The sequence below is a fragment of the Ctenopharyngodon idella genome, chromosome 8, assembly GCF_019924925.1.
Source record: "Ctenopharyngodon idella isolate HZGC_01 chromosome 8, HZGC01, whole genome shotgun sequence".
Classification (NCBI taxonomy): Eukaryota; Metazoa; Chordata; class Actinopteri; order Cypriniformes; family Xenocyprididae; genus Ctenopharyngodon; species Ctenopharyngodon idella.
The window spans coordinates 29,297,089-29,540,881 of record NC_067227.1 but is presented as its reverse complement, the minus strand read 5'-3'; the positions used below and the strand labels follow the sequence as shown (position 1 = coordinate 29,540,881).

Sequence of the window (243,793 nt, the reverse complement as noted above, 5' to 3'; positions counted from 1 at the left end):
ATACCAGAATCAAGAATCGTAGTTTGTCTAATTAGTCTAATTAATGAGATTTTTTAAAATGTTTTTCTATAATATAGTATAAAGTATGGTATGCTACTATACTGCTGTTTATTTAATACCACATAAACCAGGTTGAGGAGGTATGAGATATAAGATATGAGAAAATAAAGCTATAAATTCATAAACACTTTTGCAGTAAAATGATAGACAGTGTGAAACATGATTTGGGTTACTATAACCATTTTACTGTTTACATGACTATCATGTGTCAAATCATATTTTTTAAAGATATAGATATGTTTGAAGACAAAGGGTATTTGGCACTTTATGCTTGTTTGGCTCTCCAAGAGTCCACATACAATGATCTGAATTCCACTGTCACCAGTTTATTTAGATTTAAAAAGTTCATAAACATTCATAATAAATATATTATAGTCCAGAGGTGGTCCTTAAAGTGCTGACCAGCAAACAAAATACATGAATGTATGGATGAATGAACAATTCAACTGACAGCTTCCGAAGCAGAGCACAGGAGAGGCGGAAATGACGTGATGGTGTCGTCAGCTGTATGTTGATGTTGTGTGGCAACAGTAGGACAGAGGGACGGAAGACGGTTTGTTTTTGTTCTGTTATCCGCTGTTTTTACCCTCAAAACCACCTCTTGTTGAATTAAATTCGCTCCGGGGTGAAAGGAGCAAACATTACGACCCAAAAGACACTCAAGTTTAAATGTTAAAACGCGTTTGGAGTCGTTAAAACGGACACCCTCCCTGAACGGTCATGACGATCCTGCCGAAGAAGAAGCCGAACTCGTCGGTCGGTGTGTCTGATCATCCCGACGACCCCGACCGCCGGACCGGCTCCGACCCGCATCAGCACCAGCACCAGCACTCCCACGGGGTCCGTGCGGGTGCGAGGCCCCGCGCTTCCCCGCCACCTTGGTCGTATCAAGCCGCTCCGCCGGCGTCCAGAGAGGACAGGCGAACTGAATCCAGCTCCCGGCCGCAGCAGGCCTCTCCTCCGCCGGTGGGCGCCGGGTCTCCGGTTGGCCCGGGGGATGCGGCAGGGATGGCGTGTGTGTCCGGGGGTCGGGCTGAGCTGTCAGGTGGGGTGGGCTGTGGAGGTGGGATGGGAGGGTGCTGTTCAGGGCCTGGGCTCAGTAAGAGGAGGAGACAGGCTACCTGCTCCGGTGGGGTGGCCGGCGGAGGGACCGGACCAGGGGCGACAGGGGGAGGAGGCGGTGGTGGTGGAGGAGGAGGGGGTCCCAGTCCCGATCAGGAAGAAGGAGCCGGGTATAACAGTGAGGATGAGTATGAGAATGCTTCCAGACTACAGTCAGAGGATCCAGCGACTGTTGAACAGGTATGTGGATGGATGATGTCACCTAATGCTGGGAACCATTGCCATGCTGCATTTTTTTTTTAAATGTGTGACACGTGGTCTGACACTGTTTAGACAGTGGTATATAGACAGTAGTTATAGATAGATAGATAGATAAAATGATGGATAGATAGACAAATAATCAGATAGGCAGACAAATCAATATAAAGATAGGCAGACAGACAAATTGATACAGATATTGATTGTGTAAGTCAAGATACATAAATATTCTATTGCCAGTTTTATAAGCATTATTGTCTTGTCTCAGTTAAAAGACATTCTACATGTTTTCCATTAGACTGCACTCAATATGCATGGTATTAGAGATGCAGTGGTTTGACTTGGCAGGAAACAAGTGTTTTTAAAATGATAAAATTTGCCAGAGTAAATAAAGGTCCAGGCTGAGGCACAGCTGTGCTGAGCTCCCTCTCATCTGCTCTTTAGAAGAGTGAGTCCATTTTTAAAGTCAACATGAAATTACAATTGAGCCTATTTCATTCGTCTTATTTTTACTCATTAATGCATGATATTGTAAAGTAAAATTGATCCCAGTGGATAAAATCAACACCTGTCCTACATTTTATTGTTCGAATCCTGTTTTATTCAGAAATATGTGTTCATTACGAAAGTAAATTGGGTTGCAAATGTTGACTTGAAATATAATGGGTTAAACTAGGGCTGCACGATTATGACAAAAAATCATAATTGTCGATTATTCCCTTAAAATTGTAATTGCGATTATTAATTACGATTATCACAATTTACATTGAATGATGTTTTGAATAGTTTTATACCTTTGTTTGAAGAAACTGCATGCCATATTTTGAATGCAATAACCAAGCTGAAAACTATATAGCATTAAGCTTCAAATGTCAACTATACATTGGTTTGGTTTCTGCAAAACAAAAAGCAGCATGGTATTTTAATGTTATACTTAAAAAAAAAAAAAATGTTTTAGTGTAATTGTGTCTTTGAACGATTACATAATTGTGGCACCCGTAATTGTAATCCTGATTATAAATTCGATTAATTGTGCAGCCCTAGGTTAAACCTTAGGATGAATATCTTCATAAACACTTTTGCTGTAAAATGATATACAGTGCGAAACATGATTTGGTTTTTCTACATATTTGTTTCCAAGACTATCACATGCCATTCTTGCAATTTCAACAAACTTTTATGTTAGATTTAAAATATTTAGATATTTATAATGGTTGTTTTTAATTTATGAGCAGACCTCAAATGCTTTTGAAAACAGTTGTTTTAATATTTTTGTGGAAACCGTGATGCATTTATTTCAGTATTCTTTGATGAATCGAAATTTCAAAAGAACTGCATTTATTTGAAATAGAAATCTTTTGTAACATTATAAATGTCTTAACTGTCTCTTTTTAATTAATTTAATGCATCCTTGCTGAAAAAAGTTAATTTCTTTAAAAAGAAATGTAGTTTTGTTATACAATATGAATTATAAACTGTGACAGTCATACCTCAAATGATGATTTAGAAGCTGTTGTGTGTTTTAAATTTTAAGCCACTAAAAAGTTGTTAACCACAGACCTTATTTTATTCATAAATCTAAAACCGCTGTTCCAAAAACCCATTAGAAAATCTAGAGCGAACCGAAGGTTCAAATGCTAATTCTCTTCTGGATTTCAGGACTACAGTCTAAGCTGGGCTGCATTTTCCTAAAGCATCATAAGCCAAAGTACATCGTAGAGACCATTGATGTGATCATTTTTGCGATCTACTATGATTATTATGATTTTGAGAAACGCAGCCCAGATCTGTTGTTTAGCCCTGCTTTACCTGTGACTCATATCTGAACCACACTTTACCCAGAAATAAGGCTCACTAATATTAAACATTATACCTAAATTGATTGCTTATAGTGTTTAATGATTATTGCAATCATCATTTAGTCTAATTCATAATCAATTGTGCCAACAAGTTTAATAACCTCATTAAATATGAACATATTTGTCTAAGACTGAGAAGCATATTTATTGAAAATTGTAATAGGATAAAAATGTGATTTTCTTGGGACTTCTTTTGACAGTCTGAGAATGCATAAAATAAATGGCTCTAACAATAACTTTAGCATCAGAAGTCTGTGTGTTTATCGAGCACATAATAATGAACCCTCACTGTGTCTGTCCTGAAGTTTTGCCTCTGTTACAGCAGGAACACTGGTTTGAAAAAGCACTCCGGGAAAAGAAAGGATTTGTCATCAAAAAAATGAAGGAAGATGGTGCCTGCCTCTTCAGAGCTGTTGGTGGGTACATTATTAACCACTTGATGTTCACTTGAAGCCAAAAGATTTTGTAGATGTTATGTAGTTCATCTATTGGCAATAATATTGAACCTGGGTGATTGTCCTTGTTAGTTTGACAGAATGCTATCTTAGATTTTTATTTGTTGTATGGTAGGATTTGTAAGACAAAGACTATGTCCACACACCACTCTTAGTATTTCTGCAATATTTATACTATACACAGTATGTAGATTTTCTATATGTACAGAATACCCTGATGACCTGCTACTTTTGGTTAAATGTGCAAATAACTATACCTCACAATGCAATGTGCTTAACTTAACCTTCCATTTTCATTGTGACAAATTAAACAGAAATAATATCATCTAATTTTTTAATACACTAGCGTTTAAAAAGTTTGGTAAGATTTTGTTTTTACACAAAATTGAATTAAACATTTAAAATAGCAGTTTTTATTCCCGAAACACTACCTGGATGCCACTTGCTGGAGAAAATGAGTGATACGGGGACAACAACGTAGCAAACTGCTGCTTGAAATTGTTGTTATTGCATAATGTGTTATTAACAAATAGTGGTAACACTTTATTTTAGTGTTCAATTCTCACTTTTAACTAGTTGCTTATTAGCTTGCATATTACTAGTATATTGGTTGTTTATTAGTACTTATAAAGCACATATTAATGTCTTATTCTTAATCCTACATCCCTTAATCCTACCCAATACCTAAATTTAAACACTACAAAAACTACCTTTCTAACTATTCATAAGCAGTAAATTAGGAGTTAATTAAGGCAAAAGTTGTAGTTAATAGTGTATACGTGTTCTCTATACTGAAGTGTTACCCAAATAGTAATAGTTTAGTTGACATGATACATTAAGCTCAAAATGAAATTAAAATAGACTATTTTCTATCTTAATACATGTTTATGATCTTATTTTGCTTAATTCCCACTGTAAATGTGCATTCAATTTTGAATGAAAGTCCTACCCTATGTTTTTATTTTCCCTTGATGAGTATTCTGGAAAACATTTTAGAAAATGACAGTTGGGTGAAAATTTCTTTTTATGTTGACTTCAAGCATAAAATTCATCAGAATATATTCCTGGTTTATTATTAAAACAGCAACGCTAATAGGAAACCTTAGGCCTATCTACATAACAGTACTGCACATGAGTTTGTGAGCAGCTACCAGAACCTCCCTCTGGATGGCGCTACTCATCTACTTAAGTGAAGTCTGCAGTCAAGCACTTGTGTCAAAACATCACCTGCTATCTGAAGTTTCACATACTGTGAAAGTAGTGTTGTATTACATTTCAGTTTCAGCTTGTAAATGTGCTGTTTATTTTGTTTTCTTGACACCAAATTCTGACTTTTGTTTTTGTTTCTTGCATTTCTTGCATCTTGATTACAAATGTACCCTCTGAAGTGGTGTCCACTACAGTGCACAGGTCTTTAAAAGCCATTTTAATCATTCAGGGTGTGATGTTACGCCCAAGCAACTGTGAGGGTTCACCTTTGACCCATTCCCATAATTCTATATAACTATCCTCTTTATATGTCTAAGTGGTTTTTATTTATGACACCATAAATGCAAGTGGTGCAACACCAAGTATCTTTTTTAGCATTTTTTTTTTTAGTCCAGATCTTTTCAGTAGCATACAATAAAACTTTTATTCAGGTATTATTAATGTATTTTTTTGTAATTTCTGTAACTGATAAAGCATTTGTTTAATCTAGTGGACACCATACATAAAATGATATATTTGTTTACTGGGATTTTTTCCTCAGCGTTCACCAACTCTCTCTGCAACCACCATTGAGTGGCATCTTACCCAGTTTCCTCTTTCATTCTCTCTTTCATGTCTCTGTTTCCTTCTCTTGCTCTCTCTCTTTCATGCACACATTTATTTCATGAATCTTTCCCCTTTTCTTGTTAATTTACCTCTGTCCTTGTGAGAGTTTTATGCAGGATTTGAAAGACAGGCATGTGATGTGCTGACCTACATTGAAGCATTCCCATCAGGGACACTGTGCCACAGTTCTTGCACCGCAGGTGTGAAACTATCCATCTCCAAACAATCACTCGAGTCAAACAATCCATGTTATATAACTAGCCCGATGGTAATAAGGCTCTCACAGCCAGTGGGATCATGATAACCCAGGATAGGATAGTTTCTTACAGGACGCTGTTGGTGTAAAGTAATAGATATGGATGTGTATTAGATTATAATTATTGTGGTGTACTAAAATGACCCTGGTTCGACTTTTCCAGTTATGACGTTAGTCAGACATTTCTTGCTTCCGAAATGTAGCTTTAAATGACCATTAAATGCACCTTCTTTTTTATTTTTGGGTGAACTATTACTTTTAGACTGCGCTAATGTTGCATTTCATTTATGGATAACCAAAGCAGCATCAGTTCTTGTTATAATAGGGGCTTAGGTGAGACTTGATATATTTTAGTTCTGCTTTTTGCAGAGTTATGTTTATTGCACAGAATTAGGGGTTGGCTCTCCTGTGTGACTTTTATTTAAAAAAAAAAAAAAATCCTATCTTCCTATTTTCCATGATTTGTATACTTATAATTACTTACTTTACTTTAATACTGTATTCTGATGTGTTGTTTACAAATTTAAGATTGTTCTCATCACCTAATAATTAGTCCTGTCAACATCAACAAAGCAGCAGCAAACCAGATCTCTGCTATCAGATTTTGCCCTTATTTTCCTGGTCACCCTCATTGTTTTGTTTGTGTTTTGGTTCTCACATTATTAAAAGGTAGGTTAGGAGAACAGTGTTTAATTCCCATGATTATCTCTATTATAATCCTGTATGTCTAAACAGCTTTACATTACCGTTCAACAGTTTGAAGTCTGTAAAATGTTTTTTTTTTTTAAAGAAGTCTCACAAAGGCTGCATTTATTTGATCAAAAATTCAGTAAAAACAGTAATATTGTGAAACATTATTACAATTTGAAATAAATGTTTTCTATTTGAATAGATTTTAATTTGTAATTTATTTCCGTGATCAAAGCTGAATTTTCAGCATCATTACTCCAGTCTTCAGTGTCACATGATCCTTCAGAAATCATTCTGATATGATGATTTGATGCTCAAGAAACATTTCTTATTATCATCAATGTTGAAAACCGCTGCTTAATATTTTTGTGGAAACTGAGATACTTTTTCTTCAGGATTCTTTGATGAGTAGAAAGTTGAAAACAGCATTTATTTGAAATAGAAATATTTTGTAAGATTTTAAATGTCTTTACTGTCACTTTTGGTCAATTTATTGCATCCTTGCTGAGTAAATATATTCATTTCTTTAAAAAAAAAAAAATCTTACTGACTTGGTCGAAACTTTTTTTTGAGACTCGCAATTTAATAGTAAATCGTTCGGTGTAGAAAGCTTCACTAATGAAAAAAGGCGACTTTTGAAGAATTACATGACTTCGACATGTCACCTTCACCTTGAATGACTCTGAATTTTGTAATAATTCAGTTTCCCATGTTTAGCACAACCACACCTGACATTCATAGTTCATACTCTCCAATGAGGACGCTCATGGCGCTAGCGTGCAAATGCTTATGCAATGTTTGCAAATTGGTTTGCAAATGATTTTCCAAGGTATTTTATCTCGCGGAGGTTAATATCCTAAGAGGTCTATTCATTGGTAATTTGTGGTAATGTTGTAGACCATCAGTTGAACATTTAAACACACCTTCTTATATTTTATGCTCTGGACATTCTTTTAAAAACCTTCATGAGCTGGAAACAGTATTGAATTGCTTTTTTCACTATCCAGCCAAAAGATGTTTTTACATTTATGGTTTTCCATATACATTTAACAGACGCTTTTAACCAAAGCGACTTTCAGTAGAGGAACAAAAGGAAAAGAAATGCACACGTGCCTACAATTGATTTTTGTCTGGAAAAAATGAGTGTCCGCTGGAGTTTCTGATCAGACCCGTCACATTTCACAGCATCATGGGGGAGTACATTTCACTTTTACAGAAAATGTGCGCTAATACGGACGCATGGTCGCGCAAACACCTGTCTTCTGTTTGATAGTGAGAATTCTGCCATTGTGGTTTCAGTTTTGGTATTACAAAGAAAAACTTTCAGAAGGTTTTGTGGTTTCACATATTTGCCATTTGATTGGTTGAAATGAGATGATGAGTCCACCAATCTACAACGTTCTGCAACTGTTGTAATACGCAGCTTTAGTGTGGTTTTTTTAGGGCCAAGTCTTAATTATGAAAACAGTTTTGTTATGAATAAGTCTGAATCACCACATCCTGATGAAAACATTGCAAGTATTCTGTGCTGTAGTAATTGTTGTGCAGGGTTTTGTGTTGGGAATGTGCCTCTCCTTTATGATGCATGGGAAACGGTGTCATGTGTTAGATCCCTGCCCTAGCTCCCAGCGTTCACTCTCATTTCCAGTGCTGCTCTGCTGGTTTTCCAGAGCACCACCCCTTTTTCCAGAGCCCGACCTGGTGAACGGGGAAGCAGTTGACACCATTACCAGCACACACACTGGCTGTTTACACTTAGGAGTGGGGTGACCTGACCCAGCCAGCTAAACAAACACTAATTAGGCTCTTCAAAACAATTTAACCAATGTATTTTTCAAACTTTGGCCGTAAATAGCTCAACCATCTGATGTGAATGCTGGTCCACAGGTCAGCAGGTTAAAAGGTGCAGATTCTTGTACTGTAATGGGAGCCCATTTAAATGCTTTATTTTTTCCAGTCTCCATTGAAGATTAAGGTTACATGGTGGATCGTAATCCTACACTGGAGGAAGTTGAATGTTTGTTCGAGTAACAGTGCACTTGTTTGCTTTTGGCTTGGATTTGCACATTTCTTCTGAAATGCGACAGTGCCAGCTGTGCATTTTATCAAAGACTCCCTCTTTCCGGGCAAATCTCGATACTGTGAGATAAAAGCGCCCAACTTAGTGACCAAGTATGTGGGCTGATCTCTCCACCTGGTGTATAACAGTCTGGCTGTGACATTAAGTTTGCTAGAGGTTTTGTATTTGAATAAATATTCAAAAAGCATTGCGTTTCAGCTCTAAAATCTGATTGGATGATCCACGTTCAAAGGAATTGTAAAATGGCTGATATGTGCGCACCTGTAGCCTCAGATCATTTGAATTTTGTACTAATATGTTGAGTCTACTTATCTAGTTATACTAATCAACTCTTTTACTTCACAGAATAATTGTTTATACTGGAGAAAATCATGTTTCAATGCTCTGTGGTTGCTAAGCAGCGTTGTTGTTGTTAACTAAAACTATTCATAATAGATTTTGGTAATTGAAATAAAGTTGAAATGAAATAAAAAATATAAATATTAGATGAAAAACTTCATTTAAAAAATGTAAACTAATATTAGAAATGTTGCCTTGGCAACTAACTGAAATAAGTTGAAATACTATCATGACTAAAACTAAAACTGAAATCAAAACAATTTTTTTTTTTTTTGTAAAAAATAATAACTAATAAAAATGACAAAAGCACATAACTAAATCTTACTAAGACTTAAACTTGCCTTTGCAAACACCACTAATAAATGTAATTGTTTCTTGAACATCTGTGTAATTTATTATATTGTGAAGCTTTATAAAAGTTTAACCAAAGTAAAGTCACTGTAATGCAAAGCCTACGCTTTTTTTTTTTTAACACTTTCCAAGAACTATTGAAGAGGATATTGCATCAAAACCCTTTGATATTTGTCATCTAGGCTTCTTTTGTTCTCTCCATTTCCTCAGAATTTAGTTTAAATATATGTACTTCCTTTTGTCAAATCAGTTGTTGTTTTCACTTTTCCCTTACGCAAGCTGCTATTTCAGTAACGGGCGTTATTGTCTCTGATCAATCTGAGGAGGCGCCAGTGTAGACGGAGGGCTAAGAATGGCCTCACCTGGGGCAAGACTAACCTTAACCTCACATGGATGAAGCTTTATATGAAAATTGCCGGCCTATGCAAAATGCATTCCAATGTAAGCCCTGTTTATTTTCCCCCGCACGCACTGCGGGATCACTTCCAGATACCTGCTTCGGTAGTAAACAAAGCAGCCTGTGCCCTGCCGTGAACCCCTGACAGACAGCTCGGCTGCATTCCTCTCATTTTGCTGTTCGTCATCTTGTTGTGATTGTAGAGCAGATGCCGTAAATTCCATAACACGATTTGACAGAGTGGGAAATGCCGGGCCCTCTCTCGAAGCGAAGGTGGGGCCGAAATTCCTCTCCTCCAGATTCATCGGTGCCGTCTCCCCACCTTGCCCTTGGGTACTTAAAAGAATAGTTCACCCCAAAATAAAAATTCTGTTATTATTTACTCATCTTCATGTCATTCTAAACCTGTATGACTTTCTTTTTTGTGTAGACAAAGAAAAAACAATGACATTGGACCCTAATGACTTTCATTGTATGGATAAGAAACACTTAAGTTGTGTCCAAATTGACATACTATACACTATGCACTATACACTATGAATTATATAAGGTTATTGTCACGGGTTGTGTGATAATAACAAATGCATGACAAATAAGATGAAGAATAACAGTTTTTAATAATCCACGAGGTAAATTCCAACAGAGGTAGCAGTCCAACACAACGCACACACTGACGAGACCCGACAATGGCTACGTTTACATGCAACCAAATAATCCATTAGTAATCGGATTGATGGCTCATTCGGACTGAAAAGCCTTCATGTAAACACCTTAATCAATCAGATTGAGCTCTATCCGAATTCAGTTTTGATTGTATTGGAAGAGGTGGTTTATTCCTTTTCTAATCCGATTGAGAGGGCATGTAAATACTTGACTGAATTGAAAATTTACTTTGAAACTGGAAAGCATTGCGCATGTGCAATGAAGTAGAAATGATGTAATGATGTATGACATGTGGAACAAGCTGTTCTTCCTTTTGAATAAAGTGTCATAAATGAGTCTCCTGTCATTCTAAAATTCCCTTTTCACTCATCGTCTGTGAAGTGGAGCAGGACAGCGTCGCACCAGTTCTTGTTTCATATCCACAGACGAGTGGTTTTGGCTGCGGGGAGGGGCATTTTTACTACGTGATAAGCAGCACGGCACATCGGTTCATACTCGTTGTCTCCAAATTATAACCAGAAATGGCTAAATATTAAGTCTGCTGTTTAAAACAAATAAAGAACTAATGTAGGAGAATGTTTATTATGCGCAAACAGCTGGAAAGTCTGTATATTATTGCAGTGTGTGCAAGTCAAAAAAAGAACCTTGTGACATATAAACGCGCACATCAACCCGATCACTTTATTTAGCATTCATGTAAACACTAGGGGTTGGCGAAACAGGCAGTGGGTACAGGAGGAGGCTTTGGAGGTGGACAGCTGACTGGGAGGAGGCAGAACAGAAAAGTCCAGGGTGGTGCTGAAGGTGGTGTGAGCCAGGGAGGAGCCTTGAGCAGAGGGGTAATGGTGGAAACCCAGGCCACACCCAGAACTGCGCTCTATGGTGTTGTCACCAGAAGGAGGAGCCATGGTGGTACGAGTCCTGACACCACCATGGGGACGGTTGGAGGCGATGACGATGTAGTTAGAGCCCACCGCGTAGCCTCAGAGATGACCTCCCAAGATGAGTGTGGGTCCGGAGGATGAGGAGATGGTGAAGGGGCTGGCGAAGGGTTGGCAAAACAGGCAGGGGATAGAGGAGGAAGCTCTGGGGGTAGACAGCTGACTTGGAGGAGGCGAAACAGAAAAGTCCAGGGTGGTGCTGAAGGTGGTGAGAGCCAGGGAGAAGCCTTGAGCAGAGGCGTGATGGTGGAAACCCAGGCCACAGGCAGAACTGCTCTCTATCGTGGCGTCGCAGGTGGGAGGAGTCATGGTACGAGTCCTGACGCCACCATGGGGATGGCCGGAGGCGATGATGATGGAGTTGAAGCCCACCATGTAACCGAAGGGCAGAGGCAATGGAGCGACGTCGATGATCCAGGCGGCCGAAACGGAGCCACAGAGACTACCTTCCGAGATGAGAGTGTGGGTTCGGAGGCCAGAGGGCGAGCTGGAGCAAATGAGGGCGGAGGCGGAGCCTGAAGGCAGACTGAGTGGGCCATAGTCGAAGTGGTGGAGGGCAGAAGAGTATCGGAGGGCCTGCAAGTCCACAGCAAAGGCATGGCAAGGACTAACCCAGGCAGAGCCAACTGACTGAGGGAGCCTGGCAAGGTCGAAGGGCGGGAGGAGTGTAGGCACAGGAGCCAGGGTGACGGGTCGAGGAGGAGCGAAGTCCACTGAGGCTGTAGGCGGAGTCGTGGACTCCTCTTGCCCAGGCGAAGACAGTTCCCAGCAGGCCCGAGGTGGAGCCATGCCACTGAGAGGAGGAGAGAACACAGAGGGATTGGTGGGAGACAGTGACGAGTGGGGGGCAGGAGTGGCTGAGGGCTGAGGACGAATCTGGAGAATAATAAATAGTCCAATGAGACAAGGAGTAATTCTGAGTTATTTTCTCCTAACTTACAGTCCAAACTTTGTGCTGCCACAGTCTTACTATAAGTGGTGGGAGGGTGGGCTGGGCTCTCATCCTGCCCTCAGATTCCACTATCACTCCATTATTCCGGTATTTAAAATGCACTTTTTCTTTTTGGACTTTTTAGTGTGAACACACTACTCACACTATTAATACTACAAAATGGCATAGAATAGTGTATAAGTACATGAATTGGGATGCACCTATAGTCATACACGACATGAAACGACATGACATTGAGTAGATTATGACAGAATTTTCCATTGAACTCTACCACTATCCCTTTGATCTCCACTATTGAAGGGCATTTTATTATAAAGAGTGATGTACGCAGTTCAGCACACTGGATTATTGCGGATGTGAAATGTAAAAAGCATAGGTTAGCTTTCAACTATCTTTTTTTAAAATTTTTTTTTATTATTGGTCCAGCAAAGTATTTCACTCCTGGACGTCATGTACTGTAGCTTTGTGGCAAACATGGAGCAAAGTTTGAAGCCATGTTGGAATCAAGGGTTACTAGTAGTTTCCTTGTCATTACATTGATCGACTCCTTCTAGAACAGGAAAGTACAGGTTTCAACACAAGTACCGCTCACGTAACATCTTTTAATAGTGCTCGGTTTCTATGAGACGGGAAATGGTGAAGAACTTGAGGATGTTGACTAGTTTGATCCAGTGTAAACCAGTGAGTTTGAGATATTTTGAATGATTGCAATGAGCTTTAGAGAAGATGTCAAGGAGCATTATTCAATATCAAATGCTGTTTATAAAGTCTGTTTAACTGAAAAACATTTTGTAACTCAATTGTAAAATGGTTTCGATCACTTGACTCTCAGACGTTGATTGTGATAAGACCGTCTGGGCCCTTTAACTTAGTTTTCTCGGTCATAGCTGCCTCATGAACTTTTGCACATCTGGAGGGCAGATGCTTAGCAAATCTATCCAACTTTCACCTAGACAGCAACAAGACTGTAAGAGTTGCATCTTCTCTTGCCAGAATATAGAAAACATTCTCATCACCGACACTTGGCATTGTCTCTTACAAAACCAAGCTGTTGATGAAATCGTTTTGACACATAATTCAAGTCTGGAGTTTACGCTAGAGTGTCAGTGTTCCTCTGTGACCTGCATGCGATATGCCAGTAGACAGCATGCCTGGTTGCAATACAGTCTCGTGAGCGTGAATGAGTGTATTTGACCGTCGGTGTGTTTCTGGGGCAATAGTAAGCTCTGTGTTACTCAACACTCTCATGATCAACGGCTGATTTTTCTGACACTAACGAAAGGCAGTTCAGTCCGTACATAAGCCATTCTTCGATATCTAACTGTACTTCCTCAGCACAGGGTGTACTTTGAAAAGACGTTTGTGATCTGATCCCCCCCAATGTGCTTGAGAATCAATATGTATTGATCTATACGATCATAACCTCAAATTCATAGTCTATTGAGGCGCTGCAGATAAGTGAACTGAACACACAGTAGTCAATAACGGCATTGAGTGGAGTTACCTTTGGGCCTGCTGTAACTGGTGCCTGTTTTTAGGCTACCGCATTGATTCATTTGTTTGAAGAACGTGTTTACTGATCAGCCGTCGAGGTGGACGTGGCCTGTTAGATGTTCTTGTGACCGTAGGAGACAAGGAGCACATGAGAGTGCAGGTCACAGAGCGGTGACCTCAGCTCTTTCTGGATGGACTATGCAACTCATGTTCCACACGGTCATATTTGGACACAGGGCATCAAGGTTTAATGAAGTAATTATAGTAAAAATACCTATTATGTCAGATCTGTTTGCGTCATTAAGCAATTGTAAAATACCCTGTAGATACAGATATAGTTCACCCTAAAATGACTATTCTGTCATTATTTACATGCCTTCATGTTGTTAAATCAGCATGTTTTTTTTCTTGTAAAACATAAAAGGTGAATTTTTGATGAACATTCTAGCCACGCTTTTTTTTTTTTAATAATTACTAGGGCATTAAAATGGCAAAAAACATACCATAAAAAATCATAAAAGTTCTTTGTTTGACATGTGCACTATATTCCAGTTCTTCTAAAGTCCTATGTTAGCTTTGTGTGAGGAACAGGCTTAAATTTGGATCAACTCAACTCAAAAGAATGATTCATTCATGAATCAGACATCACACAGAAGCAGATTTTCAATTAATGTTTCTCACACAATGCTATCATATGACTTCAGTACTTGCAATGTAGCACATATGAATTATTTTTTAATTAATTACACATTTTTAATTTTATATATATATATATATATATATATATATATACAGTATCTTACAGAAGTACACCTCTCACATTTTTGTAAATATTATATCTTTTCATGTGACAACACTGAAGAAATTACACTTTGCTACAGTGTAAAGTAGTGAGTGTACAGCTTGCATAACAGTGCACATTTGCTGTCCCCTCAAAATAACTAAACACACAGCCATTAATGTCTAAACCGCTGGCCACAAAAGTGAGTAAACCCCTAAGTAAAAATGTCCAAATTGGGCCCAATTAGCCATTTTCTCTCCCCGGTGTCATGTGACTCGTTAGTGTTACAAGATCTCAGGTGTGAATGGGGAGCAGGTGTGTTAAATTTGGTGTTATCGCTCTCACTCTCTCATACTGATCACTGGAAGTTCAACATGACACCTCATGGCAAAGAACTCTCTGAGGACCTGAAAAAAAGAATTGTTGCTCTACATAAAGATGGTGTAGGCTATAAGAAGATTGCCAAGACCCTGAAACTGAGCTGTAGCATGGTGGCCAAGACCATACAGCGGTTTAACAGGACAGGTTCCACTCAGAACAGGCTTCACCATGGTCGACCAAAGAAGTTGAGTGAACGTGCTCAGCGTCATATCCAGAGGTTGTGTTTGGGAAATAGACGTATGAGTGCTACCAGCATTGCTGCAGAGGTTGAAGGGGTGGGGGGTCAGCCTGTCAGTGCTCAGACCATTCGCCGCACACTGTCGTCCCAGAAGGAAGCCTCTTCTACAGATGATGCACAAGAAAGCCCGCAAACAGTTTGCTGAAGACAAGCAGACTAAGGACATGGATTACTGAAACCATGTCCTGTGGTCTGATTTGACCAAGATAAACTTATTTGGATTAGATGGTGTCAAGCGTGTGTGGCGGCAACCAGGTGAGGAGTACAAAGACAAGTGTGTCTTGCCTACAGTCAAGCATGGTGGTGGGAGTGTCATGGTCTGGGGCTGCATGAGTGCTGCCGGCACTGGGGAGCTACAGTTCATTGAGGGAACCATGAATGCCAACATGTACTGTGACATACTGAAGCAGAGCATGATCCCCTCCCTTCGGAGACTGAGCCGCAGGGCAGTATTCCAACATGATAACGACCCCAAACACACCTCCAAGACGACCACTGCCTTGCTAAAGAAGCTGAGGGTACCTAAACCCTATTGAGCATCTGTGGGGCATCCTCAAACGGAAGGTGGAGGAGCGCAAGGTCTCTAACATCCACCAGCTCCGTGATGGAGGAGTGGAAGAGGACTCCAGTGGCAACCTGTGAAGCTCTGGTGAACTCCATGCCCAAGAGGGTTAAGGCGGTGCTGGAATATAATGGTGCCCACACAAAATATTGACACTTTGGGCCCAATTTGGACATTTTCACTTAGGGGTGTACTCACTTTTGTGGCCAGCGGTTTAGACATTAATGGTTGTGTGTTGAGTTATTCTGAGGGGACAGCAAATTTACACTATTATACAAGCTGTACACTCACTACTTTACATTGTAGAATGTAATTTCTTCAGTGTTGTCACATGAAAAGATATAATAAAATATTTACAAAAATGTGAGGGGTGTACTCACTTCTGTGAGATACTGTGTGTATATATATATATATATATATATATATATATATATATAATATTAGTGGCTTGCAAAAGTATTCAAACACCTTACTTTTTCAAATTAATCTAAGCAAAAAACATACTACCACATGTGTAGTCACGTGACTCCGCTACGTCCAGTCAGCGGCATGGAAGCAATACGGAGGTGAACTCAAACGCCGAGTCAACACACACAGACAGCGCGTGAATCCCGAAGTGAGATCACTTTCGCTTGCGTCCTTACGAAAGTTTGTCAATTGTATGTGTTTGAAGGCTTGCCAGTTTGAACATTCAAGTGATTTTACACAATTCAAGAACAACAATATGGAAAATACCTCACTTCAGTGCTCGCAAGCTGTTTTCTGTGACATAGAGAGCTGAGCTGCGTTGTGTCTCTGACAATGGGCGAGCACTGAAGCCAGATCACTTTTACTTGTGTCTTCACTAAACTTTGTCAATTGTGTGTGTTTTAAGGCATGCCAGTTTGGACATTCAAGCGATTTTAGAACATTGGATGCGTATCATTATATTGAGCTACTCATGCTGAAGCAATGTGTCACACAAACACTCAACAGACAGTAGCTCGTACATCACCTGAAGATCGTGTGCACAGAGAGGAGCGCAGAAACTCATTGTCAACGCTGTCCTGTGATTTTTCACTAAAGTAGCTTAGAAACTCAAAAGTTAGAGCATATATTTTTCTACTTTTGAAGTATTTACTTACAACCCACAGCTTCACAATTAATAGAGAGACGGTATGACTAATTCACACACGCAATCGCTCTCTCATTAATGCATTCAAAAAAGTTTGGTAACACTTTATTTTAGGGTCTTTTAACTAGTTGCTTATTAGCATGCATATTACTAGAATATTGGCTATTTATTAGTACTTATTAAGCACATATTAATGCCTTATTCTGCATGACCTTATTCTACATTCTTAATCCTACCCAATACCTAAACTTAACAGCTTCCTTACTAACTATTAATAAGCAGTAAATTAGGAGTTTATTGAGGGAAAAGTCATACTTAGTAGTTTATATGTGTTCCCTATACTAAAGTATTACCAAAAGTTTACTGGTACTGTGCTAATTTATCTCTATCTGATTTGCAACGAGCAGAAATCTGTAAGAAGTGTTAGGAACCATAGATAAAATAACTGCTGAAAGTGAGCTGTTATGTCGGAGCACAATTTCATTAGGAAAAAATATCCCACCTTTAATAGTACAGCATATTTACAGTACAAACATTGTCAGTGAACTATGAGGGTGGAAAAACAAAACAAAAACAAAATAATCGTTAATTAATCGTAATCGAGGTAAAATGTTCAATTAATCAAGATTTTGATTTTATGTCATATCGTCCAGCCCTACTCCTGAGCTAAATTTCAAGTGTACCCAGAAAAGGGTATGAATACTTATGGAATGTAATTATTTCAGTTTTTTTATTTGTCACAAATCAGTTGTTTTGCCTTGTCATTATGGTGTATGGAGTTTAGATTAATGTGAAAAAAGAGTAATTTAAAGTAGTTTAACATAAGACAGCAACATAATAAAATGTGAAAAAAATGAAGGGGTTTGAATACTTTCGCAAGCCACTGTATATAAACGTTTTTTTTAGGTGCCTTTTTTGTTATTTTGGAGCTTGACAGCCTCAGTTGGAATTCAATTTCATGAATAGCGTGGCCATGAAAGAAAGAATTTCATACCAGTTTAGAATGACATGAGAGTAACTTAATAAAGACAGAATGTTCATTTTGCTGTGTTTTGTCCCTATTCATGCCTTTTTGTTGCCTTTTATGAAAGCTTTTCTCTGTGTACCCATCAACACCCCTTAACTATGGTAAAATTACTGCATTGCACACAGTCTTTCATAGTTTATTGCTTCAGTAACATACATTTGCACAATATACAATGGGTTTCAAAATTTGTGAAAGCCTTTATATATAATGCATTATTAAGGTATTCATAATGTACATTATAATGCATTATATCTTTTCATAAATAATTGCAACCAAAGTTAAAACGCATTATAATATTTCAGATTCCTTGTTACATCTGAAATTGGTTGTTTGTCGTGTGTTTAAATGCATTATACTTTCAAAAGGTGCAACGATGAATAGATAAGTATTATAATGTATTATAACTGTGGTGACAATTATTCATGATATCATACATTGCATTATAAGGTGCATTACAAGGCATAATTAATGGATTAAAAATAAGTTTATAATGCATTGCATATAAAGGCTTTAAGTAAAGTGTTACCATTTTTTTTATTTACATTTTTTGAATTAAAATTTATTTCAAATTATATTTTAAGAACAATTTGATTGAGAATTTAAATAAAAAATGAACATTTTGCTTTAGAATTTACGTTAATGACAGAAGCATGAACAAAACCTGAAGATCACGTTCTCCAACATGATTTGAGATGCTCCAAAGAGCATCTGGAGCTTCAGTGGAAGACAATCTGAACTGTCACATGATCAGTTACGTATTTGCTTGCGTTTAGACCTAGAAATAATGCAGGATCTTGAGTATTTCTTCATCATGATTTTTGACCACATTCAAAATCATTTTAAATGTGGTCTCATACTTTGAACCCCTCTGTATATGCATCAGGTTTGGTATAGGTTGTTGTTGTTTATACCGAGCACTCTTTTCATTTTGTTATTTGCTTTTCTCTTCGTAGCGTCCATGTTGTTTACGTATGACACATTTCCTGGTGCTGAAATACGTGAATGAAGCTCCTAAACTAATGTAGGGTGTGTAAGGTTTCTGGGAATCTTTGACAAATTCAGCTCATTGTGATGTCACGGTGGCCCTGCTTTCCCAGGATAAACCTTATCGATGACCGACAGACCTCAAGGGCAGGTCTGAGCTCTCTCTTCTCTTCTCTGAGTCTAAACTTGGCCTGCCCCTTTCTTAGAATCGAGACGCTATCTGCAGCCTACATTAGTGGAAGTGAGTTTGTGGTTTTGCTTTTGGTTGGTGGACCTCTGCTCTTCTCTTTTCTTGTGAACTCTATCAGAGGCATCGGTCTTTTCGTGGTAGACCTACCCAGTGAATTTCTCTATTCCGTTTTTTTTATTCACTGTCAACCTCTTCTCATCAATGTGTCCACTGGCGGCTGAGAGGTCAACCGCCAGCTTTTAGTGTTGGGAAATGTCCTATTGCAGGGTCGTTGCGGTGGGCTAGTCGTGTTTTCGCTGCAGTTGAGACACAGTTATGTGAATGTAAACAGTAATGTCTGCCTGTGTGCTATGTTTGTTTGTGTGATCAGAATAACGAAACCGTATCAGTATATCACGAACTTCTTATTCTGTACTGCATTTGCTCTTTTTTGGTCTATTAGATAGACTATCAACTTAGAAAAAAAATATTTTCAGCCTACATTTCGATAAATCGTGCACATGGTAAATTATTAGTGGTGCAGCTTGCATAAAATGGGTGGAAAATATTCAGTAGACTTAGCCATGTATCTTGGGGTCAGAATATCATAGAGGCCTGTGTGGGGTCAGTAAGATTTTAGTTTTTTTGAAAGAAATTATACTTTTAGTCAGCAAAGATGCATTGCATTGATTGAAAGTGACAGTAAATACATTTATAATGTTTCATAATGCTGTTCTTTTGAACTTTCTATTCATCAAAGAGTCCTAAAAAAGTATCACAAAAGTAGAGCTGCAACTAATTATTATTTTGATAATCGATTAGTTGGCTGATTATTTCTTCAATTAATCAGATTAAAAAAAAAAAAAAAAGACCAGTTTTCTTTTTTCTTTTATTTTATTGACAAAACACACTATTCCACATATTGCCAAGTGCTGTCCTTCAAACAAACGTGACAACTAAATGCTATGTAACCATATATAGTGAATATATCTATATCTATGCTATATGCAAAAGAGCTATAAAGCAAAAAGACAGTTTAAATCCCTACATTAAAAAAAAAAGAAGATAATAATAAAGATAATAAAGAAAAACAAAACACAAACTCAGTGTTAACAGATAAGAGGAATGTTCTGCAGGAACACACACGTTCACTCTGAACACATTTACCTGTTACTGTCATTTCTTTGTCCTGTAAATGTAAGAAATAAAGCTTTGCGCTGAGGAAACATCACGCATTAAACAGCACACGCGTCTGCCAAAGCGCCTGACAGGGCAAGCCATGTTAAACATTATGCTAATGCATTAGCTTGAAGCTTACAATTAGGAATTCTCATGTTTTGGCCAGCTTGGATCACATACCTTTCCAGCAGCATCTCACTCTGTTTCCTTCACTATTTTTAGATGCATTTTGTCCATAGAAATGCGTTATTCAGTGCTGTAATTTGACACGACTGGTCGGAAGTTTTCCGTGCAAGGTGGGCAGACGAGACTACTCGATTCATTATCGATTATTAACATTTTATCATTTTTATCAATTAGTTGTTGCCGGTCTACACAAAAGTATTAAATATCAAGCAGCACAACTGTTTTCAACATTGATAATAATAAGAAATGTTTCTTGAGCAGCAAATCAACATATTAGAATGATTTAAAGTATCATGTGACACTGAAGACTGGAGTAATGATGCTGAAAATTAATCATTTACTGTCATCGTGTCGCTCCCAACCTGTAGAAGATATTTTGAGAAGTGTCTCAGTGTTTTTGTCCACAAAATAAAGGTCAGTGTGGTCCAGTGTTGTTTGAACACAGACATTCTTCAAAATTTCATCCACAGATAAAAGGTCATAAAGGTTTGGAACGACATGAGGGTGAGTAAATGATGAAAGAATTTTCATTTTTGGGTAAACTAACCCTTTAAAGTTGGGAGTTTTGAACAATCATTAACCGTAAGTATAAATGTTGAAAATGCAAGTTAGCTTAACACACTTTAAGGAACTATTTTTCTTTAGTACTGCTCACTGTTTGTACATGCAAAAGTTCCAGGCCCCACGTGGCTGCACCACTATAGTAAAGCTGTTTGTTATTCAAATTTGGGGTGAAATCAGGAAAAAAGCGAAGGCAGGTGTTTATCATCACACATGAGTCAGAATAATGCAAAGGAGTGAAGGGGAATCCCTGATTCTCCCCCGCAGTACCCACTGACGAAGGGTCTGGTTATCCACTGCGCTGTGCTGCAATGAATGGAAAGGGTAAGATATATGGAAATACCAACACCAGGCCAAGTGGGGAACCAAAAGCAGACCGAATCTCCAGCTGCTGTTCTTCTGTGTGTGAGCTGAGATCTTCCTATAGACAGCTTCAAATGTCAAGGTCCTGGTTTTAACAAATGAACCTGTGTCTTAAAGGTTAAATGCACCTACTTAGAAAAGTAAAAGCATTCATTGTTCTATAAATGCAGATTTTTACTTGACAAAAGGTGGCTTTAGAACTAAATTGTAGTGTTGCACCACCAGCATTCACCTTCAAATGAACACATGTCCAGCTGTGAGCATTCATTAATTTCCCAAACAAACCTAGGGAGGGACATCTATAAGCAAGCTCATAAAAGCATCATGGACCTGCCAGAAAATGCAACTATTGTTCGTGTCGGGAACAGAACGACAAGTTCTTTCAGATCAAATTAATATCCTAACTATGAAGCACAGTGCATTCACTCATTGCTGGATGTGCCAATTGCAGTAATGAACTGGTCTTTTCAGTCAAACTTTATGAGCGCTTTTGCTGTGAGGTATTTGTTTCTGCACCAAAGACATTCTCTTCCTTAAACAACCTATGCTATTTTATCAGATAATGTACATGGTTTATGGGGCCTCTTCTAGGAACTAAAAAAGTGCAAGGGTCTTAAAATAAAGCACCTGTATTGGTATATTTGTCTGAACTTTCATTTAAAGCTTGTTTTTTTAGCGAAGCGAGTGCAACTTCCTTAGTCTGTTCAGAAGTGTCACAACAGAAGTAGGCCGATACTGCGAAAGAGGAAATTGACTAAGAGATTCTCAGAATCTTTGTGGCTAGTGGTCATGTGACTAGCCGGAATGCGCTTTGAGGCTGGGGCTCATTTGCATATTGGCGCTTTTGGAAGGAAAAGGTGTCGGCCTCTGAGCGGAGCTCGTACGCCCGTTTGTTTACATCTGCACCTTATTTGGGCCCCTGTTCTTGTTTTGAGTCACTCACTAGCACATAAATGAGTATGATAAAGCCCGCCAAAAGAAGAGTTTGCAGAACGAACCATGCAGCTTTTGCATGCATGCGTGCATTACAGAATTTGCCTGCAATCAAACCGCTCAAGTAGTTACTTGCTCCCTAATTTTGTAAGGTGTTAAAAGAAAAATAATTTCCAAATTTCAAACTATAATAACTATGAACAGTATTTTGTTTTGCAGTTCACTCACTCTGTCCTCCTGTCTTGTTTTTGTTGTGTAATTGTTGTTTTTATGATCTAAAATTAAAAATGCAACAGAAATAAATGAAATGCATTGGAAATGTGTGCTAAAATGTGTGTATTGCTACATAACATAATTCAGCTATAACTTTTTATTTTGCAGAGACACTACAATAAATGTAAGAAAATGCAATAAAATATGAAATGCTATTAACTGCTGTAAAATTTGTGCATGCACAGATCATATTGTTAATTTGCACATAACCCTGGTATCATCATTTTTATACAGCTGATCAGGTTTACGGAGACCAGGATATGCACGAAGTCGTCCGCAAACATTGCATGGATTACTTGGTATGTGATGTTCTTTCTTTGGGATCATCAGAGTGTACAAAACCTAATCATGTTATAATTAAATTCATGCTTTCTGTATGATTTTACTTGCAGATGAAAAATGCAGATTACTTCTCAAACTATGTGACAGAGGACTTCACTACATACATCAACAGAAAGAGGAAGAACAACTGTCACGGGAACCATATTGAGATGCAGGCTATGGCGGAGATGTACAATCGGCCAGTGGAAGTTTATCAGTACGGCACAGGTCAGCAAAGGGCCTAATTTGCATTACAGTGTCCATAAAATTGAATTATGCACATTTAACTACAGTATATTCCACCATGCAAGTACCCTAGTGAATAGCGATGATGAATGTGAAAATTGTTTTGTGGATTTATTGATATTATGGAATTATATTTACAATAAGTTTAACAGACACTTTAGTGATGCAGTTGACCTGTATATCTTATACTCTGTTTCTAAATGTTATTTTGATGGCCTCTTTTAGAACCAATCAACACGTTCCATGGCATCCATCAAAATAATGACGAGCCAATCAGAGTTAGTTACCATCGGAACATTCACTACAACTCAGTCGTGAATCCCAACAAAGCCACGATTGGAGTTGGGCTCGGACTTCCTGCCTTCAAACCAGGGGTGGGTACCTGCAGCTGCCACTAAAGTCAACATGAAATGCCATTCGCAACCTATTTACTTCCATAATCTGATATGTTTGAGTGAAGCAGGATATTCAGTGGGAAATAATGTTGAGTGGGACTTTTATCCATTAGGAATTGACTGGATGGGGAAAAGGGGCCGTTACCTAACAGAATGAATCCAGGAGGTTCATGTTAACTTTAAAGTATCAAGACATAAAAATATGAAATAATAAGAAGCATATACAGTTGCAAGAAAAAGTATGTGAACCACTTGCAGAATCTGTGAAAATGTGCAAAATTTTAACAAAATAAGAGAGATCATACAAAATGCATGTTATTTTTTATTTAGTACTGTCCTGAGTAAGATATTTTACATAAAAGATGTTTACATATAATCCACAAGACAAAAAATTTATATTATTGTATTTATTAAAATGACCCAGTTCAAAAGTTTGTGAACCATTGATTCTTAATACTGTGTGTGGTTACCTGGATGATCTACGACTGTTTTTTTATTGTGTGATGGTTGTTCATGAGTCTCTTGTTTGTTCTGAGCAGTTAAACTGAGCTCTGTTCTTCAGAAAAATTCTCCAGGTCCCAAAAATTCTTCAGTTTTCCACCATCTTTTGCATATTTGAACCCTTTCCAGCAGTGACTGAATGATTTTGAGATCCGTCTTTTAACACTGAGGACAACTGAGGGACTCAAACACAACTATTAAAAAAGGTTCAAACATTCACTGATGCTCCAGAAGGAAACATGATGCATCAAGAGCCATCACTGAATGATTGAACCTTTTTTAATAGTTGTGTTTGAGTCCCTCAGTTGTCCTCAGTGTTAAAAGACGGATCTCAAAATCATTCAGTCACTGCTGGAAAGGGTTCAAATATGCAAAAAATGCTGGAAAACTGAAGAATCTGCAGGACCTGGAGATTTTTTCTGAAGAACAGAGCTCAGTTTAACTGCTCAGGACAAACAAGAGACTCATGAACAACCATCACAAAACATAAAAACAGTCGTAGATCATCCAGGTAACCACACACAGTATTAAGAATCAATGGTTCACATACTTATGAATGGGGTTATTTTAATAAATTCAACTATTTTTTTTGTCTTGTGGATTATATTTAAACATCTTTTAAGTAAAATATCTTACTCAGGACAGTACTAAATAAAAAATAACATGCATTTTGTATTATCTCCCTTATTTTGTTAAAATTATTAACATTTTCACAGATTCTGCAAGTGGTTCACATACTTTTTCTTGCAACTGTATATATATAGTTATTTTATTAGGACCATTTAAAATGTCCAACTCAATTAGACTATACAGTGCATGCATAATTATTATGCAAGTTGATTTTCTGATCATATTTTTTTTCCCAGGCTCATTTCACCAATTTCAAACCACATCAATCTTAATAACTACTATTAATTTTTGTATTTAATCATTTATAAGTGATATATAATTGTTCATGAAGGCTGGAAATGAAAAACGCCTTATATTCAGGTGTGCATAATTATTAGCCAGGTTTTCTTTTACAGGCAAAATGAGCCAAAAAAGATTTAACTCAAACTGAAAAGTCAAAAATTATTAAATGCTCATGAGAAGGATGCAATACTAATGCAATACTAGAAATTGCAAAGTTAAAGCGTGACAATTGGACAGTGAAATGCAAGAAAAGACACATGTTAACTGCAAAAGAATTAAGAAATAAGGTGAAGAATTAAGTGTGAAACCATCACCTTTCGTCTCCAGCGCCATCATTTTCCAGAACTGCAACCTACCTGGAGTCTTCAGAAGTGCAAGGTGTCAGGATCTCAGAGACTTGTGTTAGGTAAAGAATCATCCTCTTGTACAACTTTTTGAAGAATTTATCTTCCAGAATCTGGCAGTAACTTTTGGAAGATAATTTTATCTATTTAAGTTTTGCAGAGATGGACTAAAAATGATCTTCCAAAAGTTACTGCCAGGTTCTGGAAGATAAATTCTTCAAACAGTGGTAGAAGAGGATGTGGTGCTGGTCCTTCAAGAGTCACTCTGTTCTGGAAAATGGTGGCGCTGGAGACTAAAGTGTTCCTGATGGTTTCACACTTAATTCTTCACCTTAATTCTTCTTTTGCAGTTAACATGTGTCTTTTCTTCTCCACCTGTTTTTGTCTGACCCTGCTGACCACTGAGCGTTTTGCTGTCCATTGGTCATGCCTTTACTTTGCAGTTTCTAGTATTGCATTAGTATTGCAGCCTTCTCATGGGTATTTAATAATTTTTGACTTTTCAGTCTGAGTTAAATCTCTTTTTGCCTGTAAAAGAAAACCTGCCTAATAATTATGCACACCTGAATATAAGGCGTTTTTCATTTCCAGCCTTCATGAACAATTATATATTACTTATAAATGATTAAATACAAAAATTAATAGTAGTTATTAAGATTGATGTTGTTTGGAATTGGTAAAATGTGCCTGGAAAAAAAAATATGATAAGAAAATCAACTTGCATAATAATTATGCATGCACTATATCACATAACAGATTCACAATACTTTTTGTAAGATAAAGTAATCCATTAATGAGGACGACTTTAAGTGTCATTTAAGTGAGAAGAGCTGGTGATTGTTTGCAACTGTGCTGCATTTTCAGTGTGAAATATATGCTAACTGCTCTGGTTGACCCCTCTGAGTTTCACACCTTGGTGTTGCTATTGTCTATGTGTATTCCATCACGTATACTTCCATCTGCCTGTGCAAGAACAGCCACTTTTATCATAATTATAATTAATTTCACGTAATAATATATATCTTAATTCAACTGCCTGCAGCAAGTATTTTGCTACTGAGGAATGTGTAACAAAGTCTTTGTGGGTTTGTGAATTGGGAAGTCCATTGAAAGTATTGTCTCGTCAGAGTGTTCCTCCTATTCACTTAGGCAGTTCCGTCAGCTGATCCACAGTCTGAATTTGGAGACAGTCGTCATCAAAGCCAAAAAAGAGACAACAAAGTGTGACCTGCATTGTCCCATTTCCCTGACTGCTTTGGGTGGAGGGGGTGGAAACATTCCACACGTCGGTGGTTTTCGGGGGAGCCCCATTAACAGCACACTGTTTTGTTTATGTGCCACATGCCTTGTGATAGTTTAAGCCGAGCAGATCAAAGACAGATCATGCCTTCCTATCAAAAATAGAGCTGCAGTGCTGTGGCTCTCAGACTAATTTGTGGCTCAGAAGGAACACTGATGTGATTCCATTATCACACTTCGTAACAACATTTTCCATAATGGAGTAATACCTTACTGCCTGAAAAAGAAAAAGAAAAGAAAAAAGAAAAGAAATAAGTGGCTTCAACAAAAGAATTTCTATATATGGGAAAACATAGAGGCAACATTGACCATAAAGGCTATATAAAGTTTGCTTGAGAAAATACATCATAGAGTTAAAAAACGGTTGTTTTTTTTTTTTTTTTGGTACAGTGAAGACCAAAACAATACATGATAAAACCATTGAGCTGGTTTGTATCTCGGCCTCTTGATGTGCATCAAGATCTTATCGTCCTAGAGCTCCCCCATATTACGGTCAGTTAGTTTAGCATAACAGTCTGAACAGACGGGGAATGAGCCAGTACACTGTCTGGACACGAGCGCACTGTTCCAGAGCAGAGGACATGTAGTCTAGCTCTGTGTTTCTTACACACAAACAAAAAAAGAGAGACATCTTGATGTCAGGGAACAGACATACATAGCCCTGTTTATGTTACATTGTTACCAGTCCAGGAGCTAGATTCATGAAAATCAATCTATCTACTATTAACTAGTTGTTTATTAGCATCTATATTACTAGGATATTGGCTGTTTATTAGTACTTATAAAGCACATATTAATGCCTTATTGTGCATGACCATATTCTACATCCCTTAATCCTACCTAAACTTAAAATCTATCTTACTAACTATTAATAAGCAGTAATTGGGAGTTTGAGGCAAAAGTCATATTTAATAGTTAGTTAATAGTGATAATTGGACCTTAAACTAAAGTGCGCCTAAATTTGGGTGGTTTACGGTTGTCATCAAATGCAACTCAACTAATCAGAATGCAGTCAAAACCATCTGTTTTATGAGATGCGTTCTGTATTTCTGAGATGAGATGAGTGTCTGTTATCCACACTTAGAAAGTGCCTCTTAAAAAAGACTTATTGCTCAATTTGCATTTAGCTCAACAATGTTTTTCCTCTTCCCACAAATCAGCTCCTCTTAAGGGTGTTTGAGCAGAAACATTCTCAGCTGTCACCTGAGGGGCAACACTGTGGCCTTTAACCCCTCTTCTTTCTGTGTCTTATGAAGAAAATGACAGGCTGATCGTAATAATTGTAGTAAGCTTGCACAACATTTTTGTTGCAACTGGCTTGACAGAAGTTCAGCACTCGCCACTGGGTTTTTAATATTGAAATAGTTCTTTTTAAAGAGTCTGTTTCAAGACAGATCTATCTATCTATCTGTCTGTCCGTCCGTCCATTCCCTTTAAAAGCCAGTTGCGCTTGCACCATGGCAGATTGCTATTTACATGGTGGAATATAGACACCCTCAACCTGACGAGTCAGTTTAAATACATGTGTGTATTGCCACGACTGGTCAAATAATTAGCCAATTTTATTTGTCATTACTGCAACTTGGTCATTCTGATAAATGCAGTGACTATCCATTATAATATGGAGGCATTTTTATCTTTATGTACATGTAGCATATCTTTATGTGGCATGTTTGTGTGCTGCAGCGCGTCCCTGTGTGTGTAACAAGCAGAGTGTACGCGCGTTGTGCACCTGCCTATTGGCGCATATTACTAACGCACCCTTTAAATAACCAAAAAAAAATAACCGCGACTTTGACTTTAGATCAGGTTTTTGTTGCTCAATGGCGCAGTCGTTTTCACTTGCCTCAAAATAGCAACACGCCAACAATGCACCTGAACACTCCTCGTTTTCAGACCAGCACGCCCATGGGCGAACAGATAGCTGTGAGTGCAATTGCTATTTAAACAATGTGGGCGCTGGATGTGAAAATGATAACTGCGTCGGGCTGAAACTAGCAAAAACACTTGCATCATGCCTGGCTTCGCGTTGCGCCAGGTGTATGATAGGGCCCAGACTGTGACTGACCAATCAGAATCAAGAATTTTGTAAAGGTAGGCTGTTTGCAGTTGCTGTCAAACGCAGCTAATCCAATCAGAAACCCTTTTTATGAGATGAGTACCTGTCATCCACTCTTAGAAAGTGTCTCTTAAAAAAGACCTATTGCTTAATTTGCATTTAGCTTGATCATGTTTTTCCTCTTCCCACAAATCAGCTCCTCTTCTGGAGACATTCTCACCTGTCACCTGAGGGGTAACGCTGTGGCCTTTAACCCCTCCTCTGTGTCTCTATCTGTCTCTATGCAGTTTGCAGACCAGTCACTCATGAAGAATGCAATTAAAACATCAGAGGAATCCTGGATTGAGCAACAGATGCTGGAGGACAAGAAGAGGGCCACAGATTGGGAAGCCACCAATGAAGCCATAGAAGAGCAAGTGGCCAGAGAATCGTACTTACAGTGGCTTCGAGACCAAGAGAAACAGGCACGTCAGGTGTGGGACCTGCCTGTTTTAATGCTAATCCTGCTAACTACCTAACATCATGTCTCATTAAGTCAGAATCTTTAGTTACATTCCTAACAGAATGACTGTCGGTAAGAATCAGGTGTTTGACGTGTTATAATTACGAAAATCCTTTGACATCATAAACGAATCGCTGTTTTAATGCTGACTGCACTGGAAATATTTCCAGAGTCACACTTAAGCGGTAATGACTGCTTCACCGGTGAAGATACACATATGCTATCAGGTATGCCAAAATGTGCACACTATGTGGTTTGCGTTTTGACACTTAAACCATCTGTGAACAAGACCCTACTTCACAGAAACAATAGCCTTTCTTATAAATCAGTATTTGAACTGACTTACATCAGCCTATCAGAGAGAACTTGTTGAATATTTTCACATCATCTAAAAGATTTTACACAAACCTTACATAAACCTACTTTTTGTAAATGTCCTTATGTAAGAATGTTTACTGTTTTGAGTGACAAACTCTGAAGTCTTCACATACAAATTGCCCATTCACTTATCATTTGTGAATAAATGTGTTTACTTTTGTCACTCCCTTAGCCTCGTAAGGCCAGCGCTACGTGCAGCTCCGCCACGGCTGCGGCCTCCAGTGGTTTGGAAGAATGGAATGCCCGATCTCCACGGCAACGCAGCTCCGCCCCCTCTCCGGAGATTCCTGATCCTTCGCATTCGGACACACCCGCTAAGCCCCCCTCCCCGGCCGGAGCGGCCCTCACACTCTCCAAACCCCCGTCACCCTGTGCACCAGGTCTGTTATCAGTGTTTTGCAATATGGACGGTGTCATTAAAACTAACAGTTTAACTGTGTGATGCATTTCCTTCAGCAAGCCAATTTATGGGGTAAATGGCACATGATTTTCATGGATTATTACACTAATTTTAAAGGCGAATCTCTGGAAAGCTGTCAAGAACATGCCTGGGTCGTGTTTCACCCCAAAATCTAAAGAAAATCATTCAAATGTTTGGGATCGATAATATATTTTTAATGTTTTTGAAAGAAGTCTCTTCTGCTCACTCATCATTTATTTGATCAAAAATGCAGTAATAAATATTATTACAATTTAAAATAACTGTTTTGAAATATTTTAAAATTTAATTTATTCCTGTGATCAAAGCTGAATTTTCAGCATCATCACTCCAGTCTTCAGTGTCACATGATCCTTCAGAAATCATTCTAATAAGCTGATTTGCTGCTCAAGAAACATTGATGAATAGAAAGTTGAAAAGAACAGCATTTATTTGAAATAGAAATCTTTCGTAAGATTATAAATGTCTTTTGGTTTTTTTGATCGGTTTAATGCATTCTTGCTTAATAAAAGTATTAATTTATTTAAAAAAATATATATATATATTACTGACCCCAAATTTTTGAATGGTAGTGTATATAAACTAGTGCTATCAAACGATTAATCACGATTAATCACATCCAAAAATAAAAGTCTGTTTACATAATGTGTTTACTGTGTATATTTATTTAAGAAATATTTACATGTATACATGTATATTTATATATTTATATTATATATAATTTATATTATATATAAATATAAATATTTCATATATAAATATATTTTTGCTAAATATATACATGCATGTGTGTGTGTATTTATATATACATAATAAATATACACAGTACACACACATATTATGTGAACACAAACTTTTATTTTGGATGCGATTAATCGTTTGACAGCAATAATTATGGATATATACACAGACAAACACGAATAATTGCGATTAATCGATTTGACAGAACTAATATAAACAAAATATATTAAATAATAATGTTAAAAACAACATTACAGCAATTATTGTGGTACTGTATAACAATAATGCAAATATAATAATAATTATCATTAAGAATAATGCTAACTAAAGCATCCAGATGCATTGTGGTAATAAAAATTTGCAGGTAAATGTGCTTAATTTTAATGAAAATAAGTTCACAATGCAAAAAAAAACAAAAAAATCTTAGTCTTAAAAAATACACTACATTTTCTTTATGCAAAATATTTGTTTTTGTAAGAAAAAATGTGACGTCTTTTTGTGAAATTCACTCAAAACCACTTTGCAGGAGAAGCCACATAGATAGAAACTAAATCTCTATACTTTAGTCTTTCAAATTAAAGAGTTCCTGCGTTCCGTCTCGTCGTTCAGGTCCCAGTAACCAGGCTTGCGTCGGACCAGACAGACCCACCTCGTCTTCTCTGGTGTCTCTGTATCCAGCACTGGGCTATCGGGCCATTATGCAAGAGATGTCTCCTACTGCTTTTGGTGAGGAAGTAGAATCATGCTTGCCAGTTCGTCTAGCTGTCCTGCCTGATTCAGTATGAGAGAATCTAGGGCTCAGGAATGCCATGTTAATCACGGCGCTCGCTCGCCTTCCTCATGCATCTCACACATCTTGAATCTGTGATGTGATCCATGTGATTCAGCTGTGAAATGCACCATGCAGAAAGCAGCGTGTACAGCCGTTAAATACACCTGTTTGTAGCGGAGTATCGGCACACCCCAGCTACTGTTGACAGCGGCATTGTTTCGGCTAAGAACTTAAGAAGGTGCAAATAGGGAGTGAATGTTTTTCACAAATTGAGCTCTTGTAATGGATCAGTCTGAAAAGCCTGGCCACACCTACTCATCCTTTATTATTGTTGTTTTGCACATTTGAGAATAATAGTAAAAAGTATTAAAACGTCAACTTTTATGAAGTTCCAATGTATGTTGGAGACTTGTTTCCTGCTTTTCTTCCACTATACAGTCAAATTTAAAAATGTAATAACTGTATATTTGTAAAGAAATGCATATGTAGACACAATATGTGTTTATGTATATATATAAAGCATTGGCTTTAGATTGGAAATTCAGTCATGTGTGGTGTATATAATATGTTGTTATATAACCATGGTTTGTTTTGCTCTTGTTTTGCAATAGGCCTAACAGACTGGGAAGACGATGAGATATTGGCGTCCGTCTTGGCCGTGTCACAACAGGAATACCTCGATAGCATGAAGAAAAACGCCATGCATAGAGAACCTTCTCCAGATAGCAGTTGATAAAGGAGGGTTGAGGCACAATCTGCAGTCGAAGCAGGAGGCAGATACATGGGGATCAAACCAATCACATTCTCTCCATCATCATGCAGTTCATACTGTCCTTCCTTTCCTTCACCTATCCATCCATCAGTTCATCACTGGCCTCAGCCATCCAGCAGTAATGGCCCATTGTTGTGATACTCACCTAAACACTCCTTTTCTTTCTTACGCCATTCACACCATCATCATCATCATCATTGGACTTCTTTAAGTGCATGTGAAAATAAACATGACTGATATCATTATAGAATACATGGGGGAAATAAAAAGTTATTGAAAAAAAAAGTCATACTTTATCCTCTTAATAATTGATTAATATAATCTTGTTTTATTTTCTTGTTTGGGATGAAAATGCTCTTTTTTTCTTGGAATAAAAAAAGAACTTTCTGAAGAAATGTACTTCTTTGTTGGTGTCCTTTTTGTGGCATGCATATCAATAACAATATTTGATCATTTTTGGACATGCTTGACTGAATTTATTTTTCTCATGAACTTATGTAATATGCATTATTACTTGAAGCACCTTGCAAAACTAATTTAAACATTTAAGAATGATTTTTTTTTTTTTTTTTTGAGTTGGAGCAAATGGTAGCCAACAAGTATCCATCATACATGTAAATTATTTCAATACTGTTTAAAACATCCTAGGATGCACATTATGATGTTGGTTGAGAGAATGACAGAGCACAAAATATACAATTTATAACATTCATGTTTTGATAAAATCTAAAAAAGACATTGAACAAGATAAAATGTAACAGTTTTGATTTCTTTAATGTGTTAGTCGCTATGTTTTGTCTGAGATTCATGTGTATTTATCATTTTAGATGACTACTATTATTCTCAAATGTGGAAAATAGTTTTATTAAAGAATGAGGTGTGTGTCTGAATATTTGACTGGTAGTGAATGTGGAAGGGTCTTTGATGCATGCAACTTTAATGAAATGCTGAAATCTATTGATCGCAAGGACATTAAAGTCTGGTAAGTCAGGTCTTGATATCTGCATAAAGTATTGCCAAACACTATCATTTATCTATTAAAAGTTCTGTGTTTTATGTCATCATGGAGATGAAACCACATTAGATCTTGTAAATAGGTGCTGTGGGACTGCCCCACATGCACAGAGCATGCTGGAGCATGAGTCATAGCCTTCAAACTGGTCTAAGATCATCCCTATTTATATGTGTGAAATGTTTTTGCTAAAAGACTTTCATTTTAACTACACTATATAGTACTTTTTCTTTATTACTAGTAAGTAATTCAATAGTGACTAGTATGTTTTTCACTTCCACTAGCTATTAATTACAAGTGCTTATTACCTTGATACTAGCTACTGTCCAAATGGTGATTCAGTTCTAATGTTGCTGTTAAAGAAACGCATAGAGCTCTATGGGGATCTGGTGTTCAGATCTATTCACTTCCCAAATGAATGCATTCCAATTGTATCTGGTACGTTCCAGTTTTTCTTGTAACTATTCGTTTAGTACTAGTAGCATTTATTATTTACTAGTATCTATTACACATTTTATGACGCACTAGTCTCTGTCCCAATTTGTCTCTCAAGTGGCATTTATCTCTACTAACTGCTTTTATATTACCTTTTTTTTAAAATCTATATCTGTATGTCTACTCGAAATTGTCGTTATGGTTATTTTATGGCTTTCATTTAAAAAAAAAAAATGCTACTAGAAACAGTTGGTATGCCTCGCATTAGTGCATGGGTGAATTCAAAATTTACGTGTTAAAAAAGAAAACTCAAAAGTATTCCTGGTTCGCGCGCGCGCGCGCTTTTTCTCCGCCAGGACGTTGGTGGAGATTCTTAGAATTTTGTCCACCGCTCATTAATATTCGTAGATTTAAAAGTTTCAGCCCTGTGATTGGCTGTCAGTTCAAAACACTCAAGCGTGTTGGCCTCGATTAGGCGGGTTCGCCAGAGTGGGCGTGTTTACACATGTAAACTTAAAACATCAACAAACGGAGATTATTCAGAGTCTGTGCGAGTGCTTGAAGGAGAGGTCACGCAGTCGCTCACTGAAATCGGCGGAATTTGAATTGAATTGAAAACAGGCAGTGACGAATCTCAACAGACTAACATGGATACGCACTGCTGAGGCGGCTTACGGTGATAGCTGAAGATATCATTTGGTTGTTTTATATTATTTTTATTCTTATAAAAACTGAAAATGCTGGATAAACGTATTGTTGACCTGCGTTTGGATCAGCTGGAAGAAGTGAAAGCGAAAAATGGTAAGTTCATTAAGTTCATACCGAACAACAACAAAGCTATATTATAAAGATTTTCTTGTATGGCAGTGTCTAAATTTGTTTTAAAACTGTTTTAAACTTATTCACCAATTAAATAAAGATATCGCTTGTTCAGTTTCAATGTTACATTAATCCAGATGCATAATTTAAATAACAGCCATTCATTCCTGGTTATGTTGTTTCTTGAATATTATTGTGTTTATTTTCAGTTAAGGAGCACTTTGAGAAGCAGTATAAGATGGGAACCCTTTTGGGAAGCGGCGGATTCGGCTCTGTTTTCTCCGGACACCGCATTTCAGACGGACAACAGGTAAAAATGTTATAAAATAATAATAAAAAAAAATATAAATATTTTTTCCCTTTCAAATGTAGTCCTCTAAATTACTTTTTTATTATCATTTTAGGTCGCTATTAAACAAATATCCCGTGACAGAATTCAACAGTGGGCAAAACTGGTGAGTAATCTTTCATATAAATGCATGTTTTTTTTTTTTCCCTCCCTAATTATTTGTCTTCCAAGTAATTTATTTTCAGTTTGTCAGCACCTTGAATACGCACCAAAAACGAATTAAAAGAAATATGATAAATAGCGCCCTCTTCTGAATGTTTTTTTTGGTTGTGTTTTTTTTTTTTTTACCGGAACAGCGTCGTCTTAATACAGAAAGTGACATAGGCGTGACGTTTCGGATTTTTCAAAGCACCCTTAAAAGGGAAACTAAGTGGACTTTCCCTACTGTGTCAGAACTAGTTTCATGATAATATACCTGACTAACCAGATATTTTTAGTTTCAAAACAAGTACATTTATAGGTCCACAAATATGTAGTTCCCCTTTTTAAATAACATTTATAAACCAGGGAGTTTACACCTGCAGTAGGGAATTTTCTAACTTAACTCTAATCTTAATAATGATCTCTTTAACTCTTACAGCCTGGTGGAGCAAATGCAGTCCCCATGGAGATCGCTCTCCTCCTGTGTCTGGGTGGAGGGTCGGGGTCGTTACCCGGTCACCGCGGCATCATCCGGATGCTCGACTGGTTCGAGATGCCGGGTCAGGGATATCTCATCGTGTTTGAAAAACCCCAACACTGCCAGGACCTGTTTGACTTCATCACTGAACGTGGGGCCCTGGAGGAGCCCATTGCACAGAGGTGCGAAAAAGGAGACAGTCTTTTTTGACATTGAGTTCTAACAGTAAACTACAGTAGTACTGATGAGAACTGTATTTTTCAGGTTCCTCAAACAGGTCATTGAAGCCCTACAGTTCTGCCACTCCAAGGGAATTGTACATCGGGACATCAAAGATGAGAACATCCTTGTTGACGTCCGCACCGGTGACATCAAAATCATCGACTTCGGATCCGGTGCTCTACTTAAGGACTCCATTTACACTGACTTTGAAGGTAAGGCAGCTTTAGGGTGGTTAATGCATATATTCATGAATATAGCATGAATGTGGATCTGACCCCTCTGTCTGTTTTTAGGTACCAGAGTCTACAGCCCTCCAGAGTGGATCCTCCACCAGCGTTACAGCGCTCGTCCGCTCACTGTGTGGTCACTGGGCGTACTTCTGTTTGACATGGTGTGTGGAGACATTCCCTTTGAGCGGGACGGCGATATTGTACAAGCCACTCCGAGTTTCACTAAACGCATCTCCAAAGGTGAGCCCTCAAACAGAATGAAATGGAAATCAACATTCTTAAAGGGACAGTCCACCCAAAAAATTTAAATTCTATCCTTATCTATTCAGCCTCATGTTATACACATGCTATACACAAAGGAAGATATTTGGAAGAATGTTTGTAACTAAGCAGATCTCTCCCCCCCATTGATTACCATAGTAGGAAAAAAAATACTATGATAGTCAGTGGGAGGCGAAATCTGCTTGGTTGCAAACGTTCTTCCAAATATCTTCCTTTGTGTACAGCAGAACAAAGAAATTTATACATGTTTGGGACAACTTGAGGGTGAGTAAATGATGACTGAATTTTCATTTTTGGGTGAACTGTCTCTTTAAGAGGGACATTTTTGGTTCCCACTGACCTCCATTGTATTTTTGTCAATGGGAAACTGTGCAAATAAACTATGTCTGAGTAAATAATGCCAGATTTAATCAACGTTTATTCTGTTTCATTTCAGAATGCCAGTCTCTGATTCGCTGGTGCCTTTCATACAGGCCAGAGGATCGTCCGAGTTTGGAGCAGATTTTGCAGCACCCTTGGATGACGGAGACTTCTGAGGATATCGGAGATTTGCATGCGGAAAGCAATATTAAGCCAAGCCTTTAAATCCTGAAGGACTTTGGACTCGATTTAGAAATTTCCCACACACTGTTTCGTTTTACACTGGACTTACTGAACTCTAGTTGCTGGCTTCTGGATTCTTCCTTATTTATTTTTGTTTTTTGTTTACGTTTGTTTTGTTTTATTTGGACTTGGGAATCTGTGCCTGAAAATAACCCTGGATTGATGCCGTTTTACTTTATGAGTGAAAATTTCCCACGACTACAGCTCAGCGCAACAGCGGGAAATGTTACTTTTCTTATTTATTGCTGATTATTTATTTTTTTTCAGCCACGTACTAATTTATTTCTGCACTCTATGGTTCATGAAGTTTCGGAAGCAGCAAACTGTGTTCGTTTTGTTTGTCTGTTTGTGTTGTTTCAAGTTCGAACGGACTTAAATGACAGTGGGTGGACTTGCAGTTACTGATCGGACTGCGATGATACCTGGTTTTACAGGTTTTTTGCTGTACAGTGATATTCTCTCCCTGTTCTAAGGGGTTTCAAAAAGACCGGATCTGCTTTCCAGTCTTTTGATGGGAGGCCTGGTGTAACAATAATTCAGGCTCACGTGGATCTCTTCCCATTTATCAACACACACTCTCAAAGAAGGTGCGACAGAAGAGAAGAGGAACATTCCTGTGGATCCTGTTTACTCTAAATGAACCAATTCACTAGATGGATTCCTCAGAGCCATTAGCTAGCCGGCTTTTGGTTTCTGTCGGTATTGTTTGTGAAATACCTGCGCTGTAACTTAAAGAATGTTGTCAGGACGCTTTGTGCTGAAAATGCCCAGATATGTGTCATTTTGTTGGAAGTTCTCAAAGGTCAAAGTGTTGACTAATGTTGTGAGGGCTTCAACCACTAACCCACTATTGATGTTTACTAAAAAGGGCCAAGTGAGCTTTTCCTAATTGATTGATTACATTATAACACACCAAAGAGATCAGCCTTACTGCTTTATGTGAGGTAAACATGCATAATGCAAAATACTTTTGATTTTGATTTGAAATGCAGACCAAAGTTTGGGTTAAATAAAAAATCTTTTGATTTGAGACATTGAAATTGAATGCATGTGAATTGGACCTCTCCTAACATAATGTGTAATGCATTTGTGTAAACACTGGGGTATTTTTCTTTCATTATTATGAAAAACAAAATCCTTGCCATTTTTGCTTGGGTTGGCACAAAAAAATTGCTGTAAATACTTGTGTATTGAACAATGTTCTGTGGCTGTTGTCACATGATGTTTAATTTATGAGATTCTATAAATAAAAATATAGATGTGAAGTATCTATATTTAACGAAACATCTGTCTTGTCTTTTATATTGCTCAAGCAAATAAGAAATTAAAAGGGGAAGTGCTGCCACTTTAGTGGTTAGATCTAAATAGTGATCATAGTTTTCTGTTCATACTTCAAGCTGATGAGATTTTTTTAACAGGCTTCTCCAGTCAAACCATTCAGGTAAGTTATTCCCGACAAATGAAGAAGGAATGTTTTTAACGTGTTCACGTGCCGAACTCTGCCCCTGCTTTACTGTAATGACTGAACCAACCTTTCCACATCATTTGTTCACCTGAAACTGAGACATGACTGGATTTACCAGTAGACACCTGTTGGTGTTCAAGCATCTTTTTAAATGGAACTTATTACATTTAATGAGTGAAACATATCCTTTAAATCTCATTGGATCTTTATTTAGGAAAATGTATATTTAGATTATCTGTAGGAAAAATTAAATTTAACTGTGAAGTCTTCCAAACTCGGTCCTGGAGGGTCACTGTCCTGCAGAGTTTAGCTCCAACTTGCCTCAACACACCTGCCTGGAAGTTTCTCGTATGCCTAATAGACCTTGATTAGCTGGTTCAGGTGTGTTTAATTGGGGTTGGAGCTAAACTCTGCAGGACAGTGGCCCTTCAGGAGCAGGATTGGACACCACTGTCTTAGAGAATGATGAGACTATGTGAAATCTATTAGGTGCTGCTGCCCCCTAATGGTCATTGTGGTGCAATACAAATCTGGCTTCTTTACTGCACCCACCCAGGATGTGTTTGCCTGTGGTGCATCTCTTTTTTCCTCCAGTTTAACATGCAGTAATGTATTAGTAGGAGAGTTCAGATAAATAGATATGAAGCCAGGGTGGATAACTATGAATGTATATCAGTTTGAGATAAACGAAAAGGGAAAATAAATGTCAAAGGAAAAAGAAGAAGAAGAAGAAGAAGAAAATTCCCACGGACAATTAGGGGAAGTGATTTTGTGGGACGTCAATTATTCCGACCTCATTTGGGAGCTGTTTCACCAAAGTCCCTTTTAAGGCTAAAGTCGGTGGGGAAATTATCATTAAAGGGATAGTTCACCCAAAATTTAAAATTCTGTCATCATTTACTCAACCTCAGGTTGTTCCAAACCTGTATAAATGTCTTTGTTCTGTTGAACACAAATGAAGATATTTTGAAGAATGTGGGAAACTAAACAGTTCTGGGGCACCATTGACTTCCATAGTATTTTTATAGTATCTCTAATATCTTCCTTTGTGTTCAACAGAACAAAGAAATTTATACAGGTTTGGAGGGTTGAGGGTGAGTAAATGATGACAGAATTTTAATTTTTGGGTGAACTATCCCTTTAAGCTCTGTAATCATTACAGATCGATGGGATCGCGCGAGTTTGTGGGCAGAATTAGGTTCATTTTTGAAGATGATGATGGCAGAAGTAGGCAGTGAGAGTCCAAACAGAAGCACTGAAGATAAAACACAGACAGAATGAAGGTAAAAAACAAACATATTTTCATTTTCAGTATCTCTGGATGTTATGTGCTTTTTTTTTTTTGTAAGTGTAGTTTTTACATAGTACTAAAATAGTTTCAAGAATACCATGGTTCTTTTTGCATTCGCCCAATAAAAGTACTAAAAAGTACCATGGGAAGGAATATTATCGACATGAAAAACGAAAGTTGCGAGTGCGACCGTTTCCCCCCCCCCTTTTGTGACGAATATACGAGTGAAAGAAACTGCTTTTCGAATGAGAAAATAAAATGTAGGGCGGGACTTGATTTTGTCCATCGGGAATTGATTGGATCGTTGGCTCGTTGTAGTTTGCTATTGGTCGATCGCATGTGAGTGACAGGTTGTCCCGCCCTCGCGCTGAAAAACATATCACCAGAGAAGAGAAGAGGGAGGGGAAGTTGTTTTGATTAAAGTTTACGAGGGCAAACGAATTAAAAAAATAATAATGTGCACGGATAAATCATGTATAATAAATAATGTAATATTCTATTTAAAAAATAACAATTCGAGTTTGATTTCATGGTTACTATATTACCATATTAGGCCAATTACCTTCTGATATGTACAAGATGGAGTCTTAATGTGTGGGACTGCTATCAGTTTACAGGAGAACAGATTAAAAAGAATAGCTAAACAGATAAACCAGATTACCATTTTTTTCTTCATGTCTAATCATATTTTTGAGAAGATTTCTCAGGAAAGTGTTCGCCTTTCTCACATTTTAGTATTATTTCTTAGTGAATGGCATTGATAAATGAACTTGTTTGCCAGGAAATTGTTTCTACATGCAGCAGTGTGAATTAATCGTCTGCAAGCAGAGTGCGATTGCGCAAACATTCATCCGTTTAGGTGTGTCTTTAACTGATGATAATGACTAGTTACATTCAGAAAAGTTAGTGACATCCATGTATGCTGGTGTTTGTCAGTGTTCAGATCCCCACAGTACATTATTTCCAGGCTTTACAGATGCATTTGTGCCTATAGAAACAGGTATATGATAACTAAATATCCCTGACTTTTGTCTCATGCAGTTAAGATAATGAAGTTCATCAGTCTGGTGATTCTGGTGATCCAGAATGCATTGCTCGTCTTCAGCATCCTGTGTACTTGGACAATGTAATGTGACTGTTGTCATATAATGTTTTTATCGCTGAAATTTAGATTTGAAATATCTGTATTGAAAGAAACATCTGTCCTCTTGACCATTATATATATTTTCTCAAGATAAAAAGAGAGACTAAATAATGGTAGAAGTCAAAAATATAAAAATGCATGTACTGGCTTTTTGTAAAAGAAGATATGCAAATAAGAACTATGCAATTATGATAAAATTTGTCTTTGCCTTTATTTTTAATGTATTAAGTCACTTTAACAAATAGTACAATCATAATAAGCTGTTAATAAATCCGATCAATGTCAAATTTTATTACTTATGAGGAGAAATGTGTATTTAATAATAAATGTTGTTATATTTGTACAGCCTCAAATTGTCAGTTAAAACTTAAGTTCAAAAATTATCTAACCTATGTATATTTCTTCACTATAAACCATATGTATGACTTTTCAATAAGCTTTATTAACATTAACTAACATTATTACATTTTAAAATGCTTAACTTTAGACTCAATTGTGATGTCTTTCTTGTGATCATAAGACTATGCAGAAATTATTGTATGCTTCTGCCATCTAGAGGTCCCTGTGTAGAGCAACACGTCATACTTCTGAGAGACAGTTTCAATGGATTTTTTGTCATATTTAAAGGCACAATATGTAAGATTTTTGGAATAAAATAACCAAAAATCACTAGAACAATGTTATATATTTTGTTGACTTGTGTACTTACATTATCCCAAATGTTTCCAAGAATGTTTAAATCTAGAGAAATAAGCAATTTTAACCAGGGCTTGGACCATGCAGTTTAATTTTGTAGAACTCATGGAAACACCAAAGACGCTTAAATATATTATGTGTTTTATTAGACAGGTGAGCAACTGTTTGGATACATTCATCGACAGAAAACTAATCATGTTATATAGCTCAACACAGTAAGTCTTATTGTTTAAATCCCATTTTCTTGATTTACCGCGAGTACCATGTTTTACCATGACTAATATCGATCTAGCTTACTGCAGTGTGCAACAAGTGTGTCATAGTAGCCGCCGAGTGAACACAGCATTATAACAACTTTCAACACACAAATGTATTTAATATAATAAACAGCACTGCTTTACCCCACAGACGCTTGAAAAGTGGAAGTGGCGACTGCGGCGTAATAAAAGCTCCACTGTATTCGAGCTGTGTGTCGTGCTTGTCTCTCATTAGCAATCGCTCCAGTGGCCTTGTTCTGCTCGCACAGCACTCGGCCCTGCTCTGCTTCATACTATAGTAATATTAACAATCTCATCCATGAATATGATTTCTGCTCGACTCCCGTTGGATTCTTTTCCACCGGCTGTAGACGTGAAGACGACACCTCCCATGATTCCGCGAAATCAAAGCGTCATTAAGCTATGCCTTTGTTTTGAATAACCGACCTCTAGCGGCGAAAATTTACATATTGTGCCTTTAATTATTGTTGAGCTGGTTACTTTTAGTTACCTTTGTACTTATCTTTTTATTATTATTATTATTATTTTTATTCAGACACAAGCAAGCATAGAGGGATATGATTTAAAAAATAGCACATAAGAATGCAGCAATTAAGTTGTCAATTAAACGTAAGAATGTGGTATGCAGCAATTAAGTTGTCAATTAAATGTCATAGATAGCACATTTCTATAATTTCTGTAGCCACTCCACAGTCCAAAGTCTTGCTTTTTGACTACAGGTAAATCTCCAGTTGTCACTGATGATTGTCACTTGGACCTTTCTGGATTATAATCCGCCATCAAAATGATAAGTTTAATTATTTCAACTGCCGTGAGAACAGGCTATAAATGATCTACTACAAGCAGCATCCTCACATGATAAAGCCGACTAGCCTGGACTCCTTCCTTTCTGTTTACAGACGTGACGTAAAGACGCAAAGATGAACTGCTGCATGCTCGAATTTCCCGCGGAAATCCACCAGATCCACCATTTTTATAAAACATTACGCTCTTATTATAAAACATTATTACAAGCTTACTGTTGTGAATCGAGCTAAGATAAGGAGATAGTTTTGAAACACTGGCTGGATTTGCTTGTACTTGCTCAAAAATTGATTTTAGATCATTTTTAACCAAAAAAAGTTATGGACTGCAGCTTTAATTAAAAATTAAAACTAAATGTAATAACCTATACAGTATTTTAAAGCTGCAGTCTGTAACTTTTGGCGCTCTAGCGTCAATAAACAACAGAACTGCGTGCTTGCGGAAAAACATTGTAGCCGGAGCTACTTCTCTCTGTTTATGTCTATGAGGAGTCACGCAGGTACGACCAGAACCAGTCTAAAATAGTCAGAATATAAACACTTATTATGGGTGTACCGTAGTGATTCAGGATAAGACAAAACCCTTGGAAAATGGATTCATGATGTACTCGCTAATTATATAATTTTTGTACATTTTGAACACACACACAAAAAAAGCTACAGACAGCAGCTTTAAATAATATATATTTTTTAATATACATTTCTTTTTACAAACAGCACAGTAATAGTATATTATTATAAAAATATTATTTGTTTTCCAAAACAAAGCAGAAAAAAAAGCATCCTTAATTCCATTACCATCTGATATATCTCATGGTAGTACCATGTTTTTTTATTTATTTTTTTATTTAAGTACCACGGTATATCCTTTCAAAAATACTGCAGAGGAACCATATAATACCAAGCCCCTTTGTTACTCCAAAGTTCATATTCAAAATGCAATGCTTTTACCATAGTAATTTTGTGGTACATTTGTTTGATTCGAGCCTGCACGCGGCGCTAATACGTTTCCGTAGTTCAGAACGCGATGAAGCGAAGAAGACCGCGAGCGCGTGTGATTGGTCGATCCTCTCGCGGACGGCAACAGGAAGTGATTGTGTGTTTGGGGACGTCAACACTTTTCCTCGAGCACCTCTGCTCTGATCATTCCGACCTCGTTCGCCGCATCTGCGAGCTGTTTAATGGAGCAGCGGTGGGGAAATTATCATTAAGCTCTGTACAGATCGAGAGGATCGTGTGAGTTTGTGGACAGAATTAGGTTCATGTTTGAAGATGATAATGGCAGCAGTTGGCAATGAAAGTCCAAACAGAAGCACTGAAGATAAAACATCAGCCCGCAGACAGAATGAAGGTAAAAAACATAATCTAATCTTCAGGATCTCTCTGATTCAAACACCTGTCTGTTTAAGGACTCTATGCTTTGACTGTCAGATCAAATGCAGTGAAGTATGAAAATATAACATGGTGACCATAGCTACCACCCAAATTCCATATCTGGCTACTACCAATAAAAGATTAACAGTTACTATAATATTACCATGTTTTTTTTTGGACTTACGCCATTGTAGTGTTTGAAGTACAATGTATATAAGATGCTATTATTATATTGCCGTTTGATACCATCACTTACAAAAAAGTGCCACTATATCACTGTGTAACATGTATTTGTTTTGTAAAGGTTAGCACTGATATAGAAAATAAAATTAAAATGCAAAGATTGTCATGTAAAGTTGATCTCATATTAATTTACTATGATTGTACAGTAGCAGCAATAATATCTGTAATAATTCTGGATTTTGTTGGAAACTAAAAATGTCATTGCACTATTATGTTTTTGCTTGTGTGTACAATAGTATTTTTGAAGTACTATGTATATAACATGGTATATGACTATGGCAGTCAATCAGTACCGTAGTATGTACCAAAGTACTATGCTATTACATGGTATTCTGTTGTTATTATTCTTATTCTTATTCTGTTATACACTACTTTTTTTTGAGGATATTGGTTACTATGGTACATTTTTGTTCATTTTAGAGACCAAAAAATGAAAAATCAAGAGCAAGATACAACACGTTTTGCCTTTTTTTTCACTTATCTTCTCTTTTATCCCTCTGACGTATGAATTATAAAATAACAAAGGAAAACAATATCTATTTTTTACTAAAAAAAACAAAAAATGTAATCATTCCCAATTGACTTTGAGAGTGTTGCACATTGTCCACTGCAGTAAAAAATATAGTTTCATGAACAAACATTAACAAATTAAAGCTAGTTAATGCATTTGGTATCATGAACTAACAGTGAATATTTTTACAGTATTTTTATCAGTATTTATTATATTTAAGTAGGTTAATACAGTGTTAATTTCTGCATATACGGGTTAACCAATTATTATGAGCAAATATGAATTAACAATACTATATTTTTTAAATCAACAATCTAGATGAATAAAACTGTAAAACTTGTAATTGTTAGTTCATACCTAACGCATTAACTAATGTTAACAAATTGAACCTGGTGCCTGATTTTTTTTTTTTTTTTTTTTTTGCACCAATTTCTCTGCTTTTGAATCTTCTGTGTATGTGTAAAAATGCTACAGAACATTGATGCCATTTATTAAAAGGCATAATCGCGGCAGTGGTTTGCTGTTGTAAAGCGCTTTGAATTTCCTCAGTCAGTGTATTAACTGTGCTGTGCAAAGAAACGTTTTGTCCTGTCCATCCAATGTCAACTTGCAGACACAGGACCTTTTCATATGTCCTCATGTGTCTTATGAGTTTTGACAGCGTGGCAGAAGGCGTGTGATATGTCTGTCTGGATAAATGACATTCTTTACAGAGGAAAAGACCTCAACGTGCCGAAAACTGGCGAAACAGGATCACAGTTCCTGTTCGTCATGTCTATATAGAAACCTGAGCTTTTTTGTTATACAAGCTATTCACTGTGATATCAAAGAGTTTATTTTTTGTAATTCTGGGAAGATTTTGCCTTTATTTCTGTCTTTAATCTTGTCTTCTCACATTTTAATGCCATTTTAGTTAGATAATTGTGTCATTTTGGCCATTTGGGTTTTGGTACTCAGCAATAACAGTTTTCCAGTGAACTGCATCGATATGTTTCTGCACACAGTGGTGTGAATGAATAAAGTGTCTGTAAGCAGGGTGTTGGCACCAGATTTGAGCAAACATTCACCCGGTGTCGACGTGTATAGGTGTGTCCTGCCTGAAAACATAAGCAAAACATTGACTAGCTGCATTCAGAAATGTGAAATGCTGACGTCAATGTTCAGATCCTTTAATTCAGCCTCCAGCTATTCCAGTTTCATGCTTCAAGTGAAAAACCTGCTCTATGTTGACTGAGATATTCTTGTGCTTGTGTCTCTTGCAGTAAACAAGAAGTTGAAGTATATCAGTTTGGCAATTCTGGTGATCCAGAATGCATCGCTTATCCTCAGCATCCGCTACGTGCGGACGTTGCCGGGAGAACATTTCTTCACCACATCAGCTGTGGTGATGGCAGAAGTTCTTAAAGTCTTCACCTGTCTGGTCATCATCCTGATACAGAAGAGAGGTGCGTTTGCTGGAGTCACATTGTGGCCTGTTGTGATGCAGTCTGTATAATTTTAAAGGGTTAGTTCACCCAAAACTTTTTTCTCCCAAAAATGAGAATCATCATTTACTCACCCTCATGTCGTTCCAAACCCGTAAGACTTTAATTCGTCTTTAAAACCCAAATGAAGATATTTTAATGAAATCTGAGAGGTTTCTATCCCTACATCAGTCTACGGAGCTACTACTTTGATGCTTCAAAAAGTTCATAAAGAGATCGTAAAACTAATCCATATGAATTGAGCGGTTTAGTCCAAATTTTCTGAAGAGACTCGATCACTTTATATAATGAACAGATTTAATTTAGGCTTTTATTCAAATATAAACATTCATCAATCTGATATGGTAAACAGAAGCTCAGTCATGCTTGCTTGATGTGTGAGAATGAGGTCCATTCTCGTGTGAACCTCTCAAGAACCAACGAGGTTTGTTCTTACGCATCAAGTTTGTATGCTTGAGCTTCTGTTTATGTTCGCTGATCAATGTTTGTATGTGAATAACCTAAATTCAATCTGTTCATCATATAAAGTGATCGAGTCTCTTCAGAAAATTCAAAAAACCGCTCAATTCATATGGATTAGTTTTACGATCTCTTTATGAACCTTTTGAAGCGAGAAAAGTGGTTGTTGCCTAGACTGTCAATGAAAATCAGATTTCATCAAAAAGATCTTCATTTGTGTTATAAAGATGAACGAAAGTCTTACAGGTTTGGAACAACATAAGGGTGAGTAATGACAATATTTTCATTTTGGGGTGAACTAACCTCTAGTTTTAATAAGATTTTTGTCTTATCTCACAATACATTGTGTTATTTTTGAGCAATATACAGGTGCTGGTCATATAATTAGAATATCATCAAAAAGTCGATTTATTTCACTAATTCCATTCAAAAAGTGAAACTTGTATATTATATTCATTCATTACACACAGACTGATATATTTAAAATGTTTATTTCTTTTAATTTTGATGATTATAACTGACAACTAAGGAAAATCTCAAATTCAGTATCTCAGAAAATTAGAATATTGTGAAAAGGTTCAATATTGAAGACACCTGGTGCCACACTCTAATCAGCTAATTAACTCAAAACACCTGCAAAGGCCTTTAAATGGTCTCTCAGTCTAGTTCTGTAGGCTACACAATCATGGGGAAGACTGCTGACTTGACAGTTGTCCAAAAGACGACCATTGACACCTTGCAAAGGAGGGCAAGACACAAAAGGTCATTGCAAAAGAGGCTGGCTGTTCACAGAGCTCTCTGTCCAAGCACATTAATAGAGAGGCGAAGGGAAGGAAAAGATGTGGTAGAAAAAAAAGTGTACAAGCAATAGGGATAACCGCACCCTGGAGAGGATTGTGAAACAAAACCCATTCAAAAATGTTGGGGAGATTCACAAAGAGTGGACTGCGGCTGGAGTCAGTGCTTCAAGAACCACTATGCACAGACGTATGCAAGACATGGGTTTCAGCTGTCGCATTCCTTGTGTCAAGCCACTCTTGAACAACAGACAGCATCAGAAGCGTCTCGCCTGGGCTAAAGACAAAAAGGACTGGACTGCTGCTGAGTGGTCCAAAGTTATGTTCCCTGATAAAAGTAAATTTTGCATTTCCTTTGGAAATCAGGGTCCCAGAGTCTGGAGGAAGAGAGGAGAGGCACACAATCCACGTTGCTTGAGGCCCAGTGTAAAGTTTCCACAGTCAGTGATGGTTTGGGGTGCCATGTCATCTGCTGGTGTTGGTCCACTGTGTTTTCTGAGGTCCAAGGTCAACGCAGCCGTATACCAGGAAGTTTTAGAGCACTTCATGCTTCCTGCTGCTGACCAACTTTATGGAGATGCAGATTTTATTTTCCAACAGGACTTGGCACCTGCACACAGTGCCAAAGCTACCAGTACCTGGTTTAAGGACCATGGTATCCCTGTTCTTAATTGGCCAGCAAACTCGCCTGACCTTAACCCCATAGAAAATCTATGTGGTATTGTGAAGAGGAAGATGCGATATGCCAGACCCAACAATGCAGAAGAGCTGAAGGCCACTATCAGAGCAACCTGGGCTCTTATAACACCGGAGCAGTGCCACAGACTGATCGACTCCATGCCACGCCGCATTGCTGCAGTAATTCAGGCAAAAGGAGCCCCAACTAAGTATTGAGTGCTGTACATGCTCATACTTTTCATGTTCATACTTTTCAGTTGCCCAAGATTTCTAAAAATCCCTTCTTTTGTACTGGTCTTAAGTAATATTCTAATTTTCTGAGATACTGAATTTGGGATTTTCCTTAGTTGTCAGTTATAATCATCAAAATTAAAAGAAATAAACATTTGAAATATATCAGTCTGTGTGTAATGAATGAATATAATATACAAGTTTCACTTTTTGAATGGAATTAGTGAAATAAATCAACTTATTGATGATATTCTAATTATATGACCAGCACCTGTATGTTTATTATGAATTAAAATAAATGCCACTTTGATATTTTAATATTCTCTTCTAATGCAGTTACTCATATCATACATGTTAAGTGTGGCTTAAGTGTCCAGATATTTTTCTGTATAGTTTGGGGTCAATCTGATTTTTTTTCTTTTTCCATATACTTTTATTCACCAAGGATGCATTAAATTGATCAAAAGTGTCCATAAAGACATTTATAATGTTACAAAAGACTTTGATTTCAAATACTTTTGAACTTTCTATTCATCAGAGAATCCTGAAAAATATATATATCATGGTTTCCACAAAAATATTAAGCATCACAACTGGTTTTTTTTTTTTTTTTTTCAACATTGACAATAAAAATGTTTTTTTTTTTTTTGAGCGGCATATCAGTATATTAGAATGATTTCTGAAGGATCATGTGACACTGAAGACTGGAGTAATGATGCTGAAAATTCAGCTTTATTTCAGGAATAAATTACATTTTAAAATATATTAAAATAGTAAACAGTTATTTTAAATGAAAATATCACAAAATTACTATTTTACAGCCTTGGTGAGCATAAGAGACTTTTAAAAACATTCAAAAAAAATCTTACAGACCCAAAATTTTTGAATGGTAGTGTATGTAATAACAAAACTACTAACAAAAAACCACTACTACTACTATTATTATTGTTTTCATTATTGTATTGCAGCAGTGTGTCTGATAACAATGTGTCTTTTCTAATTTTTTTTTGTAAATGCAGGTAATGTGAAGACCTTTGTATCGTTGTTGTACGACTCTATAGTCGTACAGTATTCGGATACACTGAAGTTAGCAGTTCCGTCACTCATCTACACTTTACAGAACAACCTGCAGTATGTGGCCATTTCTAATTTACCAGCAGCCACTTTCCAGGTAAGACTGCTCCACAATTTATTTATGGCCCTCCTCTCTCCTGATTTTCACTTCATATGTGCCATGTTGTAAAGTTTTATAACCTTTTAAGTTTGTTCATTATGTTAGTCAAGGATTATTACACCAGAAACTGTTGTAATTTATTACACAATCATTTTCTGTCCTCTTTCTGATCAGACAGTTGTTGTACCCAAGTGGTTTTAAAATATTTAATGTGCATTAAAATTCTTTTTAAAAAGCATGTTTTCTATGCAGTTATTTTAGTATTATTTATTATATTATTATAGTATTTAATAACATATTAGCTTTTATTTTTTGTATTTTCAGTTTGCATTTTATTTGAAGTTTTAGTAACTCTGTTTATTTATTATATATATATATATATAATTAGGGCTGTTGATTTAATGTGTCAGTTTAATTAATTAGGAAAAATAACACGTTAAAATTATTAACACATTTAACACACTCGTCCCATCCCAGACCAGGTCATCTGACATTTCATACAGTTGATTGATGATGAACATGAAGCAGGGCAACAACGGTGTGTTGGAGCCTATAGAATGCAGTTAGAATGACCCTAAAAGATAACAGCAAAAATGCACCTGTATGAGTTTTTGTGTCATATTTATATCATATGATATAGTTAAGCAATATCACATGAGTAATGAGCAGAATATCACACGAGTGCTGTTTTTGTCCTGAATAGCATAAGTGCAAATGTGATATTGATTTTATACAACAGTTCAATAAATAATAAGTTAATATTGTTATATTTTAGACACAATATTGTCTGCTTTTGTTCAATTTTGCCAATAAAAATATTACCTATAAAGCCAGAACAGAACTTTTGTGCATCTCCGAGCGACACATAGCAGTGTTTTGTTACTGAATGAACCGCATTTTGAGCATATCAATCGGGTGAACCAATGATTCAACGGTCCATTCATAAAGACAGCCATTTACTTATGAATCAGCCATTTGAACAAATCGAATGAATGAATGAATGACTCAATGAATTACTCATTTAGACGTTTACCACCACCTACTGGCAGTTTCTTTAGAGTATCATTTCATAAAAAAAAAATAAAAAAAATCCATTAAAGGTATAGTTCAACCAAAAATTAAAATTCTGTCTTCATTTACTCACCCTCATGGCTGTTGAAGCCTAAAAGTTTATTTGTAATAAATTCTATGTTGAATCAAATAAAATATTTTTTTCCTAAAGCTACTTTTTGCAATGTCTATATGATGCTTTTCTCATTTAACACAATAATGACTTTAAATGATCTTTTGGAGGTAATTTCTCAACCAAGTAAATCATATGCAACTGATGTACACAAAAGGTAAATTAAATGAACGTATTTCTCACCCAAAAACATGTTATGTTTAGTAAAAACAAGGCTTAGTAGATTTGAAACTTATAGAAGATTGCAATTATATGCAATTAATTTTTTTTTTTGTAGGTCACATATCAGCTGAAGATCTTGACCACAGCATTGTTTTCAGTGCTCATGCTACGGAAGAGTCTGTCTAAAATCCAGTGGATCTCACTAGTACTGCTGTTCGCTGGTGTGGCAATCGTCCAGGTCGAGCAGGAGAGTGGAAAACAGAAGGAGGCTTTGACCTGGCACCAACCAGAACTACGTCAAGGGCCTGGTGTCCGTTATAGTCTCTTGCTTGTCCTCCGGGTTTGCCGGCGTTTACTTTGAGAAGATCTTGAAGGGCAGCTCTGCCTCTGTGTGGATGAGAAACATCCAGCTCGGGATCTTCGGGACTCTTTTGGGTCTCCTCGGCATGTGGTGGAACGACGGCGCCGCTATTGCTGAGAAAGGCTTCCTGTTCGGATACACTCCCTTGGTGTGGGGTGTCATTTTCAACCAGGCGTTCGGCGGCCTTCTGGTAGCCGTTGTAGTAAAATACGCAGACAATATTCTCAAAGGCTTCGCCACCTCTTTTTCTATCATCGTGTCCACAATCACGTCTGTCTACCTCTTCGGCTTCCACGTGGACCTGATCTTCACGCTGGGTGCAGGATTGGTCATAGGAGCCGTCTATATGTACAGTCTCCCCAAACCAAACACCAGCACTTCCAGCACCAGCACACCTTTATCCAGCCACAGCAATGGAAGAGACTCGGAGCTGGATGCTTTCCTCCCAAAGTCAGTGTTGGTGAAATGAAACAAGCCACCTAAAGGCATCTTATCTGTGTCCCCTTCCATTAATTGCTCTTTACCTCTCTCGGTGGAAATCCTAACTCTCTCCTCTTTCTCATTTCTCTCTGCTGCTGTGGGTTTTGGTGCTTTTGTGAACACTAAACCATACGGTTCAGTCGTTCATGAACGTGGCCATTGGCCTTTATTTAATTCATTTGGAAAGCACAAACCAGAGAGACGAAGACATAGGTTTCCCTGTTTTAAGTTTTCTTTTTTTTAATACCAAAAAACAAACAGTGGCATTTTTCACCTTTGTAATCTGGGATATCTGTTGAAACTCTTTCCAACGTCTTCACCTCCCTTCCCTGTTTGCCTTAAACAGCATTTTCCTGTTAGACAGCTCTTGGGGGAAGAAGATGTGAACGTAATTGCTAGGCTACTGCTGCTGAGCAGAGGAACGTCGGGTTGGTTTGACTTGAAAACTGGGTGAATCTCACAAAACCTGTAACTTCCACTTTTAACTGAAGAGTAAAAAAATTGAAGAGCCTATTAAGTACTAATACAAATGATTGCATTATGAAATTTAAGCACATTTAGCTCAAATTTGTATTACTGCAATGCAAAAAAAAATCTCAAAATCAACATGAATTAAATGTAAATAATATCTATTTTTTTGCACTTTATGGTAATACAAATTTAGGAAAGGAATGTGCTTATTTGTTAGGAAACAAACAAGTCACAATCTTAAATGGATAGTTCACCCAAAAATGAAAATGATCCCATGATTTACTCACCCTCAAGCCATCCTAGGTGTATATGACTATCTTCTTTCAGATGAACACAATCTGAGTTATATTAAAAAATATCCTGGCTCTTCCAAGCTTTATAATGGTAGTGAATGGTGCTCACAGTTTTGAAACAATTTTGAAACCCAAAAAAGTGCATTCATCCATCATAAAAGTAATCCATGGCTCCAGGGTGTTAATAAAGGCCTTCTGAAGTGAAGCGATGGATTTTTATGGGAAAAATATCCATTATAAGCTTCCGGCAAACATCCATACACAAGTCGACTTATGGCAGACGCGCAACCTCTAAAGCTTATGGATATTTTTAAATAAATATGGATATTTTTCTTACAAAAACCCATTTCACTACCATTATAAAGCTTGGAAGAGCCAGGATATTTTTAAATATATCTCCATTTGTGTCCGTTTGTCTGAAAGAAGATGAGGGTGAGTAAATCATGGGATAATTTTCATTTTTTTGGATGAACTATCCCTTTAATGGTCCACATAATGCTAGGCTTAATTTTCTTTACACATTTTTTTTTTTTTTTTTTTTTTAAATATTAAGTTTCAAAGTTCTTTTATTGTGATTTTTGGTGTGAAATTTTACCCAGGTATCATCTTGACCGGTTTTGTGAGATTCACCCAAAGCTACTTCTACATGCTACAAGTTCTTCGCCAAAATCATTGTAAATAGAGAAAAAGAAAAATAGTGGTTGAGAAAAGCTGTGTGAATATCTGCCATGTTTAAAGCATGACAATACCTCATGGCAACTCCTATAAGGTTTGTACAGTGGCAAAGACCTTGATTCACTCGTATCTGTAGCAGTTATGTGGCACTTTGTCGCCTGCATGTTGAGTTTGAGTGTTTTGGGCTGAAACAGTAGAGGAATCAGATAAAAGGATGCTTTTAAATCAGCTTGCAGGGAATTATAATATAAGTTACATTAATCTCAAACATTTTTCTCTGCAAGTCCTCCTTACCCATAATGCAATGTGTTAAGCGATGCCACCCTTACAGGGCATGTCTGAAAATGAGCACTAATTGACATTGAGCTCCATTAATGCTATTAAAATGTGTTTTAATGTGCTTGAAATCTAAATATTTGACGGACAATCACTTAACACATTGTTTCCATGTTGATTCTTGCTTTACCACCGGCTCGTCTTTGACATTTTCAGCTCACAGCTCTTTTCTGTGCCTAACCTGGTCATTTTCTAACCAAATGGCATCTTAGTGAAGGCTGTTCTGTTTACTTTGTGTGTGCAAATGTGTGTGTCTGTGTGTGAGGGGGACTAGTTTTGCTTAACCAACAACTGGTTAATGCTGTGCCTTTCTCAATCAACTTGTGACTGAATGATAACTATATATGTTAATATAGTTCTTACACTGTACATAATATCAAAATACTATATCTTCTTTTTATGATGCAAAAAAAGTGAAGATTTGTGGATTTATCTTATGTTATGTATTGTACAAACAATTTTGTGCACATATTTGATACAGATATGCCAAAACTGTTCTCAGTAAATCCCCACACACCTCAAGAGAACGTCCTGATATAAAATGAATGTTTTATTTCCTTTTTTGCAGTAGTAAATATGCTCACCAGAGCACATATTGAAATTTGGTGACCAACAGGTGATGGATCATAGTAGGTCTATATTGTTGTGGTTTGGTAAAAAGGCTTTTGTTGGTCTTAAAGGGTTTAATATGCATGTCAGAATTCATATTAACTGGGTTAAGTGCTGTAAAGAAGATTTTAATTTTTCACTGTTTTGGATGAAGAAATGTGGCCCGTAGTGATTTGGTGGTTTATATGTCAACATGAAATCAGAATTAGCTCCATTTACTTTCTTATTACATGCTGCTGTTCTTAATGTGCAAAAATTATCTGTGCACATTATTTCGAAGAAAGAAATTTTTGTTTTATTTAAATATAAAATGTTCCCCATCCTCAAAATTACTTTTTTTGTCAGTAGTTAATGCAGAAATTTAATGGATACTTAATGTTAATGTAATAAATATTAACACTAACAGCAAATAGCAATTGACATAAAAAAAACTGCTTTCCCGATGAAACTAATATCTTTTGGGATGGTAAAAAGGGTTGCAAATAACATTTCATGTTGACTTTAATTCACAAATTGTGATGTTACTAGTTCCCTTCAGCTATAAAGTTGATAGTAGATCTTAAACCCCATCATGGGATTGTTTTTAGAGACTTTTTCAGAAACTAATGAGCCGAGAGTGGCCTCAGGCAGCTAAAGTGATTGTGTGTGTTTGTGTGGTAAAATATGTTATCTAGATATATGAGTGTGTCTGTGTGAGAGAATTTACAACAAGCCATTTTCTGACACACAACACTTGTGCGTAATGCTATCCATCATGTAAATCTTTCATATTTGTTTATGAGAGTTTATGATGGTGTTTGGCATGTCAGAACATGGCCTTGAAAAATATATATCATCATTAATATTAATTATGGTCACAAAAGATAAAAGCATTTACAGTGAATCACAAGGAACAAGTACAATGTCAACTGAAAAACTGTTTACTTTTGTATGTTTGGCTCATTGGTGAATAGATCTGATTTTAAGAACTTGAGCTGAAAGCGATCGCATGTACAGAAATATGAAACATTGCACATGTCCAGTTGAGATTTATGTTCAATTTTGTGTTCTGTGACAACTGTTAACACCTCATCATTGCAGAAAGACTGCACAGATTTCATCATCCCAGCTGATAAATCAAGGACAGCCTCGGTTAAGGCACTATGATCAATATTGTAAATAGTCTGTGAAGAGTTGAAGTACAGCCCCTGGTGGCTAATTTCTTATAGTGGCCTCTTTCTTGAGGCTGACAATAAACATCAAATAGAGAATAGAGTTTCTGTTTCTTATATGAGCCTCAATTTTTTTTTTTTTTTTTTTTTATCTTTCTTGTGTGTGCATGTGTGTAATCCCAGTGTAGACTTAAGAATTAAGTGAATACATGAAAACATGTCTAATTAATGTATATTTTACCCCAAACTTAAAGCAAAAACAAATGCTTTTTTGCAGGAAAAATATGAAGAATATTTTTTTAGGATTTTGTGTATTATTTTAATTTTTTAGTTAAAGATGCAGCAGGTGATCTGGGAAATGCTAACGTTAGCCTGCTAGCATTGAAAGCATTCGATCCCACCCTCCCTGCAAATCGCCGTTCAAAGCCACGCCTCCTCCAAAACACATGGAGCGTCCAGGCGCACGCGCACAGCTGCTCTCGGCAAAGCGTCACAAGAGACGGCGTTAAATTACCTCATGTCTCAAAGCGGCACATAACATTACAACAATAATGAACATAAACAACTTAGAGAGCTTGTACCTGACTGCTGCAGATTCATTCCGATGTTGATACTGCTGACATGGATACCCATAATTCCAAGTCTGACTGAACAGCTCCGGTTAGAACGTCACTGGTTGCCATCTCTTAATTAAAGGGTTAGTTCACCCAAAAAATGTAAATAATGTCATTTATTACTCACCCTCATGCTGTTCCACACCCGTAAGACCTTCGTTAATCTTTGGAACGCAAATTAAGATATTTTTGTTGAAATCCGATGGCTCAGTGAAGCCTGCATAGCCAGCAATGACATTTCCTCTCTCAAGATCCATTAATGTACTAAAAACATATTTAAACCAGTTCATGTGAGTACAGTGGTTCAATATTAATATTATAAAGCGACGAGAATATTTTTGGTGCACCAAAAAAAAAAAAAAATAACGACTTATATAGTGATAGCGATTTCAAAACACTGCTTCATTAAGCTTCGGAGCCTTATGAAGCAGTGTTTTGAAATCTGCATCTTTTGTGTCGAATCATGATTCGTATCGCGTGTCAAACCGCCAAACTGCTGAAATCACGTGACTTTGGCGCTCCGAACCTCTGATTCGAACCGCTGATTCATAACGCTCCGAAGCTTCAGGAAGCAGTGTTTTGAAATCGGCCATCACTATATAAGTCATTATTTTGTTTTTTTGGTGCACCAAAAATATTTTCGTCACTTTATAATATTAATATTGAACCACTGTACTCGCATGAACTGATTTAAATATGTTTTTAGTACATTAATGGATCTTGAGAGAGGAAATGTCATTGCTGGCTATGCAGGCCTCATTGAGCCATCGGATTTCAACAAAAATATCTTAATTTGCGTTCCGAAGATTAACGAAGGTCTTACGGGTGTAAAATGGCATAAGGGTGAGTAATAAATGACATTATTTTCATTTTTTTCGTATTATTTCATTCGGACCGAATATAATAATTGGATGAACATTTTATGGTCCTACATCTTCCACAGACAATACATATTTATAAAAAATACATTTACACTGTTTAATATTTAGTGATTAGGATATGAGGAGACTTTCAACTAGTATAACAAAAATGTTTCTGTAGAGAATCACCTATTGCGCCTCCTTGAGGCAATAATTTAATGACAATGTTCCCAGTGCTGTGATTAAGGTAATATATCTGGATTTTTCACTTAGGTGTTTTTAAGATTTATTTATTTTGTAATTCCCATGTGTTCTTTAGTGATTCTTGTTACTATAATTTAGTCATCTTCACGCTAAATTAATTATGTAATATATCTTTAAATCAGCATACATTAAATACAGTAAAACAAGTACTATCCTGATGCATAAATATTAATAGTTAATAAATGAGAATTAGTTGATCATAGACTTATCAATCATGATTGGAGACTGAGTGTTTCATACATCAAACTGCTGTTTCACAGGTTTTTTAGGGCACGTACTGACATCAAAAATGTAACCAGAAGTTATCAGTGGTGATTTTGCTTAATGCCTGCGTGAGCATGACTAACCACTAACTGATCTCTTACATAATAATGTTAATGCACCCCTTATATATAACTGCATGGCCAAAAGTATGAGGAAACTTGAACAAAACATCCATATGTACTTTCTGAACTTTTAATTTCATAAACATTGCAGTTGATCAGGGAGTCTAAAACCCTAAGCTTTCATCTTTATGGACTTTGCATAAGGGATGTTGTCATGCTGGAACAGAAAAGGGCACTATTATATTAAAAATGACTTATTGATTGTTTGTTCCTGTTAGTAATGGGTGTTGTCAAATATGTTCATTACAAAGGTGTGTCCATGTACTTTCAGTCAAGTAGTGTGTAATGAGAATATATATTAGATTACCTTTAAAATATGAGCACAACTCAGATATACATTTCACAAAGAAGCAATGTGAGATCATGTTTACTTCTGTATGGCTGTTCAAGAATGCATTGACTAGCATGTGTAAAAATGAGTAAACGTGTGTGTGTGTCCACATATAGTCGAGAAAAATGTAAATACCAAATTATGTATTCTTGCTCTCTGTTTCTCTTTGTTAACTGTGTCCTTTCTCTCTCTTTTCTGTTACTATTAGTCCCAAGGCCCCAGGAAAGAAGAAAGGAAATTGAAAAAAAAAAAAAACATGATAGACGAGAAGAGATGACGAGAACACTTTGTACAGGTCCTACACTCCTGCCCTATTTCCGAAGGAAAGGATGAGGGTTATATTTCAAGTGCCTTATTATGCTCACAATATTAACTCCGTTATGATTGATGGTACTTCTAAACTAAACTGTGCTGACTGACTTTATGAAATCTCATATTTATGCTGATACCTCACTAATTTTATGCATTGATTTTGTGATCGACTGAAGTTGTAATATTAATGTAAACTGGGAATTCTTTGAGTTTTGTATGCTGGAACTGGAAAGGGAATGAAAATGCACATTTTTCAGTGGCTTTATCAAACTTGGAATTCAGAAACTGCTGCCTTATTATGAAATATTTTCTGGCTTTTAGTTTTGCTTTTTTTACTAATAAGTATTTTGCCATATTGTGTGTTCATTGGTGCTTTGTGTAATACTGCCTTGTGCTTTTTGTCTTTGTGCCTTTAACATTTCAGCTGTGCTATGTGCGACAGAGTATCATATACTTTAAAAAATCAAGCAAACTTTTCTCTCTCCAAAGTGCACTTTCAGAGTTAAACTCCATTTCATGTACAAAAGCTGCATTTCTGACCTAAACATATCGTGTATGCATAGTCATTGTATTCTTGAGATACAAGTTTAGTTTTAATATATCTAGATTTTTTATTTTTATTTTTATTGGCTGAGTAGCAGTAAAAATGTGAAAATCAGTGGACATCTTTCAACCTTGTGAACATATAATTGCCTTATCATTTCACAATCCAAGTGAGGGGATCTGAAACTAAATGTTTAATCATTTCAGAAGATTAATCATTATTTTTGTTGTGTTTGGAATAAACATTGTTTTGAATGTGATTTGCCTTGTTGATATTAATACAAAATGATATTATAATATTGTTTGCTTTGAGTGGGTTTAACCCCAAAATCCCTGATCAAATTTTCCCCACATTTTTCCACATGATATGGACTTTGCATCTGGCAAGAATTCTTTAAATAAGGTGTCATTTTCACAAGAACAGTCTAAATTTTAAAGAGTGCGTTTAATTCAATTAATTAAAAAAAAAAAAAATTGATTCGTTATTTTACCTTATTTTTTGTAATATTATTTAATATTTTATTTCAATTTATTTTATTGTACAGAGACTTTTACACTAGCATTTCCCCGGCTTTGACACGGGAAGTTGTCATGCCGTAGAGTGATTTGGCACGTATACCGGAAATAGATTAGAGTGAAGTGGAATCAGGGTGCAGCAGAAGTTTTGACAGATTCCTGCAGGCCTTTCTGCGACTATTACTGCTTTTACTTCACATTCTGTAAGTTCTAATACAACTAGTTATTTAATTTGACTTCAGTCATTATCAGAGCTCTTTATAAATGCGAATAATTGTGTGTGTACCTCATAACAAAGCGAATTTTCTGATATGTTGTACTGCTCTGACTGAGACATGTTTATGTATGTATGAGTTTGTTTACGCATGTATTCCTACTAATCATACATATATTTACAGATATATATTTCTATTTTTATCTAGTAGTATAACATCTTATTTTGTTCTCATTTGCAGCCAGTTCTTGACGAAATACATTTGTAATTAATTCATTTATATAATTGATAAGATATGTCAATAAACGTTTATTTCTCCTTTGATTATAAAACAGTTAGGTGTGATATCATGATTTTCTGCCTTTAATTTCTAACCTATTATTAATTATTTGATAAATATACATGGTCTTGCTAGTTTTCTTCTCTTTAATGAGCGAACTTGCTCTTTGTGAGCAAGTGAGTTTGGATGATTTACTACAAAACCAATAAGTTTCTCCTTGTATTTGACATGCATTGGTTATTGATCATGTCTCAATCTATAAAGGCCTCAGAGATGTTCTCATCTTGTGTCTGGGGTTCTCTGTTGTAGACATAAGATGGTGCTGTTGTATCACTTTGATAATAATGAGCATCACCACATTTCTTGAGTGTCTGCATTTTTTACATGGTAATGAAAAAGGAATGCCTTTACTTTGCTTCAGGGATTTTGTTCAGACTTAGTACATATTTCCTCAAATCTTCTGCGTGTCACATGCTTTATGCTAAATTATGTTTACAGGGCCTGGTAATTAATGTGCATTTAATCAGATAGACTGATCACTGCTGATATGTCCTCACAGACTAACAAGTAGCCGTCATGAGTCTTCAATGGACGGCCGTGGCTACGTTTCTGTATGCCGAGGTATTTGCGGTACTACTACTATGTGTCCCGTTCATCTCTCCAAAACGGTAAGTTTCATGTGTTGATGAAATGCATGTTAAAGGGTTAGTTCACCCAAAAATGAAATTTCTATCATTAATTACTCACCCTCATGTCATTCTAAACCTGTAAGACCTTTGTTTATCTTCAGAACACAAATTAAGATATTTTTGATGAAATCTGAGAGGTTTCTGATCCCCTAGTGAAAGCAATGTAATTACTAAATTCAAGGTCCAGAAAGGTATTAAAGACATTTTTAAAATAGTCCATGTGACTACAGTGGTTCAACCTTAATGTTATGAAGCGACGAGAATACTTTTTGTGCGCAAAAACAGAACAAAAATAAAGATTTTATTTGACAATTTCTTCTCTTCCATGTCAGTCTCCTACGCATTTGACGTAGTGAACGCAGTGCAGAGCTTTCGTGTTGTATGTCAGAATGCCGGCTCATTATTGGCTGGCTCCTGCGTCAGTATCACACGCATCAGTGTTGACCAATGCTGAGTCGGCGTTCTGACGTAAACACGGAAGTGCTGAACTGTGTTTGCAAAGTAAGCAGTGTAGGAGACTGACACAGAAGAGAAGAAATTGTTGAATAAAGTTAAGTTTGTTTGTTTTTTGCACACAAAAAGTATTCTCGTCGCTTCATAACATTAAAGTTGAACCACTGTAGTCACGTGGACTATTTTAATGATGTCTTTACTACCTTTCTGGACCTTGAAATTTCGTTGCTGTGTATAGGGAGATCAGAAAGCTCTCTGATTTCATCAAAAATGTCCACATAGTTATTGTAGTAATTTTAATAACATCTTATAGTTGTCAGCTTCTAAACTTTCATTTAACTTCTGATCCATTTTCTTCTCTCACACCAATTTTTTTCAACACAGGCCTCTTTCCAGGAAAGATCTCAGAGTATTGCCAGTATTGAAATCTGTCCATTTGTTGCGAAATAATGTTGTTGGTTTAAAGCCCTAAAACATGAATGAGCGTTTAGTTGTTGATTTGGATGTTTTGTTTCCAACACTACCAGGATAATTAAATTCTGTGCAATGCTTTTATTCCACAAAAGGTCTTGTGAGGGAATAATTTCTTAATTTGAGAGAATTCACATGATCTTCCAAGGTTGGGACACTTGGTAAACAACATTTTCTTAGAATCTCAAAGAAACGCTTTGAGAATACTCAAAAAGACATGAAATGCTTCTCAAAGACTTTTATTTGTGCTCACTTTTAAGTATGTTTGAAAAAATGTGAACCTTATGATGTTCTTTGGACTTGTTGAGAAAGATTAGCGTTATCTTGTGTGCCTTTTTGCCCTCTGCCTATTAAGGTGTTATCTCTGTTGTTGCCTCTGTAGATGGAGCAAATTTTTCAAGTCTCGGCTGGTCACTGTCATTACAACGTATGGAAACACTGCCTTCATCGTCATCATTTGTATCCTTGTCTTTCTGCTCGTAGGTGAGCTTGAAAACACCTTACTGTATTGTTCCCATTAAGCAGTCTTGTTCAAACTTAACTGCATAAATGTACATACACCAACACACACGATGTTAAAGATGATATGTCATTAAAAATACTATTCACGTCGTCCACACAGACCGTTTGTTACAACTAAGTTGCAAAAGCGAGTCATTCAGAAATAATCGCTGTATTCATGGCATGCCATGATGCGGCAATTAGCATATGACTGTCTACATATTAATGCTTATTTAGTATTCAACAGCTTGGCAGGGTCACACATTTTGTATATAAAAAAAGTTAGTTAGTCATAACAGATGATATCATACACTCCTGTTCAAAAGTTTGGGGTCAGTCAGATTTTTTTTTTTAAAGAAATTCATATTCTTATATTAAGCAAAGATGCATTAAATTGTGACAGTACATTTATAATGTAAAGACATATATAATGACATCTACAGTAAGATTTCTATTTCAAATGTTTTTTTACTTTGTTTTAACAAAAGTATTAAGCAGTTATTAAACTGGTTTCAACATTGATAATAATAAGAAATGTCTCTTGAGCAGCAAATCATCATATTAGAATGATTTCTGAAGGATCATGTGACACTGAAGACTGGAGTAATGATGCTAAAAATTCAGCTTTGAATCACAGGAATAAATTACATTTTAAAATATATTCAAATAGAAAACAGTTATTATAAATTGTAACAATATTGTACAATATTTATATTTTTACTGTATTTTTGATCAAATAAATGCAGCCTTGGTGAACAAAACATAATAAATTTGGCAATTTATATGAATTGAGTATATGCAATAATTAAAATAAAAATGTATTTAATTGCTAATAAGTACATTTGGACAGCCATACAAACATTCAATTTCTCTCTTTGACTTTTGCATGGAATGAACTTGATTTATGAATGAAAAATAGAAACCAAAGTTTGTGTTTCTGCCTCTACAGATGCGTTTAGAGAAGTGAGAAAATACAGTGTTTCAGAGAAAGTGGATCTGAGCAACAACCCTGTGGCCATCGAGCACATCCACATGAAGCTGTTCAGAGCCCAGAGGAATGAATACATCGCTGGCTTCGCTCTGCTCCTGTGTTTGTGAGTGTTTTTTCTTCTCTCTCTTGCCATGTTTGTCTCATTTTCTGTGAAACTCGCTCCCGCAGGTCTCTCTCGCTTCTGTATTTTGCCCACCTCAACATGTCTCTCTTTGGCACTGGAGCTTTGGCACTGGTTTTCTGAACATGATCAGTTACACGGCCTGATTTTATTTTAGTTGATGGCTCCCAACAGATTTTCCGTACAAGCTTATAAACAGAACGTCACCCTGGCTTTCAGAACAGGGTCGTTGGGTTCTGCACGTTCTGTCCCAGTAGTATTCAAAGAAGATGCACAAGTTGTTTGATTTTGACCATGTTATGTTGCAGCACCAGCTGGCAAATAACTGATTTACTCACCAAAGACCTTTTTTCACTCTCATGAAGCACTTGCCGAGTGTTAATTTAAGACCCTGGGTGTGCAACTACAGGTTGTTTTCAGTAGGTTTTGTCCTCAACTTGCGTAATGTTTCTCCACTGTCAATGTAGCCAAGCCAAGCACTGCTGAGCTCATCTGTCATTTGAATGAGATCATTTGCAAACTCAAGGATATTCAAGACAGATAGAATACAAGTGATGTTCCGTTAGAATGTTAATCAGTGATGTTCAGTTCAAATATTATCAAGGTTATACTGACAGAGTGTACTGGTCATGTTTTGATCAGGATATGCTGTTAAGTGGAACTATTGCAGGTGAAATGGCTAACATATTTATTTTGTTTTTACTAAAATGAAACTGCCATATGACGATAAATAAACTAGGCTTTTCTCGTTTATCATTTAAAATATGCAAATTCGTTACATATTTGATATCAAAAGGTATATAGAATCCTCAGAAGACTTTTATTTTGAAACGTGATCCACAACTATGTGGTATGTAATGGAGTGCTACAGGAATGAGCCCTAAAACCCAGAAACTTCCGGTTCCATCAACCCAAAGTCAATAGGTTTTTGGTTAAATGTCGTAACAGTAATTCATGCTTTGTTCTGCGAAATAAAATACATCAGTAATACCCCATTCATGATTTTTTTTTTAACCTTTTACGTGTCGTGAAAAGGGCAGTTACAGATGTTGTCGAGGACATTAAACGTCATTATGCCGAACAGGAAAACTCATCTACTCATTAGTCCGCTTTCACAGTCACGTATTTATAATCATGCTCTTGCAAACTATTCAGTGAAAACAAAGAGTGAAAAAGCTTAGGGAGAATGACGTTGAAGTCATGTGACCATTGTGTAGTTTGTTCATAGCCTAACAATTACCGCTCTATTATAGCACCGGCCATCTCGAGCATCAAAATACACGAGACACATTCTGTGGAGGTGGGCGTAGATGGCCGTTTGCCGTTTACTTGCGTTTCTGAAAGAGTTAATGCCCCTTGAAATGAAGTGTTTATGACAGAGAGTGAAAATGTTCATTTTTACAAATGTTTAAGCCTTTTTATGCAGAAAACTTAGCAAGCTACAGAAAAATAATCTTAAGATCTGAAAATGCATTTTATGACCTCTTTGACCTCTTAACTTTCATGTTCCGCTAGCAGGACGCTTGGCGCTGTTTTTATTTATTGGCTTTTTTCGCATCACATATTTCAGTAATCATCATAAATTAGGTATCACTCGAAAGCTTAAAAACTCAGCATTCATTCTGTGAAAACCGTTTTAAAATTGGACATTGCGTTACCATGGAAACTGTACTTTAAATCCTTTTAGTTGGTTCCTCCCCCTAGTGGGCGTTGTCATGTATCATATTACAAAATTTATTTTAACTAGTCAAAACGTATCTAATCTTGACAAAACACATCGTCGGAAAGGTCTGAATCCCAAGCTTCCATATTTGGCATCTGTTTTGTGATAAAAGTGATATTTGGACAGAAATGTATTAATTTGTTACAAGAGAATGCATCAAAAAATTTCAAGGGAATGTGGGTGACACCCGGCGGCTTTTTTTGGTACAACGCCTAAACAAAATCTCATGGTAACTTCAATTTTTGTGATATCAACTTCAAATTTGGAACGCAGCATGGTTAGACATTTGGCTTTGATTTTATATCAATTTTAGAGTAAAAATATTTTTTCAAATATATATTTTATATAAAAATTATATTTAGTACAGTACATTTGATTTACAATAAATTTTCATTTTTTTAAAGTGCTTTTCTTCTTTAAAACAAGACCAAACTTAGGTCTATATGTCAAAGCATTCTTGAATTACAACAAATTAATTTAAACGATACCAAATGAGGAATAAGGGTCTTATCTAGCGAAATGATCGGTCATTTTCTAAAAAAAATCAAAATGTATATGCTTTATAGGCGCAAATGATCGCATCACAAGTGCTTCCACCAGAACACGATTCCATATTCTTCAAAAAGCTTACGCTGTATGTCCTACGCCTTCCCTATTCAACTTACGTAACGAACGCGGCGCCAGTTCCGTTTTTCCGTAAGTTGAATAGGGAAGGCGTAGGACATTTAGCGTAAGCTTTTTGAAGAATACGGAATCGCGTTCTGGTGGAAGCACTTGTGATGCGATCATTTGAGCCTATAAAGCATATACATTTTAATGTTTTTTAGAAAATGACCAATAGTTTCACTAGATAAGACCCTTATTCCTCGTCTGGTATCGTTTAAAGCCCTTTGAAGCTGCACTAAAACTGTAATTTTGACCTTCAAACGTTTGGAGACCATTAAAGTCCACTATAAGGAGAATAATCCTGGAATGTTTTCATTAAAAACCTTAATTTCTTTTCGACTGAAGAAAGAAGGACATGGACATCTTAGATGACATGGGGGTGAGTAAATTATCAGGAAATATTTATTTGAAAGTGAACTATTCCTTTAATGTTGGCTGCTGTCCCTTTAAGAGCTGAACGGACCCAATATAAGCCTACTGTTAGGCTGCCTTAACGAGGTCTCGGAATTATGGTAAATACGAGTTTCCTAGGTAAAAATTGCACATGAACACCCTTTCATTTCGCACCATGAATGCGATGAGCTCATAATCACGATTTCAGAAGTGGTAATTATCAAATTTCCGATAGCACGTGAAGGCAGCAATACACGCGCACTTTCTCAGTGTACACTTAAGACATAACGAGGATATTTACGAGGATACTTACCAAAACGGCATTTAGATATATTTTTGTTGACTATTTGGCTGTTTAGGCGCGTATCTGAAGCCCTTTGCTTATGCGCGTTCCGCACAGGTGGCCACCTAGGGAACAGTGTCCGTTTCGCGGCTTAATAGCACGGTTTATGTTTAATATCACATCCCGAAGTTTAGCACCAGTAGACTGCATTTTACGTCCCTCTCTTATTCGGCTGATTTGGATGTTAAGTTTGAGTTAGGGAGGAATAAAAGCGCACCATTGTGAAGGAAAGGAAGGTGCGCTGAACGGAATGCAGCAACGGTACAGTAATCGTTTTACCTCGATTATCTTGTTTTCATAATCGTTGGAAGCCAAAATCGAAACTGAAATCGAAAATACGATTAATTGCACAGCCCTATGAGAAACTGCTTTTGCTCGATACAAGATGTCAGTCACAATGTCGAGATGAGCACCAACTGGAAAACTGCCAACTGGAAAAGGTCATAAAAACTCAAATTAAAACAAATTAAATGTTGGATATTATTTTGTATGTTTTCTGAAGGTTTGCTAGTTCAAGAGTCAGTCGAACCAAAATCATTATTTTAGCGTGTAGTACCTACCCTTAACTCCTGGCCTGCTTTGTTTATATATCCACACGGAAAGTGAAAATGTCGAGGCAATAATGTTCTGTTTGCATAAAATACTTACCCGTCATTGCAGTTAACTTACTAATTTTACTAGCACAGATTTATCTTGCGTCTCCACCTTGTTGGAGACAGTGTCTTTATTTATAGTAATGAAAGGTGAATGAGTTGTGTACGTGTGGGGCAGACAGAGAGCAGAATATGTTGCTATATTACAGTAGACATGGAAAGAATCTTATGTTGAGCCAGTTAGGGGTCCCCCACACTGTTTCCATTCACAAACCTCAACCATGGGTACTTAACTTCTCGCAACCCGATTGGCCGGTTTGTTGTTGCACACTATACGCAACGTTTGAGAGTCTCCCAGCTCTGCATAGTTTTTCCTTACAGGGGTTTCACCATATTTTCTTTGAATGGCATGTTATTTATATCCTGCTGGATGACTACTACATCCATTAGGGATACTACTTCCCTTGACTGCTGGGCTTGAGTGCCGTTTTCGTAATCAAACGGACAGCTGCAGGACATGTGATCAAGCAACTGGTGACGGGTATTATATTTAGCCTATGTTCATGGCATTCTCACTGGCCGAAAGGCCATGACTCCTGTTACAAAATGGACCTCTTCCACCTTGGCAGCAAACGCGTAGATGCCACAAAGGTGATGGAAGCGGCGCATGACGGTTGGACATGTGCTTCAGGCGTGTAAGGATGCAGTAGCCGCCACACATTTCCAAAGTATAGTGTAAATCGCTGTTCTGTGATTAATGCAACACGACGGCGAACACTGCAAAAATAACAGAGAATAGATATTGAATCTAGTTTATTTGTCTTACCCCACTGGCGCCTGACAAAATTTTGCAAGATTTATAGTTAATTTAGTTAATAAAATTGCTAGTGGGGTAAGAAAAATACAACTGCATTCAAAATATATTCTCTGATGTCTTAGTTTTTATGCAGGTTTTTTTTTTTTTTTTTTACATTTTATTCACATGCATCTGATTATCCTTTTTCTTCTGTCTTTATTGAATCTGATATTATCTTTATATAACTAATCATTGTCATCCGAAAAACTCTGCACTTAAATATGATCAAGTATTCATGACACACTTTTTTATTGCACAATAATCAATTTTTTTTTTTTTAAATTTCGTTTCAAGAAGGGTCATATTTCACTCCCAAAAAACTATTAGAGGTTGCCTACAGAAAATGAACCCCTCCTTTTTTTAGGACCATTAAGTTTTATAGCATTATTTTCATGGCATTTAAGCACATTTTGCCCCAGTTCTTATTTTGCGCTCTCTCTTTCTCTATATATAATACTATACATGTATTTCTTTGTTTTATTTAAAATAATGTTGTTGTTTTTTTGTTTTTTTTTATTGTGAAGATATCTGATTTTTAATTTTGAATTATACCTGATTAGTATATGCAATATTTCTTGTACTGGTTTTAATTTAATTTAATTGCGGCGGTGATAACTGAAAGTATTCTACATATTTTTTTAAAAATTGTTTTTTATTTGAGTTAACATGTCTGTACTATATAAGCACTTGCTCAAAGGGAAAATTACTCATGTCAAATTACAAATGTCTCATATTTGCCAAATAATTCATTTAAAATTTCAGAATAGGTTAAAGTGAATGTAGGTCACCTCAGATCACCTTGTTACCTCATACAGTGCATTTGACCAAGGTGTGGGCTTCTCTTGCATTTATGCAAGTCGTGGCTGTCAATGGTTAAACCCATCTGCATTTTGGTCACAGCAGGCTTTTACAAAACCTTGACCCCTTTTACACATGTGGACACTGACATGAATGCGATGCCTGCCGCCTTTAGCCTCTGCATTCAAGCACATGGTTCAGATGTCATCAGCCTGCATCTCTCAGCTCATCTGGTTTTATGAAATTGTAATTTTAGAAGACTGTCCATGTTAGGTGAGGAGAATAGCCAAAAGGTTTACACTGGCTTCAAGTTTGCAAAACCATTTGATATTTGCCTGTGGTTGAGCGGTTGTGACTCATTTGTTTATGCTAATTTTTGTTATGCTGTCTGCTGGGGGTGATTAATGAACATTGATGTTTCCTAGAAGTGTTACGCATGCTTCAGGAGTGATGCTAAGTAACCCAATCTCTGATTTTGGACTGGACCTTTAGTCCTGAAGTGGAGAGATGTTATTCTTGCAGTCCATAGAAATGTCACACAGGCGTCTATGCTCAGCATCGACTCCTCCCTTTCAGATTTGCATGTTAAAATGAGAAATATGTTATTCAAATGAAGTTATGTGTGTGCCAAAGTACTCATACTCTGAAATTAATGTTGCATTTATTTAATATAATGAATGTATAAATATAAATACACTTAATATACAGTAGTCAACATTTGAAGTGGATCAAAACCTTTCATCAAAGTTGTCCTAAAACCTTCTTCTTAGGACAACTTTTATTAACTTTTTTGATCCACTTCAAATGTTGACTACTATATTCGCTTGTATATTTGCACCTTTCTGGCATCTATATAAAATATATACACTGCCGTTCAAAAGTTTGGGATCGGTAAGATTTTTAATGTTTTTAAAAGAAGTCTTCTGCTCACCAAGGCTGCATTTATTTGATTAAAAAAAGAAAAAAAACAATACAAAAATATTATTACAATTTAAAATAACTGTTTTCTATTTGAATGTATTTTAAAATGTAGTTTATTCCTCTGATCAAAGCTGAATTTTCAGCATCATTACTCCAGTTTTCAGTGTCACATGATCCTTCAGAAATCATTCTAATATGCTGATTTGCTGCTTAAGAAAATCTTTTAATATTACCATTTTTTGTATATATATATATATGTGTGTGTATGTATATATATATATATATATATATATAATTACATGAAAAAAAAGAAATCTGAAGTAAATTCTACATAAATGTTCTGCAGTAAATGCTTTATACAAATGAAAAAAAGTGTTATAAAGTGTTTACAGGCTCATATCTGGGATTTTTTTTTCCCCAGTTTTTTTTTTTTTTTTTTTTTTTTTTTTTGGCAGGTGAAAATTGTAACTGGACATGCCTGCTAAACAAGCCACAAATTTTAAGGAATCATTCATGTCTGAAGCACAAAAGGTGTGGGACGAGTTACGCAATGAAGTTCAATGTTTAGATTTAGGGGTTTGTTGAAATAATAGTCATAGAGTTTCTTGCCTTTCTTGCAGGCACTACTAATTATGCCAAAATCTGTGTCAGTACAATGCAGAAATGGCAGTGTAGGCTGAGCTGTAATAATCAGATACACACTAACTGTTTAGTAAATCCACTTGTGTCTGATGAGTTCATGTTGTTTTTTTCCCTCCAGGCTGTTGAGACGTCTGGCCACACTGCTGTCTCAGCAGGCTACACTGATGGCCTCTAATGAAGCCTTTAAAAAGCAGGCGGAGGGAGCAAACGATGCTGCGAAGAAGTACATGGAGGAAAATGAGAAACTGCAGGAGGTAAGAGAATTGTGTGAGGCAGTGCCAGTCCACTAGTAAAACTTTTTTATGACCCCAAAGGCTTCCAAGGAGTGGTAACCTTTACTTGGTAGCATGTTAATGACCAATGGTGTAACTATAGGAAGTTTGGGTGGGACATTTGGACAGGGAATCGTGATGAATGTGCTACATAAATGAACTGTTGGCCCAAAATAAAAATTCTGTTATTATTTACTCACCCTCATGTGGTTGTCTATGACTTAATGTCTATGACTAACACAAAAGAAGCAGTTGGTAAGCTGCTCTAGTTCCTCAAATCAAAAAAAAAAGAAATAATGAAATGTTGGAAAGACATGAGAGTGACTAAATGATGACAGAATTGTAATGATGAAATGAATTGTTCCTTTTAATGACTGCTAATCTGTTTGTGATTTAGCTAAAATTCCACATGCACTTCATTAGTATTGATCTGATGTTCTCATGAGTCATTCTGGTTTATTAGGTGTTATCCATCTCTCAGTTCTCAGAGAAACTGTCAATATCATAGTACTGCAAACTTTACATTTTACCTCTAGAGGGCAGAGTTTCACTTTGTCTAAAATTTACATACTATGTGACAGGGTCTAAAATTAACACTTGTCTAGTGTCAAATGCTAATAAAATAGTGTATTATTTACTTAAAAAGCCAGTTGCTTAGTGACCTTTTTTGTATTTTCATGGTAGTAATGAATATAAATGGCTTGAAAGCATATGGACCATATTAAGCGAAAATTAAATTATGACCATAATTTAATATAAAATTCTGTTTAATTTTTTTAGTAGATTAGGCTTTTATGTTCAAAACTTTGGTGTCTGTAAAAAAAAAAAAAAAATGCTTTGCTTATGCTCACAAAGACAGTTTATTTGTTCAAAAATACAGTAAAAACAGTAATATTGTGAAATAGTATGCCACTTTTAATATAATATAACTAATATAATATAATTAATATAAATAACAGTTTTCTGCGTTTTAATATATTTTAAAATGTAATTTTATTCCTGTGATGGCAAATCTGAAGCTGATTGTTGAATAATTGAATGCATCCGTGATGAATCCGTGAATGAGTATTAATTTCTTTAAAAAGAGAAAAAAAGAAAAAAACCTGACCCAAAACTTTTGAAAGGGAGTGTATTTACTTCTGTATGTATTTATGGTCAGAATAGATTTTATAAAAAATATTTTAAAATGTTACATTTCTAATGTTATGATAATTTTTATAAAATGGATAGGAATATATTTAGGAAATATAATAAATATAAATAGGAAAATATATTTGATATCATCTTTAAGGATAGAGTTTTCTAAAGGTTTAGTTTAGTGGTTTGTAGCTCTTTTGTAGGTTATAGGCAACGATGAGTTTTACCATTGTGCCCTTGAGGCACTTTAAACTCATTTGCGTCCGACCAACTTCCAGGGAAATTCAAGGGAGCTGCCAACCACTTTGTATAATTAACATCTATAAAATAACCAACAGTATAAACAATGTAGTGGGGAACTACAGTTCAGTTGATCACTTCCACTTTGGCAGGCCTTTTCAAGTTCAGTGACAGTGCTGAGTGTTATTCTGTGTTTATTTCTGTTTTATTTTCAGTGTGTTTTTTCATTGTAGTTTTGTCTGTAATTATTAGTTTTAGTTTCTTTGTTTGTTTTTTTTTGTTTTGTTTTTTTTAGTTTTTCTAATTTTGTTGATTTAGTTTTTATTTATTTTTTGTTTTAAAGTTTTAGGGATTCCAAAGTTAATACACTAACTAGTATCATTTAAAAAATGTTTGTTTAATGCATACAATTATTATTAGTAGTATTATTTATATACTATAATAGAACTTATTCATATTTTTAATTAGCCGTTTTTAATTTCAGTTTTTATTTCATTTTGAGTTTTAGTCATTTTGTTATTTGCTTTTGTCATTTTTATTAGTTTTTGCTTTTTAAACATCTCTATATAGCTTTTAATTATTTATAGTTTTAGTAATTTTAGTATACAACTTCAGGATTAGTTCACTTTAAAATGAAAATTACCTCAACTTTACTCACCCTCAAGCCATACTAGGTGTATATGACTTTCTTCTTTCTGATGAACACAATCGGAGATATATCAATAAATATTAATAGCCAGACCGCCTTCCGTATTCAACTTAGGAAGAAAGCATAACCGATGTCGTGTCAGTTAAGCTTTTTCGTAAGTTGAATAGGGAAGGCGTAGGACGTAGCGTAAGCGTTTTGAACTGCAAGAGTTTTACACTTTCTTAAGTTGAATACAGAAGGCGGTCTGGTGGAAGCTAGATATTTTACTTTATAACTTTTTAAATATGGATATTTTTCATACACAAACGCATCGCTTTGCTTCAGAAGGCCTTTATTAACCCGCCGGAGCCGTGTGGAGTACGTTTATAATGGATGGATGCACTTTCTTGAGCTTCATACTCAATAATCCCGCTCACTGCCATTATAAAGCTTGGATGCATCAAGATATTTATTGATATAACTCTGATTGTGTTCATCGGAAAGAAGAAGGTCATATACAGCTAGGATGGCTTGAGGGTGAGTAAAGTTGGGGTAATTTTCATTTTAAAGTGAACTAATCCTTTAAACTTCATTTCAGTTAGTTAAGGCAGCATTTCTAATTTTCATTTAATGTTTAAGTTTTTCATCTAACATTTCATCTTAATATCTGCATAATGAATTGTAATTGGTCTTCTGTCTTACATATATTGACAAACTGAATTGTCACTGATCTTGTCTTCCTTGCATATATTTAGCCACTTTTACACTTACACTATGTCCATGCATATTGATGATATTGTAGCCAAGAGAAAAAAGACGCACTGACTGTCAAGACAATGGCAAAACGGCTCAGATGTGGTATGTCATTTGAAAACACTGCTATTTCCTTGATATGCAGGTCTGGTTAGTTATTAAAGTCCTGGATACAGCAATCACATGCTGTGTTATTGTCTTTAGCACATGTAGTTTGCTAGTATTTAGATGCTTGAGCGTGGAGGATGCTGGGATAGATCAGCATCGCGTGGCTCAATTACAGTGCTGACGTGCAGTAAGTCACCGCTTTGATCTTTGCATGGTGTCACCCCATGCAGAAGCATGGCACACGTGGGTTATCACACACGCATACCACCATAATTCACATCTGTCAAATGTTGTTACACCACAGAGCGAGCCATAAACAAGAGCACAAGCCATACTGAATGACAGATGGTGGAATATTTCAATTTAGTAAATGAAGTTTGACTCTAGCAGAATGAGGTCTGTAAATCTCACTGTGTTCTCGAAGCGACTTGTGTCCTTGAACTGGGTGAGATGACCTGACAGGCCTCTGTGATTATTTTGCTGCAGATATTATTGATAGACGTGTGTAGATGCTAACGGTAAGAGGTGAGAACAGCATGTGACCCCGTAAAGGTCCTGTATTGATCTCTCATCTCTGTTCAGGGTCAGTCCATCTTCAATCACTGTCCCCAAGCAGGTGTTAAAGCACTCTCACATTTAATCAAGTGAGAATAAGATCATGAATTTTGCAAGATACTGCTTAATAAAATGTAGTTATATTGCAGCTATTAGTTATGTGAAATAGTTTGTTTAATAATTCATACTGCAATTAGCTGAGACGACTCCTTCGGTAATAAAGCACTGATAGTTTTCATGAGGGTTTTTGCGGTTGGAATGGATCATATTCCACACTTTGTGCATTTACTTTTTATCAAGTCCACTTAACCACCTTATTCCTATGCCCCATGACGCTTTGCGTGAATTATGGGTGTAACTTCTGTTGAGCTTTAAACAATCTGTGAAAGACTCGCTCTATGAACACAATAATACGTTTTTTTTTTAAACTGGGTACAATGAGATGACAATATTCTGCTCACCCTTCAACCACTGAACATTAAAAGGACATTTAAAAGTGTAAAAGCATCAACAAGGTACTTTCAACAGGCCAGGAATAACCCCAAAGCGCGGTTCTTTCCACAGCAATAACAGACGGGTTAAATATCACTGGAGTAATATAGATCTGTATTATGTAACATACGTTGCCTTAATCAAAAATGTTCATTAACTTCAGCATTGTGTGATACTATTTCAAAGTGATTTCCATCATTTTAACAGATGATAAATTGTGTTTACATGTAAAAACCAACCTGGAAAGAGACGTGAGGATTTGAAGAGAAAAACAAGAGATTCTTCCTGCATTCCAGTGAATTATTAATGGGATATATAGTAAATTAAATCGGGAGAACAGACCACAAATGTGCAGTATATGTTGTCCTTTTTCATACTACTATAGTGGAATGCAAAGGAAAATGGATAATGTTAATCAATGTTTTAACAGCTTGTAATGAAACTTCCTAGGTTGTCTATGAAACTCTGTATACTGATTGTTTTATGTGAAGGACGTTTTTGCCAGGAAAATCAAGTCACTATGGAGTGTGTGCACGAGTGCGTGCACGAGGTTGCACTTCACTTAACAGCCAACGGTGTCGCTAATTTCCTAGATTAAGGGGTCGACACAGCTTCCATCTTACACCATTCTACGGCCCGATTTAAGTGTGTAGTCTTTTCAGCTTGGTGTTTTGTACCTCAGTTGTACTTTATTTTAATATATCTGCAGGAAACATCTTCAAAAACATCTGGCCTAGATCTAGTTGTTCCCAGGGGCCAGAAAACATCTTTCTCCTGTGTGACGTGATTTAAAACACTGCCCTGGGTTTGTTCCCTTGTCCAGGTCACTTTGAAAGGGTTCATTCTAGAATGTCCATGTGCCTTGGACTGCATACTTTGAGCAGTTTAACATTAAAATATTCACTCAGTCAGGTTTTAATGGTTTGCGGAACATGTACAGGGACTCATTTCACGTATGAGAAACTTTCATGACCCTTGACAATCTTACTACAGTGCTCCTTGTGCCATTATATGTTAATTTGTAAGCAGAACAAGAGTACAGCATGTCTGTAAGCAGACTTTTGAGTAAGCTTTGACTACTACTGAAGTGTCAGACAGTGTTTGTTAATGACCTCTTGAAATCAAAATTTTAGTTTTGTGGTGTTTAGTCAAAGTACTAGATGGAGTGAAATTCTAGCAGATTTTACACTTTCTCTTCCTGGAAAAAAAGAAACATTGATGACATCTTGGTCTCAGGACTTGCTGTTTTTGTCAAAATGTGCAGTATATGACACATGTGGCTGTATCCCACAATGCAGTGCACACATTTTGACCTTTTCCATCTGATTTCCAGTGCAAACCAGATGTAATATCTGCTGTGAGTTCCTTTTTTCCTTACTTTTTGTATGAGGTGATAATAGGATACTACTCGCTAAATTAAACATGCAAAGTGACAAGGTCACGTGACACATTTGCATATCGAATACTCTTTCACTGATTAAAGGGGACAAATTATGAAAATCTGACTTTTTCCATGTTTAAGTGCTATAATCGTGTCCCCGGTGCATCTACCAACCCAGAAAATGTGAAAAAGGACAACCTAGTAACTTTGTTTTGGTAAGCCTTTCTCTGCAAGCATGTGAAAAAATGACCCACGGCTCCGCCATTTTGTTTCACAAGCGACAACAGTGTACCAGTTCTAATGCCATGGCAAAAGTTAGAGCAAAACTTGCTAATTGTTCTGTTGTTGGCTGCACAGACGAGCACAGAACACTATTTAGAGTTTCATTAGCTTGGATAGCCTGCAAGTTGACCCTGGCAAGCTTGATTGCTAAAAAAGGAGTTTTTCTGTCCAAGCGATATTTTGGAGAAAATATTAGACCATTCACAGCATTTGATAGCAATCATAAACGTTAGACTGGTGTGTATGGCTCTGTTTGGCAAACAGGTACGCTATGTATAGTGGGCGTCCATACTGGTTTTACACAAAAGATTAACATGACGGCACATGCTAGTCGATGAGTTGAATCAACTCCACAGCAACTACATAAATTTATCCACTAACCATTCAGAAACGTCCAGTTTAATTCTAAAAGTTGTAACTTCTTCCTGAATCTCTCCATCAGTGTCCGACTCCAGTTTGAACAATGTAAGGCTGAACACCATTACTGACAATCCTCATTTTGGCTGCGTGAGATTCTCCAGCTTTGTTGTTGTTGAGCAACCGAAGCGCAAGCTGTTAAAGCTCCGCCCTCTTCTGGAAAGGGGGCCGGGAGCAGCAGCTCATTTGCATTTAAAGGGGCACACACAAAAACGATGTGTGTTTGCTCACACCCAAATAGGGGCAAATTTGACAAGCTTTAATAAATGATCTGTGGGGTATTTTGAGCTGAAACTTCACAGACACATTCTGTGGACACCAGAAACTTATATTACTAATGTGAAAAGGGGCATAATTGGTCCCCTTTAAATAAAAATAGTATTTAAGTGTGCACTGCACAGTATGCGGTAAGCTGGCTGCTGTTATTAAAGTCCAAACTGAACTACTGGCTCTCTCAATAAAATAACCAATAAAACAAACAAGAAAAATCTCTAATTAAGCCATGAAGCCATGGCCAACCATTTAGCACACATGCTCTATAAAAAACTTTGTTGTGTACTATTGGAAGATAAGCAGCATAAAGTGATTTTATCAGTAGTAATTGCATTCGATTTTGCTGTTAGACGGTATTGTATTTAACTGCTTATGTTGTTTGATTTGATCAGACCATTTATTCTGTAGCTTTCTGCTGTTCGAGTCTACAGACTAAAATCTTCTTTCTCGAGAATGTTTTCTGTTTGTAGCAGGTCAGATGTGAACGGCTACAGTTGGTAACAATCGGTTACTCACTAACTGAATCTCCTAAGCTGATGACACAAATGGAGATCATTGATAAACCTAATTTTAACTTGATTGCATTCCCTGGAAAATAGAGCACTTGTTTTGTCCGTAACTTTTAACATGTTAATGAATGGCCTGTGAAACTGTTGTTTGTCCCATTAAAAAAGTTGAGCCTACAGGACAGATGGTTAGGTTTTCTGTGAAATGTTTTGCAAGTCTTGCAGCTACATCCCTGTCCTTATGTTTATCTGAAAACATAAGAAGAAAACAGTTTGCAACCCATTTTACCTGTTTTTCTGGATGAAACTGGATAATACAGGATGGAACTTGATTTTAGTATTCGAGTCAATAACAAATTGCACAATATACCTTGTATTATCAAATGAAACAGGTTTGATTATGACTCCGTGTTGACACATGAACTTCATCATTTCATCACATAATCTACACCCACTCGATATTCTCATGGAACTCAATTTAAAGGGTTAGTTCACCCAAAAATAAATATTCTGTCATCATTAAGGGGATAGTTCACCCCGTGTTCAGTTGCAACACCGGTTTCATCACTTGCCCACCGCGGCACCGAGGTTAATTTTTTTTTTTTTTCCACTTTAACGCGTTACAAATATTTGCATTTAATGCTATTAACGTAGTATCCGTTTTCTGCGTTATATGATGAAGCTCTTATTCATGCTAATGCTTTTAAACCATTCAAGCACGACAAGGCAAAAGAGAATGCGCTGTCTGTGAATGTCCTGCCTATGTGACACACACACGCACACACCGCACGCGCGCGCCAGTATCGGGTTCTCTTCTGCTCTTAACGAACCGTAACACACACAAATTATGCCAAAATGTCAGTTTTGTCAAGTGTTTTTCAGTAAGAGTAACCCACCATTCAAGCAATTGCTGTTAATTTGAAAGTAAAAGTCGGCCTTTCCGTAACAAAACATCGAAAGCTCAGCCGAACAGCTGATCATAGTTGTACAGTTTTACAGCTGTTTTATTTTTCATGTCAAAAACATTCCTCGTCGCGGAGAGTGCAGTTCATGGTTGCATAGCAATGACAGACGCCACAGGAGCGCAAGCGCTTTGGAAACAAGGAGCGTTTTTAGACGCGACATATGAACGGCCCATAAGCGGTTTAAAAAAAAAAAAAAAAAAAAAGAGGTAGAGGCCCCGCTCCCCGGTGACACCGGTATTACCGGTGTTGTCTCATGTCGATTAACCGGTGGGAAAATTTTCTCACCGCCACATCCCTACCCCCAGGGCATCCAAGATGTAGGGAACTTTGTTTCTTCAGTAGAACACAAATGATGATTTTTAACTCCAACCGTTGCAGTCTGTCAGTTGTATAATGCTTATCAATGGGAACTCAATCTATAAGAGTAAAAAAAAACATGCACAGACGAATCCAAATTAAACCCTGTGGCTCGTGACGACACATTGATGTCCTAAGACACGAAACGATCGGTTTGTGCGAGAAAACGAACAGTATTTATATCATTTTTCACCTCTAAAACACCACTATGTCCAACTGCCTTGCACATCCGGTTGGTGAGGTCTGAACGCACTCTGATGACGGAAGTGATGTCTCGCTCTTATACTTCAATGAGTGCGAGACATCACTTCCGTTGTCAGAGCGCGTTCTACTGAAGAAACAAAGTCACCTACATCTTGGATACATCTTGGAAGCAGATAAACATCAAATTTTCATTTTTTGGCTGAACTATCCCTTTAACTCACCCCCATGTCGTTCCAATACCGTAAGACTTTCGTTGATCTTCAGAACACAAATAAAGATCTTTTTGATGACATCTGAGAGCTTTCTGTCCCTCCATTGACAGCTACACAACTACCACTTTGACGCTTCAAAAAAGTTCATAAAGAGAAACTGATCCATATGAATTGAGCGGTTTAGTCTAAATTTTCTGAAGAGACACGATCGCTTTATATGATGAACAGATTGAATTTAGCCTTTTATTCGCATATAAACATCGATTAATGATATAACGATATAATTAATGACAGATTTTTTTGGGTGAACTATCCCTTTAACACTTTTTAGGAAAATAGCTGATTATCCCATGATATGACTAATAGAAAGACTGACTGTTTTTCATCAGAAACTGCGGCAAGAGGGCGTTGAAGTGCCTGAAGTGGGTGGGAAGGCCAAGGGTGGCGTGGAGGAGGATAAGAAAAATCTGACTGAAGAGGTTAGGCAACTGAAGGATGAACTTGACGCAACCAAGAAAGGTACTACATGACTCTGAATCACTCATACACTGAGCCACTCACTTAAACCCACTGCTGTTTATACATGTGAAAAAAGAATGATATATTAATGCATCAAGTCTCTTGGTGAGCATAAATGGCTTAAAGTTTGGTAAATGAACAAATTTCTTTATGAAGGTTGTTAGTATGAATGTAATTATTTATCCATAAAGATTTGTTTAGATCAGGGGTGGGGAATGTTGATCCTGGAGGGCCATTGTCCTGCAGAGTTTAGCTCCAACCCTAATTAAACACACCTGAGGCTAATCAAGGCCTTCAGGATTACTAAAGTTACAGGCAGTCGCAGGTGAGTGTTTTTTCAGGGTTGGAGCTAAACTCTGCAGGACAATGGCCCTCCAGGATCAACGTTCCCCACCTCTGGTTTAGATCATGAAAGATGGCCTGTGATATTATTGATGTAATATTTTTCCCTGCCCTTTGACTGTAAATGTCAACAGAAAAGTCATTTAAGAGGTGGCGAAAGTCACATTTTTAAGAAAAATTAACAATTTTTTTTGTTTAGAATAACCTTAATGTAATGCATTGATGAATTGGCCACACAATAAAACATTTATTGAGAATGTTCAAAAGTTTGGGTTCAGTAAGTCTCTCACCAAGGCTGCATTTATTTGATTAAAAATACAATAATGTTGTGAAATATTATTGCAATTCAAAATACCTGTTTTCTATTCATATATATTTTAAAATGTAATTTATTTCTGTGATGCAAAGCTGAATTTTTAGCATCATTACTCCAGTCTTCAGTGTCACATGATCCTTCAGAAATCATTCTAATATTCTAAGAAACATATTATGAAACTGAAAACAGTTGTGCTGCTTAATATTTTTGTGGAAACTAATGCATTTTTTTCAGGATTTTTTGATGAATAGAAAGTTCAAAGTATTTATTTAAAATAGAAATCTTTTGTAAGATTATTAATATCTTTACTGTGACTTTTGCTGAATTGAAGTATTAACTTCTTTTAAAAAAAATCTTACTGTCTTTTGAATGGTAGCGAAGTTCACTTCAGTTTTGATTTAATATTGCCTGATGTGGATTTGGAGTAAATCTAAATATTTTAGTGTTTAGAAAAATAATTTAGCCCCTCTGATGACCCTGCAGTGAGCAACACAAGATGACTGCAGCTGAACAAAACTCCTCACAGAGGAATGAGCTTAGTAAGGTTGATTCCCATGCCTCCTTTCACATGTACACTGTATTTAGACTGTGCTAAGAGGTTTATGACCCTTTGATGACCCCCCAACTGAGGTCTCCATTGGGTGATGGGGTCATCTTGTGCCAAAGCACATTTTAAGGGAAGTGCACAAAGCTGTCAGTGAGCTTGCAATGAAGTCATTCTATTATTTTAGTAATAGATTTCAGATCAACCCGCCCTTTAAATTTCATGTAAATAAATTAATAGTGTTATACACTTCTGTTCAGAGGTTTTGGGTCAGATTGTTTTAAACAGTTTAATCATTTTATTCATCAAGATGCCTTAAATTGATCAAAAGTAAAGACAGTAAAGACATTTATAATGTTACAAAAGATTTCTATTTCAAATAAATGCTGTTCTTTTGAACTCCCTATTCATCAAAGAATCCTGAAAAAAAAATCAATCATGGTTTCCATAAAAGTATTAAGCAGCACAATGGTTTTCAACATTGTTAATAATAAGAAATGTTTCTATAGCAGCAAATCAGCATATTAGAATGATTTATGAAGGATCATGTAAAAAATTATATTTTAAAATATGCTTAAATAAAAATCAGCTATTTTAAATTGTATTAATATTTCACAATATTACTGTTTTTACTGTATTTTTTGATCAAATAAATGAGTCTTGGTGAGCATAAAAGAATTGCATTTTATAAAGTCAGAATTGCGAGTTATAAAGTCAGAATTGCATTTTATAAAGTCAGAATTGCATTTTATAAAGTCAGAATTGCGAGTTATAAAGTCAGAATTGCGAGTTATAAAGTCAGAATTGCATTTTATAAAGTCAGAATTGTATTTTATAAAGTCAGAATTGCATGATATAAAGTCAGAATTGTATTTTATAAAGTCAGAATTGCATGATATAAAGTCAGAATTGTGTTATAAAGTCAGAACTGTGAGATATAAACTCACAATTCTGAGAAAAAATGTCAGTCTTTTTTTCCTCGCAATTGGACATTATAACAATTGCGAGTTTAAATCTCACAATTCTGACTTTAGAACTGGCAATTCTGACTTTAGAACTTAGAACTTACAATTCTGAGTTTATAGAATTGCTCACAATTCTGACTTAAAAAACTCGCAGTTCTGACTTTAGAACTCAGTTGACTTTAGAACTCGCAATTCTGACCTTAGAACTCGCAATTCTCACACTAGAACTTGCAATTCTCACTTTAGAACTTGCAATTCTGACCTTAAAACTCACAATTCTCACTTTAGAACTCTCAATTCTGACCTTAGAACTCGCAATTCTCACTTTAGAACTTGCAATTCTGACCTTAAAACTCACAATTCTCACTTTAGAACTCTCAATTCTGACCTTAGAACTCGCAATTCTCACTTTAGAACTCGCAATTCTCACTTTAGAATTTGCAATTCTCACTTTAGAATTTGCAATTCTCACTTTAGAACTCGAAATTCTGAGTTTATATCTCGTAATTCTGGGAAAATAAAGTCAGAATTGTGAGATAAGAAGTCGCAATCGCCTTTTTTAATTTATTTCATGGCGGAAACAAGCTTCCATAGCTCTGTGATGCTACTGTAACCTGGAGAAATTGAAGACCTGCAGAAAAGTTAATCTCATTCTGTTTTTCTGCTGAATCTTTACACTCTTTGATTGTGTGTGCAGCTCTTCAGAAGTCTGACAGTGATGTGAAGGCCATGAAGAAGCAGGCTGAGAACCTCACAACGGAGTACGACCGTCTGCTGGAGGAACACGCCAGACTGCAGGTCAGAGCTTATGCATGTGTCACACCTTTAACAACTTTCCCACCCTAGCTCTGCGGTCTACAAAGACTGCTGCCTTCTAAGGCAACATCCTAACTGAAGTGAAACCTGAAGTGACCTGAAAACAGTTTAACGATTCCAATAGCATCTCAAGTATGCAAGTTTAGGCGTATCGAGTCTCTGGTTAAACATTCATTCAGTTTCTTATTCTGAACCTTATTTGCATTTTGTTCCAGAACTGTTCTTAATTTTTTTTTTTTTTTTTATTAATTCGTATTAAATCTTAAACGCTTTTAGAATCCATTTTCATTCATTACATTAATGTTTATAAAGATGTCGCCCAGGTTGATAGCTCATTATGATTTGAAACTGAGCTACTTTTCTCAGTAGTGTCATCTTCTAAATCATCAGACCAGATTAAAGAACCTGTTCCTGTATCTCATGTAGTATTCCTGCCACTCCAAGGCAAGGTCATGAGTTCACTTCCCAGTACACGCATACTGAAAAAAATATTTGCCTTGATGCAGTTAAAGTGGATAAAACAATCTGAGAAATGAATAAATGTAAATGTATCAAACCACTTTTGAATGTTCTACGTTTCCGTTTCCAATCTGCCCTGATGCCATCAGTTCAACCTGGAGTGATGTCAATCTGCCAGCTGAAAGCAAATAATGCAGCTAGTGAACACTAAGGCTACTGTGGCAGCTGTTTTTACAGGGCTTAAAGGTATAACTGTTTAAAGAATGGCAGACAAATATCACAGACTGAATCACACTTCACATACTGTACAGTACCATCTGTCCTATATATTGTGCAAGATGATTTCAAAATCACGATATGGTGTAAATAGTGTGTCAAAAGGTTCTTGCTTTACAAGTATGCGTTCATGCATGTTTTTGAGCTCCTATAGCCAACAGCGTCTTGAGCTATACAAGAGAACTGAAATGTTCTCTGAGACTGTATCAACATACCATTTTATGTGAATTTATTATGTCCTAATACTACTGTACTGGATTACTTCAAACTTGAAAGTATTTATTTTACCATTGCCATTGTATTTTTCAGTGAAGTACAAAACCGTTCAAAAGTATATTATACACTTACTGTATATTAAAGTGTAAGATCCATAGTCTTGGTAAAAGCAAACATACCCAGCAAATTACACGCCTATAGATATTTTAGGTTTCACGTACACGCAACTGAGAGGCATTGTACATTGGCACCACTGGCACGTGTCTAGTTGGCGTCTGTTAGCATGTTGAGTGTGAATGTTACAGTGAAACTCCTTAAAAGAATCCTCAGCCTTCCTGGAGGGTCTGATATCAGTATATTAAGTAAAATTAGAAATTTCACACATGCTGTCAACAGTTACATGTTGAGAGTCAGTTTCACATATGAGCACTGTAGCACCATAGTTGCATTTTGAGACCCAAGATAGAAAGTTTCACTAAATGCACTCAAGAAAGAATTTTAATCCTTCTCATTTTTACCATTTATTATGGACCAATGGATCAATAAACTGCAGTATTTACTTGCAAATATATTTTGCTTAAAGACTATAAAGTACACAAAGTCAAATAACACGCATGGTCTCCTCTCGATCTAAAGTGTGTGTGTGGTGGGCGTTCTGCTTCACTGTGGCTGATAGAAGAGGTGGTAGAAGAGATCACTCACTCTTAGTGATCACTCACTCTTTAGTAACTCGAGTGAGAGAATCGCTACATCAATGTTTCAGTTTTTTTTTTTTTTGGTCATTTTATTTCTCTAAAGTCTGTGCACTTGACTCCTGGAAACATTAATGTTACGACCAGTGATCTTTTCAAGTGTGTATATGCGAGACAGATGTGGTGGGAGCCTGATAGACAGGCTTCTCTCGATTACATATAAATCAGCTGCTAATAAAAAACTGTGACTCATGAACACATGCTGCAGTTATTGCCGTTACATGCTCAACAAATAGCAACAAGGTGCTTACTTTCATACACAGCACAGCACTGTAACGCCCATCCTGTCATTTTTATTGCATGACATCACTGCTAGCATAACATTAACATTATGACCACCGACAGGTGAAGTGAATAACACTTATTATCTCTTCATCACAGCACCTGTTAGTGGGTGGGATATATTAGGGAGCAAGTGAACATTTTGTCCTCAAAGTTGGTGCATTAGAAGCAGGAAAAATGGGCAAGCGTAAGGATTTGAGCGAGTTTGACAAGGGCCAAATTGTGATGGTTAAACGACTGGGTCAGAGCATCTCCAAAACTGCAGCTCTTGTGGGGAGGTTCTGGTCTGCAGTGGTCAGTATCTATCAAAAGTGGTCCAAGGAAGGAACAGTGGTGAACCGGCGACAGGGTCATGGGTGGCTAAGGCTCACTGATGCACATGGGGAGCGAAGGCTGGCCCATGTGGTCCGATCCAACAGACGAGCTACTGTAGCTCAAGAAGTTAATGCTGGTTCTGATAGAAAGGTGTCAGAATACACAGTGCATCGCAGTTTGTTGCATATGGGGCTGCATAGCCGCAGACCAGTCAGGGTGCCCATGACCACTGCCGAAAGCGCCAACAGGGGACACGTGAGCATCAGAACTGGACCACGGAGCAATGGAAGAAGGTGGCCTGGTCTGATGAATCACATTTTCTTTTACGTCACGTGGATGGCCGGGTGCGTGTGCATCACTTACCTGGGGAACACATGGCACCAGGATGCACTATGGGAAGAAGGCAAGCCGGCGGAGGCAGTGTGATGTTTTGGGCAATGTTCTGCTGGGAAACCTTGGGTCCTGCCATCCATGTGGCACGTACCACCTACCTAAGCATTGTTGCAGACCATGTACTCCCTTTCATGGAAACGGTATACCCTGGTGGCTGTGGTCTCTTTCAGCAGGATAATGCGTCCTGCCACAAAGCAAAAATGGTTCAGGAATGGTTTGAGGAGCACAACAGTGAGTTTGAGGTGTTGACTTGGCCTCCAAATTCACCAGATCTCAATCCAATCGAGCATCTGTGGGATGTGCTGAACAAACAAGTCCGATCCATGGAGGCTCCACCTCGCAACTTACAGGACTTAAAGGATCTGCTGCTAACATCTTGGTACCAGATACCACAGCACACCTTCAGGGGTCTAGTGGACTCGACGGGTCAGGGCTGTTTTGGCAGCAAAAGGGGGACCAACACAATATTAGGAAGGTGGTCATAATGTTATGCCTGATCGGTGTATATTTTATATAATATTATTTAAAATTTTATTTTTCAATGCACAATTGCTCAAGTTCCACAGTACAATGTTCACAAATATCACCGCCAAAAAAATATTAAGATACAAATTAAATTTGCTAACTTTGACAGCCCTAAAAATACATTCTGTCATTTTTTTTAATTTTTTTTTTCAGTTGTCATAAAAGTTCAGGATTCAAGAAATTTAAGCCTGTTTACTTGTTTGGAAAAAATGAAATGCATATATACTGTCCTTTGCATTCTCCAGATCTTAATTATATGTAAGATACACACTTTTACAACCTGCATGTATAATGATTATACAAAATTATGAAAATGTAGTATAATATAATAAAAGTATAGTCTAAAGTAGTCCTAAAATAAAGTATAACATGACGCATTGCTGAAATTTCTTGACGTCATGTCAGCCACCCCAAATCACCAGTCAAATCTTACAGGATTGTGCAAATCTCTGTCAGTTGGAGATGTTTATCTTCTTTCTGCTCTGTCTCTGAACGCAGGCCAAATGTGACGCTCAACAGGACAAGAAATCAGACTAAATGAAGACCATCATGCGCCTGCTCTCTTTCCTGCATCCTCATTGGCTGATAGCAGCTCAGCTGGGCTGCACATCACTCCTCTGGCTGTGTAAGAACAGGGTTCCGTTCTTCATTAATGTGCTTTCCATGTGATTCATTAAAGCCTGCGCAGGGTTTTCATTCACTGTATGTTTTCTTTTTGTTTTTGCTGTGAACTTCTGGTGTTTAATTTTATTTCCAATGTTTTGGTTATAAAATGTCAGTTTAGAATTGAATATCCACTGACATGAGTATTACGTTTAATTTCTTGATGTGTCACAGGTTGAGCCTCATCCATGAAGCATAGGCAGGGTGAATGTCTGTGGTTAAATCATAGTCACAATGAATTAAATTCTACGATTTACATAAGCATGATTTTACAGTTTACACAAATGCATTCAGCTTATTATTCATAAATGAGGTCCTTTGTTTATACAGAAGGACCAAGAAAAACTTTTGTTTTCAATATGATTCAAACATTCAAACTGCATTTTAATCACTGCTTTTTTTGCCTTATTTGGGGAAACCTTCGATCTTTCCTTATGAATTTGGAGATTTGGTTGCAGAACAGATGCATGTCTTGGTTAATTTTAGATCTTTGATTTACAGGGTACAGAACACGTTACACCCAATATGCACTTAAGAAAGAAAATCCCTCCAGTTTACGATCGACGAGCCTCGTTTGTCATTTTTGACTGTTGTGCGTCATGCTATAGGAAGATATCTTTGGTTGTTTGTTTTTTTTTTTTTTTTTTTGTCCTGGGTGTGGGATAGCTCTCTTTTTTTCTGAGCTATTGTAGAGCAGAGTGAGTAAACTGCTTCTTTCCAGTCCTGTCTGGTTTGAGGCCACTGAGTTGGTATAATCTGATATGAGCCTGGCAGGGCTGTTACAGTGGGTAAGAATGCTGCTTTGGCAGGAGCTGAAAAGCATCCGCAGCTGATATTGTGTTTCAAAACACAGCGCGCTGTATCTCTGGTCTTCTAGGTATTGAAATAATATTAACGTCACATTTGATGGCCACACAGTAGTTTTGTGTTTAACATGCAGATAATGTTTGGCAACACTAAAGGTCACCGCGTTCATGTTCACTTGCTGTTGATCTGGTTGTTTTACAGTTGAATCGTCCTGGGTTTCTTCGGTTCTCGTCTGGCATGTGTAAGTAAATATCTTTGCAGTCTTAGAGCAGTGAGATCTGAAAAAGGAATCAACCGGAATGACATCATAACCGTGTTAAAATAGGGATCTGTAGGGAACAACGTTAGCACTGTTTTAGGCTCCCAGGGGGAAAGGGCATCGGGGTCACTTGCAAAGTGTCGGATAATTCATAGTCAAGACCTCCTGGACTGTTACCAATCATAAGAACGCGAGGAATGCCATCTGCTACCATGACGCTAGTTTACTATTTCATTCGCTCAACGATTGGTTAGATTTGTGAAACGTTAACCGGAGCACCAGTTCAATGAAAATGTCAGCATATACCTGAAGATGGAAATGGCACATGTGCTTTGGCTGTCATGTCATATTGTGTAGTTTTCAAAACCGTAAATAAACAAATGAACTGTTATGATACTGTTAAATGGGCTCTTTCTTTATATGCATTCCTAATTGTAGCTTCTTCTTTCTTGTATCATGTTTTTAACTTTGTGACTTGTAAAAAACATGCACTGTTATGTTGGCAATGATAGAATAAATACTTGCCGCTCATGGAACACGTGTCATTGCGTATTTGTGCGTAATGCACTGTTCTGATAGCGTAATGCTGTTATCTGCCTTGAATATCTTCAGGAAAGTTTCATCAGTAATGTCTATCTGCATCACTTCACTATGAAATTGGAGTATTTTGTTATCTGGTGATGTGCTTTAGTTGGGATGTTGATAAACCAAACCAATAAATTCTACTTCATCTTGACTTGATTGAGTCTGCAGTTTCTTTATTCTTTTTAATGTTTTTTTTTAAACTATTGTAATAAAGCCTATCAAACCTGTCATCATTTGTGAAATCGTTACTCTCGTGATCAGGTCAGTATGGAAGCTTGTTTCCGTCACTGAATAAAAAATAAAAAAAGGTAATTGCAACTTTTTCATCTCATAATTTTGACTTTTTATTCGCAATTGCAAGTTTACATCTCGTAATTTTGACTTTTTCTCAGAATTGCGAGATATAAATTCACAATTGCGAGTTATAAAGTCAGAATAGAGAGATGTGAACTCGCAATTCTGATTTGTTTTCTCGCAATTCTGACTTTTTTTTCCTCACAATTGCGAGTTTACATTTCGCAATTCAGACTTTCTTCTCAGAATTGTGAGATATAAACTCACAATTGCGAGTTAAGTCCATTTCTGAGGAAAAAAAAGACTGACTTTTTTTCTCAGAATTACAAGTTTCTATCTCACAATTCTGACTTTATAATCGCAATTATATAAAATAAAAGTGATGCTTACTATAACCCTATACTACTTTTGCAAACGGAATCAAATGATTGAGAAAATTCGACAATTCGTTTTACTCTCATGATCAGGTTTTTTCTGCTACTGAATAAAAAACAAAAAAGGTAATTGCGAATTTTACATCTCACAATTTTGACTTTTTCTCGAAATTGTGAGATATAAATTCGTAATTGCGAGATATAAACTCACAAACTCCCAATTACGACTTACTTTCTTGCAACTGTGAATTTACCTTTTGCAATTCAGACTTTTTTCTCAGAATAGAGCGATATAAATTCGCAATCAAATGATTAATTGCGAAAATTTGACGATTCGTTCGTGAAACGGAAATCGTTACTCTCATGATCAGGTTGTTTCCACCACTGAATAAAAAATAAAAAAAGGTAATTGCGAATTTTATATCTCGCAATTTTGAATTTTTCTTGGAATTGTGAGATATAAATTCGCCGTTGCGAGTTATAAAGTCAGAATTGCAAAATATAAACTCACAATTGCGAGATATAAACTCACAATTCTGACTTGTTTTTTTCTCGCAATTGCAAATTTACATTTCGCAATTCAGACTTTTTTCTCAGGATTCTGAGATATAAACTCGCAATTGCGAGTTATAAAAAAATTCTGAGGAAGAAAAGACTGACTTTTTCTCAGAATTATGAGTTTATATCTCAATTTTGACTTTATAACTCGCAATTCTGAGAAAACAATTAGAATTGCGAGTTTATATCTCACAATTCTGACTTTTTTCTCGCAATTGCAACTATCTCGCAATTCTGACTTTATAACTCACAACTGCAAATTTATATCAATCAGTTCTAAGAATTTTCTCAGAATTGCGAGGTGTAAACTCACAATTACGAGATACAAGCTCGCAATTCTGACTTGCGATTCCGACTTTTTCTCACAATTGAGCTTATATCTCAGACTTTTTTTCTCGCAATTGCGAGTTTACATTTTGCAATTCGGACTTTTTTCAGAATTGTGAGTTTATATCTCAATTCTGACTTTATAATTCGCGATTCTGAGGAAAAAGTCAGAATTGCGAGATATAAACTCGCGATTATGAGAATTTTTTTTGAATTGCGAGTTTATATCACACAATTCTGACTTTTTTCCTTAGAATTATGAGTCAATAACTCGCAATTCTGACTTTATAACTTGCAATTGCGAATTTATATCTCATAATTCTGAGGAAAAAAAGTCAGAATTGCGAGATGTAAACTCACAATTGTGAGGGGAAAAAAAGTCAGAATTGTGAGACATAAAGTCGCAATTGCCTTTGTTTTTGTTTTTCTGTGGTGGAAACAAGCTTCCATAGGTCAGGGATTATTAGTGAATTACGATTTTTTTTTTTTTTCCCCCCGTTCCGTTCTTCGCACACCTACCATATGACTTCAGAAGACTTGAAATATACATTTTTTTGTTAAGGTTTTTGTGTTAAACCTTGAAAAAAGTGACCAGTACGCTATTCAAAATGGGTTTCCTGAAAATAGATGGACTCTATGTTAAATTATGTTAATTTAAAACGAAAAGTGATTGTTTCTTTCCGTTAAGTGTTTGCTGTGGACTTTATTTCCTCGGGCAAATAGGAAGGAAGCTCTATTCTAATCTCCTCATTATTTAAGCTGGTGTCAGCTGTCTGTGCTGTGATGAGGGTTAACTCATGCTGTGGCACTAACTAACCCACAAGTTCAGATGAGTTCAAACACATGATAGCCTCTGTCCGCTAAGAGCACATGGAGGTACTGTATTCGTGAATTAGCAATACATGCATGCCAAAATCATTTGCACAGTTAACATTTATCAAGGTGAAATATTTAATTACCATGCACTTAAATTATTTATAAACCGTATTGTAGTCCTGCAGCAAGAATTTTATTAATTAGCCTTTTCACATATTCGCTGGAGTTGTTAAATCATTCACTTGGCTTTTGCTAAATGATTCACCGTGTTGAAATGAGGTCGGACTAAATTGCATGTAACAGGATTTTTCCTCACTGTCCTGCACACTTATCAGTATTCTGTGGGAAATTATTTTAGCTGTTGATATTAAACAGATGAATGCTTGGTCTTCTGTCTACATACCATGGCTAAAATCTGGGCCAAAGTCTCATCAGAGTTGTGAACTACGTGCTACAGACCCAGTGAGGAGGAACACTACTGTACTTGAGCAATAACATCCAGCTGTACGCGTGTTGTGTCGAAGGGTGACCTCTGACCCCATGTAGGACGTAAGAATATGGGTAACAAACAGTTGATGGGCCACATAATCCATCATTGTTTTTAAGTGTAAACAGTTTGTCATTTCCATCATCATGGTTTACTAGCTCATGTAAATGTGTTTAAGTGAGTGGGAGCTGATTTCAGCTTTTGTGCACCACGACTGAACGCCCAGGCTCTGGGCAGAAATAGAGCAAAGTAGCTCAGCTAAACATAGTCAACAAACTTCTGCCAGCCACAGCCCGGCTTAATATGGCAGCTGCGCTCTCCTGACAAACAGGCATTTGTCTTTAAAACCAGTCTGAACCGCATGAGAATCATGACTGGCCCTCCTGCCCGCTCCGGTGAACAGGCCTGAAACAGACAACAACTGTGCCGCCAGGAAAAATGATGTGATCCTCATGAGGACACTAAAACTGACTAAGATCTTCACTCAAATATAAAAACTGCACCAATGGTGATTATACTGTCCACCAAATACCACAGATTTAAAGCCATTGTAAATTAATCTGGATCTGTAACCCTGTAAAATGAAATAATACTCAGAAAAAATCTAATTTTATGAAAGGAAACATTTTATTGAACCTTTAGACAATATTTTTAAAAAGTTTATCTTATTTGATGTATCAGGCTTTTATGTCTCATATTGTATGATATAGTTGTAATATGGAGCTCATACTCGAGGAGGGAAAAACCTGTTTTATTCAGAGGCCCAAACTGAGCAAAAATATGCAGATGGTGCAGTTGCTGATATTTAAGATGGAGTTCTAATAGCTTGTAATGTAAATCAATGAGATCGTTATGTCAGTATAACAGATTACTTCCATAAATATATATGTGTGTGTGTGTGTGTGTGTGTGTGTGTGTGTGTGTGTATGTATATATATCCCAACAAAATTATTTTTAAATGCTTGGTTTTTATGATCAAAGCTCTGTAGTTTTTATTGTTGGGGCCAAAACATACAATGCAATGTAATGCAATGATGATTGAGAAATGACCAAAAAAACGTTCGTCAAAAGCCTGATCATATCTGATACTCACATTTTAACATGAGTTTTCTAAAAAAAAAAAAAAAAGTTATGTGATTTTAATGCTCTTTAATGTAGCATAATGGAGCATGCGCAAGAAATGGATAATCTTTTCAACTTTATTGTAATAAAGTTATAATAGTAAGTTATAGCATGAATGAACATCAGAGGGTATGTTGAAAGATACTGAAATATACCATATCATGTAATCGCCCAGTCAGTGTTTCAGTCATGGAAAGACGTTGAAAAGCTTGTGAACAATGTCACCTGACATCACCTTTACCTCAGAGAGTTGTCATGACAGATATACATATATATATATTTTTTTTTTCTGAGTGTTTGGCATGGTAAAGGATGTGACAATGTTGATGTTTTGTCTTGCCGGAAAATCTGCTGCTGTAGATGATCTATACAGGTGGAGCTGGGGAGCTGAAAGTACGCTCCACTGCTACAGCAAATGCTGACCAATAGTGGTGGGAATCTTTAGTCACCTCATGAGCCGATTCCAAAACGATTCTCGATTTACTTTTTTTTTCTTATTAATTAATTAGTTTATTTATAGAGATGCAAGTACATTAAACCAATTACACGAGGTCGCACACAGCCGCATGGGCGAGCACTCTTCACAAAGCACGTCACACGTCAGCATTTGAAATTAAAAGCTGCCTTCTGTTAGTGAGTTTCATATTTTAAATATATAAGTCCACTGCATTCCAAACAACATAAATTATGACTTCGTAGAGCATTTGTAAGGAAAATACCGGCAGGCGAGACCGCACACTACAAGTGTAACATCAAACAACGCGCGTCTCTTAACAGCGCATCCTGTGCAGTGAAGCCCTCGAATGTCCTTGTAATTCACTTCAACCTTTCCAAACTTTATGAAAGATTATTTTGCGGAAGGTTCGACTGGTGTATGTGTATGAGGAATTGGAAGCAAGCAGAATACGGGTGTTTTTTAAAACACAGCGTCATCGCGCATCTGGTTAAAAACTAAGCTCAGAATCGATTCTGAAATTCTCAGAATTGTTGGAGAGAGAATCGCGATGCATCGATTTTTTTTTTTTTTTTTTTTCTCCCACCACTACTGACCAAGTATTTAAAGGTTGAGCAGCGAGCTCATTGGCTACTAATACAGCAGGAACCAATCAGCTGTGGCCTACAGAGAATGATGTGATTGCAAGAAGGTTGAGTTAAAGGGTTAGTTCACCCAAAAATGAAAATTCAGTCATTAATTACTCACCCTCATGTCGTTCCACACCCGTAAGACCTTCGTTCATCTTCAGAACACAAATTAAGATATTTTTGATGGCTCAGTGAGGCCTCCATTGCCAGCAATAACACTCCCTTTTTCAATGCACAGAAAGCTACTTCGCCTGAACGAAGGTCTTATGGGTGTGGAACGTCATGATGGTGAGAAATTAATGACTGAATTTTCATTTTTGGGTGAACTAACCCTTTAAGGACCTATTAGCCTGTGCCATTTAGAGTTTCATGACCACCCACCCACACACACACACACACACACACACAGCAACCCACATCTGTAAATGAGACAAAAAAAGGCAATGACACAATTTTCATGGAGTTAGTTTATTGCCTTTTGTTGCTTTGATTTGGACAGGTGGATCAGCACAAGATCACAGTGTGGAGCATGAAGCCCTTACATGAGAGGGATCCTGTTAGAGAGATGGGATACTAACATACACAGTACAGTTACCTTAGCTTTACTACTGTTAAGATTTAAAAATGGACAACCATGGTTACATCACAGTGTGTTACAAAGCACAAGAATGAAAGACGTCAATGAGCTTATTATCAGATCAACTGAATTTTCAAGACAGTATCGTCGCCCAAAGCTTTGGACTCTCTCATTAGATGATTCTCTTGAGGACTGCATCATTCTGCTCTACTCAGAGACGTATTGTAACCGTCTTTGGAATCATTAAACTGAGGCTAATTGAGTTAATAAATGAGTGTTCATTCATCTGTGATTCTACTGTGCGATTCACCATTCCCTTTAATGATTTTTTTTCTCTCTATATCTCGACAAACAACATCATTCAGCAAACCTTCAGTGCAAAGATACTGTCGAGAACATTTGGCAGAGCACACAAAATGACAATATTTTTTCTTGTTTTGTTAACATGTATTTTTCTAGATAAACATTTCTACTTATAATCACTATTTAATAACTGATCTACTGACCAACCCAGGCTCTTATTTGGATGAAAAGAAATGAATTTTTCTGAAGCCAAAAATTAGTGCTTGATTTGACTTTGATTCCTTGTTTGCAGTTTGGCTCGTCTATCTCAAATTGGACTAAAGGGTTAAAGGGTAAGGCCTTTGGTAAACCAGTAGCTCCTAATTTGAACCTCCAAGGAGGTCTAACTCAGTCCTCAGATGTCTGAGGGGCACTTAGATCATTTCATTCTCACTACACACAGTCATAAAGGCATGTTCAACTCTATGGGAATCATTGGATGTGCCACCAAAATGGGCAGGGAAAATATTTCATTACCTATTTAAGAGGTAAATAAAGTGTAGGGTTGGGTATCGAAAACCGGTTCCAAATTTCCAAGAACCGGGGATTTGATAAGACAAGCATTTCGATTCTGCTTTATGAATCCTGTGTTTGCATTTTAATGTGATTTTAAACCATTTAAGTGCAAAGAAGATGTAAATGAGTACTCGCGCGCTGTTTTGTGTGTTATGGCCCCGGCCTGTGTCCGTTCTTTAACCGTTCCACGCATTTCCACTGCAGAAAATGTAGTTCCGCGCTGGAATTGACTTCTCTTTCGTGTCTCCTTGTGCTCAAACGGACCAATATACACAAAATTACGACAATATATCCTCATAAACACAGTCGGTTTTGTGAACGTAAACAGATGAGAAAGAAAACGCATGTAATTTGGAGCCGTGTTCGGTCTTAAAGTGACAGCAGCCTAATAAACGTGCTGCCTGTCATTAATGTTAATCAAAGAACAAAAGATATCATTCAAAAAGACAGAATAACTATGTTTGATATCTAAATGTTTGATTTTTATTTATTTATTTATTTTTATCTTATTGGAATCGAAATTAGGAATTGATAAGAATCAGAACCGAGTACAAAATCATTAAAATTCAAATGAAACCCAACCCTAATAAAGTGATTAATGTTTTTTATTTATTTTTTTTTTTTATTGAAATGCTCTAATTTTCCTCAAAAACATATACCGCAGGTGTTTTATGGGTATTTTAAAGTGGGATATGAAATAAGCAAAACAACAAAGTAAATGGATTTGCCGATTTAGATGGTTTGCTCAACGAAAACCAAATGGAGCTGGGTGGTCGGCAGAAAATACTGGAGTTTACACACATAATCTAAAACATTTAACAACTGCAGCACTTGATATTTCAAATAAAATCAGATTCATGTGCTATCTGTCTCATATGCCTCCCTGCAACTGCATTTCAGTAAGAATTCCCACTCCCTGTTATCATCTTTATCAAAAGTACATACGGCATCAAACGTTAAAATATAACACACAGATATCATTTATATTTATATGCATATAAGCAAAATAATAGCCTTCACAAAATAAATCTCTGATTTATTTTACAGTATGTAAATCACAAGAAAAAAAAAAAAAAAAAAAACGCTTTCTAACACGATTAAAAAGTGCTAGCAGATTATTTTACAACAATGTGCAAATGTATTCTGAAGCCTTATATTATGTAGTCTAATTTGTACATTCTGATTACATCTATAACGCCACAATGATTTAGTGTTTGAGTTGATTCTCTACAGGGCAGAATTCCCACAGGTCGGAATGAGGCCGGTTTGTCTTGGTATAATCTTGGCTATTTGTCCATGGGTTCTCAACTTAAGACAAATAAAGGCAAAGTTTGGCAACTATGTGTCTATACATTGGCAAAAAAAAAAAAAAACCTTGGTGGTTCTAGGTGGAAAACATTTGACTTTGTGATTTTCAATTCTCAGTTCTCTCTTATATTCCCACTATGACAATCTGCGTTCAAACTAGAGCTGTGCAATTAATCCAATTCGTAATAAAATCGCGTTGTGGGCATGTGCAATTTCTAAACCCGCAGAAAGCACAATTTGGATTTTTTGTTAAACACAAAAGAAGATATTTTAAAAAATTTTGGTAATCAAACAGTTGATGGGCCCCATTGACTTCAATAGTAGGAAAACAAATAATATGGAAGTCAATAGCTACCTTTAACTGTCTGGTTGCCAACATTCTTCAAAATATCTTCTTTTGTGTTGAACAGGAGAAAGAAACACATACAGGTTTGGAACAACATGAGGGTGAGTGATAACAAAATGTTCATTTTTGGGTGAACTATCCCTTTAAAGATGTCCGTCTAGCATGTGTTTACATAGAAAAACAACGGCTCATTCCAAACCAGGTGAACAAAAATCAATATACGAAAAGAGATCAAAAAAGGCATAAAGAAAGAACCGACACTGTCACATATCAGTTATGCAAAGATATGGTGCCCACAAATATCGTCAATAGAGCTGGCTTCCAAAAAATTATATGCACAAGTATGTGTTTAAGGAAATATTGTTTCAAAATCGTGATTAAAATTGATAATTTTTTTTGTCCATATTGCACAGCCCTAGTTCAAACTGTAAAATATTTAATTGTTAGTTAAAGCTACAGGAATCTTTATGATAATGTACAACTGTACAATGATTTTTTTTCCCATTAAGATTTCAAATTAACTAAAAATATTAGAGAACATATTAATACTGGCACTCAAAATGTAGAACTGAAACAAAAATCATAAACTTCTATTAAAGTCGGCATGAAACACGGTTTGCAGCCCAATTTAAATCCGTAATGTGACAAGTTATTGATTGCATTATGAAAAATGGGTGTTTCATGTTGACATCTTCAATTTATACTTTAATTTATTCAATCCTTAACAAAATGCAACGATTGGTTCACAAGCACCTTAGAAAAGTGCCACTAATTCATTTGAAAGCCTGCCTGTGCCTAATAAAAGCTCTCTAGATGTTTCCAAATATGAATTTCTTCACATCAAGCATGCAGTACATTTCAGCTGAACTAGGAAGATATTGTTTTTTTATGGCAACCAAAACCATCTCCTGACAAACATGAAGAGAGATGGAAAGTCACGCTCTGTTTGGCACGTACAGTAAACGCTGTGATATCATGCACCAGGTATTGAGGTCATCTGTCTCAGATGAAGACACATTGAGAGAAAGCTACAGAAATGATTTTGCATCGTTTGGCAACTACCAACTTATTGACATGAAATCTGCAAAGACACGTTTAGTTTGTTGGTTAGATCTGTATCTATTTTTGCTGATCCGTTAAACTCAACATCGTTCATTGAAGCACATATTATTTTAGTTTAAATCTGCATTAGATTTTTATGAATTTGAGAAAGTGAATTACTATTTATTATCCATTGTTCTGGATGTCATAATGGGCCAATTTTTCCATTTTAACCATGTGATTCTCGCTCAGATTTGATACTCGTGTGTCAATGCAAAGAGACCCTTTTCATGTTCAGGAAAGTTGCCTGTGGGAATTCTGCCACTCTGTGAAAAGATGTTATAGGCTACACTATACTGTCCCCTCCCTCCGAAGACACGCTGATTTCGTCCTGCAAGTCTTGATATCTGCACTAAACGTTGCACATCCTTTTTTATTATTGTGTATAGACTGCAGTTTTAACTGGTGGAAGAGGAAGAACGTCTGGTAATGTGCATGCTAGAGGATCTGTAGTATGAAACAAATGTAACCATCAATATCCATCAGCTGTTTTAAGACTGTAAGATGATGCAGAATTCCATAAAATGTCAAATAAATACTGATGATTTCTTCAACCAGCTTGCCTTAGGAGGGTTGTCATAGGATTTCCCTTTGATCTACATAACACTCTCAAAAATGATCACCTTGTTCTCCTCCGTTCCAGGAGACAGAGAGGCCAGGCTTTTAATGTCAGTGTCAGGGGCCATGTATTCGAGGTGATGGCCTCCCCACACTGGTTTGGTCAGACTTTCCCAACGCTGCGTGAAAAACAGAGACAATGACAAATCAGCTTAGCTGTGACAATTACAATTAATGACCATCAAACAGCTTTACGTCAACAAATCGCTTCTGACTTTTCCATGTAGAGTGTCATTAGGTGTTCCCACATTATCCTACATTATTTTCTAAGGGTGTCAAAGTGAACATGTTAACGCGTGCAAATTATGGGTAATGGATTTATAAATCAGGATCAGACAGACGTTTAGCAAAAGGTAAGTCATTTGTATTCTTTGTACGGTCGTTGTTTTTTGTATCCTTTCGTAATTGAAATGAGAATATATATATATATACAGTCAAACCAAAATTTATTCAGACACCTGGAACATTTCATTCATTAATACAGTTTATTCACTATAGTTTTAAAAAAATGGTAATAAAATATGACAAGATCTCAGAGTTAAACTGTGTCAGAAAAAAATAATCTTAATTATGTCAAATAACACTTAAGCAAAACATGGTCAGGTCAAAGTGTCTGAATAATTTTTGGTTCCAAATTTTTATCAATTTTACTGGTAGTCCACTGTATGAAGAATTTTTGGGTATAATATGTCACAGTTTACTTTATTTTGCTATCCTCACTTACATAAATGAACTATAGTGTCCGGCACCCACTAGTAAAAATATATAAAAAATATCTGAATAATTCATTTATTTCAATATTTTATCCTTTCGTAACTGGAATATTTTTTCATATTTTTACATGAAAAACTTAAATATAAAAAACTTTTTATTTTATCCTTTCAGAGTTAAATAAAGCTGAATAAATAAACTACGAAAGGATAAAATATAAATATATAAAACTGAATATATATATATTATATATATTCATTTATATATATATATATATATATATATAAATTATATACATTATATATATATATATATATATATATATATATATATATATATATATGTATATTTTAGATGAAAAACTTTTTAAAAACGTTTTATTTTTTATTATTTTTAAGGGAGTTTTTCTAAAATTACAAAAAAAAAAAATTAAATAAAAATAATGCTAAATTTAAATATTAAAAACATACCAAAATTACTAAAACTTAAAACTAAAATTAAAACAAAAAAGCTTAAAATATAAAAATAGTCAAAATAGTGCTGTCAAATCAATTAATTGCATCTAACATAAAAGTTTGTGTGTGTGTATATATATATATATATATACACACACACGCACATACATACATACATATTATATATTTACAAACTTTTAAGTTAGAAGCGATATCACACATGAGTGAAACAATTAATAGAAAATGTTCACCAATCTTACAAATATACAGTTGTTTTATTGAATTACTGCAGATTGAATTACTGCACATTGACTTCCATATTTGCATTTCCTGTGTGTTGTGATGCAGTTTGAAAAATAGTAATATGATTGTTTTTATCCCAAGTGAGACGGGTAAACAGAACTATTGCATAAATCTACCTCTGGCCAGTGTATTTATATAGATATGTTCATATTTTCCTAGTCATTCCCACAAATTGCTAAATCCAAAAATCCAAAATTCTTTAAAAAGTAACCGAATGCCTATAAAAACAAAAGATTAATCACAACCACGTGTTTAATTTGATTGACAGCCCTATTATTTTCCATTTTCTCCAGCATCCTGTGCTAGTTTTCCCACAACATACATGCCACAACCCTCAGTTGCCTTCTGTGTGTTTGGAAGCAAACACTGAGGGGTGAAGCATTGTGGTCTATCTGCAGAGGAATGACAACCATTAGCCTAGTTACTATAAATACACACATCGCTTTCTCATGAGTAATTCTGATGCTTTTCAGTGAGGTAACTGACCCATAGTCCAACTCAGTTTTTGGTCTTTGCACTAGCTGCTGTTGCTTTATGTGTTTGTGCGGTTGATAGTGTTAGTTTGAATCACTTAAGTAAACAAATCTACTCTTTCAATGCCCTCCACTACTCTTATTATATTATAGCTAGTGCATGGGAATCAGAGCAACGGTTTGACTAGTGAAATGGTTGAAATGGTGCATACCTCTCTGAATGATCCCTTGGCTCCAGCCAGCTTGTACACGAGGCTAACGGGGATACAGAGCATGGAGGAGAGAGCCAGACACCATCCGATCACCTCTCCCCACCACGGGTACACATACACATTGTTGTAGGTCAGAGGTTTGTAGTTCAGCAGGTGAAATAGGAAGATACCCTGAAGACATACAGCAACAATGGCATCCATATCAGAGTCAACAATCTGATTCATTTCCGCATGTATTTTAATGGCGCATATACTGGCGAACGCAACCTTTTTTAAAGGCATGAACAGGTGGGAGTATTTTTTTCAGCACTCACCATGCAAACACATGGAGTTATAAAGGACCAGCACCACTTCATCCACGGGAATGGCCGGTAACCGATCATACGGGCAATATCGTCCATGAACCTGTCAGCACCTGCACACAGCGGCATGAAGTCAGCACTCTTTTGGGCGTGTGTGGGATTAGAATAGTGTTATTGTCAGCACAGGGTCCTACATGCTATTTTTATCTCTTAATGCGGCAAACATTGTAGGATAAATGCCTGCGGGACTCATGATAAACTAATAAGACGTGAGAATGCAAAAACAACAGCATGAAGCGATTCTTACCATAAACCCACGCGACAACCACGCATTCCCAGAATGCTTGCCACAGTAGGGTCATTCCACTGGCTGAGTAGTAGTCAAAAAGCTGGAAGACGTACATCCCTCCCTGCAAACGTAAATATATGGAGAAATCATAAATTGACAGGAAATCAAAAATGTCTAAATAGAAACATTGATACTTTTTTTCAGGATTCTTTGATAAAACAGTTCAAAAGAACAGCATTTATTTGAAATAGAAATATTTTTTAACAATGTAAAAGTCTTTAGCTGTCACTTTTCATCAATTTAATGCATACGCAAAGTTTCTTTAAAAACGTATTTTGACCCCTATGTATGTGTATGTATATATATATATATATATATATATATGTATACATACACACATATGGGTCAATGACGTGACGGGTCATTTTCTTGTCCAAAGGCCTTAATAATAATAAAAAACAAAGATATGACATCCAAAGTATGTAAAGTAGTACAACTAGATCTCTTTATTGAATCCAAAAGGTTTAAATTATATTTTGCTACATATAAAGGTATTTTAAAGATTTTGAAGTGTCAAAAGGTCATCCGGTTTAACCGTCCAATGTAATAAATGTATATATTTTTTATTCTGGCATGATTGTATAACATCATATATCAACATAGTGAAAAATGGTATTAAAATTATGTGTAGAAGTCGTTGCTTTGTTATGAGAAAGAATGTCCGAAAAAATAAATTTCATTGATGTCATTCGGAGTAACCAATATAAAGGGACCATTTTGGATCAAGTCATGCGGTCAATATCATGTGACAGGATGTGACATCATTCAGACACCTGCAAAGGTCCACATGGTCATGAAGCAAAGTGACTAACTCTCTTTTAACTATTTGAAAAATTTCACTTGCTCATACGCATGTCCCGAAACATCAGGTCATTTGGTACAACCGCTATAAAGCATGGAAAATGTTATAATATTTTAAAAACTTGTACTAAATATAAAATGTTTGATTGTCCTTTTGCTAGGAAGCTTGCATATCAACCTGTTAGCATTGTTTGAAAATATCGTCATTCGGTATAACCAAAAGTGTCATTTGGTAAAACCAATATTTTGGTTAAACCAAATGACTTTTTTGGTGACAAATTGTGTCCATCTTGTAAAAAATGAAAAAAGCAGTGTTAATTGATTATAAAAAACACATAATCTCATTGTTAACACTTATACTTGTATTATATAACTATGATCATGGTTATATTTTCTGTAAATTATTTTCCCAAATTCAAAAAGTAATATTATAATAATAACGCATGCAAATGAATAATAACCAATAATATCACTGTTCATTTTTCACAATCCAATCAAATCTCTAGTTCCACCCTACATTATTCCCCACTGAATATTTTGTTTCACCCTGAAATGCTGCATTCACGCCATGTGTCATTCTAGGAGCTCTCAGAAAATTCCCATTTTACAAGTTGTAATTACGAGTTCTACGAGGACGTGAACGCTTTTTACAAGTTGGAATCTCGTAATCACGACATGGCGTGAACGCACCTTAAGTCACATAATGTAAGTTAAATGCATCATGAATTGTCTTTACACAACATTTTGTCAATGTCATCAGTGTTTGAAAAACACAAACGAATCAATCGCACAAATGCTACTTGTCAGGTCGTTATTTTCAGTGAGATTGTTTGAAGTAAACTTTTGATTGATTGTGAGCTTTATGAGTCACATCACTCCCACATACAGTAGCAATTTTTCATGGAAGATCAGCCTCTGAATGAGGGCATGCCCAGTGAAGGGCTTGGGATAAACCATTATATTCTTATCTGACTAATGGGGTATAACACTACTGACTGAGAGAATAAGATGCTGATATTCTCACACATGACACTAACGCTTATGAAGGGGTGTTTCATTAAAGGGAACTCACCTGTGTAACCATGGAGAGATCTATAATGAAGCATAATAAACAGCAGATCGCCACAGCGATTTCGCGCTGAAAGCGCATGTAATACTTTCCAGGGAAAAGATCAAGAATGCCAGTTACGAAACCCTCCACACCAACAAACTGTGAACAAAAAAAAAAATGAGTCAGATGTGTTATTAATGGATTTGCTTTAAGATAAGATAAAATATTTTCAGTTGTGTAATGATATACAGCATGAATCTGTATTCTATGCTAAGTGAAAAAAAAGACCTCTGCCAACTAAAAAAAAATAACTTTAATAGTTATGGCAGTTTTGTTTTTAGTATAATTTAGATACTTATATATATATATATATATATATATATATATATATATATGTTTTCATTTATTTATAGTTATTTTAGAACTTTAAGTTAAACTAAATAAAACTGAGAAATGTTCAGAAACTAGCTGAAATAAAATAATTTTTTTTAAAAAATTACATTTATTTTATTTCAAGTAACAAAAATGGTTTCATGGAAGATGAAACCATTTTTAGTAAAAAAAAAAAAAAAAAAGCAACTGCCACTAAGATTTTATTATTTTTATTATTATTTATATTTTATAATAGTATTATTTCAATAGATATTATAAATACTACTTTAAAATAAAAAAGTCAGTGGTTAAATTTTTCTTGATGGTATTAAAAATATTATTAATAATAATTATGGTAATATTATAGCTTTACTTTATAGATAAATATTTTTATAAGTATTCAAATATAGTGGTTATGTTTTACTTGATCTGATGCAAAAAAAAAAAAAATATATATATATATATATATATATATAAGCAGTAAACAAAATTCATCTCCATCAACATTCTAATAATCATGTTATTTTTTATTTTAGATTTTATTAAAGAATTTTTCAAATTTCTATGGGTGTCATGTCAAACTTTGGCTCTCTTTCAAATGTTTCATGTGAACTCACCTGACTGTCCAGTCCCAGCAGTAGCAGCATGATGAAGAACAGGGCAGCCCACACAGGAGCCACGGGCATCAGAGAAACGGCTTTAGGGTACGCTATGAACGCCAAACCGGGGCCTGCGGGGAGAAGAGAAACATGAGAGACGCGTCACCACGGGCTACAGGCCGCCCGCAACTCAGACACACATACACACGTACAGCACCAACGGAACAGAGAGAGACAGAACTGAATAAAAGAGAGAGTATGAGAGATAGAAGCACCTGGATGAGGTGAAACGAAGTGATAGCTCGTGGAAAAAAGGGGACGGGGGCATTTTATTTTTTCCTATTTTTTTTAATAGTTTTTTTTACTGCTCCTCTATATCGAAGGCAGGTTTTAATTAGCCATTTAGTTGTTATTAATGTCTAGCATTTGTTTATTTCAGTCTAATGCTTTTCACTGGAATGTAGTGTAGGCAGTGTCTCATTAGAGGCCTGTAAGTGCATGTTAATATTGAGGGCGTCTAAATCTACCAACATCATTAGTCATCTGCTATAATACTGGTAAGTATCACAGAACACAAATTTACAATACTGTTAGTTTATGGTCAGACAAATTTAAAAAGCTGGTTAAGTACAAATTTGAGTCTTGAGTTTGTCATATGAAACATTTGTAAGTTGTTGTGTGTCCTAAAATATAAAGTGACAAAAAATGAATAAATGTAAATGTAAACTAAACTGAGCTGATAATCAACTGACATGAATTTCTAAAATTAGCTGCTTATTAACTATTTTGATCAAAACAGAGGCAAAACTAAATACTTAAAGGGGTCATATCATACACTTTTATTATTTAATTAATTCCACCGATACAGTCGGTAAAGCTAAATAACCGTTGTTAAGTTCACAATCATGTTTTATGGGTTGTTTTTAGCTTTTGCTTTTAAGACTTCTATGTAAAAAGAGATGCAAAGTTTCTGCACTCACCATCCATCAAAAACAGCCTCTTTGTGAAACTTGAATTACACAGTGACAGATTTGTAAAAACATTTTTCACTGAAATGTGCTACTGTTCAGAAATGATCACTGATTGGTAATGTTGAGATTCTTCTGCTATACAAAACAAGAACAGCACATAGTTTAACATATTTCCTATATATTTTACTCTAGTTAGCTCTTCAGCTGTTTAGGAATAATAGTTTATATCATACGTTGTCATTATTACGTTATTATGACTGGATATAAGTGTCAATGATATATCAGTTGTGTTGAGTTCAGAATGAGTTCCTTTTACAGACTAGTTTTAATATGTTTTAAATGCTCTTTTTGGACTGGATTTTCAAAGTTTTCAATTAGAACTTGTCAAAAGATCATGTAAAATTAAATTTCTCATTATATGACCCCTTTAAGGAACTGCAGAGGTGGGATTTTCATACATTGCCAGTGATATATTGCCAATGTCATATATTTACATGACTTTACAACAAATAGGCCTATCACGATCATGAATTCTGTGCAGACAATTAAAGGGGCTATATGTGAAAATGTTCATATATTAATCGTTTTTTGCATTGCCAATTGCCAAAGCTTGTAATGAAACTTAAAATACGAGACCTTCCCTGACTTCCTAGGTTGTCTGTGAAAGCCTGTAGACTGATTTTTATGTAAAGGCCTTGGACGGTTTCGCAGGGAAAATCCAAAGGATGTGACGTTTACGCACTCTTCTGTTCAATGACACATGAAATGAATGCTTATACAATGTTCAGGATAATACCAAAAGAACCATTCTGTATTGTAATGTCAATGTGTCAAGCAAAGAAAAGGGATATAGCCAGAACTACAGGGCTTGACAATATAGACTGCCCGACTGCACAGGGCCAGAGGAAAGATGCTTGGGACAGTTGATGGAATTGTCACTTGCCCGATCGGGCCAGTGCTGCATTATCACAGAAGTTTATCATTTACACATGTTTTTAAGTCTGGTCAATTTAAACATTCAAATGATTTGAATGATTCAAACGCAAAAAGCCGCGAAAGAGAACTCTCGAATGCCCGAAAACAGCTCACGAGTACTGAATTGAGCTCTCTTTCGCGTCTTCTTGTGCTTGAACAAAAACATATACACAACAAAGTATGTCAAAATGCCCGTCTTGGTGAGTATTCGTTTAAACACTATCAATTATGTAAACAGATGAGAAAGAAAACGCATATGTAACAGTATATTGGATCCATGCATTCGGTCTTAAAGTGACAGCAGCCTAATATTCCTGCTGCCATCTGTGTTTTAATGTTAATCAAACAACATAAGACAAAGAGAAAGTCACTCACTGCTCTTGATTGAATAACTTTTGTAGCTTTAACAAAGATTAATCTATTCATTTATATAATTCATACTATATTTAATTATATTTTTATGTATTAATTTCAACGATATCTAAAATTTTGATGGCTTATTTATTAGAATACAATGTTACATGGGTCAAAACAACAACAACAAAACTTTTTATTTATTTAAATTTAGCAGAGCAAGTAAAAATTTTAACTACTGGCCCAACCGGCATTACGTATTCATTTAAAGGTCGCTCTCAGCAGTGTGGATGGCGTTGGGATGTTCATTAACAGTATATCGCTACAAAGGTATTTCCAACTTTTTACTTCTAAGCGAAAAACAAAAAAGGACTTTTCCGTGAGTATATCGGGGCCTTGGATCATGTTCAGTCTCTTGTGCGTTACGAGCACAAGCAATAGTTGCTGGCTGCAGTTCACTTAACGTCCACCAGTGTCGCTAATAAGAAGGGTTTCTGAATTCTACATATAGCCTCTTTAATTGTCATTCACATAATTGCGATTAGCAATTCAATTCTGTTGTGTTCATGTCACTTACAGTGTAAACCTAATATGTTATTGTTTTACTTGGAATCGTATATAATATAATAATAAAATTATAATAAAATAGGCCTATATATACTTTGATTCTGTAAAAATTAATATAATATAATATAATATAATATAATATAATATAATACCCACAAACCATCATTTAGTATGAGGGAAGACCTAACAGTGTTTTTTTTATTCATTAGCAAAATGTGATTGAAATTTAAACTGCACAATTATTGCGGTTATCTCAAATAACTGCGATTACATCGAATAATCACGATTGGATGATTAATCGATAATCGCGGCAGGACTAACAGTAAATATTACTTTTTTTATTTGATGGCTGATAAATCTAGCAAGATAGAGGGAAATTTAATGGAAATACAAGGTGAACAGCCAGAAGAAGGATGTGTCTTATATTAACATCAAGTGACTGTTCTATGAGATTCAACACTGAACTGCACTGAAGTTTTTGTGCTGACAAAAGTTTGGAGAATGTTAGTGCTAGACATTAGCATGTTTCTGTTGTGTTGGGGTTAAAACAGACTGAGTTTACAGCTTTTCCACACTTTGGCTTTGTCTCTCAAGATGGATGACCCTAAATGTGGAATGACGCTAGGCTACGCTGTGCATGTCGGGCCTGCCTGTGTCGGCAGACGCTCGTAGGTGCTGACTTTAGGGCTGGGCTGTAGTAGAGGTGTAAATGCTAACATTAGATATCAGAGGTTTACCTGCGTTGGCAGACTGCTCCAGGACCCCTCTTGAAATCGAGATGTGCACATCTCAAGAGGCAAAGTTCCTGGTTAAATAATCCTTAAATTAATACTTAAATAAAGCCAAAATATATAGAGATATAAATGAATATATATGAATCACAAGATATATATATAGAACGGGACTGAATACAATCAAGGAAAACTAGTCAAAGCATCAAATTTATGATGGGGAATCTGGTTCGCTTTCTAACTTTAACTGTCATCCGATTGTGTGCTGCAGGAAAATGAAAAATAAGAAAAAGCCACAAACAATGTGTCAATGGGTATCCTTCTCAAAGTTGTCTGGAAGTACAGCACATCACAACCCACTCGGACATCACAACACAAGCCCACTGACATAGAAAGGCTCATTTAGACCTTAGGATCGGTTTCTAAACATCATACTGACACAGACAACACACTAGAAGACAAGGACCAACACACACGCAGATGAGATTTCACACACACTCTCACTCATTCTTACACACATTCAAAACATGTCTGTGTGTGTGTGCATATGTGCGTTCTGGATGTATTCTTAAAGGGGTCATATCATTTTTTTCCCAGTTTATATTTATTTGTTTCATATTTTATTTCATCTTTTTTTATCAGTAGCCATAGTTTGGGTTTCCGATTTGAAAATCATTGAACTAAACTGAGCTGAATAATGACATTATTATCTTTTTAGAGCTGCTTTACAGCTGAAATTGTATTTGTTTCATAAATGAATACCTTTGCAACATTAATATATATATATATATATATAAAAAACATTTTATATTAATATCATTATTATTAATAGAACATTTTCTATTAATTAATATTTTCTATTTCTAGTAATATTTTCTAGTTTATTATAATAGTTATGTTTCCATCCAAAAGTGCTAATTTAACTTGTGCGCAAAATTGGAATATCACATAAAACATTTGCAAATAGAGCAGCGTTTCCATCTCATGTGTTCAAGAGAACAAAATCATCACTTCCTGAGAAACTGGAGCAAAATATTAGTAATAAAAATGGAAGTTGCTCCAATCAGGGAGGCAACTGTAGCTCTTTTGTCTTACATCATAAATGACTTGCTTCTCAGAGCGCACAGACGAAACACATGAAGCACTGTCATGTTATCTTGCGTTCGGATACTGGTGTTTGTGAACACAAAAGTGTGAGGAGGAAATTAAACCAAATCATTTTGATGACAAACTCTGATCCACTGGTTAGTCCAGTTATCTGATCACATTCTCTGTTGAGGCAAAGTCGTGACATTGAGGGATTTACTGAGTAAATGTGTTTCCATCATAGTTTATGCGCATGTCTTCTTTTCAGATGAAAAATGATCCGCCTCAATTGAGCATTTTTAGAATTTATGCGCATCTTGCCGTTTCCATCCAGCGTTTTTTATTCGACAACCCACAATTTACCCAAAAATAGGTGGATGGAAACATTGTGTAGCTGCTGCTATGCGACTTGACATGCTTAAATGTGATGTGTTTAAACCAGCCACAACTGTGACATTACCAGTACCAAGTACAAAAGTACTAAAATTAGAATGGATTACAGATTAGCAACTAATTTTGGCACCCCAGTGGCCGGATCTGTCAGATCTATTATGTTGAATTCAAAACATCAATATGAACATGAATATGAACTAGAAGCGGTGTTTACTTCATTGAGAAGAAATCGCAAGCTACATTCAATTTAATTTGCTAATATTTACATTAACATTAAACTTAACTTGCCATTATGAAAAGCCTAGTGAAAAGAGCAAGGACATGTGATCCCTTATGATTTGACCCCTTTATAACATGCAGTACACTGGTATGATATCACAGACACGTTCATGCCGCGATCCTATGAAAATTCATTAAATTCAAGGACGTGAGGGTCACTTTGTATGAAGTCAGTGGCATCTTGCCAGGTCATTTAAAAATATTATCACTTTATACAGTCTAGCTGTCTACTGAACAGTCTCTCCTTCAGGCTAAGAACATCCTGTCCTTTACTGAGGCTCAACAAACCAGTGCACTGCTTCTGTTCCACCGCAAGCTGAAACTGAATTTGATATGACAGTAATTTACCATGCAGTAGAAAGAGTAAATCAAAATGGAGCTCCAATGGAAAGCTGCACAATTTTAAACCAGGTCTATTGAGGTTTATATAGGGGGAAAAAAACTCTCGGATTTCTTTATACCCAACTCATATGCTTATGAGTTTAAACTATTTAATTTTGATTTCTGGGGCTAACTTTGGTTCACATCAATGTCATAATTTAAATTTCATGCCCAAAGATTTATTATGATATAGTTTAATCACTTTACTGATTAAAAATCCTGTTAAATGCACATGCATGCAGATGATGGGTCAATGGGTCAGTGAATCTAAAATTTCTATCAAATATTGTCTTTAGTTCTACAGAAAACACTGTTCAGAGCATGACGTGATGTTCACACATTTCTAACAGCCAGATTGTAAAATGTTGCTTATTAAAATCACTAGGTTGTGTTTTTTTTAAATCGAGAAATAATGGTATTAGCAAGCCGTTATTAAAGGAACAATATGTAATTTTTCACCACTAGAGGTCGCTTATTTAAAACAAAGGCGTAGCTTGATGATGCCTTGATTTCGCGGAATCATGGGAGGTGTTGTCCTCACGTCTACAGCCGGTGGAAAAGAATCCGACGGGAGTCGGGCAGAAATAATATTAAAGGATGAGCTAATGTATTAAAGATTTTTTAACATTACTGTATTATGAAGCAGGGTGTGGCTGAAAGCCGTTGGAGATTTTATTATGCCACAGACAAGCGCTTCCGCTTCTTCTGGTTATGCATATGTAGGGTAACGCAGTGCTGTTTTATCATATTAGATACATTTGAGTGTTGAAAGTTGTTATAGTGTTGCCCGGGTTCGCTCGGCGGCTGCTATGAGACACTTGTTGCACACTGCAGTAAGCTAGATTGATATTAGTCATGGTAAAACATGGTACTTGCGGTAAATTGAGCTATATAACATGATTAGTTTTCTGTCAATGAAGGTATTTAAACAGTTGCTCGCCAGTCTAATACAACACAAAATATATTAAAGTGTCTTTGGTGTTTCCATGGTTTCTACAAAATAAAACTGGAAATCGAGGTTAACGTGGGTATGATGTCATTGATAGGCGACGCACGGACACAGTCCGTGTCCTGGTTAAAATTGCTTATTTCTCTGGATTTAAACATTCTTGGAAACATCTTGGATAATGTACACAAAGTCAACAAAATATATAACATTCTTCTAGTGGTTTTTGGATATTTTAATCCAAAAATCTTACATATTGTGCCTTTAAGAGTCATTTTTTAATAAATCTTTAAAGAATTTAAATGTCATGAAATTAAATCTTAATTATGCTAATGTCCATGAGTCTATAGAAAAGTTATATACAGTATATACAGTTTGCTTTGAAACAATTTTCACTCAGAAACTGATTTAATTTCACATATAATTACCAAGAATCACACTGAATTAAACATGAAATTTTAAAGTAGAAAGACTGAAACAGAATTTTCTAGTAAAACATACTCCAATAACCTTTATTTTCTTTACTAAATTGTTTTTTTTACAGTGTATGAAGAAGATGGCTATAAAACATAAATGACCTTTAACTAACCGTCTAGATTCATGGTCATTATTCTTGATGAAATCAGTACAGAAACTTTGAATATTTGGTGGTTTCCCACATCTTCAAAGGGAGAAATGTTTATTGTGCGCATGTATTCTTTATGCACCAAGCTTTTATAAAGACATTTATGTATGTATTTCTTTTTTTGTAAAAAGACATGATTCTAGTGCCAATTCTGGAGGATAGTCATGTTATACTGATTATTAGTGATAACTTCACAGAAATCTAAGCGACAGAATGCCTGGTATTCACACTTTAAATGTGAAACATGTAGGCCAATGTGTTATGAGCTCCGCGTCTGCATGCGTAAGCGTCACAGAAGAGCATGCGGGGGGTTAAATTTATGCCGCATAGTATTAGTCTAGGCTGTGATGTCTGTTCATTTCTATTATGAATGATCAGTATTTCACTCTAGGTCAAATAAACATAAAATTAGACTTAAAATGGCAATAAATGTCTTTGCTTTTATGTGTGCAAATCAAGGTATTGCATTTTAGAAATCATGTAGTCCTCATAAAGTGTTTGTGTTCATGGAGGACAGCATATAGGAAGAAGACTGCACTAATTGTGATAGCAAAAGCTCACAAACATACGCACACACACACACACACACACACACACACACACACACACACACACACACACACACACACACACACACACACACACCTTCATTCAGAACAGACACATTAACATTTACTCACTCAAACACACACACACGCACTATCCCACCCAATACAAAAATAATGAGTGACATACAGCTGTGTTAATTTATGAACCATTATCTGTTATTTACCATTATAAACTTGCACACACAAAAACGTATGCATACACACACACACACACATAAAACAAACTGCTAATTGTCTGCTCCCTTTCACAGTAATATGACTAAGAGCAAATAGCATTGTATATAAATATAAACATGATCGTCATTTATATTCTGCTTTCAGTGATATTGTCAAACCAACAATAAACATTTATAGTAATACACAATACAAGCCACATATCACACTGCATTGAAATTCATTTACAATAGAATATCATCATCATCATCATATCACATATGTTCATGACTCACACAATGCATGTTTCAATCATTTTCAGCAGATCATTCTTGCATTAAATAGTATGTATCTCATAAATGATTTACAAGAACCAGCCCCAGGTCAGAAATGCATTCACTTATGTGCACTAAAAACAAGTCAAAGTGAATTATTGAACACCTGCATTAAGATGCATGTTGTTTCAGGCCTGGTACTAAGATCAGGGCTGGATGGCACACACATAAATATGCTTCAAAAATATACATTAGTTTGTCTTACTTTCCAATATAGTACATAATCTGTCACCTGTATTGAAGTAAATGACTGTAGACTCTTACCCGATTCAGCCACTTTAGAGATGTCCACACCTTGCTCAGATGCCATGAAACCCAAGATGGAGAAGACCACGAAACCAGAAAAGAAACTGGTGCCACTATTAATAAAAGCCAGAACAAAAGCGTCCCTGAGAAGAGAAGAAGAAAACATTAACTGCAGCTCAGTTGTGGCATGTGTTTTAATGCAGTCAGGTGGTTGTGTAACATATTTAGAGCATACACATGGATCATACACATGGAGACGCATTTAGCTGTATATACGTAAAAATGTTGTATCGTATTGACGTTTCGTCCAGATGAATCTGGAGTTTTGGGAGCCTGAAACCGCTATTTTTTAAAAACCGGGTCCCAGAGTGGATACATCTGAAAACGACACCCTTTCGTTTTTGTGTGTGCAGCCAATCCGTATATTTTGTGAAACGATAATGTCATCACCCCACGTCTCGACCCTAGTCAGACACCGCTACGTCACGTAACAGCAACAACAAGTCAAGTCAAGTCAAGTCACCTTTATTTATATAGCGCTTTTTACAATGTAGATTGTGTCAAAGCAGCTTTACATTGATAACTGGTACATTGTTTGGCTGCACAGCAGCTCTTAAAGAATAGTGTCAATGCAGGCAGATCAAAGCACTGTTGAATATCAAATGTCAAGTCAAGTGTCCCCAACTAAGCAAGCCAGAGGCGACAGCGGCAAGGAACCCAAACTCCATCAGGTGACATCAACAACAACAATGGCAGACTACATGCTTGTGTTCGTGCTGCAGAAGCTACTAAGCCTATTATCTTTACTAAAGTAAAGCTTTATTACTAAGCTTTACTAAAGTTTGTATACAGCGCGCAAGGTTTATGCGCATGCTCGAAGTCTTATTCTCCGTTTTTAGTGTATCTCTGTGGCAGAATTACAGCGCCACATACTGGCCTGGCATGTATACTACATTGTTTTGAGTCGGTTTCAGTGGTTTCGTGTGTACGCAGATATTTCTTGAGGAGCTCTGGCTTTGTGTGGATGTGGTCTTAATGAAGCCTATGTACTGAATACAATGTATTATAAATGTTATAATGTTTATGCATTAAAATGCATTCATAATGTATAATAATAATGCCACCTTATAGTCAATTATATCTACCTTAAGATATCTACTCAAAGTTCTACAGAGTATAATGCATTAAATAACATGATTTCATGTGGGATATCATGCACTTTATACATTAATAATATATAAAGTAATATATATAAATGAAGAAGAAGATGCTATGTTAGCCACTTGACAAAATAATGTTTTTCTCTGAGGCATAAAAACATGGTACTCGTGGAAAATCAGAATCAGTAAGACTGAACGTGTTGAGCTATAATTAGTTTTCTGTCTATAAATGTATCTAAACAGTTGTTCCCTTGTCTAATAAAACATAATATATTAAAGCATCTTTGGTGTTTCCATGGTTTCTACAAAATAATACTGGAAATTGAGGGTAACGCAGGTATGATGTCATTGATAGGCGTGTCCTGGTTATAATTTCTCTAGATTTAAACAATCTTTTAAACATCTGGGATAATGTAAGTACACAAGCCAACAAAATATATAACATTGTTCTAGTGTTTTTTGGATATTTTAATCCAACAATCGTACATATTGTACCTTTAAATAAAAAAAAAAAATCCCAGATGTTCAATGTATATATAACCAGCCTAAGTGCTTTGTACATTAAAGTCAAAGCAAAGAACTGATTCAGTGCATCTGGTTGCTCATGTATGCAGGACATTTGAGATCGATTAAAGTGAGAGGCTGTTTGCTCTTTGCTAGCCACACAGTCTAGCTTCTTATAAGACAAGGTCAGGGCTCTCTGATTGGGTGAACATACTAGACACAACGTCTTTCGAAAAGAAAACACGTTGGTTCAGAAAGATCGCAAGACGGCATAACAAAATGTGTCCTTGTCTCTTCAAGGCTGTGATGGAGGCTTACTTATAGCAGTCATTGTTGAATCGGTTATAGCTGCCGAGGGCAGTGAGGGCTCCGAGCCCGATAGCGTAGGAGAAAAAGATTTGAGTACCAGCATCGATCCAGACCTGAGAAAAACAAAAAGAGTAATGACAGTCAGACAGACAGATCCACCTCTGAAATGATTATCAAGCTCAAAGTGGCTCCAGGTGCTCTGGAGCGAGACATAAAAAGTCAAGTTTAAAACTGCTTAGAAACAGTATTAAAGTATTGTGTATAGTAGAGGGAGAAACGTAAATAAACGAAGAAAAAGGGAAGCGTATTGAATTACATTTACATTATTTTGGATAAAAGCAGATGATTTCATCCAAAGAGAGATATGAAGCTAAAGGAGAAAACTACAAGTCTCACCTGTGCCTCTCCTAGCTTAGACCAATTAGGTTTGACATAGTACATGATCCCATCATAAGCTCCGGGAAGAGTAACGCCCCTCACAAGGAGAATAATCAGGACCACATACGGGAACGTGGCAGTGAAATACACAATCTGTGAAAGACAAAAACAAGAAACACACTCAAGTTAACTGATTTCATTACATATAACTCGCTGCTTAGCTTAGGCTTTAAAGGGTTAGTTCACCCAAAAATGAAATTTCTGTCATTAATTACTCACCATCATGTCGTTCCAAACCCGCAAGACCTTCGTTCATCTTCAGAACAGAAATGAAGAAATTTTTGGTGAAATCTGAGAGCTTAACTACCACTTTGATGCTTCAAAACTTCTTAAAGAGATCGTAAAACTAATCCATATGAATTAAGCGGTTTAGTCCAAATTTTCTGAAGAGACTCGATCGCTTTATATGATGAACAGATTAACAACATGATTGAAATGAACAGATTTTATCTTCAGAAAATTTAGACTAAACCGCATATGGATTAGTTTTATGATCTCTTTATAACTTTTTTTGAAATGTCAAAGCGTCAATTGCGTAGCTGTCTACGGAGGCACAGAAAGCTCTCAGATTTCATCAAAAATATCTTCATTTGTGTTCTGAAGATAAAGGAAGGTCTTACAGGTTTGGAACAACATGAGGGTGAGTAATTAATGACAGAAATTTCATTTTAGGGTGAACTAACCCTTTAACTTATTTTCATTTGCTAAGGCTATTACTATAATATTGCTAATACTGGGGTATTTGAAGCATAAGCATTAACTTTGCCATAAAACATCATAGTAGCCTATTTGATTAGTCTAATTTTGATTATTAGATTAATGACTTAAAAATAGTGCAGAATCTGCATCAAAATGAAGTACATTTTTTGCAAAACTTTTATTTGTTATATATTTTTTCAAATCCTAAAATCTTTTATTTCCAAGTTGAAATAAAAAACATTACCTATAACTTGCTGCTTACGGTTCTAGCATAATAGTTGCATTTGCTAAGGTTATTACTATTAATACTGCTGATATTTTAGTGGGGTATTAAGCATAAGTATTAAACTCTGCCACAAACTCATCCTTGCTTCGCATTTGCAACCGATATCACAAATCGTGTTTGTTGAGCAGAGATAAGCTATTATTTCTCGAAAAGATCAGAATTACCAAAACACCCTAGCAATGACCTTGCAACATCCTGGCACCCACCCACAACATGGTGTTGCATGAGAAAGCACCGCTCATATGCAAAAAAAATTAAAAATCACATTTTTGACAATCATATGTTATTTTCAGTGATTAATAAACGTCCTTGTTTGCTGAATGATTTTGGCAGTCGTTTACGTGCATTTAAGAGCATTTGCTAGACTGATTGTAGAAAGCCACATAAAATCCAGATAACATAATCTAGTTCAAGCCAATATTATCGGTAGATTTATATCAGGGAATTTGCTGCAGTGCATCTCTAAAATACTTTTTTTATCTCTCTTGGGTCTCAGCAAAGACAGTGTTAGTCACATGCTGAGCATTCTGTCATGTGAAAAAGCTGAGAAGCATGTACCACACGTCTCACTGCCTTCTGTTATCAGATCATTGCTGATTTTCTTTAGCAAGGAGAGGTTTATTGATTCAGTGGCCGGGTCCAAACGGTGTGAACTTTGAACTCCGACGATACGAGACGGATTGTTATCAGGGAGCATTTAAATGAGACCTGCTCATTCCATGTGTTGCTGGTTTATGGACTTGGCTCACAGTATGTTCTTATGAGGCTGGCAGCCTTCTGTAATTGCTCCACATAGACACATAAAAGTAGGACAGCCATTCTAGATCAAGCCCATCACATTAAAGCACGCCGCTCAGCCCTAGCTCTTCACAGACTTCAATTGTTCTTTCAAAACTCTCTTCTGAATTCCCTCAGGAAGGCGAGCTCAACTCATAAAGTACATTGCTGCCCAGTTACAGCAAAAACACGGTCACTGTTTATGACGGGCTGTGGATAGCAAGAGCTTTTTGAATTCTCCACGTCATTCTGACATCTTTGTCTGTCCACAGTCCAGAGCACCATGTCATCTCTAGTAGTCCTGACAAGAACAATAATAAATCCTGACATATAAATGAAAAACACCCTCAAACACATTGGTCAATAATAAATGAATTGAGAAATTCACTGGCCATATAAAATACAGTAAAACAGTAGTATTGTGAATTACAATTACAATTAAAAACAACTTTTTTCTATTTTAATTTATCTTAAAATGTATATATATATATATATATATATATATATATATATATATATACAGTCAAACCAAAAATTATTCAGACATTTTTTATATTTTTTATATATATTTTTACTAGTGGGTTCAGGACACTATAGTTCATTTCTGTAAGTGAGGATACCAAAATAAAGTAAACTGTGACATATTATACCTAAAAATTCTTCATACACTGGACTACCAGTAAAATTGATAAAAATTTGAAACCAAAAATTAGTCAGATACTTTGACCTGACCATGTTTTGCTTAAGTTTTATCTGACATAATTAAGATTAATTTTTTCTGACACAGTTTGTATTAATGAATGAAATGTTCAAGGTGTCTGAATAAATTTGGTTTGACTGTGTATATGTATATGTATGTATATATATATATTTTTTCTTTTGATAAAAATAATATAATAATATTAATATATATATATATTACAAGTATATGTTTTAATACAACAAAATTAAAATATATATTGTTTATTTATCATAAAAATAAATATAATTTATTTTGGGGCCAGTAAGATTATAATGTTTTACATAAATTACTACTTTTATTTAGCAAGGATGCATTAATTTGATCAAAAGTGTTAGTAAACATATTTATATTGTTACAAAAGATTTCTATTTCAAATAAATGCTGTTCTTTTAAACTTTCTATTTATCAAAGAATCCTGAAAAAAAAATGTGTCACGGTTTCCACAAAAATATTAATACAAGAAATGGTTCTTGAGCATCAAATCAGCCTATTACAATTATTTATAAAGGATCATGTGACACTGATGTCTGGAGTAACAGTGAAAATTCAGCTTTGTCATCATAGGAAAATATATAATAAATTATTAAAGTTATTTAAATTGCAATTATTTTTCACAAAAACAGTTTTTACTGTATTTTTGATCAAACTAATGCAGTCGTGGTGCAGTCGTCCATTCAAAAGTTTAGGGTTGGTAAATACAGAACTATACTTTTCTATCTTAATAATGGACAACATAGAATTAGCTGTCTGATGCAAAAATAAACACTCCTACCATAACTCTGTTACCAGCTCTGACTTTAAGATTCAGTCCATGCTGCTTTCAAGTGTCTATAAAGATGCAGAAATAGACCTGAACTAAAAATACTGTCAGTAAACAAACTCTGTTCTAATTCCCATGAGGCCTGTGAATCTGGGGTAATCTGCCGCTTAGTATTTGTCCCCCGTAATAAATAATCAGATTCTGAAATAGCCAATTAGCTCACTGTAACACTGGCTTATTGTGTGTGTGTGTGTGTGTGTGTGTGTGTGTGTGTGTGTGTGTACGTCAGTCATCTGAATGAGCTTGACTCAACGCTTACTCACAGTGTCCTTTCCATCAATGAAATAGGAAAAACACAAGTTGGCAACTAAATATTTAACTAAATAAACAAGTTTAAATAACCTACTTTCCATTATTTACCTTCTTTAACTGTTTACTAGAAACACTAAGTCCTGCTTTGAGTACACAGGAGTAACACAGCAGACTTTAGAACAAAACAAACCATGTTTGTAATACGAGGATGACCTTCTACACAGTAATACGCAGCAGAAATAAAATGAAGTAATTATATCACTAAGGGTTCACATGATCCCGCCTCCCAGAGAGAGAATATGGCTGTTGGCCATTTGTACGAGCACCTTATCACGTCCCACTGCAGACACCCGCTCGTGACCGACCAATCTCAGAGTGCCTCCCTGACAAGGCACTTTGTAATATTTCCCGCCACACCCCCATGGCAAATAATGTTGCTATGGCTACCTTTCTGCCTCACTTCAGCACTACTATAATAGAGCAGCAGTGGGTGGAGCTATGCGAATCAAGGTTACACAAGAAAGTCACATTGCACTTGAGCTAAACAACCTGGGAAATTAAATAAGATGCATAAGATGCAGTGTTTGACATCATATTTTTATGAATTTATGTGCAGCATAAGATAAGATTACATAAGAACATATGAAATGTCCTGCAGAGTGAATTAAAGTTAATTAAAGTTTCAGATTAGATAAAAATGTTGGATTCAATGGGCTGTTTGAATTACAAAACACTGAAATTACTAGGAATATATGCTCTGTTCCAAAACATAGTGAGGTGCTTCCTGATGTGAAAACGGTTACAGAAGATCCAAAATGATTATTTGTGAAGAAGGCAATCCCATAACTGCAACAAGCACTGCAAAATGTGCAAAGACTAAGTTAAATGGCCTTTACCAAAAAAGGTAAAAACAACGATGTCGGACGATTTTGAAATTGGAGTTTTTCGCCCTGCCACGGTAGTTCTGCCTACGTCACGCGTGACCATTCCAACGTGATTACGTAATGCGTGGCGCATCGCAGAGCAGTGCAAGACGAGCATTTGTGGTTAAATTTTTTTTATTTTTTTTTAGAAAATGATTGTTTCGCTAGATTAGACCCTTATTCCTCGTCTGGGATCGTGTAGAGCCCTTTGAAGCTGCATTGAAACTGCAATTTGGACCTTCAACCCGTTGAAGTCCACTATATGGAGAAAAATCCTGGAATGTTTTCCTCAAAAAACATAATTTCTTTTCGACTGAAGAAAGAAAGACAATAAACATCCTGGATGACATGGGGGTAAGTAAATTATCAGGAAATTTTCATTCTGAAGTGAACTAATCCTTTAATGCATCCTTGCTGAATAAAAGTATGAATTTCTTTCAAAAGTAAAACATTACTGACCCCAAACTTTTGAACGGTAGTGTGTATTTAAAAATATAGTAGCTTGTAATGTATCTAGTAATTTTTCCAAAGAGTAGGTAGCTTGACTGTAGTTTAAGTGGCTAGTAGCTTCCCCAATACTAGTTAACAATGAGCTCTGACTGTTACGTAACCAAGCTTAAGATGTAGTGCAGGTATCTGATTCTCTGCTGTCCATGTGACTGCTTTTACCTCTCTTCAACCCACACAAGATTCACACATGTAATGAGAAGCACTAAAGAAAGAAAGAGTGTCCTCACCTTTCCTGTTGACTTCACCCCCTTCCACACACAGAAGTAAACCATCACCCACACGGCCAACAGACACAGCGTCAGTTCCCAGTTCATGACGCCTGGCTGGTCCAGCCCATCCGAGATGTTCAGAACCTTGTTCCTGAGATGGAGAAAGACGTTCATAAATGAAAGCACTGTATAGCGCTCACAAAGCTTTGCTTCATTGCAGTTTTTATTTTTAATTTATTTAATTCATAACTACCTAACTCACATGTAGCTTGAAAGTGATGACTTTCCAGAGTTGTATAGTCTACTGTCACTGATGACATGAAAACTAACCATGAACCGTTTTGAACGGTCAATCCATGTGCTCTGTAAACAGATGTCCTTCCAAATCTGAGATTTCACCTTGCATAGCCAATAATATGAAATTCATAAACCTCATACACAGATCCAGATTGTACAGGCAGCACCATGTGACTAAATGTAATACCACAGGTTCATTATAGGCAGAAAATGAATAACGTGTTTAACCGGCTCTGACATGTGGGATTTATTAACAGTAAAACAACCAAGTCCAAATAAGAAATGCAAGTTAAATTTTAACAACAATAACAATGCATAAATCTTGTCAAGAGTGGTTCTTACATAAAAGGCATTTTGAATATTGCAGAGAGAATGAATGAATGAATGGCTTAAAAAAACAATCACTCACTCCCAGAATTCAATAATAGGGGAACGCCCGTTAGCAAGCTCTTCGCACGTCAGGTTGCCATATGTGGAGTTGACAATGGTGCCGTTCAGGCAGTCGCCGTGGCGGAAGATCTCGATGCAGTTCTCTGTGTTCCATGGGTTGTCGCAGGTGGACCAGGGCAGCGGGGAATTGAAGGACTTTATGAAGTAATAGAAACCCCAGGCAAGTACCATAATGTAGTACGTGTTACAGAAGAACACAATCACCATGGAGGCATAGCCAAGTCCTAAAACAAACCAGTAAAACACAGTATGAAACAGCATTCAAAATGCATTTAACTTAAATCAATTAAAAATAAACCCTTCAGCTGAACAGTATCCCTTACATAACATGTACTGATGAATCATGCATTCAGGCAGTAAATAGAGTTAAATTTGATTACATGTTGTCTTTAAACTACAGAATGAGGCAAAAATATATATAAGAGCATCCATAATTGTAATAATATATTTGTACCCTTTTTGTGATAAAATATGTTTATAATTTTGAAATATATCAGAATACAAAGTCTAGATATTATGTGATATAGATATTTTGTACTGATGATATTAGGTGATATTATTATATATTATAATAATATATATAATAATATACAGTATATTATGTAATAATTATTATAGTATTATTCATATTATAATAATACTATTTTATAATACTATATTATAGATATTGTAATATTTTATACATTCATATAAAATATTGTATTATATATAACATTTATGTATAAACAATTATTTATGTATTATTAAATACAAAATATTATTATATATAAAATAGCATTTTTGTAATTTATTCTGCTTTAATATAATATAATATAATAATATTATTATAGATATTCTAATATTTTATATATAAATATAACATATTGTATTACATATAACATTTATGTATAAACAATTATTTATGTATTATTAAATACAAAATATTATATATAAAATAGCACTTTTGTAATTTATTCTACTTATATAATATAATATAATGCTATTATTATAGATAATATAATACTATTATTATAGATATTATAATATTTTATATACAAACACAAAATATTGTATTATATATAACATTTATGTATAAACTATTATTTATGTATTATTAAATACAAAATATTATTATATATAAAAGCATTTTTTTATTTATTCTACTAATAAATTAAATATAATATAATAATTTATTAGTAAATATAATATAATATAATGTAATATAATATAATATAATATAATATAATATAATATAATATAATAGGATTAAAATTATAATAAATTTTATAAAATAAAATTAAATAAAGAATGCATGTGCAATGTTTTAAGGGACAACCTAAAATAGTATCATAACTAAAAAAGTAAGGTAAAGCATAAAGATAGAGCAAACCTTTAAAAAGAGGGGCAATGTTCCACACATTGATGCTTCCAGCCTTCATAAACTGACCCAGCGCTATCTCCAGGAAGAATATCGGAATGCCTCCCAGAAATATGAACAACACATAGGGAATGAGGAACACTCCTGTGAACACACAGCAATAGAGACAGAGAGAAATGTTAAAGAAAACACGGAATGTCAGCGGTGATAGCCTAGTGGTTAGTGTGCCAACATATGGCGCAAATGCGTTCACGGCGACCCGAGTTCGATTCCCCTCTCGAGGTCCTTTGCCAATCCTGCCCCCCTCTCTCTGCTCAATGCTTTCCTGTCTGCTCTCTACTGTTCTCTCCAAATAAAGGCACAAAAAGCCCATACATATAACTTTAAAAAAAAAAGACAACATGGAATGACATTCACACCCCATGTAAATTATTGCATTTTGATGAAAGAATAGGAATAATTGTTAGATTAACATGCATTGATGAATCGTTCACAATAAGACAAGAAATGTGTAGTAAAGGCTCGATTTGAAGGTCAAACACTTTATATGAAATTCAAAGAATTGCATTTTCGATTCATTCTAGTCACAAGATGTCATAATGTACCAATAAAATAATACCTAGAAACATAAACCGAGGTCTCATGATGCATATAATGCCAATTAACCCCAAAAAACAACGCAGTATTGCATTTTACACATCTTCAAAGTATTACAACACAGGTGACCATTTTAACTGAGGGAATTATCTGCTATTTGTGCACAACACCATCACATGTTGGCACGTCAGCTAGGATTTGACTGCTGCTGGCCGCATTAGCATTCATCATGCGGTCTGTGCGGCAGCACACTGATGCGTCGGCAGCAATAAACCTTCGCTCGACTGATCTGAGATTGACAGCCACAGTAGCGGCTTAGGGAGGGGGGTTGGTCGCCGGTGTGATGCAGATTATCCACTGAAAACCGTGCTGGCATGCTCAATGAAAGTCTTGATGATGTCACCTGCCACTCATCGCCGAGGTGACTGCGGGGGAAGATGGGTGCGTGCGACAGACAGAGGGGAAAAAAAGGATGCGATGGAAAAAAAGGCAGAGTGGGACGCCGTTATACAAAACGACACGCTTACGTAATGCTAGCTCTGCAGGCTAGCGGATACACAGCCAATTTAGAACGAATACAAGCCAGATAACCTAAAACAATAAAATAACAGCAACTCCTGCAGCTAATTTAAAACACTGATATGAATGAAGTGGCTTCTTTGGGAGCACTGCCCAGTTTCCATTCAGAAAACAACAGCTTCTGTTGGACTCGTGACTCAGAAAGAAGCCTTTGATGAACTGCCTACAGAAGGAAGCACCGAACACAATGTGCTGCACAGATCTTCAGACCGCAGCCGCTATGTGAGTGTATTCCTCTGTGAAAAAAGAGGAAAATATGCATATGTGGGCTAGTGTCGGGTTCATTTGCAAACAAAAGAGAACACCATGGCAATGCCCCGTGAGCGGATGATGCATGAGAATGTGACTGCGGGTCAATGCGTGAACACGTACTCAGCTAGAGCGGAATAAAACAAGCGTGACTCACACACACACACACACACAGTCTTGCGCGTACTGCAGTAGCTGACGTTGTGCGCATAGATCACTTGACTCTGTATCAGCGTGCGCTCATTATTATGCTCTCAGAAAAGTGAGGAATCTTTTCAGCTCTTTCTCTTTTAATGCATAAGACCAGGTGTTCCATTGCTAATGATGTCTACTGATATAATTCAAGAGGAATTAGGTGGCTTATAATCATAATCCCACATTGGGATTGACATCTTCCCAAAATGTAATACTATTTGATAATCACACATTGCCATTTTGACGTATTTTGATCAGCGAACTTAAGCAGAAGCTCAATCGAAACTGCTTGACACGCGAGAATGAACCTCATTGGTTCTCGCAGAAGCTCAAACGTGCTTAGTAACACACGAGAACAAACCTCATTGCTTCTCGCACATCAAGCAAACATGATTGAGCTTCCGTTTACCATATCTGATGTGCGAGTTGATGAATGTTTATATGTAAATAAAAGCCTAAATACAATCTGTTCCCATATAAAGCGATCGAGTCTCTTCAGAAAATGTGGACTAAACCGCTCAATTCATATGGATTAGTTTTACAATCTCTTTATGAACTTTTTGAAGCGTCGAAGTGCTAGTTGCGTAGCTGTCAATGGAGGGACAGAAATCTCTCAGATTTCATTAAAAATATCTTTGTGTTCTGAACATGAATGAAAGTCTTACGGGTGTGGAACGACATGAGGGTGAGTAAAGGATAATTTTTGGGTGAACTAACACTAATAAAAAGTGGCAGCATGATTTATGATGTACTGATCATGATGCTAACATTAGCAGAGCTCTTATGAATACATCTAACATGCTGTCAAGCTAATATCTTGCTTTATATGGAATACTTGATTCTGAAACGACATTCAGCTTTCAAATATGTCTAAATAATGACCGTTGACCACAGAAATTCTGTATTAACAAAGACTTTATACTGTATATAGAAAGACGGTGCACTCGTATTATTATGAATGGGAGAAAGTGCAACGTGCAATATGGCGGAATAAGTTCCGCCCTCTAAATAAGAGCCAATCGCCAATTGGTAAAGTCAGCGCATCACTGCAGCTGCCGTTAGAAGCTCCGGTTCCTATAGAAACAGTCAGATGCGCGCTTCCTATAGAGACACGCACTTAGGACTGTGCGTGCACATTAGCTTGATCCAGCCTGAAAAATGACGTTTTTTGTCATGATTCGAGGGTTTAGAAACAAAATTTATGAGACAGTTTTTCAGATTTCATTGGTGATTTTATATATGAAATTTAATCAAAAGCATGGCGAATAGTTTTGGAGAATTTGATGTTTCCCCATTCAAAGAGATAGGAGCTGCACTTGCATGCCCAAGAGGCGTTTCAAAGATGACCGTCGAGTGAAATGACTTGTCTTAAAGGGACTTTGTTATTAAGTGGCTGCCTACTTATGTTTCATACATAGTTGTGGTGTTCTGTCTCTCTGCAGCGTCTACACATTTGCTAATAAAATATAATCAATATTTCATGTCCGTTTATTTACTTATTTGCTGAGTAGCCACATAATAATTCTGGATCATGTTCTATTAGCTGCTCGTTATCACCAAATAAACCCTGTCAGAGTATTTTGTGATAATGACTGAACACTGACTGTACATTATCCCTTACTTAACTTTCACCAGCTCAAGGCAGCCACATCAGGTGTGGTGAAAATATGTTAAGCTTTCTATTCTGGATGGGCTAAAAATGCATTGAGAGTTAGCGATCGCAGCAGTGCTGAATCCTGTTTGCCAGTTAGCCAAATTGCAGTGTGAAGCCCAGGTGAGCAGTTCGCATCATCCTGTAAATCACACCCAAGAAGTGTTTTCACTCCTTTCTAAAAAGCAGGTCTTAAAACACAGGCAGAACTGAATTGCTTCTTGGGAAATGAGGGGAAGCTATAAATATAGATTCCCACACCTCCCCCCTTACAGAACAGATGGATATGGACGCTCTATCAACACATATGGCTCAGTTCAGTCAGAAGCCAATGATATTGTTTTCATGTATTACCAGGTGAAAATGAACTTGCCTCCAGCATCAGTGTGTACTGTCAGCTAGCTAGAACCACACGCAATCAATGGAAGCAAAGCATTATTCTAGTAATGTAGTATTAGTTGCCAGTAGAATATCTATATATACAGTATCATGATTTCCTGTTGTGCGAATTAGTGTCAATTCTGTTAACGTCAAACTCTGTTACCAACGTAGAGTAACAGTGTTTACAGTCATGTATGTGTGTGTGAGACAGAGGGAGAGAGAGTGTGTTTTTCTCTGTGTATGACTGTCAATTCTGTTACACACTGTGAACACTGTTACTCCACCTTGGTAACAGAGTTTGACGGTAACAGAACTGACACTGACTAATTCAGACAACAAATGCTATAGAAGACACTTTTTTACAGAAAATATTATATTGTTATGGCCTGTAACATCTTGTGATCCATGACAATGAGTAACAAATTATTAAAATGATTAAAAATATAAGATTTGAAAAAAAAAAAAATATATATATATATATATATATATCTATTATTATCACTATCGGCAATCAGCCGATTGTTTAAAAACTGCCGATGGCCAGGGCCGATTATATCCTGTCGATCAAAAGGGTGCGGAAAGACGTGTTCAGACTGCAACTCATACATACTGTGTGTGAAGAAAATCACTTGTTGAATTTTAACGCATTAACAGTTTAAAAATAGTGACGTTAGAGCAGGCTCTTTTTGACCCTATGAATCAGTTCAAGCCAGGGTTGCCAGGTCTGCGTTTTTTTTTCCTACATCAAATATTATTTGTAGTGCCTCCCATCCAATAATCGCAAAATGATTTGTGCTTTATTACTTCTGTTAAGAATTAAAGTTTTAGTTTTCAAATTCTGTCCATTTTATCATGAAATTCAAACAATAAATGCCGTTTTGACGCTCTTAAATATGACGTGTCAGATCGCTGTAATGCCTCCGGCAGCTCGGAGCGGGAGTCTTTTCTTCCTCTTCAATACAAGTTATATCTTGAAAAACATGCATGCATATAAAAGTAATGTTGAAATATATTGTACAACTTACCAGAATGTATCATGTCTCATGACATCAAAGACATCAAAGACATCAATAGCTTGTGAACAATATGTTTCCAATGTTCAGTTCCTTAGCTATCTACATATAAAAAACACTAGAGAGGAGCTTATTTACTGTTAATTATATGTTTGTGCAAATTTGCCATGAAGACAAGTGCTTATGAAAACTACCTTATGTCATACTAAGTTTTATACATTTCAGTTTTTATTTGAGTGTAATTATTATATCTGTAAATAAACAACAGCTGAATATAATACCTCTGCTGTTAATTGTAACCTCTAATATTGTAGTGTACCAAATGAGAGGGTTCCCTGTATAGTTTGCAACATTATTTGGGAGAGATTTTATTTTTTCCTTAAGAAAAACTAAACTATCGGTATCGGTATCGGCTGATATCATTCTGAATAATCGGCTATCGGTATCGGCAGAGAAATTTAGTATCCGCGCATCTCTCATATATATATATATATATATGTCTTATTCGTTTTGTTAATAAACGTTCTATGTTTAATATAAGCGAGTTTATATTCGTTTATTTTTTTGGTTCCACAAGTGTTTGCTGATTTTCAGATTTTTATTTAAACTTTGTGTAAGTTATTTGTTGTTTTATATTAGGCCTATAGCATGGGGTACGCCGTGCTTATTCTTTTTGTTAATAAAAGTTCTACTTAATATAAGCGAGTTTGTCATTGAACAGTTCTGTTGTTGTGTTTGTGTTTTTTATTAAGAATAATAGTGAACACACCATTCAATTGCCACCCCCGAATTACTGCTAATTCGAACTCAAACCATTTTCGATGCCATCCTCATAAACGTGCGACTAGTCGACTAATGGGTTAATTGAATAACTACTAGTTGACTAGAAAAATCTTTAGCTGTGGGCAGCCCTAACATTTTTTCACAATGCATGCCAATGAATGAGGAAATTCATTCACCTTGTTGAAGATACAACAAAAACAACAGTGATTTCACAATCCCAACTGCTCATTCTTGTTCTATAAGGTGTTGAATGATAAAAACATGAAAGGTCTGGCTCATGTTAGGGAAAACAAGATGAAAATGTATATAGTTTTCCCTGTTTTGAGGTATTAATCATGTCCTTTCATACTTTATTCAATGTTTATTCAAATCCCTAACTGTTAAGTATGAGCAAGAGCCTCCTTAATAAATGCTCTAAAAACAAGAATATTGCTACTAGACTATTAAAACTGCTAAGCAACAACTACATTTTCAGCATATTGAAATAACATGAAGATGAATTTACGGAGAATATAATACACAATGTCTGAACCCTAAAGCACCCATGGTTAGGCCCCAGTCAGAAAAAGGGGATTAAAAGATTAACAGACGCTCTTCTTAATCGCCCGTCCACGTGGAGCGAGGAACTGATGTCAGTCAGGCAAGACGCCAACATGTCCTGCTGTGCTGGCATCTCTGGCCTTCTTATGCCTAACCATTGAGAAACAGACACATTGAAACAGTGCGCATTTTAAAATGTAATTTGCAATACAGGAATTTGAAACTAATCCACTTTGTAGGCTTAGTAATGTTGGAAATTAAATTTTGTCAAAGTTTGGCCAATGTTTATGTGCCTTATGAGTAGGGGTGTCGCGATTTATCGCTATTGACGATAATTGTGATATTAAAAAATTTAAATATCGTTATTGTGTTAATTAGGGGTGTGGCGATGATCATGATATTTAAAAATGAATAGTACACAAATGATTATATGACATAAATAATCCAATGTGAGAGTTTAGCGCTCCAAAACGCTCACGTGTAATTTCATTCATACTTGTAGCCAGAGGGCGCCCTTGCACACAAAGTCCACAAGTGAGACTCACAGGAGTAATAAAAATTATGACCTTCCAGAAAATCCCTTATATGGGCAATGAATAACATGACCTCATTATATATAAGAATCTATATTTTAAATAAATAAATAAATATACATATATATGAAAATATAAAACAGGAAAGGAGGTTAAAATTTAATGCAATGCATATACAAACAATACGGTGTCATGTTTCTTAAAACGTGACATTTCCTTCCTTTAATTCCATGAAGATAAAACAATCTGCTTTGTTTGTGAGCTGAAGCACAATAACAATGCCAGATTGTTATTAAAGAGTGTCACAGCACTAATACTTCAGATCAGGGAGATTTCAGCATGGCTGTGATACCGTATTGCAGACCCAGCAGCCAAGGACAGGTAGAGGGCTTTACTGCAGAGATCATAAATCTACTGACTATGTGGCCACCATTCTGTTCAGCTTGGCCTCTCTTAACTCTGATGCATTGCTACATAATGCTGCAAAACAGCCAGTAACCTGGCAACAGAAAGACTGGACGTTATTGCATCTCACAGGTAAATACTGTATACGAGTTAGCGACGCCACAGTATCAGTCTGAGCAGCTCAATGAAAGATAGCACAAGCAGAAGAGTGAGCAACTTGCTGAACTGACTGCAGAGCTGTATAAAGAAACAGATAAGGCAGCACTAATGTGACCTCTGACCTCTACCATAAAATCTTACAGTAAAGCATGTGGCTGTGTGTTATCAGGTAACATGCTCTTAAATTAATGCATGGTAACAAACTGCAAACATGCAGAAGTTTAATACTTAAGGTTAGAGATCTGGGGCGGTATTCACAAAGCATTTTAGCGCTAAAACTAGCTCCTAAATCTGTGAAACGCTAGGAGTAGTCAAGAGGACTCCTAAGTCACTAAGACAAAATCAAAAACAGTCCTAAAATGATTGTTGGTGCCAATCCGCCTTAGCAATCCACCCAAAGACACTGTACACCATTGAGGCAATAGCGATAGAGCCTTGGGTGCTGAGCCTTTTCTTCATAAATGCAATACATATTTTGATTTAGATTTGAATCTAGATAAAACGCCAAAAATAAATCTTTAATAAATAATTAAATAATAATGCCTGATTACCTGTGGCAGTTGTTTTCACTAGTTTACACTTACAAATGATCAAATAGAGTAAAAAAAAATATATAATAAGCGTATTTGGCGTGCTGTCCAAGGGGATCGAGGGCTCCGAGCTCGGAATTAGTTCTCCTCGTATCCCCAGCCAGCCGAGAGTGAGGAACGGGTTGGGATGCAGAAAACTGTCGAGGTAACTATGTGAGTCGGCTCTCGTCTGTGTAGATATACCTCCACTCAAGCTGATTGGATAGACCGTTTGAATGTGTTCCTCCCAAACTTTGTTTATAAAACATAATTTGTCACTTGAATTCTGCAATCTCTCGAGATGCAAACATGTAAGAGGTGGACAATTAGCTGAACATATACTAGTTTAATTAGTGACACTTAGCCTACATTTTAAAACCTTTAATTGAATATGGCAACATTTTTATTTTAAAATCTTTATTTGAATATGACAACATTTCTATTTTAAAACCTTTATTTGTATATGGCAACATACAACCTCATTCTACAATATTTCTATGATTAAATCGCTGACAGAGACTCCTCCCCATCAGCCAATCACTTTGGGCATAGTCCATAGCAACGAGGTCAACCCCACCCTTTCTCTTAGCTTAAGACTTCTCTCTATTCCTTAGTAAAAGTTGGTCTCAGCAGCTTTGTGAATAGGTTTTAAGAGAAAACTTTTAGCTAAGAACTTTTACTGCCATTTAGGAGAACTCTTAGTGGTAAGATATGGCCCCTGACCTACAGATTAACACAACAGGGGGTCTATTAACTTTAAGTGGTTCACATCAAGAACTTTAGACTGTTTTAATAGAATCTGAGTTCTCTACTGGGAATTAGGAAAATTAGCAAACCTTCACTACAGGTGCGGAGAAACCTCTTGTGAGGTCTATGGGAAATCAATTAGCTCACAAGTGATTTGACTAGAAACGGATTAGCAACACTGTATCAAAACTGCAAAGTCTCCTGATACAAACAGGAGTTATAGAAGGACACGGAGAAACACTGTCTTTGAGGCTTTAGCATACTGCGATATATTAGATGAAGTGTTCACTCAACAATGAATATTTACTATTTATCAATCCTCGTGTCGCTCCAAACCTGTATGACTTTGTTTCTTGCATCAGTGTTGCTATAAACTAAAATTATTAAAAATCATTTTCCTTAATAGAAATAAAATAAAATAATTTTTAAAAAAAACAAAAACGTAAACTTAAAATTTTTTAGAAATTCGAAATGTAGCCTCGGCAACTACTGAAATATAATAAGTTGAAGTACTAAAAATAAAGATAAATAAAATATTTAAAAAGTAATAATGTCAAAAGCACACAATAAAATTACTAAAACTAAAAAACACTATCTTGCATGGAGCACAAAAGAGGATGTTAAGTAGAAGGTCAAAGCTGATTTCTTCCATACAAAAAAATGAAATGAAAGTAGATCTAAATGAAAGAATAAAATGCATAAAAGCATCGTAAAAGTAGTACATAAAACTCATGCACTCTATTTCAGGTCTTCCGAAGTCATATATATATATTTTTTTGTGTGTGTGTGTGAGGAACAAACTGAAACGCAAGTCATTATTAATGAAAATATGGCCTTAAAAGTCTTGCTGTGTCGTAGTCACTATTCACTTTCATTGCACCAAAAAGCAACTTGGACATTCTGCTATTAATATCTCCTTCTAGTGATACAGGTTTTCTTAAATATATGATGGCAGGGCTCCAGACTGCCGCCTCTTTTCCTGCCGGTGCGACTACATTTTGTTAGAGGTTGCACTGGTGCCAGCACCACTGTGCCCAACTGATAAGAGCTGCCATTTCTGTTGCATACGAGAAACATTAAACGGCAAACAAAACAAAGTAGAACAAAACTGCACTACTTGTTTGAGCTCAGAACAGGGGCTGATCTCGAGCATGCGACACCGTTACACAGTGTTGGGAGATCCAGTGAGAAAGCGTTTGAATTTGCGGCAGAATTAATAACATCGCAGCAAGATCTAGTGGGAAGCATTCAAATTCAGTGCAGAATTCTCTGTTGTAAACCATAGATATCAGATCAAACAGCACTGACGTGAAAACCAGGAGAAACATAGTGCCATGAAGGAACACGTTATAGAAGGCTTTTCAGTCCACAAATCACCAACATTCACCATGGATTTAATGTAGCAAAGCTAACTGTAACCATGGTATTGTGGCAGAGACAGCTGAATGTTTTTTTACATTATTCATCTCAGGGTCGTACAACCTTTTGAGGGTGAAATTCCTGTGTTTTTGCACATTACTGTTGTTAATAAAAGTTGATTTTATCTCCCTAACATATAGAAAAAAGTTGACTGAATTATTATTATTGTGACAAATCGTGATGGAATTACACAGCATGTAAAGAGAGCTCCTTTTATAATCACTGAAGCTGTCGGTCAGTACAGTATGATACTATAGAAAAACAATGGTACATTTAATAAGAGTAGAATATTTAAATTTTCCCTATAAAAATTAGGTTTTTGCATGTTACTCTTGTTAATAAAATTTTTTTTTTCTACATCTCAATTTAAACTCAGTGCTTTACCATCAAATTTCCAAAAAACAAATGCAATATTATCAGTAACTGTACTTATCAATGCAAAACAACAGTAATTTTATTATTAAAATATAAAATCCCCCCAGCGCTACCAAATCAGGTGCTGACTCCACCATCTGTAACCATGGTATTGTGGCAGAGACAGCTGAATGTTTTTTTACATTATTCATCTCAGGGTCGTACAACCTTTTGAGGGTGAAATTCGAGCACTTTTCAAGGGCTTTCACATGCTTCACACTTTTTCCAGCACTTCAAATCTCTAAATATTATGCAATTTTAATGTTATTTTAGATGTGTTGATTTGTAAATCTAAAAGTTTAAAGATGTAGGAACTAACATCATAAACGAACACTTCGTGGCAAACACTTTTATTTAAGAAAAAAAAGACATAAAATTACCACTGTAACCAGTAGATGACGGCAGAGGAGTACTTATTAGCCATTTCCACTCCCTATCAAATTTCCGAAAAACAAGTGTAATATTATCAGTAACTGTACTTATCAATGCAAAACAACAGTAATTTTATTATTAAAATATAAAATCCCCCCAGCGTTACCAAATCAGGTGCTGACTCCACCATCTGTAGAATTTAGTGATACCTGTTCTCAAATATTATTCTGGAGCCCTGCACGAGGGTCATTAAATAATAATTTTTATTTTTGGGTGAGCTATTCCTTTTAAGAAAGAACAACACCCCTTTATACTTAAATAAATGATTCCATGGGTTTGAATTTGACCTGTGGCTAAATTTGTCTTCTGAGAGTGAGAAAAGTAAATATCACAAGTATCTCACAGCCTCAACCTGTGAACACTGAGTAAAAGTCAAGAATGTGAGACATGATCCGTATTTACTCTCCTCTTGCCAGCAAGACCTTTTTGGTCTTTTAGAGGCTCGATTTGATTTGGCAAAACAATTCAGGAGCCTGTCAAGTTTACACACAAAGACGACACATTGTGTTTGGCGACCTGTACCAGGGCACTGTAATTCTGTTACCTTAGAGCTTCTTGTTGGGGGTAAAGAAAGTATTTGAGCAAGAAGAGTCAGCCAATTCTCACGAGACACTTATGCATCTCATATTTCTCAAGCTGGCACATCTTATTTGAATCACTTATTGTTTTCGGAAGAATTGATGGTCTTTCGTGAAATGTTCCCAGCAGTCGGTTTCCATCACCTTTCCCCTCTACCACAGGTGGTTGAGATTTCAGATCCAAAACACACTGACATCTTCTCTATCTAAATAACCAGAAGATAATAAAATCAAGTTATCCGTCAAGACCGAATAGAATTGCAACCCAAGTGCTAACACAACATTGACCTAGTCTTGACATTTAGCTCACTACAGGGATTCAGGGCAGTGCCAAAGATCACTCTTACAGTTCACATATTCAGAGTAACGTTATACATCTTGACGAGATGTTTTAAGTGAATAATTCCATTATTGGAATTTTCCCAAGGATAGTGGGAGACTTTTCAGAATAGCAGAAGATTTTCATTCTCCCAGAGAAGATTGTATGGAAGCTTGTTACCGCCACTGAATAAAAAGTAAAAAATGGAATTGCGACATTATATCTCACAATTCTGACCTTTTCTTGGAATTGAAAGATATAAATCACACATAAGTCACTCTTTTTTTTCCTCAGAATTGGACTTTATGACTCATAATTGCGAGTTTATACCCCACAATTCTGAGAAAAGAAGTCAAAACTGCGAAATATGAACTCACAATTGCAAGAAAATGTCAAAATTGTGAGAAAAAAAGTCAGAATTGCAAGATATAAACTACCAATTATCTTTAAAAAAAAATTTTTTCCATGGCAGAAATAAGCTTCCATAACATCCCCATACATCAAGACTAAAAAAGTATGGCCATTCATTCAGCAAACGCTGGACTGCATCCAAAGCGCTGGGGACACGGGGAGACAGCTTCGTCATTCAGGCAAAAACAATGGATCTCTTTCTAATAGGGTCTTGAAGTGTTACGCAGACTTGGACTTCACATTCTATAGCCATCAGAAGATGACTCATAGAGCAAAAAAGAGAGAATCAATGGCGAAACAGTGACGATGAAGAGGCGCACCATGACTACTAATGCTACTCGAATCCGTCATTAAACAACGGCTGTGTCCCAAAGCCTAATGAGCTGACTACATAGAGAGCATTTTGGGCATCATAGTCAGCTTTGTTAGTAAAGACATGTTGTTAGCCAAATTAAAATAATTGCACTAAAGCCAAATGAAATTATTTATACACGCTTAAAAACACCCAAAAATATATTTTTTTTCAATTATATATATTTAAATTTTTAAGACACAGTCGAGATTTATCAGATAAAACCTTGAATTTGATCTTGAGCTATTTTTGTCAAAGCATGCGTGACCTCTAATGGTTGCATAGAAATGTGTGACCTCTACTTGTGATTTCATGCATTGCATTCAGTGTCATATATTCTATATAGAGCATTTTCACCTTGAATATCCATTTATAGCTGCATTTGACGCTCTGAAATACAACAGGAGTGTGCACGGGGTGTGTGCTCAGTGTGCAGCAATAAATGAGAGCTGATTTAAGACACTAGTCAAAAGGGGGAAAAAAAGCCAAAGAACTGGATCATCTTACAAACATGTGATCCAGCACGTACAATGCGCACTCCTAATGTCTATAGCAAAGTCATGGGAGTCATGGTGTACTGACACGTTTGACAAATACACCAGCTTTATAATTATATGAACAAACTTATACAGTGTTTAACAGGTCATTAAAGCAAACTCAAATAGTTAGAAATGTAATTAAACTTTAATTCATACTGTACAGCCACACAGTGGCCTGCCAAGTAGTACTTTGAATCGTACATCAAAATGAATACATTTTAACAGTATATCTATTGCTTTATCATTAAAACCCAACTAATTCACTTTAAACTTTGTTGGAAAAGTGTGTTTGTGCTACATTTTCTTTTAAATAAATGCCATTTTATTTGATATTTTATTTTATCTAATACATTGACATTCAGATACCAATATTCATGTCTTCACTTAATCGCTTATTGATTCTTTTATATCATGACTACTAAATAATGGCAACATTGATGGCACCAAAATAGCACTCAAAATTACATGAACTGGACAAGCAGGAAACAACAGTGTGCTCAGGTGATAACCTACCATTTTAAGGTATTGTTTGCATATGCAATTTGAAAATGAAACTACAATTTTAAAAAATACTGTTGTAGTGTAATGAATAAGTTATTGTGTATTAATATTTCATGCATTTATGATCTGCATCCATAATCCGCATCCATACAACATATAAAGCAATATATCATTTTATATCTTTGAATGCCTCTTAAGCGTTCAAATGCATTTTTGAGGCTCTGTGTGTGTGTGTGTGTGTGTATATATATATATATATACACACACACACACACACACACACACTATTACAGCATTATTAATGATTTAAAAAGTAATTTCACACGTAAATAAGAGGATATGCTTGGTAAATGGCAATGAATGAATGAATGAATGAGTCAGGTCAGACACAGGAGGTGTCTTCCATCGTGCAAGTGACGTCACAGGTGGGGGTGGGGGGTGGGCTGTCATCTAAAGGGATCTGAATGTGCTGCAGAGAATGTCTTACCTCCACCATTTTTGTAGCACAGGTACGGGAAGCGCCAGACGTTCCCCAGACCCACGGCGAACCCCACGCAGGACATGATGAAGTCCATCTGTCTGGTCCACGTCTCTCGCTCGGGGTAGCCCTGCCTCTTCTCCACCGCAGATATGGCTCCAGTGGCCGTTGATATGGGTCCCCCGTTAAGGGTCCCATTGACGCCTTGATGCGCGTTTCCATTGGGAATGAGATGGCCCTTCTTCTCCTCCACCAGGACCATGTTCAGGGCGCAGCAGTCTGCGTCTAGAGATGATTTCTCCATCTCTCGTGTAAACAAAGCAAATCAACCTCCTCACAAGACTCGAGAAGGGCTTAAATCAGCAGTCAAAAATAAATATTTGATCTCTTATTGTTTTTGGACAGTTTCAATTTTCTTTTCACAGCAAGATGTCCCTTTTGTTCCTCTTCAGGTGCACAGGATCTGGTCCTTTATCCTTTTATTTAATAAAATCAGCAGTGTTATTCTTAACGAATGTATTTTTCCGTTGGCAGTTTGATTTTCTCGGCGAAATTGGCAACGGTTTTGTTGGTTTGTTTTATCAAAAAGCGCGTTTGTAAAATAAATAATAGACCTTAAAAGAAAAAAGACACCGATTTGAAACAGCACCTTCAAAAACAATCCACGAAACACTTAAAGGTGAGTCTGAAGAATCGCATGGGCACGTGAATCTCTCAGAGAGAAGACGACTGAGGAGACGGTAAAACCAAAGCGGCCCTTTACGCGCGCTGATCAGATGAATGTAATGGAATTACATTCACAAATTGATCGCCTAAATCTTTTCAGACCATCGTTCTCATCGGTATTAAAACACCCAGAATGTATAAATGAGACGCGATTCGGTGTCTACAGGAGGTGCGGCTGCTGCTGTCCCTCTGTGCGTGCGTGTGGACGGACTGTCTGATGTGTCCGCGCGAAGCCGCTCGGTGTTTTAACGGGCTCGGTAACGTCATTTGAAGCTCAACCCTCCCCCTCTGCCCCGCTTATGGAAAACAGGGAATGGAAAGCTCACGTACGCCGCACACTACATACTGTATACTGCATACTACGCAGCAAGTGCGATTCTAGCTCACTGGTGCGCTGCGCGAGGTCAGATATGAAAGATTTTCATTGCAGTTTGATCGACTTATAAAAGCACGATGCATTTTTAAAAAATTGTAAGCAGCATAAATTAAGGGCAGTGAATTTGTGATGTATAAATACTTTTATTTATAACAAAATGTACTTCTTAAATGTGTGTGTGTGTGTGTGTGTGTATATATATATATATATATATATATATATATATATATATTCTTTCTTTTGATTTTGAAGTAAAAATAAAAAATTTAAAAGAGAACCACAAAAAAATAAACAAATAAAAAGTGAATTATCAAATGAATTAGATAACAGAAAATAATTAATAAAAAAAAATAATTAATTAAATAAGTGTAAAGATTTTGGGGGCGCAAAAGACCATGACCCACAGTCATCAAAAATCTGTAAAAATGAATTATAAATTAACTACTTTTCACACAAACTATGCTTATCCATCAACATTAAATAAAAATAAATGGTAATATGAATAATATAAATATAATTTTAATTGTAAAATACATATGTATATATTTAAAATTTAATCTAATTTTTTGATTGTCATTTGAGACTAGAAAGACAGCTACCAGCAGAAGTGGGAAGAGACTTTTAGCACATGCGGGCAGGATGTCAGCAGATGTAGTATGATATGACATTCCAAACATACCCACAGGCTACGTAGCGCCGTGAGGACTATTAGTCATTGAGTAGCCTACACCCAACACTTTTTTTGCATTTCAAAGTATATAAACCTCAGTCTGACCACAGGAGATCCTGTTGTCCTATCTGGAAAATTACAAACTTCCATGAAGCACTGCAGATTTTTTATTGATTTGAAATGCTCTGCCAAGAGGGGGAAAATAATTATATATATATATACACACACACACACATACATATAGACATCGTTTTTACCAGTTATTGTTACTGCAAGAAAACTATGGTAACTTGGTATTCACAATTAGTAATTAGAAGTTTCTTACACTGTTTGAATGCGATCCATGTTATTTTATAATGGATTAAAGGTAGGGTAGGCAATTTCGGAGAGGCTAGCAATAGCAAGATAGCTTTGAAAACATCCCACCCTGCCTCCAGAGCGCTCTCCAAAGCCACGCCTCCTCCAAAACACATGCACAGCACACAGCTAGTGCAGAGTCTGCAAAGCGCCACAAGATACGGCGTTAAATTACCTCATGCCTCAAAGAAAGCACATAACATTACAATAATAATGAACGTAAACAACTTACAGAGCTCTTACTTGTACCACCTGACTCCTGCAGATTAATTTCGGCATTGATAGTGTTGACAAAGAAACGCATAAATCTGAGTCTAAAGGACACGAACAGCTCCGAGTAGAACATAATTACAGTTACGACATGGCCTAAATGCAGCATAAGCTCGTAGTTTTGGTTCAGGTGGAACTATAAAAGGTGACTGCTGTTTGTTTGTGGCACTCGGAGACTGTCTGTCTACAATTCTGCATAGCCTTATGGAACGCGCTGAAGACACGTGATGTCTGGGTGCACGGAGGTATAAAAATACATATGATGACAGGCAGGTAGGACATTGTATCCGAATGCAATGATTGGACGAACATTTTTTCGCTCCTGAGAGACTTCCACAGAAGATATATGTACATGATTTAATATCTAGACTGCTTCTATTATTGATTGCTATCAGGATGTGAAAAGAGTTTCAACCAGAAAAGGTGTTTATTTAAAAAATTGCTTACCCTACCTTTAACATTAGTAACAATAACTATAATGAATTAATATTGTATTTTGGTGGGAACTGGAAACCATGGTAATTTTTGTAAAGGCTATTTCTACTAAAGTCAGTAGCAGGTATTGAGTGCAGTAGTGCAGTATGTCTGTGTTGTTTTTCCTGAGGCTGTTAAAGGTGGGAACAGTTTGTCCTTGTGGTACTATAAAATTAAACTGAGGTCAGATTTGTCTAATGACAACCCTAAAATGTTCAAAACACTTTTTTTGGGGCAGATTATAAGATTCTTGAAACCCAAATTCTAAGAAAACCACACATGTATATACGAAAAATACTTACAGTTTGAGTGAGTCATACTGTAAACATCTCTGGATCATATTCACCCTAAAACTGTTGCAAATTACAGAGGTGTATTCTGCGAAATGTGTGTGGTTGTTCCCCTGTGATGGTTCAAAGAAAACTCCACATCTTATCTCTACGATGAGTGAATTGCGGCCATTGGGGATCACAATTCAGTTCCCCGTTTTTCTTCCTCATAAATGAGCCAACATTGTTGCACAGTCCTATATTGGCTCCAGGGCTTATGGGTGATAGGGAAATATTTTTCATGCATATAGTATGTTTATGTTGCAGACTTAACTGTGCATAAATCAACTTGACACATATTATTGAACTGCATTAATGACATCCCAAGGCTAATAACTCAACTCATACAATTCCAGAAAATTATTATGCAACCCATAATGTATAGATTTATATTAGTGTTGCCTTGAAGTTACACAATATAACAGCATTGCAGCTGGAAAATGGAAAGCAAACAGAATCAAAGCAGCTATGTTCCTTCCGCCTTGCGACATGTCACCATTGTGGTAAGCAGCAAAAAATGCTCGCTTTTCACAGCTCTGAACAAACCCAATATTGTAACTGTGAGTCTGAGATTTAAAGAAATGGAGAAGTAAAATAAAGAAGCCCTGGCCATAAGTAGGCTATAATTTACAGTTTTCATGTTGACTCACACGTCAGGTGAAACACAAGCCCCACATACGTTAAAATTAGACAGCTTTGCTCTCTGTAAACTTTAAAATAGCTTCTTCCTGCCCTCTTTCTTCTTCCTTACCTAGGCTGTTCATTATTTGTCCATAATATTTGGCTATAGGCTGTTCATTTATTTGGCCATAATATTTAGAGGCAGAAGTAGGCTATTTTCTGTGAATGTGCAAGACTTCTGATTCATTAGGTGCTATATTGTAGGTAAATAACCAAAAGAATAACAAGTTGTATTGTCAGTCACCAGGTATGGTGAAATGAAGCCTCATAACGTACTGAGGCTTTCCCCTGACTGTTTCAGGAAAAGATTCAAAGCTTCGAGAGTGTCAAAAACAGCGCCCTCTGGTGGTTAGTAAAAATAAAGCAGCCAAAAGCCTGTAGAAGAAGCTCCGCCGGATGAAGCAGCCACCACACACTCCATAGTTTCAATGTTATGTGGACAAATAAAAGTCTAACACGTGTGTGTGTGTTGAATTTCTCGCTCGGATAAATTCATTTACCCAGTAAAGTGTGGCAATAAATGCCAGTATGAATATCAATATGATGTAATAGTATTTTATTTTCCTGAAATAATTTGTAATCTTCATATTACTTGTATGACTGGGTATTTTAAAATGTAAGTGAATAGGTTTTATTCGTAAAATAAGATCTGAGGTTCGAACATTCCGACACGCGACGCGAATAGGATTGGATAGAAAGTGAGGCTTCGTTTGTCCATGTTCACGTGACTCTGTGAAACGAATACACGCCCAGATACGGGTCTTCACTGGAGATTTTGCTGCGTGCTCGTTACGTGCTTCGAAGCTTCAGTATGTAGAATCACTATCAGTCAAATCAAAGCATGTAGGCTTATGTATTATGTAATCCTTCGAAGTGAGTTGGCAGCAGAAGTTAAAGAACAGAACGAAACATTAAAATTTTTCTTATTAAGTAAATGGGTAGCCTAAACTGCGTTTAATAAGTGCTGTAGAAAACATTATGCCATTGATATAACATACGTTTAAGTTTTAGATGCTGTCAATACGTCAATATTGTATGTTTAGAAGCTGTCAAAACGTTAATATTGTATGTCGTTTGGGGTACACGTGGGGTAAGATGCCCCCGGGTTCGGATGGTCCAGATTTATATATTCTGTAAAAGTTTATTCAGGGGGAGGGGCTTCTTACCCCAGGTAGGGGGCCAACTTACACCAGTAGGGGCCATCTTACCCCTCTTTTAATATTTTTCATATTGTGCTATAACAGCTAACCTTGTTGAAAAAACCAGCATATGCTGGTTAGGTATGTTTTGAAGCATGGAAGTTGGTTTGAGCTGGTTTATGCTGGTCCTTAGCTAGTTTAAGCTGGTCAAGTGCTGGTCCTAAGCTGGAGCTAGTTACTTAGGAGCAGCTTAAACCAGCTAAAGACCAGCATAAACCAGCTCAAACCAGCTAAGGACCATCATAAACCAGCTCAAACCAGCTTCCATGCTTCAAAACATACCTAACCAGCATATGCTGGTTTTTTCAACAGGGAAATTAGCAAATGTTTCTGTTTATTTCCTATAATAACACATTGGCTGATGCATCATTATCCTGCACATGCTAGACTTATATGTAAATATGTTACAGTTTAAATGTAAATCCACATTGTTCTTAAGGGGGGCATCTTCCCCCCATGTGACCCTACGTGTAGTAGAATCACACTTTACGTAAAAATACGTAGAAATACTCTACTCATAAGACCACATTGCATCAAAAGTTGTTCACTTCCACAATTTAGGAAAGATTGCATTTATACCAACTGCAAATAAATAAACTGTTCAACACACCGCCTTTTCAAGCAGACTCGACTATGGTGCAATATAAATCAGACAGAACTAGGCTTAACATTTATGCAGATGCACTGGGTTCTATATCAGAAAATTTCCTGCATGGAAAAACATATGGCCTGCACATTGGAGCCCTCTTCATGCGTGCAGAAGTCTTTGTTAAAGCCGAATGGAGTAAGCTAACCTGGTTCAGGGCCTCCAGGCACGGGCGAGCACTACTACGATTGCACTTTCACGTTTCTATCTCTCTAAGTTTAGTTTAGAATAGACCCCGTGACTTCAGGAGCAGCTGCATTGCAAAGGTTATGGCTCTTTTTTATAGCGCCTTAGAAATAGCAGCTGCGTGGAGTCATAACCCAAGCATAACCAGCACCCCCACAGCCTTACCAGCTCAGAGTTTGACATACACGCTGATTAAACAGTGCAGAGTATGTTGATACTGCTGGAATAATCATCCAACATTTCAGCCATGACAAATGTTTAATCCCATACACAGCCATTCAAAAGTTTAGGGTCAATAATATATCTCTTTCTTTTTTTCTTGAAAGAAATTAATACATCTGTTCAGCAAGGATATATTCAACAGTGACAGTAAAGACATTTATAAGGTTACAAAAGATTTCTATTTCAAATAAATGTTGTTCTTTTAAACTTTCTATTTATCAAAGACTACTGAAAAAATGTCATGATTTCCACAAAAATATTAAAGGGATAGTTCACCTAAAAATGATAATTCTGTCATCATTTACTCACCCTCAAGTTGTTCCAAACCTGTATGAATTTCTTTCTTCTGCTGAAGACATAAGAAGATATTGAAGAATATGGGTAACCAAACAGTTGATGGGCCCAACTGACTTCCATAGTATGGAAAAAAATACTATGGAAGTCAATGAAGCCCAGTTTTTTTTTTTTTTTTTACCAACATTCTTTAAAATATCTTCTTTTATTTTCAGCAGAAGAAAGAAATTCATACAGGTTTGGAACAACTTGAGTGTGAGTAAATGACAGAATTTTCATTTTTGGGTGAACTATCCCTTTAAGCAGCACATTTTTTTTTTTTTTAACATTGATAATTATAAGAAATACGCAGCAATCAGCATATTAGAATGATTTCTAAAGGCTCATGTGACACTGAAGACTGGAGTAATGATGCTGAAAATTTCACAATATTACTGTTTTTACCTTTCAAAAACATAAAAATCTAACTGACCCAAAACTTTTGAATTGTAGTGCATATGGATGATCTTGGAGGATTTCTCCGTATGACTAATTCTCACGACACGTCTGGGAAATCACATGTCACAACATGTCAGACCTGCCGGACAAACAAAAATAGTGCCAGTGTAGAAAGCTGACCACTCACATATTCACGTAGGCATTGAGACAATGCGGGTTAAAGTTAGTTAATGAGGATATCAAAACACACATATCACATCAGACATATTTACAACTAGTCAAGACTCATTTGCATAAAAGGGTCAAATCATTTTGCAATTGCAGTGCAGTGCCCACTTTATTAGCTGTAGTTCAATGTGTTACTTTATAAAAGTAAACAGTACTTAGGTCCTATTTAGGTCACAAGTTTAGTATACCACAGATAAGGACTGGCACAAAACTCAATACGACCATTCACAGCCATACCGTCATGCCCTGAAAAGCATAGAGGGTCATTTATTCTACAGCGCAAGATTGTTTACTAGCAAACTTTCACAGGAACAACTTTTCACTTCTCTTATAAGTTTCAATCTGATCTTTCCAGACATTTCTATAATTACATTTCCTGTAAACAGCATCTCCTGCCTTGAAATGGACTCAAAATATTGGTTTCAGTTTTGGCAGTGAATATTTTCTGTATCAATGATCAAGTGACAAACATCAGCACTACTAACTGGATTCACTAAAAATTTCAAAAAAAGTCACAAAAAGTATCAAAGGAGGGATCAGTCATTTCTGGAGACCAATAGAAACACGTTTGAACTTTCTGTTCATCAAAGACTCCTGAAAAAAAGGTTACCACAAGAATATTAAGCAGCACAACTGTTTTCAACATTGATGATACTATAATCAATAATAATACTAACCATGGTTGACATCACCCTCACAAAAGTGGAGAAGATGGAGAGAATGATAAGCTCTTATGTGAGGAAATGGTTAGGTGTTCCACTATGCTTGAGTAGCATTATTTTGTATGGACACAGAATTCTCAAGTTGCCCATCTCAAGTCTGGTAGAGGAGTTCAAACGCACTAAAGTAAGGCTAGAAGAGTCCTGAGATAGATCAATACAGACTGCAGGACCACATCTAACATCAGGATGGAAATGGACTCAGAATGAAGCTGTACAACAGGCAAAATCAGCACTCCAGCATGCCGACATTGTGGGACATGTACGACAGGGAAGCGGAGGTTTGGGTCTGTGTCAGGGCAGACCCCAGTGGAAAAAGGCTACACCTTCAGAGCGGCGAAAACTGGTAATCCTGGACGTCCGGCATCAGGAGGAGGCAGCAAGGCATGCTAAAGCAGTCACTTAAGCTCAGCAGGGACAGTGGACAAACTTGAAGAGAACAGAGAAGAGGAATTAGCTGGAGGGAATTGTGGGAGATGGAGGCAAATAGAATCAGCTTCATGCTCAGGGCAACCTACTGTTTTGGAAATTGATATTGATATTGCTATTTACCTGTTTCAATATTGTTATTAGCTTGCTTTTAAGTTAAGGCCATATATGCTTGAATGCTTGAATGATTATGAAATGAAGTAACTACAGTACTTCCTTTGTTTGTTATAAGATAAGATGACAAAGCAACAGTTGTGAAAGTTAGGTTTCTGAATTTGGTGTTTGTAACTAACCACAAAGGTTAGCAATAAGGGTGAAGAGAGGAGGTGAGCCAGACGAAGGCTTCAGTGAAGAAGAGGAAGAGTGCTAGAAGAAGACAAGAAGAGGAAGAGGAAGGACATCCGGCTTAGTAAGCAAGAGATACAGAGACTGATATGCCTACAACAGGACGATCGGATCATACAAGGCAAAAAGTAGTATAAAACTCTGAGGAGTAAAAGGCCTCCTCAGATGCTGCCTGCATTAAGCGTAGAAGGATACCTGATACCCTAACGAGGGGCGCTTAACAGCATCTCCAATATTGCTGGATAAAGCTAGGTTATAGAGCTTTTTAGCTTAAGCTGATTTAAGTTTGATTTTGCATTAACTGCTTTGTATTGTAACCAATAAAAGAGATATTTTATTGTTACGATTTCCTTCCGTGAGACTTTACTTATAACTACAAACTGAGCCTCGATAAAGAACAACCACAAGGTAGTCTTCTTCGTCATTCCTGAAGGACTTCAACCTGCGGGCGGGTGAGTATCTTATGGTTTAGACTAGATTTGACTGTCCTTACCCTACCTGAATAATCCTAGGGTTAAAAGGTGTACTGTAAATGGTCACACCGACTAACACTACGATGTCCTGCTTTTACCCAATAACCTCCAGCAGTGGTTGGAGGAAGATCCATCATGTCCTTTATGTTCATCTCCTGCTTCTCTCAGACACATCCTTACCGGTTGCAAGGTAAGCCTGTCTCAGGAGAGGTACACATGAAGACAAAACTATGTGTTAAAATGCTTGGCCACAGCGATTGAGACCAAAAAAATAGCCACCAATGCCCTGCCCTTCAGAACAGCAAGCACAACTCTGGCAGTGCCATTCATTCGGGAAGGGCAGAAGGTACAGGGAAGGCTTCCTTTATCGACCAGGGCTGTACATCTCAAAGGAGCCCAATACTGGAAAATATTGGCTGATATGGGCAAATATCTCATAGTCCTGCCCGAAATTGTCAGTACAAACCAAAGGCCAGACCTGGTTAAAAACTAAGCTCAGAATCGTGATACATAGGAAAATACCAGAATCGCTCCAGATACTTTGTATTGCGAATCGAGAATGTATTGTCACAGCCCTAGTTTCCATCATGCGAGACAACTGATGCTGACTGACACATTCAGCTGACTGACATCTCATCCCTGTATGTTGCATTGCATTAAATGATTTTATAGACTAAATAAAATGTATACAAACCTTTATTTTACCATTGTAATGCACCAATTTGGTGGCGCTGCAATCTGCTCTCTCCTGACAAGGATGCAAAAAGCCCACGTTCTGTGTAACCCATTAGCTGGGTTGTTGCCTCAGAGGGCAGGTGAGGAAGGGGTGCATTGTTTCAACTGTCAGTGAGATTGACCAGCATCTAGTGTAACCCAGCGGCTGGGTAATACAAAAACTACCCAACCATGGAAAAAAATAATGCAACAAAATGACCCAACAGGCTCAACCCAGCATTTGGGTAGAAAAAAAACAACCCAGCATGTTTTAGAGTGTAGGGTGGGCCTGCCTTCGCAGAGGGTGTTTTGTGTTTAAAAGAACGAAAAACCTGATGGCGCGAAGGTACACCACTGATGATGTGTCTCAGCCTACATGCACTGATGACCTCTGGCATCTAGTGGTTGCCGCATTTCAGCATTAGTGCAGTGCAAAACACCCTTAAGTCTAAGTTTAAAAGGGACAATAACCATCTTGTCCTATGTGTTCAACTAATAGTGATTATAAACACAGCAAGCCAAATAAATAATATAAATAATATAAACCAATAAAATCCAAATGAACAAAATAGTCAGTGTGAAACTGAAAAATGTTACTTAGATAAAACTGTTTCTTTTTTTGAAGCTAAATCTGAGAAAATTAAGCAGGTTCTTGAGAACATGTTTTATTACATTCATACACAGCATTATCATCACTGTCATAATATTCATAAAACATATTTGTATGGTGATCATGAACATCTTGTTTAGTACACCACACAAGATTAAAGGCATGGACTCTGGACATAATGTTCAGTTCTAAGGTTCAATAGCTTCAACACAGTGAGACTTACAAGAATTATGACACAACAAGCATCACCAACTAATGATCCAAGCATGTGTCGTATTAAGGGGGGGGGGGGGGGGGGGGGGCATAAAATGGGAAACAGGATTTTCTATCCCGCCTGGAAAACAACACTGTGTTCTACAGCGGTACACAACAGCACGCCATTCATAACAGAGATCAATTGTATGTAGAAATCTTAAAGGTACAGCACCAAAATAGCCTGTTTAATACTAATGACCAGACAGAGGGTAGAAAATGTTCTACCCAAAATAAATTATGGCTGTACTTGGCCATTATGTTAAGACAGTGTCTTAAGATCTATGACACACTAGAAGTTAGTCAAGAGGCATTCAGTCTTACTTCTCAGTACCAAATTAGGCCAATCTATGTTTTTATGTAACTGATTTTAACTGAAGTTATGAACAGTATTAAAGACATTTTTTTTGTCTAACTTGTAAGTCTAGTCTTAGCAGTTTATGCAACATTGGACTAACATTGTAAGAGGATTTCAGGCAAATTTTTTTGGTTTCTTGCACCAAATGCAGTCATAATTTTTTGCTGCATAATTGAAGCATATGAATCCTCCTCTACTATACACACACACACACACACACACACACACATATATATATATATATATATATATGAGATCTGTATTTTTTTTATGTTTTCAAATGAAGTTTCATCTGCTCACCAAGGCTGCAGCAGTTATTTAATTAAAAATACAGTAAAAACAGTAATATTGTGAAATATTATTACAATTTAAAATAACTGTTTTCTGTTTGAATATATTTTACAAAGTAATTTATTCCTGTGATCAAAGCTGAATTTTCAGCATCATTACTCCAGTCTTCAGTGTCACATGATCCTTCAGAAATCATTCTAATATGCTGATCTGCTGCTCAAGAACCATTTATTGTGTACAATTGTACAAAATATTTGTGTACAATATATTTTTTTCTGGATTCTTTGATGAATAGAAAATTCAAAAGAACAGCATTTATTTGAAATATAATCTTTTGTAATATTATAAATGTCTTTACTGTCACTTTTGATCGATTTAATGCATCCTTGCTGAATAAAAGTATTAATTTCTTTAATTTCTTTTCAAAAAAATAAAAATAAAAATTCTTACTGACCCCAAACTTTTGAACGGTAGTGTATAATGTTACAAAAGCTTTGTATTTCAGATAAATGCTGTTCTTTTGAACTTTCTGTTGATCAAGGAATCCTGAAAAAAAGTACACAACTGTTTTCAACATTTATAATAAGAAGAAATGTTTCTTGAGCAGCAAATCATCATATTAGAATGATTTCTGAAGGATCATGTGACACTGAAGACTGGAGTAATGATGCTGAAATTCAGCTTTGATCACAGGAATAAATTACTTTGTAAAATATATTCAAATAGAAAACAGTTATTTTAAATTGTAATAATATTTCACAATATTACTGTTTTTACTGTTATATATACAAATATATATATATATATTCACACTACCGTTCAAAAGTTTGGGATCGGTAAGATTTTTAATGTTTTTAAAAGAAGTCTGCTCACCAAGGCTGCATTTATTTAATTAAAAATACAGTTGTAGAGGATTCATATTGTAGAGGATGCATATGCTTCGATATGAGTCCAATCCATGCCATGTTCCTTTCCTTCATGTTCCACTCCCCACATCTTCACTCTCTTTGTTAAAATAAAATAAAATAAAATAAAAACTATATAGAGACATTTATTATTTTCTCTAGACAACTTTTATTTTCTTTAATAGTGGTATGGGCCTTTATTATGGAATTAAAGTTAATCAAGGCTTCCCTCTAGTGGTCATTCTCTATTACAACATATGTGGTAGTGGAATATAAGAAATACAATTACTTTGCTGCAATGTTAATCAACAAGAGCTGCCTATGGCAAGACTTTTACAATGGTTTGCATCTTAAAAGGAAAAATCCTACAGTTCATCACTATAATTATTCATCACATCAATTTGCTTAAGATTTTTATTAATATTGTCTAATAATGCATGCCATATTCTTTCTGAACATCATTTGTTGTTTGGTAAAGGCCTGGTATGATGTCTCAGTATGTAATGTATGACTAATGTCTAGTCACTTTTCACCTATTTATCTTTAATACCTTGTTAGAAAGCAGATATTAAGGCCACAGCACACAGCAGGTGAGAAAGTAACCGTCATTTAGTGTTTATGAGTGAGTGTGTGTACAGTGTTCACAGGACAGACGGGTGGAATGATAATACTCGAGTGGAAAATCCCTGTGCCCATACAAGGAGAGCTGCGAGTGCTCAGGATCTGTGTGAGCATTACTGAAAACAGCCTCAATAATGTAAACAGAGACAGAGGCTTCTGGCGATCTCAAGGCATTTGAAAACAAACTGTAGCGCTTTCAGTTCAGCAAAGCCTGACTGTAATGATGAAGAATGCTTATTTAATGTGCAGCTGAGCTGATGGTATCAGGTATCTCCTGGAGACAATGTTCATTTGTCCTTATTGTACATTCAAGCATTACATTTGAGGAAGTCTGAACCAGACTTAAGGGGCCTGTTGTAGTTTGACCAACCCTCTCTCTCTCTCTCTCTCTCTCTCTCTCTCCATGACTTTTTAACTTCTTCTTTCTCTTGGTCCTCTTTTACCACTTTCTCTTTTTGCTTTCTGTGCCTACTCTCCTGTTGTCCTTCATCTCTTTTCAAAATCAACTTCTCTTCTATAAAGCATGTGGGCGTTCAAGGTCATCAGTGTAAAATGAATGTGATTTTCGATTAAAGAGCAGAGAGGCTGTTGGGAATTTGGTGACGTGAACAGAAACTGTTGCCTTCCAGATTTTCACAGCAGCAATCAGCAGGTAATTGAGCTTTTGCTTGGATCTCTTTTCTTTAGGGGTATTTGGGGGAGAATATCACTGATTATTGATCTAATTTCAATGAAAAATATTCCTTTATTTGTAGATATGTCAGGAGCAACTGAACTGAATTGCACTAGTTATCTGCATGTCAAAAGTGAGGCGTTTTTAGTAGAAAATATGAAGTTAATAGCACCTTTTTATTCCAAGGAACATTAAGGAGTGCGTTCAAAACTGTTTTCCCATCAAATCTCATTGCTAGTCATTGAAATCTGCAAAAGGAATCAGAATTTGGCATTTGCATGTATTGAAAAGCATATTCTTCTGTGCTTGTTGCTGTAGAGGGCATGAAAATGTGTTGCTTCAGGCTTAAAAAATTAGCGTGCTGATGGTTTTCAGTAATAATTTGCATGCACATATTAGTGATGTGTGTGTTTGTGTATATAATATGCAGCTCACGCTTATCCTGCGTTACGATGCCTCTATTGAAAGATCTTCAGAAAAAAGATGACATCAATGCTGTTTATGAGCTGAAAGAAAAACTGGGAGAGTGAGTTTTCCTTCCTTACGGACTAATATATTCAATATTTAAGAGTATTCTGAACACGTAATGACTTCAGAATAGATATTCACATTTTGGTTTATCAAACAGATTTAAAGACTTGTCGACTAGAACCAGAAAATATTATTAAGAAGACTCAGGAGACTCCTATTTTTCACAATGTGCCCATGGCACTCAAACTCATCATTAACCATTAATTGAGAACAAAACTCATTACAGCTGAACTATAAGTGTTATAAATGTATAATGTCTCAGGGGCTCGTTTTCTGAGGTTCGAGTGGCTCAGCACAGATGCACCCAGAAGCTAGTGGCTGTCAAGTGCATCCGCAAGAGAGCGCTAAAGGGGAAAGAATCCATGCTGGAGAATGAGATTGCAGTATTACGCAGGTCAGTGATTTGACAAAATGCTCTGGATTGATTGATTATATTGCTTGTGTTTATGAAGGGTTGTTTACATTATCGTGGTTATTATTAAAACACAGCTGCATTTTACTAAAGTCTTTTCTCATTTGATAACAAAATGCATATTTCTTATATGTCCCTGTGATTTCTTTACAGAATAAACCATGAAAATATTGTGTCGTTGGAGGAAACCTTTGAGACTCCTACTAAACTGTATTTGGTAATGACACTGTGAGTGGACCAAAGTGTGAAAAATGAAAATATTGTAGTTAAAAATTAATTTATCCTAATGTTTTGTGTTTTATAAGGATTAGACAAACAGACAGAATGATAGAACGAATGAACAAACGATAGATAGCTCGATGGATATATAAAACAATAAAAAGATAGAATGAACAGAAAGAAATATTGATAGAAAGACAGACAGACAGACAGATAAAATGACCAAACGATAGACCGTACAACAGACAGACCAATAGATAGAATGATAGATAGATAGATAGATAGATAGACAGACAGACAGACAGATAGACAGACAGATAGATAGACAGACAGATAGATAGATAAATAGATAGATAGATAGATAGATAGATAGATAGATAGATATAGATAGACAGACAGATAGACAGACAGACAGACAGACAGATAGATAGACAGACAGACAGATAGATAGATAGACAGATAGGCAGACAGATAGGCAGACAGACAGAAAGACAGACAGACAGACAGATAGACAGACAGACAGACAGACAGACAGACAGACAGATAGATAGATAGATAGATAGATAGATAGATAGATAGATCGATAGACAGACAGATAGATAGATAGATAGATAGATAGATAGATAGATAGATAGATAGATAGATAGATAGACAGACAGATAGATAGACAGACAGACAGATAGATAGCTAGATAGATAGGTTGATACAACAATAGAAAGTGAACAGATAGACAGACAGACAGACAGACAGACAGATAGATAGATAGATAGATAGATAGATAGATAGATAGATAGATAGACAGACAGACAGACAGATAGATAGACAGACAGACAGATAGATAGCTAGATAGATAGGTTGATACAACAATAGAAAGTGAACAGATAGACAGACAGACAGACAGACAGATAGATAGATAGATAGATAGACAGACAGACAGACAGACAGACAGATAGATAGATAGATAGACAGACAGACAGATGTAATGAGTCAGTGCTGATGACAGTGTCTCATGCAGGTTGACAGGAGGAGAACTACTGGACAGGATTCTGGAGAGAGGCAGTTACACAGAGAAAGATGCCAGTCGGGTCATATATCAGGTGCTGCAGGCGGTGAAGTATCTACACCAGCTGGGTGTTGTTCATCGGGATCTTAAGGTACCTGAGAACAAAATCTAACACTTTAGTATCTGTTTTTAACATTTTTAGTTTCGGAGAACTCATGATGGGGGTCTTTTTAGGTGATTTTTTGAGAGCATTGGTTTGTTCAAAATAGTTTTAATTCCAGCTTTTCACTGTGGGTGCTTTGCATGCAGATAAGTGGATATTACAATCATAATAAGATCTCTCTCCATTAGCCAGAGAATTTATTGTATGAGACTCCATTAGAAGACTCCAAAATTGTCATCAGTGACTTTGGTCTGTCTAAAATGGAGGAGCAGGGGACTCTCTCCACAGCCTGTGGGACACCTGCCTATGTTGGTAAGAGAGACAGTTTATGATCATGATTATGAACTAATATAACGTGCTGTGACATACAGAATCAAGTCTGGTCTGACAGAAAATAATATGTACTAGTGCTTAAAAACCCCAAAAACCAAATACACTGATCTGAACCTAATGTGACACCAAGAACTTTCTTTAATTTCCAAAGAAACATAGCAACTGAAGAACCCTATATAGCCAAAGATGGTGTCTTTCTGAACCTAAACTGCTGAGAAAAACCACTAAAAAACATTTAGTGTAGTCTTTGCCCCTGACTGTAACGTATGAGTACTGATGTTCACAATATGTTTGTAGCTCCTGAACTTCTACAGCAGAAAACATACGGTAAAGAGGTGGATCTCTGGGCCATCGGGGTGATTACGTTCATTCTGTGAGTGATGGATTAATATTATTCACTCTACACGAATAAACTGTGTTTGATAAACAGAGCAGTACAGAACTGAGAGTCTGTATCAGCAGTTCTTTATTTTCTGGCAGACTCTGTGGCTATCCTCCATTCTACGATGACAACGACACTCAGCTCTACAAGCTGATCATAAAGGCTGAATATGAATTTGATTCACCGTACTGGGATGACATCTCTCACTCTGGTATGACCACGACAATATCTAATATCGACTATAACAGTGATGCCATAGAAGAACCATTTTTGGTTCCCTAAAGAACCTTTCAGTGAACAGTTCTTAAAAGAACCTTTTTTCCACTTTAAAGAACCTTTTGTGTAATGTAAAGATTCCATGGATGTTAAAGGTTCTTTACGGAACCATCAATGCCAATAAAGAACCTTTATGAATGTACTGTACAGTATAAATGACCAAATCACATTCATAGCCTCCTCAGTCCAAATGCCCGTATACTGGAAAAATCCATTTAATACTTTCTTGGTCTGTGCCAAAAGTATTTTTAGGTGAAATTATTTGAGTCAGAAGTATTTTTTTTTTTTATAATGCATATTTACATTTCTCATTATTTAACGCTACTTTTGTGGTAAAAACTAATGACATTTATTTTTCTTCATACAAAAATGTAGTGAAATTTTGGGCTGAGGAGAATATGTAATAAATGTACAAAATGTGCCCCGAAAAATATTTGAACACTCGCTGTAAAAAATTATTTTCATGATTTGTTCACAACAATTTTTCTTTTGTCAAATCAACTTAGATAATTAATGTGGTTAAGATAACATAATATTTTGAGTTTCTGTTGATTAAACCAATCACATTCATTGTATTAACTCAAATTTTTAATTTCAATGAACTCAAAATTTTAAGGCAACCAGGTAACTTACTTTTTTAAGTTAAACCAACAATTCTTTTTACAGTGCTTAAAAGTCAGATACAAAATACAGCAAGTGCTCAATTTACTTAATTTTCTTAGTTTTATTTATTTATTTAAATCCTAACAAACTTGTTTTTGTGAAATGATGTGCTTGAAAAGCACATTTTTATTTAAAGGAAATGCCTCTTAGATTGATTTTTTGTTACATAATGCATTTGAATTATGCATATATTATACAGTTACATAATACATATACATTTTTAAATGTCTTAAAGGAATAGTTCACCCAAAAATCAAATCTCTGTCCTCATTTACTCAACATGTCATTCCATATAAATTATAACAAATGTTTTTGCTTTCTGCAATTGCTTAGGAAATAATTTCTGAGATGAAATAGAATTGAATCATTAATGCTTTCACAAACGGTTTTGAAAACTTCTCCCATTGTATTAATGCAGAATGTTTTATAATGCAGCCCTAAACATGCCAAATGTTGGCCACATTAACTGGTATTGATCTTCTTGTGTTCTCTGCCTCTTCCTGCCCACTAATGCTTCAGCAAAAGACTTCATAGTTCACCTACTGCAGAAGGATCCAGTGAAGAGGTTCAATTGTGACCAGGCCTTGCAGCATCCTTGGTGAGTCCATAAATAGCAGAAAAGAGGCGGACGGGGAGCTGAGGGGTTGATCATCAGTGAAAAGAAAGGCTGACCTTGAAGAACAGATGAAGAGTTGGGTCACATCTGTGCAGCGGCGTGGGAGGGTGTGCGCAAACAGGAAGAGGATTATGAAATGTAGAATAAACAGATGTCTCTTCACCTGCAGATCACTCTGAGATTGTATAAGATCTTTAAGAAGTACAAAACAATTATGATTTTTATTGCGGAAATGAAATGGAACAGAGAACTCAAAGAAGGAATGCATTCAGAGAAATACGTATAATTGAGGCACTGGATTATTGTGGTACTTGATAACATACATTATAGTTTCCCAGAAGAAAATTTCAATTGCTCAGATCTTACTTACTGTAGATAAAATGAGTCCTTTGAGTTTCCAATTATGCTTTATTTTCTGACCATCATCTTTGTCTGAGATGTTTCTCCTAAAGTTCCCTAGGAGACCTAAAAAATAGACAAAAACACGACAACATTTTTGAGTTCCTATTGAGATCTCTGAGTTTATTTGCAGACTTTCGTATCTTGACAAACTGAGTAAACTCAAACTTGAGATCACTATTGAGATCTCTTCTGAGCTCTTGAGGAGACACGTGAGATTACTTAAGTTTTTTTTTTTTTTTTTTTTTTTTCCCAAAAGAAAAATCTGAGAAACTAGACTTAACAGTGCCCGTTTGCTCTGCTTTTAATTTTAATTTTGCAGTCTAGGAGAAACAATTGACCCTTCGCCAGGAGTTTGATTGACAGTCGATCTAACCAATCATAACGCCGAATCCACCATTTTGTTCGACAAAGCAGTCAGGGGAGTTAGTAGATTAACGTAGGTGGACTTGAACTTGAAAAATGGTGTGTACTGACGTCTTTCCGCGATTGAAACAATATTCCTTATGATGTTCATTCATGTTTATTTGATTCTATAAATTAACTAGTAGGAAGAGATGATCGGTTCACGAGCCGCTTGAACTGAGGGCGCTGCAGCGATCTGTCACGACACATTAAAGAGCCACAAAATGGTATTTATTGTTTAAATGTTTTTAAAAATTACAAAATTTGAGACTTTGTTTCATATCAAAAGTAACCTGCTCTGTCTTGTCTGTCGACGTGTTGTCAGTATCCTCTTTGCTCCGTGATGTATTTTCACTGCGTGAGAACATGATGTGTGGCGAGAAATCAGCATGGCTTGTCGGACATAGCAACAGTAATTAAAGGGGGCAGGTCTTTGCAAATTGAGATATAAAGAGATCTCATTTCAGATTTCTTCTCCCATGGATATTTAGAAGTGATACTTTGCATGATGTGAGTCGTATGTGTTCTAGTGAACATTACCCTTCAAACGTTTGGGGACGGTAAGATTTTTTAAAATGTTTTTAAAGCAGTCTCTTATGCGCACCAAGGCTGCATTTGTTTGATCAAAACCACAGTAACAACAGTAATATTGTGAAATATTATTACAATTTGAAATAACTGTTTTATTTTAATATATTTTAAAAAGTAATTTATTTCTGACACAAAGCTGAATTTTCAGCATCATTACTCCAGTCTTCAGTGTCACATGATCCTTCAGAAATCATTCTAATATGCTGATTTGCTGCTCAAGAAACATTTCTTCTTATTAGCAACATTGAAAACACTTGTGCTGCGTAATATTTTTGTGGAAACCATGATACTTTCTTTCAGAATTCTTGGATGAATACAAAGTTCTAAAGAACAGCATTTATTTGAAATAGCAATCTTTTGTAAATGTCTTTACTGTCCCTTTTGATCAATTTAATGCATCCATGCTGAATAAAAATATTAATTTCTTTCACAAAAAACAAACAAACAAACAAACAAAAAACAGTAGTGTACATGTTTAATTTTGAATGAATATAGTTTTGTCATGGCAGGATATCAGGGGGTGCGGCTCTGGACAAGAACATCCATGGCTCAGTGTCAGCGCAGATTCAGAAAAACTTTGCCAAGAGTCACTGGAAGGTAAGAGTGATTTAACAAACCTGAGCCAACTTTAAAGTCACCATGAAATCAAAATCAACAATTCTTGTTTCGCACAAAACATTAACATGACGGCACATGCTAGTCGATGAGTTGAATCAACTCCACAGCAACTACATAAATTTATCGACTAACCATTCAGAAATGTCCAGTTGCATTCTAAAAGTATAAAACCTTACCTGAAGTATAAAACAGCTCTATATGACTTGTGTCAGTAACCTCTGTGGCTGAAACAAAACTTTGCATTTGTAAATGTATGGCTAGAGTTACTTTAGCGGCATATGGAGGCTTTGTTATTATTTGAGGCCAGTCGTTGTTGCTCTACTTCTGATAGTCTGCCCTGCCATGCAATTACGGCTTGTACCTTTAAAATGGCAAATGCTGTAATTGCTGTAACTATCAGGCTTTTAGTTTTAGTGCAATAAATGCCTCTAAACATTCAACGGACTCTTCTGCTCTTATGTGTAGTGTAGGTTCACCGTTTGCCATTTAAAGATATTTTATACCACTGGATTCTGCAGCGTTATCACTGGTGTCTTGTGTTCCAGAGAGCCTTTAATGCCACTATCATCGTGCATCATTTAACGAAGAAAACACAGTCCGGGGAAGACGGTGAAGGGAATCACTCCACAAGTACAGGTGAGGAGACGTCACATGACTGTGATTACCTGCATATGATATTCAGGACAATAGCACCAATATGATATTGCTTTTATACAACACGTCACAAGAAAATAACAGAGTAACTAATATTTCTTACTACATTTGAATAGTTTGAATATATTTTTCCTCCACTGCTTTGGCCAAACAGATAGATGACAAGAACAAACTTGCGTTATCATTAGACCAAAACATAAGGTGAAAAATGTTTTGTATAAACAAAACATTTTAATAGCTGAAAACAGTTTATGAGTCAGTGGTTTATATTCCATTTTGATTTAAGAAATTGCTGCAATTTTATACAATGTCAAAGTCCCTTTAAGACAAGTCATTTCACTCGGTGGCCATCTTTGAAACGCCTCTCGGGCATGCAAGTGCAGCTCCTATCTCTTTGAATGGGGAAACATAAAAATCTCTAAAGCTGTTCACTAAGCTTTCGATTAAATTTCATATTTGAAATCACCAATGAAATCTGACAACAACTGTCTCATAAATTTTGTAATCGCTAAACGCTTGAATCATGACAAAAAACTGTATTTTTCAGTCTGGATCAAACTAATGCACATGCGCAGTCCTAAGCATGCATCTCTATAGGAAGCGCGCGTCTGACTGTTTCTATAGGAACCAGAGCTTATAACGGCCACTGCAGTGATGCGATGACTTTACCAATCGGTGATTGGCTCTTATTTAGAGGGCGGGACTTATTGCGCAATATTGCACATTGCACTTTCTCCCATTCAAAACAATACCAGTGATGCGTCTTGTGTTATTCTGTAGTCTTTGACAATGTTGACATGAATTTTAATGGATTGAAATGTTTAATCCATGCAGATGTCTCATAATTTCTGCTAAAATGAATTTGAATTTGATTCTAAAATATGCTTTAGTTCAATCTGATGTTCTTTCATATTTTCTTTTTCCTCAGAGTCATTGAATTATTTATTTTCACTTTTTCTGTAGGTACCATCTGACAATCCACTGGCAGTAAACCGAGGCTCTGTTAAAAGAAAAGTTCAACAATTATGAAAACTGGGTCATTCACTCTCATGTTGTTCCAAACCCCTATGACTTGATTTCATTCCTAGAACACAAAAGGAGAGGGTATGAACAATGAAAGATGTAGTGAACAGGTACTGTGAACATCCAAAAAGGAAAAAAAAACATCATAAAAGAAATTCACATGACTGCGTTTGCATATTCAAATTTAGCACGTGTTGATTGGTTATGGGACAAGTGAGAACCAATAGTGTTTAGCATCATTGACAATAAACTTGTGTCTTCATGCGCATCAGTATTGCCAAGTCTGCGGTTTTTCCGCGGAATTGGGCTACTTTTACACTGATGCCACGGGTTGTTTTTCATATTCGTGGGTTGAAGTGGCCCTAAATAGTATGATATTTAGCCCCTGGAATGCAAATTTTACCAGGGGAACCCTGCCAAAACGCAGATTTTACCACCGAAACGCGATTGGGCTAGTTTTGAGTAGCAGTTGGGTTTTGTTGTGAAAACCTGGCAACACTGATGTGCATTTTCAATTATATGCAAATGAGAATGAATGTTTGAGAGTGGGACAGATTTTTAAGGAATAACAATTTAAAGTCAGAATGACGTGGAAATACATCTATTTTGTAAGATCAGATTGTGAACAATTCATCCATGCATACGTTGCATTTTTTTTTCGCCTAATTTTATTCCCAAAATCTCTTGATCTTGTGGTGAAATGACAGACTTTCTGGTAACGTATACCAGGCTTCTCCAATCTTTTATTCTACTTTTATGTAGATTAAAATAACTCATTTTATGCTATACTTTTTTGTGAGACTGACAAAACTAAAAAAAAAAAAAAATACAAGTTACTTGAAATAAAATAAATATTAGCTAAATATATATAAAAATAATAAATAAAAATTAATAAAAACTAAGATATTTTTTTAAAACAAAACTATTAAAAATGGCAAAACCACAACAAAATTATTAAAACTGTAACTGAAAACAAAACAGAAAAATAAAATCTAATTCAAAATATTTAAAATAAAACTTATTGTATATCAATGAAATAACACTGATTGATTGACAGTCCCTATCATTGTATGCTTGTTTCATAAGTGAAAGAGCATTTTGCTAATCCTCTTCTTTTGTGAAAAAAAAATCACACAGGTTTGGAACAACATAAACATGAAATAATTTAGATTTTAAGGTCTGACCGCAGTGGTCACTGTGTTTGGCAGGACTGACTGGTGAAACACACACCTGTGCTTTAAATGCGCCGCTGTCAGTAAGCCTTCTGTCAGAGCTACTGCTGCTACACTTCAGTGGGCTGCTACTGTAAAAATACCCTCAGTGGAGAACAGCTCCTTCACAACTCATGTTTTCATAAGTGTTCTACTCCCCGTCTACTTGTATTTGACGCATAACAGCATGCTGCTATTTGACAGAACGCAACATTTAGCCATGTAGTACTGTCTGTCAGCTGTAAGTAGTCTCTTGATGTATCAGTGCGTTACAAGAACAAATATGGCATACAATATGATATTACAATGGATAAATGAAGTAAATAGTAATTGTTGTCTTGTATCTCTGCTCTCATTACACTGTGGAATAAACAACCTGATCTGCCTGTTGTGTTGTGAATCTGTCACAGGGATGATATACAGAGAAAAGGACAGAGCCAAAAGAAAAGATTTAAATTTTGAACGCTTGCCATCAATTGCCATTCCCTTTGTAAGCAATCTTACAAAAGCACACAGCCCATAAATTAAGAAGAACAACAGAGTATCTGCACCACTGACTGTAATGATAGGCTGATCAGACAGATACGCTGCCCCCTCTAATTCATGGAAAGAGTCCTACATGCACGGACCAGCCGTCAGCATAATGAAATCTGTCCCAAACTGATAATTCAATCAGTTCTGTTTAAAAAAAAAAAAAAAAAACACGATGAGGCAAGCTACATGAGCTCATGATCTGAAAGTGGGATGATTGTGATTTTGGATGAAAGAAAACAACAAATACAACTTTCTTTTGCTAAAAGGGCTAAATTTATGGAAAAAAGCAGTTTGAGCCAAGTCTCTTTGTTCCATATAGATTTCTGTAAGAAACACATCAAGTTTAAGTTATTCACTAATATCCTCTGTTCATATTTAAATATAAATTAATTTAAATTAAATTAAATTAAATTAATTATATATATATATACATAATATATACAGCCAGACACCTTCAACATTCATTAATATAGTTTATTCACTATAGTTTAAAAAAATGGTAATAAAATATGAGAAGATCTCAGAGTTAAACTGTGTCAGAAAAAAATAATCTTAATTATGTCAGATAACACTTAAACAAAACATGGTCAGGTCAAAGTGTATGAATAATTTTTGGTTCCAAATTTTTAGCAATTTTACTGGTAGTCCACTGTATGAAGAATTTTTGGGTATAATATGTCACAGTTTACTTTATTTTGCTATCCTCGCTTACATAAATGAACTATAGTGTCCTGCACCCACTAGTAAAAATATATCAAAAATATAAAAAATGTCTGAATAATTTTTGGTTTGACTGTATATTGTTACAAAAGATTTTTTATTTTAAATAAATGCTGTTCTTTTTAAATTTTTTATTCATCAAATAATCCTGAAAAAAAGTATCACAGGTTATAAAAAAAAGTAAATAAATAAAATTATTATTAATCAGCATATTTCTAAAGCATCATGTGACACTGAAGACTGGAGTAATGATGATGAAAATTCAGCTTTGCATCACAGAAATAAATTATATTTTAAAGTATTTAAAAAATAGAAAACCATAATTTTAAATTGTAATAATATTTCACAATATTACTGTTTTTTTCTGTATTTTTGATCAAATAAATGCAGCCTCGAAAACTATATCCATCTATATCTATATCCATCCATCCATCCACCCATCAATCCATCCATCCATCCATCCATTAACCCATCCACCCATCAATTCATCCATGCATCCATTAACCCATCCCTCTCTCCATCCACCCATCAATCCATCCATCCATCCATCTCTCTCTCTCTCTGTCTATCTGTTTTGTTATATTTGAACAAGCAGTTACACTTTAATCCAGTAGGGGGCACTTTAGGTCTCCTTTTAACAGTGATGTAAGACATTTCCAAACATCAGTAATTGCACCTTTTTAAATGATCATTATTTCATGTATAATCATTATTATTGTGTATTTGAATAAGTAACCTAATTATTTAAACTAGGTACTTGATTTCTTGATAAACCCTTTGTTGCCATTTTAAATAACAATGACTATTTCTTTTTCCATAAAAAATAACTTAATGTAATGTTTTGCTAAAATCTAAATTCATTTCTGCACCTTCTCAAAATTTTAAGCACAATAGAAATATGTATACAGACAGTAATGGCAGTCATTGGTCTGTGATTTTATGTAAAGATAATGCCATTTGGCAAAGAAGCTTAAGCCTGTCCTAATTATCAGATGAATGGAGAGTGATTAGTGATTAATGTTTTATTGATGTTAAATAAGATCATTCACTCAGCATGATTTACTACACAGCTCAAACAGACACCAAAACAGCCAGATCACACAGTAAGAATATAAAACGATCAACCTCGGCACTCCAAAGCAGTTTAGGGGAGGAAACAGAAGGCCATTTTCACTGAGAGTTATCCATCCTTATCCTAAACTAATGAGACAGACTCCTGAAAGCTTTTCACTGTACATAAAAACAAGAGTAAAAAATGTCCCAGTGACCCGGAGACTTTTAGCAGCTGTAGTCTGAGTCCAAGGGGAGTGCACAAATATGTTTCATCACACTTTTTTTACATAGTGCAAATGGCTTTTATGAAATGAAAGCATTTACAGCAACAACAACAACATTCTTCTGGTATCAAAAGATAGCAGCTTTAATAAAACAGCTCTTGGTAGAACATTAAATATCCTGAAGTATTGCGGTTTCGAAGGAACCATGAGAAAGCAATTTACAGCACCGCAGGCAATTACATATTAAACAATCTCAAAATGGTCTGCCAGTTAAGACGTGTTGTCAGGATGTTCCAAGGCAAAGAATGCAAGTGAGCTCTCCGATTGGTCAGCGGAAATGTTCTGCTGGCCAATTAGAGTGCAGCGCCCTCAGAAGCATGATTTGAAAGTGCATGCATACCACCAGAACAGCCACAGCTAATGCAGTGAATAAATATCTAATGGAGAGGTTTTTAATCAGATATGGAAAGGCACGCCTCAAGTAATGCACAGCGTGACCTGGATTACCACTAACAGCTCCAGACACCTGAACTGTCTAGTCCACTTAACTGCGGTTGAAAGGTCATAGCAGCATTGTCTGCTTTCCCAGCACGTGAATCACACATCTTGGGAAATTCATTCTTGGGAAAGTCTTGTCCCAGAAAATCAAAGCAAGCATTGTTCAACTCTGGACAAGGGGTTGGAAACTTTAATTTTGAATATCTATTTTATTTAGTTATTTATTTTATAAATGAAGGTCGAAGTCCTGTGCATCAGCATGTCAAACTTCCTCTTGCAGTAATCCAATCTGTTTTATTTAATTATGAGCTATATGGAAAACCAAAGCTGAAATCATCACATGACCATCTGAATACTAGTGCTAGTTTCATTTTGGTAACTATCCTGTGTTATTGGACACTTTCACTCACAGAAAAAATTAAACATGGCTGACCATGAACAGTGCATTTACAATGGCATCAGTAACTGAAAATGTTTGCTTTTATATGCTTATATGTATATTTATAAAACGGTTAGTTCCTGTCCTTGATTCTGATTGGTCAATAGCTGTGTTTTATTCACGATAAAACATGGCTATGACCGCTTCACCCAACGGTTCTGTGTATCACTACACAGCACCCACAACACAACCACTCTTAGCAACGTAAACTGTATGTTCTCAATTTATATTGTTCATTGAAGCTTATTGTATGTAGAAAAGTATTGTGAGAAAGAGATCGATTGAGCAAGTTTATTACCTGCATTCAGATTTAGCATTTTCCTTCAGGTCAGTCCTATGTTCATAATAAAAAATATGTTTAAATCTCTGGTGCAATATCTTGTCCTTTTAACAGTTAAGGGGTTTTCCCGTGACTGACAGCGCTAGTCAAAGCATTTGTCAGTTGCGTCTTGTTCCGTGTTCACAACAATTCAGTCTTTTCAATGTAAAAGTCTTCGCTACTGACTGACACACCATAAAGACAGTCTTTGCCGCCATCTAATGGCGTAATAATGTAACTTCTGTTGCTGTTCACAGTCAGGGACTATTTTTTCCGGCGAAAGGAAGGCTTTAGTGATTTTACTTCATGAAAGTTACATTGATACATATTTTTTGGCTTTAATATTTGTATTATGTGGTAACCATTTTATAAAAGCAATAAGGTACTCGAGGCTAGTGCTGTATCGTGAATAAGTCACGGCTGAAGGGGTTGCCTGCACTCCGATTCGCGTCAAAACTAACAACGCCCTTCAGCCGTGACTTATTCACGATACAGCACTAGCCTCGAGTACCTTATTAATTATATATATATATATATATATATATATATATACACACACACAGGACAAAGTTACTAGCCACTCAGCATTTTCACTGGCCACAATTTCAACATCAATTTCATGGGAAAAACTGCCATATAGATATTTTTAATATTATCTCATATATTAGGCTGCTGTCACTTTAAGACCTGATGCACAGATCCATTATACTGTTACATATGCGTTTTCTTTCTCAACTGTTTATGTTCACTTAAAACATAACTGTGTTTATGTGAATACTCTCCAAGACCGGCATTTTGACATTATTTTGTGTGTATTTGACTGTTTAAGCAGCGAAAAAGTACTCAATTTAGTACTGAGAGGCTGCTTTATGTGCGCGCACTTTGGGTGTGAGCACAAAATCTGCGGGAATGAGTAAAGTTAAAATCCCACACCAAAATTTAAGCCCTGTGAAACAATATTCATCTGGAGCAAATGAAACGAGTGATAAAAGCCGACATGTATATAATAAAAGCCTAAATTCAGTCTGTTCATCATATAAAGCGATTGAGTCTCTTCAGAAAATTTGAACTAAACCACTCGATTCATATGGATTAGTTTTATGATCTCTTTTTATGATCTTTTTGAAGCATCAAAGTGGTAGTTGCATAGCTGTCTATGGAGGGACAGAAAGTCTCGTGAAGTCTTTTTGTGTGAACTAACCCTTTAACCCAAAGCTAAGGTCTTAAAAGATGATTGTCACACTCTATTTCACGTACGAGCGCATGAGTGTATGTTAGCTGGAGAATATTCTGTCTTGTTAACAGAGCTGTGTTTACTGCCTACTTGGCTTATTTCCATACTACAATCTGCTACCCATCTGGCATAACTCATTTTAATTAAGATGGTGATTTTCCTAAAAAAAAAAAAAAAAAGAGCAAAAAGAAAAGAAAAGTTTGTGGGGGGGTCTCAGTCACATGAATTTCCAGTTTCTGGTCGTGCGATGACAATGGAAACTGCAATTATGCTGAGGTGTGTTTGAGAACACCTGCCACTGTCCATCTCCATGACTGGTTCCAGCAGGCCACAGCGCACCGCTAGTCGACTCTGACAGCCTGCCGTAGCTACTACAATGCTTCACTGCCCAGCAATAGCGCCAGATGTTTCTAACATGACAGAGCCAATGGGAAAATCCATTAATGCTCGAAAAGAAATAGAAATAGAAGAAATAGCTCTCGGTCTGTCCTCTGCTGTTGCTGAAATCACAGATCAGAGGGTCTCAAAGATGGTGCTCAGGTAATCTGTCTGGAGTGGCCACTTTTGCTCACTTTTGTTGATGACAATCCTCAATCCACTTATTCTAGAGTTAGGGAGAGTGTGAAAACACACTTTGACGTGACCGAATGCACCTGTGTCTTGCTCAAATGCAGACTCATCTGACGCAACACCAAATTGCTAAATCTTTTCTGAGATTGTTCTTAATCACTAAAGAGGATGAAAGCCTCATGAATGCCTTCACCAGGGTCTCGAATGACTCAGGAACTCTTTCGGTCTAGAATAAAACCACAGAACATTGCTAAATCTTTAGGACACTTTCGTGGGAGTCAAGAGTTACAAAACTTGTCTGCTTGAAATGGTGGTTCATGTGGACTCTAGTATGCAGTTCACAATTGGTATGAATGCAAAATGAATCCAGTCAAATTAAAACCTACACCATATATATATATATTTTTCCAGATAGTATAATGAAATCTACGGAGCCCCGGACATGACATGCAGGAAAAAAATAGTAGGCTAAATCGTGCGCACGATTTATTAATTCGTTCCTTCGATTTACTAAAACGTGCGCACGATTTATTTTTTTTTCTTGCATGTCATGTGCGGGGCTCCGTAGAAATCAGTTGTGCTGCTTTTTGTATTTGTTTTGTTTTTTTGGAAACCGTAATACATTTATTTCAGAATTCTTTCATTAATAGAAAGGTATTTAAAATGCAATCTTTTGTAACATAATAAATGTCTTTACTGTCAATTTAATGCATCCTTGCCGAAAAAACAAATTTCTTTGGAAAAAATCTTATTGACCCCAAACTTTTAAAATGAACTAATTTAATAATTGTTGATCTTTACAACAGAACTGAATTAACACTGAACAAACTTCACCTGAACAATGACACTTTGAGCTGCTTTACAACCGAAATGAACTCTCATTTTCATGTTATCACTGTAAAGCCCAAAGTATACTTCACATTTTACATGTACGTGAGGGTCAGCGTACAGTTTCGTCATCAGAAGAATAGAATTTCCTCATCAGAAGAATACACACATACTGTACGCACACCGCCAGATTTTTGTCAGTACTTTGTAAGCACAGGTCGCACATGCACATTTAATTTTTTTTCTAGTAATTAGCACAAGGTGGCAACCGTGCCCTGGGGCATCGATTCACAAGGTAGTCGAAGAAAACCTGCATAAACAGAACAGACCGGAACGCATGAAATCTACAGCGAAGATAGAGGCCTACATAAAAGAGAGATTGTGTGAAGAGGTTAGAAAGTTTCCTCATTTTGTAGCATGAAAGAATACAAAGATATTTACATGGTTGTAACTCGTGGCGAGAGATTGCTCAAAACTGCACATACATTGAACGCCTGTGTACATGTACGAGTCAAATGAAGTATACTTTGCAATATCAAAGGCCAAAAGGTTCAAAAACACGTGAATTTTAACGTCAACAACACATAAAATACGTATATTTCACACGTATTTCACAAGTGTTGAACGCTTATTTTATGCGCTGATTTTTCACTCTTAAACAACACGTATTTAACGTGTGAAATATACATTTAATACGTGTGAAATCCACGTATTTTACGTGTTATTGACGTGTTAAAATTCACATTTTTGAACCTTTTGGCCTTCCATATTCGACTGTGCACATATGCGTCGAACGCACAGCTTGTACGTGTATACAGGCACAGTTTTGAGCAATCTCTTGCCATGAGTTACAAAACGAAGTATACTTTGGGCTTTAAGCTGCTTTGAAACTATCTGTATTGTGTAAAGCTCTATATAAATAAAGGTGACTTGACTTGACTTTTGAAAGGGAGTGTACATTAATAAAACAGGTGTTGTGATGTCTCTCTGACAAAACTATGCTCTGTAAATGGCTAAAAAGTGTCAAGGAAGCAGCCCACCCATTTTTCGCCAATCAGAAAATCTAACAAATCAGAAACTTTCTCTGGAGAGAGGCATATGGCTGAAGTTTGCAAAATTACTTATAGGACCCTAGGGTTTTGGGTTTTAACCACAAAAACAAAAACATGAGTAAAACATTGAAGCTGGCAAAAGTTCGAACATCCAAATATACCCTGGTATTTATACAAATTTGGTATTGATGTCCTGGTTAAGAAAACATTCACATTTATCCAAAGTAATGTGAAAATAAATGTAAATATCAAAATGTAAAGAAACTTGTGAGGTAAGGGAAGTTTAGACCAAGCATTGTGAAAACATTTTTGCATGTAAAAAAAATAATAAGAAAAACAACATGAAGTTAAAGACTCAACAACTTTGTCAAATTCAACGAACTGAAAACATTAGTAAAAAACAATAAGAGCTCAGCATGTTAGTCTGATACTCTGACAGAGTACGTATGCAGTGCTCAAGGCGAGCAGCATGTGTTCGGTGTTTAACGCTCGAGATCTAAAGATTTAACACTAAAATAGAGAAACTACAATGTCTGACTCATTCAAAAAGCACATCTAGCCACGATGGCAGAAAACAGCCTGCTTTGATTTTCAGTCGCACCTTAACACAAACCGCATGATTTGAATTAATACAATAAAATGAAACCGTGCTGCCCCGTTCACAAAATAAATGCAGGAATGAATACTAAAATGAAGTCTGAGAAAAGAAAAACAGCCCTTCTTACAGCAGCTATAATAATAAGTGGGCTAGCACACAGCAGAGTTGAGTTTTCACCGCTTTCCACCGTCGCTGTCCTGCCAAAACCTCTTATCTGCCCAAAACAGCCCCTTCGCTCTGGCAAAGCTTTAGCAGTTCAAATCGGGGCTAATGTCTTCCTTTTTGTATGCGAGTCCGATCACATCGCACGGATGAAGTGATTATGGAAATGTCGGGGAGGTGCTGGAAACAGCTTTTGGGGGAGAAGTGAAGAGAGCTGACATTGAGTCGCCAGCGTGGAGAGAGGAGAGCAGGGCCATTGTGTCGTCGAGTTAGGATGATAAAGGGCGTTTTGTGTGTGCAGACTGTTTTCATATTGAGGGAGACATACTACTGCGATTCCCTATTGTGAGGCGAGACAGGAGAAAGGAACTGGATCTTTCTCTACCCATTTATTGATCAGGTTCATTCAAAGCCTTGTGTCCATCAAACAGTGTGCCTGTATGTTTCCTTTTTGCAATGCACAATCAATGCACTTATGTAGCCAAGCATGTGATTGACATTTGTAAATGGCAGTTTAGCGATACGAACAAATATATTGACTGCTTTAATTAACCAGCATGATTGTCTAACAATTTAATGAAAGAAATTAAAGTATCTGCCATCATTTACTCACACTTGTGCATTTACGTTAATCGATAGTTCACCCAAAAATGAAAATTCTGTCATCAAAGAAGATATTTTGGGTGAATCAACTGTTTGGTTACTCATATTCTTTAAAATATCTTATTTTGTGTTCAGCAGCAAAAATTCATACAGGTTTGGAACAACTTGAAGGTGAGTAAATGATGACAGAATTTTCATTTTTAGGTGAACTATCCCTTGAAATGAGTTTATAAACATATCGAATGGACTTTGGAATAACTAAACATGACAGGTCTTGCTAAAATCACATTTCTGTTTCTAACATATTTGACATGCTAAGACGATGCATTTCTGATTTTGACCATCAGGCTAACCATCAAAGCAGATGTGATAGATAACACTGATGAAACACACAGAGATGTAGTTTGAAATGAGCTTTTCATGAATAATCAGCATCACTATTTCACATTTCACAGTAAGACATTCAAGCTGAAAATGATGATAAATTTGCCCGATGTTATCCTAATTGCTTGCGGTTTTGGGGGAATGGCTTCAAAATGAAGGATTAGGAAAATGCAATTTCAGAAAGCTCACCAGTGTGACACATGATGTAGGAGGGCTGCGGAGATAAATGAGTCACATGGGTGACGTGGAACAACAGCACAAAGCCGCTGGTCTGGTTCTGAGTCTTGGTTTATTCATAATATGACCCATATTTAATCCTAGGGCAAAAGGTCAGTGCTGAGCATATGTTTGAAATACAACCAGAGGGTGTAATGGTTTGGGTCATACACTAATAAACGGTGAATATGCTGTTGTGCCATTACTTTTTCTTTTTTTTTTTAAGTATATTACTCATTTAAATTGCTTAAAGGGATTGGGGCCATATTTTAAATCTTCTGACGTCATATGGCAGCTTTGTGTGAGCAACAGACTGAAATTTAAGTAATTCACTGAAAATCTTCCCCTCTGCTGCAGCTTTCTTATGTTTTTTACACTACCGTTCAGAAGTTGGGCTCAGAAAGATCCTTTTATTCCGTAAGGATGCATTAAATTCATCAAAAGTGACTGTAAAGTCAGTTATAATGTTTCAAATGATTTCAAATAAATAAAAACTTTCTATTCTTCAAAGAATCCTGGAAAAAATGTAGCATGGTTTCTACAAAAGTATTAAGCAGCAAGGGATCATGTGACACTGAAGACTGGAGTAATGATGCTGAAAATTCAGCTTTGCATCACAGAAATAAATTCCATATTGAAATATATTCAAATAAAAAAAGTTATTTTACATTGTAATAATATTTCACAATATTACTGATTTTACTGCATTTTTTGATCTAATGCAGACTTGGTGAGCGTAAGAGACTTTTTTCAAATACATTAAAATCTTACCGACCCCAAACTTAACCGGTGGCATAAGCGTAATCAAATTTTTATCCATTCCCTGACAAAAAGCAGTTGTAAGTCATGTGGTCTACTCTGATGTTACATTAATGCTTCTTTTTTCCCTCTTTACAAGTTTCACTCAAAAAAATATATAATTAATTGTTAGATTTACTTTAAAAAGCAGCGTGGTTGATAACAATTTAGTTGTATTAACAAAAGAAATCTGACAAAATTTCTTTGAGAAAATACAAGCCATTTGAATTTGTCATTGTTACATAATATTTATATGTGCAGTTTACTTAATAATGTTATGTTAAATTTATAAAATTTATTACGTAAGGTGAACTTATTGGCTTAATTTACCTTAATAAATTAACTACTTGCTCTACAAAATGCACTCAAAAAATAACTCAATTTAATTGAAAGCAGGAATTCCATCCTATAAATTGTATATAAATTGTATAACAGCAAACACAGGCGCCACTCTTCTACATAATGGTAACCAAAAAAATTCAAAAACATTACAGAAACCCATCTAAATGTCCAACATAACTGAACATTAAACACTAACAAAAACTAAAAACATCTTTGCCTTTACTGAAAAACATATAAAATAACACTTTAATCCCTAAGTTTACTCTCCAAATGCAGTCCCTTGCAAAGCATGCTGGGATGTACGGATCCACTGCCCAGTTAGTTATGTCAACATTAATTAAGTTGACTGAACAAACACTTATTAAAGGGTTAGTTCACCCAAAAAAATGAAAATTCTGTCATTTATTACTCACCCTCATGTCGTTCCACACCCGTAAGACCTTCGTTCATCTTCAGAACACAAATGAAGATATTTTTGATAAAATCCGATGGCTCAGTGAGGCCTGCATTGACAGCAAGATATTTAACACTTTCAATGCCCAGAAAGCTACTAAAGACATATTTTAAACAGTTCATGTGACTGCAGTGGTTCAACCTTATGTTAAGAAGCGACGAGAATACTTTTTGTGTGCCAAAAAAACAAAATAACGGCTTTATTCAACAATATCTAGTGATGGGCGATTTCAAAACACTGCTTCACGAAGCTTCGATGCTTTACGAATCTTTTGTTTCGAATCCGTGGTTCAGAGCATGTATCAAACTGCCAAAGTCATGTGATTTCAGTAATTGAGGTTTCGTTACGTCATAAGTGTTTCGAAACGTTTCAAAATTGTAATGGTTCACGTGACTTTGGCTCACATGAGGGTGAATAATTAATGACAGAATTGTCATTTTTGGGTGAACTAACCCTTTAAGTAAAGCTGACAATACCCCTTTTTAGTAGAAACAACTCAGTTAAATTAAGTTTATGTAGTTGCTTGAGTTTTTAAGTAATGTGAACAAGGATGGTTTGAGTGAAACTAACAACAGTGAAAGTTTATTTTTTGACGTATTGACAACTTTGTTCACTTTCATTGCACAGAAAAGAGCAGCATGAACCTTCTCCTTAACATCTCCTTTAGTTTAATGTAAGAAAGAAAGTCACACAGGATTGTAACAACTGGGTGATTTTCATTTTTGGGTTAACTAACTCCTAAATAACCTATTTTGATAAGATATTGATGTTCACATTTGAAGAAAATATATCATTTTTTCTCTTTTCCCTACTGAGGACTAACAGAAAAGACCCATATCTACTAAAGATTCTTTGCATTAAAGATCTCCATAGAGCGAAAACTTGTTTGAAATTAATCCACGCCAAAGACTTCACAAATCGATGCGCTCTGGACGCATGAGCATTAGAGTTATATAATGAAAAACTGACAATGATTGACGTGTGTCGTCATAGCCCAGTATAAGCCAGCTGAGATCAAACAAGAGGATTGTGCCTGTCAAAGCACATTTCAGTCGTTAGGTTATTAATCATGCAAAATTTTCCAATCACAAAAGACGTTCAGTAGACAGTGCCGTCTTCCTCTCCCTCCGACAAATCCAGAGAGTATTAATGCTTTTAAAGGAACAAAAATGGATTGCGCTCTCAAATCAATGTTCAAGTGACAAATGAAACCCCAGAAAATATGAAAAGAGGAATGGGAAAAAAAAGTGGGGAGGGGAGCGAGTGAAAAACTGTAGCTGGGAAGAACTGTGAAACCGTGACCTATTCAAAGGGATAATTTGCAAAGATCTGTCATGTCTTGATGGAAAAGCTAAGCACATTAATTTAAGACGCCCCTATTTTTTCTTGCTGTGGTTTAAGGAGAGAGAGAGAGAGAGTCGGCGAGAGAGGGTGAGACGGAGAGACGCAGAGTAGGGGATTTGCCATAGTCAGGGATTACGTGCGAGAGCCTTTGATGGTTTCAATTATTACCCAGAGTTTGCACACTCAGAGGAGGGCGACATCAAAGGGTGTGGGCGATTAGCACGCTCCGAACTTCGAGGCGGACGGGCGCTAATCTTTAAGGTGACACCAAACATATTGTTGGAACTCCGTTCCAGATTCAAACGTAGCTACTAGGTTAATTAGACCTGTGACCTTTGGCGGCGACGACTGGCACCCTGGAGTGGTCTCGGCAGACACACCTTGATCCGGGTCCCTCACATGGCTGAGACTCTTATGTAAACATGGATGAGCTGCTGCTAGAAACCTAAGGAGATTTTGCACACATGAAGGCAGGTAGGACAAGAGAAGGTGCTGACCAATAGAAAAAGATGGAAATTAGCATGAAACAGCAGCTTGGATTTTTCTGATTCATCATGATGACGCTTGTCCTGACGTCAAATTTTTTTTAAAAGGCTACATATGAACAGAGCTGTTTAGTTATGAATACAATAAGGTATTTCTTTAATGTCTCGTTCCACAACATAAATTACAGATATTAAATGTACATATTAAATTTCAAATATTAAATGCAGATTATGAAACTTCTGTTGCGACATAATGGCTGTTTGATTCATTAAGCACACACAACACACATCCTTGTGGTAGTTGTAGTCCTTCTTTAGAAACTTGTTAGCAACTGTTTCAAAATACTTGTTTTAAATATGTGAGTGTGTGTATTATTTTGTAAGGCTAAATGGAAAAAAAAAAAAATCTCAAAACTTAAAACAGCCAATTGTTTTCTGGATTTTAGTACTATGAGTCATAGGAATAGGACATACACACACACACACACACACACACACACACATATATATATATATATATATGGAATAAATGCAATGAATAATTACAGTTTTGTCCTCAATTACTCTCCAATCTTATTATTTTCTTTCTTCAGTGAAATTTGAGATGTTAGGCAGAAGCTCCAAGATTCTGTTTTCCATATAATGAAATCGATGGTGATTCATGCTGCCAAAGTCTAGAAAGGACAAAAGACACCATCTGAAGTATTATAAATGCAGTCCATACAGGTTACAGGCGTTAGTTCAGTAGTGAGTTATAAAGATATGACTGAAATACAGTAAAAAAAAATAAAATAAAAAAATTCCAGAAGGGGATTTTCGCAGCAATGCCAATACAGAATGCCATTTTTGGGTTCCACAAAAGAACCATTTTTTTTTTCTTAGTGTGAAGAATATTTTAACAATCTAAAGAACCTTTTTCCACTATAAATAAATTTAGTTGAATGAAAGGTTCCATGGATGTTGAAGGTTCTCCATGGAACCATTAATGCAATGCCAATGAAGAACCTTCAACATCCATGGAACCTTCCATTCCACAGAATGAAAGTTCTTCATGGAACCATCAATGCCAGTGAAGAACCTTCATTTTTAAAAGTGTAGTTTACTAGTATTTAATTTAATAATGTATCTCACAATGCAATGCAGTGCAAACCAGTGTGTTTATAATTAAGAAAAAACATTAAAATAATATGGTAAGAAATACCAGTTTGCAATATCAAGCAGCATAATGAGCTGTTTTGTACAGCAAAAAATAACTGGAAGAAAATGACACCGGAAACCAGACGCATTACCGCTCTTACCTGAAAAATAAGGTGGAGACTACGAGTAGGGTGACCACCTTGCTACTGATCTGTTGCAGGACAGTAGATGTGATTTTGCAGGACAATGCGGGACACGTGAGACAGATAAATTTACAACTATTATGCTATGTAAATATTGACTTACATTTGTTGGCAAACTTGGCATATGCGCCGATTAATGTTTCTGCCGGTGGGTGCCCGCATTAAATGACTATTAACATGAGAAGAAAGTCTTGTCTGAAAGTCGCAATCAATTTTTTATTTAAAACGAATGGAGAATATCTTGTGTAGGTACTCGACAATTTCTGTAGGTGACGCTTGAGCATCCACGGGATCGGCGCATGTTCTTTGGAAATATTTAACATCAGGATGGATGATTACATGCTTTAAGTCATCAATTTGGGCAGCTTTGAGCAGCTCTTGAGGTTCTTATCCAGTATGTGAGATGAAATCCTTGCTGGTGTAGTTGTGTTTACCTACTTTGGCCCGCACTTAGCTATTCCTTTGCGCTGTCCTACTCAGTTGTCATCAGCGGGAAAACCTCTCTCTATGATTACGTTGGTTGGTTATTTTCACGACACTACTTAAGTCTTGGGGGGCGCGGGACAACGCTCCCAATTTCGGGTCTGTCCCGCAAAATGCGGGACGGCTGGTCACCCTAACTACGGGGTTGTTGAATGCTTGAATCTCATTGGTTGATGAACTATCTAAGCGAAGGAGTGCATTTATTTTCAGGGAAATGCACGGCTAAAGTAGTTCCAGGCAGGTCTTGACCACATTACATGTTCATATCACTTCGCCAAATGATTTCAGTTATTTCAAAGGTCCTACAACAGCAAAAGAACCAAAACCCACAATGACACTGACCAAGCAAATAAATATAGTAAACAACAGGATAAAAACAACAATTTCTTTCCATGTTTTTTGCCACAAAATTACGTTTTATTATGTACGAAAAACACATTCTCTCTTTCTCCCGCTCTCCCCCACTCAAACGCACACACATACAGCACACTCGCAAGAAACTTGTTGTCAGCGCTGCTCTGATGATTTTATCAGTAAAATAGTTTAGCAAACTTAAAAGCTACATGACATTTCTCACTAGCGAGGTAATAACAGCGCTGTTCTTAAAGCAGATAAACTTACAGTTTCGCTATTAGTAGAGACACTGCTGCCGAACACTGTTGAGAGAGGCACCAACTCAGGTAATTCACACATGCTTGATCTCTCTCTCTCTCTGTAATAACTGCATTAGTCTGCTATCAATGACTTAAGCTTCTGTTACTAGCTCTAAAATGACGTTTTGGAATTAGCAATGGAGACGTGGGATGAGATGTGTAAGAAATTAGTCCTACAAGAGCTTTTTTAAGAACAAAAACCTGACAAATGTCTTTAAATACATCTGAACAGTGTCTTGAGGTGTGGTAACTGTAGTATAAGAGGAATAATTGGCTCCGGTCCATTGAATTATTAGAAAACAATGCACACCTGAGGTGGTAATGCGGCCACGACATGAAGCAAATCGCCCGTCGTCAATTATTCCTTACATAATACACAGCTTTTAGGCAATATTTAGTATATACTGCACAGTAAGCAGTATGCTAGTATTCCTTTCCGAACACAGCCTTAATTAGCACTCATTAATCAGACAATTTTACACTTACAGTACATTTACTACAGGGACAACCCCCCTGGAGTAACTTGACGTTAAGTGCCTTGCACAACAGAGAAAGCTCATGGGTTTTGAAGGGTTTTAATGACTACACCTCACCAGTCCAAAATGCACCGCTATCAAAGCTTCTAATATTGCAATAACACCAATTAACCCATTTATAAAGTAGCTTAAAAATGATCAGCCAACCTAAAGCAGCCAGCAGGAAATATCACTGCATCTCCAACTCCAAACACAGTAAGTACAACACAATTCATCAAACGGGAAGACATTTGGTGGATAGGCCAATTATACCCTTACCCTCTGATAAATGGCTTTATTTTCCTGCGTCATTTAAAAACCCTGTGTGCTAATGTTTTATACCGTCCTACGGTTATATTCTGCCCTTTTCCTTATTACGCTGAAGGCCGTACGAGGGACTGGACACTTACTGGAAGGTACATTAACTAAGTGCGTAGAGATAATGATTTTTTCCTACTGCCCTACAAGAAGACATTAATTGATAAATGAGAGCTATCTCCTTAGCAATTTTATGCTTTCAGCACTGGACTTATTGGAGCACAAATATACTCCAAGATATTTATCATTTAGTATTAAAACGACAAAATAATTAATCACGGGACCTCATTACAGAAATGGGAAAAACATGAAACAGTAGGATGAAAACTTGATGACCATGTTTGCTAGGGTCGAAAATTGCGGAAAACTTCATTGTAGAAAACATAGTTTATTCAAAATATTGTTAATATGTTGTAAAACCATTCTTATGTAAATTGTTGCATTAAATTCAATGACACAGTTTACATAAGAATGGATTTATGAACAATTTACACAGAAATTCTGCTAATGTTTATGAATAACTTTCAACGTGACCCTGCAGCAAAGGACACACTAAGATAAAACAGAGCACTTTTGCCAAGGTTTTACATTGTAGTAGCCATATCCACACATTTAGACTTTAGTCAGAGCAGATGCCATATTTCATTGAACAAAAATGGAATAAAAAGGGTGCCAAGTGACAAAAGTACAGTTTGTTCAATGTTGGTTTCAATCAGTCAATCAGTAAAACTCTAAAAATACGTGACAGTTTGAAAATTTCCTGTGCAAAAACTCAATCTACCACCTAATTTTTTAGTACAACTAGTGATGCACCAAAATTTTGAAAAAAAAATATTTTTTTCCAAAATAGTTTTGGACGGCTGAAATTATTGAATCAAACAAAAGCTGCTTCTCCGATGAAAATTATGCTAGATTGGCAATGTTTAAAATTTGAAATATAAATGTATTAAAAACTGAAATATCAAGAGGCAGATCATTGCTGAAGAACTTAACTATGGCTGATTCATCAAGTTCATCGGGTTAAATTATACAAAATTCATTACTGAAAATTTTGTTTTCGACTAACTTTAATTTCAGTTTTGGTGTTTGTTTAAAGGTGTCCTTGATTATGGTTTCACTTTTTTAACTTTAGTTAGTGTTGCTGTTTGAGCATGAACAACATCTGCAAAGTTACGACGCTCAAAATTCAATGCAAAAGGAGATATTTTCTTTTACAGAAATCGCTACAACAAACAGCTGGTAGGGACTACAACGAGCTTCTTCCCGGGTTATTGACATCACAAACCCCAAAATTTACATAAACCCTGCCCCCATGGCCATGTTGGGCTGCTTTAGAGAAGAGGAAGAGTTGTTGTAATAGAGTGTTATTACCATGCACATTTTACGCTAGACTGCTGCACAAATGCTGGATTTGCACAGAAGATTAACATGACGGCACATGCTAGTCGATGAGTTGAATCAACTCCACAGCAACTACATAAATTTATCCACTAACCATTCAGAAACGTCCAGTGTCATTCTAAAAGTTGTAACTTCTTCCTGAGTCTCTCCATCAGTGTCCGACTCCGGTTTGAACAATGTAAGGCTGAACACCTTTACTGACAATCCTCATTTTGGCTGCATGAGATTCTCCAACTTTGTTGTTGTTGTTGTTCAGCTGTTAAAGCTCCACCCTCTTCTGGAAAGGGGGTCGGGAGCAGCAGCTCATTTGCATTTAAAGGGACACACAAAAACGGCGTGTTTTTGCTCACACCCAAATGGGGCAAATTTGACAAGCTATAATAAAGGATCTGTGGTGTATTTTGAGCTGAAATTTCACAGACACATTCTGGGGACAGCAGAGACTTATAATACATCCTGTGAAAAGGGGCATAACAGGTCCCCTTTAAAATTTTTATGCATCACTAACCACAACAGTACACTGTACTCACAATAATCTTACTTGCCTGAAAAACTTCAGACTCTGCAAAAGTCTGCATAAATTATCTTTAAATTCAAGCAGGGTTAGCTGGATCGTGGAGGCATTCACACTGATTTCAAGGTACAACCTTCATTTATTTTGTGGCTGTGGGCCAATGGATCTGCGGGGACGGTCAGGGTCCTTCAACAGCACCTGTAGTTGTGTTGATACTTAGCTTAAGGACCACGCGGGGGAGAGATTTGGCAATGGCTTCTTTCAGGCTACGGTTCATTGACTCCACCATGGCAGAACTTGGAGGGCGATAAGAGCGTCAGAGTCCTGCTGGACCCCAGCGTTGCTCTCTCAACTGCATCCAGTGTTTAAGAAACCCTTGCGCTCACTTACTAAAGCCAGGATTTAGAGGTCAAGTAACCATCACTGTTGTTACTGTATTTAAAGCTAAGCTCTTGTTCTTAATATCTGAAAATAATATCCATGCAAGGTCGCTTCAAGTAAATACGTGATAATCCATTTACTTTCTAAAGACGAAGCATTTGCTTGTCTGTTGCAATAATCATTGAGTCAGGGGTGTAGAGACTATTTGAAAAGTCTGAGTGCAGAGGTGTAAAAAGGATCTGAAAACCAAAGTAAAAGTAAAAGTAGAGATACATTACAGTGAAAATGACTCCATTTCAAGTCACCAATCCCAATACGGCTTGAAGTCTTAAGTACTGTTAAAATCAGATACTCTTAAGTATTTTAGTCGTGAATGTAAGCTCAAAGATGCACTAGTCCTCAACACAATACCTAAGAGATGTCCCAGTGAAAAACAAGAAAGTTTATTTTGTGTTTATTTGTTTAAAAAAAAAAAAAAACAGGACTTGGTTTGTTCTTGAGATCCTTAATTTACTGTTCACAGCTGCTCATATTGAGTTTAAGTTCCTGATCCAGTAAATTAAAAATGCTAAAAGTTACATGCTCCATGATAATGAAGGTCAGAGATCATTTGAGGTAATGATTTTATTCTAATAACACCAGCTTAAGTAGAATTGACAAAAGTGGTCACATTCACACACCATTAGAATACGGCTGTCAGTCCTGTTTTCAAAATCAAATTAAGACTTTAAAGACCTTTTTTGAGTTGCACAAATAAAACTGATAGTATGTCGACAACATACAGAACAGCCCTATACAATTTCAGAATAAAGCATGTGTCTCAGATTCTTTTACTCAAGACATGTTTTGTTTAATATATACACAAATTGGTTTGTCTCAAATATGAATTAGAAGTCGATCAATATTGCTGATATGATAATGTGTTTAAAGAAAGGCAATAAATAGATTATTGCAATGCCAGACACAGTTTTTGTGTGCAACCAAAATACCAAAAATATCCAGAAAAAAATTTATTTTGAAAATTATGTGATTAACACCTTTATACAGCACGTACCATTGTAAAGACTGTAGGATGCGCCTCACAGCCTCGTTTTCATCCATGTAATATTCAATACCGCAGCTATAACGATAACGACACAGAGGAACGATAATTTTGTAATCACTTTCACAATGTTTTTTCCCGCTGATGAGCGATAATTACTTTATAGTTATAGTTATCGTCCTTGGTGTGAACGGCCTAGCAACGCCAAGGTCATGTGTTCCTAAACAGCCTACAATAGTAGCTTAAAATCATCTGCCAAAATTCATGCACGTAAAAACACAGTGGACAAACAGAACTTAATGTTATACACAGTACATCAATGTTAAAGTCCATTTTTATGATTGCTACACCACTGCCTTAACACAGCATTTGCATATTCAGTTGCCCTTGCAACTGGAAAAGGTTCATTGACTGTACAGTTTGTGTGAGCAGCGGAACGCTTCCCTGCATGACCTGAATAGAAATATTTCACAGAGACATTCATGGCACTCACACAAAATGTCACTCTTTCATTTCCCCTTTCTGCAATTTACAATAATTGTTTGTGAAGCTCATTTTACGAATTAGGCAGGAATGTCTTTGATGCCGGGCAGAACGCGTTGCTCTTATTAAGATTGAGCGAGAATACCTGTGACAAGCGACTTTTTAAAAAGCAATTACCTAATTGGATGCAACCGTCCTACTAATTGTAATATGAGTAGGCAAATCTGTCATCAGACATGATTCGCTGGCTGGACACCATTTTGGGGCATCTGTTCTCCTGTTACTGTTCATAAACAGTGTTGGGGACGTTGCTTTAAAAACTAAAGGGTTGTTCACACTGACAGAGATTTGAAGTGACAAAGTGAACCGATATATATTTTTTTTAATTAGAGTTTTTAATGTATGAGACTCATTGATGCATCAAGGTTGAGAATTACTCAACATTATGCAAATAAGCAGAGGCACATTTAAAACTGCAAAACAACAGATTTAAATGCGATTAGTGTGAACGGGGCTTAACGTTATTTAATACTCATAATTAGTAACAAATTATTTCACATTCTTACTTTTTATGAAAAATAATGTAATGTAGAATAATGTAATACACGTATATATACAAACCCGATTCCAAAAAAGTTGGGACACTGTACAAATTGTTAATAAAAAAGGAATGCAATAATTTACAAATCTCATAAACTTATGTTTTATTCACAATAGAATATAGATAACATATCAAATGTTGAATGTGAGACATTTTGAAATGTCATGCCAAATATTGGCTCATTTTGGATTTCATGAGAGCTACACATTCCAAAAAAGTTGGGACAGGTAGCAATAAGAGGCCGGAAAAGTTAAATGTACATATAAGGAACAGCTGGAGGACCAATTTGCAACTTATTAGGTCAATTGGCAACATGACTGGGTATAAAAAGAGCCTCTCAGAGTGGCAGTGTCTCTCAGAAGTCAAGATGGGCAGAGGATCACCAATTCCCCCAATGCTGCGGCGAAAAATAGTGGAGCAATATCAGAAAGGAGTTTCTCAGAGAAAAATTGCAAAGAGATTGAAGTTATCATCATCTACAGTGCATAATATCATCCAAAGATTCAGAGAATCTGGAACAATCTCTGTGCGTAAGGGTCAAGGCCGGAAAACCATACTGGATGCCCGTGATCTTCGGGCCCTTAGACGGCACTGCATCACATACAGGAATGCTACTGTAATGGAAATCACAACATGGGCTCAGGAATACTTCCAGAAAACATTGTCGGTGAACACAATCCACCGTGCCATTCGCCATTGCCGGCTAAAACTCTATAGGTCAAAAAATAAGCCATATCTAAACATGATCCAGAAGTGCAGGCGTTTTCTCTGGGCCAAGGCTCATTTAAAATGGACTGTGGCAAAGTGGAAAACTGTTCTGTGGTCAGACGAATCAAAATTTGAAGTTCTTTTTGGAAAACTGGGACGCCATGTCATCCGGACTAAAGAGGACAAGGACAACCCAAGTTGTTATCAGCGCTCAGTTCAGAAGCCTGCATCTCTGATGGTATGGGGTTGCATGAGTGCGTGTGGCATGGGCAGCTTACACATCTGGAAAGGCACCATCAATGCTGAAAGGTATATCCAAGTTCTAGAACAACATATGCTCCCATCCAGACGTCGTCTCTTTCAGGGTAGACCTTGCATTTTCCAACATGACAATGCCAGACCACACACTGCATCAATTACAACATCATGGCTGCGTAGAAGAAGGATCCGGATACTGAAATGGCCAGCCTGCAGTCCAGATCTTTCACCCATAGAAAACATTTGGCGCATCATAAAGAAGAAGATGCGACAAAGAAGACCTAAGACAGTTGAGCAACTAGAAGCCTGTATTAGACAAGAATGGGACAACATTCCTATTCCTAAACTTGAGCAACTTGTCTCCTCAGTCCCCAGATGTTTGCAGACTGTTATAAAAAGAAGAGGGGATGCCACACAGTGGTAAACATGGCCTTGTCCCAACTTTTTTGAGATGTGTTGATGCCATGAAATTTAAAATCAACTAATTTTTCCCTTAAAATGATACATTTTCTCAGTTTAAACATTTGATATGTCATCTGTGTTGTATTCTGAATAAAATATTGAAATTTGAAACTTCCACATCATTGCATTCCTTTTTTATTCACAATTTGTACAGTGTCCCAACTTTTTTGGAATCGGGTTTGTATATGTATGCATGTATGTATGTATGTATGTGTATATATATACAGGTGCTGGTCATATAATTAGAATATCGTAAAAAAGTTCATTTTTTTATTGTAAATTATTTTAAAAAATGAAACTTTCATATATTCTAGATTCCCTACATGTAAAGTAAAACATTTCAAAAGGTTTTTTTTTTTTAATTTGTTGATTAGAGCGTACAGCTAATGAAAGTCCAAAATCCAGTATCTCAAAATATTAGAATATTTACATTTGAGTTTCATTAAATGACCATCCCTACAGTATAAATTCCGGGTATCTTTTGTTCTTTGAAACCACACTAATGGGGAAGACTGCTGACTTGGCAATGGTCCAGGAGACAATCATTGACACCCTCCACAAAGAGAGTAAGTCACAGAAGGTCATTACTGAATGGGGTGGCTGTTTACAGAGTGATGTATCAAAGCATATTAAATGCAAAGTTGACTGGAAGGAAGAAATTGGGTAGGCAAAGGTGCACAAGCAACAGGGATGACCGCAAGCTTGAGAATACTGTCAAGTAAAGCCGATTCAAACACTTGGGAGAGCTTCACAATGAGTAGAATGAAGCCGGAGTCAGCGCATCAAGAGTCACCACACTCAGACATCTTCAGGAAAAGGACTACCAAGCCACTTCTGAACCAGAGACAACGTCAGAAGCATCTTACCTGGGCTAAGGAGAAAAAGAACTGGACAGTGAACAGTGGTCGAAAGTCCTCTTTTCAGATAAAAGTAAATTTTGCATTTCATGTTGAAATCATGGTCCCAGAGTCTGAAGGAAGACTGGAGAGGCACAGAATCCAAGCTGCTTGAAGTCTAGTGTGAAGTTTCTGAAGTCAATAATGATTTGGGGGGCCGTGACGTCTGCTGGTGTTGGTCCATTGTGTTTTATCAAGTGCAAAGTCAATGCAGCCATCTTCCAGGAGATTTTGGAGCACTTTATGCTTCCATCTGCTGACAAGCTTTATGGAGATGCTGATTTCCTTTTCCAGCAGGACTTTAGCACCTGCCCACAGTGCAAAAACCACTTCCAAGTGGTTTGCTGACCATGATATTACTGTGCTTTATTGGCCAGCCAATATGCCTGACCTGAATCTATGGGATATTTTCAAGAGAAAGATGAGAAACAGTTGATCCAACAATATACAGATGATCTGAAGGCTCAATAGTGCCTCAGCAGTGCCACAGGCTGATCACTTCCATGCCACACTTCACTGATGCAGTAATTTGTGCTAGGAGCAAGTCATTTGCTGTAATATGTCCTGCCGATCAAGTATTGAGTGCACAAAAGAACATACTTTAAAGAACTTGAACTTTTCTGTTTTGCAAATCCATTTTTTGATTGATCTTAGGAAATATTCTAATATTTTGAAATACTGGATTTTGGACTTTCATGAGCTGTACACTCTAATCATCAAAATTTAAAAAAAAAACTTTTGAAATGTTTTACTTTACATGTAGGGAATCTAGAATATATGAAAGTTTCATTTTTAAAAATAATTTATAATAAAAAAATGAACTTTTTGATGATATTCTAATTATATGACCAGCACCTGTATATATATATATATATATATATATATATTTATATATTTATATATATGTGTGTGTGTGTGTGTGTGTATGTGTGTAATGGAGGCCAGCTAGTGGTCGCTGTGCGAGTAAACCTCACTCCTCTGATCTCAAGAGATGCTCTAGCAACTGACGCTAGAGGTTGCAGCCTTTAGCCTCCTTGTTAGAGCGTCCAACTCCCACGCCGGAGACCCAGGTTCGAGGAACCCGCGCAGAGCTGGGTGAGTAGGACATGAGGGGTTACATTGGTGCCGTGATCCACATTGGAGTGAGGTTTAGGGGGGTGAGTGTAACAGAGGCCAGCTAGTAGTCGCTGTGCGAGTAAACCTCACTCCTCTGATCTCAAGAGATGCTCTAGCGACTGATGCTAGAGGTTGCAGCCTTTAGCCTCCTTGTTAGAGTGTCCGACTCCCACGCCGGAGACCCAGGTTCGAGGAACCCGCGCAGAGCTGGGTGAGTATTACCTGGGTAGAGGGGTTACATATATATAGGCCTATATATGTGTGACCTGTGCTGAAAAAATGAGTCGGAATGCACACAGGTAATTTTGAGCTACAGGCAAAACAAGTGAAAAATGTCAATTTTGGTCACAAAAATGAGTTCATTAAGCCCTCGTCTAGTGATCCCAATGCTCCAAATAGCAAGTAAACATCTAAACGTACTTTATTTGTACGTTTTCTGAGGAGTACCTTTCCTTTGTCCATGAAAAATGCCCCTTTTTTCCCCAGCTTGCTTCTCGACTTCTGGCGCTTCCTCTCAGCACAAGTTTGGTATAGTTGTAAAGCCAGCATTCCAACTTTGTGAATATTCATAGCAAATTCTCGATGGCATGAATCTGAACCAATGAAATGTGATTTTCAAACTCATGCTGATGTAAACAAAATGATCTTACTCGCGCTGACTGATCCGAAGCGAGTGCACAAAGACATCTCAGACAACGTGCGATACTGATATACAGATATACACAGAATTACAGTATTTCAAAAAAATCTGTCTTGGCGAGTATTCACGCAAACATTATCTGTTATGTCTTAAGTAAAGGTTTGGTTAACTTTTGGGGAAAAACATCTGATGTAACATAGCTTACGTGTGGCTAACATAGCCTAGTAGCTAGGTCTTATATATAGGCAGTCTGTTTCATTAATGTTAATCAACCAATTGTGGAATCACGGAAAAAAAAGTTGAATATATTTTTTCCTATAGATAGGGTTTTGACTTGGTTTGTACCAAATTTGGTGGTATTACCAGGGATTTTAAGGTTTGGTTGCTAGGTGATTTTGTTTTGGAACCTTCAGAAAACTTTAAAAATTAACTTATTAATCACATTTTTTTTCTGTAATTAATCTCAATTAAACGTGATTAATTGTATAATTGTAAAACATTTGCATCTAAAATTTGTGTTACAGTATAGTGTTCAGGTAAGAAATATTACTGAAACGAAATAAAGTAGCCTAATCAAATGTAAAACAACACTGCATAAATTAAACAGATTAATCCTTATTAAAGCTAAAAAAGTTATTCAGTCAAAAGCAGGAGGTGACTTTCTCTTATTTTGTTTCAGACTGCAGCAGGAATATTAGGCTACTGTCACTTTAAGACCAAATGCACATGACATGGATCTGACACACATTCAATTTTCTCCCAGTTATTCACGTTTATTTAAGACATTTTATCTCATTTAGACTCACCAAAAATGGGCATTATTAAATTAAGCCTAAAACCCAACATAGCCTACTTGTTTTTTAACATATTGAATATTATGATGTAGCCAAAATGTAACCATTTAAATTAAAATCTGCTTAAAAACTTGTGTAACGTTGGCCCCAACAATGCTCATAAGGGTCGACCGTCATTAATCACAAAATCAATGGAGCAAGAAGAGATGGAGACAAGCAACAGAAACTCAAGCTAAATCAATGAAATGCAAAACATTTGAAATGGCTAAGAAGCAAAAGGTTGGCCAAGAGATGTTACTGGAAGAGAGACAGGCAGTTTTTAATTTTCCAAAGTGGATCCAAAGCAGTGTCTGACGCCTCCGGATTGGGATTAAATTAGACATCCGATGATGGAGGGCTATGGTGGAGAGTCCCTGACCCCTTCTATCCTGACAGGTCTGTATGGTTTGAAATCTCACTCTGAATAAATGGAGGGGACACAAAGTGCAGAGGATCCATTTGAGATGTGCCCTTGGAAAAAGAGCCACACACCCGTCCTGAATACACAGTGTGTGAAGGCAGACATTTTTATTGAGATGAACCTCTCCTGCTTTCAGGATTATAAATGGGGTCATGATTTGTCCTCTTGGTCACTTTGGCTGCTTCGATCACATCGTTGGGAGTATTTTTTGAATAATTAACCAACATCTACTTCTGTGATCCCCGATGATGTGATCTTGAACTCTTATTAGAGACAGAAGGTAGTGCAAAGAGGACTGGGCTATATAGTTTTGTCAGAATATTTTCCTGATAGAGCGCTAAACTGGATGTTTGACGACAGAGGATCAAAAACACTAACATTTAAAAGTTTGGGGTCAGTAAGAAATGAATACTGTTATTCAGCAAGGATGCATTAAATTGACCATTTAAAATGTTACAAAATATTTATTTTCAAATAAATGTCTTTTGAACAACAACAACAACAAAAAAGTATATTAGTTCTCACAAAAATATTAAGAATAAAATAAAATATTTGCTTAGTCTAATGTAACTTTATTACTTTGAGTTTGATGAACTTAAACCATTTAAGGCAATCGGTTTCCTCAAACCATTTAAGTCACCATATAGTTATTAAGACTTAGTTAGATTTGTTACCTGATTTCAAACTGAATGAGTGGAATAAACTTAAAATCTTTAAGTTGAGTTTACTCTGATTGAACCAACACTAAAATATAAGTGAATTTAACCTAACGTATATGAGTTTACAGTACTCATACTTATTGGTTTTAAAACTTAAATGGTTTAAGGCAATCAGTTTTCTCAAATGGTTTGAGTTACCATAACTTATTAGGTTTTACAGTTTGTTTTCAACACTGCTAATAATAATAAATGTTTCTTGAGCATCAAATCAGCATATTAGAATGATTTCTGAAGGATCATGTGACACTGAAGACTGGAGTAATTATGCTGAAAATTCAACTTTGGTCACAGAAATAAATTACATTTTAAATATATTCAAACAGGAAACAATAATATTTCAGAATATTACTGTTTTACTGTGTTTTTGATCAAATAAATGCAGCCTTGGTGAGCATAAGAGACTTTTTTCAAAAATATTATAAAACCTTTCTGACCCCAAACTTTTCAACATTCTCATTATTTATTATACAGGCTCATAGGAAAGAAAACTCACTTTGAAATATCTTTAATATCTCAATTTCTAGCCAAAAATGACATGTGTCTCCTGTAGTTCCTGTAGTCTGCTTAGATTTGCTAAGAATACCAAAGTGAGCAATCTAAAGTCAGAGATCTCATCATAAAATCAAACAAAACTAATGAACTTAAAGGTAGGGTAGGCAATTTTTATTTATTTATTTATTTTTTTATAAACACTTGTGTTTTTGTGTTTCACTTTTTTTCATCCTGATAGCAATCAATAATAGAAGTGGTCTACATATATCTTCTGTGGAAGTCTCAGGACCAAAAAATGTTCATCCAGTCATTAATACGATGTCCTACCTGTCTGTCAACATATGTATTTCCATACCTTCGCGCAGACATCAAGTCAACAGCGCGCTTGCATATCGTTATGCAGAGTTGTAGACAGACAGACACCAAGCACCGCAAATAAACAGCAGACTCATTTTACAGTTCCTCCTGAACCAAAACAAAGAGCTTATGCTGCGTTAATGCCATCGAAACCTTAATTACGAGATGGCAACCAGTGAAGTTCTACCTGGAGCTGTTGAAATGAATCTTCAGGAGTCAGGTGGTACAAGTCAGCGCTCTGTAAGTTGTTTACAATTAATATTGTAATGTTGTGTGCTTTGAGACATGACGTAATTTAATGCCGTTTCTTGTCTTGTGACGCTTTGCAGACTCTGCTGTGCATTTGTGTTTGAGGAGGCGCGGCTTTGCAGAGCGCTCTGAAGGGAGGGTGAGATCTCATGCTTTCAAAGCTAGCTTGCTATTGCTAGCCTCTCTGAAATTGCCTACCATACCTTTAATGAACAGCTGTAAAGTTGTTTTTAATTATATATACACACACACACAAATATATATAGACATATACATACATACACACACATATATATATATATATATATATATATAACCGATTTGTATAGGTGAGATCCTTTTTTCATTGGGTTGTTCCCAGAAAATGAGATTGTTTGGTTATCCTAATTATATCCCTAAGTTTAATATTTTTAGTTAGAGGTTTATTCAGATCCCTAACCTTGAGTATGAGCAATAATGTAGTCATGCTTACCTTGGTAAACACTACTACTACAGTAGTACAACTACTGAAATGACTCGATAATGAAGAATGTCAGTTCTTTTGTACCTTAACGTCTTAAAGACGGCCTGATTTGCATGCTGTAGGTATGTGTTTATGAAACAAAATGTGTCATGCAGCAGTTGTGTAGTCTTGCAATACAGGAACACATTTCATGTCCCCTCAGAATTGAGAGAGCTGGGTTAATGAGCCCCCCCATCAGTATGCATTATTTATTTAGACGCTCTGCACCCCAGAGGCGGCCTGCCTTTTGCCTGTGCGCTTTTTTCCTCCTCTCTCTATTTCTGTAATCCTTCCTTTTTGTTCGCGGGAGCAGCTCTTCCGTTCAGTATCCCCTTCAGATGTTGCACCTTCTCTGTGGCATAAATATTCTACTATTGCTGCTTTGTCTTTCCAAAATATCATCCGGCTAAAGAAAACAAGGAGATATGCCACTGATTTGCAAACAAATCATGGAACATGTTCACAGCAGATTGATCAGACAGATTGTCGTCTTTCACAAACAGGAGACGGCACTGGTCATCGTATTTTGTGAAATAATTGCATGTAGCTAATCCATGCTTCCAAGAACGGCATGTTCCGACTAATTCATTGGAACTGGAGTTTTACTGAAATTACTCATGAAATAACTTTACCGAGAACAGTCATTATGCCGCATAGACCGTCTTTCAGAGCACTATGGCAAAATACTGTAATTTCATGTTACTTTAAACAGTAGCAGTCTTGCGTTTTCTCTAAATGAGAGCGGTCAAAGACATCGAGAGTGCAGTTGAGTTCAACTCAGCGAGATCCATCAAAGTCAACTGATAAAAGTCTGCGCTTTATCTCTCCAGGGCTGAAGACTCTAGATGTTAGCTTGACCTGACTCACAAAAATCCCTCCTTCCTGAAAAATAAGAGCTGGCTAAGCCAATAAAATGTAAATTAGCGTATGAATATGTATAGAGTGTTACCTGTCATTTTGTAATTACCTCAAGACTGAAGTCTCTGTCTGATCTGCTTCAGATCCCGCCCGGTGGCTAAACGCCTTTGATCTAATCAGTCCTAATTAACAGAGAAGCAAACAAGACAACTTTAACACAAGTTTGTTAGCATGCATCGTGAAAGGTTACAGGCCTACAAGCCTTGTTCACCCCTGGTAAAGGTACAATGATTTGCAATGACAAAGAGACCAGAAGCCTTTCATTTTCATTGAGAGTTGGGAGATTTGAGGCGATATGACAGGAGCAGAGTTTAACGTTGTTGTGCTTGGTTTCTATCATGTGGTTCTGGGTAGCTCCACCCACAGTGAAAGCCAAAATCCTGCTTTATCTATCTGAAAATTAAATATGTGGGCAATTGACATTAAATACTTTGGTATACACTGCTGAACAAGTTGACTTGTTCAGCAGTGTGATGTGCTATATTTAGGGACCAAACACCAAAGGTGTGTAGGCACCTATTGTATCCGTTAGTTTTCTTCTTCTTCTTCTATGGGAGTCTATGACAGCCCATAGAACTGATTGCGGGAAAGTTATGAAATTTGGCACACAGATAGCAATTTCAACCATAGCAATTTTGGAGTCTCTAATTCAATCCTCCTTTCGCCACCAACTGTCCAAAGTTGCACTTACATTTACACTAATAACTTTTGAACCGCAAGACCTAAAAGCTATTTTTTTTTCTCTGATTCGCAGTCATAGATTTTAAAATAGATTTTCCACCATTTTGAATTTTCCAAAAAATCTATTTTTTTCAAACTCTCCCTAGGCCGTTGGTCTGATTTTCATGAAAGTCGAATCAGTTTATTAGTCAAACCGTTGTGAAATAACTTGCGAACAAAATCTATGAAAAACATGCCAAAATGGATGAGGTTATATCTCTGCAATGTTTTAGCATATTGAGACAAAAGTTGGTACACGTCATCACAAGATGACCTGAGAGTATGTGTGCAGTTTCATTACAGCACCACCTACTGGTCAGGAGATATGCAAAATAGATTTTTTTTTTTTGTGTGTGGATAAATTCTGAAAACTTTGTTCAAAAATCACAAGATTGGGCTCTTTAGATGCAGTGCAGCATACCGAGTTGAACAATATCGAATTTTCCCATGTCGGACATTTTGGGCATCATGCCATATTGAATTTTGTAATAAAACGCTATATTTCACAAACACATTGGCATATTATGAAACTCGGTATGTGTCTTCGGCACGATGCCTTGAAGGTACTCAAAAAGTTTCAGGACAGCGCCACCTTGTGGTCAAACTGATAGTGAAATTTAAAAAAATGCTAATATATATGATTATTTTTTCCTATTGTAATGAAACTGGTCTTGATAGAATCCTTAAGTCATACAGAGAACAATGATACCAATTATGTCGGTCGATCTTGCTGTCTGCCATTTTGAATTTCTTTGAAAACCTACCGTTTTAAACTCCTCCTAGACCTTTGGTCCAATTTTCACCAAATTCGATTCAGATCATCAGACCATGCCGACAAAAAGTTATGGATTTCGTGTTGATAGACAAAACCGTTATTATTAAATGTATCAACAAATTTGATGGCATAATGACAAACTCAATCTGAGGCTGTATCTCTGCAAGGCTTTGCTGTTTGACACCAAACTTTGTGTATGTCATTATCACAAAATATATTTTAAAATGTGCAAAGCTGATTTTTCAGCATCATTACTCCAGTCTTCAGTGTCACATGATCCTTCAGAAATCTCAAACTCAAGAAACATTTCTTATTATTATCAATGTTGAACAGCTTAATATTTTTGTGGAAACCGTGATACAATTTTTTTCCAGGAAGTAATAGAAAGTTTAAAAGAACAGCAAAATACTTTTTTTTTTTTTTTAATTACTTATCCCAAACCTTTGAATAGTAGTGTATCACGATTTCCTCAAATATACATAGGCCTACATGAATATATTTTTATGAATATCTTCTGATTGGCAGTGATTTTGCTGATTCATGCAGCAATTTTGCTTTTATTGTGGACAGAAAAATAACTTGTCACTGGAAAGTTGTCATGTTGCGTCTGATTAGGACACATCGTACTGAAATATGTTGTTTTCCATCCATATTTCTCAGTTCTGATACACGTCTGCAGGTGATCATGAAACTCTATCGGGTGCCATCTAACATAACTGCCTTTCCAATTACTTTCCAAGTGTTTCCTAAGAAAAATAAATAGGCACAAAAGAATTAGTCATATTTGTTTCAGCGTTCTTGCAGCATACACATTCAGAAAGAGTGTAAGGTTATCTGAGTTCAGGATTGATTGCATAGGTTTCACTGAGACTTGTCTTTATTTGAATGAAAACATCAAGCTCTTGAGACAAAATAGTCCTTGCAGATGATTATATATACAAAAACAATTGAAAAAAAAAAAACATTCAAGAAATATACAGCATCATCCACATATCTTTTAATTAGCAAAAAAACAAAAAACAAAAAAAAACAACAACAAAAAAACACCATGCTTGTCCTTTGAACATTAATTTAGAATCCAATCTTTCAAAAACCTCGCACAGAGTAAAAAAAAAAAAAAAAGGTGCAAATATATACAAATCACTTCATTGCAGCCAGCGTTTCAGACTCATTCTCACGACTCCCTCAAATTACTTAACGCATTAAAAACGGAATTAAAACAATAATTTAAACAAAATTAAAAAAAAAAAACAAACATTTCAGTCCAATAATTATACAAAATATATTTATATATTTATATAGAATTAAGGACTAGGCATAGCAGTTGCCCATTAACCAGTCATCCAATCAACCAGTCAGTCACAAAGCTCTCCAGACACGTTAATAAACTCCATATATTTCTGAAACTGTAAACAAGTCTGTTACAATAAAATTGATTAAAACATTTGGGATAAAGAGACAAACGGACAAATAAATTAGAGTTAATTTATCTGAGACAAAATGTTTTTTTTCTTCTTCTTCTTCTTTTATAACTAGAACATTGACTGAAATGTAGTTATGGATCTAAAACAGACATTTTCTTCTACTGTATCTACTGAAAAAACACCACAGTTATTTTTCCACTCACTCCGCTCCGTTCCTCACAAGTTACAGGTGCTTTTAAGAGTATGCCGTTTCACCACACCACAAAAAAACAAACCGCAAAGCGCCTCATTTGGCTCTGAGTTCTGCTGTACGAAACGAAACGGGCGATTTCTGATATATGGCTATCGGCCGAGGCGTCATTAGTGTTAGTTCTGTCTTCACCAGTCTACCTAAAAACACCCCGGTGGGCAGTTGCACTTAACGATAGTCAGAGTTATCTTACAGGCAGTATGTATGCGAACAAGCTAAGTCCACTTCCTCCACAGTACGTTTGGCTTTACTCACAGTATAGAAAAATCAGATGTAAACCTGACGGCATGGTTTCAACCAAGAGGTGCTAAATCAAAAAAAAAAAAAAAAAAAAAAAAAAAAAAAAATCAACCACTGATGTTTATTTTTCAGCTTTTTAACATATAGATTTATGATTGCGATTCATTTCTCAAAGTGGTTTGTCCAGACGTCGGATATTGGTTTCGCACCTGCATTGCTGACGACGCAGCTTTGGCAAACAGGCAGTATTTCCTGATGTATCGTGTTGCAAGAGGTTGAAATGCCAGATTCATGAGCTGACCCCATTCCCCCAACAGAAAAACAAACGAATGTTCAAAAAGATTCTGCTTAATTATCATCCTGCAACTTTTTCATATGTTAATGAGCCCCACATTTAGATCAAAACATCCTGCCTTCACAATTCCAACAACAAAAATTTGGCTTTTGATGATGCCACATCTAAACTAACTGAGATTCTCGTTATCCCCATCTAAATCTATGCACTCAATTTGAAGGCAGGTTTAATTACATTCAATGAAACTTTAAGTTTAAAATATCCAGATACATTTTGTTTGTTGAAATGCCCAAGTTTTAAAACCTGCAGGACGAGGTCTACAGCTACTAAACTAAAAGTAATTCTTTTGTAGCCAAATGTAGGCAATCACGACTAGCAGTTATCAGAGTAAAAAGGGCAAAATCAATCGACGTATGATGCACTTAAAGGTACGTGATCACTTTGATGGTGATTGAATATCTACATTCAAACTCAACAAACTTAACTAATAAGGCCCCAATGGATTTCCCTTCTGTTTTAATGATCATATTATGGTGGGTGTTTGTTTGCTCGAACTGACCTTGGTGAAGTAGGTTTTTTACATTTTTAAGATGATGTTGAAAGCAAATAGTTCTCCCTGTAGTCCTGGCTGTGATCGACTGAAGGTATTTTGTGTTTAAAACAGGAACATGTATAATGAGGCAAAGATTTTTGCAAGATATGCCCAGTTATTCATGCTGTACATTCTCGGTTGGTGATTTTACTCAACACAAAAACACAATCGATACGCTACTAGACAGGGCAGAACTCAGAACCACATATAGCAAGGAATAGAAAACAGCTGAGAATACTTTGAAATTCACGTACGTATCACAATTTGAGTACCTGGAATATAACGGCTTGAAGTTCACCTCCGTGGCAGCAGAGGGCGATGCCGCCGTCACGGAGGTGATGAAAATCCGATAAAGAGAAGAGGAAATGACTTAAGGCCTTGTGTTGTTTGTGTATACAGACAGAATTGACACAATCTTTATAATCGATCAAGCAGGAACCTTATCGCGGTTCATGATAAGGTTTTTACGGGGGACGACTGAAGAGCGGTGCGGACGAGATTTGTCGAGCTGCGGACTTCTGCTGTCACTCTTTGTCAAAAATTGCATTGGCCTGCTGAAACGGCGAAAAAACAATCAGAGTAAAACAGTCGTCCCTTTGTTGTGCTTGGCATTGTGAACACGTTTTGGCTGCCATTTGGACAGAACAACAAAAGGGAAATGAAAAGGAGCGATGACGACTCGCCAACTGCTAACATTGAAAATTTAGAGTCAGGACAGTGAATCTGAACACACAGGGAACTTAAACTCATGGCTTGCAGGTAAATCTGAGAGTTATTGCTCTAGATGGATCTACTACATTAAAGATGCCTGTCATCAAGGGACAAAACTCGGCCCTCGCCAACGCAGCCTTGGAGAAGAACCACAGAATCAGAGTAAACACTCCAAACCTCACAGTAACACAGTGGTGTACAAAAAAGCAAAGGGAGCGAAAATGTCTCCCGAAGGATGAACGCCCATCCCGGAGTACATTTCGGCGAGGGTTCGGGGAGTCATATCCGGACGCAACGAAAAGGCAAGCTTCAAAAGATGCTGATCCATACCTCTTGACAAGGAGAGGTCCATTTGGCCCCATAATCACAAAAAAGAACGAAAACGAGAGAAAAGGCGCTTTAATAGGTCTATGGCATTTTCGAGACGAGGAGGAGAAAGTTCCTCCCATTCTGCCCAGCCTCAACACTACCCATAATGCAGTTCTCCCCAAATATTTGGTCTCCATTCTGATATAAATATCTTCATTTCTGTTAATGGAGCTCATCACCCCTGCACATGACTGTTCTTGAGGCATCTCTCGGAGGTTGATATGAAGAATTGTTTTCTAATTACCCTACTAAAACACGTCGCTTCTTTTCTCTCCCAGAAAGTCGGATATTTTCTTCAATGGCACTATCTTCCAAGGCAACAGCACGTGCACCTTTCCTCATTGGAATGTATCTGATCCACAGTAGTCAGTGTTGAAGAGTTTGTTAGGCAGGCCGATATGAGCGGGCGTTCGGTCCGGGCATTAGGGAGTGCGGGCGTTTGGGCATACAGGTACTGGTCCAGGAAAATATTGGGCTTCGTATGCTGTGCTGTGGTTCCTTTAGAGTTGATTGTCCAGTGTTTTAGCCTCACTTTTTGCTAGCACAGGCCGTGCATGATCTAATACGGGTCGGTCTGCCGGACTCCATAAATTCAGTCTCAACCCTCCCCCAAACCCCCTGAACGTTTCCCCTCCCGTCCCGTCCGATCCGTCACCGCCCTCAGCTGCTGCCAGACATCAGGTTAATGGCTTGTTCCAGTTTGTGTCGAAGCTTGTGTTTGCGACAGTAACCGTCTCTGTCCAGCGCTGTCAAAATCTGCAAGAGAGAGAGAGGAAGAGAGAGAGAGGCCATTAACTGAAGGCCGAACCCATGTAATAATTCAATATTTGACATCGTTTTGAGCGTGAGGGTTTGTGGACGCTCACTGGAGCTCGTAATGACAATGATAAACGACCTCATCAGATACGGCACCGCACATTCATCAAGATCAAACCACTAATACAGAAACAACATTTGCATTTCAATTCAAATCTCATGCGCATCTTCAAACTACCGTTAGACCAATTTGTATGACCACTACCAGGATTTATGTTTCTTAAGATCTTACAAACTTTTTGATTTAAAGGCTTCTGCATAAATCCCTGCATATGTATATTAGAGATGTAACGGTACGCGTATTCTTACCGAACCGTTTCGGTACAGGACAAAGACAGGTGGATAAGACGAAAACAGTACACGACGAATACAGCGGTGTAGCCTAACCACCATTAACCATCAATAATCGCCATAAGGTCTGCATTTTGTTACTTTCGATAAGAAACAAAGCGCCATCTTTCAAATTCTGTCCATTTTATCATGAAATTCAAACAATAAATGCCGTTTTGACGCTCTTTAATGTGGCGTGACAGATCTCTGTATAAGCGCCTTAGTTCAAGCGGCAGCGCGGAGGGCGAGTAAACTCAATCATCTCTTCCTCTTTAATATTAGTTACAGAATAAACATGAACATCTGAAGGTATGTTAAAAGATACAGTACAACTTACTGAAATGTATCATATCTCGTGTAATCGCTCATTCAGTGTTTCAACGGTGGAAAGACATCAATAAAACAGCTTGTAAACAATTACATTACGTCATTTACCTCAGGTAAGTCATTCAGTGTCCACAGCTTGTTAGTTTGCCAGAGAAATTAACTCTTTCACTTAATATATGCACTGCATTAGCCAATATATTCATTATATTTTACTTAACCTGTTAGTGATGTCTTGATTGTTTAAATAAATCTGTCATGAAAATGACAGCCCCTGTGTATAAATGATTATATTTCAACAAGGAATTGGAGTAAAAACAATTTTATTATTAGATTTAGAAGTTAATGCAAAAACTGCCTTATGTGCAGCTTACATGTTTACATACAATTTGTTACTTGAGTGTTGATTATATCATCTAAAAATAAACAGCAATTATATTTAGGCTAATAGTATGGGCTCTGTTGTTAACCTTTAATATTATAGTAATGTTCAAGTAAGGGGCTCCCTGTATAGTTTACAGCATTAGCAGAGATTTTTATTTTATCCTTAAGAAACTTTTAGTTATAATTTAATTTATTTAAAGACAGAGACACAATTTGTTCAGCAAATCACTGTTTAATTAAAAAAAAGAAGCAATTTTATGTTTAGTTTTCTCCCCCCGTTTAGCAGAGATGACACTGAAAAACCCATATCAGCCAACTACTTTATACTTAAACCCCTCCAAACACTTGACTCTTGAATGCTAGTATGCTAGTACTCTGAGTAAATGTGTAACGCTTAGGATAGGGTGTGAAATAGAGTCCCAGGTCTCACCTCTTCCTTGTACTTGTTGATGTAGAAGTACAGTTCACTGAGCGCGCTCAGCGTGTTGAACTCGTTGCCATGGAGACGAGACTGCTCTACCAGATAGGCGTCCATGTCCTGATCGCTGATACTTGGCATCTTGCTGATGTCTCTGTAATATCTTGAAAACACACACATAAATACCCTGGTTAAAATGATTGGCTTTGAATTGTAAATGAACAGTTTGCAGTTAATCTACTGGAGAAAATGAAAATCAAACTGATTAATTTCAGTTTAGGCTGCCTAGTAAAAGATGGTACAGCAAGTGATTAATTAGTTTGGTCTACTAAGGCAAGTGCAGTATTACTGTTGCTTATAAAACAAAGTATTAAAAGTGGAGTGTCAATATCCTTGCAGGTTTTGAACAATCTTTAATTACTAAGCAACACCAATCAGATAAAGTGTGTGGTATTTTGAGGTATGTGTCCGTACCTCTCTACCCAGCTCTTGTAGTTGGGAATGTCTTTAGCGTAGAGGAGCTTGTTTGACGGAGAGTCTTTGCCCAGGCGATGCTCAGACGTCGAGCAGGAGTCCATGAATGTCTGAGCCACCACTGACAGACAGGCATCTGTAATACTGTTCTTGTGGATGTCAAAGACAAACTGAGGGTTTTTTATCACATTGACCCAGAACCGCAGAGGAAGGCTGAGACAGAAAGAAAGAGAGACAGACAGACAGAGAGAGAGATACAATAAAATCTGATTACATCCAAAAAGCTTTTTAGTGATTGTGGTCTGTCTTGAATCGCACTAAAATATATTATTTTTCAATTGCTCCAAGAGCTTACTGCATTCACGAAACAAATGGAACTGGCAACCCAAAACAATCCAAACAGATGCTGCAGAAAATGAGGTCAAAGACAGGAAGTGCTCAGGATCTCACCAGTTGCTCTTCCAGGTGTGCCGTACGTCCGGGTCGGTGATCTGTCTCTTGTCTGCCTGCTCATCCAGGAAATCAAACATGTATTTGATGGCCAGCGGGAGAGCGCTGCCGCGATGGGCCGTACTGAATACGGTCTCAAAAAGATCGTCCACAAACTTCTGCAGTGTGCCCTAAAAACATGACACACGACAGTTTACAACATGATTCAATGAAATCTCTGCTGACATATCAGGAATTTTTGAGGTTTTAATTGATATGTTTTGAAATGTCAGCGTTATGGTTGTCAAATGTTTCTTATGAAATGGATTGCTCCAACTTTTTAAAAGCATGCTTTCATTTTGTGTAAATAGTTCACTGCAAAAATGTTTAAAAATGCATTATTTACTCGCCTTCTTGTACTAAAGCTATATGCTTTTAGTTTTTCAATGCAATACAAAATTATATATTTTTGATCAATCACAATGCAGCTGATGTCATGCAACGACATGTTCATATTGACTATGACTGTGTCTTTGTGAATGAACAGATCAAATTTAGGTTAGCCTTCAACTTGTTGGTTTGGGGGCAGTAAGTTGTCTCTTTTTCTCACCAAGACAGCATTTATATGATCAAAAATACAGTAAAAACAGTGAAATATTATTTCAATTTAAAATAACTGTTTTCTATATGAATACATTTATAAATGTGATACAAAGCTGAATTTTCAGCATCATTACTCCAGTCTTCAGTGTCACATGATCCTTCAGAAATCATTCTAATATTCTGATTTGCTGCTCAAGAAACTATTATCAAATGACAAAAACACTGTAACATACAACCTTGAGCGGTTTATTGCTTTGATAAATACCTCAGTTTCATGTATATACAGAATGGTGTTCATGTACCTTGGTAGCCAGTAAGCGTGTGAGGTAAATCTCAGACACCATCTTGCTCCCGCGGTCTCCCTCCCGCTGGTCTGCGTGCTCGTGGTTCTTCACCAGGTGCCAGAGTTTGGTGCCCGTCTCCTGGTCAGGGGTGATCATGGGAGCCCTGGACCGCAGGCTGTCTGGACTGCTAGACGTCCTCAGGAGGCTCTCTACACCAGAACGCCATTCAATCCAAATTAGCAAATGTACTTCTTAATGCATTGATTGTACATATCTTAGCCTGTACATCTAAACTGTTTATTTCTGAATCATAATATTCATCTTTTTAATGGCTGTCTCAAAACCTAGTGAGCCGAATCAAAGTTTACTGTCTACATAAACAACATTATTACTGAAATGGATCCTCCTACAGTATGTGACTGATTTCAGACAGCCTCCACATTGAAATGTCTATGTCTGTCTGCTGTTTAGCTAGGCAACTCACTAGGTTTTGAGACACAGCCTATGTGTTATTTCACAGAAGAGCTCAAACTAACTGACTTCAGCCAAGAATGGTTGGAGAAAAGATCTTAATTTCCTATTTGAGTCAAACATGCTGCATGTGGCACTACACAAAATGCTGAAAGAATCCGTGATATATTAAACAAACATGGCTAAAGCCGAGGATCGTGTGGCGTAAAGCGATCCGAGAGACTGTGGCTTACCGTATCGACTGAGAGAGCGAGTGAAAGTGAAGGAGTTGGCGATGTTGTAAGCGGATACTTGCTTCTGAACCAACGCCACCAAAGACCCATCTGTCACCTAAGATGGAAAAGGAGAACTATAAAAAAAAAAGCATCTCCATTTTTGTACAGCACGCGACAAGCATTTGTAAATTTGCATAACATAACGGAGCAGCTGCCAGGAAACGTTGTTCAACCTGGTAGTGCGCCAGCGTATTCAGTCTCTTCCAGTCGCTCTCGATCTTTGTGGTGACGTCTTCATCCTGGAGGATGATTCTGGTCAGTCGACCCTGCCGCCATTCTGTAAAAGGACAATGAATGCAATAGTCTGGGATGATGACGTTTCTGAAGTGTCAAAGGTAAAACTTTTGCTATGTTTTCCATACTTTCCCTCTAATAGTCAATATACGATGGATAGATAGATAGATAGATCATCTATCATCATCTATCATATCATTACATCATTTCTATTAACATAATAATAATCAGTTATTTACCCAGGTCCATGTCATCGGCCTGCGGGCGCTGTGAGTATGGGATGCCCTTGTACACGGCATCTAGCAGCTTGTCCTTCACCTGAGTGATCGTGTCACAGTTTAGCACCTTAACAGGGATTTCTGTTCCGGCCTCTCCCTCCGGAGGAATACACATGAGCGTCTGAGAGAGCAACAGACAGATACGGTATAATATTTAGCAACACAGGAAAACATGACAATATTGATTGACAAGATGACCAGCAAAAACACAAAAACATCTCTCCATTAAAATCTAATATGCAGACCGCACACTCTAACATACACATGAGGGTGCGTAAAGGTCAAGGCACATTTTATTATACACAGTGGGAGACTGGAGCCCTATTCGGCCCAGCTCTGCCAGCGTATCAAAGATTGATCGGGATCCTGTTTCCATGCTTCGGCCTGATTTATCATAATAGCCATCTCAACTTTAACTGTTATGTCAATGGTGAAATATTTATCCGCCTGCAAAGCGGTATTCAGAATATGTGAAACGCGCGGGTTTTGATAAAACGGTCACAGATCGATAAAAACAAACGGCAAGAAGTGATTGATCCGGCCACAAACACAGATTCATATGGCACGTTTGAAGGTAAAAGATACTTCCAAGCCGAAGTGTGTAATCTTTCTGATGCTAAAATATTTTCTCTTATCCTAGTTTAATATGCATGCAGAGACAACTTTATTGGTTGATTTCCCTGAAAAGTGTAAACACTGTCTCTGTCCAGCAAACAAAATTGATTATGTCCTTGATTATGATTTAACTTTTTTAACTTTAGTTAGTGTGTAATGTTGATGTTTGAGCATAAACAACATCTGCAAAGTTACGATTCTCAAAGTTCAATGCAAAGGGAGATATTTTCTTTTACAGGAAAACGCTTTTTAAAGACTACAACAAACGGCTAGTAGGGACTACAAGAAGCTTCTTCATGGGTTGGTGACATCACAAACCCCAAAATTTACATAAACCCTGCCCCCAAGAACACGCAACAAAGGGGGTGAGGCCATGTTGGGCTGCTTTAGAGAAGAGGAAGAGTTGTTGTAGTAGAGTGTTGTTGCCACGTCGTCATTTTACGCCGGACAGCTTCACAAACGAGGGTCAATTCAACGTTGGATTTGCACAAAAGATTGAATCAACTCCACAGCAACTACATAAATTTATCCACTAACCATTCAGAAACGTCCAGATTAATTCTAAAAGTTGTAACTTCTTCCTGAGTCTCTCCATCAGTGTCCGACTCCGGTTTGAACAATATAAGGCTGAACACCGTTACTGACAATCCTCATTTTGGCTGCGTGAGATTCTCCAGTTTTGTTGTTGTTGAGCAACCAAAGCATGAGCTGTTAAAGCTCCGCCCTCTTCTGGAAAGGGGGCCGGAAGCAGCAGCTCATTTGCATTTAAAGGGACACACACAAAAACGGCGTGTTTTTGCTCACACCCAAATAGGGGCAAATTTGACAAGCTATAATAAATGATCTGTGGGGTATTTTGAGCTGAAACTTCACAGACACATTCTGGGGACACCAGAGACTTATATTACATCTTGTGAAAAAGGGCATTATAGGTCCCCTTTAAGCAACCTGACCAAAACAGCAATATTTACTCACTATGTAAATAAATAAATGAATGAACAAATAAGTTAAAATGTACAGAATTTGACATTATTACTGTTGTTTCTAGCTTTTTCTAAACGCTCAGAAATCATGAAATGAATCATAAAAAAAGCAAACCATGGAATTACCATGGTACAATGTCCCAATAAAGCATGGAAACACCATGGAACTTTGAATTGAATCTCTTAGTGTATGAGTGTACATCATTTTTGTACCATAGTTACTATAGTAAAAAATAAAGCTATAAAACTTTCATGCAGCTATATAGCATTGGTAAAAAAGAAAAAGAAAAAAAAGACAAGCTGTAGAATGTGCATCAGCTCCATTATGCAGCCTGTAGCATAAGCGAAACGAGATTCATAAAAAAAAAAAAAAAAAAAAAAAAAAACAGCCCTCAGCACTTACCAAGTGAGTAACACATTCAAATAACAGCTTTATAAACAGGAAGGCGAGTTACATTAAAGAGTCGAGCGTTTATTATGGAGCCAATGCTTTGATTTATCTCTATTCACACCGTGACAACAGTCCATATAAATTAATGAGAGGACCTTTTGTGCGCATGGGCCGCGTTAATCGTGTGATTAAAACAATGCAGCTGGCACTGGTGCGCAACTGTGCATCCGTAATCGCGGCTACTCGCTGATCATTAGCTCACGGCAATTCCTCCCCTCCAGCCGCGGCTCACACGCGAGGAGTTTATGATTAAAACCCAATTACACAGTAAATTACGGAATTCTCCCAGAGACGGAGCTGAGCTATATTTAGGACATCCGACGCTGGTTTAGGAACCGGATTGGGTTGAAACTCGGGAGCTTGGAGAAAATGAGGGTTTTACGAAAGCTTAACATGAAGATTTTCAACTCTGGCTGTGTGTAAGAAGATGAGTGTGTGTAAAGGTGACTTTAGTGTCCTTTAGCACGTGTTCACACATCCACAGGCACATTTCATCACCCATCTGAGTTGTTTAATTGTCCCAAAACACAATGTTTTACCAGATTTATCCAGCTAGAAATTATATCTATTAATAATACTAATACTAAACTTACTATTGCTAATACTTAGTCTTTGCACACCAAGTCAACATTTTTGGCACAAAGAACAAACAAAATTTTAAAATGAATCAATCTGAATGAAATATCATATTGCAAAGTGCTGTCAAATCGATTAATTGCTATTACTCACATCTAATATAAAAGATTTTAAATATATAATGTGTGTGTGTGTGTGTAAACTTTTGTCAGATGTGATTAATCGTGATAAATCGATTTGACAGCATAAATATATATAAATTGATGATGATAATAATTGCTATATATGCTTTAGTCTAAAAATAAAATATAAACAATAGAAAATGTATAGAATTAAATAAAATAACTAACAAATAAAGTAGTTTTAAATGCTACAAGTGAATTTAACCATCACAAATGTGTGCTAGAGACAGATGATGGCAAAGATAATCTAAATGTGAGAATGAGGTGGAAGTGAGCATGCATAATTAAACAGCCAATATGTAAAGCTGACCAATCAGCATTCAGAACTGGAACAATCTGATTTATAATTCAAGATGCGTCACATTATTTAGCAAAGGGTCGAAACAAGAGCAAATATTTGCACTCCTAATGAACATATGAACATACACGCTGTGTCACAGGTGAGTTTGACCTTTTCTGACGGTCCCTTGGGGCCTCTCTTTAGGGTTGACAGCTAAGACAGCTGAATAACTGTGCCACATATCGATTCCCTTCAGCTGATCTATCCTGAATACTGTGGAATTGATGAGCTGTCCTATAGCTTTAACTACCACTGAGGAGCCATAGATTAAAGCTCATTCATTGGTCGGCTCGTATTGTTCCATTTAAAATCAATGCACAGAACTCTGTCGGCACAGACAGAGAGTAAATATGCTCTTTTTGTGTGGTCATGTTTGTGTATGTGAGATAGAGAGTTTAAATCAGGCACTGTATTGCCTGGCTTTCCGTTGAGATAAATGAAGAGCTTTGGGTTTGTTTTATGAGTGCCATGATAAATTCTCAGATTTGTTTCAGTCATTACAGGCTCTGATCAGGTCAGATGAAGACGACACTCATATCAGTGCATTCTTTGTTTTTTCTCAATCTCTGTCCCTGTTATTGCACCTCTGACAAACCCTGCTCTCAAAGTAATTTTATAACTCACCCTGTCTGGATTGATATCATCTATCTGATTGGCATTTGAGCTTTTAAGTTGGTTTTATCTCAGAGGGGACTACAGGCCGAAGGGACACTGATGAACACTGAGATTCGGAACTGAGAACCGGATCTTAACTTTTTCCCTGCCATTGACAAGATTTTCCATCATTTATGTTGTAACCGCAATCCATGTTTTCACTGTTATATGGTAGGGGGCACTGTTGTGGATCTTCTAAAAGAGTACAGCATCTCCGGATGTTATACAGTGCACTCATTCAATCCCATAATGCACCGCAATAACAATGACTGATGTTCACACAACGACTAGAGAATACCCATAATGCACTGTGAGAGTCGTGCCAAATGAATTCCCGCGTCTTGCCAGAAGATGGCGCCCGCAGTGGAATCATCTATCCATCCATTTTCCAAACCGCTAGTCCAATGTGGGTACAGCGTAATATCATAAAGGCATAAATTCATTTTTAATGGATTATTAAATTGTTTAATTAAGGTTTATACATGCTAGTTTCCATGACAGGAGTTCAAGATAAATATTTTCATTACTACTGGAGCTGCTAGTTTTTGCTAAGTTGCAAATTGCTAACATTGCTAAGTTGTAAATGATTATTAAACAGCAAGCACAAACTATGTAAAAACAGTCAGTGTCCGAATTCGCTTACTATATTATATTAGGACTATATTAGTGGACTAATGTAGGTGTAACGTAGGCCAGTAAGAGCAATGTGTGTAAACCTCACTCCCTTGGCCTCAAGAGGTGCACTAATGACTGACGCTAGAGGCTGTGGTCTTTAGCATCCTTGTTAGCGCACCCGTCTCCCATGCCAGAGACCCCGGTTCAAATCCCGCTCAGAGTGGGTTGAGTAGGACCGTTTACATTTGGTGCCGTGACCCGGATGGGAGTGAGGTTCAAAGGCTGAATGTAATGTAGGCCAGTAAGAGCTGAGCATGTAAACCTCACTCTCCTGGCCTCAAAGATGCATGCTAGTGACTGACGTTAGAAGCTGCAGTCTTTAGTGTCCTTGTTAGCACGCCCGACCCATGTCGGAGACGCCGGTTTGAATCCCGCTCGTAGCGGGATTGAGTAGGACCGGCTACATAGGGAATAGTGAATGAGGTTATAGGGGGCGATTTCAACCATAGCCTTGGAGCAGCGGATAGAATTTGTTTAAGCACAAGTAAGCTAACATAATCACCAAACATTCAAAAGCATATAAATTCAAACTGCCTAATGTTACTGCATGAAATGTCGAACCCACAAAGTGATATATGACTGTGCAATGTTTGGGGGGTGTGATCTACTCCATCTAAGCTTTGATCATCGTACTGAATGCGATATGGACAAAGTCTACCTTAAATTAATACATTGTTAGCCTACTGTGTGATTTGTATATGTACATTTCTGAAATCCATTACTTAGACACAGTCACCTCTGATAACAGATCACTCTAAATTGTAATGTAGACACATGCATTTTCTGTAAAGCTGCTTTGAAACTATATGTATTGTAAAAAGTGCTATACAAATAAATGTGAATTGAAGTCATTACAAAAACTTGATTTTCTCAGCCTTTTGTTCAAAATAGTTTTTTGATGAAACTTACCTAAATTGAAGTGTTGATAAAAATGAAAGAATGAATGATGATAGAATAAAATTATTATTATTATTATTTTTTTTTTTAAAGCAGAGTCTGTTCTTTCTTTAGATATATTGACTGTTTACATATTCATACAACAACACATTCTGAGTGCCATGAGAGTTTTGTGAATATTATCAAAAATGTTGGCGCTGACTAGCAACTTAAGTAAACACTGGCAGGGAAAACAGTTCATCAAAAAAAGAAAAAAGATACTGAATCTTGCATTACTCTTGCAAATGTGGAAAGAAAACCATTATAAAATATTAAATATAAGCATGATAGCCATTGTCATGATGATACAGTCTTTTGAATAAAAAATGTACAAATATTACAATATGATATATTTCATTCTGATGCACTGATTAATATTAAATATGAATGTATATGTATATGTTCTTTGTACCAAAATCTTGGACTTTTTAACGCGTAGAAGAGATGGTAAAGTGTTTATAGTAGTACTAATTTAAGTATTAGTATTAATAGACAAATTTCTAGCTGGGAACATCTAAAAAGGTAAAACATTTGTAAGCATTTAGGGTCTTTTTCAAATGTATATTTTGAGCTGAAATCAAACACTTGTGCTCTTCAATGAGGCTGGGGGAGCTGGGAGACAGGAAGAGGGATTATGGGATACATGAGAGAGCGTCACCATGGGGACACTGACCAGCTGCTTATAGTCGATTTGCTGTCGGATGAGCTTGTCTTCGCTCAGGGAGTATCTGGCCTCTCCTGTGATGGCATCTATGGGACCTTTTTCCATCTGCTGTTTTATAGCACAGTAGAGCATAAACAGAGGCTCGCCAGCACACTCCTGCACAGAGAGAGAGAGAGGGGGAGAGAGAGAGAGAGAGAGAGAGAGAGAGAGGTCATATTCTACACTTTGTAGCATTTTATTTTCTCCCAAAAGTCCACTTATAATGTTAGTCAAGGTTTCTTGCACCAAAGTTTTACAGTACATGATCATTTCCCACTTTCTCACTGACCCACAGAATTAAACAGGCTGTTTTTGCTGCAGTATTTAAGACTGCTTTATGTACAGTAAATGACATCTGTTACAATTGGCTAAACAATGCATTCCGGTTAATGGATTCTTGCACAACTTCCATAAACATTACAGAGCTAATTAACTCTTTCATTGGGTTTCCTTAAGCACACATAAAGACAGTAGGGTCAAAGATTTAGGGTCAAATAATACTTTTATTATTAATGAAATTAATACTTTTATTCAGCAAGGACGGATTAAATTGATCAAAAAATGACATTTATAATGTTACAAAAGAACCCTAAAAAATATATCAGGCTTTTCACAAAAATATTAAGCATATTAGAATGCATATTAATGCAATGCAAATCAGCATATTAGAATGATTTCTGAAGGATCATATGACACTAAATACTGAAGTAATGATGCTGAAAATTCAGCTTTGCATCACAGGAATAAATGACATTGAATAGATAGCAAATAATTCAAAAAAGTGCTTGCGTTTCATAAGCAGAAGTATTGTGTTGTGAACTAGGGCTGCACGATATATCGAAATAAACTCGATATTACAATATGGCTTATATAGTGCAATTGCACTCCCCAACAAAATCACCCCACACATTCTAGAATTAATAATTCTTTCTAAATATAGCTATTCAAGTCATCTGGTGAACATACTTCATATCGCAGAATAAGTAAATATCGCAATGTCAGTTTTTTCCAATATAATGCAGCCCTATACTAGTACATCTATTTAGTACTTCAGTGCTTTAATTTCCAAAAGAGCAAGTAAATCTCATTTTCCATTACATGTCTCCTTTAAAACCTTTTACCTTTAAAGAACACACTAAAGAACTTCCTGTGCAAAATACCACAGACCATCAATTCAATAAAATCACAGCGAGCTGTAATTTTCCACACACTTCGAAAATGCATAATTGCACCTTTAAATACAGAGGAAAAAGCAATGAAAGGAGAGACAAAAAAAGACTTTCTGACCAAAAGGAAGCAAAAAAAGAGAAATAAGACGGCGAGCATGCAAAGAAAGAAAGCGCGGCCGTGAGAATGAGAGACACGGACGATCACGGTTCTTTTCAGATGGCATTTGTGAAGTGTGGAGAAGTCTCCAATTACCCACTTAAAAGCGTTTGATGACTAAACAGCGATACTGAGGGGAGGCTATTATTTAGTTCTTAGGCGAGATCAGCTTGACATTATTAATTACAGCATGACATCCTGAATCACACTCTTCTAACGCAGGCGGAGAGGGTTACCCAGCATCCATTGCATGCCTAACAGCAAGTAATTCTAAACAACCAGCCTCCGAACTCTATGTCAAATGCATTTAGTCTTAATATATACATCAGATCCTCAGCTTTTTATTGCTTCTAGAGGCTGCCTGTGTTTTGGCTCCGTCTGCTTTTCATAGTCTGGCCGTTAGACCCTGTTATGACACAACAGATGTGTGTCACGGGATCCGCGCCAGGTTTCATTCGCTAACGAACACATTTGAACATAGAATTCACACAGTTTAACGTATGCAGCGTAAATGCAGATGACATGAACTGACAGCGCAAGCCCTAAATATCTGTCAACAGATACTTATGTTACCCTTTGAGAGTTAGTTCACCCCAAAATGAAAAATTATGTCATCATTTACACACCCTCATGTCCGTTCCAAACCTGCTTGACTTTCTTTTGTGAAACTCTAAAGGAGAAATCATATAATGAAAGCCTAGTGACCATGGACAGTCTAAAATAAAATAAAATAAAATAAAATAAAATAAAATAAAATGAAATGTCCAGAAGACTTACAAAATAGCAAATAAAAAGTTGGTGCCACCCAAATTATCTATTTATTTATTTATTTATTTATTCATTTATTTTATTTTAGAGCTTGACTGTCCCTGGTCACTGTATGCTTTCATTACAGTATATGATTTCTCCTTTTGAGTTTTAAACCAGCCTAAGATGTTTTGCATTAGTTAATGCTGGTCTCTCAGCCTGGCCAAACTGGTCAGTTGGCAGTTTTAGAGGCATTTTTCAGCTGGTTAGGCTAGGAGATCCAGCAAAACCAGCTTGGCCAGGCTAAAGCCTAAAGTATACTTCAGCCGTCGGTGTTCCGCGACGGCCCTCGTAGAGAGGCTCGCGCCAGACGGAGCGGAACGCAGAAAATGAAGTATACCCGGGCCTTTAACTTCCCCTTTTGTTCCCTGTAATAAATAAAAATGTCATACAGGTCTGGAATGAGTAAATAATGACATTTCATTTCTGGATAAAATTAATCCTTTAAGTTGAACGTTTATATGTTCTATATGATGGTAACGTTACAGTGATCCCCCAAAACAAATGTTTGGTAATATGGTAATGTATATGACATAAATATAAAGGATACAACAGATGTGAATGCTTTGGCTTACGATATATATAAAATGCATTACAAGTACACACCCAGGCAGTGCAATAGAGCCGTACCGAGAGGCATTTCATAGTAATTACTTCTAGAGGCCTGTATGGTGGCCAAAACACTTTAACATCTGCACTGATGGGACGTAAAGACACTGGGCGGCCGGCCAGTGCTACATTCCACAGGGCAATTCCAGCCCTGAATGCACAAAGGGCCTGATGTTCCTGCCCTTAGCACTAATAGCCATCTCAATCAGCTTTAGCCTAATAGAGCGGCCATCTTGGTGAACTCTAGAACACCTGACAGGATGTGGGATTGAGCGAGTGCCCTCACGACCTCGACGGGGCTGATTTCGGGGTTGGGTGGAAGCTGTGGCATTCCTGAGTCGCTATCTGGAGCGTAGGCTTGAGCGAGATTTATTAGCAGGCTTTGCGATGAGTCAGCCTGTCAAAAACATCAGCGCGCCAAAATCTTTTCTCAAACAAGATGCTAGTTAGCCAGAGAGAAGTTTGAGGCTGTTACTCAATTTCATGTAGGACTTCGCATAGCACATTATTAAAATTGACTGAAAGTTTATGGTAGAAAACAGGTCACAAACCTTGAGGAAGCGGTGCAGGAGGAACGTGAACCAGTTGGTGAGCATCTTCTCAGCCACAGATTCAGTTCTGCAAGACAAAGCAATCCAGAAATGCAAATGATGCTGTGTGGTTGCTAGGGTGTTCTGAATGGTTGTTATGGCATTGTTGGTGGTTGTTATGGTGTTCTGAGTGGTATTTAGCATGCTTCTATGAGGTTCCTAAAGTGTTCTGACTCATTGCTAAGGCAATTCTAGGAGATTGCTAAGGTGTTCTGGGTTGTTGCTAGGGTGTTGCTATGCAGTTGCTAATGTGTTCTGGGTGGTTGCTAGGGCATTGCTATACAGTTGTTAAAGTATTCTGGGGAGTTGCTAGGGCATTGCTATGCAGTTGTTAAAGTGTATTGGGGGTTGCCAGAGCATTGTTAGGTGGTTGCCAAAATGTTCTGGGGGGTTGTTAGGGCACTGCTATGTAGTTGCTAAGATGTTCTGGCTGTTTTCTAGGGCATTACTATGCAGTTGCTAAGGTGTTCTAGGGCATTGCTATGGGTTTGTTAAGATGTTCTGGGGGATTGATAGGGACTTGCTATTTTAGGGTGTTCTGGGTGGTTTAACCATATTGCTATGTGGTTGCTAAAGTGTTCTACATGGTTGCTAGGGTGTTGCTAAGGTGGTCTAGGGGGTTGCTAGGGCATTGTTATAGGTTTGCTAAGATGTTCTGGGGATTGATAGGGCCTTACTATGTTAGGGTGTTCTGAGTGGTTTTACCATATTGCTATGTGGTTGCTAAAGTGTTCTACGTGGTTGCTAGGGTGTTGCTAAGGTGGTCTAGGGGGTTGCTAGGGCATTGATAGATGTTTACCAAGATGTTCTGGGGGACTGATAGGGCCTTACAATGTTAGGGTGTTCTGAGTGGTGTTACCATGCTGCTATGTGGTTGCTAAAGTGTTCTACGTGGTTGCTAGGGTGTTGCTAAGGTGGTCTAGGGGGTTGCTAGAACATTGCTGGGTGTTTGCTAAGATGTTCTGGGGGATTGATAGGGCCTTACTATGTTAGGGTGTTCTGAGTGGTTTTACCATGCTGCTAAGTGGTTGATAAAGTGTTCTAGGTGCTTACTAGGGTGTTGCTATGCAGTTGCTAAGGTGCTCTGGAGGGGTTGCTAGGGCTTGCTATGTAGTTGCTTTGTGAGTGGTCATATGACAATGATATGATGGAGCATATTTTTCCACAAATGTAATGATGAATCTACAAGTAACTTTGGAGGAGGATTTTTAAATGGTCATGCTCCACAATTTGAGGCAGTTACCACCTCTTACCGTCTAAGCAGCAGTTTGGGGTGGTTACGGTTCTCCAGGTTCTTTTCGATCAGGTCGGCCAGAAGCTGTTTGAGAACTACAGTGGCATACTCCATCCGTCCCTGCAGCGCCGCCATGAGGAGGGAGGCCACATTGCCGCGATCCCGCATGGAGAAGGACCTTTGAGCCTCCAGAGTGTGGATGAAGGTCAGCAGGAACATCTTGTTGTGCAGCAGTTGACTGAATAAGCGCAGTGCCTTCTCCACATTAGCTGGAGACTGAGAGGAGAGGAAGCATTTGATTAAACGAAAGAAAAAGCAGGAGAACAAAAACACAAATGGAAAAGGCAGGCAGGAAGGAGATGAGAGAAACATGCGCAACAACAATTGTTGCCTGAATGCATACTTGGAAAAAGCTCCACTGCGGTGAGATTTAATTGTTCTTTGCTGACTATTTTCAAAACATTTTTTGGTAAGGCACGTCTCTAGACGGCTATTCCACCAGGGCCTTGCAGGGCTGCTGATTTCATTCTGCCTGAGGTTTTAATTAAAAAGCATGCTGAAAGAGGGGCGTTCGCTCTGAAGCTCACTACTGAGACAGCAGTACCGTAGCTTCAGAGCTTAGGGGATCTTTTTAAAGCACATCTAGGGTTTTTTTGCTTTCTTTTTTTGGCAGAAGGATTAAAAGAAAATGGTCTATGAGTTGTGGCAACCTACTTATTGGCACTTGCGAGTGACAGACGACACCTGGGGACAGAGAAATTTAACCAAGATGTTTTAAAAGGTCCCTTACGTCCAGCTCCTTTAAAACCGGGTGTTCTTCGATGCCAGGGAACATCACTCTCATGGTGTAGGTGCGATACTCCAGGAAAGGGATCTTCACACCATCCATGTCGTTCGTCAGCTCTTGGATGTCTGTCTGCAGCTCAGCGAATGCTGAGATGAATAAAGAATGGAGATATGCATACATCAGAACACCTCATATGCTGTCAGAGACAGATATACTAGGGGATATTTGACCATATTTTGAGATTACTGGCATTGGCTACAATAGCAAAAGTTGCTATTTTGTGTCATTTCCACAGTCTTCTGACATTTAAGAACTAAACAAGAATCTAATTTAATGGGTTTGCTTTGCAACTTTTCATTGTAGCTGCTTGTTTTGTTGATGTTGATCAGAGACCCTTTTCCTGTCTAATTGGGCAGTTTTTACATTCATCACGGAATCAGTCTTGGGAGATTAAATTATCCTGCACTGATTGAAAGCATGAAAACCGAAAAAAACATTTTTCTCTGTAATTGAGTTATCGTGCACAATACAATTGTCTGGTCTTGATTTACATTTACTTCCATAGTAGTTGAGTACTATGCAAGTAAGTGTTAATTTTTCGCATTTTTGCTAGTATTAATAAATATATTTGGACACCCTTTAGATATAGGTAAAAAAGCACTACTGATATGTGTGTTTCAACAGTTTCTGTCGCTTCTCTGAGAAAGTATGCCCACTGACACATGACACAGAAATGAAAAATAAACGTATAAAAATTGCATAAAAAGAAAAGTTGCATTCATTCCAGTATCTCATGGCATTCTTTTAACAAATGCATAAATAACACCGCACCGTGTCTGCCTGAGCTACAGATCCTTTTAAAGCTGTGAATAAAACCGGTATCAAAGGATGAGGACATTATGACGTCATGACCCAGTTCAATCCCTCCACAAAGACTGCGTCAAACTCTGCAAGAATCCAGGCTACTGCAGTGCGAGAGTGCCTCCGACTCGCTCCCGTTCTCAACACAACAGCACACCAGAGGCCCATGGGACACCTCGCGCACAATGAAATAATACATCACAGCTCCATTTGATTTATCCTACGGGTTAAAACCATTAGTAGCTAATTAAAACACTCTGCACACCTGTCAGAAACAGCTTGGCACGGGCTATAGGCAGCGCAGATGCTGAAGTAACCAAAAATCGTACCTTCCTTGCACTCCAGCGCGACCCGGGACTCCAGATTGTCCATCTGCAACTGTAGGCGTTTGAGTGTACGGTCGGCATCCCGTGTCTTGCGCTTGTAGGCGATGAGCACAGCGATGATGGCGATGAGGAGAACGCCTCCGCCCGCTCCAATCCCGATGATGGCGGGCAGCGTGAGAGTGCTGTCGGAATAGATGTGAAGCGTTCCGGGAGAATATTCCAGGCCGCCCACGAGAATCTGCATGCACAGACAAAAGAATCTATTAGAAGTCAAAGTATGGGGTAGGGCTCAGTGCTAAGGATTCGTTCTACTGGCCCAGTCAGGTTCACACTTTTACTTGCCCTACCAAACTTTTCCCTGGCCCCAACCACAAACCGATTGGGCCAGTGACAATTCCATCAACTGAGCTTTTCCTGATGGGGCCTCAGGTTGAGCGCAGGCCCTTCAATCTAACCACCCCGCCGGCTTTAGTGGCTCATAATGAGGGCTTTTGATTGGCCGAGGGCACTCACACTGTTTCTTCTTGAATGAAATCAGCTTGCAATTAGAATTACCACAGAATTATGCACTTGTTTGACACGTTCACGTCGCGTTCCTCCACCTGCAGTGAGAGAACAATCGCTTGCCGCCTCTGTGACCACTAATCCACATCAAATTACTTCAAAAAGTCACTTTGGCACAGGTGTTGAAGGCAATTAGGCACAAATCAGCAGGTAATAGAGGTCTAGTTAGAGATTCGGGTCCGACCGAGGCGTGGTACCGGGAACTCAGCCTTGCACTATTCGCGGTCCAATTAAACGCGGCATCCAGCCATCTGTCCTAACGAGTTTCACCTTTCCGTGGCTACTCGGGCCCTGCGTGGCTGCATGAATTATTGAGACTCGGTGATAGAGGGGAACAAAGTGAATCCTGGAGCGCTGTCGATATGTGTCAGGTCATTAGCTGAGTGATCCCAGCACTCTCAATCCCACTATGTCTCTTTCTCTCTCTCACACTTTTTCCCCCCCTTTTCTATGGGTGTTTCTCCACACTGTAGATTCACAAACTGGAACTTAACTAAATAAATCACCTCTTTGATATATACGTAATCTTTGTTTCCACAGAGCTCATGCTAATCAATCAAATGAGAGGGCGTTGGACCGAATTAGGGGGTTTAATGTGCATACCTTATATTGAGATAGATCAGGGTTTCACCAGTTCATGCCACAGCTAAGGCTAAGTTCAGACTGCAGGTAAATGTGGTCCAAATCCGAATTTTTTTTGCTCATATGTGACTCAGATCTGTTTTTGTCATAACAGTGTGAACAGCACAATCTGATCTTTTCGATTCTGATTTGGGCCACTTCCATATGTGGTCCTAAATCTGAAACAGATTAGATGTTTTGCAATGTGACCTCAGTCTGAACATTCATATCAGAATTCATGGGACTTTAACAGTACGTCACTCTAGATCAACATTTGTCACACTTCTGCGCTCATGGGAGTCACTTCAAAGATTTTACATACCTGAAATTATCAAGACCCATAAGTATTACAGTGACCGCTCTTTATACAAGCAAAACATCATAAATGTTTAAAAACTCTTTTTTTGCATCCTTGTCTTTGTTTTTAATATTGCCTGCACATAAATTGGCTGGTTCTGCGGCAGATCACACAATAAATAAACGCGTAATCAATGTCCTCCGTGTTTACTTCCTTATGACCAGTGTTGGGGGTAACGCATTACAAGTAACTTAAGTTATGTAATCAGATTACTTTTTCAAGTAACTAGTAAAGTAACATTACTTTTTCAACAAAATATCTAAGTTACTTTTTTTTTTTTTTTTAAATAAGTAACACAAGTTACTTTTTCACAATTATTGACTGACAGCTCTCCTGTCCCCATGTTGAGAGAAATAAAGTGCAGAGGTGTGCGCTGTGTGAACATGATGGTTATTGTAGTCCTAGACTAAATGTGAACATGCATTTACTCATCTCACTTGCACAAAAACACTGAAAAACAGTGAAGTACAATCTCAGAATTTTAAGCAAACCTGTAATAATTAACTATATTAAATTACACAAATATACTTTATGTATTTAATCTCACTTTATTAACCATTGTCTTTGCTGCTGACTTTCAATGATCTAATTCAACCATACTATTAAGTAAAAATTACTTTACATTATTAGATTTAGAAATAAGAGTGTTGAACTTCCTTCTCCTGTATCCTATTCTTCTTTAATCCAGAATGGCTGCACAGCTGAAAGGTTTGTTTGAGCTGCGCCCTCTACTGTGCAGGTGTAAATATGCATTTCCTTCAGCCTGAGGCTTATTCATTTCACTTTTGGTGTAAAAGGGCCTTAACATTTGCCAAAAATAGAACTTTTTTTGTTGTTATTAAAAAACAAATAAGCAAGCCCAGCCCAGGTGAAAAAAAGTAACGCAAAAGTAATGTAATGCATTACTTTTCATAAAAAGTAACTAAGTAATGCAATTAGTTACTTTTTCAGGGAGTAACGCAATATTGTAATGCATTACTTTTAAATGTAACTTTCCCCAACACTGCGTATGACAGTGTGATATGTGACGTCTTTTTATCGTTCTTTTGCGCATGCGGGTCAGTCCAAGACCATGATCTGTTCACACTGGAATCTGATATTGGCCACATTTAAAACAACAATGTGAACAGCTATTTAAAAAAAAACACACAGATCTGAGCAATAAATCAGAATTGAGTATTAAAGGATTAGTTCACTTTAAAATGAAAATTACCCCAAGATTTACTCACCCTCAAACCATCCTAGGTGTATAAGACTTTCTTTGAATACAGAAGGCGGTCTGGCGGAAGCTAGATATTTTACTTCATAACTTGTTAAATATGGATATTTTTCTTACACAAACTCATCGCTTCGCTTCAGAAGGTCTTTATTAACCCCCGGAGCCATGTGGAGTATGTTTATGATGGATGGATGCACTTTCTTAAGCTTCATACTCATTGGTCCCGTTCACTGCCATTATAAAGCTTGGCCGTGTCAGGATATTTATTAATATAACTCCGATTGTGTTCATCAGAATGAAGAAAGTCAAATACACCTAGGATGGCTTGAGGGTGAGTAAATCATGAGGTAATTTTCATTTTAAAGTGAACTAATCCTTTAAGGCTTGCAGTGTGAATGTAGCCTAAGAGACTTGGACCAGGATTTTATTAGAATTGATCTGTTGAGGTGCTTATTGACCAGTTCTGAAAGTAATTACTCTGACAAAGTTTGTATTTAGGAAATGGCATTGGCAAAACATTAAGCAGTTTAATAAAATCAAATAAAACTAGATTTTCTGAAGAAAATCTGATCGATATCCAAGCAAAGGTCAGGCCATAATGTTGTATGCTACGTGTTGCTATTTAGTTCAGAGGTGTGAAACTTTGGGTTGGCAACATATCGATTTGATTCATGATTCACTCTCACACACACATACACACATATACATTTATAATATTGGCCAACACAAATAATTCAGTCATATTTCAAGAGTGATGCAAATGAATTAAAAACCCACGTTTTTTGAGACATTACTCATGTCTGTAGCACAAACAGTGCAGGACGAGCTACATGCTAAAGTTTAATACATAGGGGTTAGGGGTTTGTTCAAATGACTAACACCAAGTATGAGCAATAATAATAGTGATGATTTCCTGAGCAAACACTAATGAAAGCCGTTATTATCAATAAAGGGGACTGAACTTGTCTCAAATGCTCCCTCTAAGCATATGTCAGGGCCCATGAAGGTTATGAAGGATTCCTGTCTGCTGTTTGTAATAATTGTTTGAGCTGCCGGGAGAGCAGATAGCTAGATTACGTGGGAAATTGCTTGTATCAGCGCTCCCTATAATCCTAATAAGTACTTAATGTACGGCGAGCCACTTCCAGTTGACCTTTATGTTTTCTGTTTTAGCATTAAGGTAAAAAATGGCCATGCAGCAGTGGCTTATTATGAGATTGATTAAATAAGATGCACAACGCCCGAGTCCATGCAAAACAAACATTCAGCATTTTCACCATCTTATGGCCATCCATTCTTTTTCTGCCACCTTTATTGGTTGATATACAATAAAGACAGAGTCGTAAATTCTCAGTCAGCGCATTGAGAGGTGAGCATGTTTTGCTTTCCACTAGCAAAAGAGGCTCATTATAGATTAGGTGTTTATAATGCATGATTGGAAAATGTCATAGCAGCATGATCCTCACCATCACTCGCTGTTCTCCGGTCAGATCTGGTGAATCGCAGAGCAGCTGAGATTCAGAGACTGTTAACAGACAGGGCGTTTCTCCAATCATCACGCTGTAATTCAGCCGGGCGTTACCGGGAGCAGGAGGGATGAGGTTCTTGCCCTGTTTACAGATGAAAGCACAGAAAATTGAATTCACCAAAAAGTGAGCAGATTAATTTTTCATTTGGTGTGCATAATTTAAATCTCCTAAAAAACTAACATTATATCAAAATTTTAAAGCCTGTTTTTTAAGACACACACACATATATATGTGTCATAATGGGTTATTTTCTTAAAAAATATTTCCAATTTTTATTATGCATTAAAAAAAAAAAAAAAAAAAAAAAAAAAAAGATTTCAAAGCGAAATATGACTGGGGCATTGAATTCATCCAAAAGCAAATGGGGAAAAATGTCAATTAGTGATGATGAGATTATGACAAAGGTCATGCCTTCAAGATGATGGGTGATCCTGGTTTGACCTCCAGAATCCCAGCATTCCCAAGAGGGTCAAAGGTCGGGTTAGGATAGTACATGAAAGGAGTTCCATTGAGGATGAGGAGGGCGGATACATGGTCCAGGATGAAGCCGAACTCATCTGGGTGAACTCCACTTTCTGGAGCCTGGCGTTTGGTGTAGATGATACCCGGAGCCAAGCACGTCATCACAGAGTCATTCACCACCATACAAACCTGCGGAGGAACATCCAGACATTATGTAGCGGAAGCAGTATCACATAAACAACAGGCTGTCTGTAATGATGGTGGGGGCAGAGAGGAGAAGGACAGCTGGTCGGGAACTCACGTTTGTGGTCTCCACTCCTCCATATTTGGCTCTGACTTTGGGTTCCTGAATGGTTAGCAGATTGGTTCCTGTGACCGTGAGGGTGGTGCTGCCACTATCAGAACAAACAAGCAATACTCGTTTCATATATCAAATTGAGTAACTCTGCATGCATGACTGTGGCTCTGTTGCTAGTAAGCTCCCTAACTAGTCAGAATTTATGCTGTTAATTAGTAATTAGACTACTGATTCATTGGCATATGCTAATTCTCTACTGGAAACTCTGAGTGAGTTTCTGTTCTGTGAGTGTTTCAGTTCATCCATTTATGAGATTCTATTAGGAATGGCGTTTTTGAAGTTAGCAAGACATATTAGCCTTGTGTAGACAGCAGACAGTGAGGGTTTGGAACAGAGCCATTGAGTGTGTGTGACATTGTGTTAACATACTTGATAATGCTCCAGTTGGGCTCGACGCTGGAAATGGTTGGATCTTCAGTGTAAATGTAACGTGTATCGCTGGTGACCTCTGCCTTGTCGATGAACAGCTTGACAGATGAAGCCCCAGAGCCTGATGCTGACGGTGGCGTCACACACACTATCTCACGCACTGTTCTCCTGTCAGAACAAAACATTAAGGTTAAATTATACAAAACCAGAAATATTTGAAGCAATTTTCATCATTCGGCCTATTATTATTTACAAATTTGAAAAATGAATCAAAACCTGACTGCATAAACAGCTTAAACAAGCCCACAGTGGTCTTGGCTGGCTTTAAGATGGTTTATTTGGTTGGCCAGGATGGCCAAGCTGGTGATTAGCTGGTCAGCCATCTGGTCTCCCAGTTGAAAAGTGCCTAAATCCCCTCTAAAACCATCAAAACACACCAGACTAACAAACATGACAAGGCCAAACACCTTATATTTAAGGTTTAAGCTGTTTTTAGCAGGTTGAAAAGACCTCTAATGTGTTTTGGATGCTGGGCTGGACTTCTTTGGTTAACCAGCTTCACCAACTGAGTTTTGATGGTGAACAACATGGCTACACCAGCATAAACCAGTTTAGACTAGACTAGAAATACATGCTGGTCCTTTCAGTCAGGAAATAGTTATCAGACCAGCTTTAAAAGGCACCAGAATGCTTATTTCTGAAAAAAAAAAAAAAAAAAAAAAAATGGAATCATAATTTGAATAAAAAATAAAATAAATAAATTCATTAAAAATTAAAAATTATAAATATTATATATATATATATATATATATATATATATATATATATATATACACACACACACACACACACACATATATAAAATATATATAATTTATTTAATAATAATTATATTATTTAAGCTGAAATGAAATTAGATTTGGGAAAATATTATATATATATATATATATATATATTTTTTTTTTTTTTACTTTTTTTTAAAAAAATGTATTTTATATATATATATATATATATATATATATATATATATATATATTCCTTATTACTTTTTTTTTTTTTTTTAAATGTATTTTTCTAAACTTTTTTTTATTTAAGATTTTTTTCTACCAGCAAGACAACATTGCTAGACCAGCATAAACCAGCATAAACCAGTCTAGACTAGCATGGAAGTACACGCTGGTCTTTTCAGCCAGGAACTGACAACATTATACAATTTAAGTCTTCTAAGCAGATGTTACTGCAGTTTAATCACCACACAGTTCACTAACAATCAGAACTAGTAATGCATCATGTTTCTTGGCACATGAGGATGTATTTGAGGACAGCCATACACGCTCATTTGATTTCATGTGGAAATGACACATCTCGCTTCCTCCGAAGTCCAACTGCATCCCGCAGATGTCGCGGGACACAGATGTGATCCGTGCTGGAAGATCCCGTTAAGAGCTGACAGAAAAGCTGCTCACCTGACAAACAGACACTCTTCCTGGGCCAAAAGCACGGTCACTGCGCTCCCGGCGTCCAGATGTCGGCCTGAGATAGTCAGCCTGGTCCCGCCGGACACGGGTCCTTTCTCCGGCCGCACCCGGTTGAAACTCGGAGTCTAGAGGGACGAGAGAAACGGAGGTAACTTCCGAACAGATGGAGCTTGCTGCAGCGTGATAGACGCTCAAGCGTGCACTTGTTTTCCCCATTCTGGTACTACACGAAAAGATTACACTCATCACTGTAATAGAAATGTCCTGTTTGCTCTCGCTCCGTGCAGGGCTCGTTTGTTTCAGCGCAGGACCTGTCAGGCGCTGCTGCAGCGCCGTCCTCTCGCAGTAATTAGTTGCATACCTGTGTAATTGGTCGGAGTGCGTGTTTTCATTTGCTTTACCCTTCTGCATGACTGAAGCTGCCTGGACTCTATTGATTAGATGTTGAGGGAATCCAGGCAGGGTCATCCATTTATATACGTGTGTGAGGGTGTGTATGTGTGTGTACGTACAGCTCCTGGGCTCGGGATAATAGACTAATGCCGTATTCCTGCTGGGCACCACTTAAAACTCAGCGGGGAGGAGGGGGTAATTGTGTCATTCTTTACATCCCCCTTCCCTTCAACTACATTTTCACATCGGCTCTACCAGTTGATTTGATTGGCTAACAGGATGTAGGAAAGGGGAATCCTAAAGATTCATCGGTTTCAAGTGCAAAATCGGATTGGCTGAGTCTCAAAGGATGGATATGTATTGATTAGCTGCTCTTAAATCACCACAAACAAAATGTTAGCAGCGATAAGGGAATCAATACAAAAAGAATGATTAAAATATAACGGCTATGTCCAAAATCGAAGGCAGTTGCCTCGCTGGCCAGTCTTTTGTGTATGAAGCCACCTGGAAAATGCTTTAAAAGGAGTTTCATATTTAATATTCTAGAACAAATTTGAGTTTTTAATAATTAAAATGCTTATTTTTAGCAAAAATGGATCATAAGTTGAATAAAAAAGAAAAATAAAAGTAAAAAAAGTTTAAAAATAAAAAGGTAAAAAAAAAATTAGCTATATATATTTTTTTACATATATATTTTTTCAACATCTAATTCCATTTCAGCAAAGAAACAGGAACATTAATAATTTAATATTCATTACAAATAAATAAATAAGCCAATAAAGTTTAATTTTTTTTAAACTTATTTTTTCAACTTCTAATTCCATTTCAACTAATAAATAAGCACTGTAGTCATTAAATATTCAAAATAAATAAATAAAAAATGGATATTAACCAACTTTTTCCAAACGCTACAATATTTATTCTGTCAACCAATCACTGAACAGCGCACACAGGATTTATTTTGATGCCTTCCACCCTCCATATACTGCCTTATAAGACAATATTTTTCAAGTTTCATCAGACACAGCCAATATGTCTTAAAAAGTAGAGGTCGTACCACAAAAGAGTATGTCTGAGACGACTGGGTACGATACTCGGCGCTGCAGTCACCGATACACAGCTCCACCGGACCACCAGGGGGACTCGACATCAGAGATTCTTCCATATCACACACAATCCTGCAGGTCAAGAACAAACACAGAATTCACTCCTGTACAAAACACCGTCCACAATTGTGATACTAACTCATTCAAATTAAAGTTGCAGTAAGCGATTTCTAAGAAACGCTGTTGAAAGTGGATCGGACCGAGCACCACAACACATTTGTCAATCAACCAATCAGCAGTAGGGGGCATATCCACTCATGAAGGGGGAGAGATTTTTCACAGAACCAAGATATGCTGTTGTTGTAATGTTAGCTATAGTAACAGGACAGTTTTGAGTTTATACATATAAAACAATGAAATATACAACTCTTGCTTACATATACTCCATTTTTGTTCTTCCTTGTCCTTCTTTTGTCATCTTCGCTTTATTTTTCACGAAGCATAATTTTGCTTCTCTTCAGCTATGATAAAGAGACATCCACTCTTGCATGTTTGTGCATTTTGGGGCGGAGCAATGAAGGGAGGGGTGTGTTTGTTTGGGTTTATCTCAAAAATCAACAGTGTTTCTCAGAAATCACTTACTGCACCTTTAACTAGCAACATGAGATGTATGAAGCTGAATTTGTAGTGTATAATATTTTATATAACCCACCTCTCAGCACTGATGTATTCAGAACCAGCAGGGTTGCAGCGAACTCCCGCCACACGCACATGTGTGATCTCTCGAACCTGCAGCCCCAGATTCTCTCCTTCGATGGTCACGCGTGTGCCGCCCTCCTTCGGCCCCGTCAGTGGACGGATCTGTGGGGACAAAGATGACAGCTTCTCATTGGAGGATATAAAAGAAGCTGTAAAGGTCACTGCTCTGAGAGGTGCAGTCTGGGATATCTGCCATGCAGGATTGAGTATTTTGTGTGTGTTTTTAACCACACTACAAAAAATGCTGGGTTAAAAACAACCCAAGTTGGGTTAAAAGTTTGGCCAACCTGCTGGGCAGTTTTATTTAACCCAACTATTGTTTAAAAATGACTGTATTGCTTGCTTATTATGAACCCAAAATATGTTGAATATTAACATTTATTAATATGTTTAATAAATGAACATTAATACGTTTAATGAATAATAATTAAACAATAAATATTTATTAAATTGCTTGTTAATAAATGTTCACCTTTTGATTATTATTGTTGCCTCTAGTAATTATGTGTCTGATTTTTAATTTCAACATATTTTGGGATCATTTTAATCCAGCCATATAGTCATTTTAAACAATATTTGGGTTAAATAAAACTGCCCAACACATTGGGCAAACATTTAACCCAACCGCTGGGTTTGTCCATTTTCAACCCAACTTTGGTTGTTTTTAACTCAGCATTTTTTAGAGTGTATATTTAAGGGACAAATTTCCTAAAAATGACTCCATAAAAAAAGTCTGACAAAACCTCTTTTGAGGACATACTAAATGAGGAAAAAAAGGTTTATATCCAGTGTCTAAAAAACAGAATAAAGGTAAAGATAAATAAAATCAAGATAAATATAATAAAGATAAATAAAATATAAACTAATGAATACATAAATACACTTTTAATTCTAAAAATGGTAAATACATAAAAGATAAATAAAAATTTTTTTAGTTCTAAAAACATTATTAAAATAAATTACATTAATTATTAAATTAATGAATAAATAATAAAGATAAATAAATAAATACATTTTAATAATAATAATAATAATAATAATAATAATAATAATAAAGATAAATCATTTTTCTATATTTTTAAGTGGTAAAAAAATAAAAATAAATTAATGAATAAATAAAAGATAAATAGAGATAAATAACAAAAATACATAATGCAGTAATTATAAAAAAATGGTAAACAAATACTAAAGATAAATAAATTGCGGTAATTCTAAAAAATTATTGAATGAATGAATGAAAATTTCATTCTTAAAAAATGCAAATATATATATATTTTTTAGGTTAAAGTCTATATGAAACAAACAAATACAAATTCCTGGTCTTACTGTACATGATCCATTAAGACACATTATTCCAATACAAAAAGAAAGTCTAAAAAAAAACCTTCCTTTTTTTTTGGCAGAAGTCTTCTACCAGTCCCTGTCATAATTTGGTTCCTCACTGTCTATCCTGTTTCCATCAGAAATGTCACATTATGGACGTAAAGGGGTTTGCAAAGGTGAGTGGTATGTTTCATTAGGGTTAATCTGACAACAGTACAAATCTGTGGTCCAAGATGGCTTTTATGACGCGTGTGTTACCTTTGTGATACGAGGGTGGCTGCAGCGTACGTTGCGCCGTCCCTGATGCATCCAGCTGTATTCAGGTGATGGACAGTGTTGCTTCAGGAGACACTTCTTATCGGTCAAACACCAGCCACACTCAAACATGCTGTCTGCCTTCAGACAGAGTCCACAGCTGTCCCTCTGAGCTTCACACTTATACAGGAGAGCTGCGTACACACACACACACACACACACACACAGAGTGAGAATATAGCCGTACTCTCAGCTGGGCAGTTTAACGCAGGGCATGTTTGGAGTGGTGCCAGCTGTGCAGTGCCAATCGATAATTGAACTGTAAGGGGAAGGTAGCCGAGGCGAAACCCACGCCTGCTTTCACTGTGCCGTGATTCATGTGCTGCCCACACACACTAATATCTCTGACCAGAGGCCTCGAGGAAGCACAAAACCAAGTCGCTCTGCTGTAGTGGGTGTAGAGGTTGAATTCTATACACAGTGGCTCTGTTCCAAACGCTAGTGAGCTCACTCACTAGTTACTATCTACATGGGCAGCATCGTAGAATCTCATAAGTTAGTGATTTGAAATGGTGGTCACAGGTGGCAACTTAGTTAATAGTCACTCACATTTACAAAAAAAAAAGAGCCAGTAAACACTTTATTCAGTTTATTCCAAATAGAGCCTGATGTTAACATGTTGCTAATAAACACAAAAATATAGAGAATTTTTAATTAAATGCTTTTCACTAGTAAATAAAATATACTTATATTGAATATGTGGAAAAAGCCCTATCTAGTGAATAATATATAATAAATAAACATAAATAAACATAAATAAACATAAAAGCTTATATGGCAGGATAGTTTTACCATTATATTATATTATATTTGGACATTCAAAATATGTATATACATTACATTACATTACACACACATACAGTCAAACCAAAAATTATTCAGACATTTTTGATATTTTTGATATATTTTTACTAGTGGGTGCAGGACACCATAGTTCATTTATGTAAGTGAGGATAGCAAAATAAAGTAAACTGTGAAATATTATACCCAAAAATTCTTCATACAGTGGACTACCAGTAAAACTGATAAAAATTTGGAACCAAAAATGATTTTTCTTCTAGACTTTGCCAAAAAATCTTCACAAAGCTTGTTGCAAGGCATTCTGGGATTTTCTAGCATGCAAAGAATACAAGTGAAGTTGCCTTGGATTTTGGCCAAAATGAGGAATCTTTAAAGGCAGCTCTGGGAAGGTGGATGTAGTGGCTGAATTGCCCATCTGAGCAAAGAATGACAGACCACTGAAAACACGATCACGGACTAATAAACACAACACCAATAATTTACCACAGAGATTGTATATCTGCAGACACACAGTGAGCTGTGACTTTCTGTTCCTCTCTTGACTCTATTCCTTTGAAACTACAGAAACACTCTGTAATAGCAAACCTGATGAAGTTCTCCTCAAGAGATATATCGACTCCTGGAGGTCTTTCGATTTGTGTTTCTCAAAGTGTTACAAGTAAATGCAAACTGACAGAGGTGTAGACAGGTTAAAAGCAGACAGACGTGGATTCTATACCATCCTCTGCAGTAATGTGCTGTTATATAAGGCTGAAGCAGGCAGGCGCCCTGATATTAATAAAACATGCCACGGCGACTGAGAGAACACCTGACAGACTAAGTGTGTTTGAACAGACTGTGAAATCCAGATAAAATAAAATAAAAGATGCATTAAGTTCCACTTTACACAAAAGGTAACACCCTCCCACATCAAGAGGACACTGGGAATGTCGATAAAATATGAATGTAGAGAGGATAACTTCAATATTTCTTCTCTTTAGCTTTTGAAATGCCACTAGGGGGCTTAAGGTGAAGCGAGTGATTTCTTACCTCGCATGGATGACGGCTTGTCGATGGGAAAGTCACCATCCCACACGATGGAGAAATCCACAGGCAGGTCTCCCATCTCATTCCCTTCATACCAGTACTGCGAGAAAAAAGTAACAGAAGCAACATCTATATGAGAAAAAAGGTTTTTACTCCACCCTCTGCATCAGCTGGCACTGATAACATCTTTCTTGACACAAGAAAAACAATAATTTGCAAACTTAACAGCACTACTGGCAAAATATGCCCAATCACTGCTGACATCATGTGACAGTCTCAAGAGACAATTACAGATGATGATGTTATCGTGGCACTTTCTCCACCTGCACTGCTCAGAATCAATCCTGATAACATCTTCCCTGACCCAATGGAAATTAGCTTAAATCCAGATCTATAATTTTCTGCACACTCCACAGCACTCCTGGAAAACGCGTCCAATCACGACTGACATCATCTGAACATCACATTGACAAAGAGCATGACTTCACATGATGACAACGCAATCGTTTCACTCTCTTCACAAGTACTTCTTTTATTGTTGATGAGGCCATACTAAAAAAGAGAGAGAACAGAATATATACATATAAATATATGTGTGTGTGTGTGTGTGTGTATACACACTGATAGTTTATATACTCATAGTTTTATATATCTACACACACACACACACACACACACACACACACACACTAAATGTATTTCATATGTAATATAAATTCATTTTTTAAATGAGATATTTTGAGATATTTTAAATATATATACACATACACACTGATAGTCTAAATAAATAATAATGTAAACACACACACGCACACATATATACACACACGTGTATATACATGTATATATATATGTGTGTGTGTGTACATTATTATTATTTATTTAAACTATCAGTGTGTATGTATATACACACACGCATGCACACATTCAGGTATTTTAAATAATACACACATACATACTTTCATATTTAAAAAGTGAATTAATATTACATATGAAATACATTATTAATAATAATAATAAAAATACACACACATACAATATATTAATAATTTAAAATATTTAATAAAAAAATATATATACATATATATGTGTGTGTGTGTGTATATATATATATATATATATATATATATATACATACATATACACACACACACAAAGTATATATATCAAAGACGAAAAAGGGTTTTCAAGCATCAAAACAATAAGTGTAATACAGCTTTAACTTGATGTTGTTTTTCAATACATCAGAATGGGTCCTGTTTAATTTGTTTGTTTTTTTCTGAGCAAAAATTAAATATCATAAATTTTTACCATGATTTACAGATGACACCCACTAAAATGTCATTCAGTATAACATACTGAATATACATATCATAGGCGTAATTTGCGGGTGGGACGGGTGGGACATGTCCCCACCACTTTTTGCCAGGGTCGATATTGTTCCCACCACTTTTTTCGCGGCACGGATGAATACTAATACAAAAGAAACATCTCTAATTGATTAGCAATTCATTCGTTTGCGTAAAATAAAAGGCGATCTGGCGCTGGGATGTGCTGTTTTTGAAATCATGTTGGATGCTCGTTGCCGCTGTTATCAGTGGCGCAACAGTGTTCCCTTGGCACTCGTGCACAGTGCGCAGTCTTCACACGGACGAGCGCTTCAATCTATCACTTAACGCTGTTGCGGCCGGAGACTCTATTCGTTCCGGTGAAATCACAAAACAAAATGCCCTTAAACGTATTCCTGCTCTTGATATACAATCACTGATGAACATCTTTGGTTTTAATGAGAAAAAAATAAAATAAATGACACGATGGCGGATTAGAACCCAGAACCTCTGGCATGCTGAACAAAAATTCTACCACTAGTCCATCAGGACAATCTAATATTAGATGCGGATCCACGTACTTATTGGTTAATGTGAATACTCTTGAGACTAAAAATATATTGTATTATGCTTGGTGTAAGGATGAAACTATCATATTAATCATGAGGTCTATGTCAATAAATTTTGTGCATTTATTATTGTATTGATACAAATACAATACACCCGCCCCCCCGCACCCCCCCCCCTCCCCCACACACACATTCCTGTCCCACCCACTTTTTAAAACAAAGTTACGCCAATGATACATATACATATAATATAATACAACACAATATACGTATAATTAAATGAATAAATTGAACATGCACACATATAAATATATGTTGCTAAAAATTATTTTCCCATTTGTGGTGGGGACAGCATAAATATTTGCAGGGCCTGTAAAAATCAAGTTAGCAGAAAAAAATGCTCATTAAGTCCTGATATGGCGCATCTCCGGCATGCGGCTGCAGCTTGTCATGTGGAGCAGAAAGCAGGTGACGGTGGTTTTTACTGTCTGGGTTTTAATTAGCAACAACACTGAGAGCACTTAGCCAACGCAACCCTGAGAGAATATCGCTGATCAGACTCGATCGATCGGTGGCTGCTTGCTTAAGAGACTTCAAGATGAGACGGGAAGTCCAAGAGAACAGGAGTAAACTTACCAGAGCAAAGCTCCAGATTCAGCATTACAAACCACCACAACGGCACTTTTTGTTTTCCCTGATAAACATGGGATCATGCCATTTGAAAGACTATAAAAAACTCAGGGACTAATTGACTGAACAGTTCAGCACATGGTGCATTTCAGTGCACAAATCAACACACTTGTGTCTGAACTGTCTTACGCAAACTGGCCCAGTTTGCATAGGGGTTTGTGAATGATGTGCCTCAAATTAGTTTATTATTAAGGATGAATTAGTTTATCATGTGGTATATTTCAGTGCAAAACCTGCATCTTATTCACTTAAAATGCAAGATATGGATTTATGCTGTTCAGTTGTGGGCACCTTTACCTGATTTGCATGATTCTTTTTGCAAATCGTGCACTAAAATAACATAGCCAACGTGCAAATAAATAACGCTATTCATTCTTACTGAATTCCCCCTAAGCAGTGCAAAACTGCACTGCATTTATTTCCATTTATGGCCAAACCAAAATCTATTTTGGAAAAAAGCAAAAGAACACCCTGCCTCGACGAAACCTCATGCCTTGGCCGGTCATTAGGGCCGATTGAAACGTCAGCTGTTACATCAGCGTTCATTCAGCCGTACAGCCCAGATAAATCACAACAGAGAAAACAAGCAGTGCCACATCGTTCCCCAGCAGTCCGAGAGGCCCTGAAGAGTGGAAAATGGCCCTCAGTGGTGTGTGCGGTAAGCCCGAATCTTTCTGCAGCTGTTCTGGGGGGAAAATATCTGGGAGGAATTCAAGCGAGCTCTGCAGTGGAAAAGGTGGTGAAAAGCTGAACTAAACCTCACTCAACCTGTTGACGCCAGGCACCCAGCAGTCATACATCTCTATGAGACACAGCTGCTGGGGTCCTGGGCATCTTAATTGGGGTCAATTACAGGCAACCCGCATACTGGCATACAGGTCGCAGGGGTCACGACTTGAACATCATTAACTTATCTTGGAATTTGTTGAGCTATTATGAAGTCAAGCTATAAGGGAAAAAGGTCTGATTTTCTAATGCATTTTATAAAATCTCAGCATATGAATGGCAGAGATATCAAACTGTCTTTTCATAGAACATGTCAATAAAATTATGCATTCAACAAATTAAAGTTTCTTTGTTGCTAGTTAATTTCATGAAACAAGAGCAGAACGAATGTGTAAATCATTTGGAAAACAATTTTTATATAAATTGTCAAATTGAATGGGACTATTTATATAATAATTGTTTTATGAACAATGCATGACGGAGGCCTAATGAGACACTTTTTATAAATAATATCTCTATAAAATATATTTGTGTTTTATGAATGACCCTAAAATTAAAAATATGGGGGCAAAAATGCCTAAGTTTTGGTCTCATATTTATATCATATGAAATAGTGAAGCTATCTCACACAAGTAATCGTGCAATATCACACTAGTGCTATTTTTGTCCGAATTACACAACTGCAAATGCGATACTGATTTTATACAACAGTTCAATAAATAAGAAGTTAATTATTTTAGACACAATAATGTCTGTTATTGCTCAATTTTGCCAATGAAAATATAAAGACAAAGCAGAACTGCTCGTCTCCTAGCAACACATTTTGAACGAATCCAGTGAACAAATGATTCAATGGTTCATTCATAAAGAGAACCAGTTACTTCACTCCTGAATCAATTGAACGTTTGAACGAAACGAACGAATGCATGAATGACTTAATCATTATGACATTTACCACCACCTACTGGCAGTTTTAATAGTTTCTTATTTAGAGTATAATTTAAAAAAAATAATTTAATATTTCCATATTAATTAACAAAATAAATAAAAATAAAACATTAAAGGTATAGTTTAACCAAAAATGAAAATTCAGTCATCATTTACTCAACCTCATGGTCCAAAAGTTTGTGTAATAAATTCTATGTTGAATCAAATAAAATATTTCTTTCTGAAGCTACTTTTTTTGTGATGTCTGTTTGATGATTTACACAATAATGACTTTGAATTATCTTTTGGGGGTAATTTTTCAGCCAAATTTGATGTGCGATTAATTTGCGATTAATAAAAGTATTTATAGTATACATAAAAGTATATATTAATGTAAAAAATAAAAAAAAGTTATATATATTATACACATACATTTTTTAAAATTTTATATAGATATATATATATATATATATATATATATATATATATATATATATTTTTTTTTTTTTTTTTTTATTTTTTTTTTTATTTTATTTTTTTTTACATTTTGGGCAATAACGTGATATATTTTCTTGCCTATTGCTTCTTCTCTGGTGAAAGGTTTAAGCTTTGAGGAGATTAGCCGCCGTGTGTAAATGGGTGGAAGCCTTTGTGTTTGCCCATACAATACCGCTTATCTCTGCCAGAAGTGAATTGATTTTCCTCCGGCTTGTCTTCCCACTGTATCGCAGTGTGTTATGTGTAGACAGCCTGGCCTGGTTCTGTCAGAGGCCTCACTGGAAATGACTGGCAAACGACAGCAAGGTAATCTTACCTCTAAAACCGTCTTCAATTTATCAGCAGCCCTGAATGTGCAAAACACAACCTAGGATGGGTGCTATAATAGGAATAAAGGCCATTTCTACCTTTTTGATTTAGCTTTGTTCACATCCTTGGGGTACATTTCAATCCTGTTTGCATGTTTAATCAAAGGCTATAATATCTGCTAGCGGCACGTGGGTTTTTTAAGAGACCACTCTTAAAAATTGGTGTGCTCAATAATCCACTTATTGGAGCTAAGTTAATACGGTGCTACCATTTATGGCAGCAGCTATGATGAATAACCAGAGATATTGACTCAGGGGGAAAAAATGCTGCTTCTCGAAAATGCAGCCTTCTCTTGAAATTAAGTGATTGCAATTAATTCAAGTGGAACTCGGTGGAACTAAGTATTTAGTCTTTAATGGGATTTTATTGTTAAAAAGATGTTTTCATAGACCTCATCTCTCTGGATACGCTCGGCTCCAGTTGACCTGTCAATGGTGTCTTCTTCGAGTGACAGAATGAAAATCAATATAACTTAATGATGGAGGACCTGTACATTTAATTAAGTTACAAATTGGAGCAGACTCAGCGAAAAAAGGCACAACGGCATCAATGGTATGAACAAAATGAGCCCGCTGTGTGTGCGGCATTACTTTACGGTAACCTAATCACTGAATCATAGCTATCCCATTACTAACGACAGTCCAGTAATAACAGCATATAATTCACTTCACCGAATGTTGCGTCATGGGCTAATTTCTAGGTTGGGAGAGGGGAATTCTGGGTTATGATAAAAGATACACCCTCTGTCAGTCCAACTATGATGTGATTTGGTTTGGTCGAGAGCCACTGGAAATAAATAATGGCACAAGTGGTTCTCCCAAAGCTAGGAGGATAAGGAAAGGCGGCCACATGGATGCGCAAGCAACGTGTGTCACCATAAATGAGGAGGATGCGCTGACCTAAGGCAAACCAAAGCATTTTTTCTGGTGTATCACTCTTTCTTAATTTGGAGTTTCTAGTGCAGCTGAGCCTCTTAAAACACGAGAAGCTCAGGGCGCAGTTATTGTGATACATTACGCCTGGGACATATACAGTAGATTGATCACCGCATTAGTTGATCAATTTATTTTAATAATGCCCACCTGCTTCCACACGGCAACCTAATAGCATTTAGAGTTTACAGAGACTGGTGCAAGAAGCAGAGAACACCCGTGACCGCACCGAAACAATTACCTAAGAAACTTTTTTTGGCCATAGTCAGGCGAAAACTGTTCACATGCAACCCAGGTGATCGTTAAAACACACTTCTCTTGGTAGAACGGAATAAAATGGCTAATGGCTGATTGAGCACTTGATGAGAATAATAGAATAATGAGGGTGAGGTGGTTCAAAATGCCTGACAAAAATAACATGTAAGTGTTTTTATTCAAAAAGCTTCCGCTACCCTGCATCGAGGATAATGGGGTTCTTTGTGAGGGCCCTCTCCATCAAGAGCCTGGTTCAGAACTTGGGCATTGTGTAAAAAAAGGCCTTTGGCGGTACGTTTCCCCGGTAACACGGCCGGTGCCTGTCGCTAAGGGGTCAGCGGCGCTTAGCAACACTTACGCTCATGGACTCATTTGGAGTATTTTGCACACCTCTCTCTTCTTGGAAAAAATGTGAATTTCTTTGGATTTCGCTTCAGCCAAGCAAAAAGCACACTAAGTACAGACGGTTTTTTTTCTTGACTAAAATTAAAAAGTACAGACAGAAAGCAGGTGGTTATTATGTTCTGGTGGGGACTAGCATATTTATCTTTTGACAGATGATGTACTGTACAAGCAGATGTTTCAAGCTATAGCTGTGCATTACTGATTCTTGAGTGCCACACAACAGAAGAGTGGTCAACCTGGAACAGAAAGTATAGTCAAATATGAGAGACATGCCATGTCAAAGGGTTAAATAAGTAAACAACTGAAAAGGTAGTTCCAGAACACGTAAGCACCTTATATTTCTTCCTGAGAGTATATGTTGTTCCTTTCAAAACTGATAATAAGATCTTTTGAAATATAAATGGACCCGTACCATCCCCCTGAGGCACACCATACTGGAATACCATCCTTGCTTTGCTTTCACATGATTTGGCTGTTTAATTGATATCATCATTACTAGTGAGTACTAAGTAGTCAGTTGGCTTTGTCCAATCAACTTTCAGTAAACTACTATTTAGTATTAAAGGGTTAGTTCACCCAAAAATGAAATTAATGTCATTTATTACTCACCCTCATGTCGTTGTACACCCGTAAGGCCTTCGTTCATCTTCGGAACACAAATAATGAAATCCGATGGCTCAGTGAGGCCTCTATAGACAGCAATGCCATTGAACTTCTTAAGATCCAGAAAGGTACTAAAAACATATGTAAAACATTTCACAACACTGCTTCAAATCTTTTGTTTCGAATCAGTGATTCAGATCGCGTGTCAAAATGCCAAACTGCTGAAATCACGTGACTTTGGCGCTCCGAATCACTGATTTGAAGCAGTGTTTTGAAATCGGCCATCCGTAGATATCATTGAAAAGTCGTTATTTTGTTTTTTTTGGCACACAAAAAGTTCTCGTCGCTTTATATTAAGATTGAACCACTGAACTCACATGAACTGTTTTAAATATGTTTTGAGTACCTTTCTGGATCTTGAGAAGTTCAATAGCATTGCTGTCTATAGAGGCCTCACTGAGCCATCGGATTTAATCAAAAATAACTTAATTTGTGTTCCGAAAATGAACGAAAGTCTTGCAGGTATAGAACGACATAAGGGTGAGTAATAAATGACATTATTTTCATTTTTGGGTGAACTAACCCTTTAAATGTTTGAACACAATCACATTGGTTGACTAGCTCATGAATTGGACCTATCGGTCACCAGCCCTGAACTTTTATCACTATCCCATACACACCATGACTACACAATCACTGATTCATTTATTAGCTAATACAATTAGCATTTTGTTCATTATTGCATCCATTAGTTTTCTCACTACTTGACTTGCTGAGTACAGTAAAATCCATTGTAATGTATGTGATGTGGAAGCTACACAATAGCAACATTGTGAGATACTGAAAAGGCAGCTGTCTGAATTCTAGGGCGAGGCAGGAACGGGAAACAGCCGAGAAATTAGGGGGAATGCAGGACCAGTTAACTTGATTTTTGTCAAAAATAATGACCCCTCAATTCCAGTGCGAGACGTGCCCTAAGGGAGACCACTTACATCAAGATAAGAGCAGATTAACTAGCTGTAATACAACACCAGTAACTTGTGTGCCTTTGTCTTCAACACTGTGAGGGCTTTTCAACATCAATAAAAACTGCTATGATTTTCACAGGTGTAGAACGTCAGCAACTGCTAATAATCCACACTAGCATGCTACAACAAAAGTAGCTATAAAAAGTGCCTTTTGTATTCAGAATAAAGAATTGTGTATTAAACATATAGTAAATTGTGGTTGAAAACATGATCCTACCTAACAAGGAATAAATTCACACCAATGATATATGTAAATAAAAACCAAAAAGGAATGAAACACCTGAAATACTATTAAAAAAAAAATGATTGCAGCAAAAACATGATTGAGCACAAATACGAGGTTAAACTGAAGTTAAAAAAGTATGACTGAGAGAACATAACAGACTGAATGACCTCTAAAACCTCATCCTTTTTCTATTTACTTCACCGATCAGTAAACGAACAACTATATGATTACATTTCTTGAGAAGAGTTTGAAAAAAAAAAAAATAGCTGACCATTTCATACACATTCTCAGGTGATGTGTAAACAGAAGATGAAACTGATTGATTCCACGTTTCCCATCTGAAGGCACTCACAATTTCATTAGCATGGACCCCACGGTCTCAAAGTCACCTGCCGCCGGCTCCCAGAAGACTAAGCTGTGCCATTCGCCTTGACGGCCATATTGATTGATTCTCGCTGCCTCGTGTGAAAGCATGAGAGAGAGGATACGTGCTGAGGTAGGGAGTGGCGGGCAGACGATGACACTCTCCTGGGAGTCAGTGTAATCTGTATCAGGTCTTCGCTGATGTTCGATTGCTATTCAGGGAAGATGCATGTCATGAGAGAGATGATGTGCTTTTTTCTTTACTGTGTCACTGGTAATCACACTATCAATTAATCTGTGCATGCCCAGACCAACACAGATAGCACAATGAGGTGAGAGACAAAGAGACTGAGAGATAAGAAACACAAGGGGGGATGGGATCAGATGAGGAGAAACAGTGAGAATCTGAGGATTTGGTTTCCCATCACAGTGAGGTAGAGACAAAGAACTCATCTAGAAACACTGCAGTCCAGAAAAACACACACAAATGCTTCTAACTATGCCATTCATAACGCAAGTATGCATTGCATTTTCATTATTGGTGAGAAACTGATACAATCCGTTTTCCCTTTCAGATCAACTACTTTCATGGAGATAGTAGAATGGAAGTGTGCATGAGTGACAAATTCAAACTGAATACTTTTCTGTTTCCCACAATATAATCATGTAACCCTATGCAGTCCGCAAACCACAACAAGTGTATCGTGACTAGATTACTCCCATCATAATTAAAGAAGCTGTCTGCAAACAATGTTGAGAAGACAAATACTAACAAAAACAATACCAGTTTGAATAAAAAAGCAAGCCTAGCATGACACTACTGTTAGAACACAGCAAGTTGACAGTGAGAAAAAGTAGCAAATGTATTATGTAGCATAACAAGTAATGTAATATTTTTTAGAGGTAACTCAATGTAATGTGTAATAATTTTAAAAGTAACAATTATAACGGCGTGCAATAACATGTAGTGTCCTATATATAGGGCCCTATTTTAACGATCTGAGAGCATGGCGCAGGTGCACTTAGGGCGTGTCCGAATCCACTTTTGCTAGTTTAACAATGGAAAAAATGGTTGGGTTGTACCTAGTCTCTTAATGAGTCATGGGTGTGTTTTGGGCGTAACATGCAATAATCCAATCAGAGTGTCATCTCCCACACCCTTTAAAAGCTAGTTGCGCTTGCACCATGGCGGATTGCTATTTACATGGTGGAATACAGACACCCTCAACCTGACGAGTCAGTTTAAATACATGTGTGTATTGCCACGATTGGTCAAATAATTAGCCAATTTCATTCGTCATTACTGCAAATAGGCAATTCTGATACTATCCATTATGACATGTAGGCATTTTTATGTTGAACACAATAATAATGTTTTACATTGTAATCCTTTTATTTTTAATATTTGGCATGTTTGTGTGCTGCTGCGCATCCCTGTGTGTGTAACAAGCAAAGTGTACGTGTGTTGTGCTCCTGCCTATAGGCGCATATTACTAATGTGCCCTTTAAATAACAACAAAAAAAAGACTTTAGACCAGGTTTTTGTTGGTCAATGGCACAGTCATTTTCAGTTGCCTCAAAATAGCAATACGCCAATAATGCGCCTGAACACACATTGTTTTCAGACCAGCACACCCATGGGCGAACAGATGGCCGCGAGTGCATTTGCTATTTAAACAATGTGGCCGCTGGACGTGAAAATAACTGCACTGGGCTGAAACTAGCAAAAAAACACTTTTGTCGCGCCTGGTGTCACATTGCGCCGGTAGGGCCCAAAGAGTTCATACAGATGCTTCAAAATAAAATAAGACTTTTATGGACATTAATCACAAATGTTTTCTTTTCTTTTTTTTTTTTTTCTAAACAAATTATTTATTGCTTAATTTCTTTAAAAAAAAAAAAAAAAACATTTCTTTATTTTTAATAAAACATTAAAACAAATTAAATTAGAAAGTGAAAAATAAAATGTATGCACTATTAACTCACCCCATACAGGCCAATTATCAAATAAACTATTTATTGTTTAATTTAAAATTTCTAATAAATAAATAAATAAATAAATAGTGCAACAAAATAAATACAATTTCTTCATTTTTTAATTTTTAATAAAAAAAAAAATACAATAAAATTAAATAAAAATGAAAAGGTGAAATAAAAGAATAAAATATGACTATAAACTTGTTTGTATTTGCTTGTACAGCAAATACAAAGTGGTAAAAATGTACCTGGCTCAAAATAAGCACTGGCCAAGTGCCAAATGAGTGTAAAAAATTAGCATTGGTGAGTAAACAGGAACAGCAACATTACTTGTTTGCAGCTGGGAACTTTAAATAACTCTTGAAAAGGAAAAAGAGTACTTTTTCCCAGTACTTTAATTAAAAAAAAAAAAAAGAAAAAAAGTTGTACAAACACTTTATATAATGTCCTACCATTCACTATAAAAGCTCTTACATGTAAAAAACATTGCCAGTCATTTACAAATCTATTTGTGTCACGTGTGCAACAGTTTTGCAGTCAGTGTGTACAGGCAAATTATCGCATCGCACCTAGTTATAACACAGGATGTTATTCTGTGAATTGTTGGTTTCGCAAGACTTTATAAATAAAAGATCTGCACAGAAATCCCCATGTCAATATTCATCTGCGATAAGTAAATAAAAAACCTGTTGCCCTCCATATAGTCAATATGCACCAGCATCATCCCTGACAGGCGGCCGGAGAACTCACTTTGCATCTAAATGCCTTCAGGTCCGAGGCTGTGTTTAGACTGCACAAGTCGCTACATTTCAATTCCAATTTAAATGCATAGCGCTGTCGGAGACAGCAGCGCGGGTCACAGACAGGGAGACTGATGAACAGGAGGAGATGAGTCAAAACAGATGGAAGGACAACAGTTGCACCGGGGTCCTGCGAGGAGACCTTCGAACCGAGAACGGCAGCTTGTGCAATTCCTGGAAAGAACGACAATCAATCCAGTAGCGGGCGAGCGCTACAGACATGATCCTCATTATTAAATTGCAACGGGACATCAATTGTCTTGTCGCAGGGTTCGGGCTAGTGGATTGACCTTTGGCCCCGTCAGGGTACAGAGGTCAAAGGGCACACACTCCACCTCTAGCATGGCAAATCGGGTTCACCGCATTCCTTTTCACCGGGTCACACTGTCGTGCCAAATTATGAGGCACGTCCAGCGCCTAGCTAATTATCTTACAAGATTCCCTGAGGTTACTGTGACAACCAGATGGGTCACAGACGGCCTGTGCTGCCTGCATATGAAAGCGAAAGGGAGGACAGAGAGAGAGAGAAACATTCTCAATGTCAACATCTTGACATGCTCCATTTTTCACTGGGATTGAGAAAACAACAGTTTCAGCGTTATAAATTGATGTCTTTGCCGATTTACCCGGATAAAGATTCGTATATTTTATGATCAGCGGTTCAGTGAGAAGTCACCTTGGCTTTCTCGGCACACTTCAGACAAATTCATCACCACCTCTTTGCCCTACAAGCGACGATTTGAAGCTCATGCTAATTTTTTAAATGGAAAAATAATGTCACAAAGCCAAATATAATGAGAGAAAACAATGCATCTGTTCGTATGACAATTATTCAAATGCCATCTGGGGTGAGGCTACGCTTGGAAAAATACGCTGATTAATAAATGACATTGTTGCCATTTAGGATACATTAAAAGGAAAAGTTCACTCAAAAATAACAATTCTGTCATTATTTTCTCACCCTCATGTCATTCCAAACCCGTACGGTGTTAATTTTCTGCTTACCACAGAAAGTAAACTATCTTCAAATAGATATTTTCCATTCAACTGCTCCAAAAAATACTATAAAGCACCATGAAAAAAAGTCCATATGACTAAAAGTGAAGCTTTGAGTGATAAACAGATGCAAATGTAAGTCTTTGTTTATTAATAAACAAATATGGCGCAGGTTGGTATTAGCTAGCTATTTTGCCCATTCAAGTTGTGAATTTAATTTATGCAAGTAATCAGAATATCGTAAAAAGAAATAGAAAAGAAAAAAAAGAAAAGAAAAAAAATAGCATCATTTCCATCCCAAGTGTTCAAGAGAACAAAATTTAATTCTGGCATGCAAAATGGAAATGAAAGAAAGTGAATATGCTAATTAATCTTTGTTAAAAGCAAATTTTGGAAACTGCATTTACATTAAGTTCCCATCCTGAATTTAATAGTTTAAAGTAACTATTTCTATTTTAATATATATTAAATGTAATTTATACCTGTGATAGCATCATTACTCCAGTCTTCAGTGTCATGTGATCCTTCAGAAATCATTCTAATATGTTGATTTGCTGCTCAAGAAACATTGAAGTTGTCTTCCATTGCTGTTTTTATTGTGTTCTTGTGCATTTTATAATATTTCATGGAGTTTGCTGGTTTACATTTCCTGTTTTATCTGAGTGGGCGTGGCCTTAAAGAAAGCAAGAACCTGTAGGGCTGTGCTCATTTTAGGTAATTTATAGAAATGTTTGTGCAAATTTATGTTTTGGTTGAATCCGTCCTTTTTATTGTATTTACTGATGTTGTTTTTAATCATATTATGTATTTATTTATCATATGGTGAGTTAAGTTAATGTTCCACTTAGTAAGAGCGGGAAAGATGTGTATATATGATGGCTCTCTCTAGTAGCAAGGGACTAGTGGACGGATTGTGGTTTTAGTGTAAATCTGAACAAGGTTATTGCAGCGCTGCTTGAGCGTAGTGAAACTCCAGCCTCAATAGACTGTTTCTAATAATAACCTTTGTTTTATTTACGCTCTTAACCATATTTATTTACATAATATGCACATCTGCTTGTAATAAACATCTTTTTGGACGCCAGCATCGCTCCCATGTTTACATCTCGTGTGATTCTTCTTGTGACAGCACGGGTCTGCTTAATATTTTTTTGGGAAACCATGATTTTTTTTTTTTTTTCCCCCCATTATTCTTTGATCAATAGACAGTTCAAAAGAACAGCATTTATTTGAAATAGAAATCATTTGTAACAATGAAAATATCTTTACTGTCACTTTTAATCAATTTAGTGCATCCTTGCTGAATAAATGCATTTCTGTCATGACAACTCTTGGAGTGTCTGGCATGGTAATGGCTATGACAATGTTGGTATGTTTGGTCTTGGCGGAATAGATCTGCTACGCTGCTGTTGCTTTTATTGCTGATGCTGGTGTAAGTTATTGCTGCTGCTGCAGAGCAAGTACGGGACTTGCTACTGCGAATACATACACGACATGCTGCTGTGAGCAAGAAAGACATGCTGCTGCTGTACAATATGGCGTACATGAATTACCCGTAGAAGAGCTATACAAGTGGAGCTGGGGAAGATGGAGAGTTTCTGAAAGCGCGCTGCGCTACTAATTCAAATGCTACCCATGTATCTGAAGGATGAGTACGCAAGCTCATTGGCTACTGATACAGCAGGAACCAATCAGCTGTGTCCTATAGATAATGATGTGATAATGAGCAGGTTGAGTTAAAGGACCTATTAGCCTGTGCCATCTAGAGTTTCATGACAGAACTTTGTATTACATTTAAAAAAAAAAAAAAAAAAAATCTTAAATGGGTGTGGGTGTGTGTGGATGGAAATCCGGATATTAAAGTCATTGGCTCTTGAGTCTCTAAAACCAAACATCACATTGATATTTATAATGTCTGACATCAAGGTGAATAAATAATAATAAAAAAAATATTTTTATGTGAACTGTTCCTTTAAGAAATTCTGCTGTTGCTAAAAAATATCAACTTGAACCCTCAGATTTAGCCATTGCTGTGAAGAAAATCCATTTTTTCTACATTAATAGCCACTATTCATCATGTGTTCATAAACTGAAGTGCAGTTCGTATGTGAAAGAGAGTCGTTGTCTTAGAAAGTGCTCTTACCGAAGTGTTCTGGCACTGGATGCAGGAGCTGTTGAATCGGACCGCGGGAATGCGCTGGACTTTGCCCTGGATGTTAAAGACGCACTCATAGTTCTTTTGTCCAGACTGAGGCTGGGGCAAGTTTCGAGCTCGCAATGTGATTGGCCGAACGATCCCCGCCGGTACCAGGATGTCGCTGCTGGGCAGAATTTGCGGGCAGCCCTGAAAAATGACAGAAAAAGACAATACGTTTTAACTCAGGCTCAGAGCAAAGCACAAATAATCCTGACTCATAAACATCACAACTGATTCGACTTTCACTGACACTGATTCCAGTTTATTGAGCTTAAGAACAATAAATAACGTCTATTCGACTGAAACTTTGCCTACAAATGTAGCATTCAGTCGCGCACAAACACGCCAGAGATGCTAGGAAAGAAAATTGAGGCCATTAGGGCAGGAAGAACTTAAAATCCAGCAATCTGAGGCTAAAAACCCTATTACACAGCAGTTGCATCCATCTCCAGTTTTACGAAGCGCGGTTCTCTCGGCAGATCACACTGATGAAGCGGTAAATGAATATCTTCCTTAGTCCTGCGTGTCAAGTTGCGCTCGAAGAGTCATTACGGTCTACTCTACCCGTAACCGATTGCAGCATTTATCAAAGACACTATTTTATATTGACGTGACTTCTGACGCACTGATGGAAAACTACATATCCTGAGATATATTAGCAGGTCAGAAACAACAGCACATGCAAAGCACAATCTGAAGAGGGAAACAAGGTTCATCAACATTAATTGATTGATGATTATCTCTTATTGATGGGTGCAGAGAGGTGTTGGTTGCAAAACAACTCTTCTTCACCCCAGTTGTGCATCCTAGGATATTCCGGACAATCTGTAATCTATTTAACACCGAACAATAATCAGGGTGGCAGTAAAAGCAATTTGCAGGCAGAGGAGCCATAAATCAGAGCGGCTAGCCACCCAGCGTACCGTCTGCCCGCGCCAAAAAGCAGCACGCTTAACAATGATGCAACTCTTTAACCCGGACCTCCATCAATCTGCACAGGTTTGCATATCAGTGCAGCAATAAATCTCATTTTCATATTGGGTGTTTGTAAAGAAGGATTTACTCCCTGTGGAGGCACGAGGTGCGCACAGGTGGCGACTGCAGAGAGAGGAAGGATAGCGTGTCTTCATACTGCAAAATGAGCACGATGAATCACCTTTAGTTCTGCGGAAGATGACAACGGTGAGCTAATGATAAATTACACCAGACGACTGGCCCGTAAACAAATACACTGTCCACAGGCATCAGAAAGCGACTCTGATAAGACGAAACTCTGGTTGGGTGTGTTTAATGAGAAAACGCACAGCTCAGTCACTGAAAATGGTTTCAGCTGTCATGATACTCTGCTAAAATGTTATATGTGTGATACGTGGCTCAGAACCACATAAAATCTTATGCAGACAGTCCCTACTACACAGTGTGTCTACTTTTCTAGCATTTAACATGTAAAGAACAGTACATCAAATCTTAATATGCAGTAATTATGAATCCATACATGACAAATACTCAGATTGCCTGCTACTTCTGCCAAGATTTTGAAGTATACATCAGATGGAAACTTTCCAGACACTTGTATACTTATGGAACATACTTTGAATAGTCAAGAAGTAAGTTCCTCATCAAATGCAGTACATTCTGTAACAATACACAAATTCAGCTAATGACACTTCAAGCATCAAACAGTACCTTGGAAGCTCACTGAAAGCAAAAAAATACACAAAATCAGATCATATTTGACGTAGCATCATTAAATTCCCTTTGTAAAACATTCAGAATTTAATTCAGAATGAAATTTTCCAATTACTGGATTAGAACTGAATTTGAATTGAGGTAGCAAACGATGCAGAATTTAAGATAATTTTGAAGGAAGGAAGGATGGATGGATGGATGGAGAGGGGGATAGATAGATAGATAGACAGATGGGTTAATGGATGCTGGGTGGGTGGATGGATGGATGGATGGGTGAATGGGTTAATGGATGGATGGATGGATGGATGGATGGATGGATGATAGATGGATGGATAGATAGATGGAGAAAGAGGGATGGAGAGAGATGGATGGATGGATGAATGAATGGAGAGAGAGGGATGGAGAGATGGACGGATGGGTGGAGAGGGGGATAGATAGATAGATAGATAGATAGATAGATAGATAGATAGATAGATGGGTGGATGGGTTAATGGATGGATGGGTGGATGGATGGATGGGTGAATGGGTTAATGGATGGAGGGAAAAAGAGGGATGGATGGATGGATGGATGAATGAATGAATGAATGAATGGATGGATGGATGGATGGACGAACGACAGAAAGACAAACAGATCAACAAATCACCATTTTACAAATCAACTTCTGACCTGCTGCTCATTTGAGTAAATTACACAACAATCTCTTTAAAAGTTCTGAAGTACCTCCACAAGAGGCTGATTCAAGGTGATGAAAATGAGGGGGAAAAATTACAACTCATGGAGGAGCGCTAACAGATTGCAGTCATAGATATTTAGCACAGGTGATTCTGCTAATGGACTATAATGGGCTTTGCATCAAGTTTTTGCCGTTTAGAATCGGGGCGCAGCTGCTTCCATCATGTGCGTGCACTCAAAAGTTTTAGTACATGACATCATTAGCTTGATCCAAAACCACCATTTGCAAAATATTTTTTTTAAGCTCTCCTGATAATTCCTCCAACCATAACTAATAAACTCACGCTATAATATGAAAGCAAAGCAGCATGTTTCAAATGCAATTAGAGAAAAAAAACAAAAACATCTATCTATCTATCTATCTATCTATCTATCTATCGTTAATTCTCTCAAGTTATCTAAATCAACTACCTATCCATCCAGTTTTACAACATAACTGCCTTTAAATATCCTAATAGTTTGGCCAGTTGTTTTCTGCTAAGACTAATGTCAATTAGAAACTTCCCCCATGTTTTCTCTTAACAAACCTGTTAACAACATCCATTGCCTGTGTATATTCTTCTCAAATTAAAGGCAACTGCACCCTGAAGACATTTCCTGCCCCTTCCCTCTTAATGTCAGTTTGCTTGTTCTCATTAACAAGCTCCAATCACTACTTAATTATGAATTAAACAAGCCAGGGATGGAGTGTTTGCTGAACGTGGCTTAAAGGTTAGAGATAAGCTGAAGAGCTTGTTAACTAAAGAGCGGGGAGGTAACGTCAGAGTTTACCAGTACATAACTCATCACGCCGGGATGTAGTTCTGACTAATTCGACTGATTGGACGAACCACATCAATTGAATTCTATATTAATGTGCCATGTTGCCATGGTGGCCAATGTAAACAGCCTACGTCTAGGCTAATGAACTATATTATGCACAGAGGAATTGTTTATTATGATTAATACATTTCATTACTTACAGAACATCCGCATCTTTGCATAATGTTGTGGCTAAAACCCAATGACATGCAGTCACACTAGGCTGTAAACATGTAAATTATTACAGAACTTAAACGGTTATCAACAACAGATGATGATGATGGTGTTTTAAATGATAGAATTAAAAAATAAATGATAAAAGTAATGTAATGTTATGTTCAGGTTGAGTTTCATTGTGTTAGTTCTGTTTTCCCTGTGACCCAGTTTCCTAGTGTGTACCAGTGTGTTCATGATTCAGTTCACCTGTTGTCCTATTAATTAACTCATTAGTTCCCTCATTTAGTTCTGGTATAAGAACTCCCTGTTTTGTTCAGTTCTTTGTCCTGTATCATCTATGTTAGGTGGTTGTGTTCTCCTGTTCCCTGAGTTTCTCCTGCCATTTCCATAAGTTTTTGGATTAAAGACTATTCGTATTATACTCGCGAATGTGAACATGGTTTGTGTAACATTAGCAAGACATTATTAGCTGTTTGATAACATAGTCAAACAAAACGCTAATCATATTAATTACCGTTATGTGTCCGACATTGTAAAATATGATACCATTGTGTAGCGTTTACCTCAGTAAGTTGACTGAGTGGATCTTTGAGCTCGTGCGAGTGAGTGGAGGCGGGGCTAATTAGCATATTCATAGATCCGTGTATACTAAATGAAGCAAGGGTGTAGAGTTACATTCAAGCTATTTTAAGACATGAAGAATTTTTATTTTTCACACGAAAAAAGTTTTAAATATGTAATATGTAATTCATCTTATAAACTTGTGATGCTTGTGCTTAAAATAAAATTTACAATTAGTCTTAAAATTTGATTTTGTACATACGATTTTTTTGTACATACGATTTTGTACATATCTTACATACATTTAATTATGTTTTAATTTGTAGCTTAGAGGTCCCCAAACTTATGAAATATAGTGTGAGCACACCTTTAAATGGGGTAAACACTGTACCGCGAGGTCTCTCGTGTCATATTGCTTTAGCAAACAGGAGGCTGTATCCATGCACTACAAAAACCAAATATCATCAAATAAAGTCACTTTGTGTTTCGTTTACAGTGATTTAAGCAACGGATTGCCCCATTCGGCTTTCAAGTAAGGTTCAGTGCCTTTCTGTGTGACATCATAATGCCACCGCCCGTGTTTTTATGCATCTACGCGGCAACAGTAACTGTATCCAGCCACCCGAGCAGCTGCTTGTTTCCCCAGTAGGGCTTTTCCCTCGCACTGATTAGCACCCCATTAGGAGAGGCCTGGCAGCTTACTGCCTGTTGACAGTCTCTCCATTAACCTTATTGTGCATATCCCGCTTATCACACAGCTAAGCACTTTTCTCCGTTGAAACATAAAAAGCCGGAGCGGGCGAGGGAGAAATTCATGCCACACATTTAGAAAAAGCATGCGCGCGCACACACACGCACACACACACAAAATGAACAAGGAATCCAATCTTTCACTGCAGGTCGGCGAGAGGAAAAAACGAATTGTTGCTTACATATATAATTTCCCGAGCAGTCAGTTGCTCAGTCACTCAGTCCGTTTTTCCATTCCTTCTACCCTGTTAATCCCATTTTCAGTCTTCATAAGCCATAATCCATGAAATATGCTCCCTTCCCTCAGTGCCGAGAAAAATAAATTCAGTCTCCGGATCACTTGGGAGCTGTTCCAATTAAACGTTACATGATATTTTTTGACCTTATTCTTCAGCTAAGGCTGATTTTTTTTAATGGCCTGTATAATCTGAGGAGCGGCGTGTGTGTTGAAGTTTCTAAAGCTCTGATTGGTTGATTGGAGCTGGATAATATTCTGAAAGTGCTTTATGAAGCCTGACTTGAAAAGACATACAAATAACTACAAATTATAGTCCATATGGAAGTGTCAGTTCACTGCAGAGGCTGAACTAATCATCTACTCTACAGCATTGATGAAATACATATTCAAAAATGTGATTTGGTGCAGTGGTCTAGCGTTTGGGTGCTGAGCTGTGGCAATCAAACAATACCATGGTACATAAATATGGTAATCAGAAAGTACCATAGTATCTGAATATGGTAATCAGTACTCTGGTACATAAATATGGAAATCAAACAATAACATTGTATTTCGGTCAAAGACAAATGAGGATGTCCAAAATGACGAAAAAGAAAAAAAATCTTAAAGTTTAAAGGGGTCCTTGATTATGATTTCACTTTTTTAACTTTAGTTAGTGTGTAATGTTGCTGTTTGAGCATAAACAACATCTGCAAAGTTACAACACTCAAAGTACACTCAATGCAAAGGGAGATATTTTCTTTTACAGAAATCGCTTTTTAAGGACTACAACAAACAGCTGGTAGGGACTACAA

The 243,793-nt window shown here is 36.8% G+C and overlaps 7 protein-coding genes across 16 annotated transcripts in view; 5 read left to right on the top strand and 2 right to left on the bottom strand.

Annotated features, from left to right (window-relative positions):
• The first annotated feature begins 534 nt into the window (after positions 1–534).
• otud5a (OTU deubiquitinase 5a) lies at positions 535–32,503 on the top strand. Of its 6 annotated transcripts, none has more exons than XM_051902737.1 (9): positions 535–1,362; positions 3,565–3,655; positions 22,658–22,722; positions 22,816–22,972; positions 23,216–23,364; positions 28,788–28,973; positions 29,553–29,760; positions 31,170–31,286; positions 31,944–32,503. In XM_051902737.1, the coding sequence occupies exons 1-9, from the start codon at positions 781–783 to the stop codon at positions 32,063–32,065; spliced, it is 1,677 nt and encodes a 558-aa protein (XP_051758697.1). In that variant the 5' UTR covers positions 535–780; the 3' UTR covers positions 32,066–32,503. The 6 variants fall into 6 exon arrangements, with proteins under 6 accessions (XP_051758697.1, XP_051758698.1, XP_051758700.1 ...); XM_051902738.1 differs by having other exon boundaries at positions 3,562–3,655; positions 28,788–28,964; XM_051902736.1 differs by having other exon boundaries at positions 539–1,362; positions 3,562–3,655.
• A 1,580-nt stretch (positions 32,504–34,083) lies between these two features.
• pim2 (Pim-2 proto-oncogene, serine/threonine kinase) lies at positions 34,084–37,959 on the top strand. The gene is made up of 7 exons (XM_051902742.1): positions 34,084–34,352; positions 34,580–34,680; positions 34,775–34,825; positions 35,300–35,520; positions 35,603–35,772; positions 35,854–36,030; positions 36,509–37,959. The coding sequence occupies exons 1-7, from the start codon at positions 34,289–34,291 to the stop codon at positions 36,655–36,657; spliced, it is 933 nt and encodes a 310-aa protein (XP_051758702.1). The 5' UTR covers positions 34,084–34,288; the 3' UTR covers positions 36,658–37,959.
• A 5,460-nt stretch (positions 37,960–43,419) lies between these two features.
• Positions 43,420–58,594, top strand: slc35a2 (solute carrier family 35 member 2). Its single transcript, XM_051902563.1, is given in 6 exon segments — positions 43,420–43,703; positions 45,743–45,925; positions 49,149–49,300; positions 50,764–50,925; positions 50,927–51,459; positions 57,688–58,594. Coding segments are annotated over 6 exon segments (1,143 nt in total). The 5' UTR covers positions 43,420–43,624; the 3' UTR covers positions 57,722–58,594.
• Positions 58,595–58,887: 293 nt separating this feature from the next.
• bcap31 (B cell receptor associated protein 31) lies at positions 58,888–87,472 on the top strand. Its single transcript, XM_051902565.1, has 8 exons — positions 58,888–59,053; positions 59,904–60,012; positions 61,340–61,440; positions 62,408–62,552; positions 69,624–69,759; positions 78,677–78,806; positions 81,671–81,771; positions 85,506–87,472. Exons 2-8 carry the CDS (start codon positions 59,921–59,923, stop codon positions 85,542–85,544), a joined length of 744 nt encoding a protein of 247 aa, XP_051758525.1. The 5' UTR covers positions 58,888–59,053; positions 59,904–59,920; the 3' UTR covers positions 85,545–87,472.
• Positions 87,473–92,834: 5,362 nt separating this feature from the next.
• slc6a8 (solute carrier family 6 member 8) lies at positions 92,835–136,033 on the bottom strand. Of its 4 annotated transcripts, XM_051902551.1 has the most exons (14): positions 135,055–136,025; positions 121,214–121,345; positions 119,804–120,068; positions 119,116–119,248; positions 113,838–113,972; positions 113,451–113,554; positions 111,487–111,611; positions 102,837–102,949; positions 101,869–102,006; positions 99,954–100,056; positions 99,659–99,759; positions 99,345–99,515; positions 97,196–97,309; positions 92,835–97,019 (listed from the first exon to the last, which is right to left on the bottom strand). In XM_051902551.1, the coding sequence occupies exons 1-14, from the start codon at positions 135,347–135,349 to the stop codon at positions 97,011–97,013; spliced, it is 1,938 nt and encodes a 645-aa protein (XP_051758511.1). In that variant the 5' UTR covers positions 135,350–136,025; the 3' UTR covers positions 92,835–97,010. The 4 variants fall into 4 exon arrangements, 3 of the variants coding, with proteins under 3 accessions (XP_051758511.1, XP_051758510.1, XP_051758512.1); XM_051902550.1 differs by having other exon boundaries at positions 92,835–97,309; XM_051902552.1 differs by lacking the exons at positions 119,804–120,068; positions 121,214–121,345; positions 135,055–136,025 and adding an exon at positions 119,360–119,504 and having other exon boundaries at positions 92,835–97,309.
• Positions 136,034–148,215: 12,182 nt separating this feature from the next.
• On the top strand, positions 148,216–158,416 carry pnck (pregnancy up-regulated nonubiquitous CaM kinase). 2 transcript variants are annotated; one of them, XM_051904300.1, is made up of 12 exons: positions 148,216–148,510; positions 148,962–149,057; positions 149,325–149,456; positions 149,628–149,702; positions 150,709–150,847; positions 151,048–151,171; positions 151,490–151,565; positions 151,673–151,785; positions 153,033–153,111; positions 155,034–155,121; positions 155,688–155,778; positions 156,760–158,416. In XM_051904300.1, the coding sequence occupies exons 2-12, from the start codon at positions 148,984–148,986 to the stop codon at positions 156,768–156,770; spliced, it is 1,002 nt and encodes a 333-aa protein (XP_051760260.1). In that variant the 5' UTR covers positions 148,216–148,510; positions 148,962–148,983; the 3' UTR covers positions 156,771–158,416. The 2 variants fall into 2 exon arrangements, with proteins under 2 accessions (XP_051760260.1, XP_051760261.1); XM_051904301.1 differs by lacking the exon at positions 148,962–149,057 and having other exon boundaries at positions 148,229–148,510.
• A 31,123-nt stretch (positions 158,417–189,539) lies between these two features.
• Positions 189,540–243,793, bottom strand: part of plxna3 (plexin A3) — a 182,977-nt gene continuing 128,723 nt past the window's right edge. Inside the window, 23 exon segments of the mRNA XM_051903241.1 lie at positions 189,540–193,321; positions 194,850–195,000; positions 195,312–195,524; positions 195,762–195,931; positions 196,646–196,836; positions 197,332–197,428; positions 197,547–197,650; positions 197,847–198,006; positions 203,971–204,117; positions 207,294–207,360; positions 208,586–208,842; positions 209,357–209,499; positions 210,544–210,778; positions 214,769–214,912; positions 215,243–215,482; positions 215,595–215,688; positions 216,021–216,188; positions 217,487–217,623; positions 218,949–219,069; positions 219,650–219,798; positions 221,278–221,468; positions 223,165–223,261; positions 237,997–238,197. Coding sequence (XP_051759201.1) covers positions 193,226–193,321; positions 194,850–195,000; positions 195,312–195,524; positions 195,762–195,931; positions 196,646–196,836; positions 197,332–197,428; positions 197,547–197,650; positions 197,847–198,006; positions 203,971–204,117; positions 207,294–207,360; positions 208,586–208,842; positions 209,357–209,499; positions 210,544–210,778; positions 214,769–214,912; positions 215,243–215,482; positions 215,595–215,688; positions 216,021–216,188; positions 217,487–217,623; positions 218,949–219,069; positions 219,650–219,798; positions 221,278–221,468; positions 223,165–223,261; positions 237,997–238,197 — 3,573 coding nt within the window. The 3' untranslated portion in view covers positions 189,540–193,225.

What these genes read in the sequence shown, in the direction of transcription:
- pnck (XM_051904300.1), top strand. Translation starts at nt 148,984, where the DNA reads ATGCCTCTATTGAAAGATCTTCAGAAAAAAGATGACATCAATGCTGTT. An exon ending in GGATGACATCTCTCACTCTG is followed by an intron (nt 151,786 to 153,032) that starts GTATGACCACGA and finishes CTAATGCTTCAG; the next exon opens with CAAAAGACTTCATAGTTCAC. An exon ending in CAGGCCTTGCAGCATCCTTG is followed by an intron (nt 153,112 to 155,033) that starts GTGAGTCCATAA and finishes TTGTCATGGCAG; the next exon opens with GATATCAGGGGGTGCGGCTC.
- otud5a (XM_051902736.1), top strand. Translation starts at nt 781, where the DNA reads ATGACGATCCTGCCGAAGAAGAAGCCGAACTCGTCGGTCGGTGTGTCT. An exon ending in ATCCAGCGACTGTTGAACAG is followed by an intron (nt 1,363 to 3,561) that starts GTATGTGGATGG and finishes CCTCTGTTACAG; the next exon opens with CAGGAACACTGGTTTGAAAA. An exon ending in TTCCTGCCTTCAAACCAGGG is followed by an intron (nt 23,365 to 28,787) that starts GTGGGTACCTGC and finishes GTCTCTATGCAG; the next exon opens with TTTGCAGACCAGTCACTCAT.
- slc6a8 (XM_051902550.1), bottom strand. Translation starts at nt 135,349, where the DNA reads ATGGAGAAATCATCTCTAGACGCAGACTGCTGCGCCCTGAACATGGTC. An exon ending in CTCTAAAGTGGCTGAATCGG is followed by an intron (nt 102,950 to 111,486) that starts GTAAGAGTCTAC and finishes TTCTCCCCGCAG; the next exon opens with GCCCCGGTTTGGCGTTCATA. An exon ending in CCAAGGGATCATTCAGAGAG is followed by an intron (nt 97,310 to 99,344) that starts GTATGCACCATT and finishes TTTTTCACGCAG; the next exon opens with CGTTGGGAAAGTCTGACCAA.
- pim2 (XM_051902742.1), top strand. Translation starts at nt 34,289, where the DNA reads ATGCTGGATAAACGTATTGTTGACCTGCGTTTGGATCAGCTGGAAGAA. An exon ending in TTCAACAGTGGGCAAAACTG is followed by an intron (nt 34,826 to 35,299) that starts GTGAGTAATCTT and finishes TAACTCTTACAG; the next exon opens with CCTGGTGGAGCAAATGCAGT. An exon ending in CATTTACACTGACTTTGAAG is followed by an intron (nt 35,773 to 35,853) that starts GTAAGGCAGCTT and finishes GTCTGTTTTTAG; the next exon opens with GTACCAGAGTCTACAGCCCT.
- bcap31 (XM_051902565.1), top strand. Translation starts at nt 59,921, where the DNA reads ATGAGTCTTCAATGGACGGCCGTGGCTACGTTTCTGTATGCCGAGGTA. An exon ending in TTCGCTCTGCTCCTGTGTTT is followed by an intron (nt 62,553 to 69,623) that starts GTGAGTGTTTTT and finishes TTTTCCCTCCAG; the next exon opens with GCTGTTGAGACGTCTGGCCA. An exon ending in AGGAACACGCCAGACTGCAG is followed by an intron (nt 81,772 to 85,505) that starts GTCAGAGCTTAT and finishes CTCTGAACGCAG; the next exon opens with GCCAAATGTGACGCTCAACA.